This window comes from Vulpes lagopus, chromosome 2 (genome assembly GCF_018345385.1).
Source record: "Vulpes lagopus strain Blue_001 chromosome 2, ASM1834538v1, whole genome shotgun sequence".
NCBI classification, from domain to species: domain Eukaryota; kingdom Metazoa; phylum Chordata; class Mammalia; order Carnivora; family Canidae; genus Vulpes; species Vulpes lagopus.
The window spans coordinates 152,593,220-152,881,577 of record NC_054825.1 but is presented as its reverse complement, the minus strand read 5'-3'; the positions used below and the strand labels follow the sequence as shown (position 1 = coordinate 152,881,577).

At 43.4% G+C, this 288,358-nt stretch overlaps 2 protein-coding genes across 4 annotated transcripts; both read right to left on the bottom strand.

The window, feature by feature from the left end:
• Positions 1–75,682: 75,682 nt before the first annotated feature.
• LOC121478493 lies at positions 75,683–87,687 on the bottom strand. The gene is made up of 6 exons (XM_041733566.1): positions 87,622–87,687; positions 87,077–87,490; positions 84,482–87,029; positions 82,861–83,339; positions 80,601–80,732; positions 75,683–75,995 (listed from the first exon to the last, which is right to left on the bottom strand). Exons 1-3 carry the CDS (start codon positions 87,685–87,687, stop codon positions 86,310–86,312), a joined length of 1,200 nt encoding a protein of 399 aa, XP_041589500.1. The 3' UTR covers positions 75,683–75,995; positions 80,601–80,732; positions 82,861–83,339; positions 84,482–86,309.
• A 20,597-nt stretch (positions 87,688–108,284) lies between these two features.
• AUH (AU RNA binding methylglutaconyl-CoA hydratase) lies at positions 108,285–267,948 on the bottom strand. Of its 3 annotated transcripts, XR_005985607.1 has the most exons (11): positions 267,628–267,948; positions 258,284–258,351; positions 258,088–258,175; positions 228,803–228,889; positions 202,781–202,873; positions 201,113–201,169; positions 131,006–131,081; positions 118,059–118,246; positions 114,571–114,621; positions 113,384–113,431; positions 108,804–108,898 (listed from the first exon to the last, which is right to left on the bottom strand). XR_005985607.1 is itself a non-coding variant. In XM_041740480.1 (10 exons), the coding sequence occupies exons 1-10, from the start codon at positions 267,893–267,895 to the stop codon at positions 108,821–108,823; spliced, it is 1,026 nt and encodes a 341-aa protein (XP_041596414.1). In that variant the 5' UTR covers positions 267,896–267,943; the 3' UTR covers positions 108,285–108,820. The 3 variants fall into 3 exon arrangements, 2 of the variants coding, with proteins under 2 accessions (XP_041596414.1, XP_041596418.1); XM_041740480.1 differs by lacking the exon at positions 131,006–131,081 and having other exon boundaries at positions 108,285–108,898; positions 267,628–267,943; XM_041740484.1 differs by lacking the exons at positions 131,006–131,081; positions 228,803–228,889 and having other exon boundaries at positions 108,285–108,898; positions 267,628–267,943.
• Between the last annotated feature and the right edge of the window lie 20,410 nt (positions 267,949–288,358).

Genomic DNA, 288,358 nt, shown 5'->3' with positions numbered 1-288,358 from the left:
TCCTGGCTGGGGTCACACCTCCCCGCAGGCTCCCGTCTCTCCCCTAGAGCAGGCCCAGAGGTGCATCCCCAGCATGATCCGAGCCTGGGGGACAGACTCAGACTGGCTGTCTCCACAGTTACACAGAGCAACAAACTATAGGGGAAGTAACTAAGGCCAGGTAGGGACCAGGTCAAGAGGGGGACTTGGGTCCAATGCTAGGAAGGAGCTTTGTATGAGAGCAGTAGACCCAGGGCGGGGTGGACTCCCAGGAGGTGATGGGTCACCGCTGCCGGGAGGCAGGAAGGTCAAGTCCTGATGAGCACCTGTTGGGGATGTGTAGGGACAACTCCTAGAACAGGTAAAGGCTCAACCTGAATGACTTTCTCAGAAGGGCACCTGAGCATCACAGTACCCTCGCCCCAAGATGCCCCCTCTCATGTCCCCACGATTATCTCCTTCATGTAATCTTATCCAAGCCTAACCATCCTGCTTCTTTACCTGTGACTTCTTTCACTGCCTCTGCCACCTGCCTGTTGGTTCCAAGAAGGTGGGGCCCTCCTCCCACCCCATAGTGAACTGGATACAGTGAGTAAATATTTACCAAATAGAGAAATGAGTGAATAAATGATTTCTAAGTCTCCTTTCAAGTCTGAGTCAATGAGGTGTCAGGTGATCCTCAGTTTACCCCTGAGTATGCTTCTTTAAAAAAAAAAAAAAAAAGACAAGGATGGGACACCTGGGCAGCTCGGTGGGTTAAGCAGCCGACTCTTGGTTTCAGGTCATGACCTCAGGGTGGTGGGAGTGACCCCAAGTCAGGCTCTATACTTTACACAGCGTCTGCTTCTCCCTCTCCCTGTCTTTCTCCATCTCCGTCCTTCTCGGCGCTTCTCTGCTCCTCTCGCTCTCAAATCTTTCTTTTTTTTACAATGAAGATGTTTTTGGGGACAGGTGGGGAAAAGAAACAAGTAAGTACATCAAAGGAAAGGAAAGGAAACCTATCTTTGCACACAGACTGCATGCACTTGTATATAGAAAACCCTTAAGTAATCCACCCAACAATCTACTGGTGCTAACACACAGGTTCAGAGAAATTGAAGAATATGTGATTGATACATAAAAATAAATTGTTCTTCAGTGCACTAGCAGTGAGCAATCCAAAAGTGAAATTAAGAAAACAATGCCATTGTCTTAAAGATGTTATTTATTTATTTATTTACTTATGTATTTACTGTTTAAGGGAGGGAAGGAGGAGAGGAAGAGGGACAAGCAAACTCCTCGCTGAGCAGGGAGCCAGACACGGGGCTCCATCCCATGACCCTGAGATCATGATCTGAGCTGAAATCGAAGAGTTGGACGCTCAACCAACTAAGTCACTCAGATGCCCCAACAATGCCTTTTATTTTATTTTATTTATTTTATTTTATTTTTATTCAAATCGAATAAACCACCTAGAAGTAAATTCAACAAAAGAAATGAAAGGTTTTTACACTTTGAACTGCAAAACTTTTTTGAGAGAAACTAAAGAAGAAATAAAGTAAACAGAAAGGCATCCTGTGTTCATAGATAGGAAAAGCTTAATATTGCCCATCAAAGTCCCAGCTGGCTTTTCTTCCCCTAAAGTGACAGGCTAATCTTAAAATTCCTAAGGAAATACAAGGCACGCTGAATAGCCAAAATTATCTTGAAATGGAAAAATAGCTGGAGAGCTCGTATTTCTCAATTTAAAAGATGGAAAGGAATTTGGATAGACATTTCTCCAAAAGAGATACACCAACAACTGATAAACCCACAAGAAGATGCTCAACGTGACTAATCACTGGGAAATGCAAATCAGAGCCACAATGAAATACCGCTTCAAGTGCACTAGGGTGACTAAAATTAAAAAGACAGACAATGACAAGTGTTGATGAGGACGTGGGGAAATTCAAGCCCTTGGATAGTGCTGGCGGGAATGTAAAAGTGCAGCCGCCTTGAGAACCAGTTTGGCAGTTCCTGAAAATGGTAAATGTAGAGTCACCGTGTGACCAAAACCATTCTACTCCTAGGTCCATATTCAAGAGAAGGGAAGACACACGGGCACACAAAACCTTGTAAGATACTATTTAAATCAGCATTGTCCCAAATAGCCAAAAAAGTGGAAATAACCCAATGCCCATCAGCTGACAAATTTGTTGAAAAAAATGTGGTATATCCACAAAATAGATTCTTACTTGGCAATAAAAAGGAATAAGCACTGACATGCTATATAACATGGATAAACCTTGAATATAAGCAAAGTGAAGCAAGTCAGAAATAAAAGGCCACATGTTACATTATTCCGGATATTAAATGTCCAGAATAGGCAAATCCATAGAAATTAGAAAGTAGGTTGCAGAGGGATAAAGAATGGGGAGTGACTTCTGGGTACAGGGCTTCCTTTTTGGGGTAATAAAAGTCTTTTAAAATTAGATTATGGTGCACGACTCTGTGAACAATATTTATACATATTGGAAGGATAAATATCTCAATTCAATTCTTAACCGTTTTTAAAAAGTCAAAGGGAATACTTGATTTGAGGAAGATGAATTTTTGAAGATAGTGTTTGTGGTCTTAGACTTTGCTTTAAAATGTTAACAAGGGATGACAAAGATTTCTTTTTATCAATGATTTTATCTCACGCTACATTTAAAAAATGATCAAAAAAGATGTTCTTTACATAAATTATTATTTTGAAATATTTCAAGCATACAGAAAATAATATAATAAAATCCATGGAAAGCTTACCTAACTTTGTAAGATCTCAACATTCTGTCACGTCTCAGGTGGGTCTTTTATTAGGTAAGAAATAAAATTGTACATTATATCTAAAGAACCCTGAATACTCCATCCCCAATTACATCCCTACTACTCTATCCCCCAGAGTAACTGCCATCCTTAATTATGAAGCTTCTAAGTCTCACATATATTTTTATTATTGTGTTTATTATGTATCTATAATCAAGAACAGTATGTTCTGGCTTTACAAAATTATTTATAAATGTTATCATGTTGTAAATGCCCCTCTGTAAATTGCATGCTTCAGTCAACATTATGCTTTTGAGATTTATCAATATTAATTCATTCATTTTACTAAATAGAAAAGCATACAGTTCACATTATATGGCTTTTGTCAGAGGTTGTTGTTCCATATGCACATTCAGACTATTTATGTGTTTCCTGTTATGAGCCACGCTGCCATGCACGACTCCTTGGGTAGGAGCTTCTCTAGGGAGTCATCATCAGCAGAACTGCCGGGTTATAGGGATGCGTATTTCTCCCAGATGTTGCCAAGTTGTCCTTCACCAAGGTCAGCTCCTTGTATTCCTACCATCAAAATCAGAGTTCCCAGCCCCCACAGCCCACCTTCAAAGAGCACTGTCAACTTTTAGTTTTGCGATCTGCTTCCTATTATAATTTTCACCTTCCAATTACTAGTAAGATTGTATATTTTCATGTATGTTGGTCTTTGGGGCTGTGTCTCCTGTGGATTTCCTGTTTATATGTTTTGTCCATTATTCCATTGATTTTTTTTTTTGCTTATTCTTAGAAACTTAAAGAGTTCTTTATGTACTTAGCATACTAATCCTTTGTCTGCTGTATGTTTGCAAACGGTATATCTCCTGGACTGCAAACTTGTGTTCGCTCCTCAACGTTGTCTTCTATGCTTATTTTTAACTCTAATGTAGCCTCTAATGGATTGAGGTTTGGTTTTGTGTTTTTTCGCCTTTTGTCTCTTGAGAAATCCTTGACAATTTTAAGATCATAAATATCGCCCCTATAGACCACCAAAAAATTTTTTTTGTAACTTTGCTTTTCACATATAGGTCTTTAATCAACCTGGAATCATGTTTGACTGTGGTGTGAGATGGAGATTTAATTTTATGTTTTCTGACACTTCTGCCTGCTGCATTGATTGAACTGTTTATCATGTCGCTGGTCTACACAGCCACCTCCCTCATATATAAATCTCCTTCAGATGCAGGGGTCTGCTTCCAAGCTCTCTCTGTTTCCTCTGATTTATTTGTTTATTATTATAGCTTCATAAAAAGTCCAAACACCCAATAAACAAATTCTCTCACCTTGATTAATTTTGCTTATTCTCGGCCAGTTCCGCTTCCATATGAGTTTTTGATCAGCTTGTTAGATTTCTCTAAAATATTTGTTGAACATCAACAATTCCTGGGTTAATTTGGGAAAATGAACATCTTTATGCTGTTGAGTTTTCCTCCATTGTTACCGTAGTTACTCTATCTGGTCTTCTTTTATGTACCTCAAGGACACTTTGAAATGTCCTTCATAAAGAACTTTCACAGCTTTTGTTAGATTTCTGCATAGTTACCATGTTTTTTGTTTGTTTGGCCACTATAAATGGCACATTTCTTAGATTGCATTTTATAATCTGTTGTTGCAAATAACACATTGATTTTTCAGACTTATCTTATGTCCAAAAAAAAAAAAAAAACAGCTAAACACCCTCACTGATTTTTCTTTTCATCTACAGATTCTCTCAGATTTTTCTACATACACAATCTTCTCATCTATAGGAAATTTCATCTTTTCTTCTCTCAGGAATTCTAGCATTTGTCATTTCCCCCATCCCCGCCCAATATCTTATGAGAATAAGTAGCTCAAGTAAAATATTGGATAAAAGGTGATGGCAGACATTCTCAGCTTGTCTCGGACTTCAAACACCCTCATTCTAAGGTTTCCCCAGTGGAGGCTGCTTGCTACAGTTAATTTGCAGGGATTTTTTTTCCCATGAAGTTAAGAGACTTCTTTCTGTTCCCAATTTCCTATGAGTTTGTGCCTTGAAAGTATATGGAATTTTAAATTGTGAATTACACAAACAGATTTTCAAATGTAATCTCACAGTCCTTAAAAAAAAAATCCAGATTCATCAGTATCGATTTGTTTTTACGTATCACTGAACTCCATTCGCTAATCTCTGTCAGGATTCTTATGTTTGCATTTATAAGGACGATGAATCTCCTTCTTTCTCTTGCTGTTTTTGTCTGCTTTGGTCAAAAACAAAAAAAACTAATCTCAGAAAATGAGTCAGAGATAAGTGCCTCCTTTCTATCCTTTGGAACATTTATACAACTTTGGGATACCTGTTCCTTAACTCTTTGGCAGAATTCTCTTATCAAACTGTCTGGTCCTGACATCTTATGTGTATCTTTTTAAATTTATTTATTCATGAGAGACACACAGAGAGAGGCAGAGACACAAGCAGAGGGAGAAGCAGGATCTCTGCAGGAAGCCTGATGTGGGACTCGATCCCGGGACTCCAGGATCATGCCCTGGGCTAAAGGCAGATGCTCAACCACTGAGCCCCTCAGGTGCCCCCATCTTGTGTGTAGTATTAAGCAGAATAGACTTCTAAACTGCTGGCAACATTTCTTTAATGGTTAAAGGCCTATCCAGTTTCTTTTCATTTTTGAATTTTGTTCAATTACATTTTTAGAGATAATTATTCTTTCTCTATGTTTGTTGTTGTTGTTGTTGTTGTTCCTAGTATAACTCTTGTTTTAATCTCTATCAATAATGACCTGCCTTCTTTCATTCCTAGTGTTGCCAATTTATGTCTCCAGGCTGCATTTCTTCTCCCTCCGCAGGGGGATTATCACCACTGCCCGCCCACAAAGACTCTCCTCCCTGCTGGGCTCTTACCTTGCTGGCAGGCCAGCCGGGCCCCAGAACTGGCTTGGGCTGAGGGTCTGTGAGCAGAAATGATGGTTTTCACATCCTGGCCAAGCCCAGAAGAGCCTGCAAGCTCCCCACCCGCTCTGGGCACTCCCAAAGCAAAGCCTGGAGGTTGCCTACCGGGCTGCAGCCGGCAGCTTGCCGCAGCGTGGTCGGGTGGAGCGGAGCGCCTGCTGTTGGCCTTGTAAGTGACGGGAGACAGCCCTTTGCTGTGTTAAGCCACTGAGATTTGTGGGTTGTTTATTATCGGCTCAAGCCTAGATGGTCCTGACAAACACACAAAGATTTATACCAAATGAGATTCACGGCAGCATTACTTATAATAGTATAATTTTAACAACAGCACTAAATGTCAAAAGATGGGAGCTGGCCAAATAAATTATGGCTAATGGCATAATACTGGAATACATATTTTACAACAACTAAAAACTTACATGTTGAAGATCTCTAGAAGCAATGGGAGTGTTCTCACAATAAAATATCGGGCGGGGGAGAAAAGGAGAACATCAAAGAACACACACAGTATAATCACATTTTTATTTAAAACCGCTGATATAAAGTCAGAGGAAAAAAATAAAGCGCCAGCACCATGATGCTGGTAGCGGTCACAGCAATGAGAAAACAAAAAAAGAGTAAGGATCCAGCAGAAACGGCCACCGGGGAGTTTGTAAGACGGAGCACTGAGGACAAGCTGAACGATGTTATTTTACATAATACGGAGAAAGTAATTAAGGATTGTCCAGCCAAGCCCACGGGAACAGCGGGTGGGATTACGTCCCAGCCGGTTAAGGGGAGGGTTTTAGTTGAGCAAGCCCACCCAGGACTTGGAAAATCACTTTACGGGGTGCAGTGTGAACGCATTCCTTATCCCTTATTCCTGCTGACAGTCACCCTAATCTCAGGCCCCATGGTGGCTGGTCACAGTCAGGGTGAGAAGTAGGGGTCAGGGGGTCTTGACACACACAGGTGGGTGATCGAAAGAATGCCCCGAGCTGCCTGTGATGTGCGGATGACGGGGTGCGCCGTGTAACAACGTGGACAACTTGGCCTTGTCATCCCCCGAGGTTTGAAAAATATCTCAGGCTCAGGCTTTCTGGGAACACAGTGTGCCGAGGAAGGGTGTGGGCTTCCAGAAACAGTGGACCGCTCTGAAATCACCAGAGCCCACGGCAGGGTCAGCGAGGCGGCAGACAGGGCCGGAGCATCATGTTTGCAGACTCGCCATCCAGGCCGATCAGAGGACGCTCTTGTGTCTCGACAGCGAGCGATGGCCTGCTCATCTTTGTGGGTTTTCCCAGAGGTGACCACAGAGGAAGTCCTTTTCTTAGCACAGTTGGAGCGGGGATGATTCCTACAGAGATGCTGATAAATGCTTCCCCGAGCCTGTAAGTGCTGGTGTGTGACGCCCACGGCTCCCAAGTGACATCAGCCCGGAGGTTCCCGCTGCTTCCATGGCCGAGTGACACCTCATATGTTCACTCCCAGTGCCAAGTAAGTGTGATCATTCTTGACGCAATGCTAACAATGCATTAGAGGATAACTCTGCACGCGTATACAAAAGAGGAGGGGGCACAAGGAATTGAATAATATCAGGAACCAGGAATTTGGGTTGGAATGCTTATTAGGCTCAGGATACAGCAAATTCATAATTCGGAATATCTGCCATTTGTTATTTATCCAGCAAATTTTGACTTAATGTTCACTGTGTCCCAGGCATTGCTTTGGCCACTGGGGACAAATAAGAATCCTATAGTGAGGGGCACCTGGGTGGTTCACATCAATTAGGCATCTGCCTTTGGCTTAGGCCCTGATCCCGGGGTCCTAGGGTCGGGCCCCATGTGGGGCTCCCTGCCCAGGGGAGAACCTGCTTCACCCTCTCCCTCTCTCTCAAATAAATAAATAAAATCTTTAAAGAAAGAAAAAGAATCCTACGTCATGAAGTTTGCCATCAAGTGGAAGATATAGATATTCATAAACAAATGAAAGTTTTTTGAAAAAATTAAAAACTAAATGAACATAAAAAGAGCAGTAGAAAGGGTGGCCATGGGGGCTGGTCTGGGAGGCAATCTTTAGCTGATCCTCGACGGGAGCAAGAGCAACAGATACTCAATGAGTCCATGCAAGGCTGTAGGTGTGAGCGCAGTCTGTCTCTGGCTTCCAGGAGGAGGTGATGGGTTGTGGACAGGTTTCTAGAAAAAGGTGGGGTAAGCACTGACATGTCCCTGGGATGGGGGATGCTCCAGAGTCATACAACAGCATCTCAGATCTCCTGCACCACAGAGGGTCTTGGAGGAAGCACAGATCAGCCTGGCACAGCCTCACATTTGTCAGATAATTCTTCCAAGAGCAATTTAGAAGCTGGTGCAATCAAGTGTGTCCCTAGGGTCCTTCAAGGCAGGGCTGTATGTGCAAAAGATTCCCCTGGAGTCACACCTGCGAGATAAAGGGGAGAGGGAGCAGAGCATGCAGAGAAAGAAGCCTTCATGCCACCGTGTGGGCCTGAAGTCTCTGAAAGGAAGATGGGGCAGGGGACACCCACCGGCTGCAGGGAAGCCCAGAGAAGGCCCCTTCGCCAGCCCCACAGGAAGCCCCACAGGAAGACAGATGTAGGGGGTCCTATATTGGGCAAGAATGCCCAGACGCTGTTGCCCCGTCGTCTCCTGGCATTGCTTTGGGGCTGAGGAGACACGGCCTCAGCTTGAACACTGTGGCTGGAGGCTGTCAGCGGGCTGCGCTCCTTGTCCTCCCCGAAGGGAGAACCACACTGCAACCTCCCCTGGCTGCATGCAAGGCCACGGGGCCTGTTAGCAGAGGGGAGAAGAAGCCATCACGTGCAAAACTGGGGGCAGGAGTTAATTCGAGAAAAAAAAAAAACTTAACTAAATAATTAATTCCCTGGTCCTTTGGGAGACCGTTCTTTGTGGTCTCTGGCAACTCTGCAAGACTCGAGGAGGAGAGGCTGACCGCCCTTTGTTCCAGACGATCTTTGCAAAGATTAGTGGGAGGGAAGAAAAGTACCTCCCTCTGGAACAAACATCAGCATGCTGTTTGAAAAAGATAATGCCTCCCTGTGGGACAAAAGGCAGGCCAGTCTACAGAAAAGTCAAGTTTCCCAAGCTTGGACTTCTTCTTCTGGAATGCCACCCCCTGAGTGTGCAGACCACATCCATCACCCCTTGGGAGCAGGGGACCTGGGGGTTCCAGGTGGGGCTCAGGGACAAGCATGAAAATGTTGCTCCTCTGGCCGCTGCGATTGCTGAAGTTCAGAGTCCTTTGTCTCTGAGCCGGGAGTCTCTTGTCTTCTGCCGAAGAGATGGACCAGTGCAGGTTCACTTGTTATTTTGCAAGGAGGGCAAAGCTTAGATTCTTGGTGGTTCTTGCAGTGGCAGGCGTCCTGGGAGGGAAAACCATCGTGCACAGGTAAGAACGCAAGGCAGAGAAGGGTCAGCAGGCTTTTCAGGAAGACAGCCAGGGCCTCGGCAGCAGGAGGAGGGTTTCCTGAGGAGGCCCACTTCCACGCAAGGGAAGCAGCCTGTGGGACCTCTCTTCACCAGCTGGGTTGTTTTGTTTTGTTTTGTTTATTTTATTTTATTTATTTTATTCTATTCTATTCTATTCTATTCTATTCTATTCATTTATTTATTTGGGAGAGAGAGACTGACAAAGAGCAAGAACAGGGCAGGGAGGAGCAGAGGGAGATGGAGAAGCAGACTCCCTGCTGAGTAGGAATTCTGCCCCCCATTCTGCCCCGGATACGGGGTTCAATCCCAAGACCCCGGGATCATCACCCAGGCCAAAGGCAGACACCTAACCTGCTGAGCCACCCAGGCATCCCTCTGGATTGTTTGAAAAGCCCTGTTTCTCAGGATAGATTAGAGGAAATAAGAGACTTTGGAAAGCATTGGCCGCATTGGTGACCTGGCTATAAATAACCAATATTTGTTTGAAATAATAACAGTGAAAGGCTGTCATAGGATCTCATTTCTGGAGTTATTTATAGGCTTCATGTGACAACCTAACAAGATGGATCACATTTTAATGCTGCAAAGCTTTTGGTCACAAGATAGTTCATCAGAAAGGTCACCATTTCCCTGGAAGGAAGTTGCCACCTCGGGAAGTTGCCCCAGAGCACAGGTGGTACTCAGCAAGCATTTCTGGGTCAAGCCCCAGGTCCTGGCCCAGCCCAGGGCTCTCCTGTAGAGTTTCAGCATCCATGGGTACCTCTGCCAGTGCCGGGCGTGGGGAACCTGACAACTCACTTGTTGCACTTGACCTTCCCTCGCTAGCCGCCAGGGAGCCCACCATGGAGTTCCACGTGGGAGACAGGGGTGTCTCTTTGCCCAGGCACATGCAGCTCCTTGCCGCTCCTCCCTCGGCTTCTGGGGACACCCTCAGCAGCACCCCACTGCCCAAGACACATTTCCCTGGGTCCTCCCATCTCCCTCTTCTGTGCCCTAAAGTGGGCTGGGGGCGGTGCAGTTGAGGTCTGGGTTTAAAGGTCTCTTTTTAGGTCACCTGGGTGGCTCAGCAGTTGGGTGTCTGCCTTTGGCTCAGGTCGTGATCCCGGGGTCCTGGGGTTGAGTCCTCCATTGGGCTCCGCGCAGGAAGCCTGCTTCTCCCTCTGCCTGTGTCTCTGCTTCTCTCTCTGTGTCTCTCATGGATAAATAAATAAAAAAAATAAAAAAAACATCTTAAAAAAAATAAAAGGTCTCTTTTCATGGGAGTGTGAGGGAGGGATGACCTTCAGAAGAGGACCAAGTCACCAGTGGATGGAAAGCTTAGCGACCGACACTTGGCCAGCAACATCAGAGAGGTAAGTAACAACAACATTTGTCTCAATCTTAATAGTTTATCACATCTTCCACGGTCTTATTCTTAAATTAGTGCCATCTATTGTACTTATTTTTTAATTGTTATTTTTTTAGATAATTGTTGATTCACAGGCAGCTACTCTTAGGCAATTTCTCCAGGTATCATCGCAAAACGCCAGCACACGAGCATGTCACAACATTGACACTGATGCAGTCCATAGGTTGGATTCGGGTTCCCCTCGCTTTCTAGGCACTCAACATGTGTGTGTTTAGTTCCACACAATTTTATCAGACGTGCACATGGGTGTATCCACCTCCAGGGTCAAGACCCTAAACATCCCCACATCCCCAAGGATCCCTCCTTTTACAACCACGTCCACCACTCTCTACCCTCCAACTAACTGAATAATGTTTCACCTTAAAAATGAAGTGCATTGGTAGGAATGTAAAGTAGCACAGCCGCTCTGGAAAGCAGCAAGGCTGTTTCTCATAAAACTAAATACACAGCTCCATGACAGCCCAGAAATCGTGTCCTTGAGCATGTGTCCCAGAGATAGGAAGACCCATGTTCACGCATAAACTTCTCCGTGGAGAAGCATCGCAGCTCTATTTGTCAGAGTCAAACTCGGGGAAACATCCAGGTGTCCTGCAAGGGAGAGACCAGCTCAACAAGCTGGGGCCCGGCCACGGCATGCAAACCCCCACAGTGGCAAAAAGGAGTAATTCATTAGTACATGAAACAACTCACATGAGTCTCCAGGGAATTGTTCTGAGTGGAAAAGCACCATCCCACGAGGGTACGTACCCTACGGTTCCATTGTTAGGACGCTAGATGCACCTGCCCTTGACCTGCTCTCAGCACAGCCCTGGGACTTGGTTGTGCATTTGCACTTACGATGACCGACGGGTGGCCCCGACGCGAAGGCTGGCTTCCATGGCAGCGTGTGCTTGGCCCCTTTCACCTGCTTCCTTCCTAATACTGGAAAAACATGGTCAGTCCTCCCCTGCCAGTCCTACCCTCTCCAAGACATGAAATGGTGTAAGTGAAACTAAGATCCGGCTGTGACACTCGGTAGTACGATTAACCTGGACTAAATGTGATGGTGCCCAGATGATGTTTCCCGGGACCCCCTCCCCCTGTGCCGAGTTGGCCCAAAAGCAGAGGAGAAGTGGCTCTGCTCCCCGAGGGTCACAGTTTTCTGGGGAAACCCGCACACTCCCCTCGTCCACGCCCAGCTCCCTCCTGGCCCTCCGGCTGGCACCTTACACTGGATGTGGTGGCACACTGCAGTCCCCGCCCTTGTGACTCGTCCAGCCTGCCCTGGCCTCAGGAGGGCTGATCGGGGATGTTCCCAGCTGCCCCAACACCCTCCCCTCCTTCACTCCCTGTCACTCACCGTGGCCCTGCGGTGCCAGCCAGCAGACCATCAGGACAGGCAGAGGCCACGGCGGGTCCTGGGTTGGGGAGGCTTGCGAGGCGCACAGCCAGAAACTCCCAGAAACTCAGGGGAGCCAGGCATTCCAGTGGCGGGGAGACGTGCTCAGATGAGGAAGGAGGTCAGAGTCCAGCTAGTGGACACAGCATCCCACGGGAGGGAACACTATCCGTTCAGGCAGCAGACATCTCCCAGGACCGGCTGCCAGTGTCTGGGAAGGGACACCGAGTCCTCGCTCGCCAGCGAGGTCAGGGGGTGCCCGGGGAAGCTGGCACCAGGCTGGCTTCCATGGCCACGAGCTCAGATCAACACAACCCTTCGAAAGCTTTGAATCAAAGGACGGGTCTTTGTAGCCAGAACCCCCACCAAGTCACTCGTGGCAAAACCTGGCCCAGACTCCAGGTTGAGTACTCTCAGGCTCTCAGACATTCAGCATGTCACACCAACCACCCTATTAACATGCTGTGATGTCACAGTCCATAAGGAATAAATATGTAACAGAGGTCGTGGCAGCATATTTCGGAAGAGCCCCACATGTAAAGTAACTGTGATCACCGGCCAGGCCCAGCACCCCGTCCAGGGGCCTGGGCCAGGGGAGTCTCGTCTGGTGGAGAGAAGGCCACCAGCTCCAAGCAGAGACCCATTGACCAGGAGTTACCTCATGCTCCAGCTCTGCGGCCCATGTGTCACAGTGAACACAGTGCCAGACCTTCTAGAACATCTGGCCCTTTGCTTCTGGGCTGACCCCCGGAGTCAGGGGGTCAAACTGGCCTCCATCTGGAAAAGGTCAGACCTAGGGACAGAGCAAGTGCCCTGTGTGCAGTGACAACTTGTCTGGGTGTGACCGCCAGTAAGACAGTGGAAGGGCTGTGACGACCACGTGCGTCCTGGACACAGGCCGAGGGCTCGCTCATGTGGGCAGGGGCTCGGGGAGGGCGTCCTCTGCTCGCTCCTACCCAGGCTCCTGCAGCTTCGGGGGCCCGGACCTCACTGCTGCTTTGGATGCCGGTGCAACACGAGGACATAAAAGCGCCTCAGGTGCAGCAAGTAGCCTGCAGAGCGTGGTGCTGGGGGCTCCCACGGCAGGAAGCCCCGGCGGGGTGAGGCCCCCAGGGACCGTTGCAGGAGCTGGACAGGACGTACCCACGGGGCCCCGGCTACACGGCGGCACCTCCCGGGACGGGCTGCCGGTCAGGTGGCCTCTCGGGCCCCGCCTGGCGGACGGCGCAGGGGTGAGGCCCTGCCGGCACGGGAGCGAAGCGCCTGCCAGGACCGAGTGGCCTCGGGGCCTCGGAGGGGCCCGCAGCAGGAGACGGAGCCCGCAGCCTGCCGGCCCAAGCGCGGGGGCGCCGCGGGGGTCAGGGACAGCACAGGGCCCTGGCACAGGGAAGCACCGCGGGCCTTGCGTGGGTTTGCTTGAGCACAGCTGGGTGGCAGGTGCAGGGACCGCGGAGCCAGGTCCCCACCGTGGGCCCAGCCCAGGTGGCTCAGCAGGGCCTCCCAGCGCCATCCGGAGGAGGCGGCCCATGTCCACCGGCTGCGGTCAACTCTGTTGGATGGTCCCCAGGGCACCTGTGGCTGTGCTGGCGCAAAGACCGGCGGACGCCAAAGCCAACCGATCACCGCTCACGCCTTCCTGGGTGACCCGAGCAAACTTCCCGCCGATCTGGGCTGCCGTGGAGCCCACCAGGGACCTGGCCCCTCAGTGGCACTGTTTCCACTGCACAGCTTCCTGCGCGCCATCAGCTCATGTCCTGGGGGGCTCCGAGCAGCCTGGAAGCTCCCAGGGGTAGGGGGCCCGCGCCTTAGCCTTCCCGTATTGCCGCAGAACGTGTGTTGTCTGCCTTCCAGCCTAGGTGCTAACGGCTAACGGCCCTTGACCACCGACGGGTGAGAGCCCGGAGCACTGGCATTTAACCGCCACCCCGGAGAGTCCAGTGTAACCTGTATGTTAGGGAGGGTTCTCCGGAGACACACAGCCCATAGGGTGGAGACACAGAGAGATCCATCCTAAGGAACTGGCTCACGTGATGATGGAGGCCCACAAGTCCCAAGATCTCTGGGCTCCGCCCTCAAGCGGGAGGCCCAGGAGGGCTGATGGGGTAGTTCCAGTCCCAAGGCAGGAAAGGAGCTGAACTCCTAGTTCAAACATTGTCTGGCAGGTAGAATTCTCTCCCATCCTTGGGGACGTCCACCTAACTGTTCTGTTGGGGTCCTTCAACTGACTAGAAGTGGCCCACCCACAAGGCAGAGGAAAGGATGAGAGGAGAGAGGACTCCTCCCTTACTCAGTTTCCCAAACCAAATGCTCTCCTCATCCAAAAATGCTCTCACAGACACACCCAGAATTGTGCTTGACCAAAAACCTGGATGCCCCCAGAGCTCCACCAAGCTGATACATAAACTCAACCCTCATAATCTGTATTTTAATATAATTAGTTTCCCCAGTAACCCCATGTTTGGGTTTTCTATGGCTAAGTAACAACACCCTCCCCCACTATACACACAAATACATAAATAAAAAACAAACAACCTTACGGCCTAAACTGCCATTTTATTTGGCTGGTGATTGCAGAATCCGAGATCGAGGGAGGTCCAGATGGGCAGCCCTGATCTCCCACATGTAGCACAAGCTGGGATGGGGGCATCTGCAGGCCATCCTGCCGCCTCCTCTGGGCTCCTTGGTCTTCTGCTAACCACAGCACCCCAGGCTGCACGCCGTGGTCTTGTCATGGTGGCAGTCTCTGGTCACACCACCAGCATGAACCGTCCGGCCGGGGAAGGTGCAGGTGCCAGGACAGGCGATGTCCACCATACTCGGCTGGCCCAAGTATGGTCAGGGCCACCGATTGGAGGGGGGTGGGGACATGGAGCCTCCAAGCTTGGTTGGGGAGGGTGACTATGAAGGAAGGCCTGTGGCCAGGGGGACCCTGGAAAGTCCCATCTGCCCATCCGTCCTATGCCCTTCACATATTAAAAGCATCATTCTGACCAGGCCCATGTGGGCTTCACTCAGCTGCCAAAGAAGCTGATGGCATAGTGAGGCTCAGAACCTTACCCCAAGCTTCCCCCGTACTCCACTGGTGGAAAGGGGGAAGGGGACCCCATTAAGCTCTGTATGGGCTGAGCTAGACACCGTTTGAGCTGGTGGCCTGCTGGATCTCGAAGGTGCTCGCTCTCCTAGAGTCGTCATGAGGTGTGATGGTACGCTCGAAAAGTCTCCATCAGGGGGAAAATACAAATGGGGTGATCCATTACCTCCCGGGACATGTTGCCTCCCAATCCCTCCCCTATTTCAGAGCCACCAGGTTGCTTTCTGGGATGCACCCCTGCTTTGCAGCCAGGCCAGAGTCCTCCCTAGGAGGGCACCACCCAGGCCTGCTCAGGGAATGTTCTAGGTCATAAGTCACTGCCAACACTGGGGAGCTGTCACCCTCCCTGGAGGCGCTGCCTGCAGACACAGATGGAACACCTGGGCTTGCATGTCTCCATCGCATGACACCTCACTGCCAGCCTCCCAGACCTCCCCAGGAGTGGGGGCAACCCAAGGACACCAAGTGACCAAGAGGGCTCTGCTCAGCCCACAGCACCAAAGGGTTCTCGCCAATCCCTGAGCTTTGAGAAAGCCTTCGTGCCTGCTCTCCCAGCTTCTCCTGTTTGGTGATTTACCCAGGAAGGAGATGACTCAGGTTCTCACCTCCCACATTGGCCCCATGAGCAGATGGGCCCAGGGAAGTGGTGTTGGATCAGGACCTTGTAGATGAGGGGGAGCCACCTGCTGGTGGGGCCCAGCCCCCCTCGTTGGTGCAGAAAGTAGTCCCAAACACAAGGACGGTCCGCTCCATCCTGCCCTTGGCGGTACCGCTGAATCAGCGAAATCAGCCACAGGGAGCACAGCCCACGATGCTTGGGTCCGTGAGCCCACAGAACCGGGTGGGTGGCTCCCTTCACTGCCCTGGGTGGCCGCGGAGTAGACAGGAGGGGAGCAGGTGCATCACGTCACCCTGCAGGACTGCATGCGTGTCCAGGGTCCTCCTCTCCCCAAAGAGCACGGTCCCACCCAGCCCCCGAGGAAGAAGAGCAACTCCTCCATCTGCCCAGGGAGAAGCCAAGAGGCAACAAGGTCCCAGCAATTTCCATCTCCCCAGAGAGGCGAGGGCAAGCAGGGGCTGCTGTTGGGCTGAAGAGTGGGGTATGTGACCTGATTTCCAGCTGGTGAGTGTGCCAACAGAGCTTTCTGGTAGCGTGCCCTCCAGGGGGCCACAGGCCAGCAGGCGGCCCGGAAACCCTGCTCGCTGCCTCCTGGCTCTGCTGAGCAGGACCTGCTTGGTCACGGAGGTGGCCGGGCTGGACGCGTGTGGCCAGGGAGGGGGGAGAGGTGACCGCAGGGAGGGCCGCTGCGGAAGGACACTGCCTGCCGGACCCTTCCTCCCTGGACCCAGGAGCCCGGTGGCCCTGGGACCTCTGACACCAAGCCCCAAACGGAGGTTCCAACCACATACCTGAGAAAAGATGGATGAAAACGCTTAAAGCCCCACTGGGCAAGCAAGCCCGTTTCCTAACCTGGAGACTGAGCCTCCTGCTGAAACGTGCAGACAAAGGTTAACACGGTGATGAAGCAGAGCAATGAAGCGAAACCAAACACACCCTGTGCTCCTCCAGCGTCGGGGGCCTCGGCTCCTCCTGCAGCCAGGAAGAGAGCACACGTCAGGCGTCAGGCGGGGCTCACCAGGTACAGGTGATGGGCAGCTCACGGGCTCACCAGGTACAGGTGACGGGCAGCTCACGGGCCCACTGGGTACAGGTGATGGGCCCCTCACGGGCCCACTGGGTACAGGTGATGGGGTGGCTCACAGGCCCAGTGGGTACAGGTGATGGGGAGGCTCACGGGCCTACTGGGTACAGGTGACAGGTGGCTCATGGGCCCACCAGATACAGGTGACAGGGTGGCTCATGGGCCCACCAGGTACAGGTGACAGGGTGGCTCATGGGCCCACCGGGTACAGGTGGTGGGGCTGACTGGCTGACATCCAGGAGAGGAGCCAGATCCTCAGGTAGAAAGACTCAGCAGGGTCTGACTTAATCTCTGCCCCTGTAAAGCCATCACTATGCTCCCTCCCTATTTTTAGAGCTCGGCATTTAAAAGGTCAAGTGCCTTCTAGAGTATTTACTCTTCTCTCCAGGGTTTGTGCTCTGATTGCAGTGATGCCCCCCCGCCCCCTCCCCCACAGCTTACTTTTTACCCGAACTGCCAAAGAAGCTTGAAATCAACAGTGTGTGGGGTTTGGGTGTTTCCTTCATCTCGCTCCAGCCCCAACTGCTGGGGCCACTCAGGAAAAGCACATATATGCAACCTGATCCCCCGAAGGGTGGCCCCCCTGCAGCAAGTGCACGGCCTGAGTCCAGGGCCAGCCTTGGTCTCTGAGCCTGTCCGTGGGGAGCTGTGGGGCCACATCTGTCCTGGCTTCCTTGCCTGTCCCTCTATGTCACAGAGCCCCAGGAGCCTCTCCATTATCCGCACTCTCCCTGGATCACCGAGGCATGGATGGAGCCCATCCCCGTAGCACAGCCTGGGCCAGGCTCCCAGATAACAGACAGAACCCCAACCCCCCAGGGTGTCTGCAGACACCTCCTCCTCTGGTTCCCCTGGCTCGTGGAGTCCTGGTGCTGCCACCTGCACAGGACACCCTTTTGACTGGTCCCCTCTCCAGAGGTCCCCTCTCCAGAGGCTGGGCCTCCCTCCCCACCCCCTGCCCAGGGCCTCCACTTCTAGAGAAAACGCAGTCAGGGCCACTCCACTCGAAGTCCAGAAGCAGGAGGGCCAAGGCTCTGTGGGACGGACCAGTGGATGTCGAGGTGGCACCTGTCATGGCCGAGAGACTGGCCCAAGGAAGCCCCAGGGCTCTGTGTCTGGCAGACTGCACAGCCCCAGCATCCAGGAGGAGGGCAAGGCAGTGGGCAGAACCACCCCCAGCAGGTGCTCAAATCACCCCTGCATCCCCATCACTTTCCAGCCTCGGGCTGGAAAGACCAAGCACTTCTCCCAGGGCAAAAACACCCTTCTCACCCCAAACACCCCAACACCAGTCTGCACGAGGAAGCAGCACCTTTCAGAGCTGTTTAGAAGCAACCACCCAACTATTTGGGTGGTTTACTCAGAGCTCCCAAGCTGGAGTCTTCTCTCAGAGACAGAACTTGGCTGGTGAGGGTGGAAAGAGGAAGACAGCAAGCTTCAGGGGACAGTCTCAGCTGGACCCCAGATCTGTACTCACCCCTTTACCCTCCTATTCACCAAAGAAACCCTGTCACTTGGCCTGCTCCCTTCGGGGGCCCACTCATCCTCCAGCCTCACCCACAAGCTCTCCTTCGGGGGAAATGATGGAGCAGGGCCCTTGTCATGGGCTCATGTGGCCCTGGAGCCCCACTCATGGGGGAGGGGCCCTGCTCCTGCACCAGAGCCCACCTCCCCTGGGTACTGGCTGCACCCCTCCACCTTCTCAGAGACCACCCTTTCTCAGACGATTGTCCTCCCCTCTGTGCTGCTCATCCCAACAAGCCCGAAGACACACTGTAGGGCGGCAGTCCACGGAAACGCAGCGACCCTGGGCTGTGGGACTCATCTCATCATCATCGAGCAGGAACACCGGGCGTGGATGCGGTCAGAATTATGTGGCCAATCTGTTACAAGTTAATTCTCACTTTCCAAAGTAGTTGGTCAATAGCTTTAAATAATATCTAAGCCCAAAAGTCAAGAAATAGTAGTATAGAAAATACACAGAAGTGCGAAGGTTGTTAAAATCAAATGCTAATGGAGACCAGCCTTGAAGTTCCCCTGAGCAGACGGTACCAGTTTAGTCATGCAGCAAAACTCAACTTGGCTTATTTATTTTGCAAGACTGACTGGACCTGGGTCGTCCCTTGGTGGGGCCTCTGGACATCATGAGCAACACGTGAAGTGTTTTCCCAAGGTTGGTATGAGGTAACCGCTGGCCAGTTCCCGATCACTGGAGATCATGCTAGCATCGTGACCAATCCCCAGGAAGAAGACAATCACCGACGTCTCACCACAGGAGCTGCTTTATGACCATTTACCCCTGGGTCCTACTCCCTGTCCTGGTTTGGGGCCTCTTGGTTTGAAAACTGCCTTTTCGGTGTGTGCATGATAAACCGTGACTAATTGCTACTGTGGTGATTTATTGGTCTTAGTTCTGTTATTTCTGAATTTTTGACAGAGGTAAATACCAACTGAGACAGTAGAAAGAACTGAAAGGGTGGGCTCCAGGGAGAGAGACTCAGCGGCAATGGGGCCAGGGGCCAGGAAAGTCTCTTTGGACCTGGTGACATGCCTCAACTCGATCAACTCTATGAAGACACACGTCAGGGCAGTAGAGCAGGAGAGTCCCGCGCGTGGACCTGTGAAGGAGGCACGGGAGCAGAATGCGCTGGTAGGTGGTACGGCGCACGGGGAGCTGCACGTGGGCCACATGCACCTGTTACATATTTGTTCTATTCCAAAAGCACTTCATCTCGTCTGTTCAGAACGGTGGCTCTCAGGCTGAGGGACGGGTGGGGACGTCCTAGGACTCGCCAAAGACATTTTGAGAAGCCAGGAGGACGATGGGGGCTCTGAGCCAGCCTGGCAGTCACTATAGGAAACCATGCATTACATGCGCCATTTCCAGATGCCCACCCAGACCTGAAAATGTGCCACGAGCTGACAATGCTGTGTCTGCCAACCACAGAAAGGTGATGGTTCCTTATCCCTGTAGTCAACAGTGACCCCTCATTTCTATCAGGGACACTTCAAAGATCTAAGAACATGCACATCTGCAATTTAATGCTAACACTTTCTCATAAGACAGTATCATCTGTAATAATGTCACTCCTGGCAAGCTTTGGCCATCATCGGCCACGGACGCCTCTATTCATCTCCTAGTTTTTCTAAATAAATGCTGAGTTTTGGAGTGGCTTTGTCTTTATGGAAGAGTTGCAAAGGCGGTGCACCCCCTCACCTGGCTCCACCCGTTGGTAATGTCTCAGGTGTAACCACAGCACGCCTGTCGACTCTGACAGGGCAACAGAACTACTAACTAACCTCCACACTTTACTCTGAGTTCCCCAGTTTTCCACTAATGTTCTTTTCTGTTCCAGGATCCCACACTGCATTTGCCATCCTGCTTTTTCTTTTTCTTTTTCTTTTTCTTTCTTTCTTTTTTTTTTTTAGTTTGAGTTACGAAGCATCAAATGCCTGGCTCTAGCTTCAATTTTAGCAAGATCTAGTAGACCCGCCGTGAGGCAAAAATAAGACAAGAGGTAGAGCCAAGCTTCTTTATATATCAGAAAAATGAATTTTGCTCATGCCACTGTCTGTGCCTTCCTTTCTGAGACCCCGAAGCAGTGGAAAGCAATGATATGTCACCTGCCCCTCAGTTGCAGAGGAGCATACACTACATCTCTTACTTGCCTCTTGTCTACCCCTCAACTTGTCGGGTTTCTCCAGAGAAACAGAAGCAACAAGGGGTGGGGGGGGGTTGCATGGGGTGAGGGGTTTATGGTAAAGAAAGGCCCCTGCATCCCAGAGGCCTCCAAGTCCAAACTGCAGTGTGGTCAGTAGGCAGAGAGCCAGGGAAGAGCTGATGTTGCAAACTGAGTCCTGAGGCCCCCTGCTGGAGGACTTCCCTCTTCCTTTGAGGAGTTCAAGCTCTCGGTTCAATATGGTCCTTCAACTAATGAGATGAGGCCCACCACATCAAAGGAGGGCAAATCTGCATTCCTCAAAGTCCACCAGCTTCATTGTTAACCTCCTCCCAAAACATCCTCACAGAAACATTTGGAATAATGTTTGACTACATATCTTGGCACAGTGATCACTCAATCTGACACATAAAATTAATACACATCATAATGTCTTTCCCTCTTTTTAATCTGTAGGTGTCCCACAAAAGACTCCAGAAAGGTAGGAGGGAGTCAAACACTGGCCTGCAAGAATGGCCAATGAAAACGCACTGGTTTGCACTCTGTATAGGAGACTCGGTAGGCATGTACCTAAGTGCATCCTGCTGTTTGTTTTGAACAGGAAGTTCTTTGGTGTACATTGGAATAAAGGGTGCGGTGGCTATAAAAGTGTGGTTCTGTCATGTGTCCCTCAGGGAAAGAGCATAAGAAGCAGCTCTGGCTCTGACCTGGGGCACCTGACACACATGAAGGGCTTTCATGGAAAGGCCAGTCCATTTCCAAAGTCAAGAACAGTGAGCCAAAAAAAGAAAAAAAGAAGAAGCCACCATCCTGTCTCAGATCCCTGGTGATCCTGGGGATCAGAAGGAAATGCAAGGGGCACCTGGGTGGCTGAGTAATCTGCCTTCAGCTCAGGTCATGATCCTGGGGTCTTGGGATCGAGTTCCGCATCGAGTTCCCTACAGGGAGCCTGCTTCTCCCTCTGCCAGCGTCTCCGCCTCTCTCTGTGCATCTCTCATGAATAAATAAATACAATGTTAAAAAAAAAAAAAAGGAAATGCAAGAACAACATGACCTGGCTGTGTGGGTCAAACTACAGAGGCCCATCAGCTATTATCCACTGAAGCAGGGGTGAGCGCATGATGGAAGCATGCAAGAAGGCACCGGCCATGATTTCTGTGCAAAGACACACTTCAGAGTCCAGTGGAGGAAGGAACAAAAGCACAGGTGCCCACAGAGCATCCTGAACCTTGATTTTTTGACCTGGAAGAAAATTGAGGCTCTTGCGAAAGGAGCTCTTAACTTCCCTTTACTCCCAGGAAATTCCACCCTGAACTGGAGGTTACCCTTTGGAGTTTGAAACATAAATATTTAAGAGGAGTAAAGGAGGAACATTGCATACCAGGTGGAAAATTTAGAAAGCCAGCGTTCTCCAGCATGCTAGGAGGAAGGAGAGGATCCAACGGAAGATGTAGGCTCCCCTGATAGAAATGCCCTTTCAGTTGGGCAAATGCAAATTTTCAAATATGCTGCAGAGCCCCTGAGGTTGCTTGTGACTCATGCATGGATCCACCAGCCTGGAGAGACATCGCCGCATTGTCAACCTCCACTCACTACCGACCACAAGTGTGACCACCAGTGATGTCTGGGAAGACCCTGCACCATGAGGCCTGCACCATGTCAGAGCCTGATCATTCTGGAGTCACTTGAGAAGTCACTCACTAAATGCTACCATGTAGAGCTGGGGCATGCCCTGAGCCAAATAACGGGGCTCTGAGACAAGGTCAAGCCAACAAAACCCTCCTCGTCTACGGAACTGTGGTGGCAGGTCTATGGCATTATGTGCAGGTGCATTCAATGCAAAGAGTGAGCCCTAGTGTAAGTGATAGAATTGAGTTAATACTAGCGTATCAACTAAGGGACCATGTGAACGCAAGATGTTAGGAATAGAAAAAACTGAGTATGTGGAACTCTGTGTAGTATCTGCTCAATTATTCTTTTTTTTAAAAAACAGATTTTATTTATTAATTCATGAGAGACACAAAGAGAGAGAGAGGCAGAGACACAGGTAGAGGGAGAAGCAGGCTCCACACAGGGAGCCCGATGCAGGACTCGATCCCAGGACACCCCAGGGTCATGACCTGAGCCAAAGGCAGGCACCCAACCGCTGAGCCACCCAGGTGTCCCTGCTCAATTATTCTGTGCAACAAAAGCTCTGCTAAAACACTGCCAGAATCTGCTGAGGACCAAGAAGGCCAGGGGAGCTTGACGCATATGCACAGACTGAGCTCGTATGCACAGAATATTTCTGGGTAGCTGAGGGTAGAGCTGGGGAAGACACTTAGTTATCTACTTTTTCATTCCCTTTGAATTGTGTACCACGTGCATATGTTACCCCCTCAGTAATAAATAAAATTTAAAATTCAAAAACACGAGGATAAAGGAGCTCAAATAAAACTACTCCACAACTCACGTAGAAGCAAAGTTCTGGGGAGAAAGAGAAGCAGAAGCAGACAAATCTAATTGAAGAAAGAGGAGAACCACATGCCCAAACCCTGCGTTTGGGTGGTTTCTATTTTCATTGTGGCCCAAGTAGCACTTGAAATATTGTCCAGCTTCTGAGCAGCAACATGATACACAATACACAATACAGCCGTCACTGGCTCCCACGGGACAGCTGGCCGAAGCCATGGGTGGCTGCCCTTTGGGCACAGCAGTGGTCTCTACATCTCCTCGTACCCAGTCTCTCCCTCTGACTCACAGAGGTTTCCAGCCTGCGGATGGAACTGAGCTCTTCGGCTCAGCCAACTCTTCCTTTTGGTGGGAACGTGCTCGTTCTGGCTGGAGACATCCAGCCATGGGACATGGGGACTCCGCACAGGAGATACCCGACGGAGGCAGCAAAGGCGACCCCACTTTGCCCCCATCCGCAGATTTCTAAACAAATCTAGAAGACAACAAGCTGGAAAATCCAGCAAAGCTGTACACAGGAACCCGCGGGTTAATTAGCAGACCCGGGTAGCAGCGTGGAGAGATCGTTACTGTGTTGTTAGCATTTCCTGCTTTAATAAGGGGGGGGAAAGTCCCGAACTCCTATTAACGGAGCATGTCATTTCATGGTGACAAGGGGCCAAGGCTTCCAGCTCTTCTCCTTGGCAGTTTTCAAAATGTTGTTGAACATGTCGCTTTGTGGGTTCACTAGCTGTTTCTTTTCTTCATCAGCTTGAAACGCTGTAAAGACTTTTAACAGCATTCTAAATTTCTGGCAAGGAGCTACAGAACCAAGAACCGCTAATGTCCTCTGCTTAGAGCCTCCTCGAAATGTCAAGTGCTCTTGTGGCTTTTGTAGAAGTGGCACAGAAATCACGCTTCAAGTTTGGAGGATGTAATTCACTCCCAGGAGAGGGATGCCGCCTGGCGAGGGCTCCCGCGGGGTGGCACTCCGGCTCGGTCTCTGCCTTGGCCTACCTCTTTCTGTTTCTCTCTATTTGGAAGGAGTAAAATCACTTCATTTCCGATCTTGTTAGTGGAACTGAATTAATGGTAACCAGAGGCAGAGATGCTAACCGTCACTACGCACAATGGGATGCGTGGATGGTCGCACCCGGTTCAGGCTGCAGGGTACGGAGACAAACCCAGGGACACGTAAGTGCCCCATGTGGCAGGACAGTAAAGCCCTTGTGTGCATGAGGACTTCCTGGGGTGTCTGATGAGTTGCAGGCACCCTCCTAGACCTACTGAGTTGGGTGGTCTGGGGTGGGCACGAGAAACGTGCCACAATTCCAGGCAGACCCACCAACTCTAGTTAGGGAGGCACAAGCATGGTTGAGGACAGGAGTTATCTGTCCTTGTAGCCTGTGTCAAAGGCCTGGGGGAGGGGTCATCTGGGGTAACTGCTGAAGAACGGGTCAAGGGTTCTTACATTTCTGTCCCCCAGAGGCTCTGGAATCTACACGGGCCTCTACTGCAGTCCCACAAGGGAAGTTTCAAAAAGTCAGAATATAGGATCCTTACCAGATACTTTGCAATCACAGTCATTACTTAGATTAAAAACAGGAAAAGGATTGTACCAGGCAGCGAGTCCTGCGTCCTGCCTGATGCGTGAGCTTGTGGACATTATGCCCTGGAGCACTTGCCATTCACGGTAGCTGCACGGACACCAGCCACCTGCACAGCCGCCTCCGGTCACCCATGTGTGTCTGGCTCTCGGCGGGGCTGCCTCCCGCACACAGGTTCCCTAGGTCCAGGATGCTCGAGGGGCAGCCCTCAGCCAAAGAGGGGTGGGGGCTGGTGGATAAACACCCCAGCTTCCTCATCTCTGGTGGGGCGACCCTGAGTTCACCTGAGGGTCCCTAGTGGTGATGAAGCATGGTCACCGCACCCCCACTGGCTTTTCCCTGCACTTGCCCCCCTCTCCCTCCCACGCGTGCTTCCAAAGGCCGCCGCCCAGATGAAGACCTAACCCAAGCGACCTCAGGCTGTGCTTTATGGAGTAAACCAAACTCAGATTCAAGCCTCTGGTTAAGAACGATGCTTCCTCCGCTGCTCCCTCTGAATTGTTTGGTTTGGTTTTTACAAATTAAGGATAAGCATGCACACAAAAGTTATCACATTAACAGGGGATAAATCCATATGAAGGGATCAGTGATAAACGATTCAAAATATAGGCTAACAGAAAAATCATACGATAATAAGAATGCAAATCCAGAGGGGGCAACTGGAGCTGGCTCTGGGCCTGTCAACCGTAAAGCTAACATTCCCATTTAGTCTGCAGAAGTGACAGGTATGGTACAATTCAGAAGAAGGAGACAACCTGGGGTTCCTGGGTGGCTCAGTCAGTTGAACGTCTGACTCTTGGTTTTGGCTCAGGACACAATCTCAGGGTCATGAGATTGAGCCCTGTGTCAGGCTATGTGCTAAGTGTGGTGTCTGCTTGAGATTCTCTCTCTCCCTCTGTTCCTCTCCCCTCTAAAATAAATAAATAAAATCTTAAAAAAAAGAAAAGAAAAAGAAAAAGAAAAAGGAGATGACCTCTGACATCAAAGAATAGAACTACACTCAGTGGCAATGCAACCAATGTAAGGTCACTGATGGCATGTGTGCATAGCCGCGTGGCTGTCACTAGTAGGAATTAGATTTTGCACATAAAAATGTTATAGAGACAGTTTGTATTCTCACATTGAAGATGACACATTATCTTACACCTCACCCACAAATACTAATTCAAGATGGATCATGGACACAACTATAAAAAAAAAGTATAAAACTTAGGAAAAACAGAGGAATTTTAGAATCTCATGCTAGTCAAAGAGCTCGTAGGCCCAACACCAGAGACACAATCCACAAAAGGAGAAAGTTGGTAAAGGGGACTTCATCAAAATTATAAACCTTTTATTAACTTTCTAAGGTATGGAGGATAAACATACAAATTAGCGACTAAGAAAAACGAATTGCAAACCATACGTGCATCGGACAAGGAACTTGTACCTAGAATATATGAAGAAGTCTCAAAACTCAACAGTAAAGAAACAACACCAATTAGAAAATTGGCACAAAAAAAAAAGAAAGAAAAAGGAAAATGGGCAAAATACATGATACATCTCACCAAAGAAGATGTACGGATGGCAGACACACACTGGAAACACATTCCACGTTGTCATCCATCAGGGAAACGACATTAAGCCATGATCCCCATGCACCCGTTGCCTGTAATAGAGAACAGTGACAACCCCAGATGCTCAGATGGGTCAGAAGGCCTGGACCCCTCATGCTCAGCTGGGGAGGGTGAATGCAAAATGGTACAGCCACCCCAAAAGACAGTTTGGCAGTTCCTTATAAAACTAACAGGCAATGAACACATGACCCAGCAATTCTACTCAGGAGCATTTATTCCAGAGGAATGAGAGCGTATGTCCATGCGAAAGCCTGTGCTTGAATATTCACAGGGGCTTTATTTGCAATAATCAGGAACTGGAAACAACCAAAATGTTCATCAAGGGTGAGTGTTTTAAGCAAACTGCGGTCCACCCACACCTCTCCATCCCACTCAGTAATAACACGGAGCAGAGTATTGGCCCAATACAAGAATGTGGATAGATCACTGGGAAGTTATGCTGAGTCAAAAAAGAAAAAAAAGCCAATTTCTAAAGGTTACAGAATGTATGATTCCACGGATATGAGAAAATTACGCAAATGGAGAACCGATGATGGCAAACACCAGGGTTTGGGGGCGTGGGTAGCAAAGGGAAGTGAGCCATCCTGAGGGATCCGGGTAGTGGTGAAAGCGACTTGTGTCTTGCCAGCATCCATGTCCACGTCCCAGCTGTGACACTGTACCATAGTTTTGCTAGACGTTCCCACTAGAGGAAAATGATAAAGGATTTGCAGGATGTCTCCGTGTTACTTGTTACAACTGCATGTGAATCTACAATTACCTCGAGACAAAACCTGTAACCTTCAAAAATGGAGCCAAACACCCAGAGAAATTAATACATTTGAGAGAATTTCAAAATCATGTTTGTACACAAAGGCAAGTACTTTACTGACTCTCAATGCACATTATGTAACAGGAGGAAAAAAATTTTTAATGATTATGGGATTGTGTAAATAATTGCTACTTACTAGTTACAAAGATTGTTTTTAAGTATCAGCAAGGTTGGGTTTTTTTGTTTGTTTTTTTTTTTTTAATTTCACTCTTAAAACTTTAGGAAATTCCTCGAAGCCAGAAATCATTTCTACTGCTGGATTCTAGATGGATGTCTTCATTATTGGCCTGGGCTCTCTGTTCAGGGGAGTCTGGGGCACCGTGGGGTCTGCACACCGGGTTTTCCTCCACCGATTCCTGTCTGGTCCTGGCAGAGGAGCACAGGATGGAGGGATGTGTGGATCTCACACAGCAGCCGTGACTGCCTGGAGGACGGCTGTGCTGGAGGCGCCGGGAGCTGCCCAGAATCCAGAAGGTGGAGGAGGCTCTGAGCCAGCGCTGGTTCAACGCTGAGCAAGGAAGTTAGCAGAAATGAGAGAGGCCCTCCCAGCACAGGTAAGGAGGTGGCCCGGGCAGGATGCCAGGGGCCCACACCCACGGCGGGGGGTGCATCCCAGCCAGTGTCCGCGGTCCCTCCACCTCTCAGCTTCACCACAACCTTCAGAAAATTTGGGATGCCTGGGTGGTTCAGCAGTTGAGCGTCTGCCTTTGGCTCGGGTAGTGATCCCAGGGTCCCAGGATCTAGTCCCACATCTGGCTCCCTGCAGGGATCCTGCTTCTCCCCCTGCCTGTGTCTCTGCCTCTCTCTGTGTGTCTCTCATGAATAAATAAATAAAATATTTTTTTTAAAAAAGAAAATTCATGACTCTGTTGTGTGGCAAGAAATGACACCCACTAGGGCAGGTAAATATGCATGTTGAGGCTCCCACGCACACCCGACAGTGGCGTGTGGGGTACAGAGGGCTCTAAAGAGGTAGCAGGATGGCAAGAGGCCCCAGGCAGCAGGAAAGGGGAACACACAGTATTCCCCCAATCCAGAAAATGGAAAAGGAGGAGGGCTATGGAAAATGCCCTCTGCTCCGTCGGGCGGCTCAGCTCCCTCCCAAAAGCAGAAATAAGAGCTCTTTGAAAAAGCAGTGATTTGCTTAGAAAACATTCATTTAAAAATGTCTTGCAATTATTGACAGTCTCCTTAGACCTGGGGAGGAGCAGGGTCCCCTCGCCTCCCATGTGTGCCTGCCTCGGGCAGAGTCTCCTCAATTTGGAGGGGAAATTAAATGAGAGTCCAAACACCGGGCTGGAAATGCACGTGACGGGAAGTGGATTGTCCCCAGATTGAGGAAACTCGGAGCCGTATGGTCACCCACCTCGGTGGCCTGCATCCTCCTCTCTCTCTCTGTCTCTCTCTCGTCTCTCTCTCTCCCACCCCCCTCCCCATCCCTCGTACACTTGAGCTCAGCTGGGCAGCCGTCCAAATGATTCATATTAAATTCTGGCTATATTCAGCACAAAAGTCATCTAACATCAGAGGATCAAAGTTACATCAACCAACAAGCGCTGGGGAATTGATAAGCAGCTAAAATTAGGTCATCGCATAGCAGCAGCTTTTGATGGATGAAGTGAAATTTAGCCGCAGGTTTGCTATTTAAAGATCCGTTACAGATCTCTTCCTGTAGTGGCGATGAACTCACAACACAGAACCGGGCCTCTGATGAAATGTTTAATCATCCGCGTCCGCCCGCTGACCGTGGCACAGATTTACAGGGTCCTTAGGAGGAGGCTCGGCTCCGGCCGAGCGGCGTAAATAAGTGCATTTTCCTTCCCGTGTCCAGAACCTAACAGAGGCGATTTCTCCCTCCTCCCGGCGGGATTCTGCAACGTTATTTTAATCACTTTTAAAAGCCTGCAAAGCCTGACCCGGCTCCACACTTCAAAATTCTTCATCTACTTAAAGCAAGCACGGGGCTCGACGGCCCGGCCTTCCTCAACCTGCCTCGGTGGCCTCATTTCTGTTCCCTGACACTTTATTTTTATATATTTATTTATTGTCAAAATGGAACCTTTATTTATTTTATTTTTGGTATTACTATTGTTAGTTTCAGGGGTAGAATTTAGTGATTCATCAGTCGCATGTAACACCCAGAGCTCATCACAAGTGCCCTCCTCCAGGCCTGTCACCCGTTACCCCATCTCCCCCACCTCCTCCCCTCCAGCAACCCTCAGTTTGTTTCCTATGATTAAGAGTCTCTTATGGTTTGCCTCCCTCTCTGATTTCATCTTGTTTTATTTTTCCCTCCCTTCCCCTATGATCCTCTGTTTTGTTTCCTAAATTCCACATGAGTGAACTCATATGATATTTGTCTTTGTCTGATTGACTTATTTCACTCAACATAATATCCTTTGGTTTCATCCACGTTGTTGCAAATGGCAAGATTGCATTCTTTTCGGGGTGCCTGGGTCAGTTAGGTGTCTGCCTTCAGCTCAGGTCATGATCTCAGGGTCCTGGGATCAAGCCCCACGTCGGGCTCCCTGCTCAGTGGGGAGTCTGCTTCTGCCTTTCCCTCTGCCCCTCACACCTGCTCATGCTTTCTCTCCTGCTTGCTCACTCTGCTCTCTCTCAAATAAATAAATAAATAAATAATCTTTTTAAAAAATATTTCATTCTTTCTGATGGCTGAGTAATATTCATATATATGTATATATATATCCCATATATATGCATATATATATCCCCACATATATATGTCATATATATATATATATATCCCACCTCTTCTTTAGCCATTCATCTCTCAATGCCCATCTGGATTCTTTCCATATGTGGGCTATTGTGGACATTGCTGCTATAAACATTGGGGTGCAGGTGCCCCTTCGGGTCACTGTATGTGTATCCTTTGGATAAATACCCAATTGCTGGGTCATAGGGAAGCTCTATTTTTAACTCTTGAGGAGTCTCCATACTGTTCTTCACAGTGACTGCACCATTTCACATTCCCACCAACAGTGTAAGAGGGTTCCCTTTTTCCACATCCTCTCCAACATTTGTTGTTTCCCGTCTTATTAATTTTCCCCATTCTCACTGGTGTCAGGTGGTATCTCATTGTGGTTTTTATTTGTATTTGCCTGATGCCAAGTGATGTAGAGCTTTTCCTCATGTGCTTGTTGGCCATGTGTGGGTCTTCTTTGGAGAAATGTCTGTTCATGTCTTCTGCCCAATTCTTGATTGGATTATTTGTTCTTTGGGTGCTGAGTTTGGTAAGTTCTTTATAGATTTGGGATACCAGCCCTCTATCTGATAAGACATTCGAGGAGTCAGCTATTCACAACATGAACACCTGGACCTGGACCTCAGAGTGTTCACTCTTGGCCATGTTTCTGTAACAGATTTAGCATGGGTTCCCCCAGAAGCCACCCTTGTATAACATTTTCCTGCAGGCCACATATGTGGAGGGTTGTTCCCAGAGCTGGGGTGGGGGAAGGGCGAGACAAGGAAATGAGAAGGACCAGGAAGGGAAGTATTACTTCCCCAGGATAACTGGGCCTAATCCCAGTCAGGATGGGAGGTGGGTGCCAGGGTGGGATGTGGAGGCCGCCCAGGTGTGTACAGGAGATGCAGGTGCGGGAGGCTGGACATTAGCAGGTACGTGCAGCCTGGGAGCAGGGGCATGCAGGGGGCTTGCTGGCAGCCCGAGCCACTACATCCAAGAGTTCACGTTCAGGAGTGCTTTTCCAAAGCTTAGAGCTGAGCCCCAGGTCAGAGGAGATGGGAACCCCCCCACCATGCTTGGAGTCTAGGTGGCAGGCACCTGCACACAGCAGGTGCCTCAGGGCATCCCAGCAGAGATGACGTGGCCGTGTGTGGGCCCATCAACCAGAGGGCCTATTGCTTGGGGCCAGTGAGCTGCCACCCTAAAAATTACACCAGATGTTATTATTAATCACCGTTGCCCACCAGTTAGATTGTATCAGGATGGCTCTGGAAGTCATGGTGGCAGATCATATCTTCCAAAAAGGTGACCCACCCCACCAGCTCTTCCTATGGCATGACAACAGCTTCCTCTCGAGAGGTATGACCTAGACTCTCTTCTGGGGTGGGCTGTGTCCCTCCCAAATTCCTCTGTTGAAGCTCTAACTCCCAGGACCTCGGAATGTGACTGTGTTTAGAGACTGGGTCTTGTTTAAACGGGGCTGTTAGGATGAGCCCCAATCCAAGATGACTGGTGTCCTTATGAAGAAAGGAAATTGGGACACAGATAACACATAGAGAAAAAACCACGTGCAAACACGGGGTGCAGATGCCACCCACGTGTTGACCAATGAGCCTCAGAAGCAGCCAGCCCTGCTCACGGCCTGTGTCTAAACCTCCAGACTGCAGGCTGGGAGGCGTTGACCGTCTGTGGTTCAAGTTGTCGTCTGAGGCACCCTGACTCGGCCGCGCCAGCACACTCCTCCTCACCCTGGGCAGATCTGTCCCTGCCAGCAGAATGTAGTGCCAGTAACACTGTGTGACTGCAGGCTGTGGGTCAGGCTCTGACTCTCATGGATGCTTGCCCGCCACCCCTGGTCCCCCTGGCTGCATGGGGGACCCCAGCTGGCCAACATGGGGGGACAGCAGAGGGACCAGCTCCAAGCCCCCAGCCAACAGCTGGCACCAATCACCAGATTTACGGGGAGTGAGGCTTTGGGGGGACCCCCCAGGCCCCAGGCTCAGGGTCCTTCAGTTAAGGTTCCAGGCACGGTGGAACGGAGACAAGCCACCCCCCCCTGCGCCTTGTCTGAGTCCCCAGCCCTCCCAATCCAGGAGCGTAACAATGAGCGGCTCCACACTCTATGTTTCTGGGTAACTGGGACAGTCTTGAACAGAAGCTAGTGTTGATCCTCGGTTTATCAATATGAAAACTAAGAGGAAGACAAAGTCAATGACTTCTCAAGGTCGCATCTTGAGAAAATGGTAGACATGGGCAAGTGGCCTCCCTGTGCTGAGCAGATTACAGGGACAGAAACGCCCTCAGCCATCAGCGGCACAGACACAGCCCGCAGAGGCCCCTGGTGTGTGCACGCAGGGTGTCCACCTGCCACGACGATTCCCCCCCCACCCCCCGCAAGACCATGTAAGCAAATCCACTGGATAAATTCCAAAGGTGGTGTGTTTATTGAAAACATTTCCCCCCAAAGAGATGGCCAGCACCGGTGCTCTGCTAACAGCATCAGACCCCTGTGCCAGCACAGTCTTGGCAATGTTCCGGGGTTTCTGATAACTGGCAACGCTTTTAGACCTTTCACAATTATCTTTAAAACCTGATATAATATACTTAAATCAGTATATGCTGAATTATAACTTTGAAGCTTTATCTGTTGTCCTCATGCTGGGAAAGGCAAGAGAAGCAGCATAATTATACCCGTTTCCTTTTTCTTGCTCTCTCTGCATCTCTAAATTCTTGCTAATTATATAATTATCTCTAAATTGTCATGCTGGAGCATTTGCATCCTGCTCCCTATCTGGAATTTACACACACACACACACACACACACACACACACACACACACACACACACCCGCCTGTGCTTCTATATTTAAGCAGACTCGGTGCCCGCCGCCAGTTCTCAGGACCCAGCTTCCGAGCCCGGTGGCTCGCGCAGGGTCCACCTCCAGCTGCTGGTTGGCAGGGCCCTGGTGCGACATTTTCTCAGTCCTTGTTTGTTTGCTGTTTCCTTGCTACTGACCCGTTGGCAGCCTTGGTACCATCACACCTCGCCTTCGGGTGTTTCCTGCAAAGGACACAAGTTTTCTTACCTCCGACTTTCATGGAGATGCACGGGTTGGGGATATTCTTTGGCTTCTAGCAGTTCTGAGTGTGGGTTGTACACCTGTTCTGGGTTTAGCAGAACCTTTGCGGGTTCTCTTTTGATCACTCCGAGTGGCTATGCGGGCGCTGTTGGTGGTGGCCCAGTCGCGGTGGAGGAAGGGTGCCGGGAAGGGATGGGCAGTGAAGCAGGAATGTCTGAAGTCTAGGTTTGGCCCCGTGGCCACGCACTGTGCCCCGGGGTTACTTTACCCAGACGGCAGGGTCACCAGTGCACCGCAAACCTGAGCGGTCTGCTGTGCAGACTGTCCTTGCCTCTCCGTCTCTAGGTCATCCTGAAGTTGGCCGGTCGACTCGGAGTCAGGGAAACCCTTCCTGCAGAGGGCCGTGGAGTGGACGGCAAGCACTCACCTGCAGTCTCCACGTCTCGTGCTGTTTCTGCTCCTGCTGCTGGAACAGCTTGGCTGAAAGCTCTCCAGGGGAAAATCATGTCCTTGTTTCAGTTCTTGCCAGCGACCCACTTAAGGGTCACCGTTTGTCTCCTACGATATAGCAGCTTAGCTCATTAAAAAAGATTAACCTTGGATAGGAACAGACTGCGTGCGTGCAAATTATATGAAACAGTGACTTGCACTGTGGCACAGAGGGCGGCCTAAGGGACTGTGAACAGCTGCACAATCCCCAGGGCCATTCCACCGGGATGAGGCCACTGATGTCTGGGGTCCAGGGCATTTCTGTGGCTCTGGATGCACATTACTACCCCCTGGGCCACCTGCAACCCCAAACAGATCACAGCACGATCTTAGGGGGTGGGACTACTGCTGGAAGTTTCCATAGTTCCCAGAAGATTTCAGTGAGTGGCTCGGGTCCAGAGTCCGGGTCTGGACTGGAACATGTGGCCTTTGGTTGGTGATCAGAGCCTGCTTTCTCCTGGAGTAAATGTGACCATGAATTCAGATCAAGTCAAACACACTTGTCTTCCCTGGCCACAGGTGCTAACAAAAAGTAACAAATCAGGGGAAACATCTTATTTGAGAAGAGTCCTCAAAAAGCATGTTTTTTCCCCTCTGTGCCCCAGTGGTCTAGGCAATCTTGCACATTGGCTACTTCTGGATTTACTCTGGGGGCATTAGAACTACACACAGCCCCCATGCCTCAGGCTGACCCAGGTGTGCAAGGACACCTCTGGGTTCCGAGTTGGTTCCAATGGCCCCACCACCCCTTGGTCAGAAGAAACTGTGCACAAGGACCGTTCAGACGAGATCGGGCGCGTTCAGGGTGGTATGGCCGTAGACAGGACCGTTCAAAATTCAAAATATTCGTTCATTCAAAGAGTCACTGAGATCATACTCTGTGCCTAGCACCACGCTAGGTACTTAGGACAAGGCTGTACATATATAAGGATATGGTCCTTGCCATCTGGTCTTTGTTATATCACATCCCATTACACATGACCATTTTATATCTGCACTGTCATATGTTAGCATTATACACGACTATATTGTAGATAATCTTTTATTATATACGACTACCTTATAGTCCATATTATATATTACATATGACTATATTACAGTTCTTATTATATTATATATGACTATATGAGTCTTTACCAATATACTATATTAATTTCATTATATGTGACTATATTATAGTCATTATGTTATATTATATTTGACTTTATAGTCCTTATATTACATTATATATTATATATGACTATATTATAGTCCTTATTATATATTATGTTATATATGACTATATTCCAGTCCTTATTATATTATATATTATATATGACTATATATTATATATTATATATGACTACATATGACTATAATAGTCCTTACTAATATTATACTATATTAATTTTATTATATATGACTATATTATAGTCCTCATTATGTTACATTATATTATATTTGACTGCATTATAGTCCTTATTATATTACATTATCCATTATATATAACTATATTATAGTTCTTATACATTATCCATGACTATATTATAGTCCTTATTAATTATATATTATATGTGATTGTATTATAGTCCTTATATTTTATACGAGACTATATTAGAGTCCTTACTAATATTATATTAGTTTAATCATATATGACTATAGCATAGCCCTCATTCTATTAGTCCTTACTAATTACATAGATAGTCCTTACTACATTCTCATAAACATAATAATTGAAAAGAGTAGACATGTTATGAGTGAGACAAACAGGTGGCTGAGACACAAAGTGGGGAGGTTACTTTAGAGGAAAGATGGGAGCGGGTGACCTCTGAGCTGACCTGGTAAATCGAAGGCGGCATGTGACAGTGATGAGAGGGAGGCTGCTCTTGAGCAGAGGCATCAAGAACAAAGGTGGTGACATCAGGTCTTAGGGTAATCCCGACTCACACCCCTCGTTCTCTGCTTGCCCCCCCACCCTGGGAGGCCAGACCTGGGCCACGAGTGGTCACGGACAGACCCACGTGGCAGGGACAGATACCCCCAGGCAATGCCAGTGAGGACCTTCCAGGCGCCACCACGCCAGCTTGGAAGCAGGCCCCCCCCCCAATGCTGGCTGACCTTGAGCCTGGGGACCCCCTAAACCACACCTGGGGGCCCGGCTCACAAACTCTCCAAGGCAATAACCATTCACCCTCCGGCTGCTGCATCTGCTGTTGTGAGCTCTTTTGATTTCTGTGATTTGTCCTCCCTGCTCCCTGCAGCCTGGCCTCTCTGGCCCCTGCACGTGTCCCCATCACCTTCCGGGCCCTTGTTTCCTGGCACCACGAGATGCCCTGGCCCCCGGCCTGCACTGAGCCCTGCTGTGCTGGACGATGGTGTGCAGGATGGCTGGCTGGGGCCCGGGTGCTCACTCCTTTGGAGGGGCCCTGCTTCCCAGGTTCCTGGCTTCCCAGGGACCTGCATCCCTATCTGCTTTCATCCATCCATCTGCACGTAGACCAAAAGCAATGAGTTTTTGCTGACACCTGGGATCCCATCCGTCACGCCCTGCTGTGTCTGCAAGCCCTCTGGGACTGGGACCCCTGTCCCCACCTCGTGGCCACCTCCTGGGTCCTTTGATGTAATGGCCCATGGCCCCAGCTGGTGCTCTGGGGCAGATGCTCAGCCTGTCTGCACCTGCTTGCCCCCTGCCCCTCTTCCTGCCATCCTGACCTCCTGGGTCCCCAGGCCAACACCTCACCTCAGCAGTGGCCTGTCCTATACAGTCAGTTGGAGAGTCCAGAGGGGCGATCCTGACCAGCCTGTTGGGTTTCCCCCTTTTTTTTTTTGTTTCTTGAGAAAAAGTATGCATAATATAAAATTCACCATTTTAAGAGAGAGATTGCAAGCAGGAGATGGGCAGAGGGAGAGGGAAAGAGAGAATCCCAAGCAGACTCCCCGCCAAGTGCAGAGCCAGACCTGAGGCTCCACCTCATGATCCTGAGATCATGGCCTGAACTGAAATCAAGAACTGGATCCTTAACCCCCTAAGCCCCCCAGGCACCCCAGTGTTAATTATTGTAAAGTGTACAATTCAGGGGCTTTGCGTCTATTTACCATGTTGGGCAACCATCACCATTATCTGATTTCAGAATATTTTCATCACCCAGAAAGAAAAGTCCGTACGCCGTGAGCAGCCCTGTCGCCCTGGAGGTCGGGCTCCCGTGCTCACCCAGAGGCCTCGGGGTTGGGGGGGGGGGCGGCGGCGTACACTCAAGTGGGTGACGTGGACTGGCCGCCGTGTCCCACACACACCTGCTAGTCACCTGGGATTCTCCCGTAGCAGATCCTTACATCTGTCCTTCTGTCCTTATCCACCCACACAGATGTCAATGCCATGGACTCTAGTTGTCAGTAGTTCATCACTGCCCACTTGTTTGAGGTGGGGGGGGGGGGTTATAGGGATACCTTGTCACCTGGCTTTGCTGCGCATGCTGTCCACAGGACTCTGAGTTTCCCTGATTGCTCTGTTTTTGAGTCGTTGGGGTGGAGGTGGGTGGGGAGGAGAGGGTGGGAGAGAGCAGAGCCTGCCTTTATGAATCCTCAGTTAAGGCATCTCTGTGACTTTCCCATGGTCCCTGAGCCACAGGGCTTGGAGTTCACCTGGCACCTCTCCTGGGAAGTGATTGAAGTCATTAGGAAAAGGTCAAGTTGTTTTTAAAAACTATTTTTTCTCTTAAGATTTTATTATTTATTCGAGAGAGAGAGAGAGTAGGAGGAGGGGCAGAAGGAGAGGGATGAGCAGACTCTACACAGAGCACAGAGCCGGACACAGAGCTCGATCTCAGGCCCCTGAAATCATGACCTGAGCCAAAATCAAGAGCTGAATTGAGGTTTTCCCTCAACTGAGGGAACTCAGCCACCCAGGCACTGAGCCACCCAGGCACTCCAGAAAACTCTTTTTAAGAAGGAAAGAAAAGGTATAATATGGCTCATAAATATTTGTTCTTAAAATGCTTAATTTTTAAAGGTGATGTAATGCTACCTGGAACCTTAATAAATGTGCAACTCTTCAGTATCCAATGACCCGAACAGATGTGGGTGTGTGAGCATGTATGGGTCTACAGCTCTTGGTAGCTCAAATACAGGGCTTGAGAGCTACTTTTTAAGAATGTCATTTATCAAATAGGAAATTTTATGGTGAATTGTGTCTTCCCTTGATTGTCAGGACAGAGCCAGCCCTCAGGTTTGTGTGCTAGCAGATAGATGGGCTTCCATGCTTGGAAACGGCTGCTGGCGTTTGAAGCAGAGGCAGTGCACACTTGTCCCAGCTCGCAGGTGACACGGGTGAGCACAGAGCAGGGCTGTGGGCAGGGCAGTAGGTCAGGAACAAGCAGTGCCCCTCCTCTGCTGACAGGACCACAAGATCACCCAGAAAAATGCAGGGGCCCCTGCTCATGTTGTGTTTGGAGTATTGTTAAGATGCCCCTGCTTCTCCTTCCAGTGAGGCTGCATCTCACCTGCCCTTGGGCAGTCCTTCTGCAAACCTTTCTGGTAATGAGCTCTTAGCTCAATTAAAGTATGCCACCTTCCCACAAGAGCTTTCGGAGCGAGTACAAATGGAATGGCTCCAAACACTGGACTGTCAAGTCTCATGTTGCCCTCAAATTCTCAGGAGACCTACATTCTTCCTCACAGTTCTGAAATGTCACTGGGCAAAGAGCTCGGGACCTCCAGACAGACTGGACAGCTGATGCAGCCCTCTGTAAATGCAACAGCTCTGAAATCACACCAGAGCTAGTCAAGGGGTGTGTGCACACTGCCCAAGCACAGAGCAGACGGAGGATGTTGCATCTCAGAGAAACTGTGCCTAGAAGACCAGGAGTGAGAGCAGCACAGAGAATGAGGCAAAGCACTCTCAAAAACAGTGAGGTTAATTTTACAGTATGTATGCAGTTTCGGTGTTTACCTCTTTCCCTATTTACTATATCTGAATTGGAGTTATTTGTGGTAAGGGAATATTTACCTACCGCAAAGAAACCTGTATCAGAGATGGATGACAACAGCCCAAAGAGGCAGACAGACAAGTCACTCCTCAGGGGGATGCAACAGGGTGGGGTAGGGGCTTAGTCTATGAGCCTGATGTTGTGTCTTATGCACTCACAAATATCTGCTGCCTACACACATTTTGCTAATTCATGGAAAATCAGAGATCTGAGCAGGAAGTATTTGTGAGTATAGTATACTGAAATCTGTAAGATAGATGGATAGATGGATGGATAGATGGATGGTGGATGGATGGTGGATGGATGGAGTAATGGTAGATGGATAGAGAGATGGATGAATGGATGGATGAATAGCAAGATGAATGAATGGATGAATGGGGATGAATAGAGAGATGGAAGGATGGATGGATGAAGTAATGGTGGATGGTAGATGGATAGAGAGATGGAAGGATGGATGAATGGATGGATGGTGGATGGACGGGTGGATGGAGCAATGGTAGATGGATAAAGGGATGGATGGATGGATGGATGGATGGATGGATGGATGGATGGACTGACATGTCATAAAGCAGTTGTAGCAAAATGTTAACTGCATAATCTGGGTGGTAAGGATATCAGTGGTCCCCACAGAGTTCTTTCAACTTTTCCACATGTTTGAAATTTTTCATAATGAAGTGTCAGAGAGAAAGCTTGTGGCCGAATGTTCTTCACAGCTTTGTCCTTACCAAACTCAAGGAGCTTGTTAAAAACAAACTCCTGAACCCACCAGGCCCACATCTGAGTTTCTGGGAGGGAAGCCAGAGAGACTGCATTTGCACAGCTCTGCTGCAGATCTTGTGATCCTGGGGTGTTAAAAACACTGCAGAGAACTCTCCTCAGGAAAGCTCATCCCAACATAACCAGGCACAGCTCTGCCTCTCACCTCATGAACCCACAGCAGCTGCCTCGAAAGAGTGGCTGCAGGTCTGACACCCTGACTGTCATGCTGGCACCCAGATTGCCAGGATCCAGGAAGGCAGAAGCGTTCACCTTGAATATTTGGTGGTTTGATGGTGGGACGGCAAAGTAGACCTAAGGTAGCCCCATAGCCACGTGTGTGAATTAACACCGTGACCTGGCCCCCAGAAAACATCCTGACAACGCTCAGGCCCCTCACCCAGACCCTGTGGCTGACCCTCCAGAAAAGATGCATAAAGAGACAAAATGCTGGTTTGGGTCTGTATTCAGGAATGTTATCCTGCATCACTCTGAGGATCAGCCGTCTCATGGGCAAGGCCAGGAGCAAAATGGAAATGTGGGGCCTGTTGCTCAAAAATCATTAAGAATTTCAAAATGGTAACAGCAGAATGTGAACACCAGCCTTGGCTGCTTCCAAGCCTAGGGCCCCGAGGCCAGCCCCCCATGGTGTGTATTATGGGAGCTCCAGCCACTAGGCCAGTCACAAGGATCATAAACGTTTTTGTTTTTGCAGTCAATTATCTGGTCCAAAGTGATCACATATCCCCACTACAATCTCCAGGAACACACCTATTTTTCCTAATTAAGTCTTCAGCTCCACGGAAAGCTTATTTTTCACATCATGTACGACGAGTGATTTACTGGGGCACTGAAAACATATCTACGGACCATCAAGGTCCTAGGTCCTGGAGTGACAGTGAGAAGAAGCAGAGTCTTCCAGGGAAGTGGACAGAGAAGGAGAGACACAAGTCTGATGAGCAGACAAGTCCCTGTGAACCGTGCAGGGACAGTGGGCGCCCCAGTGGCTGAACGATGGCAGTCTCGAGGGGCCGGCCCCAGGACTTCCCAGCATCTCATGATTCCTGAGCTCTCTTGCTATTACTGCTGTTACTGTGTTCATTTTATTTTGAAGAGGTTGATACCTGCAGGCAGCACAAAACTTCACGGTAAGCAGACGGTGTCAAGCCCTGGGCTGTAGGATGACCTGGAGGTCTGAGCCACTGTGGTCCCGCTGTCATCCCTGTGCCTGAGGGTGCACCCCATGGCTGAGCCTGGCAAGTTGCTAATCCCAGCTCCCTCTGTCCTCAGGAAGGACACCCCCGAGGTGCTGTCCTCCGCTAGGGTCAGGGCTCCGAGGGCAGCGGGCTTCACATGCCCGCAGTGTGGCTGGGGGAGCATGGCCCTGTCTCAGCACCTCGCTGTATCCCACCCCTCACACCACGGGGTGCTTCTGGAGTCGTTCCTCATGTGAGTACCTGACCAATCATCATGTCAGGGTCCCCTTATGAGCAAAGTCAGAATCAGAGGGTGTGAGAACAGCACCTGCAGAAAGGAAGTGGGGAAGAGGCCAAGGAGGAACCAACAACACCAAAGGGAAAGCCAGGGGATGATGCCTGGAGGACACCAAGAAAGAGGTGGTCAGCGGTGAGGGGACACCAGTGAGGGTGACAGTGAGGGTCCCCGTGATCCCTGCCTCAGGTTTATACTAGGGACACCATATGACTGGCTGCAGTGAAGTTAAGAACGGGGTCCCGCTGGCCTTCTCAGAAGAACCCAGACTCCATGAGGACGAGCTCCCCTTGCACATGCAAGTGCCAGGCTGCCCTAGAGCCCGTGCGTCTCCCCATCAGTCACTGGGGCCTCAAGTGGTGTCACGGCATCTCACACTGTGCGTCTCCCACCTCAGAGCCCAGAGGACAGGAGAGAGCAGCCCCGCGGCCCACGAGGGGATCATGGTCATTTCCATCATCCCTCTCAGCAGTGAGGCCAACCCCACGGGAGAAGTTCTCCCCAGGACTTCGCAGATGCACCGGTGACCTTGAGCCTTCGTTCTTTCCTTAGACCAGTTTTAATGGGGTGGAGGGAGAGGGAGCAGGGGGATGGGGTGCATTTCTGGCACCAGTAGACAAGGCTGGTTTTCGGATCCTTTCCTTGGCCCGTGGTGCTACTCATCCCTCCGAATTAAGGTTCATGCCGACACCCCTCCCGCTAGCTCTCAGCCTGGAAATGACTTATCCTCACAACACTCAAAAACATATCATTCCACCTTCCCCACCCCGTGCCCCCCACACACTCATCAGGAACACCACAGGAGAGGAAGACAGCTGGATGCCCCCGGCTCACTCAGGATCTCCAGGAACTTAAACCACGTGGAGCAGGCGCACAAGGTGTGCACTGGTGAGGAAACGGGAGGCACCAAGAGATCTGAATACACAAACCACATCTGAAAGGCCGCACGATCCTCAGGTAAAGACCTAAGCGTAAGCAGATGAGCTACCGGCAGGTACGGGGGGCGGGAATTACCACCACCGCTGTTAGAAACGCAAAGTGGGGCTGCAGCTGGCTCTGCGCTGCCCACGGTCCATGCTTATCAGGCGGTTCAGGTGAGGTGGTGAGTTAGGGAGGACAGTGGGGGAGGCTGGGAGGCCGCCGGTGGCGTTAGGGAGGACGCGCGTGCTAAGTGACCTGCATTCCCTCTCTGCACCTGCCGCTCCTGGGAGGTGGGAGTGATGGCAACCGGGCAAGTGGGCTTGGTCACGTGGTTAACCCACGGTGGGCCGCAGGCCCGGCATCTGGACCAGCGAGGGACCGGCTCTGACCACTGGCTTACCCCTCATCCCCGCCCTCCCCCGTCCACAGGAAACAAAGAAGAAAATCATCCATTGCTTTGTGTTCTTTGCAAACACCCACTGACCACGTACATGCTGGAGGAGACTCCCTGTCCGTGCCGGATGGAAAAAGCACTAGCCGTGGAGGCACGCGTGGCCTCCGTGGAGGACAGAGCGAGTGAGGGAAGGCTCCTGGCACGCCAGCGGCGCCCTTGCTTCCCTGCAGATGCACAGAACCCCCGGCCTCCTTCTCCTCTTTCTAGAACTGCCGGCCATCTGCTGCAGAGGAAAACTGCTCCCTCTGCGGATGGCAGAAGGGCATCGAGCTCACAGCAGTGGGTTTCCATAGAGCGTGGAGCCAATTCGTCCTGCAGAGAATCACGCCAAAGCTCCAGGTCGCTCAGCGAGGAGGTTAAACACCGGCAGTGAGCACCTGACACCTGATGACGTCTGTGGAGGATTCACCCTTGGTGGAGCCCCGGGCTGTACACCTTCCACTTCCAGAAATGGGACTGCCGCTTCCCCTGGGTCACGCTAAGAAAATTGGGGTCTCCGGATGTGACCAACTAAGCCTTTCAGATTGGAGACCATGCCACACTTGCGCGGCCACATTTCTCAAGACTGGGTGCCGCGCGGAGGTGAAGGGACTGCGGCGTCCCCGTGCAACACAGACCTCACTGTGGCTCCGTGAGCACTAACACACAGTCCAGGAGCCACTTATTTTGATGCGTAGTCAATGCCTGACATTTTTAGCACAAAGAAAAGCAATTCTAGTTATCTGGGGGCCAAGGGGGTAGCCCTCCCAAAGCCAGGCGTGCTGTGGGCAGCGAGGGCCAGGCGTCCCCACCTCCACGGCTCTCCGAGGTGTCCTAGCGAGGGCACGGCCGGGAAGGGCAGGGCATTGACACCCCAGCCTGAGCCCTTCTCCTGAAAACCCGAAAGTGCCTCTCACCTTCCAGGGTGGTCGAGATTTTGCAAGCCGGAGGATGGGGCGGGGACTCAGGCGGTGGTAAAGTCCGAGGTCGAGACTGGACACACCGCATTTCAGAGCATCCTCCGTGGGAGATGTCCCCCATCTGGGGGCAGGGGGGTGCCAGTGGACACCCCTTACCATGTGTGCAGCACAGCATCTATGTTGGCGAAAGACAAAACTCCACCAAGTACGTATGAAAAATCTGATGGGGTTTTGTCAAAGCGGGTTCGGGAACCTGGCCGCACTGCTCGTGGTGTAATGAGTTGTAGGAAGTGAAGGTTTTTATAGGCAGGAGGGGGGTTGGGGGGTGGGGGGCCCGGAAGTTGTTAGCAGGAGTGGAGAAAGCATTGTTTGAGGCCAGGACAACTTTTGGGGGGCCTGGGGGACATGATGCAGAGCTCTTATCATTCAGGTGACCTCATCAGGGCTGCTGGGGCAGGGGAAGGATGGATGTTCGATTGTTAAAAGGTCACATTCCCACATTCCCGGGAGAGCTTGAAACTGTAATCAAGGCTGGGTTCGCCGTCCCAGGGAGCAAATGAGTCCGTTTGAGCTTGTTCCTTCTTGACAACGTGTGTGAGGCAGAGGAAGCTCCTGCCCAGGAAAGAAGGAGGCGTCCGGCAGCTTTGCGGACAGACACTGAGCAGAAGGAAGCGCCCCGGCCGCCTCAGCCACGGCCACTGCCGCCTCCAGGCCTCGCCTGGGCAGGAAGCCTGGGAGCAGGTGCACAGGGGCGGGGGGGGGGGGGGGACATGAGGGGGTCCGCAGATGCACATCCCAGAGACCCTGACCCCGAAGCTGGACTTCCAGCCAGGAGGGGACCCAGGACTGCCCTCCCTGCCAGCAAGAGGCTTCACGAATACAGCTAAAACCACAGCCAAGAACGAAGGTCTGATTGTTCCAGTAAGTTCCATGTGTGCATCCTGAGTTCTCTCTCTCTCTCTCTCCCTCTATCCTGTTTTAGACCAGATGGGGGTTCCACTCAGAAAACAGAGGAGGTGAGGAAGAGCGGGGAGGCTCTGGGCTCCGCCGTTCACACGCAGTGCACCAGCCATGTCCCACGTGTGTTCGGGGAAGAAGCCAGAGCTTTGCAGTGGGAACCTGAGAGCGCAGGACGTGCGTGTGATCTCCAGGACACTTCTCACCCAGGGCCAGACACGGAACCATGTGTCAGGGTCCAGAGTCCTCCTGGATGTGGAGAGGCTGTCGCCGTTCCCGCAGACAGCCCTCATTGGGACCTTCCCCTGCTGCTCGCCACTCGGTGGTGACATTGGCCACTTGCAGATATAGAGTCTCATGTTCCCCTCCCAGCAGCAAAGGTGACTTTCTTTTGTGATGCGCCCCACCTAGAATTCCTCCACGGGGCTCCGGGGCTCCGTTCACAGTAACACACCCCAGACCCAAGACGAGAAGGCAAATCTGCAGATCGGATTTTCCTACCCCAGCGTCCACCTCTCCTCTGATTCGGTGGCTGGAAGGAAGGTGGGTCAGCTATTGTGCCGAGAGCACTGAGGGCCCAGGGGTGGGGGTCCTTCTCCCTCCTCGAAGGGCACAGGGACGCGGACTCCAACCTCAGCTGCTAGACACCCGCTTCCCTTTCAAATGGGCCTGTCGAAGCCGCCGCCCTGTGCCGAGAGTGACTCCCTGTTGCAACACCGTGTAGGACACCGGGCTGTCCTGGCAGGGAGGGGGCAAGACCCCCTCGGGCCCCAGGGCTGGCAGCCTCCGCAGGGGCCTGGCTTTTCTAATCTAAATTCTCCTTTCTTATTCTATTTTGAGATGCTCTCTGGGATTTCAGGAATGCTAAGACGTGCCAGTTGTGAAAGGCCAAGTACAGGCTGATCACACAGGCGCACGTGGGTGGAAGCCAGTCACGCGTTAGGCCCCCAGGCCTTGGGGCGGACGCCCGGGGGGCCCCCGGGATGGAGGGCGGTACGTGGACGCAGCAGATGGCTGGATGCGGGCTAGCGGGGGGGAGGCCCTGGGTGACCCCATCATGTGGAGGAAGGTCAGCCTTTAATGAGGGCAAGCCCCCAGGGGTGATGGTAAGTAGGACAAGCAGCCCGGCGAGTGGCAACCAGTGTGTGCTTGGCGTCGCCGCAAAGCTACAAAGTGCCACCCTGAGATTTTACAGTCGCTAGTGGCAGCCCCAGGACTGGCCCAGCCAGGTCCCCTCACTAGGAAATTGGTCACAACTCCACACACCCTTACTCCCAAGCTTTTCCACACATTTAGAGATGTTTTGCGTCTTCTTCGGCCACCCTCCCCCCATGAGGTTGTGTAGTACATTTCTGGATTCTTCTTAACCTCTTAGCTTGTAGAAAGGCCCTTTCCATCTCTAGCAGTTTGACTGGGGTGGGGGCAGATTATCAGATTAAAACTGAATTGAGCAACAAAGAAAATGGCATTTTGGGTTTTCTTGGCTTAAGGACAAACAATAAAGTCTGACTGGATAATGTTTGATGACGTTCCAGGTTTACTTGGTCAGACACCAAACAAAGAGGCATAACGGAAGTCCTATCCCCGCTCCACTGCCACGAGGGCCCCGCAGTGCCAGCCTGGTCCTCGGTGTCCACATCACGGCGGCCACCCCCTGAGTCTCCTGACGGATAGAGGTGACAGCAGACCGGCCACGTGGCCATCAGGACTCCCTCGGGCAAGCGGTTAAGAGGGTTTCTCTTCAAAAGTTCGCATGTTGATGAGACAATGAGTCAGGAAGCGATCGGATTCAACTTGCCTGAAGATAAGCTGCTGGAGATTTTCAAATTGGAGTCTGGCACCCTGCGTATATAAAAAAGTCACTGACTTGTGTCTATTCAGAGCTATGAATTTCCATGTTACTAGAGTTTCTTCTTTCTTGACAGAGAAAGTGCTAAATATTTAAAGGCTTAAAGTGGCCAGGAAATTCATAAGCTCACATTCAAAAATAATTTCATTCCGTTCTAAAATTAGAGGTGGAGAAAGTCAAGAGAATCAAAACAAGTTGTTACAATGAGGACTTAACGTTGGATCGAGCCTTGGTGCCCTTTCCTTCCAAATTCGTTTTCATTGATTCTTGATAAGCCCCAGCCTCCCACCAGAGCACAGGTCATAAAGGGGGTCCCAGAGGTGGGACCACTTTCCCAGAATACTTCTCACCGCAGCGGCGGGGAAGGGGCCTGGGCCTCGGAGCCTCTTCCCCCATCGGAATGCAAATTGCCATTCTGGGAATGTCAATTGCTGCGTGGCTGATAATTTTATGCTTTTGCCATTGGAAGAAGCATTCAGGAAATGTGCCTCAGGCATATTTAGTTTGTTGAAAAACTAAGAATGTCACATATATATGGTTTGGCCACCTACTTGGCACTGGGAACTTAATATAGCATTGTTATTTTTCTCCAGAGCCAGAATGCTAAAGACTTGATAGCTGAATGGTTCTTGGGTATGTTTCAGAAAGAAACATCTACATTTGATGCTGAACAGCTCTCTAAAGGAACAGCAAAAGCAGAGGAGTTTTCATTTTCTAGAAGGCATAGAAGACCACTCAAAAACAAAACAAAACAAAACACAACTTATAAATAGACCATCATGTCCCAAATTCAAGTAATATACCAGTGTCCTGAGCAAATTTAAAAGGTGTGGTTCCCGGCCCGCCCCGCTGGCCTCTGAGCCACAGTTAGCAACCAGGCGTGTCTGGGCTGGACTGGGCCGGGCTGGGCATTGGCGTGAATCGATGCACGGACTTTATCCATCATGTTCCTCGCGCTTTCTTCAACATGTGTCTTGGAGCTCACATGTGTGCACGTATGTTTTTCCTTATGTGAAAGAAATATAATTTATTCAATAATTTTCTCCAAATATTTTGGTTGTTTCCAATCCAATGGCCCCCAAAACCCAAACTGTCATTTGAATTTGCAATGCCCTGAGACCTGGACATTTTCATACGTGTTTATTATCCACCGGTATTTCAATGTCTGTGGATCACCTACTTATCTTGCCCATTTTTAAAATTTCACTGCTTGCATTGTTCTGATGATTTTGCAGGCACTCTTTTTGTATTCTGGATACTATTCCTTTGCTTGCTAAATATTTTCTTCCTATCGGTTACTTGTCTTCTCCAAACTTTCCAGAATGTTTCTTCTGCATTTTCCTTTGCACATGGTAGACTTGATATTCAGCTTGCCAATACCAACTCAAAAAATATCTTATCTGGAGGCTGGCTGAAACAAGTTTGTGTTATTTGGGAAGAACTGAAATGTTTATGATATTGAGGTATCTCTTCAGAAGAGTCTGTCTCATTATTCAAATTTTTAATGTTTTTCTTCAAGGCTTGCATGTAGACTTCTGATTGATGGCCTCTACCAAGTTAAGGAAATATTTTCTGTTAACTCAATTGCTTACTTAATTAGGAGAGAATGTTGAATATGTTTTTAAAGATTTATTTATTTATTTGATAGAGAGAGAGAAGGAGGGAGGGTCTGTGGGAGGGAGGGAATGCATGTGTGTGCTCGGTGGGGAAGGGTAGAGGAAGAAGGAGAGGGAGAATCTCAAGCAGACTCTGCACTGAACACGAAGCCTGATTCCAGGCTCGATCTCAGCACCCTGACATCACAACCTGAGCCAAAACAAAGAGTTGGATGCTCAACTGATTACACCACCCAGGTGCCTTGGGAGTGTTGAACATTTTTAAATATTTTTCATATCCATTGAGAGAATAAATGAGTCTGTGATTTTTTTTCTTGTCCTGTCTCTATCTAGTATGGGATAAAGATTATACTGGCTACCTACAGTTGGGATGTATGTCTCATTCTCTATTTGCTGGAGAAAGATACATAAGGTAGGGGTCATCTATTCCTTGAAAGTTTGGCAAAACCCACATGTACCATCTAGGCTTTTGTGTCTTGGTCCGTTTGGGCACCTGTAACATAATAGTGCAAATAGTAGAAATTTGTTGTTCATAGTTCACAGGGCTGAAAGTGGGTGATCAGCCTACCAGCATGTCCAGTGACAGTCTTCCTCTCATTGTATGAACTTCTCATTGTATCTGCACATGGAGGAAGAGGTGAAAGAATTCTGTGGGCTCTCTTCTATAGGGACACTAATCCCTCATGGGGGCTCCACCCTTGCAACCTGATCACCTCCCAAGGCCCCACCTCCTGATACCATTACTTTGGAGGGTAGGATTTCAACATGCAAATCTTGTGGGGATACAAACATCCAGACCATAGCAAGGGGTGCTTTTGAAAGGAGGGTTCTCACAATAAGTGGGGGGCTCTCATAGGCCACTGACTCTGTACTGTCTCCTGCTCTTTTGATTTAAAGTAAAGTTGCCCCTTTAAGAGGACCAGACAAAGTGGAGTCACTAAGATAATGGTTTAGATTTAAATGGGCTTATACGGTGGGGGATGATGGGAGATGATGGGCGGGGGCAGAAGTCACACACAGATCTTCAGGACTCAGTGTGGTTCATAGGCCAGTAACACCAGCATCACCTGCAAACCCCTTCAAAATGCTGAGTATCAGGCCCACTCAGACCTACTGAGTCACACTCTGCATTTGAGCAACATCCTCAACAGACTCTCAGACCCATTAAAGTCTGAGGAGCTCAGATGGGGAAGGTTCCATAGTCAGATCACACGAGCTGTGAACATTCTCACTCTGTACTTTACAAATCGAAACTGGAAAATGTCAATAGAATGATAGGTGTGGTTTATGTACGACAAGATGTTGTAGGCATCCACTCAGCAGACCCATTTTTCAAAGAAAAGACTTTGACCTACATTAAGAGCTGGGTGAGTGAATGTACGTTTTTATGTCTTTGATTCAAGTAAAAATGTTTGAGGTCTGTAATGACATTATTTGACGATTCCCAGCTTTGACACACTTCGCCAAACCAACTGCCTACACTCTGGACTGTATCGGGTAAAAGGATTCTACTCTAATTTATGTTTTCCCAGATTACCATCCTATTTCATCCAGACTCTCAAGAATGTTGACCTGGAGTGGTATTCCATTATAATCTTTTTCAAGACGACAGTGATGGACATGTTACACTTCTGATGTTTTCAGTTGTGTCTTGTTTTTGCGGTTTTGTTTGCTCATTCAGAAGAGCCAGACATTTTCTTTCTTTTTTTTTTTTAAAGATTTTATTTATTTATTCATAGAGACACACAGAGAGAGAGAGAGGCAGAGACACAGGCAGAGGGAGAAGGAGGCTCCATGCAGGGGAGCCCAACATGGGGCTCAATCCCCCGTCTCCAGGATCACACCCTGGGCTGAAGGCAGCGCTAAACCGCTGAGCCACCCGGGCTGCCCTAGCCAGACATTTTCAAAGCACTTTCTCATTTTGATTTTTTTATTTTTTTCTTTCTTTCACTAATATTTAGTTTAGTTTTCATTATTTTCTTACTTCCACTATCTAACCCTTCCAAGGGTTTTTTTTATCCTTGTTCTGTGTTTCCTGTCTTCTGACATTGGCATTGAGAGCTACAAATTTTCCCCTGACAATTGTTTGATATGGTACTCTCACTGACACTCATTATTAAATCCATTAAACTTATAAATTTAGTTTTATTTTCTTTTAATTTTAAAGGGTGTTTTTAGATCCTGAAAGAACCACTTTACCAAACTTCCAATGTCAAAGCTAATCTTTATTGTGGCCCATTCCGAGGATGTGGCCTATATAATTTCTGCATTTTGGAATTTGTTAAGATATTCTTTGTGTTCTGCTTCAGCAATAATTTCTGTGAATGTTCTATTTGTGTTTGAAAAGGAGGTGTGGACTCTGTTGGCATAAAAGAAAAATATCTGAGCGCACAGATTTATATCCATATATAATCAGGGCTCTTAATTATGCTACTCCAATCTTCTCTGCCCTTTCTTATTTTGGTCTACGCTGGAATAAATGGGCTCACACAGCCATTTGCCTCCACTTATACTTACTTGTCCACACACCTGAGTTTTGTAGGGGGTAGCAATATGGCCAGGCTAGCAGATGAATCATGATTAAGTCTAGCCCAGCACTGGTCAACAGAGGCTTTGATGACATCTTTGCTTCTTCTTGGGATGTTGGTTTAAGAACATAAGATCTAGAGCCATGGCAGCCATTTTTGTGACCATTAGGCATCTTTATTCATTTTATAGTTTGTTTGCTCACAACATGTTGTGTCATCTTTATGGTTCTCTCATATTTATTTCTATTTTTCTGGTGTATATTTCTTTTTTAAAGAATCCCTCAGAGTTGGTCCTTGGGTAGGACATTTCTGAGTCCCTGGTGCCCATGCAATGTCTCTTGTTTGCCCATGTTTCACACTGACCTTGGGCCTGAGCTCCCCAAGACTTTTTGCCTTCACAGCAACTTCTGCCTTTATTTTCCTCCAATTCTGTTTCTCCAGAGGATCTGATCTGTCTGCCCACATTCTGTCTTCCACAAATTGTTCAAAAGCTCTCCTCTGCTTGTGGCACTCTTGCTTTCCTGTATTACCAGGGCCTATTCTTTTAAAAATATCTTTTTGGGTCATTTTATGGGAATTAAGGCTGAAATAAAGGTAGATGCATGAGCTCAGTCATCGTAATTCAGTATCAAAAACTAACACGGACATCAATAATTCATTCTTTACAAATTTATAGGCAAATACTGGTCTTCGAATGATCCCATTTGGGCCAAGGGATATACTGATTGCAGTTTTGTTTTCCCTTCCCTGGGCTATGTTTTATATTCCTTATTCCTTATGCTGCTGACTCTCTCCTGTACTATTTACAATACATGCTTACTTCTAAGTAGATGCCCAACCTAAACTAAGGAGTCAAGCTTGAATACACATCACATCGAATACACTTGACAGCAGGGCACACCTCGCATCAGCAGCTCTTGGGTGTATATTTGACTGCAACCCTTTGGACACCTATGTTGATTCTCAGGCAACAGACAAGACTTTGAGGGTCAGGACCCTGAAGAAGCCTCACTACATGGGGGTTAGGGGCTGGAGTCCACCCTTCCTGTGTCGGCCAGAGCACATTAGGGGGCCTCCCCAAGCCTCGTGTCCTTCAATGATGAGGTGACCAGGTAGTGGCATCCACATCATGGAACCACTATGATGCCTACACACGCAGTGCTCAGAGCTGTGGCCGTACTCACTGCCTGTCCTCATGACCAGCCTCACAGTCCAAACTAAAGCCTAGAAACTTCCGTGGTCGGCATTCACCAGCCAACCACCTGAGCACCTATTGAACATAAGTCTTAAAAGCAGCCACCTACAGATACACAAAAGACAGGCAAACACTCATCAAACTATGCAAGGGTGTATGAGCATGTGTTCGTGTCTTCATTTATATGTGCTCATGTGTGTGTGTTCATGTGTGTAGATGAAAGTGGGTGTAGATGTGTGTGTACATGCATGGTCATCTTCTGTGTTGAGGTGCTGGTGTATCTGTGCATGTACGTGGGTATGTGTGTACACGGGTGCATGTAAGGGTGCAGCTTGAGCACATGATCGCATCTGTGCACGCGCACATGCATGTGTTTATATATGTTTGGAGGACAGTGCACGGACAGCATAGAGCACCTCATTCCTACAGCCCAACCTCAGCCTCACGGAGTTGCTCGGCTTACAGAAATCACTAAAACCCTCTGTCAAGTGCAGCTTTGCTGGCTGGTGCTCACTCACCCAGTGTCCAAAGGGATGCTCCAGCTGCTTTACAGGGCTCGCATTAGCATAAATATTACATTAGTAGGACCGGTTAGAGTGTGCTTCTCTCTCAAGAGACTCCGCAATATGATCTTGAGACACTTAAGTCTGACATGCGTGTCCCACATTTAAATAAAACCCTAAGACAATTTGGTCATGTGACTGACAGCTGGCAGGGGAGGGGGGATTGGAGGCACAAACAAACGTTTCTTCTTAAATAAAAAATTTATCCCTGAAGTATTTATGGATCAGTTTCCTAAATTGCTTCACAGTCGATAGAGGAAATTGTCCTTTTGCCATCTCCCATGATATCAGCATCCTTTTGAAGCCATGATCAACCTTCTTTCCATTCATCTTCCACCAATTTTTCAAGTTGGCATGAGTTATGGATTGTCCCCTCAGATCTCCTCTCTCCTGAAATTATTATAAAATTGAATTATGGTTTCATATTCAGTACTTTCTGTAATTGGAGGAGCTACCCATAGGAAGTCGGACAAAATCCGAGCACTGTGTTTATCGTGTGCTTAGTGGCGTGGGCTTGCTCAGCCAGTGGGCACATCTTCATTCCAAGTGCAACCCAGAGCACCAACAAAGCAGGCAGGCTTACCTGAGATGCTCTCTCTTGTCCGTGTTTCAGTGAAACTGTGTACCTCGTATGCAGACATAGGCTTTCATGCCAATAGAAGGTTCTGGCTTCGTTATCTGGGGCTGTTACAACAAGGTGCATCAGACTGGGTGGCTTATGTCTCCCAGTTCTGGAGGCTGGAGGTCCAAGCTCAGGCAGAGGGGCAAGCAACCACCCTCCTGGCTCTTGGCAAGTGCAGTCCCATCATGGGGGGTCAAAGCCCCATGACCTCATCTAAGCTAATGACCTCTCAAGCCCCCCCATCCCCATCACTCCGTGTGGGTAGGGTTTCACCACCTGGATTCTGGAGGACACCAGCCTTTGGCCTGTAACAGGTTCCACGTCTGTCGTGGTGTCTGTCCATGTTGCAAAGAGTAGGCTTCACTGAAGCCCCCTCGCATAAGCATGGATGTATGGCAGGGTGGATGGGGAGCCTTCCAGAAGCAAGCTACCTAACCCAGCCTGCAAGGGTCTGCTGCCCCTTCCACAGTAGGAACCAGAGCCCCTGCCTTATCTGGGAGCCCCAACTATGGCTCAGGATGCACCACACACATATGCACAGCAGCAAGACAGATGGCACTCTGCCCATGACCCCGCCACAAGCCAGCTCTGAGCAAGCCGACCTTCACCAACATCACAAGTCAGAAGCCTTCCCTGCTGGCCCGCACAACTGAGGGCCGCCTTCACATCAGCTCCAGCCCTGCAAGGAAGCCCCTGGCATGCTAGGTGTGTGGGCATCTAGGCAAAGTGGGTGGTGGCCTCCCAGCCTCTGCCCTCACGGGGAAGATGACGTGGAGGCCCATGCAAAGCCATCCTACCGACCTGGGTGGCAGCTCGAAGCCACACAGAGGTGCTGCCCCGCAGGGACCACACATGCCTACATGGCTATTAGTGTAACTTCCAGGGCATGGGGCTCACAGCCGTTGGGAACCTGGACTCACAGCCCCATGCAGCAGCTGGTAGCCACAAGTTGCCGGGTGCACCTGAATGGGATGTGCTTTGGGGGGAAATACAGCAGACCCCAAAGCCAGCATGAAACAAAGGGTGCGTAATATCTCAAAAGTAACATTACAAGTTAAAATGATCATATGTGGGCAACGGGGGGTTAGATAAGGTGTATATTATTAAAATCGATTTCAAATTGACACATAAGAGGTTGGAGAAAATGTAGGGTGGATTCACACAAAGGAAGGAGAGCCTGCCGCACGCTGCGACCTGGGTGAGCCTTGAGGACAGTCGACGGGGCGAGACAGGCCATCCATCCCGGGCGGCCGGGTACTGAGTGGGGGCTCTCGCCGGAGGGACTAGAGTCGTCAGCCTCAGAGGCGGGGAGCGGGATGGAGGTTAGTGGGTACAGTGGGGAGATGGGGACTTATCGCTCAGTAGGGACAGAGTTCTGCTTCGGGAAGGTGAAAAGTTCCGGGAGCGGCCGGTGGCCATGTGAAAGCACTTAGTGCCACTGAGCTACACGCTGAAAACGGCTCAAATGGTAAATTTTATGTGATGTGTATTTCACTGCAACAAAGCTTTTTAAATCAATTTCACCTGTTTCTTCTATTCACTTGTATGTCTTATCTACTAGAACCCTTTATACATGGAAGTTTACTTAAGATTTTATGGATTTTCTGCTAGAACATTGAAAACGATCAATGTGGCAGCTTATGTGTATCCGACAGCACGGGGCCAGAGGGAACCAGTTATTTAATCAGCAAACATTCAGTGACCAGATCTGCACAAGTCAGGGTGGCAGGTCTCAGTATGTTAAAAAATGAACATAAGGTGCAATCCCAACATAGCTGCAAGGGGCTTACGGTGAGACGGGGAGAGCCGCGTGTGTGCGTGCACACGGGTGTGCATCAGATGTGCGTAGGAAGACTAGAGTTGGCACAACAGAGTGTCCAGTGGCAGAGGCCGCCCGCCAAGTGAGAGAAGAGACCCGCCGCCTGCCCTGAGGCCCCACCGGCCCAGCGGGCGCTCAGCACCTGTGTGTGTGGAGTGGGCGTGGGAGCGGGACAGGTGCAGCGGCCTGTTAGATGTTTGTTGGCCTATGACCTCGAATAGATTTCATCAGAAGGGATAGGATGGTATGTGTGATGCACCCTATATTATGACATGGACTTTTTTATAATTATAAAGCTATTCTTGTAAAATTTTTAAAAGATTTTATTCATGTATTCATGAGACACAGAGAGAGAGGCATAGACATAAATAGAGGGAGAAGCTGGCTCCACGCAGGGAGCCCAATGTGGGACTCGATCCCAGGTCTCTAGGATCACGCCCTGGGCTGAAGGCGGCGCTAAACCGCTGAGCCACCCGGGCTGCCCATATACATGGATTTTTATCCATATAACTAAAATAAATAACTGAACACATAAGTAAACAGGGGAGAAGAGATAGGTGGTCCGACAGGAGATTTCTAGTTATAAATACAGAAAGAATAAGGAGAATATGAACTTATTATCGAACACCAAATAATCACGTGTTTGTGGAGAACACAGGTATGTGCAGTTTCAAAGTATCTTCCCCACAGTATTTATTAATTACAAGGGCAAAAAAAGTAATTTTATTCTTTCTTATTTACCTTATCTTCTCTAATATTTCTTATGAATATTTATTTACCTTTTAACACTTACTTTATAATACTTGCACTTTTTTTCTAATTAGGAATTCCAGCAGACACCACCTGAGCCCAATGCTCAAGGTTAACAGCACCAGGAATCACGCATGGTGACATCACGTGCCACTGCCAGGCGGCACCAAGGATACACATCACCTCCCGATCTAATCATCCCGGCAGGTTGACCCAAACTCAGGGACATTTTACCCAATACCAGACCCAGGCTCTTCAAAGCGTAAAGTTCTGAGGGACAAGGAAATACTGAGGAATTATCACAGCTTGGAGAGAATTAAGGAGAAAAAGCTAGGTGCTTTGTGGGGGAGCGGGGCTCGGACGGGAGTTCTGGGACTAGCTCATGCCAGCGTTAGTTCTTACTCCTGACAAAGGCACTGTGTCATGCGAGATGCAGGGTCACCCTCAGGTATTTCTGCAATGTTTCTGTAAGTCTAAAGTTGTATCAAAATGTAAAAGTTGAGACAAATACAGAGGCCCGGGCCAGACGCGCCCAGGCCAGCTCTCTGGTCACCTGCTCAAAGCCCGTCGTCATCTGGTCCCTGCATCCCCTGCCCACTCCCAGGTTGCTGCCCGACGTGGGCCAGAGTCAGGAGCCCTCAGCCACCTCTGGCCCACCGTCAGGAGGGCTGAAACCCTTTGTTTACTTGAGGGCCATCCAGAGAGGTCCTGACTCGGTTTTATTAAATGACAAAAGTAGGGAGTCCTCATTCTAAAAAGTCAAAGAAAGCACGTGAATGAGAGAAACAATAACAAACAGTTCACCTCCACGTAAGTCCATCCCAACCCAGAGGCAACCAGGTCCCGATGGGCCGGCAGCTTCTCCACGCTTCTCCGCAAATGTGGTTTTCTTTCCTACCTTTACGAAGAAACAAGGGTCATCCCACAAGTGCAATCTTGAAACTGGCTTTCCTCATTTCACAACTCCTTGTGGGTATTTCTTAGATATATGGCTGTATAACTCGTCCCCTGTGCGCCCAGAGCTGCAGACCATTCCAGCATCCGATCTTATTATGGCTCTACTAGAGTTTACCAGCCCTTCTCCTATGGATAGATTCAGGTCATTTCCAGGGTCCTGCCACATAAGCAATAACTACCTCCTTATCTATCAGTCACTCTTGTTTCTGAAGAAGAGTCCCTAAGAGGGATGGCTAGGACAAAGGATACAAGCATTTTTAGTTTAATAAATATCCTTCTATGGATGGCTCTTCCTAGTGGGTTTAGCAGTCCCATCCCCACCAGCCAAGGAGGGGGACTCCATGTGTCAAACCCGCACCTGCATCCATTCATTCAGCAGGAGTTTAGCCCAAGGCCAATATGACCCACTCCATTAAAATCTTTATATATATAAATAAATAAATATAAATATATATATATATAAATATGTATATATATGCATATATATGATCTCTCTCTGCGTATATATATACAAACACACACACACCGATTTCTGGTCTATTGATTCTTTTTAAGATTTTTTATTTTTTATTCATGAGAGACACAGAGAGAGAGGCAGAGACACAGGCAGAGGGAGAAGCAGGCTCCCTACAGGAAGCCAGATGTGGGATTCGATACCAGGACCCCAGGATCACGACCTGAACCAAAGGCAGATGCTCAACCACTGAGCTACCCAGGTGTCCCCCATCTATTCATTTATTTCATGTTTTTCCCCCATCACTTCTATTCTGTTTTGGTCCTAGTAGCTTTCTACAAAGCCCTACGGGCAGGGAGAACACGCAGCCAAAGCCATACTTCCTCCTAAAGTTTTCCTGGCAAGTCTCTCACATTCGTTGCTCTTTAGGAGATTTAAAATAACTTCTGCTAATTCAAATAAAATTCATTGGGATTCTATTTGGAACTGTGTCACATCTATGAAATAAATACATGAAATGCGTTAGTGTTTACAGTAGATTAACATATAAATAATGTATACCTACAGAATCTAGCTTTGTGTTAAAATATGTACAGATACACACACACGTATATTTGCTAGGGATTTGTACTTCTGAGTTTTAGACATGCCTCTCCAGAAATATGGGCTGGATATCTCCCTTTATCTGAGAATGAATTTACATTTTACAAAAGGTTTTACAGTTTTCTGCAGGTGTATCTTGAACAATCATAACTTTTGTGTTTGTTTGTTTGTTTGTTTGTTTGTTTTTTGTCCAGGGATTTTACGTTTTGGGCAATGTTTTATCTCACTCCCAGGAGAACACCAGTTGCTACTTAAAAAAGAGAAGATTTTGTTGGTCTTTGTGAGTTAATTTTGCTCCCAGTCACCTCTTTAAATTTTCTGTCATTTATTTTAGCAAAAGCCCTTAGGTTTTCTGAATATAGAATCTCATCATCTGTAATTAAAGATTCAAGTGATTTTTTTTCATGTTTATTTCACTATGATAAGTTCCATAAGGGCAAGAATTCGTGTTTTTGTTTTTACATTATATCCCACTCTCGGCACACAGTAAGGTCTCAGTAAGTATGATTCACGGGGATGGAAGGGAGGAGGGAGGAAGGGCGAGGGAGAGAGGGTTTAGCATTTCATTACCAGATGTGATGCTTGCTGTCCTAACAAGTCGTCTTAACAGGATATAGACACTTTATCATTGAGCCATCTCTGGTGTGTGACCTGTGGCTTCAAACCTGGGGGAGGCACGCGACACCTCTGTCACCTGGTACCTCTGACAGAACTGGATGCTGCCTCCCGATTCCCAGGTGTCATTGCCCCTCTGCAGGGATGAGACAGGAGGGGAGCTGGCACCTGCTGAGCTGCCCCTCTGAGCCCAGCACTGTGCTGAGTTTTCTGACGTGTTCATTCAAGTCTCCCACAAACCAGTGAGGTAGATGCTCAGGTTCTCGGGTATTTCTCACTCTTGCCTCTGGAGGCTATTTTTATCGGAATCCACAATCTCTAAAAAGTAAACATCGCTCACTTCCCTGGGGAGCACACACAAAAAAAGAAATCTCATACCTATATGTTACTTTATGAATCATACCCTCCAAATTATCCTTCATTTTATTCACCAGATTTCTTTCGAATGAGGACTTTATTATTTTTTTAATATTTTATTTATTTATTCATGAGAGACACAGGGAGAGGCAGAGACACAGGCAGAGGGAGAAGCAGGCTTCCTGCAGGGAGCCCGATGCAGGACTCGATCCCAGGACCCCGGGGTCATGACCTGAGCCAAAGGCAGATGTGCAACCGCTGAGCCACCCAGGTGTTCCAAAAGTAGCATTTTAAAACTGAACATTCCCTCAAAAATCAAACATGGAATTACCATACAATCCAGCAGTTCCACTTGTGAGTCTATTTCCCCAAAGAATGAAAAGCAGGGATGCAAACAGGTGCTTGCACACCCATGTTCATAGCAGCAATATTCACAACAGCTGAAAGGGGGAAAGAGCCTTGGCTGAATGGATAAACCAAACGAGGTCTATCCATACGGTGGAATGTTACTCAGCTCTAAGAAGGAAGGAAATGCTGGCCCTTGCTACAGGATGAACCACAAGGACATTCTGCTAAATGCAATGAGACAGAAACAAAAGAACAAATACTGTATGACTTGTGAGCATCTATGAGCCACCCGGGGGAGTCAAATCCCTAGAGATAGAAAGTAGAGGGGGTTTGCCAGGAATGGTGGGTGGGGGAGGGGCGTCAGTGTTTAATGGGTTCAGTTTGGGAAGATGGAAAAGCTTGCAGATGGACGGTGGTGCTGGCTGCACAACGTGTGAGTGTACTTAATGTCTCTGAACTGTACACTTAAAAATGACATGAATGGTAAATTTAATGTTATATACATTTCATGACAATAAAAAACACATTTTAACTGTTTTTTAAAAGTGGCATGTTGTCTTGCCTCTCCCCATGACTGCTGAAGTTCAGTCCTCATCCATGGGAAAGAAGTACAGAAGAGTACAGTTTCTAGAGGCAGACAGACAGATAGACAGTCAGGCTTCTTGTTCTGGCCTTACTGTTTCTCAGCTGTGTGACCTACAAGAAGCTGTCCCCCATTCACAGCACTTTTGACGTCAAATGTGTGGGTTTTCCACACCAAGAAATCCTCCAATTTTCCACGGACACCTGCTGGGTATCCTATAATTTAATTCAGTTCTGACACTAACCACAAAGACTGAATGTTGACCCCATGGGTTAAAGGCTCAGACTCCCAGTACTGCTCCCATTTCAGATGCCACTTGTAAATAGTGGGTCCCTGGTTCACTCACTCTTCTACCCAACGTGGGTACAAATTGGGGGTTACCATGACTCCCTCCTCAGGTTTAAGAATTTGCCATGATTGTTGACAAAGAACTCAGGGAAACACTTATGTTTACCAATGTATTATAAATACTATTGCCAATAATACAAATGAACAGCCAGACAAAGGGGTATCGAGGCAAGGTCCAAAAGGTCCTAAGCACAGGAACTTCTGTTCCCCTTGGAGTTGGGTGCATCACTCTCCTGTCATGTGGATATGTTTACCAACCCAGCAGCTCCCAGAACCCCACACTTCGGAGATTTTTGTGGAGGCTTTATCATGTAGGCATGATAGATCATTAACTCAATCTCCAGCCTCTCTCCTCTCCCCAGAGCTTCGGATGGGGTTGCCAATTCCAAGCATCTAACCATGACTTGGTCATTCTGGTGACCAGACTCCACCCTGAGGCTATCCAGGAGCCCACCGGGAATCACCTCATTAGAATAATACTTTTACCACCCATGAAATTTCAAGGGATTTAGGAACTGGGGGCAGAAACCAAATATATATTTCAAAGGATGTCACAGAACTTAGGAAAGTTACTTCACCTTCTGAATCTTAGGACTGTTGTGTGGAATTTATAAACCAAGGTTTGCAGCAGTTCCTAGCACTATGCCCACCATGCGACAGTCCAATAATAAAGGTAATGAATGCCTGCTGTTGCTGCAGTGAAGACGTATATGATAACCACTGGAACTGCAAGTCTGTGGGGGATTACTGCCATTTAATTCTCTAGATAGGAAAAAACTCACTCATCTGATTGTTCTGTAACTAATTTTCTTTATATTTTTAGATGCAGTGTCCAAAACAATCTTGGAGGACTCACATTTCTCTTTCATAACGTACTACAAAGCCACTGCAGTCAAGAGACCAAGGTGCTGGCAAAGGCTTGACATACAGGTTCAAGAAATTGAATTGAATCTAGAAATAAATTCTTCCATTTATGTTCAATTCATTTTGACAAGGATGCCAAGACAACTCAGTGGTGGGAAGAATACTCTTTTCCACAGATGGTGCTGGGACCACCGGATATTCACACGCAAAAGAATGAAGCTGGATCCCTACCTCACATCATACACAAAAATTAACACAAAATGGATCATGGATACAAGTGTAACAACGAAACCCATAAAACTCTCCAGAGAAAGAAAGGCGTGAAATCTTTGTGACCTAGGGTTATGCAATAGTTTATTAAATACAATACTAAAAGCAGAAGTAACAAAAGAGAATATTACAAATTTGGACTTCATCCAACTGAACATTTCTGTGCTGCAAATAAGACTATCAAGAAAATAAAAAGATGACCCACAGAATGGGGCATGATCATATACATTTATGACTTTTATCCAGAATATATAAAGAACTCTTACAACTCAACAATAAGAAGACAAGTAATCTAATTGAAAAATGAGCAAAGATTTTAATTATACACTCCCCCCCCCAAAAAAAACAATACACAATCAGCCAGTAAGCCCATGAAAAAGTGCTCAACATTGTCAATCATTGGGAAAATGCATATATCAAACCCACACCTCTAGTGTGGGCAATAGCAAAGCATTGGTAAGGGACGTGGAGAAGTTGGAACCTGCATATATTGAGTGTGCTTTAAAGAATGTGAAGTGGTGTAGTCACTTTTTAAAATGACTTGGCAGTTCCTCAGAATGTTAAATATAGGGTGGTCATATGACCCAGCAATTCCACTCCTACATATCTACTCAAGAGAAATGAAAACATCCACAAAAAAACCTGCTCATACAGCAATGATTCATAATAGCTAGGAAGGAGATATAATCCAAATCTCCATCACCTGATGAATGGATAAATAAGATATGATATACCCATTCAGGAGGATATATTATATATATATATATATATATATATATATATATATATACACACACACACACATACATACTATATATAATATATATAATCTACATTTATTTGACAATAAAAAGGAATGAGGTACAGGTGCATAAAAAAACATGGATTAATTCTGAGGACATGATGCTAAGGGGAAGCAGCCAATCACAAGGGACTATCTAGTGCATGATTCCATTTATACGACGTGTCTGGAACAGGCAAATCTATAGAGACAGGAACTAGATTAGTGTTAGTGGTGGGAGGGATGGGAAGTGCCTGCTGGTAGAAAGGATACAGGGTTTCTTTTGCAAGGGAACAAAAAGGCAGCACCTTGGTGGGTATTTGACTGAATAGCTGGTACTACCTCGAGCCCGGGGGATGCAGGAAACTATCCATCACAGCCTCTAAACCACTTCTCCTGCTTGCTGCCTAAGCCCCAGCCCCTCAGATGTTCCAGCCTTCCCTTATGAAGCCTCCTCTTCCTGTCCTTGCTGTCCACATGTGACCAACGCCCCTCCCCATCCTTGGAAACCTTTCACCACTGCCCCCCCTCGCGCCCCGAGCCTCCTCTCCATCCCTACTTCTGCCAAGTACCCTTGGATGGGCCACGGCAGTGCCAGCCAGGTCAACTGTCCAGTCCTCAGCCCCTATGACCTGGCTCTGTCTCCACCATGAGGGAAACTGTGGAATCAGCCTCACCTTCAGGTTCCTGTGCCTACAGCTGAACACTTATTATCATCAGATATTCGTTGCTGCACAAGCATGACCCTCAGGTGGTGAGCTAGGACAAACCTGGTCATTCCCACAAGCCAAACCTCTGACACTTCAGAAGCAAAGATTCTGAAGCTAAAGCAACAATAATCTCCAATGCAATGACTTCATTCTTGAGCCACAAAAACCCCAAAAGGGGAACTCTGGAGACATGCCTGAGCTTAAGCCATTATGAAATGGCATCTGAGCAAAATAATTATCTTTAGAAAGCCAGGTGATTTTTGGACACCCGACATTTAGAAGGCTGAGACCAAGTCAGTAGGTAAGGTATCCTACCATTGCACAGAAACCAACATAACCAGCATTAATACACACAGATCTGTATCCATACGTACATATACCCCCTCCTCCATCTTTGTAGCCATCCCTGCCCTCACTCATCCATTTACCCGCCCATCCATCTATCCTTGCACCCATCTTTCCTTCCATCCATCTATCCATCCATCATCATCCATCCTTCTATCCATCTATCATTATCCACCTATGTACTCCCTCATCCTCTATTCACTCATCCATCATCCATCCATCTACCATCCATGGTGTCCCAAATGCCAGTATATGTCATCCATATACTCACACCCATCCATCTATCATCCATCCATCTATCCATGCATTCACCCATCCTCTCGTCCATCCATCCATCCATCCTCACACTCATAGCCATCCATCCATCTATCCAGTGGGCCAGCCAGCTAGCCAGCCAGCTAGCCATCCATCCAGCCAGCCAGCCAGCCAGCCAGCCAGCCATTCATCTATCCATCCATCCATCCTTTTATTCCATTCATCTATCCATCCATCCATCCTTTTATTTATCTATCATCATCCATCCATGCACTCATTCATTCTGTATCAATCCATCTATCCGTCATCCTTCTGTCCCCCTATCTATGCACAAACATGTCCTTCAGCTCCAGTGTTGTCTTCCCTGCTTGCCAATATAAATAAGGTCTTGATATCCTACTTTGTTGACATACCAGATAAAAACTGTCTGAAGAATCCACATGGTCTGTCCCACAGGCTGGATTTGTCTGTTTTCCTTGGCATCATTTGGTTTGTTTCTTTATTCCCTGAATTTCCTATAAACTGAAAAGTAATTTGGAGTCTCCATGAAATTGAGGTTAAATATTTTTGTTGAGACCACTTCACAGGCAGGCTTTGTATCTATTCTTCCCAGGGGTACATGATGCTGATGCTGCTCTCAGTGGCACTAACTTGATCACCTGGACAAGGTGGGGCCTCAAGACCCTCGCCGCAGAGCAGGGCATGCCCTCACAAGTTACAACAGTGGTGGATGTGATTCTGGGCACTGGGTCACCACCAATCTATGTCATTTTTACGAATGGCCTGACACTGATGGTCAAGTTTGCATCGAGGAGGACGAGTGTTCTGCAGTGTGACAAGATGGTGACATGGGTGGAAGCCCCAGGGCCTTCCAGCTGATGTGGGACCCTGGTCCAAGCCAGAGCAGGGCAGGGACAGAATGAGGAGGGACAGTACAGAGGCAGAAATGACAGGATCTGGTGAGGGTTTCATGGAAATGGAGGAGTCTGGGTTTGGGTGTGGGCAACCTGCTGGACGGCATGGGCTTCTCTCTGAACCTGAAAGTGCAGGGGGCAAGCAGGAGGACCAGGGGGAGGTGGGCTCATGTGCAGCCCCCGGGGCATCCGTGGGGCATGTGGGAGGCCGTGCACAGAGGGGCTGGGGCTGGGGGCTCCAGGACTCAGCCGCGGGCCAGGATCAGAGGAGCCTGGAAGGGGAAGGCGGCTCCAGAAGGCACCCAGGAAGCTGGACAGGAGGACTAGGAACTCCAAACATGCTCATTTTTTGAAACTGGGAAGGAGACATTTGAGAGAGGGTGAAGCATCAGAGAAAGCGAGAGAAGAGCATGTCAGGTAGGCAAAGCTTTGAGACGACGTCCTCCTGAAGTAGGCTTTTTGATGCCATATGACAGGTCCGATGACAGAAAGTGGTAACATTTTAAGACAAAAAAGCTTACCATTAGGCAGTCTGGTTTATTCGTTTGTTTGTTTGTTTTTTAAATTCTGCTTTATCTTTTTTCTTCCAAATTGAGATAACATGGACATGCATCGCTGTAGGGGTTCCAGGTGCACAGAGCAATGGCTTCACTTACATACACTGTGGGGTGGCCCCCGTAAGTGTGGTGAACAACCATCAACTCATAGACACAGTGAAAAGAAAAAGGAAAAAAAGTTCCCCCGTGATGACAACACTTAGGATCTACTGTCCTGTGACAGCTTTCCCGGGGAGTCACAGCCGGGGTGCCTGTCGCCTCGCTGCCACCTATCGCATCCCTAGCTCTCCCTCACCTTATACCCGTAGGTCTGTACCTTCTGACCACAGTCCCCTGGTGTCCCCTCCCCACCGCCCCTGCTCCTGGGAACCACACATCTGATCTCTTTTCTATGAATTTGGTTGGTTTTGTTGTAGGGGCTTTGTTTGTTTGTTGTTTGTTGTTTGTTGTTTGAGGCCCCCCAACAAGCGATCATGTGGTATCCGTCTTCCTCTGACTTACTCACTTAGCATCACGCCCTCAAGCTCCATCCATGGTGTCCCAAATGCCAGAAATTCCCCGTTTTTCCATGGCTGGATAACCCCCAACACATACATACACTACAGCTTCTTTATCCAGCCACCCGTTAGCAGACATGTTCGTGTCCCCGTCTTGGCTGTGGGAAATAATGCTGCTGCAAACACAGGGTGTAGCTACCTCTTCAAAACGCTGTTTTCTTTCTTTCCTTTTTTTTTTTTTTTTTTAGCTGCATTCCCAGAACTGGGATTGCCAGATTGTAGGGGAGCTCCATTCTGAACTTTTGGAGGGGCCTCCACGCCGTCCTCCACCCACGGGGACGCACCAGTTTGCATTCCCACCAACCACGCCCGAGGGCCCTGCTCCCCCACCCCTGGCAGGAACTGCTGTCCTGGTGACACTGTTCGAACAGGCACGAAGTGAGAGCTCACTGTGGTTTTGATCTGCGTTTCCCAAATGACTAGTAACATTGAGCGTCTTTTCATGTTCCCGTTGGCCATTCATATATAATCTTCTTTGGAAAAATGTCTACTCAGATCTTTTGCCCCCCTCCCCTCGCCTTTTTTTGAAAATGAAAGTCATAGGTCATAAATTACTTTCATGGGTCATTAAAGGATCCCAATCCACACTGTGAAGACAGCACAGTGCTATGTCTCCAGACCACCAGGGAAGGCTGCCTCTGCCCCCGAAGGTGTGTGAGTGTGTGCCCCACGTGGGCAAATCCGCAGAAACAGGCAGGTCAGGTCTCTGGCTGGGTCTGGTGTGCAGGGAGGGGGCGGGGGACAGGTGCCCAGAGAAAGGGTAGATCTGCGGCCCCCTGGCTGCTGTGATTCCAGCTGACATTGCCAGGTTGTACTATTTCACAGTCAGCAGTGCTCCCCAAGTGGCCCCAACCCCGTCCCCAGTCCTGTGTGAGCCTGTCCACATAGCAGGGACCAGGCACCTGCTCACCGGCCCGAGCCTGACTCCCTTCTCCTGCCTCAGCCCGGCTCAGAGCAGGAGGGGCAACAGTTTGCCCAAACCTCCTGATATTAAAAAAAAAAAAACAAGGGGCACCTGGGGGGTTCAGTGAGTTAAGTGTCCGCCTTTGGCTCAGGTCATGATCTCGGGTCCTGGGATCGAGTCCTGTATCGGGCTCCCTGCTCAGTAGGGCACCTGCTTCTCTCTCTCCTGCTCTCCCTGCTTGTGCTTTCTCTTTCTCTCTGTCAGACAAATAAAATCTTGAAACAAAACAAAACCAAAATGGGAGCCTGCACGCTCCTTAACCCCAAGCGAAAGGGGCTCCATCCCACACCGTGCATAGCTCCCAGAGGCTGCACTGCCCTCCTGCAAAGAAGATCCAGCTGCCTTTGTACCTTTTTGTTTTTGTTTTTGTTTTCCTTTCAAGCTCAACATTGCTCCGCAAGAACGCTTCTAGGAAATGGAGCGCAGCATAGATGCTGGCCTGGTCGTTAACGAGCCCCCACGAGCAGCCTGGGAACCAGTTCAGACACCCTTGTCTCAGGCGAAGAATTGCTCACTGGGCAAGAGATGAATCATTGAGGACTAGAAATGATCACCGAGGATTTTCAGTTAAACTACTTTGCCTTCTGTGGAGGTAAGAGTGTCAGAAGGGTTTACATCTGAATGTACTCGGGCCATCTGGGACGTGTTTCAGCAAAATCCCAAGGCTCTGCCCCCCGCCCCCTCTTTGGTGTTTGGGTCCTTTCAGGAAGGAGCATTTGATGCAACCAGGGGGAATGAGGAAGATCTTCTTGCAGGAAGGGGCATTTAGGTTGGGATTTGAAGAATCACCTTCAGTGTGGGGAGTGTCTCAGGCCCAGAGGAAATGTAGGAAGGCAGGAGGATTTAGGGTGGCTCCTTTGGAAACCCAGAAGGGTCCTGGGTCACGGCAGGGTGCATGGGAGGGTGGGAAGGTGGCAGAGCCAGGACACAGGCGCTGGCACACAAGCCCGGGGGAAGCCACAGTCTGCAGGCAGGGGGAGCCGTCGGGAGGTCACGGGGTGGGGGGGAGGCGTCGGGAGGTCACCCACAGGGAGCCAGGTAACCGATCTGCTATAAATCACACATAGTGAGACGCTCTGGAGCAGCGGCAGCTGGAGGTGGCACACGGGAGGCTTCCGCAATTCTGCGAGCAAGGGGTAGGGGCTGGAGTGCGCCCTGTGCCCAGAGACCCTCCGCCGTCTCGGAACTCCCGTCCCCCGTCACTCGGACAGCCAGGCCCCCGAGGAACAGGGACTGCGGAGAAGGCAGGTGGCCAGGCAGCCCACCTGGGCCCCAGCGACCATGATGTCACCGTGGCCCAGTGGCTGCCACTTCTGACAGTAACTGTCTCATCGTGTTTCTCTTTCCCTCATCCCAGTCCACGACAACCTGGGAGAGGAAGCGGCAGGGGAGACGGCGTCCTCACCATGACTCCTGCCATCAAAGGTCCTTTCGCTCCTCTTGGTGGTGGCACAGTCACCAGGCACGAATCGAGGCCTCGAGATTTCACCCAGTCACCCCTCGGGTTGTGTAGGCGGAGGCCTAGGGCCACGGCCTTGCTTCCAGTATGATGCTGTTGCACCCTGACGTCTCCTCGAAATCTGTCACCAACGTGGAACCTTCCTTCTCCCTCCCCGCAGGAGGACGGCATCTCCAGAGACGCCCAGAGCCCTGCCCCCAGCTGCCCTCTGTGGTCACCCTGGCATCACCCAAGTAAGAGGGTGCTTTTGTGCTTTTAGGAGTCCTGGGTGACCGCGCAGCATGGGGAATCACGGCCTTCCAACCAATCTGGCCCCCTGCCTGTTTTTGTAAATAAACTTTTATTGTAACAAGGCCGTGCCTGTTCACTTGTGGATTGTCTGCAGCTGCTCCTGTCTAGGACAGTAGAGCAGAGAGCGCCCGTGCGGCCACAAGGTGAAAAATGTTGGTGACTGGCACTTTGCAGAAAAGTTTTCCAAACCCTGATCTAAGGAGTCCATCTCCACATGGAGAGGCCCCGAGGCCACAGCGGGGAGGCCCAGCTGTTCCACGTAGTGGCCTCGGGGCCAGGCACGGCCATTTCCTGCCAGGGCGGAGGTCCTGAGGGACGCGGGCAGAAGTGCCCCCCAGACCCCAGGTGACCCACAGGGCAGGGGTGAGGAATGACAGCTGTCAGGCAGTGCTGGCCATCTATTACCCAACACCAGATACCTCCTCACCCTCCTCCTCTCCCCCTCCTCCCCCTCCTCTCCTCCTCCTCCTCCCCTCCCCCTCTTCCCCTTCCCCCCCTCCTCCTCCTCCTTATCTCCCTCCTCCCCTCCCCCCTCCTCCTCCTCCTCCTCTCCCCTCTCATCGCCAGAACTGGCTGCAGCTGGGAAGATGGAGCAAGCCGACAGGGTACCAGGGAAGATGAGATACGCAGCCGAGGCTGAAGCCGCTCCCGCCGCTGCCCAGTAGCAGGATGTCCCCGCAGGCAGAGCTGTTCTGGAGAAACAGCCCAAGTCATCGTGAAACCAGCTCTGCGACCACACACTTCTGTTTCCTCCACCGTGTACGTCACCCCTACCCTCAGCAACAGTTTGACCACATTTGAGTTTGTGGGTTTCTGCCTTTTAAATGAATGTTATCATTCTGACGGCACTGAGTGCCTGGAGGGTCCCCCGGGTCGGGAGCCCCCTGCCCCCGAATATCCACTAGTGGGTTCTTTCAGAGGCACCGAATTCCAGAATGTCTTTTTAAAGAAATGAGCCTGTCGTTGAGAGTATCTGGAGCTTCAAAGGGACGGGGAGCACTGTGAACCCTGCTGTGGCCCCCACGGCTCCTTGTCAATCTGTCCTGCACTTGAGCCAAGGTCTGTGTGTCACTGGTGCTCCACTGCATCTGGACAGAAGGCTCGGGGCCCCCTCGCTCTCGGGGTAGCAGCTGCTCCTCACAGGAGACAAAGGGCAGCGCCGTGGCAGGGGATGCCCGCCCGGAGAGCAGGTCCCCTCCCCAGACGGCAGGTTGGGCAGGGGGCCCCCAAGACTCGTGCGCCCCGAGGCTGGACTCACGTTCCCCGGCGTGCTTGGCCAGGGCATCTGCAGGTGTGCCCAGGGTGAGAGGCTTTTAAATACGATTGACCTGGGCTTGGGGGCAGGAATGGGGGGGCAAGCCAATCACACCTGCCTCGGGGACCAGAAAACCCTTTGTGGCTAGAGACACTGAGCTGGGCCAGGAGGTGGCTTCGGAGACAGCAAGCGTGAGAGGGCTTAGGTTGGGAGAGGCTGGGACAGCATCAGGTGGACAAGCAGGCGCTGGGCCATGGGGACTGGGGGAGCACTGTCCCTGGAGCACGGCCTGGTCAGCTCCTCTGCTGGCCGTCTCCCCACCCCTTGGTCGGGCTGCAGGAAGGTGCCGCGGCGCCTTCCGTTTCCCATCGTCCCGAGGGTCCCAGGACGTCACCCTGGCTCCGCAGGCACTCGTGCTTCTGGTCCTCACGACACTGGCTCTGAGGAGTGAGTTAGTCCCCTGAAGGAAAAAGAAGGCACCAGTGCCCCCCTTTCTCTGCACACCTGTCCACCGAAGTGTTGCCTGTCCGCGCTCACCTGCTCCCCCAGGCGTTCCCTGTGCTAGAAGTTTCTGTCCTACACCGAGCGTAAAGTTGCAGCGTTTGTTCAGCAGGGTGGTGGCCACACCACCACTGGAAGGCCTGGCCCCTTCGCGCTCCCTAGGTGCCAGCTGTTGTCCCCAGGCAGCCTCGAGCTCCCCGGTGTGTGCCAGTTCTCATCCTTGCAAAGGCCCAGGGGAAGTGGGGGCAGGAGGCAACTGGGGCCACAGGACAGTGAACATGGGATTTTACTATTTTAGAAAGCTTTCTGATTTTCCTGAATACCGCACGCTCAGGAAAGAATCCATTCACGCGAGAAAGCCCTTGCATGGAGCAGCAGTGACACTTAGGGCCACCCTGCGTGGCATGGCGAGTGGCCCAGTCTGAAGCCAGCGGCTCCCATTTGCTCGAATGCAGTTGGTGTCAGGCCGTCTTAGCGCTGCTCGTCCGTGCCCCGCCCGGGGCTGCAGGTGCTCCCACCCAGGAGAGCTGGGGATGAGCCTCCCACCCAGCGGCCTTGGCCTCTGGCGGCCACTATAGGTGCACGCACGCCCGGGACCCCCTCTGGGATGCACTGTGGCTTCTGGAGGACTGTTCTGCCCTCGGTGGCCATCACAGAGGTGTTTGGCAGGTGCCCCATGGGGCTGTGTTCCTACCAACAAACCTTGGCTCTCTGCCCACTGACCCCCCCCCACGCCCGTTACACCCCAGGTCAAGGCACCTGCTAGTCGGCCTCCCCACCCCACCTGCTGTGGGGATGCTGTAGCCACCTGAGGAATGGCAGGAACCCAGGCCAGGACGGGAGCCTGGCCACCAGGAGGGCCTCGGGCCTCCCTGAGGGTGGGTGTTAGAGTGTTGCCTGCTGGGAGCCGGGAGGGAACGGACTGGCCACAGCCAGACAGGCCCTGAATGACACTGTGAAGTGCAGACACCCCCAGCCCTGCCACCCACACACCCAATGAGGCCAGGCCAAGTGGGGGGGGGCGGGGCAAGCGGCCCCCAGGCTCGGGCACTGGCCCATCGCTGCCACCCAACGAGGCCCATCATCAGGCCAGGCCACCCAAGGACTGAGGGGGACAAGGGACTCCTTCGGGCACGAGTTCTCCCCATCTGAGCTGGAGGGAAGGGAGGGGAATGAGCTGGTCCATGCCCTCCCCTCCCCTCATGAGAACCCAGAGAGGACCGAGCCACCCACCCTCACGGGGGACGGGGGTGGGGGACAGACAGCGGGCCCGGGGTTGAGAGCAGACTCCTGGCCGGCTCCACCTGGGCCTTTAGCGGCTTCTTGGCTGTGAAATTCAGAGCACAGGTAGGCCAGTAGAGCCTGAGGTCCTCGTCCTCCCCTGCACACTCATGACACACGGGGACCCTCCAAACCCTCCCAGACCAAGAAACCAGACGTTCTGGGCTGGGGCCTGGGCTGCGGAATTTTAAAAACTGCCCGGATGATTTCAAGATGCATAAAGGTGAAGAACACCTGACCAGTGACAGCTTCCAGATGCTGGTGCTGGTGCCTTCCTGGGGGTCCAGTTAACTGCAGGTTCAGATCTAGGGCATTGGCGGGGCCAGGGGCGGGGACGGTGTAGGGAATGGGGCGCCGAGCATCTGCGTTTCTGGCTGGCTCCTGGTCCATGCATGCAGGAGGCAGAGCCGTGTGTCCCAGTCTTTATTTATTGTTGACTCTAGCTCCCCAGTGCTTCACATAAAAAAAATCACGTGTCCTCCCTCAATGATACTTGAAAACTGTAGCAGGAAATTAAAAATGATTCTGACACCAAGTGTCAGTTGCACAAGGATGAAGCCCTGTTTTGCTTTCACATGGACCTCTGTGGCCGGTCACAGGCAGGTCACCCACACCCATACCCACACCTAGGATCTGGGAAAACAGCCTGGTCAGAGGCGACACCAAGGCTCTTGCTCATGCTGGCACCCAGCAGTCAGGTGGCCTGCAGTCCTTGCCCATCGTGGAGCTTCTGTCCCAGTCACCAAACAAGGGAGCAGCCAGGTGACCTCAAGGGCCTTTCCTATGTGATTGGGACTTTTGATCTCAACTCAGCTTTTGGCTTTCTTTATCACATAACCAAATGGTCTTCAGCTGCCTCTGTGACTTGCAGGAAAGAGGCAGGCCTCCAGCAGTACTTTGCACCCTGGGCATCCACGTGAGAGACTGTGCCACAGAGTTCCAGAAGGATCAATGGCCCAGACCAGGCATCAGAAACTCTACCGAAAAGGGCCTGGTGATAAGGCCCTTCAGGCCTGAAGCTCTCCACCGCCACATTCTCCACCACCAAAGCATAGACAATGTGTAACAAGAGAGTGTGGCTGTGTCCCAGTAAAACTTTATTCACACATCACAGCGGCTCCTGTCTGCCGGTACTGGGCCTGATGTGACTCAGACTTCAACCGCCACGGGTTATCCACGGAGGTGGCAAAAATGAAGATCCTGAGCAAGCAAGCATGAGTGCAAGTCTGTCCTTTTTTTTTTTTTAAAAAATACACTTAAAAATGTCCTGGTAGCAACATTTTTTTTTTTTAGAAGTTAAAAGAAACAAGGGACATTTGTATGAATAGGATATTTTATTTGAACTAAAATACTCAAAATATTATCATTTCAATGCGGGGCACCAGTCACATTTCTAGTGCCCAACAGCCACATGTGCCCAGTGGCTAGGGTCACAAAGGGCAGAGTTTAGCGTGAGGCCTAAGACTCTACATTTCCAACAGGCTCCCAGGTGCTGCTGCTGCTGCTGCTGGTTCAGGGACCACGTTCTGCGGCAAGGGCCCGGAGAGCCCTACCTACTACGGACAAGATGACTGCGTAGCTTTGGCACAATTCTGTGCAGAAGATTCGGCAAACTGCACACCCACCCTCAAGTGATACGAATGTTTAAGGGCCCATCTGAGGGAACATCCAGCTCCACGTTCACTCATCAGGTCTGTGAATCGCTATCTGTGCATCACTATCAGGTCATCTTCTTTCCAGTGCTCGCTCAGAATCTGCTGCTTTGACACAAAGCCCAGGAAGCGGAGGCCGGGTCTCCTCGTCCTCTGCAAACTGGAGAGCCACGGAAGCCGGTGGTGTGGTTCTCAGAACCGGAGGGTTGGTGGTGCATGTTCCCGCCCAAAGGCAGGAGGAGGATGTCCCGACTGGCAGGCGAGCAGCGAGGAGCAGGTCCTGTGAGGAGGGTCCACGGAAGAGACTGATGGAGGACTCCCACGAGAGACCAGGCCAGGACGGAGAAGAACCACACAGGGGCCAGGCCCTAGGGTGATGGGGGGGACTTTCATCCTGGCCCTCGGGGGACCGCAACAGAGGCAGCACCTGCACAACTCTTGCTGGCCAAGGCCAAGGGTGAGGATGGGCTTGGAGACCAAAACCCAACCCCCTCCCCCGGTGCCTCCTGTGCTCCTTGCCTCCAGCTAATGGGCTTCAGCCCGGGGGCAGGGGGGGGTGCGAGTGCATCCGCACTCCTCCAACCCCCACGCAGATCCCAGCTGCTGGTGGCTCGTTGGCCTCCGTGGACGTGGCTCCCCGGGGTGCTGATGCCCACACAGGCGCCGGGCCCCTTCAGGGGAACTCGGCTTCTCATCATCCAACATCTAACTCAGAGGAGGGCAGGAAAACTGTCCTCCTGGATGGTGGCTCCATGGAAGTAGCAGCAGCCGTGTGATGTCAGCCAGAGGGGGGACGGCGACGGTCGGGCCGCCTCCCCGCGGCTCTCCTGCAGCACAGGGCTGAAGCTGCAGAAAAGCCACCGTGTGCCCGGGTCTCGGCGGGCCCCGCTGTCCCCGCGGGTAGCCAGCACTGCACCTGCGCCCCATCCCCCCCGCGCCCCTGCCCAGCGGGGTGGCCGTGGTGGCCCCCACTATGTAAATGTGTCACTGTGTTCCTGGCTGCGGGCGTCCTCCTTCCCTGTGCGCAGCTAAGCGGTGGGCCTCAGGGTGCTGGGCGGGACCAGGGGGAGGGGAGGGCACAGGCACAGGCCTCCCCCACCTCCGCTGCCTGCAACCATGGGTTATTGAGGCAAAGGAGACGTCCCAAGTGCAGGTGTGGCAGGTGTCACACAGTGGTTCCTCCAGGGACGAACTGGATGGGGAACCTGTGCTGGGGGGCTCAGAACTCCTCTACCTCATCTGCCTGCCCCCAAATGCTCCCTCTTGCAGGATTCCTAGGGCCCTGGGCTCTTCAGAGCCTCCTCCCCTCCTGCCTTCCTGCTGCATAAGCAGAAACCACCCTGTGATTTGATCCCTGACCTTCTCCTTTGCCCATCTTGCTCTGCGGCCCACCTGGTATCTCTGTCTACAAGGGTGACAGGGACAGGGGCCTCGCTGGCCACTTCCTGGAGCTCAGGCTTACCCCCAGCCCACCCCCCACAACAGCACCCTCCCTCCCCGGGGCCCAGGCCTCTAGAGCCATGTCATGGGAGGGCAGGCTTTTCCCTTCTGCCTGCGTCAGCTCCAAGTCCCCTCTCTGGCCACAGAGACCTGGCAGCAGAGTATACCCCGGGTGACCCTCTGCAAGAGGGGGAAGATGCTCAGCAAGTGGGCTGTGCCCAGCAGTGGGCACCTGACGTCCTGTGGGTCCTCCGCCCCGGCCAAGTCCTCTATCAGACTCATTGGACCTCGGCCCGTCCTGCAGCTCCATGTCGTGCAGGCCGGCGCTGAGAGCGAGCCCACTCGCCTCCCCTAGTGCGCAGTGACCACAGGAGAGGGTACGCGGCACAACATGCCAGCACTGAGAACGGAGGGCAGAAGCCATGCTCTAAAACCACAGCCCTGTTCGAGGAGCTGGGTGGTATATTTAGCAAAGCAGGATGTTTGTGGGTAAATCAACATTTTGCTGTAAATAAAATTTTGAGCTGAGGATTGCAGAAACTTCTCTTGCCTGCATGTTGACAAGAGAGATGGTTTCCTAAAACAAGATCAGTATGACCTTTGTTTCAAAGACGCCCTTCTGGCTGAGGGCTCGGGTGCCTCTGTGATAAGCGGTGTTGTCAGGAGCCAGGGCCAGAGCCTAAGGAGCTTAGAGAAGCTTCTCCCCAGGTAGACCAGCAAGCCACCCCAACTCCTGCTCGTGCCTGTGTGCTGTGGCCCCACTGGCTCACTGACGTCTTTTCCTAATAGGCTGCCGCTCCATACAGCTCCATGAATGAGGCTCACAGCTCTTTAAGTCAAGAACTGCCGTGGCCTGCTGACCCCACACTGAATGACTCTGCGTGCACCTCATGCCCTCCATGCACACACAACATTCACACATCACATGGACGAGGCTACTTTGTCTCCAATCTTGCCTCTCCCCCACTTTTGCCGAATTGTATTTTGACTCATTCCCTCTGTGTCTGGTGGAGAACCATGGTGGGGAGGACACGGGGCCATGTGTCAGGGAGGAAACACCACCTCGCATTCTCTGTGGCTCCTGCCACTAAGAGGTGAGTCCAAACTGCTCCCTTGTATTTGGGCTGGCTGGCACGGCCTGTGTGACCCATGGAAACACAAGATCAGTGGCTTCTGGCAGCTCTGCACTGGGTGACAACAAGCTTTAAGGCTCCTGCTTGTGCCTCCTAGAACTCTTGCCCTCAAGGCTCCCGGCACGGAGAGAGGCCAAGTGCAGGTATTCCAGCCGCAGCCCCACCGGAGCTTCCAGCCAGCTGCCAGCACCACCAGCCAGGCGCCACCTTGGATGGCTGGCTCAGTCGAGCCTTCGGATGACCGCACCTGCAGGGCAGACCGTAAGGGAAAGCACCTCACAAGCCCTTCCCAAATTCCTGACCTGTGGAATTGGGAGCAAAACTAAATGGTTGCTCTAAGCCACTGCATTCTGAGTGATTTTGCATTGCAATGGATGACCAAAGTACTAAGGACATGAATCTCAGGGACACTTCACTGGGAGTCCTGATGGGAAATTCCAGATAAGGCTTCCTGGAAGAAGTAGTATCTCCAGGGGTGAGATGGGGGGCAGTGATTTCTCAGAAAGAGAAACCAGCCCAAGTGCAAGCAGGCTGCCCCACCCCTGAATGCTCCCTCCTGCAGGATTCCTAGAGCCCTGGGCTCTTCAGACCATCCTCCCCTCCTGCCTTCCTGCTGCATAAGCAGAAACCACCCTGTGGTTTGATCCCTGACCTTTTCTTTTGCCCATCTTGCTCTGCGTTCCACCTGGTGTCTCTCTCTACAAGGGTGGGGGACAGGGGCCTGAGAGGCAGTGAGAGAGTTTCATTTCCCTGGGGATGAGCAGTCTGTGGGAGGACAGAGGGAAGATGGTGAAGATATTGGCAGAGATAAGCTTCTACCAGAGATGCTCCAGAATCCCCATTGGGCTGACTGCAGTGCAGAGGTGAAGGTGTACCCAGCTATCGTCCAGGGCCTCTAGGGGGGAAGCAGAAGCACCCTCCATGGTCTCAGAGAAGTCACAGCAGCTCTGCTGTCTCAGACTGACAGAGAGAACGGATGTCTACACCAGCAGCTGGCGACTAGTGGACATGCCACTCTCTTCCAAGGAGCTCCTTCGATGCTCATAGCTGCAAGCGGGCAACACTGGACTCCCCTGAGAAGGAGCAGTGAGAGTAGCTGGAGCATGCAGGTCCCACTCCAGTGGTGACAAGTGGGCACCTCAAGGCACAGGTGCTGCTCGGTGTCATGTCAGAGGCACAAGTCCCAGAGGCGGTTTGCAGGCCAAGAGGAGAGCCAACTGGAGTGGAAGTTCCTACATCTGAAACCAGAGACGCAGACCCCGAGGCAGGAGCAGGGCCACCACAATGAGGGAAGGTCTAGATGGCCGACCTGGCCACCTGGTGATACGTTAGGTTTAGAACCCATAGGAGGTTCTAGGGTAAGGTGGGGTACACTTCAGAACCTTCAGTGCCTGGCAGGGGGGTCTACCTGAAACATGCTTTCATGTTGGGGGGCCTGAGAGGCTCCCCAGGACTCTGAGTCCCTAACATGCTTCCAAGTGCATCGATGCTGCCACTGGCCCAGGGGCCATACCCAGAGCTGCTGGGATTGACAGGACATCTCTAAGAAGATGAGCCATCATTTTCCCAAACACCAGCAAGAGCTTGGAAACTAGAGGTTTTCCATACCAAAAAAGGAGAGAAAAAAAAAAAAACAGAAAAAAGAATAATACTCATTGTTTCAGGAAACAGCAATGAAACAGGAGCAAATTAAATGGTTTAGTGCCACCGTCACAGGACCGCCACATCCCTTAGTGTTCTCCCACTCATGACAGTTGCAGACACAGCAGCTTCAGACACTTGTTCACTAGCTCTCAGCTCTGTAGCCCACACATCCAGGCGGGTGGGCCAGCTGTTCTGCTAGGTGCCTCATAAGACGAAGTCCAGGTTCTGGTCGGGAGACCCTGGGAAGAACCACTTCCAGGCTCATCCGTGCCTTGCAGCTCTAGACTGGACTCCCTGTTTTCTTGCCAGCTGTCGGGAGGAGAAAGGGGAACTGCTGTAGGGAACTAGAAGCCACTCTCAGGTCCTTGTCCCAAAGCCAACAACAGATACCCCCACCCCCCTCACATCACATCTCTAACATCCCCTTCTGTGACCAGCCAGGGATCTTAAAAGATTGCGATGAGTTTAGGCTCACCCAGATAATCTCCCTATTTTTCAGGTCAACTGATGTAAATCCCTTTGCTGTGCAAAGTGACATAGCCCTGGGAGTGATGTCAGAGGGGATCCAGGCCACGGGACCCTCTTGGATTTCTGTACCACAAACTGAAAATGGTGCCTTAGGCAAAAACAGACAAATTGCAAAGACTTTCTTCAAGGAGTTTTATGTCTATGATCATTTCAAGTTAATTTTGTCTATACAGCAGGGGAAGGGTTGCTTTTCCCCCCTATATATATTCAATTGTTTAAAAAACTCATTTCCCTATTGAACTGAGTGGCTGTCTTTGTTAAAAATCGATTGACTCCTTATGTGTGGTTCTCGGTTATGTCCCCTTGATCCGTATATCCACACTTCTTGATTACTGTAGCTTTCAGGAATTCTGGAACTCAAGAAGTGTCTTTCCTCCAACTTTTTAAAAGTTGCTTTGACTATTCTAGATCCTTTATACAGTTGACCTTCAAACAATGTAGGAGTTGGGGGTGCCACCCCCTTTTCAGAAATCCACATAGAACTTTTGACTCCCCCAAAACTTAATTACTAATATCCAACTACTGATCAGAAGTCTTACCAATAACACCAATAGTTGACTAAGACAATATTGTGTAGGCTAGATGTATTAACACACTGTATTCTTACCATCAAGCAAGCTAAAGAAAAGAAAATGTTATTAAGGAAAATATAAGGAAGAGAAAATATATTTATAGGACTGTCCTGTATTTCTTGGAAAGTAATATGCATCTAAGCAGGCCCATGCAATTCAAACCTGTCTGTTCAAGGCTCAACTGTATTTTCAAAGTACGTTTTAGAACTAGCTTCTCAATTTCTACACAAAACTCTGCTGGAATTTTGATTGGGATTGCACTGAATCTAGAACCCAGAGATGAATTTGAGGAAAGCTGGTGTCTCCATGACATTGGGTCTCTCAGTCCAGTAACATGGTACATCTCTCCACGTACTCAGGTCCTTTTAAATGTCTCTGTCAAAAATGTTCTATAGTTTTCCATGAACAGGACTTGAGCATCCTTTATTACATGTGTTTTTCATTATTTCATTTGGCGTTATAAACAAAATGTTTAAAAAAAAGTTTCATCTTTCAATTGTTTGCTGCTGCTATATACGTGTACAATTAATTTTTGTATATTAACCTTAAATCCTACAACTTATACTAGCGGCTTTATAGTAGTAGGTTCCTTGAGATTTTCCGTGAAATCATGCCATGCTTAAATATGGACAGTTTAACTTCTCCCCTAACAATTTATATCTTTTTCTTGTTTTTATAGACACAGATTCTCTGTGAGATGACAACAAGTGATAAGAGTGAGCATGCTTCCTTATCAGGTTCCTGATCTTAGAGAGAAAGTATTCAATATTTCAACAGTAAATACAGTATTGTGCTAGGTTTTTCACAGATGCCCTTTATCAGATGAAAGAAGTCACTTTTTTTGCTTAGTTTTTTAAAAGAAAAAACCAATTGCACAATCACAGTAAGAGACGTTAACCTTCCTCTCTCAGCAATTTATCAGTTAGTTAGAAAAAATCAGTAGACATAGAGGAGCTGAACATCACCATTAACTTTAACCTGTTATTAATACATCATTACATATTCTTTTCAAGTACACAGAAAAAATTACACATACAAGTCTCAAAAAATGTAAAAGTTTTGAAAATATATGAAGCAGATTCACTGGCTGCAACAGAATTAAATTAGAAGTCAATAGCCAAGGATGAAGTGACTGGGTGATGGGCACTAAGGAGGGCACTAGGTGGGATGAGCACTGGGTGTTATACTATATGTTGACAAATTGAATTTAAGCAAAACATTGAAAAAAAAAAAGGAATCAATAGCCAAATGATATCCAGGAAAAACCCCAATATTTGGAAACTAAAAGACACACTCCTAAATAACATATGTTTCAAAAAAGGAAGTTGCAAATAATTTAGAAAATATTTCAAACCTAAGTGGGAGTGAAAATACATCATATCCAAATATGTGGGGTGCAGCTAAGGCAGTGGCTAGAGGAAGAACCATAGCTTCAATGCTTATGATACAAAAGGGGAATGGTCTGAGGTCAATGATCTCAGGGTCGTTCTCAAGATCCTACAAAAGCAAGTAAGAAAACTAGGCACAAAAGAAGCAGAAGGAAAGAAATAATGATGTGCAGAAGTTAACAGCGCAGAAAACAAACATTACCAAGAAATTCCAAAGCGAAATCCTAGCATTTTCAAAGCAACAAACGAAGTAAAGTGATACCCGGACGAGTCAAGATCAAAAATCATGACAGGACATAAGCCATTGATATCAAGCATGAAAGACTGGTTATCATTGTGGGTATGAGAGATAGTAAAAGGACAGCAAGCTAGTTTCATGAACAACTTGATGCCAACCAGCGTGGTAACTTCATGAACTGTACAGATTTCATGAAAAAGATAATTTACCAGTATTTGGACAAGCTGGAAGAGAAAATGTGGGGAGCCCTGTATTCACTAAAAGACCCTGGCTTCGTCATCATAAACCCTCCCACTAGGGAAACTCCAGGCCTACTCAGTTTCACTGGTGAACCCGTCAAATATTCAAAGAAATAAGAAGACCAATAATATAGGCAAATCCTTTCAGGAAGCAGAGACAGAGGAACACATCCCAATGTGTTTCTGAGACAAGCATAACATCAACACCAAAATATTATAAAACATTACTCCCCCTTCCCCCCCGAAGAAAAGGGTTGTTTTTAAAGCAGTAAAGTCAACGGGGTAGCTTTCATGAAAGTCTCAGAGTCTGCTGGCCCCATGGCAAGAAAAACAACAAACTTCAGCCAATGAGCATGAACTTCAACTCCTGACATCAGAATATTAAACTTCATTCCATGATGCCTCTTCAGAGCTTGCCATGTTTGGTAACAAATCATCTTTTTAAGAGAAAAAAAAAAAACATGAAAAACAAAGCTAATTCTGAGTGAAGAAACACAGAAAACCACATTATTGGCTTCGCAGAAATCCAAATATAGTAAGTAGGACCCCAGAAAAGCTGCGTGTCGGGAAGGAAACTGTAGGACGGCATGGAGGAGTTCAAGAGGGGAATGGGCCTGCGCTCCCCGTAACTGGCCTGCGGCGCAGAGGGTTTTTTTTTAAATGCGTGGAAGAGAACTGTGTGAAGAAAGCATTGCAAGTTCTATTTTGACAGACGCTCTCAGTGTGGTTTCCACTGTGTAGCTAAGTGACCTTCTGGCTCCGGAGATCCACGATAGTGACACACAAGAACCTTCTCCACCGGTTATTCAGAAGCAGGGTGTTACGTGGCACACAGGGCTCGGCTGCGCCAGAGACTTCCACTGCGTGAACGTTGTCGGGGGCCCCGGGCTGCCTGGGAGTCACTGTACCGAACCTCCCTGGGGTCACCCCCTTAGGAGCCTGCAGCCAGAGACAGGGACACGACGGTTGCCAAAAAGCAATAGTGACCACATTTCTTATCGGGAATCTGGGACCCGGGCTCTGAGAGAGGACTGTGTGGCCCGCAGTGTGACAGCACCAGCGGCTCATGAGAACCTGACCAGGTCCGTCCACGCAGCGGGGAGCTGCCCACACCGTCACGGCGGGGTCCAGGGTTGGAGGCCCCGGGTTGCCCACTGCATGTCCTGCATGTCCTAGCGGAGATGAGGTTGGGAAGCCCAGCGACCACCTGATGCCACTGCAACCGCCCAGTGCGGGCACAGCTTTAGTAATTCAGGTTTAGGATGTTTTACCCAGATTCTAGTCCAAATGGGTCCCTCCGCACGGACCGAGTGCGATGCTCTGCTGTGGGACGGGTTCTGGGGGAAGAGTAGGTAACCGACTACCGATGACACGGGGGGTATCTAGAACAGACGTGAGTGGATGCGTCCCTGCGTGTGCATGCCCCACTGCCCACACCCCGTGCTCTCCTAGGACGCCGAGGGCCTGGGGTCTCGGGAAGTCATGCCAGGTGTGGGGGCATGGGCAGGTGACCCGCCGCCACCTCATCCCTGGAGCGATGACAGAGCAGCCCAAGGGTTTCACGGGTGACGAGGGAGACTGGGGGAGCTCCCACAGCACCTGGAGTTGGGGAGGTCGGGGGCAGTGGCGGGGTCCTCGGCAGGAGGCGGGAGCAGGGAGGCCCTGGCTCACCTCAAATCTTACAAGAGCACCTGGAGCTAGTTTGTTGTTCCCAGTCGGCCTCAAGCGCCACTTAAGTGTGGTTGTGGGGACGACTGGATCTGACATGGCTCTTTCTTCTCCACACCATCTCCGTGGGGAGCGCGGGGTCACAGAGCCATGGGCGAGCGCCTCTGTTTTCTGCCTGTTGCACGGTCTTGTTTTACAAAGGTAACAGACTGCCACCTGTGCCCACTGCCCTGAGCCCCAGCGACCCTCTGTCCCTTCCATTTCCCAGGGTGACCCCATACCTGGCGGACTTCAGCGTGATGTTTGATCTCCTGATAAACGAGCAGTTCAGGGCTCGGCAAGGCTGGCTGCAGGTGTGTCTGCCAGGAAATGAGCCAGGTAGGATTTCTGTGGTTTGCAGGGAAATTTCCAAGCTGGGCAGATTGGGGAAGCAGGGAACCAAACTTAGACGGAATGAGGAAGGACGCCAAGGGCCGACCCGGGCTCACCCAGGCCAGCAGAGCACGGGCAGCCACTGGGGCCCGGCCTGGGACGACCCTGGAGCCCGCTAGGCGGCCCCCTGGCCGAGGCCCCGGCTGCATGGCTTTGGCCTCAGTGGCCCCTGCTCTTTTCCACCCTGGGCTAAACAGCCCCCAAGGAAGGGAGAACCAGGCCGTTCAGGGTGAAAGTGGACAGGACTGGGGGACAGGGACACTGGCCTGTGTCCGGGGACCCACACCTGCAAGGTGCCCCGCCTGACACCTGCCCTTTAGCCCTCCATCATGCGATGGGCCTCTGGGACCTGCCGGGGCCTCAGAGGGGCATGGGGACATGCCACGGTGGCATTTCAGGAGAGGCAGCCAGTCCCTGCCACTGCCCAGGGTGTGTGGATGGCAGAGCTGTCCACAGGGCCGGCCTGTTTGCAACAGAGGGACGTCAGGGCGCATCGCTGTGAAATCTGCACTGTGGATGTAAAGCTACGCAGATCCAATGAGCCGCCGCGTGGACGATCCATGGTCACTCCCGTGTCCGGTCTGGGGCGCCTCCGGCCTCCTGGCACCGTCTGAGAAGCCCTGTGCTGTGCCCCGTGGCAGGGGCAGCCCCGTCCCTCACGCTGCCCCCCTGGCCGCTGCCTGCCTGCACCGAGGAGGTGGGGCAAGCCTGTGGCGGTGGGGACGCCACAGGTGGACAGAGACAAGGGTGTGTCCAGCCGTGGTCCCCACGGAGCGTGGCAGGGAAACCATTTCCTGCCAGTGGCTAAAGCGTGGGCGGGGAGGAAGGGCCGGGGGAGAAGACATCTGGGCAGGCTGAGCCCCCACGGCCCACTGGGGACTTGACACGGACTGGGGGTCCAGGGTCAGGCTGCTTCTGCGGAGCGTGAAGTGCAATCTGGAAGGAGCCAGGGCAACCTGGGCCGGGCCGGCCGTGGGTCAGGAGCTGGACTCGTGGGTGGTGAGTGCTGCACTCTCCGTCCAGAGCACCCCGCCCCACCCAGCACCCAGCCAGGGGTGTCCTCACAGGGGCATCTGTCCTGCGGTCGGCCGGATAGGCCCCCGAAGACATCCACGTCCTAACCTCCGAGCCTGGGGGGGTCACCTCATCTGGCAAAGGGGCTTTGCTGATGTGATGAGGTTAAGGGTCATCCGAGGGGGCGTCCTTACAGCAGGGAACTCACGGCGGAAAGCGAGAAGGGGGTGCGAGGAAGGCGGATCCTGGGAGCAGGGCCCACAGCCTGTGTGAAGATGACTGGGGGGCGGAGCCTCTGGCCGAGGACCAGGGCAGCCTCCAGGGTCTGGGGGAGGAAGGACGTGGATCCTGCCTTGCCCCCTCCAGAAGGAACTCGCCCTACAGACACCTTGACTTCAGCCCAGAGGGACTGACCCCAGGCTTCTGGCCACAAGACCAGCACCGCGCACCGCCTCCCTCAGAGGCCCAGGCACTCCCCCAGCACCCTCAGCAGCACGGGCTCTGCGACAGAAGGACTGGGACTCGCCATGCCCAGGATTGGTGGCCCTACAGGCTACAGTGGCCACTGCTGTGCTGGGTATCGCTGGCACCTGTGTGTTCCTTTCATGTCTGGGGGGATGAGGGGAGGACGTCCCGAGGATGATCACGTCCCTTCCCCAGCCATGCTGTACGGTGACAGCTCCATAGGTTGAGATGGCCCTGCCCGTGACCAGAGGGCCCAGGGACGAGGGCCTTCTCCTGGCCACAGTGGCTGGGGGCAGAGGCGTGGGCCTCCGCCAGGGACGAGCCACCGCAGTCCTTTCATGAGCCACCACAGTCCTTTCCACTGCGAGCCCAGATCCCAGGGCCAGCCCCAGGTGGCTTGCGAACTTGCCAGCTAAGGCCCAGGTCCCCGGGGCGGCCTGCTCCGCCCTGGTCACACTCAGCAGGCTAAGGATGCTGGCTGCATGTGCACACCTTCAAACAAGCATGTGATGAGTGGGTGCCAGGCCAGGTGCCCCACACATCACCCTCAGAGCCCACCCTCAGCAAGGCCGGGGGGCAGGGCAGGTGTGCATCGGGAGCTGGGCAGCCACTTCGGGCTACATTTCCCACCTGCGTGGAGAAGAGCTTGGGTGCCTTGAGACATGGTCCACCCCACGGCCATCAGGAGGCCAGGTCCTTGGCCGGGTCTGCGGCCCAGCCCCATGTGTCCTCCATTAGGGCCCCATGCCCATGGCCCATCCTTGGCTCCGGCCCAGAGCGGCCACCTTGGGCCCCGCAGCCCTTATCCCAGCTTCCCCATCAGTCAGGATAGATCACCAACTCCACACAGCAGGATCGTTAAAAATTTGTTTTCTGATGTAACCACAAAGCGGAAAAACACCAGCCCTCCTGTGATAGGTGTTCGGTGACCGCTTGGTGGATGAATGACTTCATACTTGATTATTTGTCAACTGAGCACTTCACAAATATCACTGTTGGCAATGATATTAAGCTTCCAAGTTCAGACCTCTTCTTTACATCACGTGTGCTAATCTGGCAAATTTTAGGTTTGAGTAGGTTGTAGATCATCCATAGGTGGATTTTTTTTCCTGTTTGTTTAAAAAAAAAGGGGGGGGGCGGGGAATCTGCTGTAAAAAAAACTTCGAAGGCCAAAGAATATGCTGACATTGCTCACAACAGTGCTCGCATGTTGCACAAGATAAAGGAGAGGCCGTCACACAAATAATAATTGCAGAAATGCAAAATAAAACCAGGGCAGCACCGTTCTCAATGACAGGGCTAGCAGAGGGCCGGGGCCGCATCACCCGCCGTGGGGAGCTGGAGAAATCGACGCCCCGCGGTCGGTGGGGAAGGCGGCCTGGCACGAATCAGAGCGAGCCGTCGGCAGTATCCGGGAGATTCAGCAGTGTGCGTCCTCCACCCGGGGCCAGCCACGTGCGGCCGCGAAACCTCGCAACAACCCACACGTCCCCCAGGAGAGCACCGGCTACGAGGAAGGGCAGCCCCGCGAGGAAGGCTGTGTCGCCGACTGGGGAAAACGTGCATGATTATTCTGAGGTGCCGGGGAGCCAGCCACAGGCCCGTCCGGAGTGCACGACACTATTGTTTCTGGGGGAAAAGGTGTGTGTGTGTGTGTGAGTGTCCAAGTGCACACGTGTGGGTATGCGAGTGTGCGAGTCTGCCGCAGGTGGGCGTGCGCGTGTGTGCTCTGGGAGCACAGGGAGCAGTCGGGGGTGATGGTGAGGGTGACGCAGGTACATATCCGGACAGCACTGCTGGGTGTGCCGCCACCTCACCACGATCCTGCCAGGGGGTGACTGCTATTCTCTCCGCTCCTCGGATCAGGAAACCGAGGCAGCGAGTAGCCAAGCGACCTCCCCACCTAAGGTCCCACGGCCAGGAGGCAGCAAATCCGAATCCAGAGGACCCGCTTCCGAAACCCACAGCGCCACCATCCTGGCCGGACGCCCAGCCCAAAACGCGAGGGGCAAGGCCGCCGTCCAACACTTCAAATGGCCGAGCATGGACGTTTCGGACTTTCTTTTTTGTCTTTTTAGAAGTATTTCTACGTTTCAAGTGACTACTTCAGAAACTGGAGGAGGTGACGCCTTTCCCTCAAGGGTGAAGCCGGGCTGTGGGAGGTCTCCCGCCCCGGTGTCCCCCCACCCCTGCCCTCCGAGGGGTGGCGTAAGCGGGCCCTAGGGAGGAGCGGCGGGAACCTCGCCCTTACGCAATCGGGCCGCGTTTCATACGAATTACAGCGCCCCCGGGGACACTGACAAAATCCTCGGCCAAGAGCTGTCAAACGCAGGTTTCAAACGCAGAAGGAAGACACCCGGCCCACGTCCTGATTAAAATTAGGAAAAAGGCACATCTGCCTGGTTTCGCGGCGTCCGCTGTCCGCCTGGAGCCTATGGTCTGGCCTCTCCCCGGCTGCCTCTCCTCGTCCCTTGGGGCTCTGGCTCCCAGGATCCTGGGCCTCCTACTTTCCGGTGCCGCCACCAAAATGGGAATGCGAGTGCCTTCTGCATAATTCATGAGATTTACTGAGCGTCCAAGTGCTACTACGGTGTCAGAGCCACGAACGTAAGCACAGGCGTGGGGACAGCTGCTCCGCCTCGCCGCCCGGCCAGCCAACGGCGTCTCAAGTTCAACCCAGAACACCTGCCCGCCCGCCGTCCCAGCCTCAGATGCTGCGTTACGTAATCGACTGGAGGAATGCACGCTTGTTCGTCTCGTGGCTAAATAAATGTGAACTGTCCGGGCCGGGGCAGGGGCCCTGGGACGCCCTCTGGCAGCTCCGGTTCCAGGGTGCATGGCTCTTGCATCACCAGCAGCGGCCGAGAGCCCAGGTCGAGGGCAGCCTCTATGTCGGGGAGCCCTGGGATGCGCCCACAGAAACAGAGGGCAGTGCTGGGGTTGGGGGGTGGGTGTCAGGTCTTCAGGCAATCAACAGAAAGACAAGGCTCCCTGCTCAGAAAATGAGGAGCACATGGGGGCCACAGCAAAGAGAAAGAGGTTAGCTCCCCGCTGGGGAGCCCTGGAGGCCACGTGGCCTCAGAACCTTTAAGAACTAGCAGGTGTACAGGTTCTGACATCAACCCCTACTCCAGCCGCTCGGAGGACCTTGTGTTCTCAGGCGGGGGGGCAACCTTGGGTCCCAGCGGGCCAGGGACGCGGCACAAGGGTCACCCCCAGCAGCTACGCAGTGACAAGGCAGCCCTGCATCAGCCTAGACTGCACACCTGAGCAAGGTCACCTGTGCACACCTGTGGGGGGTAGGGCAGGGAGCAGCCCACCTAGGCTGGACCCAGACAGCGGTCCATACAGACTGAACCTCTCTGGGGGAGTCGAGGGCCCTGAACAACTTAGGGGCGGGATCTGCCTTCTTCAGACTGTGGGGCGTGGCCTGGGTCGTTGTTTCTAGGTTTCAAAGGACCAAGGGGCCTGGCCCGCCTTGCACACGGTGCACGCCCTGCCTCTGCACCTGTCAGCATGCCAGGTGCAGGCTTCCCAGGCAGGCACACACGAGGGGGCCACCAAGGACCAGAGGCAGCCCCAGCTGGGGACACAGCCAACAGACTGTCAGCATGTGCTACGTCCAGGTGCGGTCTTGGCGAGTCCCTGGTCTGGCTCACAGGGCCTAGCGCCTACTTCCTCCCTGCTTCAAACTGGACAGGCTCTTCTGAGACTCTTGTGCCCGGTCCGTATGAGGCTCTGGGCATCTACCTTCTCCCACACCACCTGGAGGGCCGGGCTGGACATGTGACAGATTGGGGGCCCCCAGGGACAGGCCCTGGGGACGGCAGAGGGCCCCATGGCCCCACTGAGCACCATCCAAGTCCTGATCCATAGAACCACAAGGAGAACAGGTGGTGGTGTCATGAGCACCCAGTTTGGGGACAGCTTGTTACACGGCAATAACAGAACTGCACTTGGGCTTCCTAGTCCTTCCCGGTCAATTGGGAAGATAGAAATGGAAAAACCACAGTATGAAATGACAGATAATGAGTGAATTACTGTGCATTTAGAACGAACGCCAAGAACCAGACAATGGGTTATGGGAGTGAAAGGGAACCAGTAAAGCTGGAAGGAAAAAGCCAACACAGTGCCCAGATCTCTTCTTGGCTGGTTACGTGCAGAAGCACATTGCTGTGAGAAGAATATCGGCCCCTTGAAGATGTCCGAGTCCTCACCCTCTGGAACCTATCAATACTCCAGGCTTCTGACCCGGGGGGGCTGGGGTAGCAGAGGAAGGTAATTAGGATGAAGGGAAGACTGCTAATTGGCCTTAAAATGGAGAGAGGAATTTTGGAGAGCCTGAGTGCGTGCACACCGCACAGGTCCCTGCTGGGGGTGAGGGCGGAGGAGCAGGGTGGGCAGAGAGCTGGGGCTGTGGTTGCTGCTCTGCAGGTGGACATGCAGGTGAACATGGGAATGTGGGGACATGGGGATGTGGGGACATGGGGACATGGGGATGTGGGGACATGGGGAAATGAGGATGTGGGTATGTGGGGACACAGGAACATGGGGACATGGGGACATGGGGATGTGGGGACATGGGGATGCAGGGACATGGGACACTGGACGCAGGAGGCCTCCAGCAGCTGGAAGGGCAGGGACGGGATCCTCCTCTGGAACCTCCAGGAGGCAACAGCCCTGCTGACACCCTGACTTAGCCCCAGGAGACCCAGGCCAGCCCCCCGAGCGCCCGAGCTGTAAGACGACAAGCCCGTGTCCTGCAGGCTGCGGTGCTGTGGCTGACCCAACTGTCGGAAAATTCGAGATGACATATGTGTTCCAGGCACGCCCCTTGACAGCAGGGCGCCCCGCTTTTCCAGGCACACAGCACGTCTCCCTGCCAGCTCCGTGCCCGCTGCAGCGTGGACCGCGTGTCCCCCCGCCTTCCTCGGCCGTCTGTTTTGACACCCGGGGTAGCTTCTCGGGGTGAATCCCTACGCCTGAAGGTGCTTTGCCGAAGGACAGAAGCTCCCTCTTCTCCTGTGGTTTTAACCTCTTCCGCCGGGTGCCCTGCACCCTCCTGGTGCGGGGGCACCGGCCTCACCACGTCCCGGCCTCTGTGCTCGGCGCCGGGCACTCGGTCTCGGGGTGCGGGGGCGCTGGCTGCGGGGCTGTGCGGACACCCCGGGGAGCCCGACCTCACCCGCCACCCCCAGCCCTCTCTTCCCTGCTCTATTCCGTTTTGTCTACTGTGTCCTTTGCGTCCAAGACTTCCTTGCTTTTAAGGGCGATGCACTTGGGAGCCCGACTGGTCGAGGGCATCCTTTTAAATTGTTTTGAAATATTTTAAGAGCTTTGATCCCTTGATGCGCCTTTGGCCGTAAGCACTGCTACGTGGGGTCAGGACACAAGCAGAAGCTCACCGTGGTCTTTTTCCAGGGTCACCCGCCGGAAGCTGGGGGCACAGACTACCATCCCCCCCAGAGCCTGGAGCCCCGGGCCAGCCGTGTCTGGCGGGAGCCTCCCCGGGGCGGGCTTCTGTCCCAGCTCAGCCTCTGGGAAAGCCCGAGTGGTGAACCGAACACCCCCTCAGCACAAACGGGTTAAACTGAGTTAATTCACCAGCGAACGAGAGCCCGTGATTCACGGAGCCTCCGACCCTCCCGACGTGGGCCTGGCCGCTGGCGCGCACTGCCTGGCTCCGCTTTGCGGGCCGCCTGGACTAGGCCCGGCCTTGCTCTGCCCCTGCCCTCCTGCCCCTGGGCTTCTCCCTCATCCCTTTGTGTCTTCGTGTTACCCACCCAGTCCCAGGAGAAAGCACGCTTCTCGGCACACTGTGTGTGTGCGCGTGTGGGTGGGTGTACGGGGTGTGTATGTGTGTACAGACATATGCGGCATGAGTATTTGGGGGTGTGGGGGATGTATGTGTGTGTGGTGTGCATGCATGTGTGGTCTGTGTGGGGTGTATGTTATACGTGGATGGTGTGTGTTTGGGTGTGTATGTGGGAGGGAGTATGCTTGTGGGGTCTGTATGTGTGTGGTGTGTGGTATATGTGTGTGTGTGCTTGGTGTGTGTATGTGTGCGTGGTGGGTGTTTGGGTGTCTGTGTGTGCATGGTGGGTGTTTGCGTGTGCGTGTGTGTGTGTGTGTGTGTGTGTGTGCATGGGGTGGTGTGCCTGCACGGGGTGAGCCCTGGAGCAGTTTCCATTGTTCCGAGACAGCACACAGGTTAGGCACAGTAGGAACCGAGAGGAGTCCGTTTCTGAGAACCAGGCCCGCCGGTGAAAACCTGAGTTCGGGGTGCCCAATGCGGGGCAGTCTCCCCAGGCAGGCGGGGCTCGGGGAGGGCCCTTGTGCTGCGCTGGCCGGACCCTGTGCCATTTGGGGTCTGCACCTGGCAGGGACCCTTCGCTTGCTTGGGGCCTAGATGGTCCCAGAGGGGCCAGGGCCTGCACCCCGACACCGCCCCGATAGGTTCCATCCCCCAGACACGGAGTCTAGCCTCCTCAGACGGGTCCAGGGTCCACCCACCGGGAGCATGCAGGTCACCTCACAGACATCTGATGGCACCAGGTACCTTGGCCAGGAGGCCCTGTGCTCCCCAAAGCCCAGCCCGCGTCACAACAGGTGTCAGAGCAGGGGAGCCCCCCAGCCGGGCCTCATGTCCCCTGCCGCCGAGGAGCAGGGTCTTCACAGGGCGGACCTGCCTCTGCTGCACCTGCCCCTCCCCGCCCCCCCCCCCCCCCCCGCAGCCACCCCGCCCTCCGGTTTGAGCACCCCGAGGCAAGGAGCGGCCTCATCACTTCGAGCCTCTAGAACAACAGATGGTAATGTGTTGACACTGAGAGATTTAAGGGGACTCAGTTACGGTCTTACTGAAAAAGCTTCCTCTAAAATAAGAAAGCACACAGATTCCTCAACTCCCAGAAATTGCTGACAGCTTTGTTTTCAGCCCAGCAGGAGTAAAAAGAAGCTGACAACTTATTTTTGCAGGTTATGCTCATTCAAGTCTATTTTTAGATCTTTTTCCTAAGTAAGTGCACCAGAATAGCACTCGGTTTGAGAATCACCATCTGTTCCGAGCGGCGAGCTCCGGCTCACAGGTCCGGGGTGGGCGCGCCCAGCCGCCGCTGTCCCCCCGTGGCCGGGAACAAAGGGGGCAGTCTGCGCCTCCCCCGTGTGTGATGGGGCGCTCCTGCGGCGTCACAGGCGGGGAGCGCCCCGAGCGTCCATCAAACAACCGTTAGAATACATTTTATTTATAACCTGAGCACCACCGCACATGCCCTTGGCTTTAAAAAAAAAACAAAAACAAAAAAATCCAAAAAAAAAAAAAAAGCTCAAATAATCCGTTGTATTGAAATAGATTTCTTATAAAAAGGCCATCCAACCTTATCTTGGTTGTTAAGATAAAAATTAACCTATGGAAACAGAAAGCCACTGCCGAAAGCTATAAAAGGGCTGCTCTCTTGCTTTGGGGTTTATGGCAGCCGCTCCTTCCCTCTGCAGCCTGCTCCTTCTCGAAGCTCAGAGAGGCCCCGCTGGCTGGTGACTCACACTCTTCTATGGAAATGCAGTTGGTGCATGACGTACCTTCTGAGAGAGGGGACCTGACATATGAGTAACGAGCTGCCCAGCACCTTCTGGAAACCAGTGCTCGCATGGGGGGCCCTGGGTGGCCCGGGTGCCAGCCCCGAGCCCACAGGCCTGACCCGCCCTGCTGCCCGGCTATTTTTAACCTCCACTAAACTTAGCTCGTTCCACCCTCTGGAATAACCTAGATCTAAATACCACCTTTCTCCTGCGGGTCCCAAGAACCTTTGCAAGGAAAACTGTGGGTTAGGTGGTCAGTGACAGGCATGCAAGATGTTACAGCTAAGATAATAAGCCTGTCCCCGTGGGGGGAGGACGTGGCAGGAGATTTGGGGACTGGGGGCACCAGGCACTGACTGAACTGCCCGTGTGCCTATCCCGGGGGTGGTGTCCCTCTATTGAGACCATGTGTCCCAGCCAGGGCACGGCAAGGAAGCCTCCCCACCCCATGGTCACTCTTTCCAGCCTCTCTGAGTGTTTTTTAAAATAATTACCAGAAGGAAATCACGCTTGCTCACATAGACACGCACACGCTCTGTCTCTCCTTCCCCAGTACAGAGTCCTTGGGAACACGGGGGCTTGGGGACTCGCGGTGGAGTCCACTTAAAACCCGGTGCCAACACGCCCCCTCTCATCAGCGCCCCGTCCTAGGAAGGAGCTCCGCAGGGGTCAGTGCCCTTTCCAGAGCCGCCCGCACGTAAGCAGCATCAGCCAGCCTGGGGGCCTGCTTCCTGGGCCTCTGCACCGACTCCAGGACGGCTCCAAAGTCAATGTTTACCCACTGCACTGGCCTTGGGGGAAGCCAGAGTCTGGGAGGTGAGTGGGGACAGGATCCCGAACGCTGAGCAGTGAAGCCAAGACGAGAAGGGGCCGTCCTGGAAGAGGTCCCATCAGAGCACAGCAGTGGCCTGAATCACACCTGTCTGGAGGTGCGGTCACAGTAATCTAAAATACCAAGGGAACAGGTCACTAGAAGGTCTCCTCTTCAGCGGGAGCCAGAACCCAGGGTGTTAGAAGACGATGTGTCAGTGGTGGTGGGGGGGGTCCCACACCCCTCCTCTTCTCCTTTCTCCTTTTGCTGTTCAAGGCACCATCTGGTAGCGCTGTTGGTGAACTGATCCGGCCTCACTTACATACATATAGACCTATGTCGTTCAGAGAAAAAGAAAACCAAGCGCCTCCTTCTTCAGAAGTGTCGTTTAGGGGATGGGATGCATTATTTAGGAAAGGTCCCCTTGTGTTAGTTACCTGGCCATCCAGCAGGAGAAAACTGTGGAGCTGCTCTGCGTGCGAGAGACACAGTGGCTCCTATGTGGCCCTGCGTGAAAGTAACTGGACATTTCTTACCCTCTGAGTGAACAAATAAAATGATAAATAGCTAACATGGATTGGGAGGCTATCGAGGGGACCAGCACTATTCAACACAAGGTCAAGGGCAGCCCGGGTGGCTCAGTGGTTTAGCGCTGCCTTCAGTTCAGGGCGTGATCCTGGAGACCCAGGATCGAGTCCCACGTTGGGCTCCCTGCATGGAGTCTGCTTCTCTGAGACACAGGCCTGTGTCTCTGCCTCTCTCTCTGTATCTCTCATGAATGAATAAATAAAATCTTTAAAAAAAAATAAACACAAGGTTGACAAAATTGAGAAAATCCAAGCCACACACGTAGGTTTAGTTGGTGGCAACATAGATTTAAAACATCCCATGATCACCGAGTGGTTTCCCGGGTGTTCTGGCTGTAGAGCGAGTGCAGAGGTGAATGAGAAAATGTACCAATAACCTAGAGACACAGACATGGATACCTTCCCAGCGCTGTCTGTTGTCTTTACAAACCAAATGTAGAGGACTTGCCTTGTCTCTCCACTCCAAGCATGGAGTCCTCTCCCCCAGCCCCAGGCCCAAGTCCTCTCCCAGATACCTCCAGGTGGAGTGGAAGTCACATCACCCTGCTGCCTAGTGGCAAGGTTGGAAGATGGCAAGTGGGCCCTCCTGCATGGAGAAGCTGGCTGGCAGGGGAGAGGGGCTTGTGGGAGAAGACGGGACAACCGGGCTAGGTGTCCCAGAAGCTGGCTGCTCAGTCGATTCTCTCCTGTGGTCTAGTGTACTTCAAGTTGGGTGTGTGTTACTTGCCACATAAGAAAATCCAACACACACCTTGGAGTCTTGCCCTGACCACACCGCTCCATCGGATGACCCCCTTCCCTGTAAGTGTGTTGCATTCCCTACATCTCTGGCTAATGTAAGGTCCTTGCTGACAGGGCCACATGCTGGGGTACATTAGGAACCTCTCTAAGCCCTCTATGTCCCGTTGCTCAAAGGCAGATGCCACTAAGCTGAGGTTTAAAGATTGCAAAGAGGTGAAGCCTGTAGATTCTTCCCAGTCCAGGTTCAAAACTAATTTGGATCATGGTATTGGTTGGACAATGCACCGCCTCCCCTACACTAGCCCCATGAAAAGCCAAGTAGGGTTCTAAGGAGATCCTTAGCCCATGACAAGTTCCAGGACCCTCTACGACAGCACCAAGAAAAGTGAACCATGAGGAATATGAAGATGCCCACAAACAGGTTCTCTCCGCTGATCCTTTGGGGGAAACCCATCAGCAGGAGACTGAGTGGCTAGACTGGCAAAGGCAGATGGGTCAACCAAGGATATCTGACATCCACAGGTCCTGTCACATCCTTTTCTCTGACACAGAATATTTGGGAGCCAGAGAGCTCTCTGTGCTTCATCTCCGTTTATTAACAGTTCCCTCCCTTGTTGACACAGTGTGCTGAGATGGCTGAACAGCATGGAGGCCAGACCCTCCCTGACTGCGGAGTGATACTTGGCCTCAAGATCAGTGGATGAGACTGGAGGGATGGGGTTAGGGATGGGCGTGGCTGTTGGGCAGAACCCTGCAGTGTCTCCAAGCAAACATCTGCATCTGTGGACTGCAGGGATGGGTGCTGTAGGGCAAGCAAGTGGGCATCTGGCGGCAAGGATAACTGGTTGGGTCCAGGTTGGCCATCATGGCTGCCATGATTTTGGGGGCCAGAACAGCAGCCTCCCTTCTGTTAGAAAAGTCACCCTCCAGGCATAGCACCTACTCCCACAGCCACAGGGAGGACATGTGATCTACTTCAGCCCAGCAGAGGCCTCTCTGGGAAGGAAGTTCTGAGATGGAGCCAAGTGAGAAGAATCCCCCTTTTTCCCCAATGGTGAGCCCGGCGACTGCGAGCTGCCACGGGGTGGAGCCAGTCTATAAGACCAGTCCCATGGATGAAGTTGCATGGCAGAGAACATGTCAAGGAGCGGATTGTGTCCCTGCAGCCCTGACACCCTGGCTCCAGTGGTGTCCAAGGATGCTGCTCCCCTGTCCCATCTGTGTTCCATGCTGAGAGTCACAAGGCTCCCTTTCACATAAGCTACTTAGCTTGATTTCCTGCCACTCACGACAAAAGTCCTACTGCACCAGCATTTCAGACTGCACTCAACTGATAAGATTTGCAAATATTTAACAAGACGCAGAATTTTAATTTACCTTTTTAGTCACATGAAATCAGTAATAACTGTCACACTGTCCGTCCATCACGCATGGGCATATGACAGTTCTATCTCCATGGCCCCAAAAATGTTTAATACAACCAACAGCATCGTCAACATTTAGGTCATGAGACAGAGCACTGTAAAATAGATCTGCATTTTTGTCACAGCAAATTAGAATAAGGTAAAGGTAAGATTAAAATATGGTAGAAGAGTGTATGTGCATGAACCATCTCAGAAATTACTACTCCTAAAAAACAAAAACAAACAAACAAAAAAAACACACACACACAAAACCCAAAACCAAAAAACAAACGAAAAACCTCTCACCTAGGTTTCTCTGTTTCACTCAGTGGCTTTAAAACAGTTGTTAATCACGTACACATAAAGAAGCCAAAACACATTTGGTTATTTCTGAAACACATTGTTTTGAAGCTCTGTTTTTATCTTTCATATTTGTGTGTCGAGAGTTATGTCACAAAGTTAATCATTCCCAGGATGCTTGCATTTGGGGTAATGAAAAACTTCTTGTGCAAGTGGCCATGAATCAGGGAGTGCAACATTGCATAATGTGCTCTGAAGCACATGTCAGGGGATCAGAGCCCAGCATTTCTGCCTCTTGCTGACCTTTTCTGAAGCAGAACTAGAGCCACGTGATGCATGCTTCCTGCCAACAGTCACTTATTGCCAATTATTAAGTTGGATAATGTGGAGAAATAGAAATAGAAATTTCAGTTCCTTCAGAGTTCTAAAAAGAACACTCTTTGAAGTCCCTGGCTTCTGGCACAGTGCTGTGGCTGACTTGAATGTGTTACTCTTGATCATTATGAGAACTACCCATTAAAATTGAAATAAAATATTTTGCTAAGTGGTTCCTGGCATTTGTGTTAGAAACAATAGCCATAGCCCCACAATAAGATTATTTTATACGTAAGAAAGGAGAAGCAAAAAATCAAAGACACTAGGAGCCAAAGACGTACGCATAATACATCAAATCTCAGCCCGTCGTGTTTGATGTTCTTGAGCAAGAATGTTAGCGAGAAACTATTACTTAATCTTGCCAGTATTATCCAAAGAGAACACTTGCGAAATACTCAAGACAAATATGCTGTAATTATTACATGAATAAAGAGCTTGTGTAGCAGAAACTGCATTTGTAATATCCACACAGACTTGAGTGGAGCAGACTGGTAATTAGCCACATCAACAACAATGGCCACTGTGTCTGAGGAGCTCTGGGAGTGCACCGTGCCAACCTGCCGTTTTCAATGACACCTTAACCAGAAAACTCTTCTGAAACTTAACCAAGGGTTTATTATACATTCTAGTAGACTATTAGAATATATCTGGTTCCCTGGCATATATTAGAAATAATAAATCATCAAATTGCATCTAGATTATTTTCATTTTATTTTTTTCTTTTTTGTTGTTGTTTTAGAAAAGGACTCTTCCTTTTAAAAATAAAAAGGTTTTAAAAAGAAAAGAAAAGAAAAGGACTCTTTCTTGGATTCCATCACTAGTGAACTCTTACTGTACTTGAAATCCTGTCCAAGATCTGACAAGTTCAAATTAATAAACTGTTTTGTCATCATAGCTTTAATGTCCAACAGTGGAACATGAATTTAATAGCATAGAAGGAAACTATACTCCTCCTAAAACACAAAACACGTAAATGCCAGGATTTCAATAATTAACTCCTGGGTTTTTTTACTACGTGAATTCTGCATTTATGTATTGATTGGCTCTGATTTATGGCTATTAGCTTCACCACTGGTGGTTGAGTGAACACAAATCCTCCACAGACTAAGCCAACCTCATGACTAGGCAGGGGCAGCCACAGCTGGAACAGCAATTTTTTGTTTCCTGGGCCTATCCTCAGAGCACATGTTTAAAAGACAACACCACAGTAAACCTTACACTTCTTTGACTGTAATAGATTCAACATTTGGGGGATGCCTGGGTGGCTCAGAGGTTGAGCATCTATCTGCCTTTTGCTCAGGTTGTGATCCCAGGTCCGAGGATTGAGTCCCACACTGGGTTCCCTGAGAGGACCCTGCTTCTTCCTCTATGCCTCTGCCTCTCTCTCTGTGTCTCTCATGAATAAATCAAATTTTTAAAAAATCAAAAAAAATTAACATTTGGGCAATAAAGTATATTTAGTATTTAAGGCTATATTAACAGAAACAATAAATATGAATATGAATAATTAATATGTATTAGTATTAATGATTAATATACTATTATAATTATATTATTATTCAATAAATATCAGTTTATTCAATAAACATCAGTTTTGGTGTACCAGAAGTCAGATGGCTACTCTGAATACCTTATTTATTAATAACATCCATGATCCACGTGGTTGCATTAGCATAGTCTGCATGGGAATTATGTAAGCAGGAATGGTGCAATGAGAATCTCCAAAAATCTGTTTCTCCATATAAGCAGTAATTTTCAAGATCAACTTTTACAAGATCTGGAAATTAACCAAAAGCTTGCAATAACCTAATGAACACTTATTCCGGAAAAATGGCTGCATCTCAGTAAGAACATCAAGCTATGTGGCATTTTTAACTTGCCAAATACCCAGTCTGCTTTTCCTAACTCCTTGAAAACTAATGCCCTCAAGGTCAGGGTAGCCGTGACCTGACCACCATTGTGGCTGTAACCTACCCAAAGCTCTTTTCTTAGGAATCTGTCATTTTCTGACCTGTCTGCCAGCTCTCTGGAAGATCAATTACTGAGGAAAACCCCAAGTCATAGGCCTTGCTTTTATTAGATCTGACTTGAAGCCCCTTCACTGCAAATAGTTTTTTCCATAGGGTATTTGTGGAGAACAATCAGTGGCAACTGTTTAGCATCAAAGTTACCTAAGGCAGTGACAGCAGCTGGGACAAATAAGAAACTGGCCAGAAAACTTAAAAGGAGAAACTGGGGAATGAGATATCCATTCAGGGCTGTAAAATGCTCTGACATGTTCCTAGGAATCTAGAAGGCAGTGTGCATGTGCAGGGCTGTGTGCACCCTCAGGAAAGACCTGAGAACGTCCTTACTCTCATCCCTAGCCAACCCTGAGGCTCTGCACAGAAAGGAAGTGAAGGCTAAAGCAAGGTTCCCAATTACCTGGCAAAGCATTTAAGGCATGCCCCAACATGCACACAGTGCCCCTCTGCAAGACCTGGAGACTTACTGCTTCAAGGCATTTATAGGAATCCCAGCCGAATCATTAGCTGATCACTAAACTAAGTACAGACTCCAGGGACCACAGGAAACAAAGAACAGAATTATGTCAGATAAGTCAATACGCAAACAAACTGCAACATAACAAACAGCAACCACAAATATGGGGGAGGAGAGACAAGGACACAATTTCCAAAGTTGCCGTATTATATTATTTATTTTTTGACATAGTATATTATTTTAAATACCCATTTTTAACAACATATTGTAAGACATGTAAAGAAACAAGCAAGCGTGACCCCATACAAAGAAAAGAAGCAATCAACAGAAACTGTTTCTGAAAAAACCAAGGCATTGAATATACTAGAAATGGTTAAAAAAAAAAAAAAAGAAATGGTTTTAAGTTATTTTAAATATCTTCAAAAAACTAAAGAAAAGCATGAGAACAATGTCTCACCAAACAAGAAATATTAGTAAAAAAAAAAATTGCAAAACAGATCCAAAGACCAATTCTAAAGTCAAAAATATAATAACTAAAACAAAAAAATTTCACTAGTAGTATCAAGAGCAGATTTGACGTGGCAGAGGAATCAATAAACTTGAACACATATCTATAGAAATCATCAAATCTGAAGAGCAGAGGAAAAAATGTTCAAAGGCCTCAGAGGCCTGTGGGATACTATCCAGTGTACTAACATATGCAAAATGGGAGTTCTGAAAGGAGAAGAGAGAAAGGACTAGAAAGAGTATCTAAAGAGGTAATGGCCAAAGACTTACAAAATTTGAAAAAAGATACGATCTACACATCCAAAAATCTCAGTGAAATCTAAGCAGAAAGAAGACAGAGACCCACACCAAGACACATCATAAACTGCCAAAAGCCAAATCTGAAGAATCTTGAAAGCAGCAAGAGAGAAATGATTTGTCATTCACAAAGAGCCCCCAAAAGATTAACAGCCTATTTTTCATCAGAAACCACACTGGCCAGAAGACAGTGAGACGACACATTCACAGTGCTGAAATAAAAAGACTCAACAAAGAAGCAGATATCTAACAAAAATGTCCTTCAAAAATTAAGAAAAAATTGAGACATTTTAAGAGAAAAAAAAAACAGAGAATTTGTCACTAGCATTACTTCTCTACAATACATTCTATAAAGGGAGTCCTTTGGGTTGAAATGAAGGGACACTAGGGATTAATTCAAATCCACTAGAAAAAATTAAGTGTACTGATAAAGATAACAACACACACATAAAAAAAAGAAAGAAAGAAAAACCCAAAACAATATAAACGTGTTTTTTATTAAGTTATTTTCCTTTAATCAGAATTAAAAGACAGCTGTGCAAAACAATAGTTATAAAGCTGTTCTCATGGACTTATAATGCATACGGATTTAATTTATCTGACAATAGCACAGAGGAAGTGGAAAGGTACAAAACCACACTGGAGCAAAGTTTTCGTGTGCCACTGGAATTAGTTGGTATTAATCCAAAACAGACTTTATAAGTTAAGATGGTAGTTGTGATTCCCAAGAAAGCAAGTCAACAAATATATAGCAAATGAGATGATAAGGAAATTAAAGTGGTACACTAGAAAATACCTATTAAACACAGAAAACCAGTAATACAGGAAGAGAGGGAAAAAGAGACATGCCACAGAAAACAAAGAGTGAAGTGGCAGATGTAAATCTTACCTTATCAATAATTACATTAAATGTAAATGGTCAACCACTCTAATCAAAAGGCAGAATGGGAAGAATTAATTTAAAAATATGATCCTGGGACTCCTGGGTGGCTCAGCAGTTGAGCTTCTGCCTATGGGTATGATCCCAGGTCCAGGGATCGAGTCCCACATTGGGCTCCCTGCAAGGAACCTGCTTCTCTCTCTGCCTATGTCTCTGCCTCTCTCTCTCTCTCTCTCATGAATAAATAAATAAATCCTTAAAAATTTTTTTAATAAAATAAAATAAAAATACGATCCAACTTTATGCTGTCTACAAAAAATACCCTTTAGATTAAAAAATGTAAATAGGTTGAAAACAAAAGGATAGACAAAATATATCATGAAAAAGCAACCAAGAGAACAGGAGTGGCTACACTAATATCAGACAAGACAGACTTTAAGATAAAAACAGCTACTATGGACAAAGAAGCACATTTTATAATGACAAAAGGATTAATTCATCAAGAAGACATAATAATAATGAATACATATGAATAACAACAGAGTCCCAAAATACATGAAGCAAAACCTGACAGAACTGAAGGGAGAAATAGACAATTCAACAATAGTGGTCTCAGACTTCACTATCTCACTTTAAATAATGGATAGAACAAGTAGAAGACCAATGAGGAAATAAAAGAATGAAACAAGACTACAAATGAACTAGACCTAATAGAACGCTGCATCCAGCAAAAGAGGAATACGTATTTTTCTCATATGCACATGGGATTTCTCCAGGACAGATTCTATTTCATGTCATAAATTCTCATTAAAATTTGCCAAGGACTGAAATTATACAATGATGGGATTGAGGTACATTTCTAACCACAATGGAATTAAATTCAAAATCAATAATATAAGGAAATTTGGGATAGTCACAAATATGTGTAAATTAAGGAACACAATCCTAAAAGACAAAAAGGACAAAGAAAAAAAAAACACAAGAGAAATTTAAAAATTCTTTGAGATGAATGAAAACAAAACCACATGCGTTGGGTCCCCAAAACTCCTTCACGTTTGGTAATTCACTGGGAAGCCTCAGAGTACTAAGCATATAGTCTATTTATGACTATGACATAGTATATAATCAAAAGGACACCAAGCAAAAGCAGCAAAGGAAAAGGTGTAGAGGCAAATATTGGAGGAGACCAGTTGCAAGCTTCCAAGGTCCTCTCCCGGTGGAGTTACACACAAGTTTAATTCCTCCAGTGACAAAGTATAACCGGATGTATAAAATGCTGCCAACACCTTATCAGAGACTCAGAGCCCAGGGTTTCTGCTGGGGCTAGACATGCAGGCACACTCTGCTGACAGATACCAAATTCCATATTCCAAAAAGGAGAGCATAAACCATATTGTTTGTCTAGTGCAGGCATAATTCAATCAATTCTGGAAATGGTGAGAATGTCCCCAAATATAAGTTTCCAAATGAAGGCCAAGGACCAGGAACTTCCCCAAATATAAGGCAAGGGACCAATCTTGCAGCCAGTCCTTCACAAGGACAATAGTCAGACCTGTTGTGTTAACTCTTTTCCACAAACATAGCAGAACTCATGGGATGCAAATAAAGCATACTTATAGAGATATGTATAGTTGTAAATGCCCATATTAAAAGGATCTCAAATCAAATAACCTAACATTCTACCTCAATAAATTAGAAAAATAAGAGCAAACTATAGACAAAGTAAGTAGAGGGAAGGAAATAATAAAGACTAGAATAGAAATAAATTAAAAAGAGGACAGAAAAAGAGAACAAAAACCCCAACAAAATGAAAAGTTGACTCTTTGAAAAGCAACAAGACAGGCAAACCTAGCTGGATGGGCGATGAAAAAAGAGAGAAGCCTGAAATACTAAAATCAGGAATGAAAGAGGGGAAAAGTACTGCTGATCTTATAGAAATAAGGACTGAATAATTGTATGTGAAATTACATAACCAAGATGAAACTTAACATTCCTAAAAAGAAACAAAGTATTGACACTGACTCAAGAAGAAATAGAAGATCTGTACAGAGGTAAAATGAGAATGAATGAACAGAATATTTCCAGCACAAAAAAAGCCCAGGTCCAAATGGTTTTACTGATAAATTTTATGAAATGATTATAGAATTTGCACCAATCCTACACAGACTTGTTTTCTTAAAAAAAAAAAAAAAAAAAAAAAAAGGAAGGGAACACTTCCTACATCATTCTATGAAATCAGTATTATCAGTATTACCCTGATACCAAATCAAAGAAAGATATCACAAGAAAGGAAACTACACAGTAATATTCCTTTTAAATACAAACCTGTAAATCTGGAACGTGATATTAGCAAGCCACAGCCAGCAAAAAAAGAATTATACACCACAACCAAAGCAATTTATCCCAGGAATTCAAGGTTGGTCTAACATCTGAGAATCAATTAATGTAATAACATATCGGAAGAATAAAAAATAACCACTGCATGACCAAATCAACAGATGCTGGCATAAGGTAGACAGTGGAGTAGAATTAAGAGTTTAGAAATTAACCATTTTGACAAGGTTACCAAGACAATACAATAGAAGAAAGAATGGTCTTTTCAATAAACAGTGCTGGGACAACTGTATCAACATGCAAAAAGAAATAAATTGATTATACCTTTCACCGTATATAAAAATAAACCAAAATGAATAAAAAATCTAAATGTAAAAGTGAAACTATAGAACACTTGGACAAAGACACATCTTTATCACTTTGGGTTAGGCAATGGTTTCTTAGGTATGACACTAAAAGCACAATCAACAATGGAAAAAAAGGATAAACTTCACCAAAATCTAAAACTTTAGTGCTTCAAGGGACACCATCAAAGAACTGAAAAGACAACTCACAGGAGAAAAGATTTATAAATCATATATCCAATAAGATACTCATAACCAGAATGACTTGTATCCAGAATATATAAGGAAGAGTTACAACTCGATAAATAATAATAGTAATAATAATAATAATAAATGGCAACCCAATTAAAAATGGGCTTAAAGAGTTTGAATGGGTATTTTTCAAAAAAAACAAAAAACAAAAAGATATACAAATGACTGACATGCGTATGTGAGGATCTTCAACATCATTAGTCATTAGGGAAATGCAAATTGAAAGCACAGTAAGGTGCCACTTCACAACTACTGGACAGCTATAATCAAAATAAGAGTTAATGCAGGTGTTGGTGAGGATGTGGAGAAATTAGAACCTTCGTATGCTGCTGATGGGATTGTAAAATGGTGCATCCCCTTTGGAAACCAGTTTTGCAGTTCCTCGAATAGTTATACATAAAGTGGTTGTATGACCCAGTAAGTCCACTTCTGGGTGAACATCTGAGTGAAATGGTATATGTACCCACACAAATACTGCAAGTGCATGCAAGTGCATGTCCGTAGCGGCATTATTTATAAGAGCCCCAAAGTAGAAACCACCCAAAAGATGGCCAACTGATGAATAGATAAATAAACGGGGTATGTACATACAATGGAATATTTTCGGCCATAAAAAGGATAAGATGCTGATGTATACTATACCATGGAGAACCCTGAAAACATTACAGTGAGTGGAAAAAGCCGGCCATAAAAGGTTACCTATCATATAAACCTATTTACACAAAATGTCTAAAACAGGCAAGTTCAGAGATAGAAAGTAGATTAGTAGTCGCCAGCAGTTGGTAGGAAGGAGCAATTGGGAGAGACTGCTAATGACTACAGGGCTTCTTTTGGGGCTGATGAAAATATTGTAGAATTAAACGATGGTCATGGCTGTACAGCTCTGTGAATATGCTGAGACCACTGAACTGTAGAGTTTAACGGGTAACTTCTATGGTATGTAAATTATGTATTAAAAAAATAAATAAAACAAAAATATCCACAAAAATCACAAAGGTAAGTCTTCTTCAATTCTGACGGTGGGGCTGCAAACTCAGAATCAATTCAAACATCATGAAATACAGCCTCAAAATGCATCCTAAACATGACTTCTCCAGGTGCCAGCAGCTTTGGGGAACTGTTCTCACGGGAGACAAATAGACAAGATGAGGTCTTTTTCCTTATGGATGTGGCCCTGATTCTGCATCTGCTGGAGGCCACGGAGCAAGAGAGGTAGGACCTGTCCCAGGCCAGGACGTAGCTTCTCCTCTCAGCTCCCTTCACCAGGACACTCCTCTTCCTCATGTTCACTTTCCAAGACTGGCTTCTCCCTGGGGGAAACCAGATACAATAAAAAAAAAATGTTGGTTTTGTTGAGTTTCATGGGAAAGTCAACACAAATGTTCCTAGCTACATGTGCAAATGTGTTTAAATACGTGTGAGAGGTCACATGCTCTGCCTAGACTCAGGAGGACAGCACAGTGGACAGGCCAGTGGACAGGGTAAAACTGTCAGTCATTTTAGAAGAGTTGTTTGAGGGATGCCTGGGGGGGCTCAGTGGTTGAGTGTCTGCCTTCGGCTCAGGTTGTGATCCTGGGGTCCTGGGATCGAGTCCTGCATCGGGCTCCCCGCAGGAAGCCTGCTTCTCCCTCTGCCCGTGTCTCTGCCTCTCCCTGTGTCTCTCGGGAATAAATAGATAAAATCTTAAAAAAAAAAAAATAGTGGTTTGATGGTCACAGGCCACGCACACGCTCCCACAAAGACCAGAGGGAGAAAGTACCTTTTCACGTTGGGTGCAGGCCTGCCCTGCTGTGCCAGCATCCAGGGGGGCCACCTACCACTGCAACTACAGCTCTCTGGTAACCCGGGTATCCTGCCACCAAGTCAGATGTGGGCTGTCACTTCCGGTCTTCTATGTTATGTCACCCAACTCTTGTATTTTGAAAATGCTCAAATTAGGGCCACTTGTGAGCGAGTGCTAAGCTTCATAAAAAGTGTGTGTTTCAGGAAAGTGTTAATAGACAACTCAAGAGAAATGGGACTCAATCCAAGAGAGGCTGAACTTCTCGGGCCTGCCAACCGGCTCTTCACTTTCTGTAAAGGGCACAAAGGTTTCATTCAGCTCGGCTCCAGGGCTGGAAGTGAAAGTGATCTGACTCTTTTTGAAAAGGTCAGGGGAGTACACTTGCCCATCTTCAGATTCCTGTGAATCCTCTGCCTGTAGACGTCACGGCGACAGGCGTCCAGCCGCGAGCTGCCACGGGATGCCAGCGCGATCCCACTACTGCCCCGTCAGCGCGGTCAATCCCACTCGGCGAAATGAGCTCACGGCGTCTGAGGAACGTGCCACAGGGCGGCTTCCGGGCCGCGCATCAGGGCTGCACCCCGGTCCCTGCAGGGAAGCCTGCCCCGCTCCCGGGCGGCCGGAGTCCCCGGCATCTCCTCTGTGGCAGCCACACAACAGCCACTGGGGCCCGGGAACGGGCTGCTCGTCTCAGGGCAACGTCCCTCCCCGGCCGCCAGGGCCGGTACTGCGGACATGGCATTTGGGCATGAGGCTCAACTTGCTTGAGATCCCCCGGGGGCTGCTGCTTGGGGGCCAGCGTGGTTCTGAACCACGGCTCCCCGTTCGGGGGGTTCGGGGACGTGTTCCTGCGCTGACCGGCCACCAGCGCCCAGGCCCTGCCCTGACGGCCCACCTTCCACGTCAGCCTCAGCGGCTTCCCCTACTGACTGTCCTCGGGTGTGTGTGTGGACAGCGCAGGGCGGCCAGTGGCAGTGGCACCGGGGCAGGGGCAGGCCCCAGCACCACATGCGGATCTGCCTTGAGACAGCGCCCAGCTGCCCACTCCCCTTTCCCGGGGTCAAAGCCAAGTTTCTGAACACACCCGAGCCACCTTCCCCCTGACAGGCGAAGTGAACACGGCACCACCACCCCTGCGGAAGGCGGCTCTCCTGCCCACAGAGCCCGTCTGCACGCACGTGTCCCCTCCGTCTTCGCAACTGGTCATGAGCCACAGCCGGATTCCCTGACAGGGGCTCAAACAGGCTCAGAGGGGTGAGCTGCTTAGCCTGGGGTGGGTCTCATCACCGATTTCAGAAGAAATCTGGCCGAAGAACTCCTGTGTGCTTCCCGGAGCAGCAGAGCGGATCTCCGACCAAACTGGGCCTGAAGGCAAGCCTCCCAGTGCGGCCCCACAGGGCACGGTGCTCTCAGCCACACGGGCTCCCTTCCTCAGTCAGTAGCACCACTGACCTCAAACTCACACTCTGGTAGCTGGTTATGGGAGGGGATGCATGGCTCGCGGCTGCCAGGGTGGCCCTGCAGACCCCAGGGTGCAGGGATGAGACACCGGGGCTCGGAACGCAACGCCTCCACGGTCCAGCCGCCGACAGACCCATTCGCTGGCCTTTGAGTACTGGACGTGGGCAGGCGGCCCGGTGCGGGGAGGCAGCGCTGGGCGGGCAGCCTGCGCCGTCAGACCGTTCGATAGGCACAGGTTCAGTAGCCCCAGTCTCGAGGACACCATGGGCCCAATCAGGCAGGGGCGGACACACGTGCGTGCTCACACACACACGCATGCACAAGCACGCACACCCCAGCCGCCTCGGGCTGTCGCTCGGCTGTTGGCAGTGACCAGTAACTGCTCGCCAAGCGCCAGAGCCTCTCCTTTTGCGGCGCTGGGAGGAGCACACACTACAGTGCGTGGGAACAGCCGGGGGTGTTTGGGGCCTCACACACGGTACAAGCCCCAGGTCTCTCATCGCATCCACATCCATACCTTCCGTGATCTCGTCAGTGTCCCCCTGAACCAAAACGGACTGCAGAATACAGTGTTTTCTGTACTATTTAAAAAGGGACAAAAAAGGGGGGGGGATGGATGCGCTGCCTTGCGCAGCCCCCCAGGGAATAGTTGGCTGAGGACAAGGGCCAGCACTTTACTTGCAACAACTCAGCTGCGCACTGACCCTCCTACCTTGCTGAAGGACTCATTTTTTCTTTTCAACATCCTGTTCTGCAGCTTCCTTGGCCCTTTGTGCCCAGATGCCAAAAAGCCGGGCATTGGCACGGGCCATGCGGAGGCTGGCAAATGCCTTGAAGTTCTTCTCCTCTTCTGTGATGACTCTGGCCTTCTCCTTCTTGTAGACATTCCGTATGGGCATGACTGGTCCTGTCAGCTGTGTTGCCAGTTTGAGTTCTTAGGCTGGCGCTGCGGGGGCAGGTGCCACGAGGGCTGGCCCCCACCACCCATGGTACGGGTCTTGGGCTGTCCTTGGCATCGATTCTCCCCATCAGGTGCCCTGCTCTCACACGGCCTTGAGCATCACCTGAACAATGAAGGCTGCACGCCAGGTGCTTGAGGACTGGGAGCCCTCCCTCTAAGGGGCAGCTGCATTTCGGAAGGCTCCCGAAGGACTCTGAAAGTCCAAAGGATGGTATGGGGGATGGTGGGTTTTTAGGGCCTGAGACCCACAGGTCTTTTGAGCAGAGGGTTCAATCCACAACACCCCAAACACAATCTGTAGCCTGTGTCACCTATGCAGAAAAGTGGCTCTCTGACCTGGTAACTTTAAAATGCTGTTATTTTTTCGCTTGCTACAAATGTACAATTATTCTTTGATACAAGAAAACAATTTCATCGCCGTTTTGATAAAGCCCAATAATGCTGACAGACACAAACATTAAATATTTAACTCGGTGGGTGATGAAGAAATAGCAGCATAATTAAATATTAGAGTGCCTTCCTGTCAGGATTTCTGGACCCCAGATCAGACCAATGAGAGGACCTACCACCAGAAGGGAGAGAGTTGTGGTCAAGTGAGATAAAAGATCAACGGCCGGGCCAGCGGGGGGCAAGCCCACGACAAACCTAAGTGTCTGCCGTTGAGCACAACACCTGCGAGTGAAACCCTACTGTTTCGGGTCCACCTAGAGAGTTCTCATCTGAGTGTGGCCAGGAAAGTGACCCTTAGTGACAAGCCAAGTTTTTGACAGAAGAGAGGGGGATTAAAAAAAAGGACCAAGGAAAAACATCTTTTTTAAAAAAGATTTTATTTATTCATGAGAGACACACAGAGAGAGGCAGAGACACAGGCAGAGGGAGAAGCAAACTTCCTGTGGGGAGCCAGAGGTGGAACTCGATCCCAGGACCCCGGGACCCCACCCTGAGCTGAAGGTAGACACTCCACCGCTGAGCCACCCAGGCATCCCAAACCATCTACTTTTTTTTTTTTTTATTGAACACACTATGAACTTGAAATGATCCTCCAAATAACACAAATGACTCAAGACAATCTGAGTTTTCTCTATAGGCAATTATCACCCTTCTCGTCTGAGCGGCTATGGCTTGGAGCCCTTCTTTCAGAGAAGTTATACATTAACGAGTGCTATGTATTGCAGGACCAGCAGGTCCCCTGCTCTGACATGATGTGAAATGCTTTTCCCCTTACCTGGAACTGCGCTTGGTTAAGCATCTTCCCTCCAGGTCTTCTCCAACGTAATCGGGACACGTGGGGATCACCACCGCGTTGCCAGCTTGCATCAGCTTCCTGTGGCTTCCGTGTGAAGACGTGCAAATGTGCAGCATGTAGGAGGTCAACTTGGGCAGCTGCTCTGCCCACGGGTGCAGCCCCCTCCCAGAGGACCCACAGGAACAGGTCCAGCGTCAGGACCACCCCAGCAAGGCTGCTGTGCCCAAGGAAAGACCTCGGCAAAGGCCAACGTCTACATAGACAACTGGGCAGATACTTTCCCCTCGTCCTAATACAGAAAAGTCCATATGCTCTCAAGTCACAATGGGAAGATGTCTTTGCTTTTGGACACACTCCAGTGACTTAATCAGAACTTGCAGGAAATTCACCGGCACTCAATCAGCAACAGACTGCGTCCGTGAGAAGAGAGAAGTCATTCAGCACACACTTAATATTTTCCCCATTAACATAATTATTTCCCATGTGGTGAAAATCATGTGGCGTTTGGATGTGTCGCAGACAGAACGAAATGGCTCTGAAATCTTTAAAGCGCTATGAAAACAAGGGCCAGCACTTTACTTGCAAATTATCCTGCACAAAACAAAAGGCACGAGTTTTATCAGGTAACCAAGCGTGCACCTCACTAAGATACAATCAGCAGAGCCGGACGTGGACTCTCATAAACTGCATCCACAAGAGGCCACTCAGCTGCGCACTGACCATAAATCTGCAGGGTCTGCTGAGAAGGCGACGCCACCTCTGCCCTCCCCCACCCCCCGCCGCCGGGCACAGTGGGCATCAGCAGACAGCAAATCCATGCTCATCTCTTGTAACGGGTTTCAAATGTAATGGAGAGCTCAATTTCCCAAAGTAGAAAACAACCAACAAAACAACCCTCAAAGTTTCAACGATTTTAAAAATTCAGTCTGTGCGCTTTCCAAGAGCAAGGAAGCTCCAGCACTGAGCATGGGAATGCACACAACAGGCAGTCACCCCCAAGCCGAGTGTCATTTCATGGCAACAAAGCAATGCTGTACTGTTGGGAAGGCAGCGGACACCCCCACTGTCTACAAGCAAGGAGGAGCATGTCTCACAAAAGTGGGGCTTCCCCAGTGCTGCCAAACTCAGCCCCGGACACAGCCTCAGAAGGTGGTATGGTCTGATAAAATACAAAATAAAGCTAGCTCGATCGGTTCAGATAGAGAGCTATCAAGTTCTCCCCACTGCACACTGATCCTATCGCTGTGTCCCACACACTTCATATCTGTCCCCTTCCCAGGCGGGGCTATCAGCTCAGACATGCCCCCGAGCCCCTTCCTTTCTAGTCACTTTGCCTGGCCAGGGGTTACAACAGGGAGACAGGGTGGCCGTGTTCACCTCCTGTCCTTACTGAAACCAGGGGCAAAAGCTGGCAGCAGGAGACACTCCAGGCTCCACTCTACTCTTTATCCACGACCCCGAGCTGTTAGACCCCTGGGCCGGGCCACCTGCTGGGTGGTCTTACATGCACACCCCCTCCAAGCAGGCCTGCGCTTGGCCTCGTGAGGCCTTGGGCCCCAGGCTCTGACTGGGCTCATTTCCCACCATTCACACTGTATTCTAAGACCACGGAGGTCACCTGATACAACTGGCAATGCAAAGGGGGTATCTCCTCAAATCCAACATGCAATGATTTACTTAGTTCAAAGGGAATGGGGTAAGAGAAAAATATCCAAGTTTTCTTTTCACCAATTTTATTTATATTTGGTAATTTTCACTCAGAGAATCTATCAGTTCCTTCTTCAGTTTGAGATGTATGTATATATGGACATATGTATGTATGTATGATCCCTTAGAAACTTTATTTGGTATAACTTCACATTTTTGGTATATAGAAATAATTTTATTTCGTTATCGCAGCACAGTAGACATACAATCAATATTATTTCCTAGAGTGTGCAATATATAAATTATTCACATTAAAAAATTAAGAACAGAAAGCCTCGTATGCAGGAAATATTTAAAAATGTGTATGTAAGTTTGAATCTGTTTTTGACAGTATACACTAGCTTTATAAATCTGAATGGATATGATGTGATGCACGTTTGAACAAAGTACACAGAGGGGTCCACTCCAGATGCTCAATTCACTATGCAGAGAACTTGCTCTTCACTTTGGTTATTGGGATTCCAGGTGCTGAGGCATACGTGGATCTGAAAGATACTTCCAGAAGTATATTTATTACACTGGCATTGGAAAGATTTCTGTGTCTTCTATTCTCCTTTATAGCGAGGGGGTCTTTTCTCTTTAAAAGCAAGAAGACCTTCAAGTCTGTCTTTTGTTGGAATAGTCTAGAGAAACAAAACATTATGTTACCTATGCCAAAAAGTAAAAACAACTACAAAACTTTAACAAACCTTATGCAAGAAGAACTGATCTAAAATTTTGAAATCTAATCATTTGAATAATTCTCTTACCAAATTCACCATTCTGACTCCAAGTACACTCTTCCCCCTATTTCAAATGTACTTTAAAAAACCAACAGACTTTATTTTTTTAGACAATTTTAGGTTTACAAAAAATTGAGCAGAAAGCTCAGAGTTCCCATAGATCCCCTCGAACCTCCCAAGATCCCCCCCCACACACTTATTAACATCTTGCATCAGTGCAGTATGTTTGTTACAACTGATAAATCAGTATTATCAATAATTATTACCCAAGCCCACTGTTCACATGGGACTCACTGTGTTGTATATATCACGGATTTGATTTTGACAAATGTATAATGTCATCTATCCACTACTACAGAATCATACGGAATAGCTTCCCTGTCCTAAGCATCCTTTATGCTCCATTGACTCATCCTGTCCCCTGCTGCCTTTTCTAGAATCTGTTTTTGACTGTATACACTACTAGCGTTATAGTTAGAATCCTATAGTACATAACTTTTTAGATGAAACCCCTTCACTTTGCAGTATGCTCTGGAGGTTCTTTCATGTCTTTCTGTGGCAGGAGAGCTCATTTCCTTTTATCACTGAATGTGCCTCCCTTGTATGTGCCTCATTTTATTCATTCACCTATACATCTTGGTTGCTTCCAAGTTTGGCAAATATGAATAGAGTTGCTAAAAAAACCATGTGAAGATTTTTGTGTAGACATAAGTTTCCAACACATTTGGGTAAATACACAGAAGTACAACTGCTGGATCACGTGCTAAGATTATGCTTAGCTTTGTAGGAAATGAGCAAATTGGTATCTTGTTTGTGTTTGCATTTCTTAATGATGTATGATGTGGAGTATCTTTTCTATGCTTACTTGTCATCTGTGTTTCTATGTTGGTGAGGTGTCTGGTCTTTTTTGGACATAAATCCTTTATCAGATGCATACTGCAAAGATCCTCTCCCAGCTTGTGGCTTCCCCACAATGTCTTTTGCAGAGTGGAAGTTGTTAATTTTAATGAAGTGAAACATCATTTTTTTTTCTTTCATAGATTAGACTTTTGGTGTTATATCTTAAAGAAGTCATCGCCAAACCCAAGGATGCTGACATTTTCTATGTGATCTTCAAGAAGTTTTATAGTTTTTCATTTTTACATTAGGTCTGTGGCCCAGCTAGAGTTAAGTTTTTATGAAGGGTGTAACATCAGTGTCCAAGTTCACTTTTTTGTCGCTGAATGCCCATATGCTTCTGTACTACTTGTTTTCAAGACTATCTTTTCTCCACCAAATTGCCTTTGCTTCTATGTCAAGGACCATTTTATTTTCTGTGGGTCTACTTATATGACTATTTTATATGAATCTACTTCTGGGTTCCCTATTCAGTTCCACTGATGCATTTGTTTGTTCTTCTGTCCATTCCACAGTTTCAATTACTGTAGCTCTACAATAAGTCTTGGAGTTGGGTAGTGTCAATCTTCCAACTTTGTTCTTCAATGCTAGATTGGCTAATTCTAAGTCTCTGAACTTCCCATATGAACTTCAGAACTGGTTTGTCCATATAGATCAAGTAACATGCTGAGATTTTTACTGGGGTTGTATTGATTCTCTAAGTAAAACTGAGAAGAAGTGACTCTTTAGTAATATTGAGCCTTACTATCCATGAACATGGTATAACTGTCCGTTTACTTACATCTTGATTTCTTTCACCAGTTTTGTAGTTTTCCTCTTATAAGTCTTGTATTTTTTTTAATTTATACTTAAGCATTCTACATTTTTTTTGTACTAATGAAAATCCTGTTATGCTTTTAATTTTAAATTCCAATTCTTCATTGCTGGCATATTAATCTTGTATCATGCAATCTGGCTCTAATTGCTGCTTAGTGGGTTGTTTGTTGTTGATACTTTGGGATTTTCATGGACAGTCATGTCTTCTGGGAAGTTTTAGTTCTTTTTTCCCAATCTTTTATTTCTTTTTTCTTGTCTTACTACATACATTAGCTAAGATTTCTAGCAGATGCTGAAAAAGAGAAATGAGAGGAGATGTCCTTGCCTTGTTCTTGGTCATTAAGTATGATGCTAGCTGTGGGCTCTTTTATAGAAGTTCTTATCAAGTAAGGAATTGTCCATTTAATCATAGTTTGCTGAGTTCTTATTATGAATGGGCATTGGATTTTGTTAAATGCTTTTTCCAGATCTACTGATACGATCATCTGATTTTTCTGTTTAACCTGTTGATGTGATAGATTTACAGTGATTTCTGAGTGTTAAACCTGGCTTGCAAATCTATAAAACAATCCCATTTGGTTCTCTTTAAATATTGTATACCTACATTTTATACATTTTCAAACAATTGAAATTGTTTTTATACATTGTTGGATTTGATTTGCTAATATTTTGCTGCTGAAAATTTTTTTACATCTACATTTATGACAGATAATGGTCTGTGGTCTTTCCTAAAATGTTGGGTTTTGGTATCAGGGTAATAGTGGCCTCAGAATAAGTTAGGAAGGGTTCACTTTGCTTCTCTTTTCTGGAAAAAATCACTAAAAATTGATATAATTTCTTCCTTAAATGTTTGGTAGAATTCACCAGAGAAACCATCTGGGTCTGGTGCTTCCTATTTTGGAAGTTTATTATCTTTTTTTTTTTTTTAATTATCTATTTAATTTCTTTAACAGACATAGGATTATCCAGATTATCTATTTGTCCTTGTGTGTCCTTTGGCACGTTGTGTCTTCCAAAGAATCAGTCTATTTCTTCTAGGTTATCAAATCTGTGGGCAGAGTTGTTTATGGTATCCGTTTATCATTCTCTCAATGTCCTTGGGAGCATTAGGGAGGGGCTTTCTTGTATAACTGATATTGGTGATTTTTACCTGTCTTTTCTTTGGTTAGCCTGTGAAGTCTGTCAACTTTACAGATCTTTACAGAGTCAATTATTTTGTTTTGTTGGTTTTTTTCTTTTTTTTTTTCTATTTCCAATTTCATTGGTTTCTGTTCTAAATCTTATTTTGCCTTTTCTACTGCTGACTTTGAATTCTATTTGCTTTCTTTTTTCTACCTTTTTTTAAAAAAAAGATTTTATTTATTTATTCATGAGAGATACACAGAGAGAGAGAGGCAGAGACACAGGCAGAGGGAGAAGCAGGCTCCATACAGGGAGCCTGATGTGGGACTCCATCCCGGGTCTCCAGGGTCATGCCCTGGGCTGAAGGTGGCGCTAAACCGCTGAGCCACCCAGGCTGCCCCTTTTTCTACTTTCTTAAAGTGGAAACTTATGATTGACTTTAGGTCTTTCTTCTCTCATATATGCATTCAGTGCTAAAATGCTGTTCTAAGCAGTGCTTTCAATAGATTTCTACAAATTTTGAGAGCTGTATTCTAATTTTGGCTTAAAAACACTGAATTCCTCTTAAGCCATCCTCTTTGAAAACATGTGTCATGTACAAATACGTTGCTTAACCTGAATTAAAAAGACTAATCCCACCATTAATAGGTGTGATTTCCCAGCTATCCTTCTGTTTTGATCTCTAGTTTAATCCCACTGTGGTCTGACAGGATGCTCATCATCACTGTTCCTTTACATTTCATATGGTGTGATTTATGGCCAAATATACTTCTAAATTTTTTCTTTGGAGTCTATGGCTGCCCACTGGTAAGAAGTGCATAATTTACTTCATTCATGGCATGTGCTCATCAACGACAGGTGGCAATTTATACATACAGACCAGCCGCAGGGAGCACTCTAGCCGTCCCTCCTAACTCATGACACTGCTGTACTTAAGTGGGAGCTGAAGTACTTTCCAATTCTCACAAAATGTAGGACAAAATTCTCTTGCTACTTTGGATGCCCTAAACGAAGTTACTTTTTTTAGAAAACAAGGAAGGAAAGAAAAATGGGAGATTTGTTCCTCTACACAAAGTCCTACTAATTCGTGTAAAACATGAATTTTTCTGTAAAACAGAAAACTGTATACACTGTTAGGGAACTTTCAGTGAGCAGGAGGAAGGCTCAGAACCAATGAGTCTCAAATACGAATGGTCCCACAGCAGGCCCACGTTCACCCTACTGCCCTCCTCCCTCCTGTCTACACTGGAGTGAAGGTTCAGACTGACACCCATAAAATACAACATGAGCTAGAGATAGCTACAGCACGAATGGTACTAACTTAATAGTTCTTTATTCAGACAAGAGACATTCCTATATGGAAGAGAATCAGTGATAAGAGCTGGTAATAGTCAAATAGCAAAAACAACTCATTTCAACCTATTTGTATGATTTTAGGAGAGGCATGAGCATAATCTTGCTCAGAGATATATATAATTCATTTGACTTGTACAAAAGGTAAACATAATTTATAAGAGGTACCCTCACTAAATTTGTAGCTGCATTACATACCTGAGCATAACAAGCTTCTTCTATGGCTAATCCTGTTACTAAATCAACCTGTGGATAAAAGCATAATTAAATTTCAGCAGGAAATGCTTTTTAAAATATGGAATACTCAATATAAATTCAAAGTAGTAATGCTTTTCTCCAAAGCACAGTAACACTTCTCCAAAAACACACAATTCCTTGATCTGATACAGCAAATTGGAAGTATGACCAGCATGAGAATTCTGGAACCGGGCTGCCAGGTTCAAATTCTGCCTCTACCACTTGAGAGCTGTGTAACTTTGGGCAAGTTAGTTACACAATCTTTGCCTAAGAGAACAAATGGGGGTAAACTAGGTAAAGCCTTTATAAAGCATCTATATACGGCCTGGCATGTAGTACAGATCATTTAAGGCATTTGCTGTTAGTATTGTTATGATTATGTGAGAATTTTTAAAAACCATTCAACTACTTTGTAAATTTTTAAAACTGTGTTTATTGCTAACAAATTCAATCTCTTTTTATTGCTATGAAGCCCATGAAGATATGGTGGCCTCTGGTCTGTAAGGAAGAAGTATCTTTCTTCAAAATTCTGTATCTAACCAATGTAACTGCTGTAATAAAAGCTCAATATACAGAGGTGTCTGCTTTGCTTCCTTGCCCTGCCTACTTCTCTCCTGGCTCAGGGCCTCCACTCCTCAGAAGCAGCTCTCCAGGGTAACCCTAGGACACCCTAAAGACTTGCGTTATTTAATGCAGGCTCCCTGCATAAAGCACGTTGAGACATTAAAGGTAGAGAGAGGGCCTGGCTCAGCTCTGAGCCTGAAAGTTCTCCTCAGAATGTTTTTTTAATAACACAATAGTGGTGTTGAGAATACACAGAACGACCTTTTCTTCTGGTTTTCTATGAACTATTACCCAATAAATCTGTCTAGAGCTGAATGGCAAAAACAGCGAGCATGTCATAAGCTGCAGGACATGAGTGAAATTCCCAAGTTCTGTGATTAAGATCCTGATTCAACAATAGCTTAAGCAGAATGAAATCAATAGTGTAGCTAAAAATGAAACAAAACAAATAAAAAAAAACCTAAGCCTCAGTAGCCTGTAGTAATAGTAACATTGGAACAGCTGGATTTTAGAGCATTAAAAAATAAATTAAATTAAATCTCTACTATCTCCTCCAACATGAACTCAAGCATTAAGGCACTCACCTCCATCCCTTGATTAATTGCTAATTTTGCCACTCTCACTGCAACGGGTCCCTAAAATTCAATTAAAGAAATAGATTTTAGTTACTATTTATACAAATTATGTTATATGTCTCAGTAAAATTCAGAAATTCCCATTGCTGGAACCATGGCAAAGAAGCAACAAAAACTGTAAGACAGTTAATGGGAAATTTCTTTCTGGCCTTGCAAAGTCTACACAACACTTGGAAGAACTCTACTGGACTAGTAACTCCACATGCTTGCAGGTCAGCAGATGGGTGTGCCAGGAGAGGGCCGACCATTCTTCAGCAGATCTCCCTGGAAGCGAAGTAGGGAAAAGAAAAGGTGATGATGACACAATGCCACATGGAAGTGAAGGAGGGAAAACAAAAGACGATGACATGACACCACAACCACAAATGGCCTGACAGGAACCTGGGCTGGCGATGAGGTGAACGCTCCTGTCAGGGTCTGTTTCACACTCTGGCTCTGCACCTGTCCTCCTCGGGCTTCCATAACTAAGCACGATGAGGATGTATGGGGAAAGAGGTGCCCTCCAAGCAGTGCTCTGACACCACACAAAAGCTTGCAGCCCAAGTAAGTCCTTCAAGATACGTGAGGGTCACAGGGGAAAAAACTGGGTGTCTGCCGTGAAAATATTACTTTTGTCGACTTTAAAAAGCAAAATGCTCCAGATGGAATTTAGCTGTTTGCCCACATTTTAAATTCCTAAAAACTGTTTATGGGTCATGAAGTTAGAATTCAATGGTATCCTTCCAAGTGTCTTTTGGATTAGAATGCAAAATAGGCTCTAAATAGCAGAAGCACCAGAGGACTCCAATAAATAATGAGTAAATGCCTGATGGCAGGAAAAATACCATTCTTCCCAGGCAGAGGTTTCATTCATCAACTTTAACCCATCAAAATTCTCTAAGTCAAAAAAAAAAGAAAAAAAAATTCTCTAAGTCATACACTTATTAAAAATCTTCCTCAGAAGCCACAAGTTTGTGAGGCTCATAAAAGTATCTTTGTCAGAATTCTTGAAAATGTGATCTGCAATATGTGCAACACACACTAGAACCATGCTTTTAAGATCATCAAGCCTTTCCTTTTTTGTTTTTTTTTGTTTTTGTTTTTGTTTTTAAACAGACCGCTCCTGTCAGTGAGAGTCTTCTCTATCCCCCTGCATCCACCAGCTGACCCAGACCAGGTGGCTGTCCAACTCCTGTGTGTGCATGAATGGATGGAACAGGTCTGGGAGCCATTCCTGAGGGACATGTGGGCTGCAGGGACAGCAAAGTTTATGAAACTGGGAAAACAGGAAAACAGAAATGCTGGGAGATGCAATGTTCACTCAATGGGCCTCTTTCAAAATATAAAAGCAACGAAACCTCTTCTTCAGGACATTTTTTTCCCTTGAACAGAAAAATGGAAGTAACATCCAATACAGAAATCAGAAACACTGATTTTATAGAAGTTTTCTAGTATCTAAAAGAATCATCATTCAGTGACAGAAACTAGAAATAAAGAGTATCACCCTCAAATTTTGTTCTGTAACTTCTGCATATGTATAGCCACACATCTTCTGAACCACAAGCATCTCCCTTGCCCTGGGGAAAAGGTTTAGTGGTTAATGTTCTCAGACGCACGTCCTCCAGATAAAAGGGACAGGACATAAGGACACCTGTTTTGCCACCTTGTGGAGTGCAGCTGGCTGTCAGGTGGCAGGTGGGGAGGCATGGGTACTGACAGCCACAGGAGAAAGTGCAATGAGGTACAGAGGTGCCCAGGGGTACAGACTGCAGGAGGGAGCTGAGCCTTCAGTCCAAAGGACCAGGAGAAGCTGCAATGATCAGAACTGGAAGGATGTCATGACTTTTCTTAAACACCTCCCTCATTTCAATGCAGATGTGCACTGGCCTTAGAGTTTTAAGCAAAAGGAAGTCATTAAGCCAATACTTAGTTAAACTTCTGTTTCTCCTGCTACATGTACCTTTAACTTCTCTTTAGGCAGACATTACCCTAATGTTTTGGGGAACTATTAATACCAAAGTTTCAGTGAGAGCCTTTTTGTTTTTCCTTAAAGCACCAAAAATCTTTTCTATTTGCTGTCTCCATCAATTGAGAGCATAGAGCTCTTGTCACTTACATGGGGAATGAATTATGTAAGGATGTAAGCGCTGTGTCCTAAAAGAGCACACAGCTAGCTAAGTGAGAAGGACTGAAGTATCAACACCCGGCAGCGTGGTTCTAGAAACGGACTCCACTGTGAGGCCCCACCTGTCAGCAATCAGGGGACAAGCGGGGCCCAGCAGACCTGAGCCCCTGTCTGCCGACTGGGAACTCCTAACAACACCTTCTGAAACACGATGCAAAGCTCTAAACAAATGTGAAGGGCATAAGCATTTCTCTAGAGGGAGGTCTCATGAGACTCCCAGAAGGATCTGTAGCCCCTAAAAGGGTTATGAGTCCTGTTGGCATCAAACGGTGGAGGTGGAGAGGAAGTAACTCTGATTCCAGTACTGGGGAGGGAGTTATAAAACCTGAAACTCCACTAGGGATCAAGACAAATTGCTAATTGCTCACAAAGCAAAAGTCCTCTTATCTGTGATTTTAGAAGAAAGGAATATCCAGAAAATACACCAGAAAGAAAGAACAAAGAACACCTAGACCTGGCCCCATGATGCACCGCTGTTAACATTACTCATAAGAACTGTTGTTTGTGAGCAAATGCACCATGTATTCCAGATTCGAAAGTCTTAAGGTGGGGAAGAATACCGTGTGCAGAGGGGTGAAGACAGTGCCTACAACATCACAGAAACACAAGCAGGGGCGTCTGGGTGGCTCTGTCGGTGAGGCGTCTGCCAGGGTCCTGGGAGGGAGCCCCTGTGTTGTGTCGGCCTCCCCGCTCAGTGGGGGAAGTCAGCTGCCTTCTCTGCCTCTCCCCAACTCATGCTCTTTCTCTCTCTCTCTCTCTCTCTCAAATAAAAGACAAAAAAACAAAAATCAGACACAAGGAGACACATGGTGGCTGTGGTGCGGGCAGGTCACTTCAAACCAAGCTGCAGCAACCAAGGCCTGTGCTGGGATGCTGGTTGTGGTCTCCCCAGCATGGATGCTTCAACGGGGCTTCAGCTTGGGGGTGACTCAGCGTGACAGCCCATCTGTGGCTCTCTCTCCGTGTGTAAGCTCAGGTCAGAAGGGTCAGGGGGCTAGTGAGGGAAGTTGCTAAGAAACTGTCACACGTCACTATGCACGCCACGCGTTATCAGAGCACGGCTACCGCGTGGGCCCCACATTATCTCCAAATCTTAAATTTTAATTCTGAAGGTCCTTCATGTTAATCTAATTTATTACTGCTTCCAGTTTTAGGGCTACCACATACTTTTCTATTTGGAAAACATCTCACAGTGGTATGTGAGAGGACTGTTTTGTCAATTTGCTGTAAAGTTATTTAAAAAGAGGAAAAAAGGAAATGCAATCAGAAATACCTGAGGTAAAAACTCTCTTGCTAGGTCCAAGGCCTTTCGGTAGGCAGCATCCCCCTCCTGGTTCTGTTCTAGAACATGGCTGATCAAGCCCACAGCTTTGGCCTCTTGACCATCGAGCACACGTGCAGAGAAGATGAGCTCTTTGGCCAGGGACATCCCAATAGCGCGTGGCAGGCGCTGCGTCCCCCCTGCAGAGAGAATGGGGCAAATGCAGGCAATGAGTTCATACCTTTAGTCTTAACATTTCAATGTTTCACTTCTTGGCTTATAAAATAAACAAGGGCCAGAAGCTTATATGTTGAGATTAGTAACTGGCAAACTACTTCAAAGCAGAATCTAATTAGTTTATCAAATTAATAATGCCCCCAAAAACCATGTGAGTACCTTCTGTAATTGTTAAGGGATTCTGGCTCTCTTTATTCCTTGCAACACAGCTGGTGTGTCCCCAAATTGAATCCACAGTCATTACCACAGCAAGAGCATGTGGCACACAGGGTGGGCAAGCCACACTGTCCCTGAGCCCATTCACTGGATGCTGGGCACCTCATTTTTGGTTTAGACAAAACTTGTCAGGACCCGAGAATTCAACTCACCACGTGCTCTTTAAAGAATTGCTGATGGTAAATGAATTGCAGACTAATAAAAGAAGGAAACCAGGTAGTTACAGGTGAAAACAGGTTCTGTCCTCCTGGTGGCGCTTATGCTTTTGGCGCAAGCACGAATCACCCATCTCTCCTCCCCGTTATGTTCTAGTGACAAGGCCAGAAAGCTAGACAAAAGCAGGTAATATTCTTATCTGGTGGCCTCCATTATTACCAATAAGAATACGGAAGCAGCTAGTGTTAGGCTTTTTTTTTTTTATTACTTTTTTAAAAATTTAAATTCAATTTGCCAACATACAGTGTAACACCCAGGGCTCATCCCATCAAGTGCCCTCCTCCGTGCCCATCACTCAGTAGTTACCCCAGCCCCCCCGCCCCTACATCCCCTTCCACAACTCTGTTTGTTTCCCAGAGTTAGGAGTCTCTCATGGTTTGTCTCCTTAATTTTTCCCCCAAATCTCATCCTTAGGGCAGCTGAGGGGCTGCTCCAAGGCACTGGTGGCCAGGAAAGCACACTGGCGACCCGTCATCCAAACAAGCTCACTGGGTTTTGTTTGGTCCACAAACGTCCCAATCAAAAGTGGCGAAGTGAAAAATAACAACCACAGGTTCCAGAATGCATATTTCCCTTCAGTGATGAAATATATTCCTACATTTTGAACAAATAAAGCTAGCACGCCTGCACTGGTATTAAGCAGATGCATTAAGAACCACGAGAAGCCATTTAGGAAACATGGGGGATTCAGAAAAACAAACATACACAAAACTCAGTGAGTTGGAAAGGATTGATACTTTCAATAGGGACTGGGTTGGAACACAAATGAGTACTGCTTCTATAAAATACAGTTTATTAAGTGTTTACACTGCCTCAGCAGTAAGAGATGGTGAATTTATAAGTGTTTTACTTGATGTGGCAGAAAAACGTGTGTTGGAACAAAATGAAGCATTGACAAATTTAAATCTAACTGTAAACGGTGATGTTGCTCGGTGTGGGAAAGATGGGTCTAAGAACTTATGGGACAAGCTGCAGGGAAAAGACAAGTTATTTATGGTGCTCCCAATGGCAGCTGATTAGAACAGAGATATAAATACAACCCATACAGCTCTATTTCCTCATGGAGCTGATGAGAATTTTCACGAGACGGATGGACTTATGGAGACAGTATTCATGATAAGCACATTAGGAGATGATTCTCTTTTGTGTTCTATGAAAAGTCTGATGTAGACTGGTCAAAATCAGCCGATGTGACCCTCAACAATCCCTGTTAATGTCATACTTTCTATTCAACTGGGACCATGGAGTCTTGCAAGTCCATAGAGCTTACACCCATTCATCCTATCATTTCATTCATAGTTATTCTCTAGGAATGAGGATTTTGTAGAAGTTAAAGAAAGAACAGTGATGAAACAGGGGCCACAAAACACATCCATTCCCTGAGCTGAACAGCATATAACTCAAGCCCTGCTTGGTGAAATGGATGCATACCAGAACAGTCTGCTGGAGGACATGACCTCCTCCTCAAGAGAGCTTCCTGGTTTTGTTGAAAACAATCCTCACCTTGGCTCACCAACTAACACTGCATCTAAGACTCAGCCTATAGGTGGACATCACAAGCCATCCACCCTAGGAACCTCATGTAAGTGGGCCCATACAGTGCTCATCCTTCTGTGTCTGATATATCGCACTAAGCATATTGTCCTCTGGGTTCGTCTGGTTGTAGGGAGTCAGCATTTCCTCCCTTCATGAGGCTGAATAATATTCCATTGTATAAATACCAAGTTTTATATATTCACTGACCCGGTAATGGTCACTTGGGTTGCTTCTACCTTTCAGCTATTAAGAATAATGCTGCCATGCATGTGGGAACAAATATCTCTGAGACTCTACTTTCTGTCCTTTTGGGTAGATATCCAGAGACAGAGTTGTTAGATCATACAGAAAAATCTGTGTTTAATTTTCCTGAAGAATAGCCGCACTTTTTGCTACTAGCTGCTCATTTTACATTCTTATCAACAGGGCACAAGGATTCTAATTCCACATTCTCACTGATAAGCATTCTTCTCTGTGGTATTTTATTTGCGGGGGTGGGGGGGGGTGGGGGGGGAAGGGGAGGAAGAGGAGGGTTTGATGGTAACCTTCTTGATGGGTGTGAAGTGGTATCTCACTGTGGTTTATGATTTCCCTAACAACTAGTCACACTGAACTTCTTTTCACTTGCTTATTGGCCATTTGTGTATTTTTTTCCAGAAAAAAACATCTATTTAAGTCCTTTGCCCATATTCTAATTGGGTTGCTTTTTGGAGATGATTATAGGGGTTCTGTATATATTCTGGATAGTAATCACTTATTGGATATATGATCTGCAAATATTTCTTCCCGTTCTGTGGATTGCCTTTTTCCTCTGTCCTTTAAAGCACGAAAAGTTTTTAATTTTGATGAAATCCATTTTTTTTTCTTATATTGCCTGTGCTTTTGGTGTAATATCCAAGAAATCATTGCCAAATCCAAGGTCACAAAGTTCTTCTACTGTTTTCTTCTAAGATATTTTTATAGTTTCAATTCCTACATTTAAGGTCTTTGGTCCTTTTTTAAAAAAATTATTTATTTGTTTATTTATTTATTTATTCATTCATTCATTCATTCATTCATTCATTCATGAGAGACACACAGAGAGAGAGGCAGAGACAAAGGCAGAGGGAGAAGCAGGCTCCCCAAAGGGAGCCTGATGTGGGATTCGATCCCAGGACCTGGGATCACACTCTGAGTGGAAGGCAGGTGCTCAAGTGCTGAGCCACCCAGGTGCCCCTCTTTGATCCATTTCAAACTAATTTTTATTTATGGTGTAAGGTAAGGGTCCAACTTCATTCTTTCACATGTGGAAGTCAGTTTTCCTAACACCATTTGTTGAAAGGGGCATTCTTGAATAGTCACACTAATACGTTATTTAAGTCGCTCATTCCTACTGAAATTTTATCTTTAGGAAACCTGTCTGGTGACAAATCATCTGGCCTGTTTTTCTGTGCTGCAACCAGTCTGCAGAAATCAAAGTTCGACAGAACTAGAGGTAACTGCCTCCCTACTCCCTCAGTCATATAAAATTTGTGATTTTCAAGTTTATAAAAATGATGTGACCTGTTCAGTTTGCCTTCCTCAATTAACACTGATAGTGTGAGCAAGAGCCATACAAATGGAAGTTACTAAACCACAGGGCATCACAATACAAAAAACTAGATACAATTGATGAGGAATCTAAGATTTCCACCAGTATCTCACAAATAGTAACCCTAAATAGAAAATGCCTTTTTTAAAGGTTTTTTCTTTCATTTACTTATTCATGAGAGACACACAGAGAGGCAGAGACACAGACAGAGGGAGAAGCAGGCTCCCTGTAGGGAGCCTGATGTGGGACTCGATCCCAGGACCCCAGGATCACGACCTGAGGCCAAGGCAGGTGCTCAACCTCTGAGCCACCCAGGTGTCCCAACAGAAAATATTTTTATGTCAACATTCTACTCCAGCTTGGAAGTGCTTCTGTTTGTGAATAGCAATTTTCCATTATAAAACGAAACAAAACACGAGTGCCTGTTAGGAGAGTCAAGGCTTGGTGTAGCACCGACCCCATCCTGCAACCAGAGAGACAAGAAGCGCCGTCAAGACCTGATGTGAGGGAAAAGGCGTCCGATTTCAGTTCCAAATGCAAAGAGGAGTATTAGAGAGAATTTACTTCAGTTCATCTTTCATTCTTTCTGAATATTCAATTCCACTATCAGTTTAGCCTTAAGTAAAAACAAAGACACCATGTCCAATTTGTCCGCTGCTTCTTATACCAGGCTCACCCACTAGATCACACAACCTGCTTACTTCCCATAGGACTGGAGTTTAGGATGATAAAATGCCACCTCTCCATACAGCTTCGAGGACTGACAAGACTAAACAGTGGGACCAAACCTGAGGTGGTCCCCAGCAGAATGCAACCTGTTCCGCTCTGGCAGCAGCCCTAATGCGTCAAGATCTCAGAGTTCTGCCAGCCTCTCCCCAGAACTTACACTACTGTCTGTCCCAAGAGCTTCCGACCTGGAACCCTGACTCCTGGTCATGCCCTGCTCTGAGGCTCAGAGAGTTTTAACAGTTTGCCCAAAGTCAGAAAGTTAGGTTGCAGACACAGGATTCAAACTTACCTCTGATTCTTATCTACTATGTGTTAAGAAAATACAAAGAGCGACTTATGAAAAGAACTGATGGCTTCTTGTAGAAATAAGAGGTGTGTGTATGGTATGCATCAGTATGTAATAATGTAAGCAGGCATACACATACTGAACCTGCCTAGAAAGTTGTCTCTGTGGAGTCAGATGATAGCTCTTTTTTTTTTTTATTCTGCCTTCCTGTGTTTCCAAAAAAATCTGCAATGTATAGGTAATATGATACTGTAATAGCGTCATTTCCAACATGATAACACAATGTTCACACATTCAACAAGTACTTATTGCGGCTTCCTGCCCCAGGCACATAGATACGGTTGTGTAATAAACAGCCCCTCCCCCCCACCTGTCTGGATCTTACGCTCTCATAGAGAAGCCCACAACGAGCCAATGAAGACATATTTCAGGCAGCAGAACAGTAGAGAGTGTCGGGGTGTGGAGTGTACACAGCATAGACAGGATGGCCAGGGAGGGGCTCTCAGGAGGTGACACTAGAGCTGAGACCAGGAGAAAGCAGGGAGTGCCCCAGTGCTCAGGTCTTGTGGAGACTATGTCTGATTCATGGAGGAACACAGGGAAACCGGAGTGACTAGAGCACAGAGCAGGGATATGCAGGTGGCAGCAAACACAGCCCAAGAGGAGCAGGGCCAGATACTGTGGGCCCCCTGCACGGCCCCAGGGTTTACTGAGGGTGACAGGAAGCCACTGAGCATCTGACAGCAACCTCAGAAAGGAGTGGTGTGGGATCATCATTCTATAGTGAAGATTTGGGTTTGAAGACCAGCTATAGTCATGATGAGCCAAGAAGACAAAGGTAGGTAGGCTCACACTATGTGTAGGAGGGTCCCAGCAGATTTGGAAAGAAATTTCAAAACAAGGTCCCAATTTGCTTTCAGTAGTATCTATCATGTTTTGGCTGCCTTCATTAAAATCTTGGTCTTGCTTCTGGAGACCCCCTACTGGTAGGTGGCCTGGGATAGTCAGTAGATCTTCCAATGGAGGCCAAGGGGCCAGACCCTCCTTCTCTCAGCCCTAGCCCAGCTGGGCAGGCAACCAAGAGGTCTGGTCCATGGGATGTGATTTCTCAGGACCAGGCGTCCTGAATGGGTGACCTTGTGACAACGCAGGGGCAGGGGGATGTGCAGACCTGATGATCCTTGTGTTTATACTGTGATCCTGGCCATGCTCTGCCAGCCAGTGCGGGCTATCTCATTCCAGGGCTCCTAGGTTCCACTTTGTGTTCTAAGCCCTGTTGTCTACCCATCTATTAATTCTGGAAACCTGACAATAAATTTCCTTTTCTTTTAGGATAGTCTGAGTCAATTTCTATTGGATGTTTTCTATGTCATGAAGGACACAAACAATGTAACTAGTAGTTTTGTCTTTGTCTTTCTCAAAAATAGATGAAGCCAAATGGGAGTGTATCTATTGTATTTTTTTGCAAATAAAATCCATGTGTTCAATCTCTTAATTTATTGGTTTAGTGACCTACTGTGTGCCAGATGCTGTCCTGGGTGCTAAACACACAGTAGTAAACCAGATAGATTCTCCAATCTTAAAAAGCTCATTACATCTTAGAGGCAGAGAGGAAAGAGGAAGAGCAATTAACAAGCACAGGAACAAGACAGAACAAGTGCCATGGAGAGAATTTAAGGCAGAGGAACAGGCTGTGAGATAACCGCTATATGTCTGATTTAGATTGAGTGGCTGGGGAAGCCCTGGTGGATAAATGTGAAACCTGTGCCTGAATGCTAACAAGGCAGCCACACGAAGATGGGTGAGGACACCAGCTAGTGAAGGCTTACAGTGAAACCTGGCTCAGCATATTTGGGAAGGAGATTACTGTAGGAACACAGGGGGAAGGAATGTGAGGGGAGTATGTGAAGGGAGTGGGACAGGCAGGTTCAGATCACACAAACGCAGTGCAGTTTCCATCTTACTCTACGGCTGACGCTGGAGGTTTCTGAGCATAAGGTGACATAATTCGATTTGTGTTTTAAGAGATCCTTTGTAAGCCTGGCAGAGAACACGTTACAGGGGTGCCCAGCAGGAGGCTACTGGTGTCATCCAAGTGCCATATGATGGTTGCTGGAATGGAAGTAGGGTAGCACACAGTGGGGGGGTCAGGGAGGGGAATTTGGTGTAACTGTCCAAAACTAGTGAAAAAGATATGAGGAGAATGGGAAATTAATCCATAAACCAGTTTTCTGACTAGAGCACAGGAGTGGTAGGGGGCACTGTTCTCAGACATGGGGAAGACAGGAGGCAATGGGGTGTACTCAGGCTATGTTAAGCTCCACAAAGAAGTGGAGCAGGCAAGGATGTGACCGGATATGCTGTCTAATGCTTATTCATGATGACCATCACACGCATGGCATTCAGAGCCAAGGGCCTGCATGAGACCACCTCGGGACACTGGTTAGAATAGAAAGGAGCAGAGAGACTCAACGAGACCCTAGGAAGTGCCCAGTTGCGTGAGTGAGGTGGAATAAATGCAGGAAGGTGGTGCTCAGCCGCAGCCAATCACTCCTGGGCATCTGCCCCCTACTGCTCACTCCAGTCTTCTTCTAGGAAGCCTGCAAGGATCTTCTGGGAGAGTCTGTCCTCACAGGAATCAAGGCATCCAGGAATAAAGAGGTGTTTTCCTAGGTGTGACCACATCCACACATGACCCCTGGAGCAAGGACAGCCACCTCATGACCATGATGGAAGCAGCAAGGACAGAGTCTTCCAAATAAAGATGGCACAGCACAAAGACTTCACTGGGCTGCCCAACTCAGCAGTCCCCAAACTGCCTTACTTGGAGACTTTCTGTGATTACTTGGCACTTTCTTAGAGTTCCAGCTCCTGAAGTAGGGTTTTCTGTTATTAGTACCAACAATGTCTGTGAGTGTAGATGGACCAAGGAAAGTGAGCTGAACACATATTTTGGGGAGTGGGAAGTAAACATGCGAGGGAAGTGTGGGGGAACTGCTGGGCAAAGCAGATGACATATCCAAGATCTGTGGTCACAAGACGAGTTAGCATGGTCATCTGCTCCTTCCCAGCAACTGGTGGCCATCTGGGTGCAGGCACAGCAAAGGCAGAGATAAGCTGGACAAGTACACAGAGAGGGAGGCAGAAAAGGAAGAGCAAGAGGGGACACTGACCGAGCAGACCCCAGGCAATGACATTATGTGAGCAGTCCTGAGCGTTTCCTGTCTGTGAACTAACTCATGTTGGCCTCCCGACTTCCCTGTGAGGCTGGTGTGAAGGGAGATAAGGTTCCTTGTAAGGAAGTCATTCTGACGAAGGACCATGAGACCAAGGCTGGGTGCCAGAGCAGGGATGTGCTGAGATGAAAAGGGCCACAGATACAGTGATTTGGTGAGGTCCAAGGAGGCCTGGACAGCGGGGATGCTGTAGACCCACACACAGAAAATCTCAATAAGGAACGCAGCTGGTGGTGATGGCATGGAAGTCACGGGTATGACCCTGGTGGTGCGGGACGGGAAGGAGAATAAGACATGAGTGGCTGCAATCACGGACCCAGAACTGACACTCACTCTGGGGATAGGAGGGGGTAATGTACAAAAGATGCCGATTATCACAACTCCTGAAACAGGCTTTCTTTGTTTTAAAACCTGCGGAATAGCAAACACTGGGATACTGGAAACCTACTACTCTAAATCGGAAAAATTGTAATACTTCCTTGGTCCTTTCAAAAGCACCAACTCATTTCCCCAACTATTAATAAAAGAGCTGAAAAAACTCTCTTAAACTGCCAGGTAACAACAGTTGACCACAATTTCTGCATAGTATTTAGCATTTCTAAATACCAATTACCTAATTATTTAACACATATTGAATTCACTGAGGGAGTATGTTTGGTTGCAGAAAACAAATCCATCAAGTATGAATTACATTTCCTCCCTCATGCCATTAAACATATGATGAAAATAAAGAATTTTAGAACTGTCAGAGGGCTCATTCACGTCCAAATCTAACATGCTCTTGGCACTCACATTCTGGAAGCAGGTAGCTCTGAACCACTGTCAGAAGCCAGGGACAAAACAAAAACAAAAACAAAAACAGGATGCAAATACTTAAAATGGATGTCTGTCGTTTTTGCTTGAAATCTATCAATAACAAAAATGAGTTTGTAACTGCAGTTTTTCCATGGTTGATTCTTTTCCTTCATTTACTAATTTTCAGGATTAACTATGTGGCTCCCTAGAATCTGTCAAAGGTGACAAGTTTCTAGTCTCTGAGAACCTTCACAGGCTTACAGATTTTCACATTATCTGATGGATGCATTAGCATGCACCAGGTTCATCTGTACTGAGGTTCCAACTGGCCCATCTTTGGCCAGTGGGAATAGACTTAGACTGCCTCTAGCGACCTTCTGATATGACCTTAATAGTCTCTGATAACTTCTCATTGCCCTAGGATCACAAAATGTTCCAAGCTCATCTAGTACATCTCCTCCCCAGACCTTGAATGGGCCACTTTCCCCGAGCCCTGGTTCCTTTCCACAGGGCGGCATTTAATCCAGCATCCGTACAAGAGCCATGACTTCGGATGCATATCGAAGATGTAGGGCCTTTCCCAAAAGTCATATTCTCTCAGTGATTCTGGGCTGAGTTTCGAGGCTCCGTTCTTCTAAAAGATGATGAGCATGGAGGTCGAGTGCCAACAAAATGCATGTGGGGAACAAGTCTTTAAATCCAGCCTCTTTCACAGGACCTACAATTTTATTACTCTGATTTGACCACTTCCTTGAAACCTTTGAAGTCAACCACAAAATTTAGGAGAATTTTCTCAAGGCTGCATCAAGATCACAAACGGCAAAGAAATCAGAGCACAAGCTCTTGTCTTCCTCCTTTGCTGTCCTTGACCTGCATACTCTGGCCTCCAGGTTATCTCCTGGTTCAAAAAGGCTGAAGTCTTGTCATCATGTGTGCAAACTAAGGAGAAGGAAAGGCAAGAGTGCTGTGCTTTCAGAGCACTGGTTAAGCCCTAGCCAACACCTCTGCTTCCACCTCACTGGGTAGAACTTGGTCACGTGGTTGCAGGTGGCGGGAAAGGTTACTGTCTTGTCTTGTTCAGGTGTTTTGCCATAAATAGGGAATGAACCTGGACTCTTATCACTAAGGGAAAATGGAGACAAGTAAGCAATGAGCAGTTGCTACCCAGCTTGGTGAAACTGTATAAATCATGTAACAAAATGTTCTCATGTTTACTTACCATGTGGATAGAATGAAAATATATTTGAAATTTTATGTTCCTGTTAAAAATTTCCCAGAATTTAACATCTGTTATTTTAAGAAGGCATCAAGGATTGTTCTATGTAATCTCTCCTCAGATTATGCCACTTAAACTTACTTTAAAGTAGCAACTTTAGATGAGCAATAGCTTAAACACAGCAAGCTTGTTTTTGCCAGCAAAGGGAAGAGGTCAAGATTTTCACATTATTTGGCGATGTCCCCCACTGCTCTGTATTCCTCACAGCCTCGTGGGCTTGCTGGCCCAACCTGGGACTCCCAGACTAAAGTCCTAAACTGAAAGTCTAAAATAAACCAAACACAGATGTTACCTTCCTTTTGTTATATTGACATTATCTAAACAGTTTATTTTTTTTTATTTTTTATTTTTTTAATTTTTTTTTTTTAATTTTATTTATTTATGATAGGCACACAGTGAGAGAGAGAGAGAGAGAGAGAGAGGCAGAGACACAGGCAGAGGGAGAAGCAGGCTCCATGCACCCGGAGCCTGACGTGGGATTCGATCCTGAGTCTCCAGGATCGCGCCCTGGGCCAAAGGCAGGCGCCAAACCGCTGCGCCACCCAGGGATCCCTATCTAAACAGTTTAAAGCAAGCTTTATTTGACAATGCACAATCAGTTATAATGTAATATATAAATAACTGCCACAGCCTATGGATCACAAATTATGTTTCAGTAACATTTACAAGGTAGAAAATGCCATATTCTCTGTTTCTGTTTTTTAAGCTTCTTTTTTAGCCTTTACCTTTTCCCTTCTTTTACAACTTCATGAAAAAAGAAGCCACAGTAATACAGAGAACACTGCTAACAAATACACCAAGTTGAAAACTTATGTAGCTACCACATTAATGACTCTGCTGCCATAATGAGAAAGGATCTCTGACTTCTAGAACTGAGTATCGCTTTTGAATTATGTCTAAATCCCCTCTCATAAATAGAAAGCCAATTAAAGTTACTTTTTCCTTGAATTGTGGAAGGAAAATGTTAGTTTTGGATTATAATGCCTGTTGCAACTGATCACTGTGAAACTGTCACAAGGCTTTAGGCAAGAGCTTTCTTGATAGATCTGGCCTAGATATTTACAAAACCAACTTCCTTTTGTTTTTATAATGAAACATCAAGGTCAAAGAGGAATGCGCAATGTGAACAAACATGGCGTGTTTACTGGTCTCATGATAGATCATGTCACAATCATACAAAAACCATAAAAATATTTATCCTTCAATTTGTGACCAATGCTTGAAGTGTTGTAATACTTTCTGTTCCCCGAGGATTTTTAGCATGTTGTAAAGTAGTGAGAGAAAACACACATGGGCACACAGAAAGAAATAACACAGGGATGAATGGGAAGAAAAACCTACCCAGCTAAACTCCAGTAGAATCTAACAGAAATACATCAGTTTGAGCTCTATGTGGTATATTCTAAAGGAGCCTTGTTAATAAAAGCTAAAAAATTTTCAGAATTGGGGCAGAGGAAAAAAGGTTAGACATCAAAAATATTTTTTCCAGAGCAAATTAAGCTGCCAAAAAAAAAAAAAAAAAAATCAAAACCTTTGTGACTTAGTTTTCATTAAAATGTACTCTAGAAAGCTTTCTTGACCAGTCTCCCATTCACTGTCAGAGGAATAAGTATGCAAAGGTTTTATTCATTAAGAAAAAAAAATTTATTTCCTTTAAAATATTTATGTATAATTTCTACAACAAATACTTGAAGCCCTGTTATATTTATTTGACTTTTGAAAAAAGAGACTGTTATATACCAGATGAAATACAAAATCATAGTTTTTAAAACCACTGTGAAGACTGCCAGGGTAGACGTGTGCCTATTCCGGGCCGCCCCGTGTCCTCCACCATACTGCCCCACACTGCCCTCCGCCACCCTTCGGAGCTTCAGGGGCTCTGCACTCAGTGGCCCGAGGACTGCCAGATGCTTCCGCCGGGACCTCTCTCCCGCCCCAGCACAGACAAGCCACAGGCAGATGACACTCTCCTACAGTCTGAATCATGCACGGAGCGAGGGCAGAATTAAGGGAGCAGTTAGCTTCACCAACTCAAGCATCGGATTTTAGGCAAGTCTGGCTAATGCCGTGCTGCCACACAAAACGTTCTGTGATGGGGGAAAAGGTGTGCGTGTGAGCCATCCAATACAGGAGTCATTAGCCACAGAGTGCTGCCCTGCACTTGAAACGTGCTGAGTGTGGCTCATGTTTTCACCTTAGTTCATCTTAATCAATTTAAACAGACATGTGGTCTGTAGCCACAGCACTGGACCGCGCAGGTCAGTCTCCTGTCCCTTCAGCCTCCTGTGAGCTCCTTTTTGGCTGCAATGTTTGTTTCTGTTGCAAAACCAAAGAAACTCTGATAAGATCTACAGTTCATTTTAACATGTACAGCACCTTAATCCATAAGCAGCTAAGGTGCACGACCTACCCCTAGCTCATCTATCCAGCAGGAAAGTGCTTTGCACAAAGGGAGAAGGAGGCAGTGCATGTTCTACAGTCTGTATAACCTTTGTCATGCCCACATGAGAAGGGAGAACGTCAGAAACCATACAGTTCGCCTGTTCTTACACTACCGTGGAGGCCACAGCCCTATGCTGTGTCTAGGTTGCCTCTTGGCTGCTTGCCTCTGCATCTCCGCCCCATGAGCCACTCCATAGGGCTGCCTCTTGACCTGGCAAGTGGCTCCCTACGGTGAGCAATGTACCAACACAGACCTGGGAGTGATTTCCCCTGTCTCCTGCCACATTCTTTTGGCAGTCTGTATGCCCAGGCCTCATGAGGGAAGGGGCCCCACATGGTGTGGACGTTGAGAGCCTGCCAAGCACAAAGACTGGGTAGTGGACAGCCCATGCTCTAAAAGCCATCTCTTCTTTTGCTCACCTGTACTTTACCGAAAGCAGTTTTTCCACGGCACATTCACATGGTATTTTCCAAAACTTCAAAATCATCCTCCAGACTTTCAAAATTAAGGAAGAGATGAACAGAACATGTTAACCACTATCTTTAAAAAGTAACAGGGGAAGATGGGGAGAGTATAATACAGAAGATGTTCTTTCTGCAAAGCTCATCCTATGAAAAACACAGTCTTTGTCAACTATCACATCAGTGGTGCTTCTAGCCTTTCTAAAATGTATTAATTTAACTATAACAATAAAGAGTGGACCCTTTGGTGCTTCATAAAAACTGGACCCAACTCTTCCATTAAATGAGGGGTCTAGGAAAGGACTAAAGACACATGTGAAGACTTATCGATACGCACATATTTTCTCCCTGGATATCACAGACATCTGGATAAGCACAGTCACTGTAAGGTATTATTGATAAATGAAACAATACACACAAACATGTGACAAAATGACTAAACAGTGGAGTGGACATGAAGATCTGAATACTCCTTTTCCTTATCAAAAGCAGGTCACATGATAAAAAAATTTGAAGATTCTGGCACAGCAGAGCCATTATTAATAGATAAATAGCAACCATTATGTACTATGTCATTTAACACCCTATTTCTTATACTTTTTGCGTGAATGCTTTGGGGCTGCTTACTATCATTAGTCCTCATTTCACACATCAGAGGATCAAAGGCTCAAAGAGGTCACCCGTGCCCATCAGGTAAACCAGGGGGTGAAGGAGGAAGTCTGATTCTGCAGCCCACCTGCTTCTCCTAACAGCAAGCCACCTCCCTCTAGAAGACAGAAGAGACATGGCTTCCCAAACAGTTACCCTTCTGTTGGTAGAACGAAGTCTTAGTGGGAGTTAGCGTAGGAACAAAACTGGAACAAAGGATAGATGGATTATCAGTATCAGGGCAGTGCACAATGGCAGAAAGCTTCACAAGAGCACACAGTGGTCAATTCCTACGGGCAACATGTTGTTGCAGAGAAATGTATTTCAATGCAATGTCCACAAGACAGAAGACCCGCACACTCGTGTCCACCTCCCATTCGGGGGGCAGATCTTCCTCCCCCTCACTCTCTGTGGCTGATGCAGGCCTGCCTCTACCTCATCCTATGGTTCTTAGGGCTCCTAATGCAGGAAAAGGCCAGAGGCGCAGAAGAGGTAGAGCCGAAGACCAGGCGCACCCCCACCCCCCACCACTCCCAGGAGGGTGCGGGCCAGGGTGGCCAGCTCACTTTTTTTGTTTCGACTGTGAACAGAAAACAAAGAGCAAAATGAGCAAAATAAAATGAGCATGGCATTTCACAGTGGCTGAAACTACAAAGATGAACTAATCAGCATTGCTCCTGATTGGGACAAGTGCCAACTAGCCGGTGAAATGACAGTATGAGGCTCTGTTATTTAGGGGAATAGTCAACAACTGTTTCATATTAGTGGAGGGAATGAGCCACTCTTCAGAGCATACCCAAGCAAGATGAAGCAACTCTTAACTTACTGGAAACAAATTATTTCTGTAAGATACATCCAACACCCAGTTTTTCATAACTCTTAACTCATGCTGCAAGAAGAAAACCTGTCAAAAACAAGTAACCTTCTCTCCACATCCAAAATGAAATAAAACACATACTCTCCATCAATTCCAACCTCTTCCTGAACCAGCAGCTCCCACAACACACACGAGTTCTCCCACAGCTTTTGCATTTTCAAGCTCAGCTGGCTAATTTATAACAATTATCTGATATGTATTTTTCAAATGTTCATTGTATAGTATTAACAGAAACCATTTAAAATGACAAAACTCTCACAATAAAATGGTGGGGTAAAACCCCAAACACTGTACCTGTAGACTTCCCAGTTACTCATTTTGCTCCTACTTACTCAGCTTGCTCATAAATGCACAGAAACTTCAGATGCAGGTTTACTAAAGATGTTTTCATATATTTATATTAGGATTTCATATTTCAAACTACCTTAAGGCACAGATGGATATAAAATATATGTGAAATTATCTTGGGTAAATGCTAATGCTCTTTCCTTTTCTCTCCAAATCTCACAGCTCACCTCTTGTATATGCTGCTGAGGATAAGGACAAAGGCCCGGAGGGGACAGACTAGCCTCTCCCTTGTTCCCCTTCACCCACTCCCAGAGTCCTGCTGATCACACAGCACACATAGGAGGCTCCGGAGAGGTAATCCCTGTCTTCCCCCTGTTCTAGGAGGACATCTGAATGGAACTTTCAGAGGCGACAACTATTAATTACTGCCATCCTAGTAAGAACAATAAAAGTTCTTTTACCCTCATTGTGCAAAATGTGGTGGCTGATGTTAACAATGGATTGACAAAGATGGTCCTTTGAAAAATTAAGTTTGAGATGCAAATATTAAAATTAAGCCATCCTCTCAGTATTTGAAATGGAAAATTCTTTAAACACTGGAAACATAATATGCATCAATTACAGATTTAACATGTATACCGCAGATTTTTGTAGGACAGATCCTCGGCTAGCTCACTGCTAATTCCTAGCCTTTTTCTTTAACAATTAACAAAAATTAGTTGAAAACTCAATGTGGGAGAGGAAATAAAAGGTGGGGAACAGCAAGGAGAGAGAAGTGCCACAATCCTATGGCATAATTGTAGAAAATCAGGCCAGGAAACACCATGACAGATTTCAAGGTCAGGCCACATGGGGCAAAGCTGGTGTGTGGGCAAGACCTGTGTCGGGGCTACCACAACCCATCTCTTATGTGAGGACAAAGAGTGTGAAGGCATCCCCATGACAAATTTAAAAAATGAAGCACTTTTCGAGAGACAGGCCTTTCTCCTCACATGCTGTCCCACACAGAATGGTCAGATGCCATTTTGGCTTTTATCTGATGAGAGGAAATCTGGACAAGGAAGGCAGAAAGGATCATGATTATCTAATGACTGCCAACGATCAGCAAGAATTGAGTGACGAGGAAGGCAAAAATGATCTTATGGAAGCAAGACCACAGGGATCAAGGGTAATTGAGGGGGAGAGTGCCCAAGCAGTTGGTTTACAAACACCTACTGGGGGGAGCAGAACTGGCCCCACTCGACTCACAGGTGTTAGCCCACTCTTCCCCACCCCCAAAACTCGGCTTTACTATATTTCTTCATTGAAGTCCTTGACAGGCAATATTATACCACTTTCAGGTGTACCACATCATGACTCAACATTTATATATATTATGAAACAATCCCCACAATAGGTCTAGCAACTACTCGGTACCATACATAATTATTACAATATTATCGGCTGTCTTCTCTGTGCTGAACTTCAAATCCCATGACTATTTATAATTGGGAGTTTACACATCCGAATCCCCTTCGCCTATTTTAGCCTTCCTCCCTGCTCCCCTCCAGGAACCACTAGTTTTTTCTCTGTCTTCAGGAGTCTGTTTCTGTTTTGTTTTGTTTGTTAATTTGTTTTGTGTCTTAGATTCCACATCTAAGTAAAAGGCATGCATCCTTCTCTGACTTTTATCGCTTAGTATAACGATACTCTCTAGGTTCATGTACGCTGCCACACATGACAAGAGCTCATTTCTTTTTATGGGTGAGTCATATTCCAGTGTGTATGTGTATCACATCTTTATTCACTCTTCTACTGAAAGACACTTGAGTTGCTTCCATATCCTGGCTATTGTAAATAATGCTACGATAAACATGGGGGTACAGAAGTCTTTTCAAATAACTGTTTTCATTTTCTTTGAATAGCCAGGAGTGGGATTGCTAGATCATATGGTAATTTTTAATTTTTTGAGGAACTTCCATACCATTTTCTATACTGGCTATATCAACTTCCATTCCCACCAACAGTGTATGAGGGTTCCCTTCTCTCTGCATCTTTGCCAACACTTGCTCTATCATCCTGTCTTTTTGATACTTACCATTGTGACGGGGAGGTGGTAGAGCTCATTGTGGTTCTTATCTACACTTCCCTGATGATGAGAGTGATGTTGAGGTTATCTGTATGTATGTCTACTTTGAAAAAACATCTACTCAGGGGTGCCTGGGTGGCACAGTCAACTGAGTGGCCAACTCTTGATTTTCGCTCATGATTGCAGGTTCAGGAGACTGAGCCCCACAACAGCTCCACATGGAACAGAATCTGTTTCAGTGTCTCTCCTTCTCCCTCTGCCCCTGCCCTGCTTACACACTTCCCCTTCTAAATCAATCAATCAATCAATCAATCAATCAATCATTCATTCCATGAAAAAAAGAAAAATGTCTACTCAGGTCTGTTGCCCTTTTTTTTTTTTTTAAAGGTTGTATTTACAAATCAAAACCACAATGAGATACCACCTCACACGAGTGAGAATGGGGAAAATTAAGGCAGGAAACCACAAATGTTGGAGAGGATGTGGAGAAATGGGAACCCTCCTGCACTGTTGGTTGGAATGTGAACTGGTGCAGCCACTCTGGAAAACTGTGTGGAGGTTCCACAAAGAGTTAAAAATAGATCTGCCCTACGACCCAGCAATTGCACTGCTGGGGATTTACCCCAAAGATACAGATGCAATGAAACGCCGAGACACCTGCACCCCGATGTTTATAGCAGCAATGGCCACAATAGCTAAACTGTGGATGGAGCCTCGGTGTCCATCAAAAGATGAATGGATAAAGAAGATGTGATTTATGTATACAATGGAATATTACTCAGCCATTAGAAACAACAAATACCCACCATTTGCTTCGACATGGATGGGACTGGAAGGTATTATGCTGAGTGAAATAAGTCAATCAGAGAAGAACAAACATTATATGGTCCATTCATTTGGGGAATATAAAAAATAGTGACAGGGAATAAAGGGGAAAGGAGAAAAAATGAGTGGGAAATATCAGAAAGGGAGACAGAACATGAGAGACTCCTAACTCTGGGAAACGAACTAGGGGTGGAGGAAGGGGAGGTGGGCGGGGGGTGGGGGTAACTGGGTGATGGGCACTGAGGAGGGCACTTGATGGGATGAGCATTGGGTGTTATTCTATATGTTGGCAAATTGAACACCAATAAAAAATAAATTTACAAAAAAAAAAAGGTCGTATTTAGGAGATTTTTTTAAAGACTATTTATTCATGAGAGACACAGAGACAGAGAGAGAGAAGCAGAGACACAGGCAGAGGGACTCGATCCCTGCTCCATGCAGGGAGCCCAACGTGGGACTCAATCCCAGGTCTCCAGTATCACACCCTGGGCCAAAGGCGGCGCCAAACCACTGAGCCACCTGGTCTGTCCTGCTGTACATTTTTAAATTGAATTGTTTGTTGTTTTGTTCTTGAGTTCTAGGAGTTCTTTATATTTTGGATATTGACCCCTTAGAATACATTATCTGCAAATATCTTCTTCCATTTGGTAGGTTGGTTGCCTTTTTGTTTTGTTGGTTTCCTTAACTATCCAAAAGCTTATGCAAAATAGACATAGTCCCAATTGTTTATTTTTGCTTTTTTTGGTGCCTATGCCTGAGGAGAAAGATCCAAAAACATATTACTGAGAGTGATACCCAAGAGCTTAGAGCCTGTGTTTCCTTTTAGGAGTTTTAGAGTTTCAGGTCTTACACTTAGGTTATTCTGCCTTGAGCTTATTCTTTGTATGGTAGAAGAAAATGGTCCAGTTTCAGGGATGCCTGGGTGGCTCAGTGATTTAACGTCTGTCTTTGGCTCAGGGTGTGATCTGGAGGTAGTGGGATCAAGTCCCACATCGGGCTCCCTGCGAGAAGCCTTCTTCTCCCTCTGGCTATGTCTCTGCCTTTCTCTCTCTGTGTCTCTCATGAATAAATAATCTCTTAAAAAAAAAAAAAAGGAAAAATGGTCCAGTTTCATTCTCTTGCATGTAGCTGTCCAGTTTTCTCAACACCATTTTTTAAGAGACTGTCTTCTCTGTTGTATATTGTCCTAGGTTAATTGACTATATAGGTGTGGGTTTGTTCTGAGGTCTTTAGGAAGTTCCACTATGTGTCTGGTTGTGTTACCTGTACCACACTGTTTTGATAACTGTAACTTTGTAATGTATCTTGAAATCAGGGAGTATGATGTCTCCAGCTTTGTTCTTTCTCAAAATTGCTTTCACAATTAGGGGTCTTTTCTGGTTTCACACAAATTTTAAGACTATTCTAGTTCGGTGAAAAAAGCTGTTGGTATTTTAATAGGGATTGCATTAAATCTGTAGATTGCATTGGGCAGCATGAACATTTTAACAGTATTAATTCTTCCAACCCATAAACAGGGTATATTTTTCCATCTACTTGTATCATTTTCAATTTCTTTCATCGATGCCTTAGAGTTTTCAGAGTACAGGTCTTTCACCTCCTTGGGTAAATTTATTCCCAGGTTATTTTATTCTTTTTGATGCACTTGTAAACGGAATTGTTTTCTTGATTTTTCTTTATACTGGTTTGTATATATTTGCAACATATTTCTGTATACTAGTTTTGTATGTACAACATTACTGAATTCATCTTGGAACATTGTGTTTTCATTTTCATTTGTCTCAAGGTATTTTTTAAGTCCTCTTTGATTTGTCGATTTGATGTTGTTTCGCCTCCATGTGCTTGTGTTCCTTCTACATTCTCCTGTAACTTTTTTCTAGTTTCATACTGCTGTGCTCTGAAAAGGACCTGCCCTTGATAGGATTCCAATCCTGAATTTATGGAGACTTGTTTTGTGGCCTAACATGCAATTTATCCTAAAGAATGTTCCATGTGCACTAAAATTTTATGTATTCTGCTGATTCTGGATGGGATGTTTTACATATACCTATGAAGTCAATGAGGTAAAAGTGTTGTTCAAAGCCACTCTTCTCTCATCTTCTGTCTGGAAGACTGATGTAAGTGGGCTATGAAACCCTCTTACTGTTTCTGTATTGCTGCCATTTTCTTCCTCTATGTCTGTAACAGCTGCTTTGTATATTTAGATGGTGTGTTGAATACATAGATATTTACAATTGTTATATCTACTTGATCCCTTCAGCTTTGTAATGTTCTTTTTGTCTCTTATTACAGTTTTTGTTGTAAAATATGTTCTGACACATATATTGCTACCCAAGCCTTTCTTTTCATTTCCATTTGCATGGAGGACCTTTTTCTAACCCCTCATTTTCTGCCTGTCTTTAGGTCTGAAGTGAGTAACCTGTAGGCAACATCTGATGGGTCTTCTTTTTTTATCCATTCAGTCACCCTAGTTCTTTTTGTTTTCTGCCTGTATCTTTTGATTGTAGCAGTTAATTTCTTTAAAGTAATTATTGATTGGATACACTTACTGCCATTTTGCTCACTGCTTTCTGGTTGTTTTATAGTACTCCATTTGTTTCTTGTTCTCTTGCTTTCTTCCCTTACAATTTGATGACATTCTTCAGTGTTATGTTTAGATTCTTCTCTCTTTGTGTATTGATGATCAGTTTCTAGTTTGTGGTTACATGAGGTTCATATAACACCCTATGTATATAGCATCTGTTTTAAGTTGAGGGGGCTTCAGTTAGAACAAACACTCCATGTCTGTGATATTCTTCCTTCTTGTGGATTGCAGTGCCTGGAAGTGGGTCTCGATCAGATCGCATCTCTGCCTCTCCTATCATTATCAATGTGCCTTTTTCTTTATACCTTCAGCCATGGAAAACCAGTTCTCCTAGTCTTCAGGTCCTTCTCAAAGGGAGATGTTCTACATGTTGTTGCAGTCTCGGTGTGTCCATGGGAGGAGGTGAATTCAAGATCCTCGTATGCCATCTTGGCTGAGAATCTTACACATTTTCATCTAAGTAAGCTGATTTCAGAAAAACTAAGTTTGTACATTTTATTATTTTTATTTTAGTAAATAGTTTGTCATTATAATAAAACACATGAGATACTTCAGGCTGAAAAAACATTCAATTTAGGGAAAGGAAAAAAATTGCTATAAAATGTGTTTGTTTTTTAATTTTAAACTTACATTTCTCAAATAATTCTGAAAAGTTTCTCTCAAAACAAAGTAATACATCAATTTGGGACTAAAACCGGAATGGTATAAAAAATTTTTTTGATAACAGGTGTCCGAGAAAAAGAACAGATGATATTTTGCTGTCCTCAATGGCTGAGTGAGTGCAAGTACTACGCTGTTCCTCCCAACCCCCAGGCAAGGACAGCCATGTTAAATTTATCAGCCAATGGTGCAAAGGGCAGGGGCTCCACCAACACCTACAGGTCTCTTTCACCTACACTCAGAGCACGCCAGAACCACCTGAGTACCACGCAACCAACCAGCATGCAGGAGGAGGAAGGATGGGAAAAGGCAGAGTCATACTAGCTGTCCCAAGGGGTCCATCATGGACCAGCCACATGGGCCAGCTACCGAGCAGGACTAGGCCTGCTTGATGGATCCAGACTAAATCACTCCTGCATAAGCATGAGAGCTAAATAGATGCTTATTGTTTTCAGCCAGTAACTTTAGGAGTGGATTGTTAAACAGTAATATTGTGGCAACAGACAGCTGGAATATAGACAAAATCCCTTACAGGGAACAAGGACTAGAAATAGACACAACTGTACTGATTTTTTCTGAAACATGTTCTGAGAATACAGACAGTAAATACACAACAAGCAAGGGAAGTTTTGATCTGCTCTATGAGAATCCAGTACATGAAACAGATGGACACTGTAAGGACAAGCACAGAGGCCTATCCATCTGTTGCCTGTTTTGAAAATGAAGTCCTACCAGGATGCTATCACACCCACCTTGGTGTGTGGTCTATGGCAGACTCACACAATGGCAGTAGAGATAAGGAGTTGGCCCCCACCACTAATGGCCCCCATGGCCTGACAGGTTTACCACCTGGTCTTTTATAGAAAGTTTCCCCACCACTGATACTGATACAAATAACAAGTATGATCTAAAGAACCCTGCACCCCATCTTCCTGTCAAATATATAGGTAACATGCATGAAAACTCACTGTATCCTAGGTCAGAGAGAAACTCCTACCAATGACAAAGTAATTTATACTGGATAATCTGTATACTAGTTTGTCTACAACGTAATGAAGATCACATATCAAACACAGTCTCCAAAGCTAGGTATGCTTCCACATTAAAAACATACAAATCAGTTAAATGACAGGTGAATATGATAAATGAGACAGTTAAAAACCAGATGAAATTTCTGTAAGTGACTTATGAGAAAGTACTTAATATGGTAAATATCTCAATACTAAAATTTATCTATATGAACCAACAGAAACAATGAAGGGGGTAAAAAGACTGACACAGAGCAAAAGCAAAAATAAATTTACCATATGTAAATGAGTGATAAATATATTTGCAGGAAACATAAAACTATAAGAAGTGATACAGAGATTTTAAAATGAACTAAACAGAATTTCTAGAAACGGAAAACACAGTAACTAAAATTAAACACTTCACAGATATATTCAGCAGCAGGTTAAACACAGTGTAAGTAAACTAGAAGTATCCCAAATCCAGCACACAGAGAAGGAAATTCAGTGATCAGGTCTTATTAAATATGATCAGAGTCTGAGAAGAAAGGAAAGAAGGAACAGATAGAAACAATATTTAAAGAGGTGCTGGCAGGATATTTCCAAAACAATGAAGGACACCAATTAGCCTATGAAGAGTGCCAGTAAATTAGCAAGATAAATAAGATGAAATGCATATCTTAATAAATAAAATAGTAATCCAGTCAGAGAGGAAGAAAATTTTTTAAAGGAAGCAGGCAAATAAAACAAAACAAAATAAAAAGAAAGAAAGAAAAGAGAAGATGAGCCTCAACAGATTATCTTCAAAGAAACAAAAGCTACACTACAGCCAACTTCTCTGGCATATAGAAGCCAGGAGAGAGAGACGGAGATCTCCTTACAGGGCTGAAAGGAAATACAAACCAACCCTAGGATGTGAACTTAAGAAAAGACAGGCTCCAAATGGAGTCAGTTGTGCTAAACCCAAACTGGGCAGACCAAGACCTAACCCCTAACACAACTGCACTTTCAGCCTCTCCCAGGAATGTGACCTTTACCTGGTCCATATGCAATTGCCTGGCTGGCACTAGTGAGCTCACTGACAGACCCCCACCTTCCCTTAAAGGAAGGTGATCGTGCAGGGATTGATCCTTCTATAGACAAGAGACTTCCATTTTGGACAGCACCTACACAGAGCTACTTTCTGTCAGCCAGGATGGGATGCTTGTCATGAGTTGCTCAACAAAGCCGATTATATCTTCAAATTAACTCTGCTGAATTTTGTTTAACAGAGTCGGAGGCAGTGGTGGGATGAAAGGAAATTGCCATCAGCTTTGAAGACAAGGAGAAATGCAGGCATGGCACCCAGGAAACCTTTCCAATCTCTTTCTTGTCTTTTCTGAGGGCCTGGGAACGTTCCTCTCCATCTGACCTCTGATCTCTTTGCATCAAGTTCTCAATCTAATGGGCTCTATAGTTCATAGGTCAGCTGGAGACACCAGGCAGGTCCACCAGGAATCCACGGCTTGAGTGACTGCTTTAGACTACAATCCCCCATGTGACTGGAAAACCCCAAGCCCTGGTTCTGTCCCTGGATCCCACAGTGGGAACTGCTGGCAGTTTGGTCTGCAGGACCCATTTGTTTGGAATCCTTCCCTAGATTCCACTTTGGGAACAGCCAGCAGCTGCCATTCCCTACTTGCTGGAATCAGTCCACAATCCCCATTTCTGGGGGTCTGTTGTTCTGTCCTTTCCCCATCCAAGGTTCTGTAGGAATTGGTAGTGGTATACACAGGGCCTTCGCTTGGCCTGGCCACAATAACCTCTCTTAGTAACTGCTGGTATGCTACAGGATACATGTGTATCTGTCTTCTGTTGTGTAGTAAGGGCCATTGCTAATGAGAATCTCAGAAGTAAAAAGCCACGAACACTAGTGGGCCCAGGTTGAACACTTAATAGTTATTATAGAACTCATCACGCAAGTTAAAAACTCACGTTGGGTTAAGTTGTTCATGGAAGAGGTTAGACTGACAAGTTACCGGTCAACCTCAAGAAGACTTACGTAACCAGGTAAACGGTAAAACATCACATACTTCCCCACCCAGCAGTACAACCCTTTCAGGTACTGGTGTGGCTTAGCTAAAAATAACTGAACTAAACTAATTAATAAGAATGGATCCTTAAATCCAAAGAGTTGAGCAAGTCACTTTCCAGCACTGAAAACAACCTAGAGTTACAACAGCCATTATGGGAACCATTCTAGTTAGACGAGATCACTTAAAAAATGCCTTTCAGGAAGAGCCCTGGTGGCTCAGCGATTTAGTGCCGCCTTCAGCCCAGGGCGTGATCCTGGAGACCCAGGACCCAGTCCCATCTCAGGCTCCTTCCATGGAGCCTGCTTCTTTCTCCCTCTGCCTGCGTCTCTGCCTCCCTCTCTCTGTCTCTCTTGAATAAATAAATAAAATCTTAAAATAAAAAATAAAATAAATAAATAAAAAGTGCCCTTAAAACCAAGGGGTTCCCAAAACAAATGGAATACCTATTTTTATCGGTATACTGGAACTTTAAAAAGGCTTCAAAATTCCAAAATAGCTTCATTAAAAAAGTCACTGCACAAGGGTAATAAAAATTTAAAAAAATCTAGATCATAAACAAAAGTCCACCAAACTGTTAGCCTTACAGTGACAAGGCCAGGAACCTCAATCATACCTAGGCCTCTGCCTCATCCCTCCCTAGGGCTCCATCATTGAAACACTGGCCCGGGGTCAGTATCCTTGTTGTAATCAACTGAGTCAGGTCCTTAAAGGGCCTGCGCAAACTTCTCCACACCAACTGGAATGCCCTCCTCTCTACCCTCACAGAAGGGCCCCCTGTCCCTCCTGGAGTTGACAGACTCCATGGGCTTCTCAGATAAACTGCTACTTCCCTTCAAACAGTAAAAGGGAAACTAAAATTAAAATCAGTGAAAAAACTGGCCAGACTCTGGTAGATACTGGAGCTACACTCTGTATGTACCTCAAACCTCACCTGGAGCCCGCAGATGAGATCCTGGAAAAACGAAGAGGCTGGCTTAACTTGAGAATTCCTCCCAGGATCAGCATCCCCATCTCTCTGGGTACCCAACAGATGTAAAATGCCCTACTGTCCTTTCCTTCCCAAATCTAGGCCACTGGCTATTGATCCTTGGGGGGTTTACTACTGGCAGAAATATTTACAGTTTGTCCCAGCTAAAAATCGTAAGACATTCAAAAGCATTTAACAATATGATCAGAAATTTGGCCACACTGGAAGCTAATACTCAGAGCCTAGTAGGAAGTTTTTATCAGCCTTGTCCTTTGAGCTAAATGTAGCAGAGAGAAAGAAAAAGACTTCAGCACAGGTGAATGGGCATGCCAGTCCTGTGATACTATACAAACCACAGCCCAATTAGAAGCAACTACCCTTATCCAATATATCTTTGTGAGACCAGAAACGTGGCTCTAGAAACAACTCAAAGTCCACCTCTTCTTTCTACCAATCAAAAAAACTTTTTAAGTATTATAAAAATTCTGGCTTTAGGGAACAAAAGTTGGGTTCTTTCCCTGTGCCTCTGAGGTGTGACTGTTCTAGCAGGGCTTCTCCAGGACATCTCATCTAGGGTGACTCTTTCAAGTACAAATGTCAAGGAAGTAATTCATTATCAGAAGGAAAACAAAAGGGGGAAAGTTTATTTTGAAACTTAGGCGAACGAGGGATGCCTGGGTGGCTCAGCGGTTGAGCATCTGCCTTTGGCCCAGCGCATGATCCTGGAGTCCCGGGATTGAGTCCCACATTGGGCTCCCTGCATGGAGCCTGCTTCTCCCTCTGCCTGTGTCTCTGCTTCTCTCTGTGTCTCTCATGAATAAATAAAATCTTTAAAAAAAAAAAAAAGAAAGAAAAAGAAACTTAGGCGAATGAAAAAAAAAATCGTAAGTCTCTTTTCCATAAATGTTATAGAAAAGAGAAATTCAAATAGAAAAACCTTTAGCCATCTGAACAGGTAAAGTTAACTTATTCCAACTATTCTTGTATAAACCAGTGAGCTTTGCATTCTAATAGCCATCTCATGACTAAAATTTTAGAACAAAAGCTGTAAGTCTTTGAATACATCAGCCTGTATGTTTATGTATCTACATATATGTACTGTAGATATGTAGCATTTTTTACCTCTGGATAGTACTGCCAACCGAAGCTAACTCATAAAAGAGCTCTGTTTAACTGGCTTAAAGAAAATTAAGAGATTTGTATGAATTAAGTATCAGTAAAATTCTCAGAAATATAACAGAAACTAACCCAAATGCTTGTTAGGTTCATATGATCTGAGGAAATATTTGCTATTAAAGCTTGTTTAAGTTTGGTTTAATTGAAAGAGTTATGTCTTCAGAGTTATCAATATTAGATACAATACAGACACACAACTTTTATTCTACCTGGGTGCAGTAATCAAAAAAGTTCATGTTACCTCCATTACAGAACTTAGCAGGCAGAAAAATAACTTCAGATGATTACTGACTTTGTCTAATGTCTAACGAACCTATTGTAGGTAATCTAAACAAAACCGTTATGAACAAATGACCTAGTTTTTGAGGTACCTCCATATTGGTTTCCAGAGTGGCTGCACCAGTTTGCATTCTCACCGACAGAACACAGAATTCCCCTTTCTCGGCATCCTTGCTAACACCTGTTGTTTCTTGTGCTGTTGATTTTAGCCATTCTGACAGGAGTAAGGTTATATTTCATTGTGGTGTCAGTTTGCATTTTTCTGATGAATGATGTTGAGCATCTTTTCATGTGTCTGTTGGCGATCTGAATATCTTCTTTGGAAAAATGTCTATTCATGTCTTCTGCCCATTTTTTGATCGGATTATTCTTTTTCTGATGTTGAGTTTTATAAGTTCTTTATATATTTTGGATACTAATCCTTTATCAGATATGTCATTTGCAAATATCTTCTCCCATGCCACAGACTGCCTTTTAGTTTTGTAGACTGTTTCCTTTACTGTGCAGAAGCTTTTTATTTTGATGAAGTCTCAATAGTTTATTTTTGCTTTTGTTTCCCTTACCTAAGGAAACATATCTAGAAAGAAGCTGCTACAGTCAGTGTCAAAGAGGATACTGTGTTCTCTACCAGGACTTTTATGGTTTCAGGCCAGAGAAAGATAAATATATAATTTCACTCATAAGTGGAAATTAAGAAACAAAACAAATAAGCAAAGGGGAAAAAAGAGAGAGAGAGAAAAACCAGGAAACAGACTTAACTACAGAGAACACATTGATGGTCACCAGTGGGGAGGTGGGTAGGGAGAATGGATGAACTACATGATGGGGATTAAGGAATGCAATGCTGTGATGAGCACCGAGTGCTATACGGAAGTGTTGAATCACTATACTGTAGACTCGAAACTATTATTACACTGTATGTTAACTAACTGGAATTTGAATAAAAACTTAAAAAAAGAATAACAGATTATTTAAATAGATTTAAATGGAGGACACCTGGGTGGCTCAGCAGTTGAGCATCTGCCTTTGGCTCAGGTCATGATCCCGTGGTCCCAGGATCAAGTTCCACATAGGGCTCCCTGCGGGAGCCTGCTTCTCCCTCTGCCTATGTCTCTGCCTCTCTCTCTCTGTCTCTCATGAATAAATATATAAAATCTTAAAAAAAAAAAAAAAGATTTAAATGGGAAGATAGTTTCAAGGTGAACTTCTCAGCAAGTAGTTTCCAAAATCTTCTGGTTACTTGAAACCTTAAAGTTTTGATAAGTTAAATGATGAATTAAATTAAACTCATGGACAACCTAGGTCATCTTCAAATAATAAATAAAAATAAAATAAAAATAAAAATAAAAAAAAATAAAAATAAAAATAAAAATAAAAATAAAAATAAAATAAAATAAAATAAAATAAAATAAAATAAAATAAAATAAAATAAAATAAAATACTTAAACATACCAAAACTAGGTTTATCCACTTTTGGCTTTCCTTACAGATGAACTAAAGACATTCTGGTCTAACACTAAACATGTTTCGTGTCACACTGGAAATTTTGGTACAAGGAAAATATATGTTTAAGAATTACAAAATGTATTCATAATTTGCTAGTAATAGGCTGTTCATAATTATTTAAAGCTACTAGAAATAATAAAGGAAACATCTCTGTATGTAAGGAAAGTAGGATATGTGTTTCCATGAGAGAAGGTATGAAGAAAGGAGATACATTTTTTATTGAGGGAAAAGAAAGTCATTTTGCTGTGAAGGGAAACTACTTATTTCAGAATGGAAAAAGGGAAAAAACACAGCACAAAACATAAATTCAAAGAAAAAGTGGCAGATTCATAGAAAAGGAATCTTGAGAAAGAAATTTTATCTGTGATCAAGCTGGCTAAGTTTGAAATGGATCTAATTAAGTTTAAAAAAAGAATTTTATTATCAAAACTACACCGGTACAAAATTATAATTGGTTTTCTTTCTGTCAAAAGGACAAAGTTTTCTTAGATTATTGGTTTGCTCCTGATAAGAGACTGTGAAGGGTTTTATCTTTTAAAGTAATCTTCCTAGAAAGCAAAGAGTCTGTTTTCATTGAAATAATTTTCTCTACTTCATGTTGTCACAATCACTTTTTTTTTTACTTCTTTGATTTCTTTAAATAACTGAATCTTCTTAATTAAAAGAGTCAAGATTTATTTTTTACAATTTAACTTTCTGTATTTGCCTAAGTTTTTAACTGTCGCTATGGTTAAATACATAACTACTGTTTCATAGCAACCTGTGATCCTATCTGACCACATATTTTAAAGCCTTTAGGTATTTCTGACAAACTTCCCCAGATCAAATTATGAAGGTTTTTTTGACCTCAAACTAGCTTTGGGATTTTCCAAAGGGCCAAACATCTCAAGAGACTTGTTCTTCTCCTTATAAAAAAACAGAGATGTTAAACTAATCAGGTTAATTTACTATGTTAAATGACATGGGAAGCATTGTCAAATAAGAATTAATACAAAGCCCCCTCAGCCCCGGTGGTGCAGTGGTTTAGCGCCGCCTGCAGCCCGGGGTGTGATCCTGGAGACCCAGGATCGAGTCCTGCGTTGGGCTCCCTGCATGGAGTCTGCTTCTCCCTCTGCCTGTGTCTCTGCGCACCCGCTCCTATGAATAAATATATAAAATTTTTAAAAATAAAAATAATAATAATACAAAGCCCTCTTTATGTTGTACGTATCTTAAGATACTGTATATTACAGAAATAACTACATTTCCTTAAAAAAATTTTTTTAAAGATTTTATTTGTTTATTCATGAGAGACACACACAGAGAGGCAGAGACACAGGCAGAGGGAGGAGCAGGCTCCCTGTAGGGAGCCTGATGTGGGACTCGATCCCAGGACCTTGGGATCATGACTTGAGCTGAAGGCAGACACTCAACCACTGAACCACCCAGGCATCCCAATAACTACATTTCCTTATCAGATAAACTCTCGTTGGATCTTTAGCAATGGGCATTTTAAGTTTTTGTCATTTACGGAGTATTCTGCTTTTTTTATTATTATTATTATTTATGATAGTCACACACAGAGAGAGAGAGAGAGAGGCAGAGACGTAGGCAGAGGGAGAAGCAGGCTCCATGCACCCGGAGCCCGACGTGGGATTCGATCCCGGGTCTCCAGGATCGCGCCCTGGGCCAAAGGCAGGCACTAAACTGCTGCGCCACCCAGGGTTCCCCGGAGTATTCTGCTATTATAAGAGTGTTCCTGCAAACGTGCTTCATCTTCAAGGAGATGACAACAATAGGTTTCTGATAATTTTAAGATGACAAAACTAAGTTCTGGCTAAGAATTTCCAGAACTAACAGAAACACTGCACTCAAGAAAACAAAGATTAATTACATAGGACTGAATGAACTTATTAGGAGGATGAAAATTTTTTTTAATGCAGCAATTTAATAAAGTATATCTTTATAAACAAAGATAAAACATTTACTTTTCTCCCTCTCTGGCCCACCCAGATTTAAAAAACTCTTGAGTATTCTTTTCATGGCAACATATTTAGTTATTTGCCTCAGTTCAACAGTAATCTGTTCCCCTTATAACTCGACAAAATTGGGAACACTGGCTGTATTACCACAGGTTTGACTGGAATGATATCTGCAAGGAAAACTTGATGGTGAGTCCTTGGCATGGCTTCCTGGCCTCAGGGACTTTGAAAGGTTCCATCTGAGATTCCTCACAAACGTTTTCAGCAAAGTAGTCCCAAATATGAGCTATATGGTCAAATTCTATACATGCACTTAATTAAGCAAAGAATCCAGCCAAGTCGAATGTAAATAAATTAAGTTTCACTGTGATCGGTTATCTTTAGTAAAAATGGGGGTGACCATAGAAAAAAAAATTACTTTTGTACCTTTGTAAATATCATATTTTAGTCCTGTTAAATGTCTTTATGGTTTTGTTATATACCTGTAAACCAGCCTGGATCCTGAATTCTTCTGATTTCCTCAAATATCTGAGTGTGACTTTTCAAACTACTATTTCCCATGTTCTTTGGAATGACTTAGAAGAACAAAGACTGCCCTTGAATCCCCTTGGAAGATCTTGCCAGGTGCCCTCCTTACCACTCAGATGGCAGCCAAACGTAGACCTGAACCTTGGGTACACATCTACTAGCTGAAGAAAGACCATCTGACATTTGGTCCTATGTGGATGCCAGAGACGCCCCCTCTCCCAAACAAAACTGACTAGGAAGTAAGTAGTTGACATTGAGGGAAACTGCTTTCTCCCAAGATATCAGATCAAGACATCATACTTTAAACAAGAAAAGCTTTCTTCTCCTTTCTTTACTGTGGCACTGGCCTATAAGGATCATGCCATCAGTCATATCTCCCAAGCCACTGCTAGAAATGAATTAACCTTTCAATTTGCTGGATTTGGAATCAAAACCCTCTGATCTGTCCACAATGCTCTATTCCATTAACAGTGCCACTTCAGTGGGCAGGGTGTATGACCTGACATGATTTATCTTTGTCTGTGGCAGTCATCATTCTCCTTGGACCTGTGAATGCCTAGAAGGCTGGCACATAACTGGGCAATGCCTCTTATCTAACTGCACCCCTGACCACAAACAAACTGAGACATCTGACAGGTCAACTCTCCAGGATTTACATCATCGAGTTAAAAAGGATCTCCCAACCCCTTTCATAATCCTCTGGCAGGCCTCTACTTCCCTGGTGAGGAGTACATGTAAACAAGGCTGTGATTGGGAACCTCTCCTTAACCCCTGGAAATGCTACAGAATCCAAAGCTAAGACAGCTGCCCAACAAAAACCCTGAGACTCTCTGGCCAAGGTTGTTCTTGAAAACAGAAGGGTCCCGGATTTTCTTTCAGCTCAGCAAGGAGGTGTCCATGTTGTGGCCGATACTACTCACTGTACCTGGATTAACACTTTTGGGGAAGTTGAAACTCAGCTATACAAGATCACTGAGAGCTCCATTTGGCTTAAGAAAATGACTCCTTCAAAGGGGTCTTTCTTTGACTTACTTGAATTTTAGTGGTTTGGGTGTTAGGGACTTGTGTCTGGTTATTTTTGGCAGAAGTTTCTTTGCCATAGACATCCTTGCCACAAACATCTGTGCCACAAACATTTTTGCCACATAACTAATTGGCCATAAAGCAATTTGCCATAAAAGAGAAAGTAACCTAAAAGAGGGACATTCAGGACACCTGGGTGGCTAGCGGTTGAGCGTCTGCCTCTGGCTCAGGGTGTGATCCTGGTCCCGGGATCGAGTCCCACATCGGGCTCCATGCGAGAAGCCTACCTCTCCCTCTGTCTAGGTCTCTTCCTCTCTTTCTGTGTCTCTCATGAATAAATAAATAAAATCTTTAAAAAAAAAAAAAAAAGAAGAACATTCTTAAAAAGAACATAATGAAGCATGAAAAATAACAAAATTAAAAAGATTTTATCATGAAATACAAAATATTTATTACATTTAAAATGTGTGTAAGATTTATGGCAATACTGCACATATAGCATTTTATTTTGTGGACTATACCTAAGCACTTGTCTTTAAACTCCTTTGTTCCAAATTCTAGCATGCATATTTGTAACTGAGCTTTGTGTTGCATTATGAAAGCCTTCCACCACACTGCTGTTTGTTCTTGGCATCCTGTCACATGTCCACTGACAGACGTTCCAAAGTTCTGTGGGAAACCTGGGTTCAATTCTGTGCCTTCGAGTCCCTCAGTTTTTCTCCTCCGGTGCAGTGTTTAAACATAAGAAACGAATGCTTGTGGTAAATCATCATCATCTGTTAGCTCAATAAAGTCATCCATAATGTTGCTAACTGGAAGAAATGTTAACAACATAATGCATTTAATTCTTCTGTTAAATGTAGCATCTGTTTAATGGTACTTCTGTCTGATACCAGTTATTTTGTGATAGGTGTTTTCTGCCACCTGAAACAAACAGTAGGTTATAGTTTTATCCAGGTGTAAGTTAAGAAAAGAAACAATACTTCTGGGGATCGCTGGGTGGCTCAGCGGTTTAGCACCTGCCTTTGGCCCAGGGCATGATTCTGGAGATCCGGGATCGAGTCCCCCATCAGGCTCCCAGCATGGAACCTGTTTCTCCTTCTGCCTGTGTCTCTGCCTCCCTCTCTCTCTCTCTCTCATGAATGAATAAATAAGTAAATAATCTTTATAAAAAAAAAAGAAAAGAAACAATACTTCTATCCTCAAAGTCATTTATTAGGGATCCAGGATCTAATATTGGATGTAAGTGATTTACGATATTTTAAAAAATCTCTGTAAGTCTCTTCAGATTTCCCTGGAGATAAAATGAACAGATTAGAAAGGCTGGTACTACTTCCCATGATGTGTAACATATATAACTGGCAGTATACCTCTGGACTACACTGGTACGTACGCTCCATCTAAGCCACATTTTCTGTATATACCTTAATTCTGTCTATATCATGTTCTCCACTATCAAACAGTAAAACATTTTCAACATTTTCAAAAAATTCATCAGGGATCATGCAAATGCTTCCTTCTAGGAGTTAAGAGGGATTGCATTCTTCTTTTGCTCCAACTATGAATATTGCTGGGTAAACCGGTAAACACAGCATTGGAGAACAAGCAATTGTATCTAAATTAGGTAAAAAGTCCGTAATCCATGCTAAGACTGCTCTGACTTACCAGCCGCTTCGACGATTGCTCACCCAGGGTCTGCAGACTAATACACTAACACTCCATAAGGCAGTGTGCAGTCGGGCTGAGCTCCCAGCAAGGCTTACCGGCCTATGTTCAAGTGGATAGACATGGCTGTTGTCACCCACCATCCTGGGACCCCCATATCAACCATCACTGTATGGACCACTACGAGGTCTAAGACTTATAAGACATAAAAATGATAGTACCGAGTTGATGGAGAAATCAAACTTAACTGTCAACTAGTAATTTTTTCTATGTTTTATGGCAAATGTGCCTTACAAACAATTAGTTAACGTGGCAAAAATGTCCGTGGCACAAATGCTTGCAGCAAAGGTGTCTACAGCAAACATACCTAGAACCTTGGGCACCAGTGCTCCTACGTATACTCCAGATACTGATAATTATCCTGCTTATAATAATCACAGCACTCTCCCTGGCACCCTGTATTCCCTGAAAAGCTGGAAGTGCACGTTTGCAGCCACCAAACACCAAGCAAATGATCTCCCTAAGACTAGGACACCAGGAGAGAAATGAGAAAAATAACCACCTAAGAAATTGTGAACCTGAAGTTGTGACCTAGGAATACCACAGAGAGTCACCCAAAGCAAAAAACAAAAACCCACCATGACCCATGAATGTCACAGGAAGGATCCCTAAAAGCTGCAAGTACAGAGCAGTAGTAGCCAAGAGTGGCGCTAGTGCCTTAAGTTTTTATCACATCTTTCACTTACACTGAGAGTCTAATCAAAAGGGAGGAATTGTTTAAAAAAGAAACAATTGGCCCCACATGGGGGTCGCTTGTGCCAAGCCCCACATGAACCAACCAAGACTTAATACCTAGGCTGAGTGCAGCTTTGACCTCTCCCAAATACGTCACCTTTAACCAATCAATTTGGAATTGCCTGGTCAGCACTAGTGAAGCAATCTGCCTGACAGACCTCCCTTCTTCCCCCAAAGGAACATGACCTTGCCTAAAACAACCTGCTCTTTGCCAGAAACTTCCTTTTTCAGTCCCCTTCTGCCTGTAAAACCTTCCATTTTGTACAGCTCCTTGGAGTTCTGTTCTATTTGCTAAAATGGGATGCTGCCCGATTCATGAGTCATTAAATCAAGCCAATCAGATCTCTAAATTTGCTCAGTTGTGTTTTCTTTTCAACAGACTCTACATCCAATGAACCTATTCTTCAAGAATGAAGGTAAAAATAAGAAAGAATAAAACTCCATTTCTCACAGCACATCCCTGGTTAAATTCCAAACAGCCTGAGGTCTAAAAGTAAAAAAAATAAAGTCATTTAAAAACAAGCACATAAATATACAAAAAAGAGATGAATTCTTAATCACCTGGGCCTATATCTCAAGATGCACAGGTAAAAAAGATGAATGCATTTTAAGAAGACTTTTACACAGAGAGGCTAAGCAAACTTTAAAGACAAATTAGTAAAGAGGGAAATTGGTAGAGGGGGAAAAAATGGGCAACTGGGGAAAAAAAAGACACAAAGAACTAATTCTTAATACATAACAAACCACTAATTTGAGACTGATAAAGCAATTTCATAGTAACAGAGAGAGCAAAAGCTACACACAGACCATGGAGAATTCATTCCAACAGTCTGCAGGAGACCAGGCGATGTTACTCCAAAACAGCCACACTGGCTTGAGGACTATTTGAGCTGAAGACGACTAAGAAAAAGCAAAAGAAAAGTTCCAGAAATCGATCCAGGAGTTTTCCTGTTGTCAAAGGTGCGTCCACCAAGGAAATCTCCATCTGTACGGGTGTCTCCGTCTCCAGTCCCAGGGAGAGGAGGTCGACATCTCACAGTTCCCATCAGTGGAGGAAGCGCTAACTTAAGTCTGCATCACAAACCATACTGAACAACCCATTCCCCACACTTTTCCATGACCTACCTCCCAAGAGAAACCCCAACCCACTAAGATGGCGCATGAGCCCTCGAGTCCTAGCTACCTCCTGCACTGACTCATCACTGAGTCTTCTCACACACAGGTGCACACTGTACATGCCAACACACTGTTCTTCTCGCTTATCTGTCTCGTCAGCGTGACTGCCAGGGCCCCAGGCAGAGGCCTGGAGGGCAGAGGAAAAGTGTTCAACCTCCCCTACAGGCCTTTGGAAACACAGAAACTACAAACTGAGAAATGAAAGTTCTACCAACTCAAAATGCCCCTCCTCACTGTCACATTAGTAAGTGTGCCAACGACCAGCAACTGTGTTAGTGGGGTGTGTGGGGCACATAGGGTTACAATCCCTGGCAGGAAGCCTAGCAGTACCTGGGAAGAGTACCCTGAGCCTCAGCCATCTCACTCCAAGGGCCTCGACTCCAAGATGGACTAGTGAAAACATCCACAAAATGAAAATAATATGAAACACGCAAAAATGTTTTCCTTGTGACTTTGTCTTACAAAAGAACAAAAACAAGGGTCTATCAGCAGGGGACAGGCTGAGGGGATGACAGCACATCTGCATAACATAAAAAGAGAAATCAAGAAGACATCCTCACAGTTGTCCAGGTATGAGTGCTCAAGCTGCACGCACTGCCGTCGAGTATCCCCATATGCCTGCCATATGGCTCGGATGGAAGGGGTATGGTTAACTTCTTAAAAAATGACACAATGTTTGCTAACATTGGTTGTACCACTCTACATTATTGCATGTGGTATGTGCGAGTTCCAGATGCCACATTCCTGTCGGCATTTGGAACAGTCTTCTTAACCTTAGCCACTCCCCTGGGTGTTCAGGGGTGTGCCAGCGTGGGCTGAGCAGGACCTTTCCTTTTGATGCTGGACATCTTTTCATGAACTTACTTTTTAGTCACACATCTCTGGTGAAATGTCTTCTCCAATCTCTTGATTAGTTTTTAAGGCATTTTTTCCCTCTTACTACTGATGATGACAGTTCCTGACACACACATAAAGGATGCAGGTCCTTCGTCAGGTCTGTGATCTGCACAGATTTTGCCCCATCTTGGACTCTCTGTATATTCTCCCAATAGGGATAAGAAATGGCTTTCATTTTGATCAAGCCCAATATTTACAGTTCCTTCTCACATAGATTGTGCTTTTAACATCTAGGAGATCTTAACTTTCTACCCCAAGAGCACAAAGACTGTTTTTCTAAATTCTGTGTAGAAGTTTTATACTTTTAGGTGTCATGATTACATCTATGATCCATTTTGAGCTCATTTCTACATGTGGTGGGAAATACAGATCAAAGTTAGTTTCTGTAGATAACCAATTGTCTTTCCCCAATATTCTGCCTTTTTATTTTAAATGTTTACATCTGTATTATTTTTGTCTTTAAGAGGCCTACTGAACATGTCTTCAAAATAAAGTATATTCCTTTTTCCTAAAAATATCTAAAAGTAGGGGCACCTGGGTTGGCTCAGTTGGTTAAGTGACTAACTCTTGATTTTGGCTCAGGTCATGATGTCAGGATCATGAGACTGAGTCTGCGCTGGGCACCACACTTAGCATAAAGGCTACTTGTCCTCCTACCTCTGTTCTTCCCCTGGTCTTTCTCTCTCAAATAAAAAAAAAAAGTAAAAAAAATCCTTAAAAATACACCTAAAAGTATTAAGGATATAACAAAGAAATACTAAAGGCATGGATTCTTAACAATGTTGGATTTTTGACAAAAGATGCCCTGGCCTAAAGGCTGTAAGAAAGCCCATGGGAGGGGAAGTGGCTCCAGTGGCAGTGGGCACACAGCCAGGACGCTGTCAGGGCTACAGGCTAGGGCACAGAAATTGCAAGAATTAGCAGATGAGCCTTCACTCTGACCAGCTCTCACTTACAGGATACTAATGTTTGCCCTTACTGTTTCTCACTAAGATGCAGTTACACACACACACACACACACACACACACACATACACACACAAGCACAAATTAGAGCACTGCTATAATGAGCAGGCTGGCCTAACAGCATTTTCTGCCCATGGTCAATAGTATAACAGATGTCTATGTCTGCAAGATGGAGCTCCACTGTAAGTGACAAAAGAGAGGAAAAAAAGAAATAAGTAATGAAAACAGTATTTCTAAACACTGGCCTAGAGTTCTATAAACGCTCTGGTGGCTCTGTGACACATGAAGGAAACAGTATCTCACAAACCACTGTGTCAACCCCACTTTCCTGTTACCTCACCCCTGCAGCTGTTCTTTTAGCTGATTACACAAAAGTTGTCTCTTCAGATTTTTTGTAGCAGTAACATAAAATCAACAATGTAACAGATACACTACTATACACTTTAATGAGCAAATGCATCTGCCTTTGCTCATAATCATGAATGTGACAGATAAAAAGTATAAAGACCATGTCCAAAATGTTTATCAACCACTCTTTTTCTTAATTCTAAATTAAAATTTTTAAAATTAAAAAAACTCAGAGGTCCTTTGCAAACTGTAGTCACTAACATCTTGTTTTGGAAACAGAAAATTGGAGAAATAAAAAAAGAGCAGAGAAGTTCTAAAGGGACGAGCCTGCACCTGAAAAGATGGGCAGCGTGTGGCTGCTGTGCCACAGATGACCCAGGGTGTCCTATGAAAGTCAAGCACCCTGCTGGCCCCTCCACCCTACATACCTCAAGACTCACTCACCCCAGCTTGTCCTGGTGTGTACATCTCGCTCACCCCTCTGGAAAGTTATTTTCATACCATAGTCTTATCAAACCATTCTGCAAAGGGCCATAAAGGTCACTATATCACTTAGCAAATATTTACTGTTTCCAAAGTTCTCATTCTCTTCCAGGTCTGGTGTAAAGCTTGGGAGTAACAAACCCCCCCCCCCCCACCACCAGTATACAGCTGAGTCTTCTGCACCCCAGGGAGCTGCAAGACACGAAACCCACTAGCTGAAGTCACATGCTTAGTGAGTATTAGATTCTCAATCAGTAATTAAAAACCTTAAAAAAATGTTGAAGGCATATTCATTATGTTTTCTTCTCACTAGAAAATAGTACCCATCATTTTAATCTCATTAAATATAAGAGAATTTCAAGTCTGCAGGATCTAATGAATCATGGGCATTCTCTTGCAGTCGCCTCCACATCCAGCCTCCTATCGGACTGTGGACTGCTGACACGCTATCAGAGGCTCTGTGTCCCCCCACTCAGAGAGGTGCCCATGTTTCCCTTCTGGAGGACTCCTATGTTACCCAGATGGACACCCTTCTGGGAGCACTGGAGGCAAACAAAGGCCCAAGGAAGAGAAGGGATTACATGTGACAAACTGGCAACTTCCCTCAGTGCGCAGAGAAGCCGTGAGCCCATGGACATCTCTGTTGTGGCCTAAGAGAAAGGGTGATGCCTTGGGAGTCTGGGGAGCTGGGGCTGCAGGGTCCCCATAGGGAGGATCTTTGGGAGTCAGTCTTATCACTTTATAGGAGAGAAAGATGATGACCTTGCCACTGGTACCCCTCAGCAAGATCAAGCATGGAGCCTCTGGCCAGTCCCTCTGCATGGCATTGAAGTTTGGGATACACCAGAATACATCTGTCTGCATGCTGGGATCCCTCCCCACCCTCCAACTCCACCACAGAACTACTGAACTGTCTCCTCTCACGGGGCTTCAACAGTGCAGGTGTGCCTGGTCAGCAGTGGGAGTACTCATACATCCAACCTGTTGGGTCTGTACTACTTACAAAATAGCTGAGTTTCTGAGAGGAGTCACTGGGCAGTGGAAAATACAAGTCAGTCACTGGCTGATCGTGTGTTCACTACAAAAGCCAGAAGCTGTGGTTGCCACTGAGATAAGCTCCCAATGAGCCTGTAAAAGAAAAAGGGAAAGGGAGCCGAGTGTTGCCACAGGTCAGGATGGAGGGGGCATCCCCTGCATTCCTGCTCCTACTCCATACTCCTTCACTGAGAAGCCTCCAGCCTGCAAGCACTCTGTCCAGCAAACACTGTGATAAACTTTCTCTGATCAAGCACACACCACTGCACATCACCCCTCAGTGCTGTGATCCTCCAACTGTACCGGGTGGGGCGGGGGGAAGAGGGGGCAGCCTGGCTTACGTCAATACTATCACCATCTCGGCTCCTGCACATTTGTCCCCTCTACCCTTAAATAGTTTTCTGTGTCCAGCTGAGCCACCAGAGCTGTTAAGGAAATCCATCCATGTCTTGTCTTTTCTCTCTTTCTTTCTCTCTCTGTATTTGAGGGGTGGGGATGCGGGAGAGAAGCAGAGACCATTTCTGAAAACTTTAACATATGATCAAGGAAGAGCTACATGACAACAGAGGTGCTTGTAAAAAAGCGTACAGCAAAAAGTGAGCAAGGGATGTTTATCTAGTGCTCCATTCATACCAGGCCCTGTTCTCAGTGCTTTATAAGCTCACCTCATTCTCATACCCGCTCTGAGGGGCGGTGCCCTAACTCCCACTCTAGGCCCCAGAGGGAAGCATGAGCAGTGCTGGGTGTTCGTATGTGGGCGTCACTACTTTGCAAGACAGTGAGGTTGACCTCACAGAAACCCAGACTCCCCACGGGCTGCATGAGCACAACGGGTCGGGGACCCTTAGGTTAGCAAGGGGGTCAGGTATTAGAAAGAAAGTGCAAAAGAACTTGAAGTCAACCTATTAGGGTAAGATACCACTGGATGTGGATATAACACATGTTTGGATTACACTGGAACCAAGTTACCACGAAACCCTCACGGCAAAGAAACAGTATCACTGAAATTGACCTTTTAATAGGGAAGTACCAGAAAAATCTTCTAATTTTCACATTTTTACTATTGGACTATAATCTTATAGAGTAGATGAATATTTAATGAGTAGGAAAACTTTGTTTCTATACCAGTTATTACTTGTATCGTTTTAATTTACCATTTCCTTTAAATCCAATTTATGAATTATACTTTTTTTTAAAAGATTGATTGATTGATTGATTGATTCATGATAGACACAGAGAGAGAGAGAGAGGCAGAGACACAGGCAGAGGGAGAAGCAGGCTCTATGCCAGGAGCCCAACGCGGAACTCAATCCCAGGACCCCAGGATCGTACCCCAGGCCAAAGGCAGGCGCCAAACCACCAAGCCACCCAGGGATCCCCTGAGTTATACTTTTTAAAAGTCAACTAGGGTCTATTACTCTTTAGAAAATAATCCATCATACAATTTCTTAAATAAGGAATTCTCACTGCTTGAAATGCATTTAAAGCAAAGCTGTATCGAATGAACATTACAACCTTGGACTACATGTAAAGGATTTCTTTCTTATCCAAGAGAAATTTCAAAAAATTAGTTTTGTGGCCACCATTCTCATGTTTAATAGGATGCACAGGCTAGGGGCCCTCTATCTATATGATGTAATGTGAAGTGAATGAAACACAACTCTTGGCCTTAGCAGATACCCCGATTTCAGATTTCCAAAGCTATCAATAAATTATGACATATCCTGAAAACGAAGCCTCCTGTATCTTCCTTCGTATTACACTAAGTTCATAAATACATTTCACAGACCCTCTGTGAAGGCAGAAACTAAACTATGGCCTATGATCTAAGACTCGAGAAACACGTGCGAGACTGCTAACAGAACAGAGGTGGCCCTGCCTGCCTCGCCACCCAGAACAGCCATCTCCCTGCTTCCACTGAAGGAGAGGCCTGTCCTGTGCAGTGAGGCCCTGGCGCCCGTGGCTTTGTGGCTTTTCTGTGATTCTAAACCTCAGGGTCTGTGGAGCCGCAAGGACTGTAGGCAGCTGCAGCTCTGTCGCTGGCTCCCTGAAGTGGTTTCCTCAACCCCATGTGGCTCCTTGAGGACCAACACTACAGAACCTTTGTCCTGACTGGTCGGTCAAGGTTATCTAACCATGTCTCTTGGCCGTAGATAATCTCTGTATTCCTTAAAGGTGTTAAGACAAGTAATTCTCCTGCATATAAACCATATTTCAATGGTACTAAATAGAGCGTGATTCAAGGAAACAAACTATGTGACAAATTAGCATAACAAAGTCAAGTAAGAGAAGAGTGGAAAGAATTATATTTCAAAGTAACTAAAATGGCAAGAAAACTACCGTCCATTTGGGCAAACTTAAAGATCCATATCCAAACAAAATAATAGAACGAATGTGACAAATCAACATGGACTGTCTTGAATGTACAGGCTAACGTCAGAGACCAGGCAGAAGGAAAACTGCCAAGGTGTCAAGAGAGGGTAATTTCTGGAAGGTGTGCGTACCTCGATTTCTTAGACTTTGGATTTGGGGCTACAGCTGCAAGGTACTTAAGTGGTGTAACGAAGTGCCACGCTGGGCTCTGGTAAAGTCTTCCAGGAGGAAGAAAGGGCAAGGGCAGCATGGAGGTGGGGAGGGAAGGCAGCGGCTCTCCACCTGCAGCTCAGCTCAGGGCCCGAGAGTAACAGGAAAGGTCTCCAAAGGCTGAGATGGGGCACAGATATTGAGATGCAAAGGACAACACTGGTAAGCAAAACTCAAGCCTTCAATCCCAGGACGAGCTTATGCTTTCTCTGGGGAGCAATGTAAGTTATGGAAGGTTCTGGAGTAAAATTAATTTGGCAATCATCGTATGGACATAAATGTACCAAGGAGAGAGCATGACCCTAGAGCCTAATTATAAGATGCTAGATGAGCTCAGGCGGCAGGTAATGGAAGCCTGGATTAACAGAGTGGCTGAAGAAACAAAGACGAATTCTAACGTAAGAAATGATTAATGTCAAACACCAGTTGCCCAAGCGTCTCCTCAGTTAATACAAAAAGTAAACAGCTGTCCATGTGAGCAACCACGTACGTGCCGTCAGTGCAGTGTGTTTACAAGTGAAGATTACTTTCCTAATGCCAGAGCACTTCTATTAACTAACAACAATCCCAAATGGCAGAGTGGGGCAAGCAAAACATCTAGTAGGATCAAATATCCTCAGTTAGCTATGGGACCCTGGAGGAGGCCAGGTCCCAAAGACTTGGTTCCCACATCTGGGATATGGGAGTAACCTACCTCTTAAACCTCAAGGAGAAACATAAGACAACGAGGTAATGCCCATCACACGGTACCTCACATACACAACAAACTCAAAGGTCAACTGAAAATGTTTCAGCCTGTCACAGAAAAGGGGCAGTGAGATTTAAGTATGGATGTATATAAGGTTATATATTCTGTAAGTTCCCATTTGGGTCATGAGTTTGGAAATGTAGACTTCTGACAGTCTTATAAACTCACTAAACGTATACAACACCAACATATAGGCATTTCTCAGCATTAGGGCAAACTAATTAAATACTGGCATGTTATTTACCCTCAGGGTAGTAAATATAGTCATAGCTAAACTCAGCATAAGAAGTTTCATATTCAAAAGCCTAAGAATGATAATCCACATTACTGATTATATCTTTCATCATAGTTGAAAAATTTTAATATTTCCATTTTAAATGGTCTCAAAAGAGCAGTTTTTCCATGAAGGTATCATGAAATACAGTGACATCATATATTTTATCTAGTTCTACAGTTTACTTGCTTTTAATTTGCTGCCCAAATGTGTAAGATGTGAGTGATGGCAGCGCTACAAAAGAATGTAATTTTTAAAAGAAAAAGCTTTGCACAGCTGCTTGTAATAAAATAACCAAACCTCGCAGCAAAGGCTGATTAGATAAAGATAAATATAGTAACACATGCATAAGTCTGAAATAGATCTAAGAAAAACTGTCACAGAGGACATTTCCATGACTGTCCTGACAAGCAATTTTTAATAATTAAATGTGCCTATGCATGTATGGTTTTATAGAAAAGCTATTTATAATGCCCCTTACAACTTCGCAGCATCATAAAACTGCATATTTTTTTAAACTCTCAAATACTAACTTGGTACACAGTAACTGTTTACAAATGACCTGTATTATTTAAAGTAAAAAGCATAATGTGAATTAATTTAGAAAATGTCTTAATTTTCAAAAACGCACTAATTGCTCGCAAAGTGAGGCACTATAAATTATGTGGCTCCATTTTAGACATAGATAAAGAACAAGTTCTAAGTTCTGGCATGTTATCCTCTATTTACAGGAATTAAATACAATTAAATTTAAATAATGTCGTAAAAACATTTTATTTCAGCTTCATCTTATTTTAGAAACACCAGAGACTGATCATACATAATATATGGAAGTATTTGAAGTTGGTTTTGGCTAGTCTATTAAAATCAGTTAGTGAGGCTAAACTGTAAAACAAATACACATCTACCCAGATTGCGCCAATTAGGTTTATGCTTTACTTAGTGGCATAAAATAACACTTCATATAACTTACCCTAAAATAACATCTGCTAATAAAACTATGACCTAGATTATTGTGAAATTCTGACACTTCTTGCAAGGATACAAGGAGGGCTTCCTTTGCTGCCCTCTCCCTGACCCCTGCTCCCTGACCCTACATGCTCAAGACCATTTCCCTGGGTCTGTTCTCATACCAGCATCGCAGTGTCTTGGCACCTTTACCTTTACACTGTGTCTTAAAATCAGGCAGTGTAATTCAGCCAACCTTGTTCCTTGAATCTCCATTTAAATTTTAGAATTATTTTCCCATTTCATACAAAAAAGGCTGTTAGGGTTTAAACTAAGATTGCACTGAATCTTTTGACCAATTTGGAAAGAATGGACTTCATAGTAGCTCATCTTCTGACACATGAGCATGTTATGTGTCTCTATTTATATCAGTCTTCTTTCATTTCTCTCTGCCATATTTGATAGTTTTCAATGCAGAGATTTTGCACATATTGACCAAATATCCCATATTTTTAGCACTATTATATGAGGAATAGTTAAAATTTCATTTTGTGGGACATCTGAGTGGCTCAGCGGTTAAGTGCATCTGCCTTCGGCTCAGGGCGTGATCCTGGAGTTCTGGGATCAAGTCTCACATCAGGCTCCCTGCATGGAGCCTCCTTCTCCCTTTGCCTATGTCTCTGCCTCTCTCTTTCTGCACCTCTCATGAATAAATAAATAAAAATCTTTTAAAAAAATAAAATAAAATTTCATTTTGCAATATACAGAAGTATAATGGATTTTTATGTATGATCCAGAGACTCTGCTGGATTCACTGACTAATTTAAACAGTTTTTGGTGAGATTCCTCTGAATATGATCATAGCACCTGTGAAAACACAATTTTAATTCTTCTTTCCAATCAGCATGCCTCTTATTTCTTCTACTTGCCTTATCCCACTGGCTACAGCCTACGGTACGGTGTTAAGTAGAAGTGATCAGAAGAAGAAGTCAGGACCTATTCTCTCCTCTTGTGTTTTCTGAAAGGATTTAGGTAGATTGCTAATATTTCTTCCTTGAAAGGTTGATAGATTCCACCAGTGAAGCCACCTGGGTCCATAGTTTTGTTTGAGAAAAAAAATTTTTTTTAATTACAAAGTCAATCTCTTAAACAAAATACATTAGTATTCAGATTTTCTATTTCTTCTAGCATCAGTTTTGGTTCTCATAGGTCATTCCAGTTGGTGAATTTCCTAGCATAAAATTATACATAATAGTCTCTTAGAATCGTGTAATATCTATATAATTTGTTGTGGTGGCCTAGCCATATTGTTCGTGCAGAGTCCTTTTTCACTAATTCCCTGCTCTTAAAAGCAGAGGTTTAAGTTCACTGATCCCAGATCTTTCATTTTTTCTAACGTAGCCTTTTAAAAACTGTAATGTCTCTCTAAGCACTGCTTTAACTACATCCCACAAAATTTAATCTTGTTTTCATTTTCACTAAGTTCAAATATTTCCTATTTCTCTTGTGATTTCTTCACTGACCCATGGATGTACTTTGAAGTGTATTCTTTTATTTCTAAGGATCTGGAAACTTTCATATATTTTTCAGTTACTCATTTTTAATTCAACTCTGTTGGGGGTCAGAGAATATAGTCTGCATTATTTCAATCTTTTAAATTTATTAACATTTATTGAGATTTACTTTATGTATTTAACACCCATCTTTCTGTTTCGATGAATATTCCATGTACTACTTCAAAAGAATGTGTGTTCTATTGTTGTTGGGTAGAGTTCTCTGAAAAAATCAATTAGGTCAAAGTTATTTCACAGTGACATTCAAGTTTTCTATATCCCCAAGTGCTTTCCATTTGCTCCATCAGTTATGTAATCTCTGGCAAAACAGATTTCTTTATTTTTCCTTTTATTTTGGGGAAAATTTTGCTTTGTGTATTTTGAACTTCTGTTATTATACTTGCATACATTCTTGGGATTCTAAAACCATGCTGGTGAATGCACTCTTGTGTTATTATGAAATGTCTCTATGACTAGTCAGATTCCTGTCCTGAAACCTAGTTTCCTGGTATTAATATAGTTATTAATCTCTCTTATCTATTGTTAGCATGCCATATCTTCTTCCACCCTTTAAACTATCTATATCTTTACAGTTAAAGAGTGTCTCCTACAAAAGGCATATAATTGAGTCTTACTTTTCCAATCGGTCTGACAGTCTCTGCTTTTTAATTGCACCTTTCAGAAAAACTTACATTAAATATAATTATCAATATGGTTTTAAATTTACCATCTTGATTTTTGTTTTCCATTTTTCTCATCTGACTTTTATTACTTCTTGTCTTTGGGATTGATCATGTTTAAGTGTTCCATTTTATCTTCACTATTGGCTTATATTAGTCTTAAAAATTTTTTAGTGGTTGATCTACAGTAAAGTAGCCCTTCTCAAACAGTTTTGTGAGAATGAAGCTAACAGGAAATGGTATGACTATTTGTAAATCTCCCAATGATAGTACATAGCTCCTAGGTGCACAGGACAGAAGGTACAATAAAGAGCTTTCACTGGCATCAAATTTGAAAATACTTTGGCCATTACGTTTTCAAGTATTTCTTCTTTCTCAATCTCCACTCCTAGCATACAGACCCCAAGTATAACATGTTATACCACTTGGTCACTGAGCCTGAGCCTCACAGGTCACTGAGACTCTATTCATTTTTTAAAAGTTTTATTTATTTTAGTAATCTCTACACCCAATATGGGGCTCAAACTCAACCCCAAGATCAAGAGTCACAGGTTCTTACAGATTGAGCCAGATGGTGTCCCTAAAGTTTTTTGTTTTTTTTTTTTTTTCCCTTCGTGTGCTTCGGTTTTGATTTTCTACCTCTGGGTCTTCATATTCACTAAACTCTTCTTCTGCAATATCTAGTCTGTTAATTTTGCCCCTTTTTCATTTCAGAGACTGTAATTCTTAGTCCTTTCAATTCTGTATTGTTCCATTTTATAATAAACCTTATAATTCTCTCGATTATGCTCATTTTCCTTTTACATAAATATACATAGACAGCTACTTTGAGTCTTTTTCTGCAAATTGTATCATCTCTCTTGTATCTATTTCTTTCTGTTCACGGCTTACTCTTCAGGGTCACATTTTTCTGTTTCATCCTGTCTACTCATTTTTGATTGGTTACGAGACATTACTTGACTATGTCCTGTGCTACATTTCTTGTTTTCTTTTAAAGCATATTGGGCTTTGAACCACAGGCAATTAAATTCTTTGAAGAGCAGGTGGTCCTTCTGAGGTAAGTTTTTAAGCTTTGTTAGGGCAGGTTTAGAGAACTGGTTAAGTTAAGGCTGGTACAGCCCTCCTAGAGAGAGCATAATCCTTCTGGGTATGTACTTAATTCACAGTGTGTCCTATAAAGCCTCTCTACTTGGAATGTGGAACTTTTCCAGTCTCTTTGTAAAGTCTGGGAGTTGTTCTTCTTACAGTTACCCGGTCATTCTCTGGACAATGGAAGCACATCGTAGTGTTCAGCAACAAACTCAAGGTCACCCCTGTGCAAGTTTCTGGAACTATTCTTTGTTGTAACTCCTTCTCTTCTGTACTGTTTCCTACACATTTAATCCACTTCAGCTTCCCATGGGACCATCTCAGATGGCTTGGATTCTACTTTCTTGTCCTGTAGTCTAGAAAATGCCTCTAGGAGGAAAACCATGGTGATTTGGGAGTTTTCCTTGATTGACTGTTTTGTCTCAGGACCACAGATATGTACTATCTATATACAGTTGTTTCATATATTTGCCCAGTTTTCTAGTTAAGGTAGAAGGTAAGTCTGGTCTCTGTTACTTCAGCATGGCTAGAAACAGAACAAGGATATATACCTCTGAATTGGACATAAGATGGAAGCTTTGAACTGGACTAAACAGGGAAGTGTTTCTCTCTTAAGTAACAAAAAGTGACCAGAATTTTATTGACTCAATCAAAACCTCATTAACAGATGGAAAAGATTCTTTAAAGTTTAGTTGAAGGCAGTAGGTAAGAAAAATAAAAGCGTATCACGTTTATATTCCACTTAATTCACAGTTTTCACTAAACTATTTAGTTTAGTCTCTAAATATTAGTCTCTAAATATATATTTTGCAAAATGTTGTCCAAATACATTCGAGTCATCAAAAACATCTTTAAAGGGTAACTTGTATTCTTCACTGCCTGCAAACCTTAAATTCACATTAGTTGTATTCCTATAAAATTTAGTGCAATTTGGATTCAATCTATTTTCCAACAGCAACACTTTAATGTAGATTATATTACTAACCATAGAGAGTTACTTGAGGATAGGAGGATCCTTTATAAGAGGTAGCAAAGACCAGGGCCAGTTGCCATGGTCCCCCTCCTCCCCTCAAACACAGTTAATTAGACAGTAGTATTTACAGTGAACATAAATGTGGCCTCTAGAACTCTTGCCATGGTAAGTCAGCACACGAAAGTAAACTTAATGGCCACTCATACCCTATTTCAAATTCGAGCTAAACTGAAAGAGCAGTTGCATGGCCCAGGCACTATTGTCAACTACCTAACAGATGTTACCACATTTAATTCTCACAAAACTAGGTGGCATTGGTACTTCCACTATCTTCAGTTAATGATGAGAAAACTGAGTAACATAAATAGTAGGCAAGCCAAGAATCAAATCTAGGTAGTCAGTCTAGTTCTAGAGTCCAGAGTCCATGTATCAGAGACTGGCAAACTATGGCCTGTGGGCCAGCTGCCTATTTTGTAAGTAAGAAGTTGTTTCTACCAGGATGAGGGAATACAACTTTTGGAAACAGCGACAAAGTAAAAAGCCCCCAATGAGAAATTTGCTTAGAGAGGAATAAATGAGAATCATTAATCTCACTTACAAGGATCATAAAAATAAAGAGCCATGGCAACAGGTGTCTTTCTGGAGGCCATTCGGTTGTGCTGATATTGCTGGGCAATATGTCTGTGTTTTGAAGTAATATATACATTTTCTTTCTAGCTAATTCTATATAAGGTTTATCTTCAGAATAGAAAATGAATATCACAGGACTGAAAAAGATCTTCCTTTCTGAGTCAACTTGAAATGATCAAATGGAAGACACTGTTGGAAAGGATCTTGTGGCCCATCCTCACTCCAGTATCATGGTTTACTATACAGGATATTATTTGTGTCATCAATGTACTCTGTCTACCAGATTCAGGCCTGAAACTGAAATCTATGAAAATAAAACAGAACTAAATTCACTTATACTCTTTCCACAAAATTGACAGTACAAAAACACAAATGATTTTAGGGGGAATAGTTTTTAGATTTAATAATGGATAAAAGAGTTACTCATTTAATTTGTTGTTGTTATTGTTGTTCAATGTGATGGGTAGGTACAAAAAGCCAAGAGCAAAGAGAAAGTTTTCATATTACTTTTTTTCCCTAAGGCCATTATCACACTAATTCAGGCAATTACTTAAACTGTTAACTCTCTTAGTTAAAACTTCATTATAGGTCTGGATTAGTGAAACACTTGATTAGGAAATATTGAATTTTTTTGTCACAATATGCACATATAGAACAAATATAATACAGAAGAATTTATGTGTGTCCACCTTTCCTGCCCACCTTAAGTCCCATTCTCCAGAAAAAAAAAAAAATTGACTGTTTTTTTGTTCCTCTCATAGCTCCTTCTACACATCAAAATCATAAGCATAGTTAGGTTTCCAGATTTAACAGCCTTACACAAGGTCTAAAGGTTTTCCTAGATTTAAAAATCAGAATTTAACTCATCAGTCTTCAACTATCTATCTCAATTTTTAGCCCTTCTACTAATTGTGATTGTTAAGTATATAGAGTATAATTAAATTTCCTATTACACTAAGGTGGCATTGTGTCTCAGTTCCTCACTGATACTGGAGTCATAACACACTTTCCTCTGATGATGTCAAGACTGTAACCATTCGCACCTTGAAGTTAACAGCAACCAAACCTTCTTTATTATAGTCTTGTTCTAAATGTTGGAAACCAAGAGCTAGCATCTACATTACGATATGTAAATATGATTTAATGCCAAGCCAAGAGGCTTGCTAAAATTACATTCAATCCTTTACAAATCCAATGTTAGGATCTCCTGACCACTCCAAGGACAGAAGAATCCTAGTTTTAGGATTGAAGGGACCCACTTTTCCCATGGAGTACTTAAAACCAAGGCCTTTCCTCCTACCTTTGGCCATGTCAGGAATTTTTCCTAAGGTTTCTAATTGCTTCTTTCAGGGAAGGTAGAGTTGAAGGAGAACAGAGGCCATCCCCAAGGTGTTGATCCTTGTGTTCTTCCTCAGTTTGGAATGCCTGTCGTTTGAACCTGCTTTACAGCCAATATTCATTCTTCTGCAGTTGCTTTGGCTGCCCAATCAGGTTGACTACTCTGCTTCCTGGGGTCAACTGTCTCTTCTTGTTCACTCTCCTGTTTTGCTGCTGTACATGTTCAACTCTTTTCTTAATAAGGGAACTTGGGAAAGCTAACATTTCTAGTCCTCAGACATCTCAATGTCTTTTTTCTGCTGTTGTAACTGAAAGTATTTTGCCAGATACTGAATTCTGAGTTTAAAAAAAGTATGTTTACCTTTGGATTTTGTTGGCAATACATATAGTATCCAGCATTACTGATGAAAACTTTGATGCCAGTTGGACATTTCTTCACACAATGCGGAACTTGTTTTTCCTCCTCTCTGAAAATTTTTGCAATCTTACCTTCACCTTTAAGGTACTGAAATTTTACAAATACATACTTATGGGTGACTTGCTTTTATTAATTGTGCTGGGTCTCATTGGGTCCTTTTAATATAAAAAACACAACTCTTTCCTGTAGAAATTATCTTCCTTTGCTTTTTTGTTTGTTTGTTTTGTTTTATTTATTTATTCATGAGAGACAGAGAGAGAGACAGAGACAGAGACACATGCAGAGGGAGAAGCAGGGTCCATGGAGGGAGCCTGACGTGGGACTCAATCCCGGGTCTCCAGGATCAGGCCCTGGGCTGAAGGCAGTGCTAAACCGCTGAGTCACTCGGGCTGCCCCCTTTGCTTTTTTTTTGATAATTTTCTCTCCTCTCTTTCCCTTTAGTTGCATGGCTGCAACTAAAGGGATCAGCACGTTCAAATGCCAGGTCCGGTTCTTGCTATTGTCAGTGTCTCACATTGGAGACATTCAGTTGCCTTGCTACTGTACATCATCTCCCCTTTCCCTACTCTGTGAATGCTGTCCTCTTCCTCCTAAGGCTACTACCACCTTTCCCATACAATGGAAAATAAGGACAACAGTGTGGTGGGCTGGTTCCAGCCCCACCCAAATATCACACTCCTGCCCAGAATCCCTATTCCTGGACTCACACGTCCCCCAGCTTCAGCTACACAGTCCTGGTCATCAGACATCAACTCCAGGTGACTCTGAGGATGCCTTCCAGGAAGGTAAAATGAAGACTGGACTAAATGTCAATGGAGTCAAACCCTCCTCACAACAACATTACCATTGAAAGTTTACTCATACAACACTTTTCTTTTCTGTTATACTTGAAAGCAGAAAGTACTTCATCCAAAGTTTGAATCAGTTTGGCTTTAGTACTGTCCCACAGGCCTCTTCATCCTATGTAACATTTCTATAATGAGAACATCCTCTGGGTTACATTCCTTCCAACATAACTCACCCCTGTTTTGGAAAGCACACCAAATGTAGTGTCTACAAACCTTAAAAATGTGCAAAGAGCATATACACATATACACATTTACACTGAGAAAAATGAGACACTTCATTAAAATCCCAAGCTTCTATTTTTGTGCTAATACACCAGGTACCACTGTTGCACAGTCTTCTGTGGAAAGGTGGGGTGCCTCTCCAGCATATCCTCTGCTCAATCTCGGTCTTCTGAAAAAAAATCCATATACACTTCATCATGAGGAGTCTACCTATATCCAGAGATACTGTGCATAATACAACACAGAAGCACAGAAAATAAAACAGAAGCGTATATTTAATGGAAATGTGAACAAGATGCTCTTTTGGTTACTCTTCCACCAGGTTTATCTTAGAGGTGACATGATTCAGACAATCAACTCTCCCTAAATGTTTGAAAAACTGTTCTTCTGAACTCCCTTGTGAGAGATGGATTAGCTACAGAAATATGTATCTGCCCAGAAGGCCGCATCCAGAAAGATATTATAGAGTCAGACAGCGATCTAATGCTAACCCAGGTAGTTGACAGATCTAAATACAAATACTCAAAGCTTCCATTTCACTAGTTCATAATGATTGAAAAAAAGTTATTCCATTTCTTTTCAATACATAATTCTTCCAGTAATATTTTAATTTTAGTAAGGCATAAATGCCTCTCATGACAAAAGTATATTTTGTTCTGTGTAAGTGAATTTTAAAATATAACACTTCAAATTTAGTCACTTAATATGTCTAACCCTAAAACTCACTTCAAAATTCAAAGAGGGGGGTAGCCCGGGTGGTTCAGCGGTTTAGTGCCACCTTCAGCCCAGGGCCTGATCCTGGAGACCTAGGATTGAGTCCCGCGTAGGGCTCCGTGCATAGAGCCTGCTTCTCCCTCCGCCTGTATCTCTGCTTCTCTTTGTGTGTGTCTCTCATGAATAAATAATAAAATTAAAAATTAATTAATTAAATTCCAAGAGGGGAAAGTGAAGTACTTCCTGTGCTTATTTTTTGAAAATTACATTTTATAGAAATTCAGTGGAAACAATATTTTATTTTGGCTACCCCGTTACAGCACACACCATCCAATAACTAACTGGCTTTAAATACTAGGGCACTGGGAAGCATTCCTAAAATTTTGCGTACAATACAGCAAACAGAAAAACTCTGCCAATTCCTCTATGGTCTGCTATCCAGACCAGCACAAACCATGTCTTTAATGGCCAACTATAAACAGAAACAAAGTGACTGCCTGGCAGAGTCCAGGCATTTGTGGAAGGATTCAGAGCATCATATGAGCCACCAGGACACTTCTACTAAAATTAAAATTTCACGTTAGCCAATTGAAGTTCTTGCAAAAACGATAAGCAGATAAAATTGACTCTGATTAGCACAAGGACAAGAGGGATTTCTGGAAGACTCTCGGAGAATCAAAGGGGGCTCTGGAAGATGACAGGCAGACATCAGGCACACCCATCCAGCAATGACAGGGTTGTGCTGTAGGAGCTCTATCATCTCCACCAGGGAGCCCAAGGTTCCTATGGGAGAGCCAGAGGAGGGGGCCTGCTCTAGCTCCCTGCCTGGTGCAAACATGCTCAGTGTTCTCCTCACAGGAATGAGGTGTTTTCAGCAAAGGGAATGGGCACTAGGCAGCCAAAAAGCAACAAATATCTATTGTAGACGATCAACAGTCTAGCAATAATGAAGTATTTCTCAGTGTGAGTAAATGGATGCATTTAAGCATATTCACGTGGCCATGGCTCTCAAAGGACTCAAGCTAGATCCTTCCTGTAGGGCAGTAAAGGAATAAACACCTTCGGTTTCGGCTCTACCTAGAATCCTTCTTCAATTCAGACTGTGATCCATATGAACAAAGAATCAATCTGTCACAGACTCAGGTGTGGCCTACTGGGTGCCATATGTAGTTAACTGTCAAATCAAACATTGTACTTATTCACCCAGGAAAATAAACTTGTACACAATCCAAAAAAATCTGCAAACTGATAATCATCACTTTGATATAGAGAACAGGTTTATCTCAAAGCTTTTTAAAAGATCTAAACTTTATGAAGATCAAATATTATTATATAAAACACAATCCTTCCAACTAAAAAGGATGAAAAAGAGAGTAAAACATTCTAATATTATCAAGCTACCTTATTAAAAAATACTAATGTATAAATTCGAATTCATTTATTTAGAAAAAGTTAAATATTAATAGTTCAGTATATATATATGTCTTTATTATAAAGATGTTTCAAAATACTTCTTTAAAATATTAACATTTCTAAGTTCCCTACCTCCAAATACTCAGTATTACAAAATCTGAAAACACCGCTTACTTAATACGGGGATACTTAGGATTTAACTGAAAGGACTTCTGTTTGCTGGAAATGATGCCAAAAGTAAATCTGAACTTACAGAAGCATCCATCCAAACCCTATCATAAAGTGCTTTACAACAAATTAAATACAAAAGAGCATGCTTCCAAGCGGTGGCTTCGGAATGTGCATTTGCTCATGGAGACATGAGTGCGCGCAGCTGGCGCTAACCTTCTCGACGTTTCAATCAAAGCCTGACAGCTACCAGTTTTATTTCACATGGAGTAATTATAGCAAATGGCAGTTAGGCTTAATGTTCTGCTATTTCTTTTCTTTCTGGAATGTAATCAACAAGATATTAAGATTGCTTCTGCTTAGCTTTTCTTTAATCTTCACACCGACCAAAATAAAAATTCAATCAGCAGGCACTGAGTGAAAAGTGCAGGTGAGGGAAAGAGACCTGATGGCCGGAAGGATTTTCTCTGGACCACCATTCCAACACTGGAGGTCTTCACAGCTTTCTGCAAATAACATCTACTTGTCCTCTCATGACGCAATACAAAATCTTCACTAGGCTTCTCATTTGTTACAATTCCTAGACTTTTTGACATATATCGTGGCAGCATATATGGATCAGTGTGAAATGCTTTTGTACATTCAATAAGGAGAGCCCTGAGCAGCAGCTCCCTAGAGGTTATGCTACTCTGAAACCTGGTGCCCCTACACATGCTTTGTGTACAGCAGGACAACTGAAGCAGACTGTAGGATAGAGAGCAGATGGTCCAGATTTAACAGACCATGTGCTTAAATTCTTAAAGTAGTAAAATGTTACTCTCATATCCTTGTGTAAAATGGACAAATGCACGTATTTTTAATCTCCTTACACCTCTACTTGCTGAAGTGAATTTAGGCTGCTCTTTTAAATTCCTGCCTCCCCATACACACTGTTACTGTCCTGGACCACCCAGCATATCTCCAGAATCCCAGGATCGGGAAGCTGTGAGTGCTCTGGGGAGCCTTACTCTGTCCTAGGCCTCCAGACTGTCCCACGGTCTCCAGCACTTGTCCCCACGCAGTCATGAGGCCAGCAGGATGACTCAGCCGTCCTCCAGGGTCATCTCTCACCCCTGACTCCAGTGGCCTTTAGCTCAGCACTTCTCCTGTGCTTCATTCATGCTGTCATCACATTTATCACCATCCAACATAACTCCATATTTTATTTGTTTGTCAGTCCACCTCCTCAAATGTATGCTCCATGAAAGCAGCAGTTTGGTCTCCTATTTACTAATCTATTTTTCAAGCCCCTACATGTCCTGATACACAGTAAGTTCTCAGTAAAATACCTAAAAAACAGATAAATACACCTCACAGGCTTATAAATCAAAGGGAATGCATCACAGGAAAAATCAGGTCAGACACTTGTAGGCATAGAAAATGCTCCAAAGAAAAAGAAAGCAAAATTCTGAGTACAAAATATTTGCACTTGAACATGAACTGACTATGCTTCACGGATGTGGAGGCTGATGGATAGAATAAATGGTCAGTTGTATCAGGCTCTGTGGCTGTTGGTGAGAAAACTCAACTTTGGCTGATTTATACACAAAAAAAGAAATTTACTGAAAGGTTTCTGGGTGACTCCAAGAATTACCAGGAATGCTGAATGCTGAAAAAACCAGGTAGGAACCGAAAGTCACCCCAACTAAGGATGACGGCCCCCCACACCAGAGAGGCCCCCTCTAGCAAGAAACCTGCTGACCAGGACTTGGACAAAGCCCTCAGCATAAGAAGGAAACCTCCATCCACTGTCCCTACTACTGAGGTCAAGTTTCGACACAAAATCCTGAGCAGAAAATCTCAACTAGCATCCACCCACTTGGACCTATACAGCAGAGACCCACAGTCTTGGAAGAAGGGGCTCAGATGCTAGAAAAGCCAAAAAAAAAAAAAAAAAACAGCAAAAAAGGTTTATGGGGACAGAGGTGTAAATAACACACACTTCCCTTAGTATAAATAGCAAAGAGAAAGTTCTCTGTACAAAGGACTCGACTATACTTGACTAGTAATGTATTAGTGAAGTGGCTGTTATTAGCACTGTGAGAACAGTTTAAGAATAATATGCTCAACTTCACATATTTGAACAGCAATTTAGTTTTCTGCAATATTAATTGGCATGAGAAATGTTACACAGGGGCGCCAGGGTGGCTCAGTCAATTGAGTATCCGTCGGGCTCTTGATTTCAGCCCAGGCATGATCTCAGGGTCCTGAGATGGAGTTCTGCCTTCCGGCTCCAGCTGAGTGTAGAGCCTGCTGGATATTTTCTCTCTCCCTCTCCCTCTAACCAGACCCCCCTCCCTCTCTAAAAGAAAGGATGGAAAGAAGGAAGGAGAGAGGGAGGAAGGAAGGAAGGTTACATTTATTTAAGGTTAAGGTACCACTGAAATATTTTAAACCCTGTCTTTATAACACAACAGAAATGTTTTTCAAGGCATCAGCAATAAGACGAATATGTGTACATTCATGTAGCAAATCAGCAACAAATAATTACACAGTGACCCAAATAACAAAGATTGGGAGGGGGTGAGTGCTCCAGTTACAGAGCAATCACTGACTCATGAAAATTCAGTTGTTTGCATTTAAAAAGAGTCTGAGCTCTCTAACACTCTTTGCAGCTTTAATTTTGTGCAGCCACAAAATACAAATAACTCCCAAATCTAAATCTACTTTCTTTTCTCTCTTCTCAGAAGTATGAAAAGGCTGGCCAGGTATGCTTGAGTTTAAGAGAGACCATCTGTTCCTTTCTTCTTCAGTCTCCTTATACTCAAATGATGTGCACACAAAGCCCTCTCCAGGTCCGCCATGGGCAGAGTAGGGAAACAGTTTTACATGTTCCCTGGAATTTCAAGAATGTGTCCCCAAGGGCACTGAAATATGCCTACTTAAAAACAAACTATACCAAGGAAAGAAAAAGAAACAGAATACAACAAGTGTCCTAAAACTAACCCAAAGAACATGTAAACATAATTTCTGGGTATGCCTCCTAAAATTCCTAGGAAATATAATATGGAAAAAAAAAAACAAAAAATAAACAAAAAGACCCCCATTAGCTTCATTCAAGGAACACTTACTAAACACCTATCATTTAACCAACACTGGACTAGATGCTGCCAGGAGCCAACCAAAAGGACCAGTTCCTTCCCTGGCTGCATGCAAACTGAGGAGGATACGTGGAGGACAAAATCATACCAGCAGAGGTGCAATTTGTTAAATTTAGTAAACAAGGAGGCCTTCAGACTGACTAATGCCTAAGTAAGCAAACCAAACTTTAACCCTGTTAATGCCTCAAGATAGTAAAATCAAAACACTAAGGACAGCCAATCCCAAACAGCCATCTAGGCTTTCAACCATAGCCAATCAATAATTTCCTAACTTTGTTTCTAGCTTTTTCTCTACAAAGTCTCTCCCCACACTCCTTTTTTTTCCTTAAGATTTTTATTTATTTATTTATAAGGGACAGAGAGAGAGAGAGAATGAGAGAGAGAGGCAGAGACACAGGCAGAGGGAGAAGCCAGCTCCCTGTATAGAGCCTGATGTGGGACTCGATCCCGGATCCTGGGATCAGGCCCTGAGCTGAAGGCAGACGCTCAACTGCTGAGCCACCTAGGCATCCATCTCCCCACACTCAGGTTGGTGGAGTGCTCCTAACCATGCGCTGCTTGGCGCTGCCTGATGCAAACTGATTTTTGATCAAATAAACTCTTAACATATGCCTTAGCTCATCTTTTAACAAAATACAACCAAGAGGGTAGAACGTTACAAAGTTCTTATTTCAATATCTAATGACATGATCTTAATATGGTTAAATTAAAAAAAATCATTTCAGATTTTTATAATACATATTTCCAACGATTTTCTCAATAGCTGTGAAACTTATGAATGAAAACTTTAACAAAAACTTTATAATTGCAACATGGAATGTATAAAAACTAAGGGAGAAGGAGTAAATATTAGACTGGCAACTCGACATCATTTAGGTTTCTGACAAATAAAGGAACATAATTTATATTAAATAAATCTCTACATAAATTAACAGTAAGATGGAAGTAGACTTCAGAAATGCAGAGAAGAAAAACATCTGGTAAACAAACAAACGCTGGCAACAGAAGCACGGAAAATACCGTTACCAAACTTTACCCTGCAATTCTCCAGGTTGGGAAAACTGTTCCACGAGTTCAGGCTGGGAGGTCCACCCTCGCAGAATGTGCTTCCTGAGCTGGCTGAGTGATGAGATTTCCCAGTGATTCCCAAGACATGCCATCCCGGGGGAACTAAGCACGACTGGGAACTCCTCAGCACACAGAAGACACTGAGGGTGGAGTAGCCCAGGATGGGGCAAGGGCCACAGAAGAGAAAAAACGACATTGATAAAGACAAACACACTACACAATGACACTGCTAACAACAAGTGTATCACTATACATCCTGGTGCCTATGATCTATCAGAACCCTTTTTTTTTTTAAAAAAAAAAAAAAGGCTGCCTTTGGTTTTATTTTTTTTTTTCTATAAAAGTTTTCAATTTCATTGATTTTTTTTAAAAGTAAACTCTATTCCCAATATGGGGCTTGAATCCACGACCCCAAGATTAAGAGTTGCATGCTCTACCAACTAAGCCAGCCAGGTGCCCCCAGAACCTTTTCAATGTGCCACCATGATCCCTTCCATCCTCACAATGCAGGCACCAAGTAGTTGTGACTGTCATCACACTTTATACATTAGGAAACAGAGGCACAGAGAAGCAAATCATTTTCCCAAGGCCACAGAGCAAGGATTCAACCCACTCCAGGGCCACACTTGGCGAGGTTAGTGGTTTTACAATAGATCATATTTTCTCTATCTCTTTCTGAAACCCTGATTTAATATATGGCTAATTTCAAAGTAGCTGGTTTTAACTGTCAGGTATTTTAGTATCTACAGATCATTAACTTTAGAGGACTGTGAGAGTTATTCCCTATTTTTTCAAGTACCTGCTTCTGGCTGTGAATGAATAGGGAACTTCCCTGATCATGTTTAAAGTTGTCTACAGTAAGATGCAGTTCAAAAGTATATATATTAGACACATATTCTCAACCACCTGAACCAATGGATCCTATCGTGGCATCAGAAAAAAGTTTGCTTACTAAACAGCTTCTTGGTTTTCCTAAGACATTCTGACAGGCCAAACCTCCAAGCTGAACAGAAACCCCACCATGTAGCAACCAACAGGGTGATGATGACCATTTCTAGACGCTTCTTCTGCCTCTGAAATGCTCATGACCAAGTGTAATTATTAACAGGTCAAGGAATAAATTAATTCCAGGGCATTGGAAATTATGTTCATGAAATGAGAAGTGGCCTTGCTGACATTGCATCACTATTTCTAGACAGCACACTTGAACATCAAATAAATCTCGCATCATGGAGACGTGCCAAAAGCTAGTGACCTAGTTTCATTAGGGTGGGAAAGAACAGCAATCTGTCCTTTGAGACAAGGACCAAAATAGCTTCCTACAGCCTAGCTTCATGCTTCCAAAAAGTTTTAAATAATTTTTCCAGGCAAGAGCAAAAATAATACTTAGAGTCAGTATCAAATACGAATTTCCTTCATGTAACCCCCCCCATGAGTTAATGCTAGCTCTCATGATGTTATCTCTATTTTCAAATTTTGGAAAAAATGAAGGATGAGCAGAATTAAATAAGAAAGTATTTCCAACATCTAACAATTGCCACACTAGCATACCAAGATTATTTTTGAGAAACTCCAAAGGTAATTAGCTAACTATGACAACTTCAAAGAAAAATACAAGTAATAAAACTTTTTAAAAAAGTATATGACATGTACATAAAAATAGGGCATCCTGAGTGGCTCAGAGGTTTGGTGCCTGCCTTCGGCCTGGGCATGATCCTGGAGTGCCGGGATCGAGTCCCGCATTGGGCTCCCTGCGTGGAGCCTGCTTCTCCCTCTACCTGTGTCTCTGCCCCTCTCTCTCTCTCTCTCTCTCTGTGTGTGTGTGTGTGTCTCTCATGAATAAATAAAATCTTAATCTTATAGAGAACTACTGAACCTGCATACAGCACAACAGAAACAAAGCTTGGCACTCAACATAAACTGGCAGGAGCCAGGAACAACTACTTTTAGAAGAAACAGGAAGGGCAGGAAGCCAGTCTGAAGACCCCAGGACTATGATACACATTTACTAGGAGGTCTTCTTCCTGAAATTAAAGCATGTGAACTTAGGATAAAATTACCTCTAAGAATTCACTTTATAACATCTACAAACTGTATAATGTCTATAAGACACATACTTGTAACAAAGCAACTCAAAAGTAGGAAACATAAGGTTGGGTAAGACACCTCAGGTGAGTGCAGGTAAGTGATGCTAAAATTATTAAGGGTTCATATTCATCACAGTTGGGTAAGAGAGAATTCAAGGTAAAGAAACTTCATGGGAAAACAGGGGCATGTCATACTGACAGAGTGGTATAACCACAATGAAGACATATATGATCTCTTTAGGTCCCCAAAACACATGAAACTGAAATATATTCAAGAAAATATGTGACAGACTTTTAAAATAGAAAAACAAAAAAAAAACACCTGTGAAGTGTATGTATACACAATAAACTGAGAAAAGAAAATATGTGAAAGAGGCGCCTGGGTGGCTCAGTTGGTTAAGCATTTGCCTTTGGCTCAGGTCATGATCTTGGGGTCCTGGGATCAAGTCCCACATTGGGCTCCTTGCTCAGCGGGGAGTCTGACTCTCCCCTTCTCAAATACATTAATAAGAATCTTAAAAAAAAAAAAAAAAAAGGAAAACCTGCTAGAAAAATGAGACATTGACAGAAATATAATAATATTGGATACCTTAACATACATCTTTCCAATTTGACAGATCAAATACAGAAAAACTAAAATATATATACATATAATTAATAAAACATTCTATAACTATGTCTATACTTCACAAACAAAAAGAAATACTTTCTTTTCAAATGCCATGAAATATCTTAACAAAGTGGTCAGTTATTACACAAAATCAAACCACAATCACTTCTCAAAGGTAATGCTACAAAAAACGGTATCTGAACATGTTACAATGAAACTAGAAATTATTAATAGAAAACACTAGAAATGACTTGGAAACTAAAATACAAATAAACAAAAAAAACTGAAAACACTTCTCTAAGCAATTCTTCAGTTAAACTTAATTAAGAATATAAATGCAAATCTGGAAAATAATAAAATGCTATCTGAAAATAATGGTAAACAGCTCATATTAGCTTAAAAATATAGTCAAACTCTGATGTAATGAATTAATTAAATTTCTGAATTGTTAAGTTAAAAAGGTGCAATGAAGGGCTCTGGGTGGCCCACTAGACTAAGCACTCAATTCTTGATTTTGGCCCAGGTCATGATCTCAGGATCCTGAAATGGAGCCCCCTGCATCAGGCTTTGTGCTCAGTGGGGAATCTACTTGGGATTCTCTCTCTCCCTCTAGAATCCAGAACTATCATTAAGCATGAAAAAATAACAGAGCAGTTCATTCCAATAAAGCTAGAACCTCTCACCAATAGAAAATCTACCTAAATATTTCAAGCACCAAAAAAATTCAACACTATTCATGTGTCATATTTCCTCCATAAGATTATGGACATATAATCTCAAAATAAAGAGTAGGAGAATGCTTTATGGTGAAACACCAAAGTTCTTCTCCAGAGGTATAAATAAGACAAGCTGAGATATCTAAAATGTACTGTTAAATCAAAAACAGCCATAACAATGGTGAACCTGTTTCAGAGAAAAGGTAGTCCTTTGAAACACTCCTGCCAAGTACATTTTAACATTGGTGCTCTTAAGATTTCAACTTTGTAGGAAACAGATCCTGGAAGGCGTTTGGTGAGATTTCAGTGAATGGAAAAATCTCAATTAAGTCTGGATGTATACATTAAGAGAACTTTTCTGATTAAACTATCAATCATTTAATAAAAATAATGCAACAGGGCTCCAGGTCAAAATAGTGAAATACAAGATCCTGAACTGACCTCCTCCCATGGACACATCAAATCTATGGCTAAATATACAGCAATTTTCTATGAAAGACATCCAAAAGCTAGCTGAGCAATCCCTACACATTGGGTGAATGAGAAAAAACCCACATTGAATAGCAGGAGAGGCTAAGAGACAAGCTCACCATAAACCCCACCCCAGCACGGCAGCCCATGACCAGGAGTGAACTCACAACTCCAAAACTCTCCCTGAGGAACAAAGGATGTGAACTTCACCCAAATTTTATGCCCTGCACCTGAAAGATGAAAACGTAAAATGTCTCATTTTGAAAGTCCTCAGGATTCATGCCAGAAGAACCACAAGGCTAGTGACTGAGAACAAGACTTCACCTGGCTGCTCTCCAGGTCTCAGCACAGAAGCAGACAACTGAAAAGCACTCAGTCTTCCTGTGAGAGGCTGATTTGTCTATTTTGAAGCTCCATACTATAGGGGAGGTATCTCATTCAATATACACCTAGGGCCGTACTGAAATACTCTTCAAAGCCTACAGAGGCTGGTGGGCACCGTCTATGCACTCTCCCCCGCCTCACTCCAGGTCACCAGTGCCTCCCAGAAATGAGCCTGTGCACAGGTGTGGCATCCCGATTGCTGTGGCTGACACTCCTCGATCACCTGGCTCTGGTGGCAAGTCTTATATTTATGGGTTCCACACAACTCTGACCATGCAGAGGCAGCCACCAGAGAGGCCCAGGTTCTGGTGATAGCACCTATCTGCTTATCTTCATAGCTGTGGCCCATGGGGCCACACTTTAGGGAGCTCACTACAATCTCCACTAGAGACAGAGACATCAGCAGGCACCACCTGTGAGCTCTCCACCTGCCCCGGCTCAGGTCAGTGAAAAAGGACCTTGGGCATATCTGGCACCCCAGCTTTTGTGGCCGCCATCCAGACAGCCTGGATCTGGTGGCCAGCTGGGCCATGTTAACAGGTACAAGAGGACAGCAACAAACGAAGACACAGTTTTTAACTGGCTCTTGCGTCAGGGATCAGAATACAGGAAATAGACAGAAACGCCCATGTCCCAGTCATCCCCCCACAGGTCTGTCTGCAGACTTTAAAAGCTACTGCTTCACTGTGTGGCTTCCAGTCTGCCTGAACCCAGATGCTGACAGAGATCCTCCCCTCTGGCACTGACAGGTCTGCCCACACCCTCAAATACTGCGAGTCCCCAAGTGTGAAACAAGCTGCTAGGACAAAAACAAAGTTTTGAGAGACATCCAATGGCTGGGGCGAGTGAATGACAAGGTTCACTTCCAAGACTGGGCGAGGTGGCTGTTCCATCTAATGCATAAGAAGCCAACACAGGCTCAAGGAAAATGAAGAACCACAAGATATATTCCAAACAAAAAGACCAAGACAACACCTCAGAAAAAGACCTTAATGAAATGGGTCAAAATGAGGACCATAAATATGTTCATTGAAGACAAGAGAGGAATCCATGAACAAAGCAGAAATTTCAACAAAGAGAAAATATGAAGTCATAGCCTTGAAAAATAGGACAGCTGAACTATAACATACAAAAGGGGGTACAAGACAGAGTGGATGAGGGCAGCCCAGGTGGCTCAGTAGTTTAGCGCCGCCTTCAGCCCGGGGCCTGATCCTAGAGACCCAGGATCAAGTCCCACATCGGGCTCCCTTCATGGAGCCTGCTTCTCCCTCTGCCTGTGTCTCTGTCTCTCTCTCTCTCTCTCTCTGTGTCTCTCATGAATAAATGAATAAAATCTTAAAAAACAAAAAGAGTGGATGAAGCAGAAGAAAAAAACAATGAGCTCAAAGACCAGTAGAACTCCTGTAAGCAAAGCCGAAACAAAAACAAAACAAAACAAAAAAGGATATGGGAAGACAACAAATAATGAAGAAATCTTAAGAGACTCATCAGATACCATGAAGAAAGCCAACACCTGCATTACAGAGGCCCCAGGAGGAGAAAAGAGAAAGGAGTATAACAGTTTTTGAGGAAATAATGGCTAAAAATGTCCCTAACCTGGGGAATTAAAGACAGGAGGTTCCAGGAAGTCCAGAGGGTTTCCACACAAGAAAAACCCATAGAAACCCACATCAAGACATACAATTAGAGTGTCAAAAGTTAAAGGCTAAGGACAGACTCTCAAAAGCAGCAAGACAAATACAACTTGTTAGAAACAAGGAACCTTCCACAAGACTAAGACTATGAGCACATTTTCAGCAGAAACTCTAGGCCAGGATGGAGGGGCACAGTGTGGTCAAAGTGCTCAAAGAGAGAGGCTTCTAGCCGAGAATACCAGGCAAAATCGTCCTTCACCGAAGGTGAGAGTTTCCTAAAATCACCACCAGATTGGCCTTCCAGAAAAATATTTAAAAAAATGGCTTTAAGCCAAAATGAAAGGCTGCTAATTGGTAACAGGAAAACATATGAAAGTATAAATGTCCTGGTCAAAGTCAATATATAGTAAAATCCAGATTAACTTAATGTTGTGAAGGCAGTGGGTTAATCACTTACATAGCTAACATGACGGCTGTAAGAAAAAAGTAGTGGAAGTGACTGTTACTACAATTTAATACATCACAAAAAGATGTAAATAAAATGTGGCATCAAAAACACTCAATGTGGAGGACAGAATAAAAATGTAGAATGCGTCGGAACTTCACCTGACGTTTACAAGTGGAAGCTCTGTGATATCTGTGATATAAGCTTCATGGTAACCACATGCACAAATCTACAGTTGAGACACAGAAGATAAAGAGCAAGGGAACTAAGCTCACCACTAAAGAAAGCCATCAAACCACAAAGGAAAAGAACAAAACACGGGAAAAAGGAATTACAAAATAGCAAAAAAACAATTAGCAAAATGGCAGTAAATACATACTTATCAGTAACTACTCTAAATGTAAAACAATGAGATCCCTTCAAAAGGCACAGAGGGCTGAATGGATTAAAAAACAAAACAAATGCTAAGTAGGAAAGACACATTGCAGATCAAAGGACACGTGCAGACTCAAAGTGAAGAGGTGGGAAAGGGTAGTCCACTCAAATGGAAACCAAAAGAAGGATAGCTACACTTTTACCAGATGAAATAAAACTTTAAGACAAACATTGTAATAAAAGACAAAGAGAGGGGCACCTGCTTGTCTCAGTTGGTGAAGCATCTGCCTTTGGCTCAGGTCCTGATCTCAGGGTCCTGGAATCAAGCCCTGCATCAGGCTCCCTGCTCAGCAGGGAGTTTGCTTCTCCCTCTGCCTCTGCTGGGTCTCGGTCTCTCTCCCTCTCTCTCAAATAAATAAAATTAAAAAAAAAAAAAAAAAACACAGAAAGTTGTTAGATAATGATAATAGTCAATCCAACAAGAGAATAGCACATTTATGGGATCCCTGGGTGGCTCAGCAGTTTAGCATCTGCCTTTGGCCCAGGGCGTGATCCTGGAGTCCCAGGATTGAGTCCCGCGTGGGGCTCCCTTCATGGAGCCTGCTTCTCCCTCGGCCTGTGTCTCTGCTTCTCTCTCTCTGTGTGTCTCTCATGAATAAATAAAATATTTAAAAAGAGAGAGAGAGAATAGCACATTTATAAATATGTATAGATAGGAGCACCTAAAAATATAAACCAAACATTAACAAAACTGAAAGGGAAAAGTAAACACCAGTACAACAATAGTGAGGACTTTAACACCCAACTACATCAAAGGGTAGACAACGAAGACAAAAAATCAACAATGAAACACTACCTTAATGACACATTAGACCAGATGGACTCAAGTCATTTACAGAACATTCTACCCTTAAGCAAGAACTTTCTTCTCAAGTACATATGGGAGATTCTCCAAGATAAATCATATGTTAGGCCACAAAAATGGTCATTAAATCAAAAACTGAAATCAGTCAGATCAAGCATCTTTCAGACCACATACTATGAAATCAGCAATCAATTAAAGAAGAAAACTGGAAATTGAACATCCAATGGATCAGAGAAGCCTCAAAAGAATTAAAAAGATCTTGAGACACCAGAGAGTGGGGTAAGCTAGTGGAGCAGGATGCTGAGCTCACCTCCTGACATGGACACACCAAGATAATAACTATATGTAAAGCAATGTGCTTTAAAACATTCTGAAGATTAGCAGAACAGATCGTTCACAACTAAAGACATTTAAAAAAAAAAGAAGAAGAAGAAAATTACAATAGGAAAAACTGTCACTGATAAAAGCGAACACATAGTAAAGATAGTAAATCAATCCCTTCTATGGATAGTATGAAGGTTAAATGATAAAAATAGTAAAATCAACTATAGCTACAAAAACTAAGGAATAAAAGAGAGAAAAGGGGGTGTCTGGGTAGCTCGGTCACTAAGCATCTGCCTTTGGCTCAGGTCATGATCCCAGGGTCCTGGGATTGAGCCCTGCATCTGGGCTCCCTGCTCCGTGAGGAGTCTGCTTCTCCCTCTCCCTCTGTGTGAGCACACTTTGTCTCTCAAATAAATATATAAATAATTTTTCTTAAAGACAGATAAAAATATTTAAAATATGACTTCATATACATAAAATGTAAAGGTGGGAATAAAAATGTAGTGCTTCTGGAAGGTGTTCAAATATAAGTAAACATCAAATTAATATAAATTGATATATGCATATAAGATGCCATATATGAACCTCCTGGTAACCAGAGAAGTCAGAGAGGAAATTAAGAAATATCTGAGGAAAAATGAAAATGGAAGCATGACAGTTCAAAATCTCTGAGACAGAGCAAAGCGTTTCTAAGAGGGAATATTTATAGCAATATGGGCCTATCTCATAAAACAAGAAAGAAAATTTCAAATAAACAATCTAACATTACACCTAAAGGAAATGGAAAACGAAGAACAAACAAAGCCCAATGTTAACAGAAGGAAGAAAAATAATAAGAATATGAGCGGAAAAATATTAACTAAAAAAATATAAAAGATGAATGACCAACAGCTAAGTTTTTGAAAACGTAAACAAAGTTGATAAACCATTAGCTGGACTAATCAAGAGAAAAAAGAAAGGATTCAAATAAAATCAAAGAGAAATAAAAATTAAAATCAACCCCCACAGAATACAAAGAATTATAAGAGACTACTATGGAAACCTGTATGTCAACAAATTGATGAACTTAGAAAAAAATTGGTAAATACCTAGAAACACACAATTTTCTAAGACCTAATCAGAAAGAAATAGAAAATCTGAAGAGAACAAGTACTAGTAATGAAACAGAATGAAATCGAAGCAACAAAAAAAAACTACCAACAAACAAAATCCACAGCCAGATGGCTTCACAGATGAATTATACAAAACATGTTAAAGAAGTAATACCTATCTTTCAGTCAAACACTGCAAATTATTCCCCCATATTCAGAAATCAGACATGGACTTTGATTCTTGCTATACAGTACTGGAAGTCCTAACCAGAGCAACTAAGCAAGGAAAATAAAATCCAAATCTACAAGAAAAAAAAAATGGAGTGAAACTGTCATTATTTGCATATGATATATTGCATATAAAATATCCTATATAATCCACCACAGAAATGTTAGAAGTAATCAATGAATTCAACAAAGCTGCAGGATAGCAATCTAATGATTTAATGCAATCCTTATCAAATTTCCAATGGCATTTTACACAGAAGTAGTCTATGTCATGTATAGTCTTTCACAGAAGTACTGTGAAGCCACTAAAGAACCACCCAATAACCCAACAATACAAAGATGGAGGCATCATGCTTCTTGATTTCACATTTTTTACAAAGCTTCAGTATTCAAAACAATATGGTTTGGGCATGAAAAGAGACATACATACCGGAAAACAGAACAGAAAGCCCAGAAATAAACCCATGCATATATGGTCAATTAAGGTGACAAAGGAGCCAAGAATATAACAATGGGGGAAAGGGCAGCCTTTTCAGGAAATGGTGTTGGGAAAACTCCACAATCATATGCAACAGAATGAAACTATTCCAGTTTCTTGTACCATACACAAAACCAAGTCAAAATGGATTAAAGACTTGAATATAATACCTATAAACATAAATCTTCTAAAGGAAAAACACAGGCTGTAAGGTCTTTCACACTAGTCTCAGTGATGACTTTTTGGATTTAACACTAAAAGCAAAGGCAACAAAAGCAAAACTAAACAGTGGAACAACATCAAACTAAATCTTCTGCACAGCAAATGAAATCATCAACAAAATGAAAAGGCAACCTACAAAATAGAAGAAAATACTTGAAAATCATATATCTGACAAGGGAACGACATCCAAAAATTAGAATTCATACGATATCCAAAAAGTAGAATTCATACGATTCAACACCAAAAAAACAAACAGGTTACCAAATGGGCAAAGGATCTAAATAGACATTTTTCCAAGGGATGCATCCAGGGTCACTAGGAGGTACTCAACATCACTAATCATGAGGGGAATGCAAATGAAAAAAGGAAATGAGGTATCACATCACCCCTGTTGGGATGGCTATTATAAAAAGACAATAGATAACAAGTGTTTGTTGAGGATAATCAAGAAAAGGGAATCCTTGTGCGCTGATGGTGAGAAGGTAAATTGGTGCAGCCTCTATGGAAAATACTATGGAGATTCCTCAAAAAGGTAAAAATAGAGCTACCCTATGACCAAGCAACTCCACTCTGGGTAGTTATCTGAAGGAAATAAAAACACCAACTTGAAAAGAAATACATACTCCTATGTCCACTGCAGCATTAATTAGGGTAGCCAAAACAGGGGAAGCTGGGTGGTTCAGTGGTAAAGCATTTGCCTTCGGCTCAGGTCGTGATCCTGGGGTCCTGGGCTTGAGTTCTCCATCAGGCTCCCCCAACCCGCAGGGAGCCTGCTTCTCCCTCTGCCTGTGTCTCTGACTTTCTGTGTCTCTCATGAATAAAAAAATAAAATATTTAACAACAACAAAAAAAGAATAGCCAAAACATGACAGCAACCTAGGTGTCCAGTAACAGATGAATGGATAAACGCAGCTGTGGTGTATATACAACAATGGAATATTATTTAACCATAAAAAGAAGGAAATCTTGCCATTTGCCCAACATCAATGGACCTTAAGGGCATTATGCTAAGTAAAATATGTCAGACAAAGAAAGACAAGAGTTGATGATCTCACTTATATGCAGAACCTTAAAAAAAGAAAAAAAAAAACCACCACCCCCAAAATCACAAATACAGAAAACCAATTGGGGGCTTCCAGAGGTGGGGGCTGGGCAAAATGGTAAAGATGGTCAAAAGGTCCAACTTCCAATTATAAAATAAATAAACCTTGAGGATGTAATGAACATCATGGTGACTACAGTTAATAACACTGTAGTGCATATTTAAAAGTTGCTATAAGTGAATCACAAAAGTTCCCATCAGAAGAAACATTTTGTAACTGTGTGTGGTAATGGAAGCTAACCAGATTTATTGTGGTGACCACTGTGCAACTTATATTCCATATAAGTATATAGGGTCAGGGTTAGGGTTAGGGTTATAACTTATAACCTAAGTTGTAAGTTGTAAGTTATAACCCTAACATGCTTATATGGAATTATTATATCATACATCTGAAACTAATATGTTACAACTCAACTGCATCTCAGTAAAAATAAATAAATAATAAACAGTGCAATTAATGGATGCCTGAAGATGTATTCATTTAAGAAATCATAGCTCTTCCTCTTCTAGCCACGATAAGGTAGCAAAGACTGGATTTACTGTCTTCCTGATATAGCCAAAACTGACTTTTCATGACACTGGACACAAGGCAATATGGGACAGTGATGACAGGAAAAACAAGCAAGGTGAGCCCTACCTCTGCACAAGCTTATCCAGAAGGAGCTGCCTAGAGGTGGAGCAAAGCCAAGCCCAGTGCACCCTCAGTAAAAGAGAAGCTGGGAGCCCAGAGGGACACAGGTAATAGTGTGCAAGACATAGGTAAGACTGCAGAAATTTGAAGAGTCCCTCCTGAGTATCCATCAGAGTACTAAGCACTCTACACATGTGAAGAAACTCCCCAAGGCCAAGGAAAGAACCACCTTTTAAAAGGAGGAAAGAGTCAAGGCATTCAATAAACACCAAGCAAAATGCCAACGAAGAAAACTATACCAAGGAACACCATAATTCAAAGCTGCACGCAACCAGTGATAAGGAGAAAATCATAAAGCAGCTCTAGAAAAACAACATGCTGCGGTAAAACAACAAAGATAATGACAGTAGATCCCTCGCAAGAAAAAAAAAAATTCAGCCAAGATGACAGTGTTGCAACATCTTTAATGTAGTGAAAGATAAATAATGCCAACCTGGGATTCTATACCGAGCAAAAATATTTTCAAATAGAGTTGTATCACCAGCCAAAGGAGCTTATCAGCAGAGGACATGCATTACAGAAATGTTAAAGGATGATGGATATTGGTAACAAATCCAAGTATGTGTCTACAAAAAGGAATAAATGAAGTGGAAACAGCTACAGAAATAAATTTATGCCATTTTTCTAATTACTTAAATCTCTTTTAAGAATAATATCTTTTGGGGGGCGCCCAGGTAGCTCAAAGCATCTGTTTCTTGATTTCAGCTCAGGTCTTGTTCTCAAGGTCATGAGTTCAAGCCCTGTGCTGGGCTCCACATTGGGTGTGGAGCCTACTTAAAAAAAGAACAATAGATTTTTTTTTAACAAAATTAATCATGAAGCATGGGTTTTAAAGCATACACAAAAGTTAAAAGTGCATAACAATAGCACAAAGACCAGAGAAAAATAATAAAAGTACTTAATATAACATTCTTGTATATGAAATGTTTTATTCATGTGATAGTAGTTTGATAAGGAAAGTTACACAGTTCCCACCCTAAAGCAATCAATAAAATAAAGAATAAAAGTGAATAGTCAAAGAAATAAAATAGAATCATAAACAATATTCAATTATGTCAAACAATGGCAAAAAAAAGTGAAACAAACGAGAATAGAGAAATAGAGAATAATAAAACAAGAGATTTTTAAATATCAATAATCATATTAAAGGTAAACAGTCTGAATATTCCAATTGAAGGTAGCCATTAAGATGAAAAAGCAAGACCCAACAATATGCTGCCTTACTAGAAAAACGTTTTAAATAAACAAACATAAATAGCTTAAGAATAAAAAGACAGGAAAGAACAGATTATGCTAACACCAATCCAAAGTAAACTGGAGTAGTTATATAAATAGCAGGCATAACAGAATTCATAGCAAAGAATATTACCAGGGATTAAAAAAAAAAGACTATTTTAAGATAATAGAGAGCAGTCCATCATGAGACATGACAAAATTAAATATTTCTGCACTTCACAACAGGGCCTCAAAATACTTGAAACAAATGCTAACAGAACTGAAAAGAAAAATAGAAAAATTCGCAATTATCCTTAACTCACATTTAAAGAATTTTCTACTAAACAACAGAACATAAAATTTGATAAAGAAAAAATGACAACCTAACAAAATACAGAGCTACATGGTGTTCATGGGTCTAAAGAGTCAATAATGCCAAGATCAAATCTCTACAAATGGATCTACAAACTGAATAAAATCTCAATCAAAATCCCAGCAGGATTTTTGTAGAAATTAACATGTTGATTCATATAGAAATGCAAAGGATCTAGATGAGACAAAACAACTTTGACAAACAAATGTGATGACTAACAATACCTATTTACGTTAATGTGACAATACTCAAGACAGTATGGCATTGGTCTCAAGATAGACAAACAGATTAATGGAACAGAAAACACTCCAGATATAAGCCTACACATACATGAACATTTCATTTCTGACAAAGGTGCAAAGGTAAATAAGAGGAAAGGACATTCTTTTCAACAAATGGTGCCTGGACAATCAGATATCTATGTACAAACGTTTATGAGTCCATACATCACATTACACACAAAATGGATCACTGACCTAAGAGTAAACCAAAACTATGGAAGTTCTGGAACAAAACTTAGAAGAAAATCATGTGTGACTCTGGTTTAGGGGAAGATTCTGTACACACACCAAAGTCACAATCCATGAAAGAACAAGCTGATAAACTAAACTTCATCAATATTAAAATTTTGTTCTTTCAAAGAACTGCTGAGAATAAGAAGTCAATTCACAGATGGAAAGAAAATATTTGCAAAGCATACATCAGAAAAAAGTCTTGTATCTATAATAATAGTAAGAAAACACAATAATAAAAATTCAAAACTCAGTAATAAAACAACCCAATTAAAAATGGGTAAAAGAGGGGTGCCTGGGTGGCTCAGTAGTTTAAGTGTCCAACTTTTGGTTTCAGCTCCGATCATAATATCAGGGTCCTGAAATCAAGCCCTATTATCAGGCTCCACACTCAGTGCAGAGTGTGCTTGTCCCTATCCCTCCCCACGCTTGCTCTCTCTCTTTCTCAAATAAATAAAAATCTTCTTTAAAAATGTGTAAAGGATCTGAAGAGATACATCACAAAAGAAGAAACAGAGATGTCAAGTGAGCACATGAGATCATTAGACATTAAGGAACTGCAAATCACATCCACAAGATTGTGCCAAGCCTTTGGTGAAGATGCAGAAGAAAAAGGAATTCTCATTACTTCTGGTAGGAACTCTTATATATGCTGGTCCAGCCAATGGGACATCAGTTTGGCCGTTTAACAAAAAATGTAAATAGATACTTATCATATGAAGCCATTCCAGGCCTAACCATTTACCCGAGGTAACTGAAAGCATATGTCCACGCCAAGGCTTCTATGCAAATATGTACAGCAGCTTCACTCCTAAGTCCCCCAAAACCAGAAATAAGCCAAGTATCTATCCAAATACCAACAGATTATCAAACTCTGGCATACCCATACAATGTAATAGTATTCAGCCATAAAAAGGAAGTACTGAAATTCACTACAAAATAAATAAATATCAAAATAATTACACTGAATACAGAAGCCAGGCAAAGGAAAAATTACACAGAACATTTATGCACAGTTCTAGAAAATGAAAACTAATCTAGAGTGACAGTGTGGTTCAGGGGTTGCATGAAAAAGCTTTTGGGGGTGAAGATATATCCATTATACTGGCTGTTTAAGGTTTCATAGGTATAGACATGTCAAAGCTCACCAATTTTTTTTTCCTAAAAAAACACGCATTTTATTGTACATCAATTATAACATAGAGCAGCTGTTAAAGGTACCTTAAAAAGAAGACACATTACAATAAACCACATCTCAGGAACAACACAAATCACAACAGAGTGAGCGTCAGTACCACCAATGTGCTGGACAGTGTCATGTCCACACAGACCTTCCTCACCGACTATCTCACAACAGTCATGTGGTACAGATGTCATTATTTTCATTTCACAACAGAAGAAACTGAGATACAAAGTTCAGAAGGAAACTTGCCTAATGAAATACAATGTAGTGAGGGAGGCTCAGCCCAGGGCTTCTCCCTTGATCCATGACTCTGTCTACTGGTAGGGAAGGCTGCTCACCATTCAACCAAGAATGCCACTGATTGATAGGGGTACCTGGGGGGCTCAGTCAGTTGTCTGCCTTCAGGTCAGGTCATGATCTCAAGGTCCTGGGATCCAGTCCAGCATCGACCTCCCTGCTTGGCGGGCAATCTCTTTCTCCCTCTCCCTCTGCCCCTCCTCCTGCTTGTTCGTTTTCTCTCTCTCTCACTCTCACATGGTCTCTCAAATAAATAAATAAAATCATAAAAAAAAAAGAATGCCATCAATGAGTGAATAAATGTGCTCTGAGCACATAAGTAAAAAGAATGACATCCTGACTCCACGGTTCCCAGTAAGTGTTCTTATTGTTAAGACAGCAGACATGTCTGCTGAAAGAGAAAATGCTCAGGGACTCGCACCAAGGGCGCGTCCAAATGGTTTACACCTTCGATTGCACGCTACAGGCTTTAGAGATTCAAAAACCAGTTACCAAAATGGGTATTTTGTGAAAAGCAAATTCAGTTTTACTTTTAAAAGATGGGAGAAATGGACTGCCACTCTTCCTAATTTACACAGGCAGAATTAACTTCCCGTCCTTTACGAACATCTTACATATTGTATTTAATTGCTCTTGGACATCTGCTCTCTACAGTTTAAATGTGATCCTTAAAAGCTACTTACTTAACTTGATACATAAACATAACAGAATATTCAGAGGCAAAGGAAGCTTTATTATAGCTAGACAACAGGAAAGTAACATGCTGCTTACAAAATGAGTAATCTGGTTTCCTAAAATACCAAGTTACTACTTATTTAAAAATACAAGAAAAAATAAAACAAAGATGAGAACAATAGGCACTACATCACTCTGAGGTCAGAAGCAGGAAATTACTTAGAATCAAAATCGCTGATTAATTCTATGTCTTTACTTATATAATTCGGACATATAAGACAAAAAAAACAATTTTATTAAAGTAATACATGCAGTTGAAGGAAATGAAATATTCCTGCAATAGTAATTCTCCAACTCACTGTGTGTAACCACTCTTGGATGTTAATTTCAGTCTACCTCCTCCCCAGAACTGTAGCTCACACATTTAGTAATGTTCACTGAGTGCCTAGCAACCTGAGGGGTCAAACTCCAGGAGTAAGATTTGTATGCTTTTACATTTTATATTTAAGACATGATTTTGAGTTAATTTCTGTACAATGAGATTTAGGTTAAAGTTTTTTTTTCTTTTTTACTTTACTTCTTGCATATGGATGTGCAACTTTTCTAGTATCACACTTTCTGCCCCGAATTATCTGTGCTCCTGTGTCAAATACCATCTGGCCACACTGGATGGGTCTACTTCCAGGTTCTGTTGTGTTCACTGATCAACAGGTTTATCCTTTCACCAATACCACACTGGATCTGCAGGAAACAAATTCTCTTGGTTTTCCTTAATCCGAGCATGTCCTTATTTCTTTCATTCTTAAAGGACATTTTCTCCAAATACAGAAGTTTCTCAGTTCACAAGTCTTTCTTTTCATCCTTTAGTAATGTTGTTCCACTTATTTCTGGATTTCCTTGCTTCTGATGAGAAATCTAATTCATTCAAGTCATTGTCTCCCTATAAACAATGTGTTATTTTCCTCTGACTTTCAAGGGATTTTTTTGTTGGTTGGGTGGTCTTGGGTTTGTGATTTCAAGCAGTGTCTGATGTGCCTGGTCATGGATCTTTTTGGGCTTATCTTGTGTGGGCTCCCTCAGCTTCTGAAATCCTTCTGTTTACGTCTCTCAACATATTTACAAAGTCTTCATCCGTTATTCCTCCAAATACTTCTTTTTTCCGAACCACACTTTCTCTTTTCCTTTTGATATCCTTCTGACACAAATGCTAAACACTTCAGTTTCGTCCCATAGGTCCCTGAGGTTCAGTTCATTCACTCAGGCTGGTTTCTCTGTTATTCAGACAAAATAGTTGCTAGTGATCCATCCTCAAGTTCACTCTCTCTTTCTTCTGTCATCTTTATTCTGTCTTTAGTCCATCCACCCTGCTTCTTATTTTGGCTAATGTATTTTCCAGTCCTAAAGTGGGATACTCTATACCTTTTATATCTTTTCTGAAACTTGCTATGTTTCCATTTGTTTACACAGTGAAGGCCTGAAATTAAGGCCCAATATCACATGCTTCTAACATCTAGGGAAACCAGGTAAACCACAAATGGCCTGACCACAAGCTCCCCTCCCCTTTCTGTTTGCAGGGATAAGTCCCCTAGACAAACAACCCTCCTCACTGAAGAAACCAGGCAGGGCTCCTACATATCTCTTAGGAGTGGATTCTCCAGGGTCAGACTGTAGAATTATTGAAACAAGCCCATCAGGGCACCTGGTTGGCTCAGTTGGTAGAGCATGCAACTCTTGATATCTCAGGCTCCTGAGATTAAAAAAAAAAATTAAAGAGAAAACAACAACAACAACAACAACAACAAAAAAACAAGTCCATTACATCCTCCTGTGGGACCCAGGGGGCAGCCCACCCTCCTGTCACTCTAAAGCTTGCCTCTCACGGTCATGCTGGATCACTCTGCTCCAGATCACACCCTCTATGTGGTCCTATGGATGTCTGCAGTGTCCTCCTACTTTGGAATAGGAGGACATATGACTAAGAAACTGCTACCAATCACATTTATCTGTGGTCAGGTGTCAAGTGTCTAGTCATCCCAAGAAACCTAGAACAGGATTCCCTCCTGCATTAACCACATGAAGAGCAGGAAAATGAAATGGTTCACCCTTAATTCTTGGGAGCACTTTTACAGCAGCCGCTTTAAAATCTGTCTCAGATAATTCTAACATCTATTATCTTAGATGGCATCTGTTGAATGTCTTCTCCCATGCAAGCTGAGATTGTCGGGTTCTTTATATGCTGAGTAATTCTGTCCTGGACATTTTTGTTTCAGCAGTCAATGCTAAATGTATTCAGGATACACATTCCAACCAGCCTTCTGTGGATTGTGGTTTCAGTGTTGCTATGTTTGTGAAGACTCTGGCCAGTTTCGGATCTGGGCAGTGGTCCATCTCTTGGTTCAAATTCTCAGTGTCTGATATGCTGTTTAGTATCAGAGCCACACATGCACATCCCCAGAGTGAGTCAGGAGCTTACAAACGACCTTATGGGATCACCTTGCTTTGTCCCCTCCTCTTTACTGTCTCTTGGTACTTTCCAGTACCCTGGGGCTTCCCATGTTGGACCTCCATTCAGAACACTGGGGTTGTTCCATCTTTCACTTCCAACAACTACAGATATGTCCATGGCCAAATGCAGATGGACAGAGAAAAGAAAAGCAGAACTTACCCCCCACCCCTTAATGACAGAGGAAGGTTCTCTTCCCCAAGATTCCTGATGTTTTGGGTCCTAGCTGCTCACTACAGGAAGTTCATCTCTCATTTCCCAAACCTGAATATGAGAGAGACTCCTAAAGTTCTCTCTGGCTGTGCCAATGTCCCCTTCTGGGATTTTTTTTTTTTTTTTAGACCAGGCCAGTGGATGCCAAGAAAAAAACTGAATTCATATTTTTATTTTCAGCCCAGACCACTCTCCTAAACTGCTTAATTAACACGGCACTTGGATGTTTAACAATTATTTTTAACCAACCACTATTCCTGTCTCTTCTGAATGCACTCTGTCCACAGCTTTCCACATCTCTGCTGAAGGGAACTTCTCAATCTCTCCAGCCAGAATACCTGGAGTCCTTCTCTATACTCCTCTGATCTGTCAGGAGATTCTCTAGGGCCCATCACCCTCCATCTGGACTATAGCCATATGCTCCTGGCAGGGAGGGGCTCCTGCCTCTCACTTGGCCCTCCTGATACGGACTCTCAACATAGAGATCAGACAGATCTTTAAAAGCCCAAGATCACATGGCCCTCTGCTGAGAAACTGTTGTGAGCCTTTCTCATTCAGGGTAAAAGTGGTAACAACCCTACTGGGACTCCCCTACTGCTTCTCACACAGGACATCCCATCACTCCCCTCCTGACTGGAATGGGGGCAGTGACGGGGAATGTTGCAGGCATAAATGTCTTCTACTATCTGCATGATTAATCTCCTCAATTCCAATCAGTCTTCCTCCAATGTCACCTTCTCAATGAGGTTTCTTCTGATGCCCTATTCTGAGTGCAACCCCCTCTCCCTGCTCAGGCCCCTTCCCCTACTGCTTTTTCTAGAGCAGTCTAGATTTCCACCATAATTCACAATGTATTCCTTGCCATGCCAGCCGCCCCTCTGCTGCAGTGTCAGCTGGATGATGGCAGTGATCTCTCCATATTTGTTCACAGCTGCACGCCCAGTGTCTAACCAGTGCACGGCTCAACAAATATTTACTGTGTGAGGAGAATAAATATCCCTAGAACACAGTGTGTGGGCAAAGCACACAGCAGGAGGACAGGAGGTTAAGGAAGCGCCGACAACCCACTTTGTAGGCCTCATAAACTGAGACGGGGAGCTGAGAGAATCCACGCTATTTTCTCAAATTCACAATGCCCAAGTGTAAATTGCCTTATTCTTGTTCAATTCCAACAATTTTCTAATAGGGCAGTTATGATACTTGCAGATTTTCTCTCTCCTACCAGATTTTATATGAGCAATTCAAAGGGAATGCTGCTGATTCATACATATGTGTGTGTTTCCTCCATAGCAGCTAACAGGTCAACAGTATAAAGTCAACAAATAACCTCCCCAACACTGTAAGTAGAAGTGGTCACTGAATTACACTTCAAAGTACAAAGAAATGAGAGTCTGCAGTGTGAGAAGCATGTTCATAAACAAACCTAACTTCAGAGAGCGGAAGGAGTGCAGGTCTCTGCAGAGGTCAGCAGAAAGCAGTCCACTAAGCCTGGTGGTGCTGTCCATTGCTCACGACACAGGTAAATGTCTGACACTATACTAGCTCTTGAGAAAAGCAGTCTTATTTTTGTTATTACACTTTTCTTCCTCCTGAAATAGTCTGACCTTATTAATCAGATTTGGCACCGAAAGGTCTTTTGCTATTTATGAAAATCAAATTCACTCTCATAGGATAAAGATGAGTCACTATTAAGGATATTCAAAAGAATGAAGCTCACATTCTGATGCAAACTCTAAGATGATTTCAGCAAAGGTTATAAACAAAACTTTCCAAAATGACTACAGTGTTCAGGACAACATGCACGCAGGATCTAAAAATCCGTATTACTTCACAGACACACCTTAAATAGAGTTCCTGGTCACTTTGCCAAGAAACTGCCTTACTGAGAAGCACAGCCTAGATTCAGATGAACAGGGACACTTCCCACCCTGTTCCCATGACACCTGAGTGCTCTCATTTCCTTCCTCTCATTTTTAATTTGGGGAATGATCAATCCAAATAAAAGTTATTAAAGATTATTTTCCCGAAAAGTTTCTAAAAAAAATAATGTTAAAAGTGTACTAGTAGTTAGTCACCAAATGAAGCAAGTGATCAGAATTACCATCACCCAAAGTGAGACAACCTACTATCAAGTGCCAATGCATAAAATGAAAATGAAAAACAGAGTATGGCCCATTGAGTATTTTTGGCTAAATATTCTAACCTACATCTAAATTTGAGGAAATGACTCAGTCATATCCAGAATGTGTAAACCTCAGTAAGATAATTTGTCTGAATAGTGCTATAAAAAACAAAGAGATGGAAGACTTGTCTAGATTTAAAAAACAAAACAAAACAAAAAAACCCAAAGATCTAACCAAATGCAATATATGACATTTAACTAGATCCTGAATTGAAAAAGCAAAGCCAAGAGTCACCACAAACAACATTTTGAAACATATGGGGAATCTGAAATTAATGCTAATATTGTTAGGTATAGTACTAGTTTTGTGGTTATGTAAGAGTTTGTTCTTCCTCCTAGGAAAGGTACGCTGGTCCAGCGAAGGTTCACCTGGTCATTTTGAAATGGCTCAGCAAGAACGAGTAGAGGAGGGAAGTGAGAGGAGAGGTGTACGGGGATGGGCAGATCTTGGTGAGGTGCATAAAGAGGTTCATTTTTTCTGCCTTTCAAATTTTCTGGTTTGATTATTCCCAAAATAAAAAGCTGGATGAAATAAAAGAGAACCACAGAGCAGTGGAAGTACTACATACACATCCTGTCCATAGTGATGTATGCCCAAGCAAGAAGCCCTAACAATTATTTTAATTACAATAAGGTTTCTTGACACAAACCCCAAATCATCTAGAAGAGGCAAGAAACAAAGGCCAGGAATGAGGCAACCAGTCACCATTTTCTGTGCACACTTAAAAGAAATTCCCTAAACCGTCAAAAGAATCCTAATCCTCAGAACTTGTTTTACTTGGTTCTTACAAATGTATTAAAGGATGGTATCATTTGAGGAGCTACTTCTAAGAGGGAATTTTATTTAAAACTATTGGAACATTCTCCCAATGAGACAAACATAGGAGGTGGAGCTTTCTTTAAGGTGAAAAGGCTAGAGAATAAAGTAGAGCTCTGTAGTATACAAAGATTCCCAATTTCGGACATTGCAGGAAGGTCCTATGGTAATAATCTTAATTGTTTTTAAAATGGCTAGTGCTTTCAATCATCAACATTGTATTTTATATTTTATAGTATCTAAAATCAAATATATATATATTTTACAAGTAGAAGTACTGGTTTAAGTATAGGACAATCGGTTACATTAAATTTTTCTAATTACATCTGATGTAATACTATTTAAAGAATACTATTTAAAGAATTCGGATCCAATATGTTTCTATAATCCTCTTCATTAACTATATACTTTTAATAGTCATCACTGAACAATCTCTTTTCTCGAAAACACGAAAATTTAGAATACCCATCTAAGAATCACATTATAGTAATGGTCTACTAATACTCATGTTCACTAGGAATATTACTTTCTCCAAAACAATCATTTTTAATTTAACGTGTTTTAAGAAGCTTTATAAAATATACCTTAAAAAAGTTCAAGTAAAAAAAGAAAAAACCCAAAGAAAGCTAAACGCTGGGTTTTGATCAATTTTCTCTGTAAAGTATCATCACAAAAGGACAGAAGTGACGCTGACTAGGACAGCCAGGGGCATCCAAATGGGGAGGTGGGAAGGTACAGCCTCCTCTGGACCACCCAGCGCTAAACCTCGCTCAGGCCTATAAGAGCTCAGAAGGGCAGGACTTGCCAGACCTCCCACACTACAGCTTCTAGTCTGCATGTACCTCAGACATTCTACCCTGAGGAATTTACTACAATCTTCATAGTACTAGGAAAGCACTGCATTTACTGTTTCCACAACATTCCCCCCCCACCTCCATTTTCTACCCCCATGTGGCTGTCCACAGCTGCTCCTGTGTGAAGCGGATGAGAGGCGGGGCTGCTGACAGTGACAAGGTTGTGGGCCACACTGCTCAAGGAGCATCTACAATAGGAAGCAAACTCAGCATCTTTTAGCTGAAAGAGGTCTACCAATAAGGGAGACAGAAACTAAGAATGGTCTACTGCGTCGATTCTAAGAAACTCTTACAGTAGTTCACAGCCAAAAAGAGGACATCCCAGGGATCACATTAGCCATGGCAAATCCATCAATTTAAAACCAATTTTAAGGGGGGGGGGGGAGTGGTATTTTCATGAAGATCATCTACTATAAGAAAGGGAAGAGAAGTGATATGGTGAAAATATCTGGATCAAAATATCCAGAAGAGGATTTTGCTCCACAGAAATTTCAGAAACCACTCCTTCAGATAATACGTTAAACAGACCTTAAAGAAATTGCACTGTTGTATTAAAAAAACAAACAAAAAAACTAGGCCCAACTGAGGGTGCATCAGTAACCATTGCACAAACGTGAAAGTGAACCAAAATGTCTGTCTTTCTTCTTCAAAGTGTGAACGTGGCCTCAAGGAGAATTCAACTCCATAGAAAGTGAGACATGACAGAGCTATACGTATATGAGCAATGAACCTGAAAACAACTGAAATACATTTCCTCAGACTCACTTAGGAAGAAAGACAAAGACAGAAAACGATCCTTTATAAGTAGACGGGAAAATGTCGAAGCATTCTGAATTTAATGACAAATAAATTCATTTAATTAAAATTTTAGAAATAATTACAATCATGAGAATACATGGTCCAAAATGAATTAAATTTACAAGTAGTTTCTAATTAGCAGGTCCCTGATTGAGGAAGACCCTAAAGAACTTCAGTACTCTGGAAAGAAAATGCTAATTCCTAGACCTCAAAAGGCAGGGACAGCTCATGAGTGAACAGGGAAAGAGCTAATGTGACCACTCCTGATTCTGCAGGACAGTCAACTAGGCTTCTTTCATCTAGCCAATGCCAACAGTGCTCTCATGCAACTCTTCTACCTTCTTGTGGTTTTAATGCAAAACCATTTCATCTTCAAGATCTGATAAATACCCAAATTACCAGGTTCATCTTTCTCCTACCCCCTATCGCTGCCATCCACTAACTCCCCATCCAAAAAAATTACTGACACATTAAAAACCACTGTATTAATCTCTAAGGGCTGCTACAATAAATTATCATAAACTTGCTGGCTTTAGGAGCACAAAAATCTTCCCATCTCACAGTTCTGGAGGACAGAAGTACAAAATCAAGATGCTGGCAGGGGTGGGACAGGGAGGGTTCCTTCTGGAGGCTTCTGGCTTCTGGTGGCTGCCAGAGATCCCTGGCCTTCCTGGACTCGTGAAGGCCTCTCTCCAATCTCTGTCTTCACAGGACCTTCTCCTGCTTCTCCTCTTCTTATAAAGACACTTGTTTTAAGATTCATTCAGATAATCCAGAATGAGGTCATCTCAAGATCCTTATCACTTTATCTGCAAAGACCCTTTATCCAAATAAAGTCACACTCACAGGTTTCAGGCTGACCTATCTGCAGGGGGCTGGAGGTAGGGAGAAGGTCATTCCACCAGTCATGGTCTTTCTAGGGTTAGTTATATCCTAATTACCAGTAAGTGCTTGCTTCTTTAAAGAATTTCAGAAACACACCACACCATCCTTTTTCTGAACCTTGCTTTATTTCCAATATTATTTATCTGACAATTCTTTTCAACTGGATCCATTTCCACAGAAATCCTTCTTTGAGTGCTTTCATTAGTCACTGAACAAGACTGGCATGGTAAAACAGGCAGGTATTAAGTGCTTTTGCCTGCAAGTAGAGCATTTTTGTGGACTACCAAAGTAGAAGCTTTTTCCTGAGTCTTACACATTGACCCAGATAGTCACCAGTTTCACTGAATTGTATTTTGATTTCTCCTTATCCATCCTCATCAGGATAAACATTCTTATAAAGATAAGGTTAAACATACAATTTTAACCTGTCCAGGCACAAACGTGCCTGAAGTGTTCACACACTGCTTTTCACTTTTATATTGTCCCTGTTATTTAATTCATAAAACTAGTAAGTTATCAACAGGCACATCTGAAATGAACCCTACTTTCTGAAACAAAGACCTCATGAATTAGGAATACTTCTAAATTCTCTCATCATACAAAAGAACCAAAGTTTCAGACTGATTGGTTGAGGCAAGATTTCATTATCAATGTCAGGGAAAGGCTTTCTTAAGAGAGTCTTTCCAAAAAAGCAGCTCACATACCTTTTTTGTAGTGACAGATAAAACATCTCAGCTCTATATTCAGGCCACCCACTAACCCCAACCTTTGTCCTCTGCCCAGACACACACCCAGCTAACATGAAGCCTGGGAAGCCCTGCCCACTCCTCCCATGGGGTCTGACCACATGCGCGTGCTCTTTGTGGGTGTGCACATTTATACAACCACATAAAAGTTGTAAAGTATCAGTGCAATCCTTCAAGAAAAAATGTGACTGATAGAATAATGTAAAAATTAAGAATTGATACAGAAAAGCAAGGAGACACCAGAACAAGAGAGCAACAGGCAGCAAACCCAGCATCTTCTCAACTACCTAAGCTAAAAAAGCGCATTTTGAATACAGACTTTGCTACCAAAGCAAACAACACAGTATTAGTCTCTTTATCCAAAATGCTGCCTTTTCAATTAATACCCTTTTGCCTTATGCCCTGTGGTTGAGAATAAATCAAGATGAGTGAGAAGAGTTCATACCTCCACCAGGAATAATTGCCAACTTTGTTTCAACCAAGCCCATTTTTGCAGAGGAAGCTAAAAAGGAAAGAATAAAATTAAGTAAAATGCACATCATCAGATTCCAACATTAAGACTTGAAAAAGTTAGTAAAATCAGCTAGAAATATTCTGTTTACTAATTAAACCTGTGTCACAAATCTTTTTAAAAGTCACTTCAGAAGGAATTCAGTTATGGAAATAAGTAAACACTATCTAAATGATGTATATTAAGACATTCACATAACATTTCCCAATAAAAACTGCTCAGCAGTGAATGAATTTTCGATGCAGAAAAACTAAGGTTATAACTACATAATTTGACCTGATAGTGCCAACTCATGTTTGAAGGCTTAGCCCCCATTAATTATTCAGGATGGGGAGAGAGACTGTGTCTGACAAGCAGGAATCTTTAGCTGTCTGAAGAGTCCTCCAAATCAAACAGCTTAATATAACATATCAGATATGGCAGCTTTTCAGGACCAAATCTCTAGTTACTTTTGACAAATGGTTTTACTGTTCTGACAGCTGGACAGGGATCCTCTTTCCACGTTGTATTTTTATGGCTACTTTAAAATATCTTAATTATTTCTTTACTTGCATATCAAAATGTGCTTGGACCACCTCCCATATCCTAATTCCCAAAATCTGCACTCTTTCAGAAATGGACTACATGTACCTTAGCTTTTCCATTTAAAGCTCATGATTTCAGATAAGTAAGTAGAGTTCTGAAATAAAGTGGAAAGCGGGGAGAGTCCACAAGGATTAGCAGCTACAAATCCCAGGAAACAGTCAAAAACTATTGAAAACACAATTATATTGGCTCTATTTTTAACAGGCAGCTGCTTCAGGAGGGATGGTGTGAGCCAGGGGAAGAATGGCAACAAGTATGTTGCCTGCTTTACCCAGTCCTTGGTCCCAGGGCCCCTTAGGTCACCCCAATGTGACCATATGGTGGCAGCGGACAGGGCTCTGCCACGGTAATAGGAGTGGAGGCCAAGGTGCCAGCATGCCTGGGTTCAAATCCCAGCTCAGCCCCTGATTCTGGGCCATCAGAATCCTGTTGTACCCCAGCTCCCTCAAGCACCCCATAGAGTGCCTCGCAGAGGGCTCTGGGGCCAACTGTGTGATGTAATACATTGTAATACATGTCAGGGGCTTAGAGCAGAGCTGGGCACCGGGTCAGCACTCAGCACATGGCCAGCACTGCTCTCATTAATGTTCTCATTATTATTTTCATAATCGCCTCATCCAACTCACAGGAAACCAAGCAAGAAGTAAGTGAGCCTCAGAGAGATTAAGTTATCATTACTGTAGCTGACAAGAATTAAGTACTTGGACTGGGCACAGGCCACATATTAGCTCCTGTTGTTTCCCTCATCTCAGAGGAGGAAATGGATCTGAAGAGGACAGAGCCAACGAGTCAAATTCACTTCTGTCTGACCCAATTCTTCTTCTCCTCCCCGCCTGCGAAGGCTAACACGAGACTATCAAATTGTTTTCTTAACTGGGAATCTTCAATATTTCATTAAGCCCAACCAAAAGGGTGACTTCTACTAAACATTCTATTCAACAACAGGAAAAGAATAAAATATTTGGAATTATCTGAAGAGTAAGCACAAACTTCATTTCTCAAAGGATTACTTCTCACCTGCTACACGTATATCACATGCTAGTGCCAGTTCAAGGCCGCCACCCAAAGCAAGTCCATCTATTGCTGCAATTGTTGGCACTGGAAGATTAGCTGAAATAGAAGGAAAGAGTTTATGTTTCTTCAAGATCGTTACCTTACTATGTAATTTATTTTAGACCTTTTTTTGTGAATTTATTTTTATTTTTTTTTTGTAAGATTTTATTTATTCATGAAAGACAGAGAGTGGCAGAGACACGGGAAGAGGGAGAAGCAGGCTCCCTGTGGGGAGCCCAATACGAGACTCTATCCCAGGATCCGGGATCACGCCCTGAGCCAAAGGCAGATGCTCAACCACTGAGCCACCCAGGTGTCCCGTGAATTTATTTTTAAATGGGATACTATATACAGACTTTTGTAGCCTTTTTGCCTTTAACAAAACAGCCATTTCCTTTGTTATTACTCTTCAAAAACATGCAATGATTGTGTAGAGTTCCACCAAATAAATATGCAATAATGTCTTTAAATCTTCCGATATTGCTGAAATACTTGCATAAATATTTTTTGTTAAATTAGCACAATCACAGTTCTGATTTTGTCATCCTAGGACCTAAAGTCTTTTATGAAATGTGTGGTTCATACAAATTTCTACATGAAATGACTTAGGTATAAACTGTAAAACTCATGATCCTTTATGGGTCACTGTGGTACTCAGAATGACAATCTCATTCAACAAAGTAATACATCTTCTCAAACAACACAAAAGCTGACCAAGGGGCTGCTGGGGTACCGCCCACTAGTTCTATCACTGAGAATGAGGACAACAGGCCAGGCCACAGTTAGAAAATAATCCAACTTTATCAAATAGCACACTTCAGATGGAAGAGGCTTTGAGAAGGTCCTGAGAACCAGTCCAAAAGCATGCCTGGAAAGGCATCAGCCAGCCACAGAGCTCCAACCAGACTTTCTTAAGCCCAGAAGATTATTTTAATGAGATTCTGTAAATTAGAAGACATAGATTTCATTTTTAAAAGTGGTTCAAAAACTGACTGGTTAATTATTCTGTGAAGCAGACTCCTCCTTATTAGCTTTATTTTTGACAATGGGAATGTGAAGCAAGGCTGGCCAAACTTACTACAGTATAAACAGAACTGGCACCATCTCTTAATTGTTCTGATAAAAAATAAATAATAATCATGTGGCATGACGTACTGGCTAATGCTATGAGGGTAATCATACTGTAACATATAAATATAGCAAATCAATACGCTACATACCTTAAACTTATACAATGATATATGGCAATTACATCTCAATTTTTAAAAATAAAATATAAATTAGTAAATAGATAGTCATCCCTAAAAATCTCTTTCTTCAACAGGTATTCTAAAATTGGAAATTCCAGTCAGAGAGGTTCACCCTTTGACTCCTTTTAAAATACACAAATTTGTTGAAGTGCACGGAGTTTTATTCACACATGAAGGAATGTATCAGACTTATCTTAGGTACAAAGTCTGAAAAGGCTGGGAGGGAACACGTACACATACTGCCGCAGAAGACAAAAGCATTCCCAGAAAAGCAGGGGTGACGGGGCTATGGGACTGTCTGTACCTGCCCAAACATTCTGGGGGAGGTGAGGGCTTGAGAGGCCAGGCCTGACTCAAAGGTGCTCCAGGAGTGCACCTGACAGCACACTTGGTGAAAAAATAAACAGATCACCACATTAGGGTCTACTGTCAGTAAATAAATTTAATGAAAAAATGGTATCTGGTTAACTATATCTGACAAAAAAAAAAACAACAACAACAAAGATAATAAAGGAATATAATGGCAAGTTCATCTGAGAGGCTTCCAAGATCATCTCAAACCACGACAAGTCAAATGGAGTTACTCTGCTACCCACTCTCAATCCTTTCTTTCTAAGAACCTAGCAATGAAATGATGGTATTTCTAGACTCCTCTGGTCTCCTGCCTCCCCAGTCTCATGTCTCTCCAATCAGAACCTCTCCTGGGCTTCCTTTCAGCCTCGGCTCCCATCCTTCTAGGACAAGCTTTCTGAAGGAGAAGAAAGGAGAGCCACCACTGCCACTCACCCTGACCACAGAGCTCCAGCTCCACCCATCTCTCCCAAGATGCTCTGGCTCTGCTTTCAGTGACACTGGGAGGCTATCCTGTAACCAATGGCCACTACCTGGTCCCTGTTAAACTTGCTGCCTCTGATGATCAGACATTAGTGCCAGACACTCATCCATGAATTCCTCTTCATGTGTCTGGGGAATCCCTCTGTCAACTTTCCTGTCTTTCTTTCCACTTTCAGTTTATTTTTCAGCATTCCTCCCCTCCTAACAGAAGCTCTGCCAGGAATTCTCTCATTCCCACCCAGAACTTTCACCATATATAATACCAAGGATGTCCAAATCTCTGCCTCAAACAGAAACTTCACTCTCCACTGCATCTCTTTGACTACCTGCTTATTTGAACATCTCCACTTAAATGCTTTGATGAGTTGATGTTCAAATCAACTTCCCGTCAGTCCTTCTATATTCTATTTCACACTCAGTAGTATCTCCTCCACCAAGTTACCCAAGATAGATGACCCAGTCATCCCAGATGTCCTCCTTTCCGCAGCTCACAAATCTGCAAGCCCCCCTCCCTTTCCAACAGCCAGTCCTGGGGTCTTTCCTCATCAGCAGGAAGTCTCTACCAGACCTTCACCCTCAACTGGCCCCTTCCAATGCATCTTCCATATTTCCTATAGGATAATCTTTCTAAAATGCAAATGGAATCCTGCCACTGCCCTCATTTACAAGTGTACAATGATTTACTCTACACCCAGGATAAAAATGGAGAAAACAATCAACATGGCACAGGAGACCCCCAAAAACTAGGTTCTGTCCACTCGCCTGACTTCTCCAATCTCAGGCATGTACTCTATGTCCTAGCCCCCAACCACTTAAAGCACCTCCAGTTACTCTTCCATCCATGCCTGTGGATGAACTGCCCTCTGCCTGGCATGCCTAGCTAGCACCTAACTATCTTTCAAGGCACTGCTCCAAGTCCCTTCCTTTGCACTTCCATGGCACTCTGTACATGCTTTTCTATCAGAACATTTGCCACACATTCTGAAACAGAGATTAACACCACATCAGTGCTGGTCAGTAACATCCTTCTTACTACCCTGGGGCTGCTTCTTCTGTCCCTATTACATTAAACCTCATATCCTCCCTGCTTTTTATTATGAACTTCTTTCACTTAATACTTTAAAGAAATAACATCAATGTATGTAGCCCAATGGAGCTACAGAAAAGATAAAGTATTAAGGGTTTCTGAGCAGGAGAGAACAGGAAGAGGATGGAGTTCTCTCCTTGCCATGGGAAAATGCAGAAGGCACTCACCAGCTACCTGCGGGAAGCCGGCTCTTCAGAGAGAAAAACCACAAAGGTGAGTTTAAGGATCTCTAAAATCAAACCCAGGTCTGAAACATAGACACTACTGAGGTCCAGTTTCTGAAAATTTCAACTCCTACCTAATACAGGTTGTCTCAAATTCTTTAGATTTTTCCCTCTAAAATAAGAACAGATTTATAAAATGTCATTAAAAGAAAAAAAAGAGTTAATGCAGATAAAAAACACAAAATTGATTAGTAAATATACCCTCCCTTTCACTGCAAGAGGCGCTATAAACAGAGATTATGTTGATAAAATAAAATGATTGGGGACAGGGCATGCGCAACAAGCAGGTTTCAATTCCACCTGACCTGGAGAACAAGGCAGGACCTAAGGAGAAATAAACAAATCCAAACAAGCTGATCTGGGAGATGGGGGTGGAGATGAAAGCTGTCCCATGCTCAAATTTTCTTAATCCTGAAGGTGAAGAATCAACACTTGCCCCCTATATGCTTATATTCTCTGGAAATAATGAGAATTATTTTTAAATTTGATAGTTAAAAACTTAAGAAACTTTCTCAAGGTGCTAGGTTTTTTAACATTACATCTTATGCAAAAGATATAAAATAAAATGACATGGAATGTAGGGTCCTTATATAAAATAAGAACAAGGAAAATAAGGTATCAACACTCTCAAATCATTATGCAGGTAAATTACTTGCTCCTTTCAAAGGCTGATTAACATAAATTAGCATCCATAAAGCAGTCTATAAAATTTTTCCTACTAAAAAATTATGTAAGCAGAACAGCTTAATTAACATTCAATAAGTAATTAAATTTCAGCCATTTTACAATATTGTATATTCTGAAGTTCTAGTATGTCAACTGTATACTTCGATTAAAAAACATTTTTAAGGGCAGGCTGGGTGGCCCAGTGGTTTAGCGCCACCTTTGGCTGGGGGCATGATCCTGGAGACCTGGGACCGAGTACCATGTCGGGCTCCCTGCATGGAGCCTGCTTCTCCCTCTGCCTGTGTCTCTGCCTGTCTCTCTGTTTCTCATGAATAAATAAATAAATAAAATCTTTAAAAAAAAAACAAAACTTTTTTAATTAATTTTTTTTTATCTTAAATTTTACGTAATCTCAAGCTTTCCCTGAAAGACGTTCTCTCTCTTAGCAAATTTTCTTCGGGAAAAGATGAGTCATCCCAAAGTATAAGCTAGTTTCACAGTTACCTCATATGCTTGTTTTCACTTCCAGTACTTTTTCTGCTTGGTAGCACTTAATAATCTTAGTGGACTCAATATAACACACTTCAGAAGGGCAGATTATCCATCACAAAGAACTGAGAAATATCAAAACGGCAGTTGTGTAAGATTGTGGCTGGATGACATGGGAGCTGCCAGGAGCAGAGGTTATTCCCAACAGCAAAAGGAAGAAATTATGACTCGGCATGTTACACAACCAACAGGATCAGATACTATTTTGAGTTTAGTACCAGGAAATGGGCCAGGTATGACAAAGAAGATAATAATCCTTTGAAATGCTCCTAAAAATATAATTAAAGCAAACAATTAAAGTTTTGCTATTTCAAGAGAAAAATAAAGGAGCTGCCTGGGAAGGCTCTGGTCTGCCTCAGTAGTCTGCAGGGGAACACCCCGTGATGGAGGGGCACTGGAGTCAGGAGACCATGAATGAGAGGAAAGGGGAACAGGCCTACTTTTAGCTCTGAGAGAGATACCATATGTAACAGGTTTTCAAATGTTTCCAAAAAATATAAATTAAATTATTAAGGGAAAATGCTAGTGTCAGTGTGATTTTTAAATATGGCTTTGACTGAAGAATCATATTCTTATACAAAACAGAAATATTTCAAAGAAATGCTCATAGAGCATACTAGAAGTTTGACTTTATTGAAGTCATTCAAAAAGGATAGAAATAAGAGTTAACTGAAAATTATAATAAATTCCTAATTATAACTAATTCCAACTCAAACTTTCATCTTCATGTATCCTCTCCCTCATCAAATTTCAAAGGAACTACAGAAACAAAATAAAACTGCTACTGCCCAAAGCCTGCAGGTGGCTGTGCCTCTGCAGGCCCAGCTGTGGTTCTGAGCAAGGAGCCAGCCTGGATGCCAATAAACATACCTCATCACACAGTAGGGCTGGAGGCTTGTAAATGGGAGCCACCTTCCCAGGAGTCAGGGGGCGACCACTCTGCAATCTGAGAAAAGATACTTGATTTTTCTAAACTGATCTCTTATCTGCCTATCTTTTTAACTTTCCATATAGTTAAGTATCAATCTAGTACATATGATAAAGTGCTTACTATGTGGGGTCACTGTCCTTAGCACCTTATGAATATTACATAAACCTCCTACCAGCCTCATAACATCAGAACTGCTATGACCTCCACCACTAATGGGAGCACAGGGCAGAGGAGCTGCCATCACTTGCCTGGTACAGCCACAATTCAAGTACAGATGGCCTGACTTCAGGGATTTGCTCATCATCATTAGTGCCCCTCACCAGTTCCCACAGCCTGGACTCAAGAGCCCATGGACATGAGCAAGGACTGAGCACTGCAAGGCAACATCCTATCCTTCCTCAAGGGCCTGTGACCATGAGCCTGAAGAAAGGGAAATGGTGAGACCCCTGGGGAAGCCTGACAAGCACAGTGGCTCTGAGCTCTGGTAACTCCTGGAGCCTTTAGAACACCACAAAGTTCACGCGATCTAACAGAGGGAAAGCAGGGGAACTGTCGGTTGCCTGGAACAGAATTCTGATTTGAGATTTTCCTACAAACCTCCAACCCAGACTGTCCCCAGTGTAGGATCACAGGTTACTAGACAAGGGCCAACACCAGAGCCTCCCTTTCCTACCACAATTCCAAAACAAATAAAGCCTCCCTGGGGAAACAGAGAGAAGGTAAGCAAGGTTAAGCCCCCACACACCTCCACAGCCTTGTCTGGAGGATGATACATAATAAACAGAACTGATTGACAACCTCCACAGTCAACGGCTGCTCCAGGTGTTCACTACAGTGGGATGTGGTGGCGGAGGGGAAGGGGGAGAGAGGGAGAGAAAAAGGAAGGAGGGGAGAAGGGGGGAAGGGCAGAGAGAGAGGAAGGAAGGAAGGGAAGGAGGGAGGGAGGGAAAGGAAGAGTGAGCTCTTGGCATATCAAATGCTGCTTGACATGACACATGTAGTTATTTCCATTTCTGACGAAAACATAACACTTTTACTTTTACCTGGTAGGAAAAAAATACCCCATTCCTGCCTTGCTTCACAAACCCTCAGGGGGTTTTGCTGGCCCTCAGTCTGAGGACCAGCAGTACTGGTATTCCTGGGAAGCCTGATGAAATATATGACCCCCCGGGGTCCCACCCCAGAACTACCCAGCCAGGAGAGGAGCTGCATTTTAATAAAACCTACAGGTGAAGCTCCAGATACCCAGCTAATCCACAGGGGCCCTGATCAACTCAGCATCCTGCAGGATAACATACTGACCACTGCAGTCAGACAAAGCAGTAAGAGCCCTCACTCTTTGGGGAAGACCCAAATGTCCGTACCAGCTTTATGTGTTCCATCCAGAAAATGCAGCACTGCTCAGCAGTAAAGAGGAACCAACTACTGACTGATGCAAACATCACTGAATCACAAAAAAATATGCTGAAAGATGACATGCAAATTAACACATACTGTGTGCCGTTTATTCAAAATTCTAAAAAAGAAAATGAGTCTCCAGTGATGGGAAATAGCTCAGCAATTATCTGGGGACAGGCAGAGAATGGGAAGGGGCAGAGGAAAGGGTCATTGAGGGTCACGAAGAAACTTTGGGGGTGACGGACATGTTCACTGTCTCGACTATAGTGATGTTTCCACAAGTCAAAGTCGACACATGATGCACGTGCAACTAAAACTTCTATGACTTGAATAATAAGAAAATGATAAATCCAACAGGATAAAGCATACTAGTTTCCTGATCTTTTATAAACAGAGGTTAATTAGATACACAATTTATATTTATTTTTATGTGGATATAAGTTAAAATCAAGTAACAGGTACGAATCAATTTAAAATTATAAAGAAAATATTAAGAAAAACTGATGAGAAAAGTAAAAGGGAAGAATCCTGGTTCTTTTAACTGAAATATAACTGACATATATTAGCTTCAGGTGTATAAAATAGTGATTTGACAATTCTATCCATTACTCAAGTGCTCACCAAGGTAAGTCTAGTCACCATCTGTCCCCAACCAACATTATTACAATATATTTTATTATTTCTGGTGCTATACTTTTCATCTCCATGACTTACATATTTTATAACCAGAAGTTTGTACCTCTTAATCTCTTGTATCTATTTTACCCATCCGCCCCACCTTCTGACAATCCTAGTTTGCTCTCCGTATTTAAGCATCTGGTTTTCCGTTTGCTTATTTGTTTTTTAGATTGTACATGTAAGAGAAATTATATGGTATTTGTCTTTCTCTGATTTATTTCACTTAGCATGATACCTTCTAACTCTATACATGTTGTTGCAAATGGGAAGATCTCATTCTTTTCTATGGCTGAGTATTCCACTGTGAGTGAGTGTGTGTGTGTGTGTTTGTACATGTATACCACATCTTCTTCATCCATCCATCCATCAATGGACAGTTAGGTTGTTTCCAAATCTTGACTATTATAAATAACATTGCAATAAACAGGGTTACAGACATCTTTTCAAGTGTCTTTTAGTGTTTTCGTTTTCTTTGGGTAAATACCCAGTATTTACTGGATCGTATGATAGTTCTATTTTCAATTTTTTGAGGAATCTCCATACTATTTCCCATAATGGCTGCACTAATTTCTATTCTCACCAATTGTACACAAGGGTTTCTTTTTTACCACATCTTCATCAAAACTTACTACTTCTTGTCTTTGATACTAGCCATTCTGATAGATAAAAATTGTTATTTCACTGTGGTTTTGATTTGCATTTCTCAGGTGATAAGTGATATGGAGCATCTTTTCACTTATCTGTTGGCCATCTGCATGTCTTCTTTGGAAAAATGTATATTTAGGTCTTTTGCCCATTTTCTAATCAGATTGGTTTTTTGGTGTTGAGTTGTAGTTCTTTATACATTTTGGGTATTAACTCCGTATCAGATATATCATTTGCAAACATCTTTTCCCATTCACCAGGTTACCTTTTTGTTTTGTCAATGGTTTCCTTTGCTGTGCAAAACTTTTTTGTTTTGTTGTAGTATCAACAGTTTAATTTTGCTTGTTTCTCTTGCCTGAGGAGACATGTCCATAAATATGTTGCTCAAAGCAACAGGGAGGGAAGAATTTAAAACTGGAAATACACCAATTCTGTCACTACTCATAGTAAGAAGTCAACAGAACTCTCCAAAGGAAAGGATCAAGTATACTATGTAAAGTTGTAAAAAAAGCAGCAGCTGAGGGGCACCTGGGTGGCTCAGTGGGTTAAGCATTCAACTCTAGATTATGGCTCAGGTCATGATCTCAGAGTCGGGAAACAGAGACCCAAGTTGGGGGGCAGGGGGCGGTCTGAGCTCAGCAGGGAGTCTACTTGAGATGTTCTGCACCCCCCCACCCTACCCCTCCCCCTGCAGCACACACTATCACTCTCTTCCTCTCTCTAAAATAAATAAATCTTAAAAAAGAAACCCACAAACACAACCAAAAACAACCACCACCACACAGCATATTTAATATTTTTTAAATGTCAAATAACCAAAATCAGAAGGCACAGGAAATCACAACAGGTGTTAACAACGAAACATATCAATACATTTAAAGAAGCTGTACTCATCTAGTAAGAGAAAGACTCCAAATGGATCATACAGCAAAACCCAATTACAAGTAGAACATTAGAGAAACATCTACAAAAAGAGAGAAAATAAAGTTCTAAAAATTCGAAGTATGGTGTATCTCAGAGTCAAATACGAAGGAAATATCTCATAATATTAATATGTAATGAGCAACATTTGAGTAAAAGCATTAAATGGGCAAAGGAGAAGCACTTGGTTAGGCTTAACAAAGGAAAAGTGCACAATGAAGATCTAGAAAGAATAAAATTCATACAGAATAACACTGCAGCAGCATCCACAAGGCAAATACCCAGTATTTGGGTATATAACAATAAACAACAAACAATAAACAACAAATTGAACACAGCACAAATGTGACAGCCACTCTCTGGCCATTATACAATAATTAAACTTAGAAAATTACAACAAAACACTAGCTAATTGGGGACAGACAAATAGGGACGGCCTGAAGGCACAGTTTCTTCCCTATTTGAGTAGCAGAGAGAGGGGGTTCCATATGTGAGGATCAACTCAGGGGAAGTGCAGGCTCCAGCCACCTGCCTCCAGAGGCAGTTTCCAACAAGGCCACTTCCCCGACTGGGAAGTGTCCATGGCTGTACAGATGTTCTCTTCCTCTCTGAAATGCTCAATACATACAGCATGACAGAATGGGTCCCATGTTCCTAGAACCTAGAACGACCCTAAATTTCCTCTACCCCAACAAACTATTTACTTAAATGGGTAATATAAAAAATAATAAACGAGCTTCTCCTTAGCTCAGTTATGCCCTCCTTCTTTCTCAAACACAGGTTCTCCTCCACGCCTACAAGAAAAGTGCCCTGTGGGTTACGTAATGTTGGCGCCTGGCCATCTGCCACAGGATGCTGCCGGTGCCACCCCAGTGTAGCTGTGACACAGAAGCTGGCCTGATGTGGGAGAGCCAAATGACAAATCTCCTCATCAACCTTCAACGTAGCTAATATCAGGAACTAAGAGAATATGTTGCCCGTCTCTACACTTTATTTTTTAATTTATTCCAAAAATTAGACAGAAGGAGGATTTCTATTTATTAAGGCTCCCTCAGACACTATATGATATGTATGTTTTCTGCACTGTTGTCTGTCATAGTAAAACACTAAAAACTACCTAAATGTCCATAAATGAAGGAAGAATTACATATATTATGGTATGTGTATAACAATACAACGAAACAATTTTTTTTTTCTAAAATGCAGTGGTAAAAAATCCCACTCTGGAGATAACTAGACTCCAGACTATTCCCAGAAATAATTTTTCAAATACAATGTATATCACACAGCCAAAGGATAACCAAGAAAACAAGATATATTAAGAATCAGTAGGAAGAAACATTAAGAAAACATCCATACAAAACTGAGATCCATAACCTTCATGTGCTGACTTTCAAATAAAGACATGAAGCCAAGCATGAAACTGTGAACGATAAAAAGTGACACAACTGATTTTTAAAAGAACCAAAAAGTATTTTAAAATGAAATAAAAAACTCAATGTTTGTAACAAATTAGGGGCAGCTTATGAGAAAATCAGTGAAGCTGTAAACTATTCAGAGAGAGATAAGGAGGGACAAACATGGAAACGATGAAGAGGAGACACAGACACACAGTATGGTTGGTTGGATATGAGCCAAAGTGGCAGAAAATAGGTGAAACAAGCATCCCTCGTCCTGGGTTTAAGAGAAAGCAGCAAATGTAACTTGAAGAAAAAAAAATTAATGAAAATCAGGATGGAAGTTAATAGAACAGACTCAAGAGAGGGAATTACCAAAACCCAAACCAGATTTCTGAAACGTAAACTAGAAGTGGTGAAGCTATGGAAAGGCAGATGGTAGAGGAAAAGAGGACAACGACCTCTGTATCAGGAGCAAGGGGACAACCCGTTGCCTTGTCAGAGACACTACGACGATGTTATCAATGACTTCACACTAATGCATTTGAAAATCTGCATGAAATGGATAAATTCCTAGAAAAGTATTAATTTCCAGAAATAAAATTTAAAAAGACAGCTTGTTTATGTGGTTATTTTCATCTCTATATTTGTATATAATCTAAATCAATGTATGGATATAAATACATATTCATGTAAAAGCCAAGAAAAGGCTTAAAAATATTAAAATCATTGAATATTAAAATATTAAATCAGGGCACCAGCAATAATTACTTACTGGACAGAAAGGAAGTGGGGAAAAGTTGCTAAAAGTTCTAATTTTTTACATTAAACACACATTCAGATGTTCCTTATGGAATTAAAAGCTAACAAACATCAAAAGCCAACAAAGAACAGAAGTGATTTCCCCTTTTGATCTTGTCAAATTCTAAACTATTCCAGGGTAATACCTTAAAGTAAGTGATAAGAGCTTGGTTGATAAGCCCATTTCTTTGGCTATATTTAGCAAAACAGTGTAATTTCCACACAACCATCCAAAATCATAATGTGATTAATACCCAGTGGAAGTCAGCAAAGGCAATAAAATTCCAAAAAGGGAAGGAGAGACATCCTAAGTTGCAAAGGGAAGTATAAGCCTATTCGAAACTATGATTCAGTAGGTGGGGGATGTTAACACTTCTAAGGGAAAATGACTGACTACGAGCTATTTGTGTCAGCTTTCTGTCATTCCTGATAAAACGACAAAGAAAACAGAAATCGGGATCTGGAAGTTACACACAGAAAACTAGTAACTACAGTTAGTGAGAGTTTTTAATCAATCTTTCATATACTGTAATTGAGCACTTCCAATTTCTAGTTATTACATCAAATTAAAGGGAAAAATGTAATAATACATGCTGGTATGCATCCAATTCAACAAAATTAACTATTTATTTAAAAAAATCTCCTTGACCTTCAAACAAAAAAACGCACTGAACATAAACATTTTGGGTCAACCTGGCAGACTGACAAACAATTCTACCAACTTCAAAAATGTTCTTTACTAAACAATTCTTAATACATCTAAAATCAGAGGATAGCAAAGAAAATGTAACAAGTACACAGCCTTTCAAATTGTAATGTGACAGCAGTCACTGGCACTAATTAAGTATTTTTACAATAAGCTTTATTTCAGATAAAGTAAAACACAAATGAAGTATCTGAAAAATCTCTGAATAGTAATATCGATGATAAACTACCAAACTCTAAAAAAAAAAAAAAAAAAATCAACCACAATTCATAGCAGCTCACCACATTTTGGTAATTGATAAATTTAAGTTCTCTGCAGTAAAATAAACATCTTTTGGCAACTTCTTTGGGAAAAATGAGAAGCTGAGCCAATGTCTGATTTTTTGTGAATAAGTATCAGATGTCTCTAAATCAAATGGAAAGCTTAAAAGGGATATATCTGGCATTTATGCAAACCCTTTTACACTCATCACTCAAGAACCTCTAAATAACCTCTAAATATTAAAATGGGATGCTAGAGTTTTATGTGGACTCATACCTTCACAAAGCACAGGCCTTAGTATAGTGTGTTATGTAATTAAAAAGAACATGATTAAATGTACGAAGTGACAAATACAACACTTTTTAACCTTTAGTAAAATGTCATCATACCTTATTTATATTTAAAAGCTCTATATCTTACTTCAGAGATTATTATTAAGCTATGGTAAATCAGACTTTATGCTTCAAAGGAAGATAGCTACAAATTTTTGACAAAAAACTTTCTAAATACTCTCACCTATAGTTATTTATAAGAAACCAAATCATGGGTTGTTTTTATACATAAATAGGGTAAGTTACAGATAATTAGTTGTTTCTACATCGACCTACAACAGAATGCCCCACAGTCAGACTAAGGGGCCTTCCAAAATCATCCAAGGAATGGAGCTTTTCCATCATGGCCAGGTGAGCAGGTGCCCACAGCCCCAAAGCCCATCTCCAGGAGGGTACCTGTCAAAGGCACCAGTGACAAGTGTACTACCAAATTTAGCCATCCATTGTTTCCATGCACCCTCCTGGACACGGCAGCAGCGTGTGACCGAGGCCTCCCACACAAAAGACTTTCTTCACTTGGCTCTCAGAGTACTGTTTCCTTTCTATGTCTCTACCCTGGCACATCTTTCTGAGTCTCCCTTCTGGTTCTTTTTTCATTCCAGTCTTGCAACATTAAAATGCTTCAGCTGGAGGGCAGCCTAGGTGGCTCAGCAGTTTAGCGCCTGCCTTCAGCCCGGGGTGTGATCCTGGAGTCCTGGGATCGATCCCACGTCAGGCTCCCTGCATGGAGCCTGCCTCTCCCTTTACCTGTGTCTCTGCCTCTCTTTCTCTCTGTGTCTCTCATGAATAAAATCTAAAAAAAAAAAAAAAATGCTTCAGCTGGAAATGCCTGGTATTTTAAAGGATTACTACGGATTATCATTTTCAAAAAAATCATCCACATCAAACTAGATTCCACAACTGAAAATTCTGGTGAGAACCTACTTTAATTATTTTTTTATCATTAGATGACAATTCTTTGAGATGGAAGTCGACTTGCGCCCACAGAGAGAGAATTCTAAAAGGTTTTCTTAGCTCTTCATGAAATACCACCTGATGAGGCAAGACTGGCCATCAGGAGGGAAGTAACACTTCTGCTCCCATTTTCCATATCATAACTGCACAGTGAGGATCCCAAGAGTGGCATGCTATCGTCACCAGTGAAAACAGGAAGGACAGTGCATAGCATGCACCTGGAGGGGGGCGGGTAAGTTAAAAATCAGCAGCTTTAGCAGATCCAGATAATTTCATATCTGTGCATCTGTGATGCCTTGCTCGGGCCTAAGATTTCAAAATAACCCTTTACTGCTTTCATCCTAGGCATCCCAGACCTGAAAGGGGGAGAGAACTTGAAACAATGATTAACCTTCTGCATATCCAGGAATTCACCATTTCTTTAGAACAGAACATCTCAAAAATAGACTTTTTTTCTTTGAATAGAGCAAAAGAACTAAATTTTGTTCTGGAACTTTGGAGTTACTTTTTTTAAAATATTTTATTTATTTATTTATGAAAGACAGAGAGAGGCAGAGACATAGGCAGAGGGAGGAGCAGGCTCCATGCAGGAAGCCCAAGTGGGACTCGATCCGGGACTCCAGGATTACAGCCCAGACCAAAGGCAGACACTCAACCACTGAGCCACCAGGCGTCCCTGGAGTTACTTTTTAAGAAGAGCCTTTCTAGGAAGCTAGAATAGTAAAGTATGGAATTCAGTGACTCGGAATAAAATACAGAACTTTCTGATCTCTATTTTAATAACACAGAATAGCTTTCAAATGAGCGCAGTACCTCTAAGTTCCTTATAGACTCTTTCAATAAAGATAAGAAAAACATGGTAGTCACCATGGCCAAGAAAAGGTTCATGGCCCTTGAGACCCCAGAGAAAGATCCTCTAGGTGTGGAAAATGCAAATTAACAGGGGGCATGAGGAAAACTTGGTATTAGACAGGCAGGATATTATACTCTGATTCATACCATTACTGATAGTGCCACAATGGTTCTAATAACGAGCTCACAAAATTCCTGAAAACTTAACAATTATCTTGAGCCTCTATGAACAGGCATCAGCACATCTGTGTATGAAACAGCTCCATGAGTGCAATGCAGGGTCCTCACTTACCACATCCACTCACATCCTCCAGCTAAGACACCCAGGCGGCTCAGTGGGTGAAACATCTGCCTTGGGCTCAGGTCATGACCCCAGGGTCCTGGGATTGAGTCCAGTGTCACGATCCCTGCTCATCGTGGAGTCTGCTTTTGCCCCTCCCCCTGCTCTTTCTCTCTCTTTCCCTCTCTCTCTCTCTCGCTCACTCTCTCTAATAAATAAAGGTTAAAAGAGAGAGAGAGAGAGAGAGCAAGAGCAATCTCCTTTGGACACAATCCCCCCTGGAAGCCCTGCTCTACAGAAAATGAACGGACTATGTCAGAAGACCCAGTGCATAAGGATCAATAAGAAACCTGGAGGCTTATGTGTGGAATCTGGTCCATAAACCAATTTCATCTGACATTCAAAGGGTTTTTTCCTTTCCTTTGAAAAACCTTAAAACCGGGAGATAATTTCTAAAAAGTCTAGAATTTTGGCTTCTCTTGAAAATAAGAACCAAGGCAGAAAATGAAGAAAATTATTCAAGATTTAACATTAGAAATGTTTGCAGAATTCAAGATAGATGAGTATTTTTAAAACTGATCTAATTAGGCAAATATACAGAATGTATGTAGCTTACACACACGTAAGGAAGCAGAATAATATAACAAACTTCCTTAAGATGATCGAAGTACCAACTATGTCAGAACCCACACCCTGTCCACCCATGTGTTCCTCACCTACTCTTCTACCTGCCTCCCCAAACCCAAAGGTTTGAATTCTGTTCATCACTCTATTTTTCATGTGTGTGTGTGTGTATGTGAGTATATGTGATTTCAGTATACACACATTTCTAAATTATATGCTGTTTTGTATGCGTTTAGAAGAAACATATATTGTTTTAATTAAATGTTTCAAAGTTTTATCCATGTTGTTACACATGTAGTTATTCATGTATGCACAATGTTATCTATCTATGGTACAAATACACAAAACCATTCATCCATTACCCTGTCACTAAAATTTGCTTGTCTTCAGCTTTTTATTATTAATAAATAATAATGCTACTATAAAATCTTTTTCTTATACCATGATATAAGCTTCCCTAGGACACATGCACAAAATGCCTATAGAATAGTGTATTTTCAAACTCCCAAGTAGCAACATACCCACTGGGTCAAAATCAGGTATTTTAAAAAATAAAATAGCATAGTATCCACACGCAGTGCATAAAGAAAGGTTATTATCTTCATGAACCTCTGATGCCCACCCTCTGTGTTTATTGGGATACACTATGGATGTAATTCGCCATGGGTCCAGTAAAAACAGTACTAAAGGGCTTACTCTCTAGGTAAATGCCTCCTAAAAAAGTAAACTTTCGAGTTTTATGGAAATTGAATGTTCAACTTTGTAAGATAACACCAAACTGTTTTCCTAAGCAGTTACATCAATTTGTACACTCATTAGAAGTGAGTCAATCTGCCTGGTGATCCACTTCCTCACTAACTCTCAGTAACTTCAGGCATAAGAATATGTGGCTAATCTGACAGACGTGTGAAACATGACTCTCTGCTATATTGTCTTACAGACTCCCAGGCTGCATGCATGCATGTATGTGTTGATTCATGCGTGCGTGCGTGTGTGTGTGTGTATGAATGATTTGGCAGCTCTGTGTTTCAAGTATTTCTTCCCAGTTTGTGGCTTTTCTTTCTTTATAGCACCTTTTAATGAACAAATGTTCTTAAGTTTAATTTGGTAGAATTTACAAACCTTTCCTTTTATGGGCTGTATTTTCTGTTTAACAATTTTACTCTGTCAAGACCATAAAAGTTCATTTTCTTTCATGAATGCAGTCAAGCTTTTTACCATCCCCAGCAAATGCTTCCTCTCTCCTGTGGCAGTCTCCCTATTTATATGTGCCTTCTGTATTCCACTCCATGGTCCATTTGTTTATCCCAAGGTCAGTAACATACTATCATAATTTACAAATCTTTAAAATAAGTCTTGAGTGCTGAGAAGGCAAAACCCCTTATTTTCTTCTTTAGGAATGTTTGGCTATTCTGGGGGCTTCATTATGCTCACCAAATTCCTCACAAAATTAATGCCAAAATATAAGTGTAATTACACTTTATCTGTACACGTTGAATCATTTGTAAGAATCATCTTCATGATACTGAATCCTCCTATTCAAGAACGTAATGTGTCTCTGTTTAATTTTTTTGATGTCTTATGATAATGTTTCATAATTTTTCCCTATAGCTTACATATATTTCTAGATCCACTTTTGTTCTAGATCTAGATCCACTGTTGTCAGTAGTATCCTTTCTTGACTGACATTTCTTGGCTGCTGATAGTACAAAGAACAACAATTGATTATTTTTAAATATGGGTATTACATTTGGCTTTCTTGAGAAACTCATTCCTAATAATCTGATGATCCTTATAGATCTCAATGGTGGACAATCATACCACTTGAGAGAGGCAGTGTTATACTTCTGCTTTGTATCATTATTTTACCTCTATTTCCTGTCTTTACACAGGATTTTCAGAACACTGCTGAACAGAGGTGGTGAGACTGGGCCTTTTGTGTTTTCCTGATTTTAGGAGACTACTCTTAGGTTTTACTACTAAGAAACAGATACTTTGCATCAGGCTAAGGAAGTTTCCTTCTATTTCTAGTCCGCCTTGACCTTTTTCTATGAATAGATTTGACATCTCTCAAATTCTTGTCATCAATCTATTAAGGAAGAACATGATTTTATTTTAAAAGACTAATGTCACAAATTTTTAAGATTTTCAAATGGGAAGCTCCTCCTCCCCCTTGTATTCCTGGGAAAATCCAACTTGGGTCTTTTTTAAAAACCTACGGGATTTCATCCATGCTCTTAAAGCAAGACTGGCTCCTCTTACTTTTTTGCTCTATTGTTTTTGTCACATGTACATGTGAAAGTCATACTAATCAGCAATACTGAATTTAGGATTAAATGCTCACTGTATTGTTCTATGGAGGAGGTGTGTGTGTGTGTGTGTGTGTGTGTGTGTGTGTGTGTGTGTGTGTGGAGGAGTTTATATAAGATTGCAAGGATCTGTTCCTTATAGGCCAGTGAAATACCAGAAGGAAAATCATTTAACATGTAAAAACGAGCCCAACGCTTTCTCTGTGAAGAAACTTTCAACCACTACTCAATCCCTCCAGGGATAATAGGATTATTCCAGAATACAACTTCTTCTTGAGACACAAATTTCATATTTATTGGCATAAAGATTTTCACAGTATTTTCTTACAAGCCCTATCTACAATCATATCCCTCATCTATAACATCTCCTGTTTACCCTTTAGTCCTTTGTCCAGAGGCTTGGTCTCGTGCAGATTCTCCCACTGCAACTCCAGCTTCCATCTCATTAATTTCTGATCTTTGTATTACTGCCTTCCTTCAACTTTCTTTGGATTCATAAATTTTTAAGGCACTGCTTAGCTACTTATTGCCAGCGGTTTTCCCTTGCTAACATAGGCATTTAAGGTTATCACTTCTCCTCAAACTATCACTTTCATAAAATCAAGTTTGGATATGTAATAACTTTATATTCATTCAGTCCTAGTACTTTTTCCCATAATAGTTCCTTTGACCAATGAGTTTCTTAACAGTTTTTTTTTAATTTACAAATATATGGTTTTTAAATCTCTATATTAATTGTATTTTTATTTCTAACACAGTTGCATTATTCATAAGGAACATGGTCTCTATGTGTGAATCTTCCAGAACTTAACAGAATTTAGGGCCCACCACATGACTTATTTTTGTAAATGTTTCATATGCTCATGACAAGTGTACATGTTCTCCAATTTGGGGTTAAGAGTCTCGTTAGTCAATTCTGATACCCATGTTGTTCAAATCTATAGTTTAAACTTTTGCCTTTCACTCTCATGATAAATTGGAAGAGATGAACTGAAATCATCACAATGATGAAGGATTTGCCAATTTACCATGTATATATCCAATATAACTTTATCTGTATACTTTCAGATCTCTGTTTTCCAGAACATGTTTAGTCTTATGAAAAATTTAACATTTTGATACATGCAGTGTTCTTCTCCTACTAATAATGGTTTTTGTCTTACAGAGTATGATTCAATAATCTCCTGGTATGAAGAAAGCTACAACAGAGGTGGCTACTATTAACAATACATAGTTGATTTAAGTTTCTTAATCAAATCTGAATACCCATGTCTTTAACAAGTTTAGTCAACTAACATTAATAGTAATTACTAGACTTATTTCATCATCTCATTATTTAATTTATCCTAAGGTTGGCACTCTCTTGTCCTCTTACAATTTTGTTAGGATTTGACTTTTTTTTGGTTTTTGTTTTGTTTTTCTTATTCTACTCTCCTCTCCCCACCCTCCAACTCATTTGTAAGACTTAGCTCCATTCCTGTTCTTTGAATAATAACTTAAACTCCCAGCAAAGGATACAAAGACGTTAAAACCATTAAGTCTCCAAAATGTAAAAACTGAAAAGGCCTAACTCAAATATGGAGCAAGACGTCCAAATCAGAACCAAAAGTCAGCAGATTTCTTAAAATATAAGTAAAAAGAACATAAGACTCTAATTGATTTCAAAAAACAAGAAAATGGGATCCCTGGGTGGCGCAGTGGTTTGGCGCTTGCCTTTGGCCCAGGGCGCGATCCTGGAGACCCGGGATCGAATCCCACATCGGGCTCCCGGTGCATGGAGCCTGCTTCTCCCTCTGCCTATGTCTCTGCCTCTCTCTCTCTCTCTGTGACTATCATAAATAAATTAAAAAAAAATTAAAAAAATAAAATAAAATAAAGAAGACAAGACATCTGAGGTGGATGAATGTGATGGGCAGATGGAAAGAAGGGTGGGAAGGAGGAAGAGAAGGCAGGAAATCAGATGCAGTGCTTGTTCTAGTAAAACCTGTAAGCTAATGTGGTTTCCTAAACAGCTGAAAAAAAAAAAAGGAAACATTAAATATACTGTTTCGTAACACATGGAAACTACTTAAAACTTTAAAACTTAAATTTCATGTGCGTACAGTTTTATCGGAACAGAGAAACACACATTTGTTTACATTTTGTCTGTGGCTGCCTCAGCACAATACGTCAAAATTGAGGACCTAGTACAAAGCAAGGATGTCTCCTCTCACTAGTTCTTTTCAACATCATACTAAAAATCTTTGCAAATGTTATTGAACAAAAAAAAAAAAAAAAAGAAAGAAATAAAAAGTAATACAGATTGAGAAAGAAGACATCCAACTGTCTTTACCTGCAAATGACATGACTGTCTACAATGCAGAAGATATGAAGGAATTAACAAAAACTTCCTGGAACAAATACACAATTATACCAAGGGTGCAAGACACCAAGTAAATATACAAACGTCAATCACTTTTCCACATACCAAAAATGACTGAGTGGAATTTGAAATTAAAACAACAATAACACACTATCATCTCTCAAAACAAAATACTTAGGTATAAACCTGACAAAATACATACAAGCTCTATATGAGAAAAGCTATAAAACTTATGTATGAAATCAAAGAACTAAATAAATAGTCCATGTTCATGGATAGGAAGACTCAGTATTGTCAAGATGTCAGTTTTTCTTAATTTGATGTACAGATTCAATGCAATCCCAATCAAAATCCCTGCGAATTATTTTGTGGCTATCAATAAACTAATTCTCAAGTTTATATGTAGAGGCAAAAGACCCAGAAGAGTCAATACAATATTAAAGGACAAGAACAAAGTTGTGGTACTGACACTACCCAATATCTAGACTTATCGTAAAGCTATGGTAATCAAGGCAGTGTGGTTATTGGCAAAAGAACAGAAAAACAGACCAAGGAATAGAACAGAAAGCCCAAAAACAGACTCCCATAAATCAACCAATCTTTGACAAAGGGAAAAAGGCAATACAATGGAGCAAAGATAGTCTTTTCAACAAATGGTGCTGAAACAGTAACATTCTCAAGCAAAATCAGGAATCTAGACATAAACAGGCCTTACAACCTTCACAAAAATTAACTCAAAATGGATCACAGATCTAACTGTAAAGCACAAAACCATAAAACTCCTAGAAGATAACATGAGAAAACCTAGATGACCAATAACTTTTTAGATATAACACAAAAAGCACAATCCATGAAAGAAATAACTAGACTTTATTAAATGGAAAACATATTACAAAAGATAATGTCAAGAGAATGAGAAGACAAGCTACAAGCTGGGAGAAAGTATTTACAGAATATTCTGATATTTGATAAAGAACTATTATCTAACATATTTGAAGAACTCCTAAACTTAACAACAAGAAACACAAACAACTCAATTAAAAACTGGGCCAAAATCTCAACAGACAATTCACCATGGATGTACAGATAGGAAATAAGCATGTAAAAAGATGCTCCACATCATATCATCACAGAAATACAAACTAAAACAAGATACCACTACACACCTTTTAGAATGGCTAAAGTCTGAAACACTGACATCAAATGCTGACAAGAATGTGGAGCTACAGAAATTCTCATTCACTGCTGAGAAAGCAAAATGGCACAGCCACTTTGGAAGAGAGTAAGGCAGGTTTTTTTACTCTTGCCATATGATCCAGCAATTATGCTCCTTGGTATTTTCCCAAAAGAGCTGAAAACTTGTTTCCACCCCAAAACCTATACACTTCTAGCAGCTTTATTCATAATTGCTAAAACTTGGAAGTAACCAACATGTCCTTCAGTAGGTAAATAGATAAAAAAAAAAAACTGTGGCACATCCAAACAATGGAGTACTATTCAGCATCAGAAACACATAATAGCACTAGAAACATATAAGATATCAAGGGAAAAAACTTTAACGTGTCCTACTAAGTGAAAGAAAACAATCTGAAAAGGATACATACTGTGTGATTCCAATTATATGACATTCCAGAAATGGAAAACTAGGGAGACAGTAAAAACAGACTGTCAGAGAGGAGAGAAAGGAGAACACACTGAGCACAGATAATTTTTAGGGCACTGAAAAGAGTCTGTATATTACTGTAACAATGGATGCATGTCATTATATAATTATCAAAATCCCCAGAATGTGCAACACCAAGAGTGAACCCCATTGTAAACTATGAACTTTGGATGGTTGTGATTTGTCAATGGAGGTTCATCAGCTGTAATAAATGTCCCATTCTAGAGAGGGATGTTGATAACAGGAGAGACCATGCTTATGTGGTGACAAGGAGTATAAATCTCTGTACTTTCCCCTCAGTTTTGATGTGAACCTTTAAGTGCTCTAGAAAATTAAGTTTTAAAAATAACAAAAAAGTTTGAGTACTACAAAAGAGATCATACGAAGCCTAAGAAATTATTCTGTCCTTTAAGATGCCTAGAAATTAGTCTTAAAAATAATAAAAAGTTGAGTAGCTGCAAAAGAGATCATACGAAGCCTAAGATATTATCTGTCCTTTAAGAAAAAGTTTGCCTGCCCTGGTTTAATATATTAAATGAGTAGATCAGATCAAGATACTTAATTTCTATCTGCCTTTCAAAATCTCTGTAAGTCACCACAAAAGACAACTTCAAAATTTTATGTCCACTGTAATGTAATAAAAGGTATCATTAACAAATATTGGGGAACTCATGGTATAGAAAAGAGTAGACTGGATTAAAATCCAGAACAGAAACGCTACAGCTAGAATCACTGAAAAGAAAATGCCACTGCAAAAATAGAAACAGGTTGTTGTTGTTTTTTTTTAAGTCTCAGAAAAATTCTAATTTCAAAATCAATAAAATGAAAAGAGGCTTGGAAGAAAGACCAAGGTGATGTTTACAACTAGACCAGTCTCAGCCACTCCTCCTCCCATTCATATAAAGTTAAAGATAGGGCAGCCCCAGTGGCTCAGTGGTTTAGTGCCGCCTCCAGCCCAGGCATGATCCTGGAGACCCCCGATCGAGTCCCACATCAGGCTCCCTGCATGGAGCCTGCTTCTCCCTTGCCTGTGTCTCTGCCTCTCTCTCCCTGTGTCTCTCATGAATAAATAAATAAAATCTTTAAAAAAAAAAAAAAAAGTCAAAGACAACATCAACATCTACTTCCAAGATTGTGCTTTCTGACCAATATGGAAACCAAGTCCATGCTCTGCCTCAGGAGACATCTGATCTGACCATGAGACCGAAGCTGAAGACAGAAGCAAAGGAGAGCCACTGAGAACAGCAGCACGGGATTTTAAAAAGATAGAAAGGGGACAATGACCATTCCCGGAATCAAAACAAATATATTCTAAAACTTAGCTCTAAAAAACAAACAAACACAAAAAAACAAACAAACAAAAAAAAACAATAACAAAACCACACGAGGCTCCAAAGATGCCACATGGTCAAATTCTACTAAACTTTGAAGTAACAGATGATTTCCCTGTATAACAGAGAAAAAGATAGAAAGCTTTTCACCTCATTCTATGATGCTTACAATCCTGATGCCAAAACAGAAAACGGGGGTGCCTGGGTGGCTCAGTTGAGTGTCTGTCTGCCTTAGGCTCAGGGCATGATCCCGGGGTCCTGGGACCAAGTCCCACATCAGTCTCCCCACAGGGAGCCTGCTTCTCCCTCTGCCTATCTCTGCCTCTCTGTGTATCTCTCAGGAATAAATAAATAAAATCTAAAAAAAAAAAAAAAAAAAAAAAACTAAGACCATAGAAAACAGTAACACAAAAAAAGAACTAGAAGAATAATCTCATTTATGATTATAGCAAAACATACAAAAATCGAATCCAGTAGTTTATATTAAAAACCACAATAACCAGTAACCACAATGACCAGGTAGGGTTTATTCTAGTAACACAAAGCCAGTACAACATTAATAACTCTATTAATACAATTTATTATACTAAAGGCTAAATGAGATAAATGAGACAAATTCTAATATATACCAATTACAGTTGATGCTTGAACAACACAGGTTTGAATTGTGCAGGTCCATGGATATGCAGATTTTCTTCAGTAAATACAGGGCAGAACTTGAAATGTATTTTCTCTTCCTTATGATATCCTTAATAACATTTTATTTTCTCTAGCTTACTTTATTCTAAGGATATTACTTTATTAATATTAGAAGTATTATTATTATTAAAGTATTATTGCTTTATTGTAAAAATATACTATATAACACATATAACATACAAGATATGTGTTTATCAACCACTTCTGTTATCAGTAAGGCTTCTGGTCAACAGTGGGCTACTGCAGTTATTAAGTTTTGGGGAGAATCAAAAGTAATACACAGATTTTCAAGTGTGTAGGGATCAGCAGCCCTAACCTCCATACTGTTGAAGGGTCAATTGTATAAATACTGACATACATCAAAAAAGAATTTGACAAACTTTAACATGCATCCCTGATTAAAAAACAGTAACAAATTCCTAACAAGTTGAAATAGAAGAAAACTCCCTGAACTTGCTAATTACTGGCAAAATATTAAAAGCATTCATCCAAGTCAAATAAAGATAAGGAAGACAGGGATGAACACACTCCAAAAACTAAATAGCGTACCAAGAGGCTTAGCCAATGTAAAACTGCATGAAAAATAGGTAAGATTAAAACACTGGGAAAAGCAAAAATAAAAATAGCATCATTTATATATAATGAACTTTTATCTGGAAAACACAAGAAAATTAACTGAGAAATAACAACAGGTAATAAAAGTAATTATCAAGTCGATGTGATACAAAACAAGCACTTAAAACATAATAACTTTCCTACAGAACTATAATAACCAGACTTCAACAGAAACAGAAGAAAAAGATCCCATTCGAAGGAATAAATGCTACAAAATAGCAAGAATAAATCTGAGCCAGAAAAAAGATGGAAGACCAAGCAAGGCATATATGAAGAAAACTTTCTTGAATGATATTAAAATATTGGATGACCCCGCCCCACCTCCCCCGAATGAAACCCATACACATCATGGATGGAAAGGTTCAGCATCACAAAAATGTCAATTCTTTCTAAATAAGATTTAGAGGAATTCCAATCACAGTCCTGTGATAATACATTTCCTCCTTGCTTTAAAAACCAGTAATTCCAAGTTAATTTGGAAGAACTGATATGTGGGAGTTACCAAAGAAAATCTTCAAGGAGAAACAAAAAAAAATAAATAAGAGAACTTCATACCCTCCAGATACTCAACATTTTCAATTTAAATATTGGAATTGAATGAAGGGGGCACATTAGGAGACAGTATCTGTAGTACATTTAACAACAAAAGACCACTACTAAGTGGCCCTTACATAAATAAGCAGTTGTTACCGAAAAGAGGAGGAAGGATGTGAAAATGCAATCTGCAGAAGAGGAAACGCAAGTCTAATGTGAAAAGGTAAAATATCACACAAGCATCTGGGGAAAAGCATATTAAAATGCAAAGATGTCAAAAAATAAATTAATTAATTAAAATAAGATAAAATGCTAAGAGGTCTTCTTTGTTAACCTTGGCAAATTTGAAAAGCAACACTAAGTGTTGGCAAAAATAAGAGGAAACCAGTACTGGTGCATAACTGATGGGAATGTAAATTATTACAACCTTCTTGGAATATAATCTGGTAAAAATTATTAAAATGTAAAATGAATACATGATGCTGAGAACTGCAGTTCCATGTTCAGGAATCTATCCTAAAAGTACACATATTAATGCTCTGAAAGACTTGATACAAAGATACTCACTGCTTTATTATAAAGAACAAAAATGGGAAAAAGTCCAGAAACATTAATGAAGTAATTTAAAATTTTGGAGAAGACTATGCTATGGGTTACTATACCGCAATATACTAAAAAGTATCAATAATAAAATAAGTTGATATATACTAAGACATAAAGATTACCCAGAAGTCTATAATTCTAAGGAAATAGTATGATCCTATTTATACAAACAAAACAACTCTGAATCTATAAATACGTGTGTATGCAATTATCTGGGTGACATTTCTCTTTGTTTGCCAATAACTACCTTCATATACCATGTCATCATATATAGGAGGTATCTTTAATTATAAAATATTTTTCACAACTTTTCAAATTAAATGTATTACATGCACCTCCACAGCAACCATTTACAGATCATGATTATCTAATTACATAAGTATTTTAGCCAAAGCTTATATATAAGGACAGTGTGCAACTTTCCAAATCTGACATTCAAGCTCATCTTCAGCATGCTAGAAGGAGTGTAATTGAGCTTACCAATTTCATCAATCACTGCTCTTATTTTGGAGACAAAAGGACCAACTTCACTGGGATTCATTTTGACTCTCTCCTTAAGGTCAGCACCTGCAAAGTATTTTATTTACAAATATAATCTAGTTATAAACAAGATCTTAAGGCAATGAATTGAAAATTTACTTAAGATTCATATGTAACTTGAATATCAACTGAATATATCCATTAAAGGAATTATACTATTTAGGTTTTTCTTCTCAAAGACCAGCAGAAGGAAAAATAAAATGTCTGTTCATACACCTACCATGTGCCTAAAGCAGTGGTTCTCAAACTTTGTTGCCTCAGGGCCCCCTTACACTCTTAGAGGAAGAGACTTATTTTAGATTCTATCTAGCAATAGGTGCTCTATTAAAAACTAAAACTATCAAATTTTTAAAATATTTTTTCATTAATTTAGTAATACAAATAAACCCATTCATATTAACATAAATGACTACAGATTGATGCCACTTCCTTGGCTCTTACAGGGATGCTAGCAGTTTTACCCACCACTGCTTTCAGACTATCAGTGCAAACGTCAACCCAGTAAAAAGGGCAAATCACCAAACATTAGTTTGATTCCATAGATGCCTGCACCATGGTGGCTGCAGATCATGTTTCAAAAATCACTGGCTTTCACATATGAACAAACGGACAGTTTCATTATTATGAGTTTATCACAGAATCATAAACTTGGAACAGAGAAAAATAAGAAATTCTTAAGGAATCACTCTGTGGCTCAACAAAGGCATTCTTTTTAATAAAATTATATGAGAAAAGGAAGGCTCCCATTTAAATGAACAAATACAAACAAAGCAAAATTACAGCAAAGAAGGTACACACTCAGCTCCTTGCTCTCTTCTTAGTCCATTATAAAGTAATCAAGACTAGACATAATATCAAGTGCCAGCCAAGGCTGGAACATTCTGAGCCTATATACTTCCTACAGGAATGAGAACTACAACTGACAGAGCACATACCCTAGAATCCATCAGTTCTTAGCTAAATATACCTTAGACAATCTCAAACATATGCCCAAGGAAATATGTACAGTAGCATTCAATACAATATATATAAAATAGCAAAAAGATTAGAAATAACCTAAATATCTATAAGAAGCATTTTTAATAGCACTAAGATATATTTATACAACAGAAGAATACATGTTCAGCATGAAAATGAAGGAACTAAAACATAAAGATAGATAAATTTAAATGTTGAAGAACATATAATTATGTACATTTATTATATATTAATATATAACATATTAATACGTATTTATATATTTAATAACAACATATTATTATATTTACAGAAACATACACAGGATAATAACCCTTTACATAACTTTTTTTAAAAAGAATGCTATTTGGGGGGCAGCTGGCTGGCTCAGTCAGCAGAGCACGTGACTTTTGAGTTCAGGATTGTGAGTTCAAGCCCCACACTGGGTGTACAGCTTACTAAATAAATAATTTTTTTAAAAAAGCTTTTTAGAGGGATCCCTGGGTGGCGCAGCGGTTTGGCGCCTGCCTTTGGCCCAGGGCACGATCCTGGAGACCCGGGATCGAATCCCACATCAGGCTCCCGGTGCATGGAGCCTGCTTCTCCCTCCGCCTGTATCTCTGCCTCTCTCTCTCTCTCTGTGACTATCATAAATAAATAAAAAAAAAAAAAAATTAAAAAAAAAATTTAAAAAAAAAAAAAAAAGCTTTTTAGAGGTATAAAATACACATGGAAATGATAAATATCAAATTCAATTAGTAGTGACCTCTGTGGCTTCCCCCCTGTGGCCGGGAAGTAGCCAGGAAGGGAAAGAATTATTATTTTTTTTTTTTTTTTTTTTTTTAAGGTCCCAGAACTCACCTTGGACTGAGCCCACCCCCACCCCTGCAGGGACTTGCAATCAGGTTTTTCACTTTAGACTTTTTAATATTTCATACAGCGATTATGGTGCATTCAGGAACCCAACCCCCCAAACCCCACTAGGAGGGCCCCCACCCCAGCCCTCCCACCCCATTTGAGGGCCCCAGGTTTAGAGTGGAGGACGGGGAGGTAACCACCCATCTGGGACTGACCCCAGAGACTGTCCCTGCCCTGCCTCACCCTCCCCAGGGGTTAGGGGATAATGCCTGGGCACAGACCCCCATGCACCCCTCTGCCCCTGTATATGTGCTTGTGCACATATACACACTATGGCTCCTTGAAGAGTTGGTCAGTTCCTGGCAGGGCCCCTACTCAACAGCACCGAGTGGGACAGGGGCAGGAGGGTTGGGCTAAGGAGACCCTGAGAAGGAAGGAGGCCCCAGCTGTGGGACTGCAGGAGGGAAAGAGTGGGGGCCCCCCCACCTCATCCACCTCCCAGAGAGTCTCCCGTAGTCCCCAGGTTCCCCTGCTGCTGGGGATGGCGGGTGGGGGTGGGGTGGGGTAGGAAGGCGAATGGTCGAGGCATGCTTTCCCTTAGCCAACCCCAGGGTCTAGTGATGGTCAGGGTTCCAAATAGGGGCTGTGTCCCTGCCTTGGAAAGGCTGAGAGCGGGGCTTCATTGCACAAAATACTGTGGGAGGGCCACACGCAGGGGGTGTGGATTCAGATGTGATTGGCAATGGTCACAAAGAACTTCAATCTTATTTGTAACACTGTATTGCTTGAGTTAGGTGATGGGTAATCAACATATGTCTTTAAACATATGTCTTCATAATTAATTTTTTCCATGAAAAATATTTGTAGGACCAAAAAAATTCTAAGCCATTTGTTTAAAAAAAAAAAAACTGTCCAACTCACTGTCGACTTAACCCTGAGAATATCATTTGAGAATATAAAGTGTTGCTTAGTGCATGCTGGCTAATACATATTGGCTAATAAAAGTAGCTACATGCAGTGCCATATGGGGGGTGGTGGATAGATGAAAAGAAGAGCCAAAGCAAGCATAAGGGACACACAGGGACTCTGCATGAGGTGGTCCTGAAGGAGCCCCAGGAACCTGCATTACATCCTCCAACCTAGTGTGGATTACAGCACGAGGGTGCCCTGTAACATGTCAACTAGTAACTAGTGCTCCAAAGGGGGCTTTCACCGACATCCAAACCCAGGTTAACGAGACCAGCTGTTGGAAGCCATGCGGGGGAGCTAATAATGGGGGTTTGCTCTGGACAAGTACAGCCCATTCACACACACCAGTGCCAGAAGAGGTAGCTGGGTCTAAGTGCAGCCCTAACCCACACAACCATGAGAGACTTCCATGGGATTCATGGATTATTTTAGAAAAAATTACCTTTCTCCATGGGATGTTAAACATTTGTGACCTCAAGACTACTTTTAAATCTTTTTTTTTTTTTTTTTTTTTTTTTTTTTTATGATAGTCACAGAGAGAGAGAGAGAGAGGCAGAGACACAGGCAGAGGGAGAAGCAGGCTCCATGCACCGGAAGCCTGATGTGGGATTCGATCCCGGGTCTCCAGGATCGCGCCCCGGGCCAAAGGCAGGCGCCAAACCGCTGCGCCACCCAGGGATCCCTCAAGACTACTTTTTAAAAATGTTAATACCCTTTGTGTTTTTACTTTAGAAACATACCCTGAAATTCTCCAACATCTAGAACCCAAAAGTACAGAGTTGCTTCTATCCCTCCAGATTATAAATTTCTTATTTGATAATATCACAGTTTTATTTGCAGTCTGGCGTGTTTTACTTTTTAAACCCAAGTCCATGATGATTCACCTCAGGTGAGCAAGCCTCTGTGCTGCCGGGCAATCCTATCGCGTTCACCCTGGTACTCATCTACAGACCATTTCCTAACTCCTCCCTCTCCTCAGACCTCAAGCCTCCTACTCAAACCTGACACCAACTTACTAAGAAAACAGATGCATTCAGTAGAAAAATTTCACCAACACCCACCACTAAACCTACCTATCTAGCAGGATGGAACTCTTACACTCTGCCCTCCCTTCTGCTACTACAGATGAACTAGCTCAACTTGTGCACTAAATCCCACCCCTTCTTTTTTAGTGCCATCACTCTAGCAATTATCCTTCTCTGGTTGGCATCATCAACAGTATCCCTCTTTTGAGAACCATTCTCATCAGCTACAGGAACACTGTAATACTGCTCATCTTTAAAAAAAGAAAATGATGTTGGTCCTTTTGTCTGCCAGCTTTAATAGAATAGCTTATTATCAAACCAATTCTTTCATGAAACTCTAGATAAAAAACATAGAACAGCTATTTTGAGGGCAATGGAGAACAACGAAGACAATGAGAATGTATGAGAACTTCAAGGCAAACATTAGTTTCTGAACAATCTCACAGAAATGGGGAAAAAATTGGAGCTCAGAGCTTGCCAAAGAGGAATGCCACAGGCTTTCGTTCATTAAGATTAAATATAAAACAGGGTAAACACAAAGAAAACCATACCAAGACCAACTGCTAAAAGGAAAGGACCCCCCCCCCAACAAAAAAATAAAGAAGCTGCCAAAAAGAATAAGACTAGCAGCTGACTTCTCAACAGAAAGTGAGTGACATTTCCAAAGTGGGGAAAGACAGTAACTACCCATCTAGAATCCTTCGAAAATGATGGGGAAATGAAGACATTTTACACATATACACATGCATGGCTCATCACCAAAAGGCCCACACCACCAAAAGAGACACCACACAGAATTCTTCAAGCAGAGATTTTAAGAGTAGAGTTAAAAATCTTATTTTATACTGCTCATGAGAGATATATCTGAAAAGATAAGGGCACAGACTAAACAGTAAAAAGGTAAAAACCATGCAAACACTAACCAAAAAGAAACCTGTGAAGTCATCCCCACAGCTGACAAAGGAGATCTCAAGCAAATGATAATCTCTCAAACTAGAGGGTCATTTTACAGTAAGTATGATGATCCACTAAAAGTCTTTGGATTTCTTAAACTGGAATATATAAAATAAGACAGCCCCAAAATATATAAAACAAAAACTAATAAACCAAAATAAAAACTGACAAATCTACAACCACAGTGGATTTAAACAAATCTCCCACAGTAACCAACAAAGCAAGCAAGTAAATATCTTTAATAAATATTCATACCAAGAAATGGACAATAGATAACCCCCAAAATAGAAGAAATAATAAAAACTGGAGCAAAACTTTTTCTAAAAAAAGAAAACAAATACACAGAAGAAAAACATCAAAGAAGCTGCTCTTTTGAAAAAATACTAAAACAAATGATAGGCCTTTTAGCAAGACTAATCATGGAAAAAAATCAAAGGTGGCACAAATCCCAATAGCAACATTGAAAGGAGGATACTAGTATGGATTTTAAATACATTAAAACAAGAAGAAAATATTACTAATAACCTTGGCCCTATACATTTGAAAAGGACATGAAATGGACACATTTCGAGAAAAACATAACTTCTTAAAACTGACAAAGGGAAAATCTGAAAACACAAATACACATGAAAGAAATTGAATAAATTAATTTAAAACTTGTCTACACAGGAAACTGGTGCCGATATGGCTTCAACAGCAAATTCTTCCAAACATATAATGAAAAAAATTGGGGGTGCCTGCCTGGCTCAGGCATAGGACAGCCACAACTCTTGATCTTGGGGCTGTTAGTTCCAGCTCCACGTTGGGTAAAGCGATTACTTAAAAAATAAAATAAAATCTTAAAAAAACAACATGAATCTTACATGGAGAACTGCAAAACGAAAAATTGATTAAGAACACTTTAAGAAAAAACATGACAGTCTAATGTTCCTCATAAACACTGTCTCCAAATATCCTCAACAAAGTATTATTAGTAATTCATACCTAATGGTAACATAAATAAAACACAATATACGAAGACAAAATTACATTTGGTCTAAGATTCAAGACTAGTTTAATATTGGGGATCCCTGGGTGGCTCAGCGGTTTAGTGCCTACCTTTGGCCCAGGGATGATCCTGGAGTCCTGGGATCAAGTCCCACATCAGGCTCCCTGCATAGAGCCTGCTTCTCCCTCTGCCTGTGTCTCTGCCTCTCTCTCTCTCTCTCTCTCATGAATAAATAAATAAAATATTTTAAAAAAGACTAGTTTAATATTAAGTGTTTTAATTTATAAAATTAATAGCATAAAGGTGAAAATCATAAAATTTTCAGTAGGCATAATAAGAGTAGTTAAAATTCATCTCATACTTTAACATCTTGAGGTAGAATTTACATAATGTAAAATTCAGTCATTTTAAGTATACAATTCAGTAACTTTAAGTAAATTTTCAGAGTTGCACAACCATCATCACCATACAATTTTAGAACACTTCCACTTTCATAAAAAGATCCCTCACACTCACCTGGAGGCACTCCATGTTCCCGCCTCCAACCCTCCATTTCCCTAAAATGATGCCTTCTCTGGACATTTCATACAAATAAACACATGCAACCGACCATCTTCTGTGTCCTTCTTCCACATAGCAAGTATAGTTTTTCAGGTTTACACATGTTATAAGAATGAATCAGTATTTTTTTGTTTTTATTACCAAATAGTATCCCACCAGAGGGACAGAGACACATTTTGTTTATCCATTCATCCACTGATGGATGTATCTGGATTGTTTCCACTTTCTGGCTATTATGAAAAGTATTACTATGAACATACACACAGGTTTTTGTGTAGACAAATGTTTTTATTTGTCCTGGGTAGACATACAGGAGCAGAATTGCTGGGTCATATCGTAAATTTCTATTTAACGACAAAAAAAAAAAACCCTACCCTTGCTGTTTTTCCACTATCCTATCAGCAATGCCTACAGGTCCCTGTCACCCTTGCACGGCCACCAACACTAGTCTGCCATTTTTTAAATACCATTTTAGTGGGTGTGAGATGGTATCTATTATGGTTTTATATGTGCATTTCCCTAATGACTAATGAGGTTAAGTATCTTTTCATGTGCTGATTAGCCATTCATACAGGTCTTTGGTGAAATGTCATTTCAAATCTTTTGCTCAACTTTTTTTTTTACTGGACAATATGTCTTCTTATTGATTTTAAGAGTAATATCTTGGATACAAAGTCTTTTCTCAGAAATATGATTTGTAAATATTTTCTCCCCATCTGTGGCTCATCTTTTCATTTTCTTCATGTCTTTTTGAAATTTTAATTTCAGTGAAGTTCAATTTATCAATCTGTGAATCACATGTGCTTTTGGTGTCATTTCTAATCAACAGTCATTCTTAATTAAAAGTTCATACCAAACTAGGAAAACAGAATCTTTTTGAGTCTGATAAATATCTTTAACATCATCTTTACAGGTGAATTACTGTAAGCTTCCTTCCAGAGATCAAGAATGAGATAAGGGTGTCCTTTATCATTTCTAAAGACAGTAAAAGATATACTAGTCAGTGTAATAAGAAAAAAAAATTAAATTACATGGATCAGAAGGGAAAAATAAAACTGTCATTATTAGCAAATGACTAAATTATACATGAGGAACACCCAAAAGAATTTAGAAATCATGAAAACAAGTGAATTTAAGTAAGGTTGCTAAATACAAGTTTAATAAACAAAAATCAAGTATTTTTATATATACTAGCAAAAGAAATTTGTGAAATTTTAAAAAGACACCATTTCCAATAACATTCAAAAATCAAGGAGCCAAGGAATAACTCTAACAAAAGATGAATAAGATCTTGACACAAAAACCTACAAAAATCTTAGATAAATTAAAGAACTAAATAAATGGAGGACTACATCATGCTCACGTGTTAGAAGACATCATACTGAAAGGTGTAAATTCTCTCCAAATTAACAATGTGGTTCCAATCAAAATCCCAATGCTTTTGGAAAATGATAAGCTGAAAATGAAAGGCATTTCAATACCTTGATACTCTTGATGCAGAAGATACTCTTGCAGAAAGAATTGGAGAATTTATACTAAAATAGGAAGATGTTATTATAAAGCTAATATACTTAAGAAAATGTAACACAGCCTCAAAGATAGAGAAAAACACAAAATGGAACAAAATAGCAACTCCAAAAAAGACCCACTTGATTTATGACAATGATGGCACTGCGGGAGCTAAGACCAGATGTACATTCTGATAAATGGGACTGGAACCACTGAATGCACACGTGAGAAGAAAAACAATTCTTAGCTTTTCACACCATACACACACACACACACACACACACACACAAAATCAACTCATGATAAATTATAACCTAAATGTGAAAAGTAAAACAATCAAACTTCTAAATGAAAACCAAAAATATCTTCAAGACTTTGATATACACAAAATTTTTTAAAGACTTTTCCAAAGACTTAGGAAAACACTGGACTTTGTTAAAATTAAAAACTTCTTTTCATCAAAAGACATCACTAAGAGAATGAATATGCACATGAAAGAGTGGGAGAAGAATGCCTGAAATGGAAGTCCTGCACGTATAAAGCACTTAAATGGCAGAAAGTAAAAGCTAAATAACCCACATACAAAAAGCAGGCTAAAGATCAGAAACTTCCAGAAAGAGGACACCCAGCCGACTAACAGATGAAAAGGAACACAACATGATTAATTATCAAGCAAACACAAATTAAAAACACAGCTTTATAAACAATACACAGCTAAAGTGTTGGTGACAGTACAGAGAAATGGGTACTTTGATTTAATGCTATTGGGAGTAAGAATCACTTTTGGAAGTAATTCCACCCCAAGTGTGTATGTCCATATCTGAAATAAATGATACGTAGAATAAAAGCATATTCACCAAAGTGTCATTCACAACAGCTAAAACCTGGCAAGACCCCGAACATCCACGGACAGTAGAATGGATAAATTGTAAAACAGTCCCACAACACATGATTATACTACTCCTAGAGGAACAGGATAAGCCAAATCCCACAGACATGGTTAAGTAGAAGTTAACCTTAAAAGAGCACATGCTAGATAATACCAGTTACATAAAGTTTGAAGACAAGCAAAATTAATAATTGGTGATAAAAATCAGAACAATCTCCAATAGCTTTGGGTGAAGGGAGGTTAATGATAGAAAGAGGCATGTGTTGGTAATGGCATTGTTCATTTCTTAAATTGGGTGGTGATGGCACAGGTTAGTTCTTTTCATAGAAATGTATTACACACTTAAGAACTGTACAATTTTTGACACGTATAATTTAATTAAAAATGTTTTAAGAAACTTCCTGACTCCAAAAAAAAAAAGAAAAAAAAAAGAAACTTCCTGACTCCGTACTGCTCTACCCCCTCCAGCTATCACAAATTTCTCTCCCCTTTGTGAAAGTCAAACTCCTCCGAAGGGCTGCTCTTTCTGTCTCTCACCCTCTCCTCTTAAATTGTGTCTTTTAAGCAAGGGAGACAAAAAGACAATTTAAAAAAAATTAATGTAATAACCAACAACGGAAGTGGTGTTTTGGGTGAAAAAAAGAACAGGCAAGTGTCGACCTAAAGTGCAGGGGGTTGGTAAGGGTGTGGACCACATTACAGTACTGAATAGTGCAATCATACTGAAGTCACTGAGAAAGTAGAATAAAATTCAGTAAGATCTGCTTTTCATGTTACTGAAAATTTAGTATCTGGTTCTAAGTTACATATTTTTCATCACTTACATTTGCCTTTGCAGTCCCTTCTCTACTGCAAACTCTTTCCATCTAAATACATAGTTAGATGTGTAATATACCAAATAGATGATGCATGGAGTTATTGTATTATATTAAGTGAAATATCTATTTCACTTATATACTGCCCACTAAAATGGTCCTCTCCTAAAATTCTTGGGCTTATTATTTTATATAAGTTCCTTCTTTTAAATATGCTTTAAGATTACTATGTGTTAAATCTCTACTCATTGATATTTGCAGTGGACTAGTCCAGCAGGACTTTAGAAAAGTTATGAGAAACAGCAATATTCTTTGTCACATCTTGCAGGATGCCTAGCTTCCCTGGCCCCTAATAATCAAATGAGTAAAGCCCTTCAATTGCTGTGCCAACCAAAGAACTCCTGCCCAATTCCAATATGCTGCTACCCAATGAGTGTGGTCATCCCCCTTGAGAGCCACTGCTTTCTCAATGATCTCCAATTGCTTTTGTTCCCCATGCTGCTAAAAAGAATTCTGAAAAGTAGACTGTCTTGAAAATTTTCATATGACATCTAAAAATGTTCATTACTTAGGTTTAAGCAGCGACAAAGACTGCAGTGCATTCATAATCACTGTCAGTATATCCAGTTCAACCTAACATCCCACGGTGATCTGATTCACAAAATCATCCGCCTCTAAAACATACAAACAAATCCTTGTTTAACAGTAAAAAACGGGATCCCTGGGTGGCACAGCGGTTTAGCGCCTGCCTTTGGCCCAGGGCGCGATCCTGGACACCCAGGATCGAATCCCACGTCGGGCTCCCGGTGCATGGAGCCTGCTTCTCCCTCTATGTCTCTGCCTCTCTCTCTCTCTCTCTCTCTCTCTCTCTCTGACTATCATAAATAAATAAAAATTAAAAAAAAAAAAAAAAACAGTAAAAAACATTACAGCATTTTTCTGTGTGAACTATTTCTACACCACTTTCCTAGAACTATTTTTTCTGATGTAATCACTATTTATGCATAAAAAAACCTTTTGATTCCTCTATCACAAGCCTTTGCAATGAAATATGTATATGGATTGAATTAATTTTTATTAAATTTCCTGTAACTATGGTAAAACACTAACTTTAAAACTTCTCCTCTGGACTGACTTCATTACAAGTATTAACTATCACACAACTGATTAAAGCATAAATGGAATGCACATCTGATAGCTATTAAATATTAAAAACAAACTTGTATTGGAAATGTATCTCAATGAGATCCCTGGAACTATCTCCCCTCCTTCCATACATCTACGTATGCAAAGCATTTTTGCTAGAATGAGGCAGGGTTCATTATCAAGTTTAGTAACATGGAGAAAATTTTCTCTAATAAAGGAGTTCTACTTCAGCAACATCACCCAATTTTTTCAGTTCCTTTGGAGCCAACTCTTCAAAAATCATACAACAACCAAGAAGCATTTAATAATTCCATATGAGCTTTATTAAGCAAAGAATTGGAAACTGCCAGAATAAGAACAGGATCCCAGTTATAATTCTCAACATTCGTTATTTTCAAAAATCCTCTCATTGGCAATTCAGAAGCTTTTGTTTTCCTCCCTGGTGCAAGGAAGCACGTAAGATCTGGACTGATTTGTGAAATGCAAGGACAGCTATGACAGGGAAGATGGCAAAGAGTAACTATAACCCACAGACCGGCCTGAGAAGTCTCATGAAAGAACATCTACGTATGTAAACCGTGTATCAACAAGATGCTTCAAAAACTAGCTGTTCCTCCTGAATGCCTAGAAATATCCCTACCACAGTCTGGCGAATCACTGTGTTAAGTCATCTTCCTTGGACTGTAGTGGCCAGATCATATGGATGGAGATGGCAGTCTTTACAAGTGACTACCAAACTGTTTTCCAAAGTACTTCTACTCCACACCTTGCCAGCAGCAGTGCACTGCTCCACTTCATCCCGTGGGACTGGCACTGCTAAGTTCTGCCCATCTAATCAATAAGAAATGGTAGCTTTAAGTTGCCTTTTGCTCCACAGTAAAAGAAGAAATGCCTCAGGATCTGTAGAGCTCATATGATTGTGTACTGATCAAAGTCAACACTGCTGAATTGTGCCAGTGTCCGTACATCTGCTGTCAATCCAAACCACCTAGGTTTTTCTTGCTCCTACCCTCAGAAGGGTTTTTATCACCCCCACTCAACCCAAACAGCAGCTCAAGATAACTAAGGATTTCCAGGCAGCTCAGTCTGCGGTGCCAGATGGAGCAGATGCTCCCAGTGTCCCGGGCAGGTGTCCATCTAGACCAGGAGACCAGTCTGCTTTTCCTTTCCTGTACTGCTCCAGTGTGGTACTGGTACTGAGGTTAGCCTAGCCTCACAACAGGTGTGTGGCCAAGGGTCCTTCTTTTGTCATTTTCTCAAAGAACGTATATGAGATTGGAATGATCTGTTCCATTCATCTGTGTAGAACATCTTTCTGCCATCATCTGGCCAGGTGTTTTCACTGTTCTGGGATTAGTCAATTTTCTATTTCTTAGGTCAGTTTTTGTTAACTTTTATTTTGTAACAATTTAGCTATTTCACCTAAAAATTTCAAATTTATTGGTATTATTGACAAACATTATCTAACCAGTTTAATGTCTGTGGAATTGATACCTATGGCCTCTTTTTTCAATCTGAGCATTGTTAGTCTGTTTTTCCACCCTTGATTTAATTTTACCAGAAGTGTGACCATTTGAATTTTCAGAGAACCAACTTTGGGCTTTATTATCCTCCCTACTTACTATGTGTTTTCTGCATCATAAGCATATGCTCACCTTCGTTTCCTTCCTTCTGGCCTATTTAAATTTAGCCTGTAGCTATCTATGTCATTTCTTAAGCTGGATTCTCAGTTTATTCATATCAAGCCTCTACTCTTTCCTTAAGATATTACACAATATTTAAAGTATTTTGTTAGAATGTAATTCTGAACATGCTCTAATTTACATTAAGATTCCTTGGATGAGCTCTAAGTTATTTAGAAGTTATTTTAAATTTCCCAATGTATGGAGACTTCTCCTAATTACCTTTTTGTAAGTGACTTCTATCTTAACTGCTTGCAGTCACAGAACACAGCCCTTAAAATCTGTAGAGGTTTTACAACCAAGCAGATGGTTAATTTTCATGAATATTCCATGTGTTTCTTGAAAGGAACGCACAAATGTCGACTGCTGAGGGCAATGATCCACTCAGGTACATTACCTGAGCAGAACAAGAGAAATTACCAACACCCTTTATCAGCTAAGGCCAATAAACCCTTTGCATTTTATTTAATATTTAGGTCATTTTATAAATAATTTTCAGAAAAATAGAAGAAAAATGAAAAAGAAAATTTGACATTTTAGTCAAAATGTAAATATACCAAACCCATATTTTTACATTTTCCTAGTATGTGCATATATGTGGATACACACACACATGCTACAAATACATACATATGTATGGATATACACTCAAATACACACACATGTACATCACTTAACAAAACTGTCATTCAACTGACACTTATGGACCTGGAACATATACATAGTTTTATAAAAACTGACACCAGATTTCAAATATATCTCTAGTAGATGATCATTATTTAGAGTTCTTTTTGAACTTGCATTGTAGAAATGCAGGGCTTTTGAAAATTTTGACAGCTCACAATTTTGTTACGACAGCCATATTCTTTGTACTTGATTGTAAAATACTTTCACTTTTAGATGTATAAATCTTAAAATGACAAAGTCAATGATTTGTTTTCATTTCCACACCATCTATTCCCTTCCTATCACCTCTGTACACACACTAGTCTTCAACACTTTCCCCTCACAAGCTGTATCAAGTAAAAGATCATGCACAAACATTACGTGAAATACAAGAATACTGACACTCATTCTTTTAGCAAAATAGGATATCCAAGTACTTGTCACAAACTATTGCATAAGTCTGTCTGTCCTACCAAGTGACAAACTGAATGCAAATTCCACATTTCCTTTATATAAATCACAGAAATAAACTGTTCAGTCATTGGTTCTTGATTTTGAGAAATTTCATCTAGGATACTGTCATCTGATAACTCACAGTCTACAATTTCACGTATATGTTCAACCGCACCTTCATGTTTAGAAGTAATGGTCTCTTTCAATGATTATTTTATTCATCTGATAACTATGAAATATCTTCCTCAAAAATAAATAAATAAAAGAAATATCTTCCTCTGTCAACTTTCTACTCCTGACCATTACAGGTAGAAAATTAAAAATTCTAAACACTTAAATGTGTTCAATAAAAGCTTAAGAAAGACTAGAAAGATGGTGCCTCCAGATTTCATTTATATTTTTAAAAGATGATGCAATTCTTGAGGCAATGCAATCAAAAAGCAGTGATCAGACTACTCCATCATTTTTCTGTGCAGTTCCATCATTCTTCCATTTTCTTACTATAGTCATTCTCAGTATAGCTGGGAATCAGTGGTAAGTAATAATAAAACCATTTCTAGATGATGAAATTATTCATCTATTTCTAGATGAAATTATTAATATAAGTAGTAATATGAAACATTAAATAAAACCATTTCTAGATGATGAAATTATTCATCTATTTCTAGATGAAATTATTAATATAAGTAGTAATATGAAACAAGAACCCACAATGATTCTTAGATTCAGAAAGAAGGTTCAATGAACCCTCACAGTAATTGCAAGAGAACATGAGTTTTAATCTTCTTTTTCAAAGTAAATTATACAACACAACTAAGTGGGATTTATCCTAGGTATGCAAGGCCGTTCAGCATTCAAACATCAATCAAAGTAATCTACCACATCAGCAGCTAAAAAAAGCAAAAATATCACATGGCCCTATTAATAGATGTAGGAAAAAGCATACAACCAAATTCAAAACCCATTCATGATATACATTCTTGATAAGCTAGAAATAGATGGGTATTTTCTCATCTTGATGAAGAATATCCATAAAATGTCTACAGTTAATATAACTAATGGTGAGAAACTCAAAAGTTTTCCCATTATGACCAAGCAAAAGGCAAGTTTTCCCATTATGATATCCCTCTCACCACACCTTTTTGGCCCCATACTAGAAATCTTTATTAATACAATAAGGCAAGAAAAGAAAGTAAAAAGTAATATAGACTGGGAAGGAAAATAAAAAAATAAAAAAGTGGCAGTTTTATTAACAGATGACATGATTGTCTACTATGTAGAAAATCCAAGAGCCAACAAAAAAAATTCCTGGAAGAAGCGATTGGAAGATGCAAGTTCATATATAAAAGTCAATCACTTTTCAATATATATTGAATGAATCAAATTCATAAAATATCTATAAAAGAAGATTACAAAACTGATGAACAAAATCAAAGAACTACACAGTTGGAGAGATAGTCCATATGCATGAATAGGAAGACTCCATATTGTCAAGATGTCAGTTCTTCCCAACTTAGTCTAGATCCAAGTACATATCTAACATCAAAGTCATGATCCATGAGAGACATGATAAGCTGGACTTAATTAAAACTTGTGTTCTGTAAATAATGTCAAGGCAATGAAAAGACAAGCCACAGAACGGGAAAAAATACTGGCAAAAGACATATCTGATAAAGAACTATTAACTAAAATATACAAAGAACTCTTAAAACTCAGCAAGTATAAAAAGGCAATTCAATTAAAAACTGGGCCAAATGGGACCTCTGGGTGGCTCAGTTGGTTAGGCATCTGACTCCTGATCTCAGCTCAGGTCTTAATCTCAGGGTCTTGAGTTTAAGCTCCATGTTGGGCTCCATGCTGGGCGTGGAACTTACTTAAAAACAAAACAAAACAAAACAAAACAAAAACTGGACCAAAGACCTTAACAGACACTTTACGTTTACCAAAGACGTTTACCAAAGACACTTTACCACTTTACCAGACTTGAAAAGAACATACATCACATGTCATCGTGGAAATGCAAATTAAAACAAGAAAACACCACCATATACCTATTAGAATGGCCAAAATCTGAACCACTGATACCATCAAATGCTGACAAAAACACAGAACAACAGAATCTCTTATTCATTGCTGGTGGGAATGCAAAATGAGATACCCTCTCTAGAAGACAGTTTAGCATGTTCTTATAAAACTAAACAAACTCTTAACACACAAGCCAGATATCCTTGGTATTTATTTATCCAAAAGAGCTGAAAACTTGTGTCTGCTTAAAAATCTGTATACAGCCATTTATATTTACAGCAGCTTTATCCGTAACTGCCAACACTAGGAAGCTACCAAGATGTCTTAGTAGGTGAATGAATAAACTGTGGTACATCTATAAAGTAGAATATTATTCAGCAATAAAAAGAAATAAGCTATCATGCTATGGAAAGACATGAAGGAATCCTCAATGCATATTATTAAATGAAAGAAGCCAATCTGAAAAGGCTATACAGTGTATAACATTCTGAAAAAGGTAAAACTATGGACACAGTAAAAAAGATCAGTGGTTGCCAGGGGGTTGGGGGAAACATTGATAGGTAGGGCACAGAGGATTTTCAGGGCTGTAAAACTATTCTGCATGATGCTGTAATGGTAGAATACATATCATTATATAAATACAAACACTGATGGGAGTATATACACATATGTAATGGAATATAATTCATTTATCTAAGCAGCTCTTAGCTCTATCTGGTAAAAGGACCTAGAGACAAAAATACCAAAGGATACTGAGCACAGTTAGCACCCAGATCCTGGTTCTTAAACACCATTTCCCACGAAAGGGAAATGAAAACTTCGAGCTCTATGATGGAGTGACTATGCATTAGCTCTTCTTCCTTCTAATATTTGAAACTTCTTTCAGATGCTGATCAACAGGTGGTGACAGACTGAATGGGAGCCCACTGGCTGGCCCAGCTTTCTAAGGGTGCTTTACAGGATGGGGTGCAAGGCAGGGGGCCTAAACAGAGCGAGTAGAGTGGTCTGGCTGATAGATGGGGATGAGAGTTCAAGGACGGTGGGTGGATGGAATTTGTAGAAAAGGAAACCGGGGAGAAATCACTCAGAGAAAGAGCTCCCCTATCTGTACTGGGATCCCTTAAGCTTTAAACTGAACTGCCCATTCATAGGCAGTTATCAACAAAAGAACATCAACAGGGAGCTGCGGTGTGAACAACTACTGGTGTTCACCTTATGACCAGCAGGAACTGAGAAAATGTACAGAACACTCTGGGCACTCAGTAAAGATATCAGAAGCTTTAAAAATAAGCTTCAAAAGGGTCAGGCGGATCCTCCAGGAGCATGATCACCTGCTAGAACAAACAACACTTTAAAAAAACACCACGTAGGGGTGGTCATATCTGTTACAAATATAACCAACCACAGATAATTTCATACAATTAAAGAGAAGAAAATCACCAAAAGTTTATAGTGAGAAAGACAAAACAACTGAAAGTACATGATATTTTTATAAGTATTTTAGTGAATACATTATATTGATATTTAATTTATTAATCATGTGGCCTTTACTTTTATTTTAGAGAATATGAGAATACTGACTACCTCCATCTCTCAGATCTTATTTTGCCCTGAAAGTCCTAAGTTATTCAAATGGAAATTCTAATTAGGGGGCTTCCAGGAACAGAAGATGATCCTAACTGACAGTGGCCCCAAATGCCACTCTCACTACACATAGCATTTGTACAACTGCAAGTTGTAGAGCTTTCTGCAGGATCATTCATCAACTGCATACGAAAAAAGAGGACTTTCACTGTATGTTTAGAGACATAGTCTCCATGGGCCAGGCATCTAGCATCTTCCTGTGGAGCTCAACGGAACTCAGCCTGGCTTCTCTAGCTGCAGGTTGAAAGGCCAGGTCCCAGGGAACAGACCTGGACCAGCAAAAAGGAAAAAGAAATCAAGTCTGGACCAGGAGTAAGCCTGTAGGCCGGTCTGCACCCAGTGGTCCCCAAGCTAAAATTGATCATTATTTCTAAAGCTTTTTAGCTTTAGTCTAAAGACAGACATATAGAGACTGTAAGAGGTCCAGAAAGCCTAAAATATCTGGCCCTTTTACTGAAAAAGTCTGCTGAACTTTAGTCTAGACTAACTCTGGTTCCCAAGGGAACCTTTCAAAAAGCAAGCTGTGCTGCTAAATATCAACTGCCAGGAGCACAGTGATAAACATTTGATTTGCTCCTAAGTGCTGGAGCTCCAAGGACCCTGACCCAGGTCACAGGCTGAATTACAACCCCTGGCCTCCTGTAGCCACGTAACGGGGCTTTCCACATGGAAGAACTTTTCTGGCCTCTAGCGCCCTCCATCCCGCTGAAGGCAGCATAACCTCACTAAGCAGGCCTGGTGAGGGGCCCTGAGAGACAAGAGCCCAGGCCAGCCACCTCTGGCTGAGCTGCCCACCTCTGGAGGGGCCCATTCTCTCCCCTCCCCAAAAGAGGCAGCTCCGCTCCTCTGGACATGTCTGCAGCTTAGAAGGGTCCATTTAACAAGGGAGAGTGAGAGGACAGAACGTAAACGAGTCACTCTGCTCTACCCACAAGCCACCACACGTGCACTGTGGCAAAGTACAAGCTTATTTCACTTAACCAAGACACTTAACACGTTACTTCCTCAACAGCCAAAACCTTTCCATTCCTTGTCCCACGATTACTGGTTCAGTACCTTCAAAGTTTCAGGCACTGTTTTGTTTTCATTTTTAAGATTTTATTTATTTATTCAGGAGAGACACAGAGAGAGAGGCAGATACATAGGCAGTGGGAGAAGGAGGCTCCATGCAGGGAGCCTGATGTGGGACTCAATCCCAGGACTCCAGGATCACGCCCTGGGCTGAAGGGAGGTGTTCAACCACTGAGCCACCCAGGGATCCCAGGCACTGTTCTGATGAGGGGCCCCTGCCCTAATTCCCGGGAATCAGCACATCTGCAGGAGAAGCAGATCACAAAATCACAAGTAAAAAATAAATTTGGGAACTGAAAAGTGCCGAGAAGAAGCTAAAATAGCAAACTGTGGCGGGGGTGGGGGAAGCAAGGCTAAAATGACAAGGCAGCAGCTCTCCAAGGAGATGACATTTGTGCAGAGGTCCCTCCAAGCTAAGGAAACCCAGTCTGAGAGGAGAATGAGCTCTGCCTTGAGGAGATGAAGGTGGAGCCGACGAGAGGGAGGAAGGTGGGAGATGGGGTGGGAGACCTTATGCACTTGGTACCTGCTGGCCACATGGGGTCTTCCTCCAGGTCTAGGTCAGAAGTGTAAACTGGAGGCTCCAAGAGGGTGAGGTGCCGTGCCTTTCCCAACTCCCTGAGGCTGTCCACAAACTGTGGCTCATGTCCACACGCTGTGGCTCACAGCCACTCCCCACACCACTATGACCTTCCCATCACCCTCTGCCTCCTAGATTTCAGCCCTCCTTCTTCCCCCTTATACACACACACCCTTGTCTTTATGCTGGGTCCATGAAATGATCCAGGATAATCTCACCAGCTCGAGATCTCTAACTTATTCGTCTGACGTCCCTTGTGGCATGTAAGGTCACAGTTATAGGTTCTGGAGATTAGGACATGGACAACTTTGGGGGAGGGGGCATTATTCATCTGCCATGCAATTGATTTCTGAGGAGTGGCTGAAGAAGGGGAGTGAGGTGATCCTTCAGGTTAATCAACTGGGCTACTCTGCAAGACACATGCTACAGAGGGGCAAGGCAAAGGGTAAGTCAGCAGTTTACTACTAATATGTACTTCCTATTTCTTAAAAAGAAAACAATACTTATAGAGCATGGAATATTACTTAGGAAATATTTTTTTAAAGATGTATTTATTTTAGAGAGAGAGAGAGGCAGAGAGCAAGGGGAGGGGCAGAGGGAGAGAGAGAATCGCCAGCAGACTCCCTGCTGACTGTAGAGCCCAATGTGGGGCTCAATCCCAGGACCCTGAGAGCACCACATAAGCCAAAATCAAGAGCTGATGTTCAACCAACTGAGGCACCCAGGTGCCCCTTACATAAGAAATTTATTTAATGGAAATAGGGTTAGAAATGAATTAGCAACAACCAATAATTATTACTTCCTCAGAAAGGCCATGAGTACTCTGGGTTCTTTTTAATGGTATCTCTGGCACATTCAAATGAAAAAATTAAAATGGGCAGCCCAGATGGCTCAGCGGTTTAGCGCCACCTTCAGCCCAGGGTGTGATTCTGGAGACCCCATATCAAGTCCCAAGTTGGGCTCCCTGCATGGAGCCTGCTTCTCCCTCTGCCCATGTCTCTGCCTCTCTCTCTCTCTCTCTCTCTCTCTCTGTGTGTGTGTCTCATGAATTAAATAAATAAAATATTTTTTAAAAAATTAAAATTAATTGTAATATTAAAAATTCATATTAGGAAAGAAAAAAGGTTTAACATCAATGATCTAAGCTTCCACCTTAAGAAGCTATAAAATAAGGAATAAATTAATACCAAAACAGAGGAAAGAAAAAATGAACCAATGAAACCAAAAGCCACTTCTTTGAAAAGATCAGGAAAAGTAATAAATGTTTTACCTGAATTTATGAAAAAGATACAAATTATCAATATAGAGAAAGCTATCTCTATAAGTCAGTCTTAGATAAGTGAATATTATTAACTTTATCCCAATAAATTTGAAGACTTAGATAAAACAGATAATCTCCTTAAAAGATACCAATTACATAAACTTAAGAAATGGATAATTTGAATAGCCCTGTATCTACTAAAGAGATTAAATTCATAGTTAAAAATCTTCCCACAGAGAAAACTGGACCAGATGGCTTTGTTGGTGAATTTTACTGAGCAACTACATAAGAAATAATACCAATTCTACACAACCTCTTCAGCAGAATAGAAGAAACAAAACTGGAACACTTTCCCATTCATTTCATGAGGCAGCAATGCCCTGACACCAAAACCAGACACCAACATTGTAAGACAACTATACCTCAATTTCCCTCATGAACAGTTGCAAAATTCCTCCACCAAATGTTAACATATCAAATCTAGCAATAGGTAAAAAGTAACAAATCAATGACCAAGAAGCTTTCCTTACAAGAATACAAGGTTGTTCAACAGCTGAAAATCAATTGATAATTACCATTTTTAAAGAGATTGAAAAAAAAAGATCATCTTAATAGACACAAAAGAAAGAGATTTGACAAAATTCAACACCTATTTGTAATAAAAAAAAAATCCTCAGCAAACTAGGAACAGAACCTTTTCAACCTAATAAAAGCACATTTCTGAGAAAACCACAGCGAACAGTATACTAATTGGTGAAAAGACTAAACGTCTTCTCTCTCCGGCTGAGAGAAGGCTGGGATGGACATTCTCACTAGCTTTATTCAACATGTAATGAAGGTCCCAACTGATATAATAAGAAACAATAAAAGGCCAACATACCAAAAAGGAAGAAGTAAAACTGTCTAGAAATGACTACTTATGTAGAAAAAATCCCAAGGAATCTACAAAAAAAAAAAAAAAAAAAAAAAAAGATTCTCAGAACTAAAAAGTGAGTTTTTAATAAGGTTGCAGGATATATGGTCAGCATATGAAAATCAATTGTATTTCCATATGCTAGCAATAAAAAAATCAAAAGTCTAAATTACGAAATGTCACTTATGATCAAAAAACTATGAAATAATTAGGAATAAATTTCACCAAATATTTCCAAGATTTGTACAAATTGAGACTAAACAGCATAGATAGCCTGGGTATAACACATATACACAGTAACTGATTTTTTAAAAAGTCCTAAGATAATTTGATGGAAGGAAAGTTAATCTTTTCAATCACTGGAACTAGAAAAAGTGGATATGCATATGCAAAAAAATATTTTTTAAAACCTGTGATAAAATACAAAATACATTTGGTCCTTTTCAAAGGATCCTGGCACAGAGCTCTAATAATCCTTGAAATATTCAGAACGATAGAAGTGATTTTCTATTTTCATTCATAAGGAGCCCCTCAATCATACCTGAGTTTATGCTAATGAGATGATTGTTGGAGGGCCTCTGAATAGCTTCAGGATGGAGGCTGCTCACCAGAAAGACCAAGTCATGATTAGAGGGTTGGACTTTTCAGCCACACCCCTCAACCTCTGGGGCAGGATGGGGACAGAGATGGACTTCAACCACCAAAGGCCAATGTTTTAATCAATCAATCATGACTATGTCATGGAACCTCCATAAAAACCCATAAACAATAGGGTTCAAGGGAGTTTTCAGGGATGCCTGGGTGGTTCAGCAGTTTGGCGCCTGCCTTCAGCTCAGGGCATGATCCTAGAGACCCAGGATCGAGTCCCATGTCAGACTCCCTGCATGGATCCTGCTTCTCGCTCTCTGCCTCTCTCTCTCTGCCTGTGTTTCTGCCTCTCTCTCTGTATCTCTCATGAATAAATAAATAAATAAATCTTTAAAAAAAAAAAAAAAGGTAGTTTTCAGGTTGTTGGACACATGCATTAGGAGTGGTATGCCAAAAGGGCATGGAAGCTCAGTAGCACCCTCCACTCCACTCTTGCCCTATGCATTCTACCATTTGGCTGCTCCTGGACTCTATCTTTTGTAATAAACCAGTAACAGTAAGTAAAGCACCTTCCTGAGTCTGTGAGTCAATCTAACAAATCCTACTCCTGATACCAGACTGGGGCAGGGCGGGGGCGGAACTGGTTCCACACCAGTTCTCCAATTATCCACACCAAAATGGTGCCCAATAATTTAATTCAATCCTGATGCTAACTCCTGAAGTTAGCACAGACCCTACAGGTTAAGAGCCCAGGCCCATGAGCCTGCTTTCACTTCAGATGCTGATCACTAGTCTCAGTAGGTACCCAAAGTTCTAACTGACCAGCTGTAAATTCAAGGGTTTCCACAAAGTCCTCATCAGATTCGATAATTCATTAGAATGACTCACAGAACTTAGGAAAACACTTTACTTATATTTACCAGGTTTGTTTTATTTATTAGAGAGAGAGAAAGAGAGAGAGAACGAGAGCAGGGGAGGGTCAGAAAGAGCAGCAGACTCTCCACTGAGCAGGGAGCCCGACACAGGGCTCGATCCCAGGGCCCTGGGATCATGACCTGAGCCAAAGGCAGACGCTCAATGGACTGAGCAACCCAGGCGCCCCCTATTTACCAGTTTATTAAAAGGATATGAAAAAAAAAAAAAAAAAAAAAAAAGGATATGACTCAGGCAGAATCAGCCAAATTAAAGAGCTATATACAGCAAGGTAAGAGGGAGGGGGCACACGGAGCTTACATGACCTCTCTGGGCACAGCACCTTCCGAAAACATTGATGTGTTCACCAATCGAGAAACCCCCCATTGTTTATGGGTTCTTACAGAGTTTTCATTACACAGGCACCAAATCCTTTGGTGACTGAACTCAACCCCCAGCTCCTCTCCCTTCCTGAGGCTGGGAGAGTGGCACTGAAAGTTCTAACCCTTTAATCCCATGATAGATTCTTCTGGCAACCAGGCCCCACCCTAAAGCTATCTAGGGACCACTGGACCCCCAGCCTTGAGCCAACTCTTTAGTATACAAAAGGCACTCTTACTCAGGAAATTCCCTGAGTTTTAGGAGTTCTGTGCCAAGAATCTGGGGCAAAGACCACACACATATTTTATCATACCACAACACCTAAGTCCACATCTTGTAACATATACAAAAATTAAGTTAGAATGCATTAAAGGTCTATGTGTAAAACATAACTAAAAACCTTCTAGAAGACAACATAGTTTGAGAGAGTCTCTGTGCTCCAGAGTAAGATAATAGTTCTGAATTCACAAAGTAAGTACAAACCCCATAAAAGAATACAAATGGATAAATACAACTTCAAATAAAAACTTACATTCTTCAAAACAAACGGTTAGAAAAAGGCTAGTCAGGGATCCCTGGGTGGCGCAGCGGTTTGGCACCTGCCTTTGGCCCAGGGCGCGATCCTGGAGACCAGGGATCGAATCCCACATCGGGCTCCCGGTGCATGGAGCCTGCTTCTCCCTCTGCCTGTGTCTCTCCCTCTCTGTCTCTCTCTGTGTGACTATCATGAATAAATAAATAAAATCTTAAAAAAAAAAAAAAAAAAGAAAAGAAAAAGGCTAGTCATAGAATGGGAGAAAATACTTACAAAAACATTTATCAGATAAAGGCTTTGCACAAGGAATGTGTAAAGAAGTCTACAATTCAGTAAGAAGACATCTGATAAAAACATGGGGAAAAGACCTAAATAAACACACACAAAAAAGTGACAGTAAAAGCACCAGGAAAGATGCTCAAAACCACTAGCCATTAGACAAATGTAAACCCACTCAGCATGTAAGAGGAGTACTCAGCAAACAATACTACTGAACCATGTAACATAGTGAACCTGAAAGCATTATGCTAAATGAAAGAAGCCAAATACAACAGATCACCTATAGTAGGATTCTATTTAGAAGACTTTTTTTTTTTTTTTAAGTTTTATTTAAGTAATCTCCACACCCAACACTTGGGGCTCAAACTCACAACCTCGAGCTCAAGAGTCACATGCTCTTCTGACTGAGCCAGGCAGGTGCCCCAAAAAACATTTCAGAAGAGGAAAAACTATAGTAAGAGCAAGAGAATGAGCTGTTTAAGGGGTCTTAGTAAGGGAAGAGATTAACTACAAATGGGCACAAGAAAGCTTTTTAAGTGATGAACATGTTCTAGAGATCAATATTGTGATCATGGTCTAAATGTCAACACTTAGCAATTATATACTTAGAATTGGTACTTTTTCTTTAAGTTTTTATTTTATTTAAGTAATCTCCTCATCCAACATGGGACCCAAACTCACAGTCCTGAGATCAGGAGTCACATGCTCCTCACTCTGACCCAGTCGGGTGCCCTAAGAATTGGTACATTTTATTACAAGTAATTCATACCTCAATAAAATAGATTATTTTAAATAAAAAATGATATACAATAAAAGAACCCTATGCTCAACTATTACGAATTTGTGGATATCTATCCTTTCACTTTATTTATCAAACTTCCTAAGGGACTAGCATTTAAATACATAACTACAACTTAACCTGAGATTCTGAAACAAAATTGAATCAGATAACTTCATCAGTCAGCAGCCCCCACATGTCTGCGTCATGACATCTGTCTCCATTTGAACACTACACACAACATTCAATACAGCATGTTGACAATTTTAGTGAGAAGTTTTTAGTGAAATCATAATTTACTAGAATTCAAAAGCAGAAGCAAAACTACATTTACTTTCAAAAAAACCCCGCACTATTATGTATAATTCGGTGAAATACTCAATTTAGAGTTCAACATACAAGAATCAATTACCAAGAATTGTTTATAATCTATTTTAGTAATTTCAAAGGAAAAAAATCTTTATTCTCAGTAATTTCTCATAAAATTTCATTTCAAAAAATTTATGGTAAAAACAATATATATGGTCTTTGCTACTTAGTGTTGGAACACCAGGGAACAAAACTAAATGATTAGGGTTACACATTTACATCTACTTCAGTAGCCCAGCCAAAAGACTTTTTCATAATTTCATTACAGACAATACCTTAAAATTGTGAAGTAGAATTATTTCAGGTTTCCTTTGTGTGTGGATATGAGTGTGTCTGTATGTGTGTAAGAAACAAGATAAAAGTTTTAAATGTATATATAATACCTAGATCATGCAGGGAAGACAACATAGATTTTGGCCAATCTCTGATATGATCTATGTAGCCAGTGTTTCATGATGAGCTTTGACTATGAAAATGACATGTCTCAATATTCTAAGAGAAATACAGGCAGGCCATGAACCCAAAGTAATGTCTAACCTACTAGAAAGAGTACACTTTGGGAATTCACAACCTGGAGTCATGCCTAGGGTATGGGATGGTATCTGACAATATCTGAAAACAGCGTACAGGAAACACTGTGTACATTCATGATAATTATGGTTTTCTTTTCTGTATCTAAATATCATTGTTAGTAACAGAAAATTCACTTAAATACACTATACACAGAATGGCATTCTGACATTACATATCCTCTCAATCAAGTATGATGTGTAAGTACATGAAATTTTCAGAATTTAAAAAGGAGACTTCATATTCCTAAAGATTAGACATCATGGTACAGTTAAGAAACAAAACAAAACAAAACAACCCTGCTCTAGGAAGTCAGGAGAAGTAGTTCCAACTAAGTCATCCTCTTCAACAAGGCCCTTAACCTCACAAGGCTTCTGTAAAATTAAAGTATCTGAACAAGATCTTCTGATTCTAAAGATTTTCCTCTCAGATGTTGTAACAATTCAGAAACTCGGTCAATTGTGACAATTTTAGGTGCCTGGGATTTTTTTTTCAAATTTATTTTGTATATAATTGGTTACTGTAATTCATTACTGTAAGATAATTATTTCACAGAGGGGACAAGAGAGTAACACTGGAAATCCCTGGTACTCCTGGGGAGCGCACAGCCCTAGTCCGGGGCCCCACACTGTACACAGAGCCCTGTCCCACAGCACCAGCTTCCCACACCACGGCACCAGCACACGCTGTGCTCTCCCTCTTGTCCCCAAGTAGTCCCTGAACGCTGGACTGGGTGCCTCTGTGCATCAGTGTGCATATTTGTATACATCTCTACCATTAAATACTGGAAGGATAAAAAAGAATCTAGTCAAAATGTCTATTTTTATTAGAAGACTTAGCAGAGGTAAGAGCAGGACTTCTCTCTTTGTATACATTTCATACATTTTGACCTACCACCTATTTTTTTTAAATAAAATTTTAAATATTTAAGTGTAACTGGAATATGGTTATGAATTTTAAATAGTATAGTTAAAGGAGAAGTCGGAAATCACTTTACACACTAGGGATCACTTTAATAGTGCTTCATCATCTGTTTTCTGGCATATCAGAAAAAGGACGTAAAAAGAATGAAACAAAGTCAGGAACCAGAGACACTATCAGTGAATAGGAGGGTGATCTGAGACAACTGAGGGAAGCTGTGGACACATCCCAACAATCCCCGAATCACAGCCATTGAAAGGCTGATTAATTTCAGCAACTACAAGCTGAGTCTCCACTGAGACTGTGTTCCCAGAATACAAAAGATGACTTTCAAAGAAGGAAAAAAGAAATTCCCATCCTCAAGACATGTGAGGCCAGACCACTGTATAAGCTTTAAGTTTCAGGAAACAACCAAGGTACCCCAAGAATCCAGATGGATGGAGAAAAGGAACCTTTGTGGGGTAGGAAGGGAAGAGGGAAATGAGTAACTTGCAGGGTTAGGGAAGTAAGAGAAAAACCAGTAAATGAAGACACTGTTTCTGAGCATTTTGTGTTTGAATACTGCTACTTCAGAATAGAAATTAAAGCTCTAATTATGTAAAAGTCTGTATTCTTCAACAATAATAAATGAGGCCTAACTAAATTCAGATTTTTATACTGGTATAAACTATGAAAAACTTATGTGTTCATTATAACTCTGCAAAGAGATTTTATTAACTGGCTTATAATTAATGTGTACATACTAATAATGACTGCTTCCTTCAAATATATGTAAGGAAAAAAAAAACCTTTCAGAAAAATTTTAAAGAATGGTTCCATTATATACACCAAGTCACTAAAATAAATGACTTGCCCCAATTTTTCTATAATTCAAACAATGTTTTTTTTTAACAAAATACGGTAACAAAAAAAAAAAAAATACGGTAACAAATCTCATAAGTTAAATATAGCAGAAGATTATCCTGATCATGCAGAAATTAGAAAGTACATACAGCAATGAAAATAAATGTGATTAACCCTCAGGAAAACAGTAGTCAAGGCCAACGTGTTAATCTGGTAAAAAAGCATTTACTTAATATTTTTCCAAGAAGGCAACCCATTAAAAAAGAGCTGTAAACTGTTCTAAAGCATTAAAGGCTTTTTCAGAGTACTAATAACGTGAAGATGCAAAACAAATGGACAGTCAAACTCTTCCAGTAATTGCAGTGTATGGTCACCGAGCCTGTGGCCAACAGAAAGACAGAGATGCCTGTAGCCTCAGTAAGTTAACACTGAATGTTGAACCACTGCTCTGCCCTGAAGACATCACTGTCACTCCTCAAAAGATTGATGTCTCTGGGCCTTCCTTAAAGGCTTCCAAACTGCTCCTGGCCTTTCTTCCCAAGAAGCCTCCAAGCAGCCCTCGGGGGATCTACATGTTGGACTCAGTCACCCAGTCCAAATACATCCAAGAATTCCGTTCTTTCACGGTAAATTCTCCATACTGTAAAGCCTGACAGAAATTATTAATGGCCACCATTTATTGGCTCACTGTGCCGTACTCCACCAGCACTCAAGGTGCCCAACAACCAGAATGCGCGATGGCCTTACCTGCCTGCAATGTGTAAAAAAGCAGAAGCTATACTGCAAAAGGCCCTCACCCCGGCAGCTAAGGATAATAATCCTGCTCTCTCCCATCACCCAACTGGAGTTAAAACTAATCTTTTTAGGTATGCCACGATGCATTGAAAGCCAAAATAGAATTAATTTACGCTGAATGTTTCCTAAAATACCACAAAATTCTGCAGTATTTTAGGGTGGAAGCCACAGAGGTTGAATGAACCCTGCCTGAAAACTCTTAAGAACGAAACTGAGGCCTATCAGCCACAACAAAGACCTCTGAGAACTTTCCAGAGTTCCCAGCATTGCTCTGGGTACACTCTCAATATTTAATAGATGTTTGTTTAATAAATAAAATGCTCTATGTCATTCCTTCAAATGGTTAATTGCCCAAAACAGATTATCTCATATTTTTACCAAAAAAAAAAATTTTAGGCCTCAGCCAACTTCTTCTTTCACTGGTAAACGACAGTGATATTGCACGTTATCAGCATTTACCTTCATCATCTACATTTACTAGTTTTACTATTTTACCAGTTGACATGGATTTACTCAATTTCATGGCATAGAAATAACAAATACGGAAAGAATAAGACAACCTAATCTTTAGCTTTAGGTAATACAGTACAATTGGCTGGAAAAAATCTTAATTTTTGCTGCATGGATGCCAATTTAAAAATACAATCCATGGGGCAGCCCGGGTGGCTCAGTGGTTGAGCAACTGCCTTCCGCTCAAGGAGTGATCCTGGAGACCGGGGATGGCATCCCGGGTAGGACTCCCTGCATGGAGCCTGTTTCTCCCTCTGCCTGTGTCTCTGCAGCCGCCCACCACCCCCGCTCTCTCTCGGTCTCTCATAAATAAATAAATAAAATCTTTAAAAAAAAAAAAAAGTACAATCCATGGACACAAACTTAAGTAGGTGCCACTATAAACAATGTCCAAAGCAAATATTTATACTTAACACCTTTTACTGGGATAGCTACTGCTACTTAAAGAAAGTATTTTTTAAGCAACAAATAAACACAGAGCACACTATTACAGGTAGGAGACTCAACTCTTCCTTCCCAGTTGATCTTTCATATATATTACACATGCATTACAAATACTTTAATGGCTCGAATTATCTTAACAACTTCCAAAACAACACGTTGCAAAAGTTTCTTAACTAATACAAAGCATTTTTTGTCTTGTAAAACAGTAAAAAACAGACAAAGAAAATGTCCATAATAGAATTCTACTCACAAACACTTTATAATGGAAAAATGGGTTATTGCTGAGGAAAAGTTAGACTATGGTTCAATGTCATAATAAAATTTATTTACATACCAGCACAGAATATTCCTGGGACTTCACTCCGAACTATTATGGTCCGCACTTTTTTATCAGATTTTAAAGCATCCACAGCTTTTGAGAGCTAAACAGATACAGGGAGGGTAAGGAGAAAAAAAGGAAAAATCACTTTCAGAATGATGTCAACATGTATCTTAATACTAGAAGCAAACAGCTTAATCTTTACACTCACCATTTTTATCAGACTTTTACTGAATGTATTTTTGGCATAAGCTCTGTTTATTCCAAGCACCACAATTCCTAGTCAAGAAAAAACAGCACAAGCATCTGAATTAGTGAGTATTCGTGGTACAGACTCCCACACACACAGCTAATTAACTTGGGACTTAGGAAATCTGCCCTTTCCTTCAGGTTCACACCAACAGCTTTGTCCTTATTTGAGTCTACTCTCCTTTACAAGATAAGCCTATTTTTAAAGAATGTGGTATATGTAATATATCTATTAAGATCAATATAGTACTTAATATGCACCTCTTTTCTTCTGCCTATTACATACATAAGAACTTTATTAACATCATGTCCCTTTCAATTTCTCTCTTAAGCACCACCAAGGTAATATGGCACATTTTACTAAATGTACTTATTAGTGAAAATTCTCAATTACAGAGTACTATTTAAAATGTGGTGTCATCACCTTCAAGTACATACAGAAGTAACAGCTAAGCAATCCTTGTCACAGCACGCCTTGTGGGATCAGGTTTTTGCTAGTGTATCAGGACTTTGTATCATTCCATTTACTCTTTTTGTCATATTACATGGTTCTCAGTATTTCCACCCCAAGTTTCTCTCCTGACTCTGTTCCACGTACTTCACCTGAAGATGCTTCCATTTAGATACAGTCCAACAAGTAATTCAACCTCAATCTATAAAAGCAAAGTTCATTCTTTCTCCCACAAAGCCCAGCTCACCCTCCTAACTTGTCTATCAGAAACCCACCATCCCATTCCAAGTGCTTCAGTCCAATCAATTTTCCAAAAACCATTATGCACAGAATCTACCTCCTCCTTAAAATTCTTTGTCTCCAAAACATCTACATTCAAAGACCTTATCTGATATTCAAAGCCCTATACAACCTGTACTTGACTTTGCTTGACCTCTGAGTAAAGCACAAATTTTCCTTGTATAGGGAAATGCCTTCCACCTCCTTGGGGGTGGAGTGAATAGGATCCTTCTTTGTAGCGGAGTTAAACTGAAGACAAATGTACACAGGCCTTCCCTATGCAAGAAACCACAAACCTATTTGAATAAGAAAGTACAAAGATAAACTTCAGCTCACAGAATAAATTTTCAAGAATCCCAAACAATCTCAGCATGGAGAAAATCATGAAGTACTGGTATCTAGGGTAGGCTCTGCATGAAACCTCCCATTGAGCTGGGTAGGTCCCGTGACTCAGGACGACGGCTGTCACTACTTGAGCACTGTAGTGCATTCTGGACACCGTTCCCAGGGCTCTATGCTCATGAAGCCATGTGACCCCCACAGTAACCTAAGAGGGAGACAGTATTTTTATCCTATTGAAAAGATGGAAGCAACTGGGAAGCGGAGAAGCTAGAAGTGGGGACAAACTCCACACTTGAACCAATGAGGCTGCTGCACTGTTCAAGCCTCTGCAACCTCGTGAACAAAACCAACTGGGTAAGACCAGATGTGTCAGACTCAACTGTCCTGAGGACACATCATAGTGCTCAGCCCTCAAGGTACTAGAGTCTGGGAAGAAACAACAAACGGTAATAAAATAATCATTCAAAATGGTGCTCCAATAACCTGTAAGCAGAAACTGATAAGACTGGGAGATTGCAGTCCAGCAGGTTTGGCAGAGCTCAACAGAGTGAGGAACACAGTGAAGGCAATTAGGAGTCACTCAAGAAGTAAAATCTGGATTGACTGGACTGAGAACTAACTGCACCGAAAGGTATTAGGAGTGGCTACCAGGGTTTCACATCAACTGGATGACAGATGATATTCAAGAGACAGAACCATAAAAAAAAAAAAAAAGAAAACAAGAACCAAGGTGAGGATGGAAGGGGCTTGAGTTTATGAATTTGGTTCTGAATTAAAGTGAACCTAAAGTGCTTTTGAGGTGCCCCACATCAATATCAACTCTAAGGGTACTAAGAGGCTTAGAATGCAGGTTCTGACGTCTAATTACTGGAGTCAAAATCCCAGTCCAACACTTACTAGCTGTGTGACTTTGGGCAAGTTACTTAACCTCTATGGTCTTCAGTTTCTTACTCTGTTTCAATACTAATATTTTCCAACTCCATGGGGCTGTTGTGAGAATCAATGATAAAATATACATAAAGTTTACAACATAAGCATTCAACTGTTACTGTTCTTCTAACACACTCTGATGCAATAAATAAAGTATTATCATTATCTGTTGGTATGTACTTTCCAGAAAATGCCATTACATACAGAAATAAAGAATAGTGTACTACAGCTTTGGTTGTTGTTGATATTTGCCACAAACGGGATTATATTTTCTGTTGGTGCTGGTTTACATAAATAGGTCATACATATTTCCTTTATCTACTTAATTCAGCCTTAAAGATATTTATCAAGACATTCTTCTTAATGAGTAATAGTCTGTGAATTTCCATTATTTATTTTTCTTTTGAGGAGTATTTAAATTGTACCTAAATTTTCCTTAAAAAAAGAAAACTGAAAAAAATAAGAAATAAACTTTTTTTAAAAGATTTTATCTATTTACTCATGAGAGACACAGAGAGAAAGGGAAAGGGAGAAAGAGAGAGAGAGAGAGAGAAGCAGAGACACAGGCAGAGAGAGAAGCAGGCTCCATGCAGGGAGCTCAATGCGGGACTCAATCCCGGGACCCCGGGATCACACTCTGAGCCAAAGGCAAACGCACAACCGCTGAGCCACCCAGGCATCCCAGAAATAAACTGTTTTAAATTTTTCTAAATACTTCAATGCTGCAATGAACATTCCTGAAGGCTTCTTTTCTACAGATGTGTACTTCTGAGAAGGCTTCTTTTCTACAGATGTGTACTTCTGACAGGAGGTATCAAGAAGTAGAATTTCTAGGTCTAACAGAATGTGCATTCTTTTAAAAAAAAAAAAAGATTTATATATTTAGAGACGCCTGGGTGACTCTGGTTGAGCATCTGCCTTCAGCTCATGGTGTGATCCTCCAGTCTGAGGATTGAATCCCACATCATCAGGCTCCCTGGAGGGAGCCTGCTTCTCCCTCTGCTTATGTCTGTCTGTGTCTCTCTCTCTCTGTGTATTTCATGAATAAATGCAATCTTTAAAAAAAAGGACAGAGAAGGACAGGGAGAGAAAGTCTCAAGCAGACTCCATGCAGAGTGCGGAGTCCAGCACAGGGCTTGATCACACCACCCTGAGACCATGACGTGAGCCAAAACCAAGAGTTGGATGCCACCTAAGTGGCCTGAGAATGTGCATTCTTAATTTTAACAAATATGTCTAAAAAATATTAAAATATTATCTCTTATCTCTTATCAACTGCCCAGCCAAAACACTATCTATTTGTTCACAAGAGCAGACCTCAATGGGATGAAAAACATCTTAGAAGATATTTGGAAAACTTCAAGAAACATCTTGAAACTATCACCAGGTAGAATCTGGGCTTTGCAGGCCCTAAAGCTTATAAAATTTAGGGAGTCCTTGTAAGTAAAAGAATACAAAATTATACACATAGAATTAGAGACAGATGTAAATATTAAAACATTCAGAATTTTAAAAACTTGAGAACTACTATATTTTCTTTTCAAATATATATATGAAGTACACTTCCTTCTCTATATTCTTGAATTTTTATTTATCAATAACTCTGAAAAAATATACAAAGCTAATCAAATGCAACTGTAAGGAACCTCAAGTAGTCAAAACAATCTTAAAAAAGAAAAAGGAATTAAATAAATAAATTATTTTTAAAAAGAAAAAGTAAGTTGAAAGTCTTACTTGAAGGACTTAATCAGGACACTTCCTAATTTCAAAACTTACTACAAAGCTACATTGAAAACAAATGGTGCAGTACTGGTATAAAGATAGACATACAGATCAACAGAATTGAAATAAGAGTCCAGAAATAAACACCTACACTCATGGTCTTGGTTTTTGAAAAAGATATTGTGACCATTCGGTGTTAAAAAGAACAGTCTTTCCAACTAATAGTGGTGGACAACTAGATATTAACCCACCAAAGAATGAAATTCGACCTTCTCCTCACATGTTATCTCAAAATGGGGAGCCTGGGTGGCTCAGTCCATTAAGCATCTGCCTTCGGCTCAGGTCACAATCCCGAAGTCCAGGGATCTGGCCCCATCTATGTCCACCTCCCTGCTCAGCGGGGAGTCTGCTTCTCCAATGACCTGCTGCTCCCCCAGCTCATGTGCTCGCGCGCTCTCTCTCTTCCTCTCTCTCTCAAATAAATAAATAAAATCTTTAAAAAAGAATTATCTCAAAATGGATCTGAGAACACTGTGAGAGCTAAAATTACAGCTCTCTCAGAAGGAAACAAGTATAAATCTTCATGACCCTGGATTAGGCAACAGTGTCTTAAATATGGCAACAAAAGAAAAAACATAACTCACCAAAACTATCAAGAAAAAGTGAAAAAATAACCCACAGAATAGAAAATATTTGCAAGTCATACATCTGACACAGGGTTAATAACCAGATTATAAAAGAATTTTTACTACCCATAACAAAAAGACAAACGATCAGACTGAAAAATGAGCAGAAGTTTAAACAGATATATATCTTCAAAGGAGATATATAAATGGCCAACAAGCAGATGAAATGATGCTCAACATCATTTGTTTTTTTTTTTTTTTAACATCATTTGTTATTAGGGAAATACAACCAACACCAGTATGAGGCATCACCTCACAGCCAGTAGGAGGGCTAGAATGAACAACAAATGGAAACAAGCGTTGGCGAGCATGTGGGGAAACAGAAACCCTTGAGTACTGTTGGTGAAGATATTAAAATGGTGCAGCTGCTGTGGAAACTAGTTTGGTGATTCCTCCAAAAACCAAACATAAAGTCACCATATGACCCACAGATTCTACTCCTAAGTATCTACCCAAGAGAAATGAACAGATATGTTCAAATAAAAAACTGTACAGTGTTCAGGAGCATGATTCATAAGATCCAAAAGGTAGAAACAAAATGTGGTAATCCATACAGTGGAATAAAAAACAAGAACAGTGAATAAAATTACCATTCACAGCAAGAACTCAAGAGATGTTTAAAGTCTTGACTTTTGATGGCAGGGCCTAAAAATGAATAGGTGGCACCCTTCCACAGTGCTTTTTTTGTTTAATTTTACCATGTGCATATATAATATTTTTACTTTAGAAATTCCGTAAACTTCAATAATTATTATTACTAAAAACTGACATGTGATATGCAAAGTACTGAAAAGCAAGAACAGAAAGAGTATCTCCAATAAACCACATACAGACCTAGGTTCTTCAAAATACATCATTAAAAAACTGAATGCATAACTCACAAAATAGTAGGAAATTTTTTTGCAAATCATGTATTTGATAAGGGGCTTGTATCCAGAACATACAAAAACTCTTACAATTCAACAATAAAAAGACAAACAACTCAGTTAAAAAATGGGCAAAGGCTTTGAGAAGACATTTCAGTAAAGAAGATACACACATGGCCAATAAACATGAAGAGATATGCTACATCATTAACCACTAGGGAACTCCAAAACAAAGCCAGGAGATACCACTTCACATGCACCAAGATGACTATAATCAAAAACACAAACGATAACAAGTATTGGTCAGGATGTACAAAAATTGGAGCTTTCAAACCTCGCTGGCGGGAATGTAAAATGCTGCAGCCACTTTGGAAAAGTTTGGTAGTTCCTCAAAATATTAATACTCATAGAATTATCATGTGACCCAGCAATTCCATAAATGGAAGTGAAAAGAAATGTCCACAAAAATTTACATGAATGCTCTAAATAACAATATTCACAATATTCAAAAAATAGAAACAACCTAAATGTGTATAAATGATGAATAAATGAAATGTGGCCTGATCTATCCAAGCAATGGAAATGTTATCCAACCATAAAAAATAAAGTACTGACACTCACTACAGCACGGATGAATCTTACAAACATAATGCTGAGTGAAAAAAGCCACAGAAGACTATATATATATACTACTTCTCAGATGAAGTGTCCAACATAGACAAAGCTATTGAGACAGAAAACAGATAAATGGGTCCTATTTTAGGGGGAGGACTGCATGAGAATGGGGAGTCACGGCTAAAGAAAACGGTTTCTTTTTGGATTGAAAGACATTCCAAAGTTGGAGTTGGTGGCACAACTCTCTATATATACTAAAATCAATTATACATTTTGAATTTTATGGTATGTGAATTCTACATCAATAAAGATTTAATAAATAAATAAATATTAAAAAATATATACATCTTGCAGCACCTGGGTGGCTCAGCTGCTTAAGAGTCTGACTTCAGCTCAGGTTATGATCCCAGGGTCCTCCAATGGGACTCTGCTTGTCCGTCTCCCTTCCCCTCTCCCCTGCTCGTACTCTCTAGTACACGCTCTCTCCCTCTCTCTGTTCCATATAAGTAAATAAAATATTAAACATATATATACACACATCTTAATATATTTGTATGAATATAATTCCCATGCCATAAAATTATGAAAATACACTTTTAAAAATAAACAAATAAATGAAAATTAAAACATAAGCAAAATATATCAAAGAAATCAATCTGCTGAAAACAAAAAGCAAGTAGATGTAGGAAGACCAGCTGGCACACCCAGGGAAAGCGCCCTTGGGAGACGATGCTGGCTTGGACAAGAGCGGTGTTGGTAAAGAAGAATGCAGAGAAACTGGAAAGACGTCAGAGACACTCAGGAAGTCTTGATAATCTGGATGTGAACAGTAAGCAAGCAGCAGATATCAAGAAAGACTTGCATGATGCACTTGATTATTTGCTCTATTTCTGCCAACAATATTTCCAACATGGTTCTCAAAGATAAGCTTTGAAATGGGTCACAATTATGAGTAGAAGCTTGGCAGACTGGGAGAAGTTTGATAAGGGGAAGAGAGAAGTCATTCTTTTGTACGCAGTCTGGGAACCGCATGCAAAAGCACAAATAAAAGGGAGCAAAGGCAAAACTTAGGCTCCAGGAGCAGGGGAGATTGGGGACTCTGCCTGCAGGCATCTGGGAGCCACTAGAAGTTTCTAACGGAGCAGTCATTCTTGACCCTGAAAAGAGGTAACCCCAGGACAAGTATGAGCAATAAACTGGGAAGGAGAATGACTAGTGAGCAGCCAACCTATAAAGGACAGACCTTGAGGAACCAGGGCGAGGACTGCTGCTCTGAAACCCCGAGTAGGTCAGACAACAAAGCAAAAAAAACTGCTAGGGAAACCTGGTCATACAACTGCGCGCCCTCAACAAATTGCAGATATGGAACCCAGACAACAGATGAATGCTGGTGCTGAAGCACCTTCACCAGCCTACAGAGGCCTAGAGGGTGAAGAGCGGTTTGGGGCTCCTCAGACCTCACCTCTGGGAGAACTCTCATTCTCTTATTCCTTGCAGGCTGCTAAGTCCCTCAAATTTTGGACTGGTCTCTATGAGAAGCAAAGGCATTGGGACACTCCTTTAACTGCAGATTCCTTGACCTCACTCATGTTTTTCTTTGCACTGCTTACTGCTGGTTTGCTAGTAAAGCAAAGCATGTATAATGTTAGCCAAGCCTGAGCTGTCATTCAAAGGAAGCTGGGTCAACTTTCTTAAGAAACCATAACTTCCCAACAGCAGATTTTTATGTTTCAGGTAACTGCAAACATCTGAACTTATGCACTTGTTTTGTATGCTTTGATTTCTTCTCTTTGATCCATCTGGATCCTAACTTAAGGGCTTTCCAGACATTTTGTGAAATTCTACTTGCTATTTGCATTCATTTAAGTCAAAAGGACAAAACAAACAAACAAACAAAATATGGTGCACATTACTCGCTGCACCTGCAATCTCCATGTCTAAGGTACTGTTTGGACATCTAACCAAAATCCCAGTAAGGCCAAGCTTAACCAAAAAGGCTCTAATCACTCCAGCCCCAAATCTACTTTCCCGCTGAATTTCTCAATACTCCGCCTGTCATGCCACACTACTGGCACACATGCCCTGCTGTACTTCCCAAAAACATAACATGTTTGGATTCCATGCCTTTGACCATGCTCAGGTCTCTGTCTGGGATAATAAAGAAATGATAGATTAAATAACTCCTCATACTCGACTAGGAGCTAGATACTCAGGGGGCAATTTGTATTGACATTCTCATCTAATTTTCACGGCAGCCATACAATGTTGGTGTTATTTTTCCCATTACACACACACCAAAGTTGAGGCACGGAGACAGTTTGCCTAAAAACCCTCACCACTCCCAAATTCTCCTGCCTAGTCAGGATTGCCTGGGAACCTAGTTCATCTGGCCAAACCCTAAATCGACCCTCAGAATCCCCCTGTCAAGTCCTCCAACCTCCCCAAATACAACTGATCATAGTCCTTTTGGGGGGTAGTACAGCCCTTCACCCTCACCAAGCCTTTCAAGGTAGCAGAGCCTTTTTTTTTGCCAGTATCTTCCTCACTCTGTCAGAAGATGCTTTATTAAAGACAGCAATCATGCCTTAACTCCTTTTGCACTTCTGCTTCACAGATGACAGGTGCTCAGTAACAACCTGTCTGTCCAAATTAAATGACAGGTCCTCTGGCAAACTGCTCTAGCACGTTGCCCCGACCTCAGGGGGCTCAAGAAAGGAACTGGGCTTCACCCCTCACCCCTCCGAGAGGCAGGTCCCTCCCTCCTCCACAGTCCTCCCCCTCCCCGCGGCATTGTATTGCTAATGCATCTGTCTCCTCCAGCGCAGGTAGCTCAAGGGCAACATCCCTATCACCCTCCGCTGGGTCCCCGGAGCTTTAGCGCGGCACCCGGAAGACAAAAACGTGCTCAAAAATGGTCTCAAGGAACTGGAATTCAGTCACCCAAACTAACTTTAACTTTCTACAATAAACAAGGAGGGGGGCGGGGGGGAGGGAGAGAAATTGTAGCGGCTGCACGGCTTTACATGGGAGATTGTTCAGAACGAGGTGCATTCTCACTGCAGCTTCTGAAACTCCACCCCGGGGGACCCCGATATCTGAGTGCACAGAAAGCAATTGCACAGCAAGCACAAAACCTGCAAGCAAATATCACACACCCGGTTTATTGACCTTGGCTCGTCTAGAGATGAGGGCGTAAGCTGCATGTCTGTCTTCGGCGCTGAGTGGGGCCGCTTTTACAGGTAGGCCGCTCCGGAGTACACCTTTAGGCACTCACAGCACCTCAAGGGTGCAAGGCTGGGGTGGGGGAGGGGAGGGGTCTCGACCCGGGCCGCTCAGCGGACGCTGACGTCAGCCGGGACACTTGACCTTGCGACCCCTTCCCAGGACCCGCGGCTGCCGGCGCCGCGCCCCTCACCTCGGTTCTCCTCCTCCAGGTACCGCACCCGCAACTCGTCCTCCGTCTTCACCTCGGAGCTGTAGCCCCTCCGCGGGGCCGAGCCTCCTCCGGCCGCGGGCGTCCAGCCCCGGGCCCAGACCGCCGGAGCGACGCGCGGGCCAGTCACGGAGCCGGGCAGCCTCCACCCGGGGCCAAGCCGCGCACAGCAAGCGGCCACCAAGCGAGCGCGGCCGGCCTGCAAGGTGCCCAAGGCCCCAGGCACCGCAGCCGCCGCTGCTGCCGCCATCTTGTCTGTTTACGGCGTGGGCCTGCGGCTGCGGCCCCGCCCCCGCCGCGCGCACGCCGCCGTGCACCCGCCGCCGGGCACGCCCCCGCCCCGCCCCCGGAGCCTCCCCCTGGCGCAGGGCCACGCCCCTCGCAGCCTCGCCCCGCCCCCCAGGGCGTCTCTCTGGCGCCGGGCCCCGCCCACCGCCTCGCCCCGCCACCCGGAGCCTCTCGGGGGCGCCAGGCCACGCCCCTCGCAGCCTCGCCCCGCCCCCAGGGCGTCTCTAGGCGCCGGGCCCCGCCCACCGCCTCGCCCCGCCTCCCGGAGCCTCTCGGGGGCGCCAGGCCACGCCCCTCGCAGCCCCGCCCCGCCCAGGCCCGGTGCCGCCTCGCTCCGGGGGCCGCTAGCCCGGGTCTCCCCTCCCTGGCGCGCGAGTTGCAGGCTTGGCCCGCAGAGGCAGGGTGAAGGCGCTTTCCCAGGCTGTGGAATGGTTTAGGGAAGCATGTCCTATAGAACTCCCCTCTCTCCCAGGGATACGCTCTGGGGTCCTATGTTAGCTGCAAAGGTGAGCTGAGATGCTCCGTCTCAGGCTTGGCTGGCTGGGTAGCAGCTCTGCGTGGGCCTCTGCTTTATCCATGCAGGCAAGAGCCACAGGTTAGCAGGTAACGTGCCTGTGAACATGCGCACTGCTTGCTGTGCGGAGTTCAGGACGCGGGTGAGAACAGCCAATGCAGCCGGCGACCTCAGCCCACCACTCAAGCAGGTGCAATAGAGTCCTGCTAAGCCACCCTCTCGTCTTGGCAAAAATGGGCTCGGCAAAACCGTATGCTGAGGCGGCATTGACAGCCTGTGGCTCTCACCTCCGCCACAAACGCAGAGGATCAATTTAGTGCATAGGGGTTCATCAAAGCAGTTTGAAATTTTCTCCCATCTAGTTTTTATCACATCTTAGCCCGACCAAAGGTGTGCTTAGGAATTCTGTTGGAAAAGTATCCTGCTGTGAGCATACTCCCACTGCCGTGCAAATTTCTGCTGTACATCCACATTTTTGGATCCTAAGCAAAACTTTCCTCAATATTACACCCGCACCTCTGTCCAAAGTGGAAAGAAAAAGCCAGATGGGTTTCGTGAGCGCGTCTGCTGTGGGAATGTTTCTGAGGGCACTTTTATTCTATCTTCTGTAGAAAGCCACTTGTGCAATTTCTCTTGAAGTTTAGGAGATGGAAAAACTTGGCTTCCTTTTGTATCGTTTCCCTTTTTCTGACACTCATGTTCACTTTGATGCTAGGAAAGTCAAGAATTCTGTTCTTGACTTTCCTAGCTCACCTGTTACAATTATTGCAACTAATTATTGTTCACTTTATTAATTGCTAATTATTTTGCTCTGTTTACATTGGCTCATCAACGGGTTATAAATTCAAACACAGGAGTTCCAGAACACCTGACACAGTGCTATTTAAAGTAATAAAACCTCATACAAACTTTCGGTTGTAAAATCAATAAATCGCGAAAAGTACAGCATGAGGATAGTCAACAATGTTGTAGGAACATTGTATAGCTACAGATGGTAACTACACTTATTGTGGTGAGCTTTTGTGATTCATGTAATTACTGAATAACTACGTTTTACACCTGAAATGAATATAACATTTTTAAAAGACAGATAAAAATGTTTTTGAGTGCTGTGACTCTTAAGATATTATTAAAGAAGGAAGCAAGTGGATAAGAAATGCTATTTGGTTGCTTTAAAAAGCTATGTAACCTATCTTTTACCACAGTAATTGAATCCAATTATAGTGATAATCTAAAAGATTTTTATTGTAGAGCCAGGAATGTTATACACTGAAATGGCCACAACCACATAGCATAAGGAATATAGCCAATGCTACTGCAATAGGTTTGTATGGCGATGTATAATAGCTACACTTGTGGTGGGCGGGGCATAAGGTATAGAGGAGGTAACTCCTGATGTTGCACACCTGAAACTAATGTAACATTGTGTGTCATGTATACTCAAACCAAATTTTTATATAAAAAATAAAATGGACACAATTCATTTTTTTAAATGGACGCAATTTCAATTTGAAAATACATTCAACTGTTTATGAAAATTTCTAAATTGCCTATAGTACACATATACTAAGTTTTTAATAGGGTCAGAAAAGAGATGTTCAGAAATATGTTCAGGAACCATCAAAAAACAAAGAATGTCAGAAAAATACAAATGACCTGTAAAGTGCCAAAGTTTCACATTTTAACAAAATGAAAAAGGTAAACGAAAAGCAAGACAGCCTCAGAAAATACTTGCGATTGATTAGGAGAACTGCAGGAAAAAAAATCCTAGATTGTTAGAAATCTGATTAAGACGGACAGCACATGGTTTTGATGGGATGGAGCCTGACTGGAAAATACAACATAGAGACACTTGCTCCTTCCTCAGTAATTTTAACTCCGATCCTTATTAAAAGCAGTCATGAGGGTACCCCAGTCTGTGAAATTGATTCTTAAAAGTTAATACAGATAGCAAATATGACCATGACCGTTACAACATGTCAGATCAGACAGACTTGGCCTTGGAGCCCAGCTTGATAATTGCTTTACTTTGATCCATGAGCTATGTAAATACTCCCTGTTTCCATTTCTCCATTGGCAAGAGAGCTAGTACGATATCTATTTCACTTCACGAGTTCTTTAACCTCAATTTCTTCTTCTACAAAATGGCAGGGATTGTGCCCATGGTATAGGGTTGATGAAATAAGCATATAACACACTTGGCCCCAGGAAATGAGAACGGAATAGATGATACTAGCCACAATTTACCAACTTCCTTCTCAGTCCATTCCAGACATTTGAATAAGTTGCTTTACGTCCTGTCCAGACAACTTTGAAGTTGGTATTATTATTATCCCATTTTGCAGATGAGAGCACTGATACTAAGTTACTTAATCAAACTCTGCAGCTAGTCCGTCATGAAGCTGGAATTTGAACTTTGTATGTCTGACTCCAATCCGCATGTTCTTAATCACTGTTGTGCACAGCCTCTCCATAAATGGTAAGAGGTCCCCTAAAATTTGATTCCCTTTTCTTTTCTACTTTTCAGTAGAAGACATATGCTAGGAGCAGAGTGTGAGCTGGGAACAATGAATATCAGTTTGGGAGAGGAAGGTATGGCTGGTGTTTGGGGGTATTCTATTGCTATCACTACCATCTGTTTATATATAGATTGAGACCTTTGCATCCAGGCAGCTCTCAGTTAACTCTCTTTTCAATATGCCACACCCCTGACACTTGTCTAATGCTTACTTCTATATAATATGAAATGTGTGCAATACAGGATGGCCAGCCCTGAGCTCCTGGAATACAGTCAGCCCTGAATGGCAGAAGGCATCCCTCCAAGAACAAAGCATGTAGGAGAACATAGGTGTCCAGGGTAAAATAAAACACTCACCAGCATGTTACCAGCCACAAGTGGAGAGACAAAACTAGTGTAGCAAATACTGTGTAAAGATGTCATTCATCTCTGTGTCTATAGTGGCTGCTCCCTGCCGCCAACAGGACAGAGGAGTGGAGTACCCAGCCCTAAAAATGGCACCTGTCTCTCCTACTGTTCCTTCAGGTTACACCAGGCAGCAAAGTGAGCCTTAAAATGTATCATTGTGCTTGGCAACTGCATACCCAGCTATGATTCTATTACTACATACAAAGAGGATTACTGATTGTCAGGAAAACGATCTGCCACAGACTCTTGATGTTTTTACTTTTGAATCAAAATTTTCGTGAATCCTGAGATAAAGATTCACAGCACCCCCCCCCCAAAAATGTGATAGGTTTCACAAGAAACCGCTGACACTGGAAACTGAAGGCATCTTTCAACATGAGCTTCCTGGAAATAACTGCTATTATATCTTCAGAATTGAAGATTAACTCAAGTATAAGATAAAGGATAACTATAAGGATAAAAGATAAGTATAAGAAATTGTGCACACAATCACAATCATGTTAAACCTGCAAGGATCTACCAGTACCGTGACACACAGAGATGCCTGTCATCTATATGTTTTACAATATAAAACTACGAGAAACTATTTCAAAATGATGTGTGGTACAGATAATGATAAGAAAATGTTAGAAAGTATATATATAACTGTGTTCAGGGTGAGATATTTGTGTGACTTTAAAACTCTTTAAATATTACATAGGCACTTTGCATATTTATTACTTTAAAGGACAAAAAATGGTCCACAGTACATTCCAAGAGGAGTGCAAAGCTTTATTCATGCTTTAGTCCCGAAATAAAAATCAAAAACACCAACACCTTTGAAATTCTTTGGGTCCCTTTTTGGTGTTTTTAAATAGTCTTCTCTTTCAAGTGTTCTCTAAGTCTCCAGAGTGGACTTCCTCTCCAGAATCTCTCCCTTCCCCACTATCCTGAATACTCACCTCCAAGAGGGAGGGATTGAATAGCAAACCTGGAAAACCCCATGTCAAGAGTCTTGGAAGTTTCCAGTAAGCCTCAACCAAAGACATTATCCCCACAGAAAAAGTGTGACAGAGGACACCCTCTAAAGAGGCCTGAGTGGACACTGCAATCCACCCCCTGCCAACATTTTGTAGGTTCCATTTATAAGTACCGACCATGAACACATATGCCTATGAACTCCCTTTACCTACAAGGTAAAAGATAAGTGTTGCACATATAGGGAAACCGAGGCTTTAAATTAGAGTTACATAGCTATACATTACAGAGCAAAGATTCAAACACTTGACTTTAGAATCTGAGTTATTATTTCTCTGTATTGTCTCCTTTTTTCAAGTGGACATCAGGGCTCTGCTGTACCAATTGCCAGCCCCATTCCCAGCTATGGGGAACTTAACCACTCTTCTCTGTTATCCTCTCATTTGGAAACTTCACCCTCTGTATTAGATCCTATGTGGTCATGATTTCCCAGATACTGCCAACCTTCTCTTCATCCTGCCAGCCCCATAGTTGTCAATAAGTATGCACTCATACACACAAACATACATGCACACATACACTAGTCTCTGAAGATACATGCCACCACTGTCTAGGATAGGAGGGAGGGACATCTAAGGACATTGAGGGATGATAGGTAGAGAATATGTGGCTTCATGTGGGGTGATGGAGACATCCTCAAATCAACTAGTGATATTTGTATACCTCTGAAAATATACTAAAAGCCATTGAATTGTACATTTTAAACAGATGAATTGTATGATGTGTAGAACTATATTTCAATAAAAAGAGAAGGTTGATTAGCGCTTTAAGAAGATATGACTGATTCTCTATCTGAGACAGAAAAAATGCAAGGCAAGTCCAGAACATTTTGTACCAGAACACAATGAGGTGCTCAAAGACTAACAGAGGTGAGAAAGACACAGATTGAAAGAGATCTCTCTGGCCAAATCTGAGACGAGTGGAGCATCAATAGGAACGATACCAGTAATGAATACTAACATTTAGATTATTTTTAAGTCAGTGAACAATTAAGTGAATGTCTGGCAGAGGGAGGAGGCCAGTTTCTCCCTGTTGGAGTGGGAGAATACAGATAAGCCAGCCAAGGGAGGTCCTATGATCACGTGTGATGAGGGAATAGCATTGAAGACATCCATATAAACTCATGTTTAGTTTAGTATGGATGCAGATGATTCTGTATAGAAGTATCTAGATAAACGAATATTCATTGGTTAGTATGTACAATATGTGTCCTTGCTCTCAGCTGAGATGCCCCAGAAGCAATGGTAGCCTAGTACCATTGAGCACACTTAATGCCCAGATCTTGGTTTCTAATACCATTCTTCCAGAAAAGTGCTCCTTGGAGAAATAGCTGATTTTAGGACTTTTGGGATACTATAGAAAATATAGGAGATGAGCCAGAAGGATGTTGTAGAGTCAGAAAATAAGAAAGTGTTAAAAACAAAAAGAAAAAAAAACCCACAGTGGAGAAACCCACAATCATGGGAGTATATTAGCAGAAAATAAGTATCCACATATCCCACTGATATAAAGTAAATAATTGGATAAATAAATGGGAGAGAAGCGACAAGTCTCCCAAGCAGAAGAATTCCAAATGATTTATGTAGACTTTCTGCCCTCAAAGAGGAGGAGCATAACTACTATTTAAGCATGGGCAGCTGTACACCTCCTCTCCATTCTGCTATTAATCCCATCTAGTGAATTTTTTTAAAATTTCTGAGCTGGAGATGGCTGAGGTTTCTTATTTGATCATTTATTCTGAGCACATTTCCATTTAAAGTTTTGAACATATTTACAATAGCTGCTTGTCTCCTAATTCAAACATCTGGGTCATCTTGAGGTCTCTCTCCATAGTTTATATTTTCTCTTGTGCAGAAGCTCTGAAAGTATGGTGTGCAGACTCCTGGGGTTCCCCAACATGCTTTCTGGGAGACTGCAAGGTCAAAACTATTTCCATAATAATACTAAGATGTTGTTTGCCTATTTCAATATGCTGACATTTGCAGTGGTGTGCAAAAGCAGTTGTCAATTAAACTGCTGACATGTTAACATGAATCGAGACAGTATCTTTACTGTACCACTGTACTGCTGGCTGGCTACTTAAGAATTTCTTTGATAAACCCAGATAGACTATTAGTTTCTTTAAACCTCAATCTTTGAGTGTACTCTTTTTAATATTCCATGCAACAAGATGTGACTCATGCACAAGTCACTTTTGCTACATAATGAAGCACATAGAAAAAGTACTTATCTGATTGATTCAGCAGAACTAGCAGATTCTTTCATGAAACACCATTTCTAATCGAAAGAACAATAGGTGGTCACAGTGGTTCCTCAGAATTTAGTATTTGATAGATATTTTCTTTAAAAAAAAAGAATCGTGAGTGTGTAACTTCAAAGAAAGTGCCAATATTTTTGGCTCACAATGATATTTGAAATTTCAAGTGAAAATTGAAATTTTGAAAAACCTGTATCCACCATCATGATTGTAAGTTTCCTGATGTTTAAAGATTTACCTGGTGATATCAGTAATGATATTAATGACTGATTTAAAAAAATATATTGAACAATGAAGTGTGCCAACATTTGAAAGGTCTACATAACTCAGTGAGTCAGTATTTTGTAAATGACCAAAGCTAATGTACGTCGTGCATGAATAAAAGATCCATTCAAAGTGCAATATAAAATGATGGATTTTAATATAATAGAATGTGAAACACAACAGACTATAATATAGTTTCAAATTCCACATTGCAACAAAGCTTTGAGGAACTAGCACTTGTTAAATTTTAGTATACTACGAAAGAAGAATATCCATAGTTATCTGGAAAGGCTATTAAAATATTCCTATCTTTTGAACTATGGGAGACTGCATTATCTTCACAACCCAAACCAAACCAAAATATTGCAATAGATGGAATGCAGAAGCAAATATGAGAATCTTGCTAACTTTCCATAAAACTAGACATCAAAGAGATTTTTAAAAATATAAAAAATGCCACTCTTCTCATTAATTGTTCTGTTTTGGAAAATATAGTTATTTCTCATGAACCTGGGTTATTGATGTTACAGTGTATGAAGTTTATTCTTTTAATTACTCAATATTTTTAGATTTTGTCAGTTTTGATTTCTAATAAGGTAATAGATATAATATGCATAACAAAATTCTGGTAAGGAACCTCAGTAATTGTTGAGTGTAAAAGGTTCCTCAGTTCAAAAAGTTTGAGAGATATTGCTTTTAATATGGGTCATATTTTTCTGTTTATTCATGTATCTAATAATTTTGGATTATATTCAGACATCATATAATAGATTATAGCCTGGAGTCCATTGTTCATCTGAATAGTATTGATTATTTTGTGTTAGCAGATAGTTAACTTATCTGAACACAAACTCTGCCTCTCTTACAGTAGGCAGTAGCAGAGATCTCTTGTTAGCCTTAATTAGCTGTGTTGCTTGGAATTTGCCATGCTTGTGCATCATTCAGGGGTGAGTCAGAGATTTGGGCAGCATTTACACACATCATTTGGAGCACTTGCTCTGTAGCTCCATCCTTCCTGAGATTTCTCCCCTTTATTTTCCAGCTTTTGTGGTTGCCCAAAAGTTTCTCCTCTGATATCTCAACCAGTATATCTGCAGATTTTTGAGTCTTAGCCACCACGAATAGTACTAACTGAGGCTTGTCCTCAGGCAAAAAGTTGTAAAAGCAGGAGACTCTCCAGTTCTGCACTTTCTTTCCAAGTGCCAACTCCCCTCCTGTTTCTTCCTGCTTTCTCTCAGCTAGTTGCTTTTAAATTTTGTCCAATATGAGTTACTGTGCCATTACAAGAACAGAACTCCAAACAAAGGCAAAAATAACTTAGTTGTACTTCTGAGGAAAAAAATGTTTACTATGTTTGATATCACAATACCGAGGATCGTTCAGCAAGTTACTTAGAAAGTACAGTCAGAAGGGAAGGGAGACTTTTGCCTTTCCTCTTGTACATTTTTTTTTACCATTTACATTTTTAACACCATATTCATATGTTACTTGAAAATTTTAAACATGTAACGGAAGAAAAAAGGAAGAGAAGTTAAAAATATATTGCAGAAACTCATCGCTTTTTCAGGTAACAGCATGGCAAAAGCATGGCCGTGGGATTCAAACTTCATAAATTTCAGTGAAAGGGATGCCTCTTTTAGTAGCATGAGCTTGAGCACTGGACTTTCATCCATAAGATGGAGAAAATAGTATTATTTGCTCTCTACAGTTGTTTGAGGATCAAGTGAGATAATATATGTAAAGCACGTAGTATGGTACAGATATAATAAACACACTATAAATGCTGTAAGTATTATTTTTATTATAGTATAATTTACTACATGTAACATATTATATTACTATTGTTTTATCATATTACTATTATTACTATTACTTTTAAGAAACAGTAATTTTAGCATTGAGCAATGATCTCCAAGACAATACACATTAAGACTTATGCTTATGTTTTATCCCTTCCCATAACTGTTATTTGTGCATGTTTATGTGCACACACATGAAATTATATGCTTACCATTTTTACCCTATTCTTGATAGTGTGTGTGATTTTTTTTTTAAATTGGAGACTATTGGCTCAGAGATTCGATCAAAACCCAGAAGCATATTTATATTCTCCCAGAAGCATTTTCATTCTCAAAATGAAGCTTCTTTTATGCAGACCACAAAATATTTTTAAATCATTAATTAATTATTTTAAGCTTGCCAACCTGTCCTGGGGGATGGGAATATTCCCACTGTGGACTCTGGTCCAAAAAGCCAGGATTCTACATTATCTACAACCCGAAGCAGTCAATGAAAATTCCTTTGTCAAACCCCCAGATCAAGAGCAGTGGGTTGCCTTGGATACTTAGTTTATATTAAGCAACTGAATTTATAAATAATTCAGGAAATGAGACAGACCTTGTTTTAATCAGCAGCATTCCTATAGATATGTGCTATTGCAAAACTATGTATGTCATCTCATCTAAAATCACTTGATAGTTACACATCTCCGAATTAGAAAATTGGGGCTTGGGAGACATAGAAGGAAGAACTCTTGACTTTTAATTTCCCACCAGTCAGCAATGATGCCGACCCTCTGTGTTTCGCCACACGTTTGTTCCGTGTTACGTTTGCAAGTGGCTACCACTCAGGAAGCTGACGCAGAGTACATGCCATGGTGGAGCCTCTGCCTTTTTTCTAAAAAGGAGTAGTGGTAGTAGTAGTTCAGGAGAAAAGAGACAATGTTAAAGTTTTGCTGGAGAGAATAATCACATAGAAAGAGAAGGAGAAAGACCAAGAATAATAAATTTACCAGATTATTTTTTAAACAAGTGAGATGTCTCCTTCAAGTATGAGAGGTGTTGGGATATAGAGCCCAAGGGAGGGACAGAACAGTCTGGAAGCCCTTCTGATTGATATCAGCTACAGGACAGTTAATCATAACCCAGAAAATGCCCTGGAATCTTCTGGCTTTTAGAGCCAAAAGTCATTTTCAGTTCCAAAGAGAAAGCCAACTTTGTTTCGCATTAAATATGAGAATAAGAATGTGTTTTTTCACAGGCACATCCCTGTAATGTTACTGGTGCATAGGTCAATTTGGGAATATGTAACCCAGAGCCACATGTCAAGTTTTGCTGTTTGGGGTTGACTACTCCTCTTTTTCAAGTGTGTAGGCCAGGACTGATTTCTAAATTATGTTGATAAATGTCTGTGGCTCTTTTGTATACTCTCAGGATCCACACCTAATTCCTGCTAGATTGTAAGATCCTGAAGAACAGCTCATTGTACATCATACTAGCCATAGACCCCAGGGACCTCTGCAATGCCTGAAGCAAATTAGATACTTGAAAATATTTGTTCTTGGGGCACCTGGGTGGCTCAGTGGGTTAAGCATCTGACTTTGGCTCAGGTCATGATCTCAGGGCCCTGGGATGGAGTCCCTGGGATTGAGCTCCATATCAGGTTCCACACTCAGCACAGAGTCTGCTTATCCCTCTGCCACTCCCCGCTGCTGGTGCTCTCTCTGTCTCTCTCTCAAATAAATAAATAAAATCTTTACAAAAGAAAAGAAAAAGAAAAAAATGTTCTTTTTGTTGAAAAAATGAAAATAAGGTCTGTGGCTTTCCATGAAGTCAGAACTGGGACTAAAACCCCCCAAAGTTACTTCTTAATTTTACATGTACCTCAAGACCCAACATGTGGCTTTTAAACTAGAATTGTAAAGTAAGCAGTGCTAATCTGGTACTGTTGTACTAATTCTCATGGAATAAATAATTAAATTGTCATTTCTGTAGTTATAACATTTTTAAACATTTCATTCTTCAATGGGGTTCATGAATTAAATGACAATATTTAAAGTTATTTTTAGATGTTAAGATATCTATGCATTTTAAGCTATTTCTTTAGTGAAGAGGTTATTTTAAATTTTTACTTTAAATATCACAGATTGTTGTAGTAATGTCTGACAAACTTAAATTCTCGATCAAATATTCTTCTGCATGCAATGTAGTGTTGATTTAATACTGCGAATCTTCATGATAAGATTGAGTTGCCCAGAAAGTTCTGCTAGAACTCTGTTACTAGAAAATGCAAAACCTAATCATCTTGACATTGTGTGTGCAGGCTGAGCACAGGGCTCTTGTGCTCTGGTGCAGATGGGCTCCACATTTGGGAGCTCCAACAGCTCAGAACACCACTTATACCATCAATATTAGGAATGGTTTCCCACTCTCAAGTATTGAGTGAGTTTGCAAAACTGATGAGCAATTCACACATTATGTCATGGTTCTCAGTCCCTAGCTGACCAATAGAATTACTTAGGAAGCTTACCTAATAATAATAATAATAATAATAATAATAATACACATGTCTATGGAGTCATCTCTTCCTAAATGGAATACTGGAAATCCTAATTTTGTCCTTTGGGAGGTCTCTTTGGTATCTGGTACCATTTTGTATTGAGGTCCTTTTTCTTCCTGCCTCTAGAAACCCCTGTTTCTGATGTGTCATTTACGAAACTTCCTGTAAGTAATAAGACTGAACAGGTCTGACTAGTCCATGGTATTTAATCAGAACAGAGGAGAGTGGAATCCCCTCTTTGGGTATATTTCGTCAATGATAATCCAGAGGGGAGGAAGATATTGACAAGTGTCCAGAGCCTTTGGTTTCTTTGGTCAAGTATGTATCTGAGTTGCCAGCAAATTACTATCCATTCGTTTCTAAGAATAAACATCAGTTCTTGAACAGTATTGCCTTAATCGTATGCACAAACCCACGTATGTTCTGCTCAACCTGAAAAGCAATTATTGATGACATTTTCTCACCACATAATAATCACTTTCTCCTTTTTGGGTCTGCCAGTTTTGTTTTCAGTGTGGACCTAGATCAGGAAAAGGAAATATCAAGAGTCATCAAACATTTAATCACATCAAGATATGAACATATGTCCTAGTTTTCTAAAGACAAGAAACTATTAAAGCCAGGAAAGCAAGGTTTAAATTAAGCATAGTGGTAAATAGATACAGTGTTTTAGACATGAGGAACTTTTGTTTAAAATGATTTAAGAGGGGCGCCTGGGTGGCCCAGTCTGTTGAGCGTCTGCCTTTGGCTCAGGTCATGATCTCATGGTCCTGGGATCTGTCCTGGGATCAAGCCCCACGTGGGGCTCCCTGCTCAGTGGGAAGTCTGCTTCTCCCTCTGCCCCTCCCCATGACTCATGCTTGCTCTCTTGCTCTCTCTCTGAAATAAATAAAATCTTTAAAAATCAATTAAATAAATAAAATTATTCCAGAAATCAGTACAAAGTACAAACAGGGAACAGCCTCCAGAAAGTTCTACCCTTCAGGAGATAAGAGTTAAGTGTGTGGTTCTGTCCTCCACAGTAGACAAAGAACTTTTCTGTTGTTTCCTGGTTTTTTTTTTTTTTTTTAGAAAACACTGTATACTCAAAGACCAAAATAATATTTACCTGAACTATTCCTTCTCCTCTTTATCATTCATAAGCGTTTTCAGTTAAACACATTTTTACATGCATGTTTATTTTTAAATACACACAAATGTGGGACACCTGGGTGGCTCAGTGGTGGAGCATCTGCCTTCGGCTCAGGTCATGATCCCGGGGTCCTGGGATCAGGTCCCACAATGGGGTTCCCGCAGGGAGCCTACTTCTCCCTCTGCCTGTGTCTCTGACTCTCTGTGCCTCTCATGAATGAAGGAGTAGAATCTTTAAAAAAAAAAAAAAAAAAAAGAGCACACACGCACAAATGGCACGCACATAGTTGGATAAAAACTTAAAATCTTAATTTCAGCCTTTTAAAACAAGTTAACCATATCAATGTAGTGTCACAGGCAATATATATCCCGCATACATTCATCATCTTAATTGGAAATTCACAAAAAAGCAGGTATGTATTAATAGAGTGATGGATTATTTTTATACTCTGTCTTTATGCACTTTAATCCCCAAAGATTTCAGGTGACAATGTTACTCACTGACTTGATTTAATATTGGTCCCAAGTGTTAAAATCAAAAGATCTCAGAAATTATATTTAAAGTGTAATAAAATCATCAGTTTTAAAAACAAAGGGATGACATTTAAAAATTGCATGCAGAGAGGAGAGGTGAAATAACCGAGTTAAAGGGATTTGCACCCGTTTTTGGAGTTTATAAAAACCAATCATATATTAAATGGCAGTTATTCTTTAGTTAAGTACATGTGTTTATATTTTCATGCCCTAAAATATTTTGTGTAAAGAATAATTTATCTGACCCATAAAATCAAAAGAAATTGAGAAAGTTTAAAATAACGAGGTTAGAGAGAAGATATACAGCTAGTTTTTAATTCAGAATTGCCAAAATAATACAATTTGTCTAAGGATTCATGTTAAATAGCAATATTACTCCTGCCATTTTTAATACAATATATACAACTCTGTACTTACCAACACACGCTCTTAACTTATGTCTAATAATATATTGATTTTTAAGGTATTTTTCCTGCATTTTGGTCAATCCAAGTAAGAAGCTTAGTTATTGTTGCAGATTTCCTTTTGGCCACTTTTGTGAGAGAAGGATTTGTCTTGAAACATTGGCATGCCTAAGAATTCAGAAGTTTATTTTGTTGTGCACCCTATTTTTTGTTTTTGAGCTCTGCTGCTTTTTAATGTATTTTTAAGCTCTTTAAAAATTTTTATTTATACTTGAAGTATAGTTGACACATGTTATATTAGCTTCAGGTGTACAACATGGAGACTTGACAATTCTGTATATTACTGAGTGTTCACCAAGGTTAAGTGTAGTAACCATACATCTGTCACCACACAAGGTTGTTACAAATATTATTGACTATATTCCTTATACTGTATTTTCATCTCTATGACTTACTTATTTTATAACTGGAAATTCATGCTTATTCCCTTTATTTTGCCCTATACCCTTACCCTGTACGCCTCTGGCAACCACCAGTTTGTTCCCTATATTTATGGGTCTCTTTTTCCTTTGTTTATTTTGATTTTTAGATTCCGTGCATAAGTGAAATCATATGGTATTTGTCTTTCTCTGCCTGGCTTATTTCATTTAGCGTAATAGCCTCTAGGTCCATCCATGTTTCACAAATGTCAAGATATCTTTGTTTTCTATGGCTGAGTAATACTATATTGTGCGTGCGTGCGTGGACACACACGCCACCTCTTCCTCATCCATTCATCTATTGATGGACATCTGGTTGCTTCCGTATCTTGCCTATTGTAAATAATGTCGCAATAAACATAAGGATGTCATACATCTTTTGAATTAATGTTTTCATTCTCTTCTAGTAAATGCCCCGTTAGTGGAATTACTGAATCATATGGTAATTCTATTTTTAATTTTCTAAGGAACCTCCGCTGTGTTTTCCACAGTGTTTGCACTGGTTTACATTTCCACCTATTTTTAATGGGTGCTTCTTAATTCTCTATAGGCCAACTGAGTCAAAGGAACTTTGCATACTTGCAGCCTGGAGAGAAGGAGAAGCGGGAGCCTCTCTCTCCCATGTGCAGGAGCCCAGTGGGTGCTGTCACTGCAGGGGGTGTCTGGAGAGCGGCTGTTAACCGTGAGTTTGTACCGCTGGCAGCAAGACGGTGTTCCTTCCCTCTGTGGGATAGCTGCCTGCAACCCGCACATCATCTCTGGTTCCATTTATGTCGTGATTCTGTTTCTCTGCTGATGGATAGAAGGCTCGCTCCCTTGGGCGGCTGCTAATAGGGATTGCTTGGTCAGGGAATGTGTCTGTTGAGCCCTCATTATCAAAGGATTTCTTCCTCAGTGTTCTAAGGTTTCAGGAGCATCATTTGCTATCTTCTGTGAGATAATGCGTCTTGTCCAACTGGTGTATTTGTTTCCTTTCTGAGCTACTTCGCCCATAGCCTCCTGTGTTACAGCCCCAGGATGTTTCCCTGAAGGTGTTCCTGGAAACGTTGTGACTTTAGTTGTAATGCTCTACCCTATTGCCAACAACATCTCAGTATAGTCCATCAATATGCAGACCACATATCATACCACTTGGTGTTGTAAAATACATTGCAAAATATGCTGTGATTATGTGTTCAACTGTAGCTTGTCATTGAGCCAACTTAGTAAATCTCCCCAACCTTTGGTCGACTGTGGTCTTACAGTGGCAGGTAAAGGATAAGGACTTCCAGGCAACACAGGTATCAACTCAGCACCGGGTGAGGGAGGGACCAAGGCCCAGGGGCTTCTCCATCCAAGTTTGTCAACACCAGCAAGCCCCCTGGCAGGGAGGTTGTAGCCTCACACAGGAATGGCGCACCACGGGTTCTGGTTCAGGCCATGCAGTGCTCTTCACTGGATAGGAGTTGAGAGTCTGGGGTCCCATCGAGTCTAGACAGGGGTCCACGTAGCCCACTGTATTAGTGGTTATCAGTGTTTCTCACTGTTTTCCAGTTAGTGTCTTAGTTTGTTGTAAGACCCGTCATACTGTCAGAGCACACACGTGTGTGTGTGTCTGAGTGTGAGTATGTGAAATTAGTGTCTGTGAAGATTCAGACTGGGACAGAATTTTAGCCCCAAAGCCTACTTGCCGACATGGAACAGAGATAAGAAAGTGGGTTATCCAAAACTGACTTCTAGCTAAAGGGATGGATTGTGAGTGTGAAGGGCTTGCATAGCTCACTCACGGGATGATTTGCTGTTGTGAGAGTCCTTGTTCTAGGTTCCTGGGTCTTTCCGCACCTCACAGAGGGGTTGCCGGAGGTGAGAATACATATCCCCAAAACCCGAATGCACCATTGGTTTTATATGGTCTTCCTGTCAAAGAGAGAGCACCGTTATTTTTTTCTTTAAGATTTTATTTATTCATGAGAGACAGAGAGAGAGAGGCAGAGACACAGGCAAAGGGAGAAGCAGGCTCCAGGCGGGGAGCCTGATGTGAGACTTGATCCCAGGACCCCGGGATCACGACCTGAGCCAAAGGCAGATGCTCAACTACTGAGCCATCCAGGTGCCCTGAGTGCCATTATATTTCCTATGTAACATCTGTTCCTAAAACTGTTCTGATGATGTCTGAAACTTCTGTTGCCCTTCAGCTGTTCAGATTTCTCCTCCTCAACCACTTTCCATATTTTTTCCTCCAGGTATATAGTAAATGACAGAGCTTTGGGGTTTTTTGTTTGTTTGTTTGCTCATTTTTAGAATCAATGAATCTCCAAAGTTTCCCAAGAAAGAGCAAAAAAATAATAATAATAAGGAAACACAACACACTTATTAGGATGATTAAAATGGAAAACCCTGACAATACGAAGTGCTGACAAGGATTCAGACCAATTAGACAGTGCACATCACTCAGGGTTGCCGGATGGGGCACACGCCCTGCGGAGGGCTTGAGAGTGTCCCATCGAGTTCAACATACACTTACTAGATGGCCTGGCAGTCCCACTCCTGGGATCTTACCCTCGAGAATTAAGTGTTCTTTTCACGTAGAAACTTGCACAAGCTTTACCTGTAATCGTCAAAAGCTGGACACAGCCCAGATGTCCTTTGGCAGGTGAGAGGATGAACAGCCGTGGGATAACCGCGCCCCTGGATTCTGCTCCAGAAAGGACACATGAGTGACACACAAGGCCCCTGGAGTCCATCTCGGGGACATGATGCAGAGAGAAAGAAGCCCAGCTTGGGACGATTCCATTTGTAAGATGTTCTTGGAAAGACAAAGCCACAGTGGCAGAGTGGCTCAGGGCAGAGTCTTTTTCCCTCTCACTGTTAACTCATTATGTTTCGTAAGATGTGATCAGATTCTTTACGCCTTTAAGTCTGACCTGGTGTAAGTTCCTTGTTGTTATGACGAGGTGACTGGGCCCCGGGCAGTCTTTCTGGGTTTGTGGATCACGCTCTGCCCCACTGACCATAGTGGTCTTCTCTCTGCTGCTAGGCAGACTGGGGAGCTGGGGTGTCCAGAGCCCTCCGGGGTCAGCTCGCAGAGAGGTGGGCACTCTCCGGCTGGACGTCTGCCCCACCCTGGCTTGCCCTCGCTCCTCACAGTCCACCAACCCCGAGTATATCGTCTTTGGCTTTCTGGGGGTTTTGTTCTCAATAGAGGTTTTCTGGGGGTTTTCTGTTCTCAGTAGAGGTTTTCTGGGGGTTTTGTTCTCAATAGATTTAATCAGGCCTCTGCTGAGTTTTGACCTGGATTTATTCCCTAACCTGTTGCTTTAATGTCTTTTTAATGCATAGACTAGTCAGGTTTTCAGAGTCTCCTAGGCTGAAGGTTTTCTTCCTAAATATGGCTTTAATTTCACAGAGCATTTCTGCAGTGTGCTCTGGTTCTTCTGTGCACCTAGGTGGGATCCATCCCATATTCATCGCCAGTGAGACACCAGCAGTCAAGTGATCCCAGACGCTGCAGCACAGAAGGTCTCATTGGCCAAATGAAGCTGCTGTAAGCACTGCGATTGTTAAATCAGGTAAAACACACGGTGAGGAGCAAAGGGAAAGAAATAGGGCTCATTAGTGGACTCAAGGCAGGGCGGTGGGATTCATTCCCTAAATCCTGGTTATACTGAATTAATGTCACCTGTGTGTCTGTCTGTCTGTCTGTCTCTGCCAATGAAGCATCCCAGCCCTGTTGTTACAAGGACCAGACTGACATTTCGGCAAGGAGGCCAGGTCAAAGGAGGCACCCCAGTCAGGCCTCTGTGTCCCCATCACTACTGCCAGCTAGCCCGCACACCAGCATGGGGTCATATTTGCGTTTCTCAGCCTGAGGACACAGAAGGCCACAAAGAGTGGTTGAAGGAGAACCTTATGAATATTTAGAGTCACAGATTGCAGGCCCCTCTTCATCTTTCCGTTCCCTCTCTGACCGTGTTAAACACACACATGCTCTTGCATGTGCACTTCTATCTACTGAACCTATCTAGGGACGCTGCCGATGGCTTTCAGTCCACCACTGACATGCACCCGACTTACGTCTTTCCCTTTTCTTGTTTTTTTCATCTTTGACACCAGCATTGGAAATTAACACACAAGACAAAAAAAAAATTACATTACCCTACACAACCCCCACCCCAATCTGCCAAGGAAAGTGTCGAGGGTGGGAGAGTCAGGTACATGTTTGTGTTATCAAGGGGTTTCCTCTCTTACTCTGGACATGGTCAGGGCTATTAGCAAATGTGGTTTTTCCTTCTGTAGCCAAATGGGCTTGCTAGTATCAGGCCCAGAGCACCCTGGGGAGTCAATGCAGATGATGAGATGCTTGCCCTTGACGTACCTCATTACTGCTGCTCACGTTCCATTGGCACATTGGCAGATCTGATGACCTGGCCACTAGGGTGCTAACTTCGGAAATGTGCTGGGGCGGGGCGGAGGGCGGGGGGAGCATGGGGTTGGTGGGGTTGGTGGGGAGGGGTGGAATTCCCCAGGCCAACAGAAAGTAGGGAGAACCAGATGTCAGTAAACATCAGTAATATCTAGTTCTGCTCTATTTGCTTAATTTGTGTGTGTGAAATATTTTAATGTAAACTCTATAGACATGACATAAACATTGTGTTGTGTATCTCTTTAAAATAAAGACATCCCCCCACCAAATAAAATAAAATAAAATAAAGACGTCCCTTCCCTGCATTTTTCTGCAATATGGGCAATGTGAGTCATACATGTTATGACAATTCACTTTGAAATACTTCGGTATGCATTTCTTTTTTTAAAAGAAGAAACTTTTACTTTATAATCACATGATCATTATCATACCTGCCCAAATTAATAATACCCCAGTGTCTCCAATATCAAGTCATAGCTAAGTTTCCCAATTATTTCAGAACTGCTTTTCTGTGTACACACCAGGCTCCAGGTAAGGACTATAACCTGCATTACTATGTCTAGTATAATCTGTCTTGATAAAATGTCATCCCCTCCTGGGCTCCCCCAAGCCCCTGTTATAGGACCCTGACTTTCTGAAGGGACACTTATACTGTACACTGAGTACAATTGTAGTGTGAATGTCCCACCTCCTGACTTTATCTGTTTGTTTCAATGTGTGGCTACTTCCCTTGCTCCTTTATCCTGGTTTTATCTATAACCCAGAAGGCAGCTAGAAAGGCTTCATTCAAGCCAGGCTAACCCTTTTGCACAAGGACACTTCCTAAGCGCTGGCATAAAGTTCACATTGTTCCAGGAAGGAGGAGCCGTGATCTGATTCCCCACTCTCAGTACTGCTAACACACGGATCACGCCCAGTCCTCCCATTGTGGGCTGCATTCCACCCCCCGCCCTGCCCCTGCCAGCAACAAGTGGTCTGTGCGGCAATATTTTGGCACCATGTGAGCCACCCCCCCACTAAGCCTCAAAGAAAAATATTTTAAGAAGCAATATCCATTTCCATGTGCAACTCTCCCAGGCAGTGACATTTCAGATAAATATAGAGAAGCTACGAAAATGAAGCAAGTCAGCGTAGAAAATTGGCAGTTTGAATGTCCGAAGTGCAAGGGGAATGTCCAAATCCTAGTTAAAAATGCCTCTCCTTCCACTTTTCTCCTGTGGTCCCTGCTCTGGGTTCTGTGACACCAGGGCCACCAAGGTTTTGCTCCTCCCCCTTTGGCTTCTCCTTCCAAGTATTGTTTACAGACCCTTCCTGCTCCTGAGTGTGGATGGGTGCTGTCCTAGGTGCTGTCCTCTCTGCCCGTGACATGCCCTCTTGGGATGACACCACGCACATCCATGGTTTCAACTGCAATCTACACGTATGTGTCATAAACATCACTGTATTAGGGTTCTCCAGAGAAACAGAAGCAGAACCTGTAGGATGTTTACATACTTAGAGATACGTACATGAGTCTATATGCATGACATACACGTATCTCTGGTATAGGAGAGAGATTTATTATTATGAGGATTGGCTTGTGCAATTATGGAGACTGGGAAGTCCCAACGTCTGGTGTATGCAGGCTGGAGACCTCAGAGTGTGTAGTTGTACATTCCAGTCTAAGTCCACAGGCCTGAGAGTCAGGGGAGCTGATGGTATAACTTCCAGCCCAAGGAGAGGAGACCATGTCCCAGGCCTTTAGTGGACTGGCGAAGGCCTACCCACTTTGGGGAGGGCAATCTGCTTTTTTAGGCCAATTATTCAGATGTTAATCGATGCAGAAACACCCTCCCAGACATGCTCAGAAATCATGTTTAGCCAAATGCCGGGGGAACCCTGTGATCCAGTCCACTTGACACAAGGAGTTAAGCAGGACACTCAGTGTACCTGGCCACTCAGCTAATGTGGGGGGGCCCTCCCCCCTCAGCATGCTGAAAGAAACATCGCATTGCAACACTTAGCTCACTCTACAACTCAGCTCTTGCCAAGAATAGCTCCTTAAAATTCTGATAACTACTCCCGTGTTTCTCTCAAGCTTCTTTCTGCTATTAGGAAAAACACGAACAAATAAGATATATTTCCTGTTAAACTTAGCCTGAACAGTACTTCTAGGCCTC

Excerpts from the sequence above, each read along its gene's own strand:
- AUH (XM_041740480.1), bottom strand. The coding sequence starts at position 267,895 with ATGGCGGCAGCAGCGGCGGCTGCGGTGCCTGGGGCCTTGGGCACCTTG. Across the intron at positions 258,352-267,627 it reads CCTGGAGGAGGAGAACCGAG|GAATTGTGGTGCTTGGAATA; the intron begins GTGAGGGGCGCG and ends TTTCTTGACTAG. Across the intron at positions 258,176-258,283 it reads GTAAAAGTCTGATAAAAATG|CTCTCAAAAGCTGTGGATGC; the intron begins GTGAGTGTAAAG and ends GTATCTGTTTAG.
- LOC121478493 (XM_041733566.1), bottom strand. The coding sequence starts at position 87,687 with ATGGTAGTCTGTGCCCCCAGCTTCCGGCGGGTGACCCTGGAAAAAGAC. Across the intron at positions 87,491-87,621 it reads ACCACGGTGAGCTTCTGCTT|CAAGGAAGTCTTGGACGCAA; the intron begins GTGTCCTGACCC and ends CGCCCTTAAAAG. Across the intron at positions 87,030-87,076 it reads GTGCCTGGAAAAGCGGGGCG|TTCCGACAGTTGGGTCAGCC; the intron begins CCCTGCTGTCAA and ends TCATCTCGAATT.